The sequence below is a fragment of the Mastigoproctus giganteus genome, chromosome 12, assembly GCF_048544385.1.
Source record: "Mastigoproctus giganteus isolate SK-2022 chromosome 12, ASM4854438v1, whole genome shotgun sequence".
Lineage (NCBI taxonomy): Eukaryota > Metazoa > Arthropoda > Arachnida > Uropygi > Thelyphonidae > Mastigoproctus > Mastigoproctus giganteus.
In genome coordinates this window covers 80,109,752-80,398,109 of record NC_143586.1, presented here as the reverse complement: position 1 = coordinate 80,398,109, position 288,358 = coordinate 80,109,752, and the positions used below count along the sequence as shown (strand labels likewise).

Below are 288,358 nucleotides of genomic sequence, written 5' to 3'. Positions count from 1 at the left end.
ACTTTACATTGCTTTTGCCGGGAATATATTCATCTCTCTTGTCCCAGTGTTGTACGACATAGTGTTTGACTGTTGCACAACTATCCCACAAACACAGGAAACAAGAGTATTTAGTGAAACCACCTTGCAACCCAACAAGCAGTCCAATCACTTTGAGATCACCACAAATATTCCAACCATAGTCATTGTAGTGTATAGCAGCAAGAATCTGGGACATACTATTGTTTCTTTCAGGCCAACAGCATGAACAAGAGGAATTGATGGTATTTCCATTATGATGGAATACTGCTTTCAAACTTAGCTTTGATGCATCAATGAACAAATGCCATTCAGAGGTATTGTGATCAATGTTCAGTTTGTGCATAAGATCAATGACGTCTTTGCAGACACACGTTGTTTTCCATTGCAAAATATCTTGAAAACTCTTCATTTCACTTCCAGTATATTGTAATGTTTGTACCTCTGGCGAGTAAGTTCCACTGTTGTAGTCTGGATCCGAGTAATTCAGCCTTCTCTTTGGGTAACCCAAGTCTCTGATCAAGTCGCTTAATTCTTCTTGTTCAATGTAGTGTGTGGCCTTTTCTTTTTCTGGCTCATAGTCCAAATCATGTGAAGTACATGGTTCCATGACATTGGTAAAATGATTTCTTCTGTGCCTTCATCACTACTTCCAATACCCCAAGATTTTGGTGGCACAGGTACTGGCAGTTCTTTACGTGTGGTACTGGCATAATTGCTGATGGGATATTTGGATATTTGATGCAGTGCTTGCTCTTTTTGGAAATACCTTTTATTTTTGTCATGCAGAAATAGCAGTAGTCGAAATGATTCTTGGGCTCGTGCCACACCATAGGGACGGCAAAAGGTAATGCTCTCAGCTTGCCATAAAACAACAGCCTTAAGTGCGTTGTACAAGTAATATAACAGATATGTGGAGCCCAATTTTTTTCTTGGTCACCGATCTTGCAGCCGAAGTACAATGAATATGCAACTTTTGTAACATTGTATATTTTCTTCCTCTGCGTTTTTGGGGTAAGTGTCCACAAACAGCAGAAGTTGTCTGGGTGATTAACGCAAGTTCTGTGTTTTGTCTTCTCCATTTTAACAATGCATTAACCTAAAAACAGTAAAAGCAATTGGTAAATTTGAACAGAAGGTGAAGTCTTGTAGTGTAGTTTATCATACGCTATATATTGAACAGTTGATTGGTATAATAAAATTAATAAAAATACTAACTTGTCTGGAAAAGTGCATCAAAATCAAAATCAAAATATACTATATTGCAAGAACAGAAATGATGTACTTGCTTAACTTTCAGCCCAATAAACAAAACCAACCAAAAGTTAATGTTTAAAAATTGTATTTTAAATAGTAATGATATCTTTGTACAGAATCCAGTTATCTATCTATAACTTAAAACTGAGACGTGATAGGAAATTTTTATGACTGATTTTAAATTCTATACATAAAACTTCACCAGAAACAACCATTGATTTGCTAGAAGTAAAAAATCATGTTGGGTAGTGTAATCAGCAGTGATCATAGTGTATTGATGCAGGATTTACTTTAAGATGTAACTACCATCAGGGGTAAAGGGAAGAGTTTTTGCTTTCGTAAAGGTGACTACGGTGATCTCAGACAGATTTAAATTCTATACAGTGGGACCAACTGATGACGTTACCAACAGCAAATTCTAAATGAGAAGCATTCAAGGAATTAATTATGGAAGCTACTAGGTTTTTCATACTAAGAAATACTGTTCAAAGTTTATGCAAAAATGGATGTAATCCATTTTTGCATAAACTTTGCAAAAATGGATTACAAAAATAATGAGACTCATAATAGAGAACAAAAATGCATGGGATGCGTATAAATTATCAGGTGACAGAGAAGCCTATGTTAGTTATAAGCTAGTCTTTAATCAAGTCACAAAAGCTGTTAGGCAAGTAGGGCAGATTATGAGAAATCTTTGGCAAAGGATGCAAAGAAAAACAGCAAAGAGTTCTTTACTTATGTAAACTCTAGAAAGGGATGAATCAGATTGGTCCACTGATATTGATGGCTCGACTATTGATGAACCTGCTCAGGTAGCTGACAAATTGAATGAATATTTTGCATCTATATTCAATCATGAAGAATTCTCTAGGTAAGTGGAGACAAGAAGTTTATCAAACTCTAACTGGGAGTTAAATGATTTTGTAATAACTGAGAGCAAAGTGGAGGAGAAATTGCTGAAGATAAACCTAAGGAAGACATCTGGGGTGGATGATATCTATCCAGTTATATTAAAGGAGGCAGCAGGCCCTTAGCCATGATTATGAGGGCATCCTTGGACTCGGGGGAGACCCACATGGACTGGAGACGTGCAAATGTATCCTCAATTCACAAAGGGGGGGGGGGAATCAGTGGGTGACACGAGTAATTACAGACCTGTTAGTTTCATTTCTGTTCCAGAAAAAATAATGGAGCCACACTGTGTAAAGAAGTAATATTAGTAGTATGAATCAGAGCTGTATTACTCAATATGTTCTACGTTGGTAATAATATTAGTAAATTGATAAGAGGAGTTTACCTCAATATAGTACGTGGAACACTTCCGTATGATACCCTCCAGAAATTAAAACGGAAAAAACGAAAAAATCGACAACTTACCGGTACATTAGAGTAAAATATAAATAATTAAAGTGAAATATAAATAATTAAATAATCAATTTAACACAATTCAAAATCAATTCAAAACAATTAAAATTCAAATTAACGCAATTAAAAGAATCTAACGAAAATATTCAAAACGATTTTCCTTCCTGAAGCTGACAATGCTTTTCGACCGACTGTCGTGATCACAGGAATGAAAATTATCGAATCAGGCTAAACCTGCAACTTAAATAGTGATTATGTGTCTTCGCGCATGCGCGTAAAGGTCCACGCATCGGAGATCAAATATGGCCGCCGAACATTAACAGAATTCTCGTGTAATTTAATTTCAACGGTTTCTGCAATTAATAGTCGCGTATAATTACGTTGAACGTTAAGTATTTTGGCCTCGTTAAATAAAAAAGTATGTTTTTCGTTAATGGCATGAAAGGCTAATTCTGACGCTGCTGAACGAGAAGCACGAACAGAGGCTTCGTGTTGATTTACACGGATATTAAGAGAAAACCGCGTGGAACCCTGATAAGACGAGTCGCAATCACCGCAAGAAATGTTGTATACTAGATCATTAATTTGTGTTGCGAACGCCGAAAGAACCGAGCGATTGTTCAGTATAGTGTGTAACTTCCGTATAGGCCTAGCTATAATTTTAAATTCGGTATCTTTAAAGAATCTGTTAAGCTGTTTGTGCCACTGTTCAACATATGGGACAGAAATAAAGAATTTTTTGATATTACTATTGTTGATTGGTGCAGTATTTTGTATCCTATCCTTAGCTTGTACCCTAATTCGATTTATTGTGTTAATGGGATAACCCCTGTTCAAGAATCTGCTAGTTAATATTTGTATTTCTGAGTCTAAAGCAGAATCCGTCGTTGAATATTTATAGGCATTTAGAAATTGATTAAAGATAATCGATCTTTTGTAGGTGAACGGGTGGTAGCTATTATAATGTAGAAGCATACCGGTGTTTGTGGGTTTTCGATAGATGCTAAATTGTATTTTGTTCGAGTCCCGGGTAAGCGTGAAATTTAGAAAGTTTAATGACTTAGTATCCGTATCTTCCCTTTCCAATGTAAATTTGAGTCTAGAATGAATATTGTTAAACGAATGTAAAATATCTTGGATAGTACTACTATCGGTAATAACTAGAACATCGTCTAAATACCTCCCATAGTATGTGATACGGGGACGAAAAGGTGTCAAATGTATCTGCTCAATCGTTGAGAGATAGATCTCTGACATTAAGCCACTCAGGCTCAAACCCATTGGTAATCCAAAAATTTGTTTGTACACCTTGTCTCGAAAGGTGATGTAGTTAGCCTCAACTAATAGTTTAATTAAGTGAAAAATCTCCTTTATAGGCAGCTTCGTATAATTAATCGGTGTCGAGTTTTTATTTAACATATCCCAAATAATATCTAATGTGTATTCAACGTTTACATTCGTATATAATGATGTAACATCTAATGAGAATAAATTGTCATTGTCGCCGAGTTAAAGAAGTAATGTAGGATCATTTAGACAAGACTGCAGTTATAGTTCAGACACAGCATCTGTTTGTTATAGTTCAGACACAGCATCTGTTTGTTATAGTTCAGACACAGCATCTGTTTGTTATAGTTCAGACACAGCATCTGTTTGTTAAGGGGAAATTTTGTCTGACCAATTTAATTAGATACTATGATGTGGTCACAGAGGGAACTGGATGCAAAAAATAATTCTGATATCATATACGTGGATTTCAGGAAAGCTTTTGATACTTTCACATAAAAGTATGCTGTACAAATTGGAGCAGTGTGGCATTAAGGGCAAGTTGCTGCTATGGATAAAGGGATGATTGAGTGGGAGAAAACAGAGAGTGGTAATTAATGGATCCTACTCTTCGTGGACTAATGTTATTAGTGGAGTGCCCCATCATTCGGTGTTGGGCCCATTTTTATTTTTTATATTTATCAATGATGTTGATGAAGGTATATCAGGCTTTATGTCCAAGTTTTCAGATGATACAAAGGTTTGCAGGGTTGTTAATTACAGTATGCTACTTCAACGGATCCAGAAAAGTTAGGCAGATGGGCTGAGAAGTGGCAACTGAAATTTAACATTGACAAATGCAAAGTACTGCATATGAGTTGCAGTAACTCCAGAGTAACATATGAACTGTATGGTACTACACTCAGGGCAGTGGAGAATAAAAAAGGCCGGGGGTGCAGTCAGACATGAAGTTTTCTGAGCAATGCAGACAGGCTGCCAGAGCAGGTCGTGGGGTTTTGTAAACGACATACAGGTATTTTTCTAGAAGAGAAAGGGAGGTGATTATCCCTTTGGCAATGGTCAGGTCAGTCATACCTTGGGTACTGCATACAGGTCTCATTTTAGGAAGGGTGTGGGGCTGCAGTAATGAGTACAGAGAAGGGTATTAAGGTTGGTAAGGGAAACAAAGCAGTGCTCTTACCAGGAAAGGCTTCAGTTCTGCAAATTACAGAATCTGCAAGATGATCTGATTGAAGTGCATAAGGCTTTGAATGGTTTGGGCAAGCTCAATGCTGATGGGATTCTTCCTCTTACACAGATTGCACACTTGTGGCAGCATAAATTCAAATTGAGGAAAGGCAGTTGGGGAATAGATGTGCTGAAATCTGTCTTTAGCCAGCGAGCGGTTGATTTGTGGAACAAATTTCCATTTGTTGTTGTGGAAGTTGATAGCTTAAATAATTTTGAAATAGAACCAGAGAAACGTTTGAAGGGAATGGATAGGTGAAATGGGTATTTTTTTTGGCTGATGCTGTATAAGCTTGCTGTCTTGCATCATATGCCACTACTAATTCTAACGGCAATGTTAAGACAATACTGTGTGCTTTTCAAAAAAAAAAAAAAAAACAACTGTGTTATTCACAAGGAATTTGTATCTGTCAGGGAGAGAGAGTCACTGGTGCATTCTACAGATAGGTGCTTCAAAGACTACTGATGTGCATTTCCTAGGTGAGGCCACAATTTAAAGAGATAGGCAGATGATTCTTGTAGCAGGCCCTTGTTGTGAAGACATCTCTAACGAAACATGGCTTTATAGAGATCAACCATCCACCCAACTCTTCCTATCTAGCACCAGTGGACTTCTTCCTCTTTCCCAAGATGGAACTGCTCTCAAAGGCTTTCCTTTGAGAGCAGTTCCCCAATTCACAAAGGATGCTGAGGGAAAAAAGAAAAATGTAACCACTTAACTTACTTCATCTCTTAGGATGCTTTTTTGCTGATTCTTTTTTAATAAAAAAAAAAAACAATTTTGAGCTCCTTCACTTTGTGTTCTTTCTATTGCACCAGTCTGGGAACTTTATTGCCACACCTCATATTAATACTGTGAGAATAAATTTTTGAGCAATTTAATTCAAAGAACCGTAGCCGCAATTTAGCAAAGCATGAAATAACAGAATAATCAGAATAGAATTTCTCAGTTCAGTAAGAGCTTTTATGATACAATTGTTTACCCATTGTCACTTAATATATCTGAAAACACTCCATACCTTTATCTGAACTAACCTGGTGATTCATCTGGTATGAAATTAAGGCTTAATTTACAATGAAGGAACTCCAAAAAATAGAAAAGCTTGTTCTATTAAGTTTTAAGAAATCTGCTTGAAACAATTTATATGCTTGTAATTTATATCATTTTGTAACACCATGCATAAAGGGTGTTATGAGAGTCCATTACCACAGGAAAATTTAATAACTTTGTTTACTAAAGTCTGGTACTATAGGAAAATTTGTGGTTTACTGTTTACATTTACATTTGATATTCAAAATTTATTCCTTCACATGTCTAGAGGTAAAAAAAATCTTCACATATAGAAGGTATAAATTGTAATCTTTTACACTTCTATTTGTCAATTTAAGCAAGAGAGTGTTTCTTTGCTAATTTTTCTGAAGTTCACTGTTTTTGCTTTCTGTTTTGATAAACTGACTTCAAATATCTCTACAGAAAAAAGAGAGGAGTAGCTAACCAGAGCATTAGGGTCACCATCAACTAAGGGGAACTAATTGAAGCAATGAAGTGCTTGGTGTTCTTATCAAATAACACTCTGGCTATAGAGGTGAAATGAAAATACATCTTGCAGAAACCAAAAATGTTGTTTAGTTATTAAAGGAATTAATATAATTTCTCAACATCCTTTTTGATGAATTTGTTTATATCATACACAGATTCTTTAAAAAAATATGGTCCTTTAATCATTTGTCCATGAATGGATGGACCAGACTATAATCCATGGATTAGTTTGAGAATAAGCATCATTAACCCAGTAATGATTTTCATCACTCCAGTAACAGTAACTGCATTTGTTAATGGTTTTGTTCAAATGGAAGCATGTTTCATCACTGAAATACATGCCATGAAAGAATGTTTTTATAGACCGACAACATTGCTTAAAATGTCAACAAACTCTTCTGTCATTGTCATCTCCATGTAGTTCTTGAACTATATATGACATATAGAGAGATGAAATTTATGCTGTTTTTGCATCCTGTACACAACTCATAACTAACAACTGCTTTTCGAGCAACCTTTGAAATATATCAATGTGAGCTGCTCATGTTAAGTGTTAAGTGAAAACAGCTGATGTTCATATGTGCTTCAAGTATCCTTAATGAATTACAACACATGTTATTAGAATGTGTGGCTTGACTCTGGCTTTTGGGGATGGAGTACATGGAATTCACCAATGGCTTCTAGCAGCAGCATACAGTAATACCCAGCCGGGCTTTCTTTTGCTGTGTGGGTGTGTGTGTGTGTCAATTGCTGCAAACATTGTGGACTCATGTTCTTATTAACAAGTAATCTATACTGCAAGAGTGACACAATAATGAATAATCAAATTGTAGTGGGCACAACAAACTGGACAAAATCTAAACAGAACACTAATTACTATTAACATTAAAGGATTTGCTGTTTTTTTAAATGATAAGGTTATCATTAAATTTGCATATCACTATCACAATGTACTCTCATACAATGCCATATGTAGAGTACAGCCTGTGTGTGTGTGTGTGTGTGTGTGTGTGTGTGTGTATGTGTGTATGTGTGTGTGTGTGTGTGTGCGTGCGTGTGTGCGTAAATTGCTGCATAATATTAGATAAAGATGATTAAAGATCAAGCTTATTAAAAATTATGATTTCTTTAATTTAACTTCAGATCATTCAGATCAGTTATGAAGACTCTGTTATTGTTACTGATTCTGATGTTGGTTCTGGTTCTTTTTCTTTTTCCTTTGTTTTTTCATTTTCCTTCTGTTCCTTAGGAATTATAATACCTTCCAACTGAGCCTGCAGAAAAGAATAAAAGTGATATTTATATTATACTGTATATTGTTTGTGGTTTGTTATTTAATACACTAGTTTATAGGCTCCTATTTATGCAATTACAAATCATTGTGATTCAAGTAAAGGCTAATGTGGCAGAAACTACAGAATAAACCTCAGCAATACATAAGTACAGTTAAACACTTTATGATAAAAAGCATAAATTCGATTCAAAAACCTAATATGCAGCAGAGTCATTTTTGATATGACAGCCCTAACTCTCCTGGGCATACTTTCTACTAACTTCTGGTAGGTGTTTGCCAGAATTCACTTACATTCCTCTTTCTTCTAAATCAGCTCTTGCAGCTGCAAGAGTTGATTTAGAAGAAGGCTGCTTTGGCCACAGCCTAATCTGGCAATCCAGTTTGTTCCGCAGGTGTTCAGTGGGGTTAGGTCTTGGCTCTGAACCAGCCAGTCCAACTTTCCATCACTGTCCATAAACCCAGTCTTGTATAGCTTTTGCTGTATGACACGGAGTGTTAGCATGCTGATAACAGAACCCATTTCCTTAGTGTAGGTAGTACATAATTGTCCAAAACATCTAAGCAGGACATAGATTTCATGGTTTTAAGCACTAACACCAAGTCTAAACAAGCTGAAACATCATACCATCATACTGCCTCCTCTCTCTCTCTCTCTCTCTCTCTCTCTCTCTCTCTCTCTCTCTCAATGCCATTTTGCACTGGTGAACATGATATGGGCTTATATGCTGCTGCTCTACCAATAAAACCAAGGCTATGCATGCATCTCCCTAGGAAGGCTCACATACTGATGGATGTTCCTGTTGACCTCAGCCCAGCTCCATGATATTTTTCATAGATGACATGTCAGAGACACAAATCATTCTCTTTATTATTTGCTGAATATGTTCCATTAATTTGTGAAGTGTTTCATTAAGGTGTCACCTGTGGTCTTTCATCTTTGAATAATATCCACAGATTTTGGAATGTTTAACTAAGTTGCATTTATGCATGTAGATAAATTACCGTATGTGGTATCCAATCACCATCACACATTTAAAAAGATGAACCTCCCAACACTAATTTCTACCATACTGCTGTTGCACAGGAAACTCGTGAGATTTATATTGGTATGTCTGAGCCATGCATAGGGGACTAATGACACAGTACACAATATTCGTGGAAGGGTGTCCAAACACATTTGATAATATAATACAATATAAATAAATAAGGACACCATTTTGAGTAACTGCTGACATAAATATGTATAAGTTATTTGAAAAATAATTTATAATACTTTTTTTATTGTTTTTGAATAATCTGAACACAGTAAAAGTGTAAAGTGCACTTTATAAGTGGCATGCAAAATATGAAAATATTGCAGAAGCTGCATGCAAATTAAAGTTTTTGAATATAAACCACCCACAACAAAGACCATAAAGAAAATTGTGAAGGAGTTTGATGAACAGTGCACAATTATTTAGAAAAACCTAGTGGACATTGTATCTCAATGATATCTGCCAATTTGGAACTTGTAAGAGAGAATATCGTAAGAAGTCTGAAAACAACTCAGAACTCATAAAACTCATAAAGGAAATTAAATACATGATTTATCATCCCATATTGCTACAAAATTTGAATTAGAAAGACCAAATAGAAGACTAGAATTTGCAAAACAGTTATTGGCCTTGAGTGTTACAAATCCAGTTACTGTTCACAATGTTTTATGGACTGATAAGTCACATTCAAACTAAGTGGAACTGTTAATTGCCAGAGCTGAGTTTATTACTCTCTTAACACTATTTATTCTTTAAGAAAGATATAAACACTCCTGGCTGGAATTTGAATAGGAGATGTTCTCACACCTTTTTTCTTTGATGAAACCGTGACAGGAAAAAGCTACCTAAGACAGCTGAAAGACAAAATCCCTCCATTAATAGTCAAAATCAATCTTCGGCACTGCTTTTTAATGCAGGCTAGAGCACCAGCTCACTATGCAAAAACTGCCCAAGGATTCTTAGACAAAAGGTACTGCCGACCGGGCTAGCTGGGTGGGTAAAGTGCCTGCCTGGCAACCCAAAGGTCGCGAGTTCGAATCCCGCCTCGGGCCTGGATCAGAGTAGAAAATGCAAAAACCTTGAGAGGTGCAATATGGCCACAAAAGCCGATGCGCCAACAACTAACAAAAAAAACAAAAGGTACCCAAGTTGATGGATTGGATGGTGGGGTTCCACTGAATAGCCACCATGCTCCCTGGATTTAAAACCATATGACCTTTTGTGGGGATTCTTAAAGGAATTATTATTTAGTAATATTTTGTAATAAGTAATAAGCACCGGTCTCTGCTGGAGCTTCAACAGTCACGAATTTAAGCATATTCTGAGGAATTGTGCCTTACTGTATGTTAGTCTGTGCTCAAAAGACTACAACCAAAGACCAAAATGGTACCTATATTGAACAGATGTAATTGTTTTTTGTTTATTTTATTTTAGTTTAAGTCCTTTCCATTAATTAAAATGTATTTTTAAAATACTGTTGATATTTATGGTCAGACATGTTTCTTTACTTACATAACATCCTATATTATGTATATATGTAAAAAGAACCACAATTATACATACACATACATTACAATACATCATCATCATCAGCCATTTTCAATCCACTGCAGGACAAAGGCTACTCGGGCAACTTTTCGGTTCCTTCTGGTTTGTGCAATGGCCATCCATTTACTGCCCATGAACTCTTGAATTTCATCTGTCCATCTCTGTTGTTGTCTTCCTGGTTTTCTTTTAGCTCCTCTCGGGTACCATGTTATTTTCTCTGTTATTTTCTTAGTTCATATGTCGTTATGTCTTTGAACTAATGTGCTTGCCTAAGTCCATTTCAGTTCTTTAGTTTTGATAAGTTTCCTGCCCAATCAATATGTTTCCCTTCTTATCCAACAGTCTGATTCCTAATATAATTCGTTCCATTATTTTGATGAGTGCCCAAGTTTCACTTCCATAAGTCATGGTGGGGAGTGTACACTGGTTCATTATTTTACGTTTCAGACAAATTGGGATACTGCTCCTCAGTATGTGACTATATTTCCTGAATGTTATCCATCCGAAACTTATTCTTCCCTTGACTTCCAGCCATTTATCGTTATTACAGCTAATGACTTGTCCAAGATATGAATCCACCAATTTAATTTCTACTCCTTCAATAATTATATCCCTTTCTGTGGCATACTTGTTCATCATTACTTTTGTTTGTTTAACCATATTCATCTTTAGTCCAAAATCCTTACTCTGCATAACTGATTAAGATTTTCCTCTAATTCTTTGTGATCATGGCTTATGACCATAATGTCATCTACAAATCGGAAATGGTTTAGGTACTCTCCATTCACATTGACTCTTTTCTTGACCAGTCCAATCTTCTGAAAGCTTCTTCAAGCACAACAGTAAACAGCTTAGAGATATTGTGTCTCCTTGTTGAACTCCTTTCTCAATTTTAAATTTGCTACTGTCTTTGTCTAGTCTAATAAAGGAGGTAGCATTCTCATATATTTTCTTCAAAATCCTAATGTATGGGGGGGGGGTCTATGCCTTGTCTTTCCGTGCCTGAAACATTGCCTTATTTTGTTGTTGTTATTTGGTTTTTAGGAGCATTAGCAACTAAGGCCATATTGCTCCGGGGATATGCGGTGTTCATTCCCTGACCTTTCCGCATCCTCCGAATTTGGTGGTCATGGGCTCGAATCCCGGTCTAATCAAGAAGCGTGTGCTACGCACTGCCGCTCCTGCCCATCTCGCTATGGAGGCGCCGCCTTATTTTGTATGGCATGGGTTGGCAACCTGTGGCTCTAACTTTTAGCCCACATGAAGCACAAATTGAAATGGAGTTACGAGAGGACTTAAAAATCAAGGACATGTGGAGTGCAAGACTAATATGCCTTAAAACTGAAATTGGAGATTTGGAAAGGCAAAAGGCTGCCCTTGTAATTCTGCTCAAATAGACGGCAATAGATGAGATGAAAAAGCAAGACCAAATTGTGTTCGATGCATGGAGTAGCTTACTGGACACATATATAAATTTGAAAATACAGTATTTGCATTTGGAGTTCTCTCAGTTTTTGGTTTGACGTATTTCTGTGGGCAAATGTTTTCGAACATGAACTATATTAAAAATAAATCAAGAAACTGTCTGAACAATGCGAGTCTCTCAACATGTTTAAAGATGAAAATTACGGCATACTCGCCTGATGTTGAGAGATACGCTCAAGAAGTTCAGCAGCAAAAGTCGCATTAATTCGTAGCTAATTGGATGTTTGTTATGTTTTTTCAGTATTAATAAATACTATTTCAAAATATATATTTTTTTAATAAAACAACTTCCCACTCCATTCCATTTTTTAAAAAACTCCCTCCCCAAAGCTTGAGCTGAGGATTCTCTCTTTTTTTAAATTAGATCAAAAATGGCTCTTCACTCAAAAAAGGTTGCCGACCCCTGTTGTTAGGAATGAAATACCTTTTCATAATCCACAAATGCCAGCATAATGGTGTTTTATATTCATTTGCTTTCTACATTAGTTGTGATATTATGTGAAGGTGATCCATAGTTGAGAATCCTGTCCTAAAACCAGCTTGCTCTTTTGGTTGATTCTCATCAAGTATTCTTTCTAATCTGTTAGTAACGACCCTTGTGGACAACAAGCTAATTGGTCTATAATTTCCAATTTCTGATTAGTCTCCTTTCTTATGCAACAAAATTAATTTAATAATACAACTTATTCTTAAAGCAAACTGGACTTTTTAATCAATTCTGACTTTATGAAACTTTCTCATTTCTTTTTATAATAAATGAATAGGCGAATTATAGCCAAAGTAGCCTTATAATTATAGAATTATAGCCTTCATGCGCCATCAAATCCCCATATCAACAACCATGGGTCACACCTTTCTTAATGTTTTTTGTGAACTCTTTCTAGTTCCTGCATGTATCTTCCTCCTAATTTTAATAACTCTACAGTAACTTCATCTTTACCTGAGGTTTTCTGATTCTACCTCATCAGGAAGAATGCATGTTCAACCTCATCAGGAATGATATCAGGTATGTCGCATGTATTGCGAATTTGTGATCCATCTTCCCCACTGCTGGCATCATTCCCCTGCTCCTTGTATAATTCTCTATAGTAGTCTTCTGCTATTTGAATTATGCCTTCTCTGCTGTTTATAAGTACACCATCGCTATTCTTCAGTTTCAGTATCATTTGTCTTTCTGTATTACTGCCCATGGCTGCTGATAAATCCTTTGTTTTCCCTTAATGCTTGTTCTACTTTTCTTGTGTTAAATCTTCTTATGTCCTCTCTGAGTCTCTTTGTAATGGCTTTGCATAACTCGGTATACTCAATTTTGTCTTTGTCAGTGTTTATCTTGCCCTTCATTTGTCATCTTCGGTTCTTCATGACAAGTGTTTCTTGACTAATTTTTTCTTCTTTGGATTTCTTTTTACCTATAGGTTTCTTGTGCTTTATCACTTTCAGAAAGTTGTTGTATTCCTCATCCTGAAAGGTCTGCAGAAGCTCAAACTTGTTCCTGAATTCCAGTACATACTGCTTTTTCTCCTCTTCTGTTATCTCAAAGACCTTCATATTATTTACTCAAGTCAGTGTTTTCCTTTCTTTTCTTCTATATCAAGTATGCATCTTACCATTCTGTGATCACTTCCAACATTTACCTTTTTCAGGACAGTAACATTGTACACAATATATCTCCTGTTAGTGAGGACGAAATCAATTTCATTAGTTGTTAATCCATTTGGGCTCATCCACGTCACTTTCTGTTCACCCTTTTCCTGAAAAAAGTGTTCATTACTGATATTCCTCTAGATTCTGCAAATTCCACAAGTCTTTCAAAATTCACCAATTCCAAAATTTCCTATAGTTTCCATTTCTGTACTGTTATGTCTCTTTCCAACCTTAGCATTGAAGTCCCCCATAATGATGGCGTAGTGAGTCTTCTGTTCATCTAGAAGTCTCTCAATTTCGGGGTACATTTCTTCAACCTCTTCATCATGATGGCTTGATATTGGTGCATATGTCATTATAACCTTTAGTTTGTATCTCTTAGAAATCTTGAGGAGTAGTCTTGACACCATTGATTATGTACTTTTGAATTCCAAAATGTTGTTTTTAATATCTTTATGGACCAGAACACCAACTCTACCTTCACTGTTTTCACTTGATAAACTTGTAAGTGATTCATCTCTTCTTCTTCTTGTTTCAGTCAAGCTGATGATAGTCCAATTCACATTTTCTAATTCCATTTCCAGCTCTAATATCTTATCTTCACCAATGAGCAATCTTATGTTGTAACAGGCCAAGTTCAGTTCCGTGGATAGCAGTTTGGTCATACCCAGAGATTCTTTGCACCCTCTGCTTCCACTCTGACCCTCTTGGTGCCATAAGAGGGAGAGTGAAAACCACTGGGGACTGAGAGCCATTTGTTTCATTGTGTTGTCATATTTAATAAATTGCTGGAGGGTTTGGTCTTTTCCTCTTCATGCTGAGCAGGCATCTTGAAGAGAACCACTCTACATGTTCATTGCCACCAAAGTGACATAACAAGGCTTACCAATGACAAAGTGTGTATGAGTGGATTTTAGGGAAGCAGGCCAACCAGACCTATCCTAAATATTCTAAAATAGAAAGATATTGGATCCATCAGTGTTTTAGACTAAGTGTCTGATAACGCACAGAATGCCTGTTCCCCTCTAAGCCCCATTACAATACATACATACATATTAAAAAAATATATTGGGAAGCACTAACAAAAAGAATGCTGCTTGATGAGCTATCTTGTCTCCTCTACAGTTAATGCATCTGTAATGTGTAAAAATTTGCAAAATAAGATAAAATACAATAAAAATAAGAAGAAAAGTCACTAACAGAAGATTCTGCTATCTTGTCAAGAGGTTCACTATTTTCCTTGCAGTCACTTAGTAAATTGACAAGTGTGAAAACTACATTTAATAAAATCTAATAAAACTAAATATATCAAACAAATTCCCTAAAAAAATTTATGTAAAGAATGATTTTAGGAGGGTTGGGACTACATCAGACGGATTTCTGCTTTAGCCCCAACCCTAGAAAATCAGGATTTTCTAAGTAGGAGTTTGGGGGGGGGGGACTAAAGCAGTGTTCTAGGAAATCACTGAGCTGTAATCAATGTAGCAGCAAAAAAAATTCATATTTGGTCATAAGGATGTTGCTGTAGCCCCTTTATTTCCTATCTGGGATTATAGTTAATGATTAGTATATTTGACACAATATTAGAACAGTCAAGTCATCTTTAGTGATTAATGTGTGATATACTGAAGCTGTCAATCATGCAATGTTGAACTCTTGTCAGAAGAGAAGTGACATTTTATCAAATTTGAACAAAATTCTCTACATGTCATAATGTGGGCTGGAATAGCCAGTAATTGACTGGACCACTCTGATAGCGTGTTAATCAGCACACAAATCTGGACATGTTGTTTTTGCTTTTGCCCAGTTGGATTACTCCACAAATACTTCATAAAACGATGCATGGAAGATGGTATAGAATTACTCTACCATGAGAATGGTGAAGTACAAATGAATCTGTTGGACAATTAAAACCTATTTAATATGTAGTAATATGTACCATACACATATTCATATTATATGATATATAATATAATATGTTACTCTTTCTCTGTTCCAGAGTTTCACATGGTTCACATAGTTGGGCATTTCCAGTGGACAATTAAAGCTTGTGTCATATATTGTAATAAGTGTCATACAAACCCCAGGGGCTCACATCTGGTGAGTATGAGCTTGGCACACCCAGGATCCTGAGCTGGATATCATCATTCTTCTCTTTCTTGGTGATTCCTTTCTACTTCTGACTCTCTCTCTTTCAGGGTAACTCGGGTTTTGGCTGGTTCGGCGTAAGCTCAGGCTTCCTTGCACGATATAGCTATTATTATTAATAATAATAATAACATTGTAATATGTTACTCTTTCTCTAATCCAGCACCTTTACAAACTTCACAGTTGGTGTGCTTTATCCCTTTATCTAACATTTCTTTTGCTGTTCATCTTCAACAAGACAATGGCATTATATTCTAGGGTACTAGAATGCTAGTGTACTGTTTCTTATCAATGAGTTACCATATTTTTGCCTGGGGAAAAGAAAGTTACAGTGCTGTTATAGTTAATATTGGATTAATGAAATATTGGGTTAAGGTCTTGGAAGGGGAGGAAGACACATCTAAAGAAAAAACTAAACTTTTTGAAAGGATTCTAAGATAGGTAACTTATCTTGTGAGAATCACAAAGAGATATCTATCTGAGGAAAGACTAAGATGTGAGTGTTACACAGCTTTGAAACTAAACATTTTGGAAGGATGGTTATCTGATAACAGGGCACTGTTATCAGATAACAGTGCCTCAGATACAGTTATCAGTTATCAGATATAGTTGAGTGGTTAGCATGAGGTTCAAGCCCACATGATTTTATTCTTGCCAAAATGACTAGCTGTAAATCTTTTTGACTTATGTGGTCATGGCAGAGCATAAACAGAACATATTTTATAAGGCACTGAAAGGAGAGGGGTGGAAAGAAAATGAATGATGAATGAATGAGAAGACAGTGGAACTTTCATATTGAAATGGCACACAAATACGAGTTATTAGAAACACTAATAGCGACTAGCTCTCAGAGTAAATTGCTATCCTCAGTAGCTGAGGTTAACAGTCTGGCAAAATTTAAAAGAAAACTGGTTTGGTAGCTTCTGGTTGTGAGAGAAATATATGAGTGGATCTAGCTTATATAGAGAATTTTTAGTTTTTTTTTTTTTTTTTTTTTGTTTTGCTATTCCAGCAAAAGCCTGGCTCCTTTCTTGCATGTTTTAGTCTTTACTAATGTTAAAAGACTTACCTTCAGTTGGTGGTTTGTTTTCTTGAGGAAATCTATTTCATCAGTGAATTTCTTTTTCTCCAATCCCGTGTGGCTTTCATAAGTTTGCTGCATCTGTTCATATCTGGCTTGGAGTTCTCTCACTTCTTCCCTTAACTTAAAGTTTTCTGCATCCAGCCTTTGAACCTAAATAATAACCAAATCACCATTTCACAAGAATTACAACCTTATATATGCAAAGTGAAAATCAGGCTTTTGTCTAATTTTTGCTGTGTTTTTATATTTATAATTAATTTCTATCAATGAATTAACAATACAATGTATATATATTACTATTTAACATATTTCCTATTAATATTGACTTTGGTACACACTCAGGGCTATTTATATCTGACACATTGTCCTGACTCTAACACTGTGCAATCTTGTAACCTATTTAATAAAGTAATTTGAAATTAATGGGACTAACTTGTTTATTGCGACCCCATTCTATGAAAAGTCAGGTACTCTGATTGCAGCTGTAATGCTTAATCTTTAGCACAAATGGCAGCCACAAGGCTAAGAAAAATTGTTTGTGCATACCTTAAAACTTGTAGGAAAATAAAGTGATTTCTTTGTTTTGTTCTGCCAAAATCTGAACATTCACACCTAGTCACTCCTTTTGGCTAAAATTAGTACACAGCAGTTTGCCATTTCCATTGCTAGACATTTAATTACAATGCTGGAAGGAAAGTTGAGAGGGAAAAAACAAGGAATGGTTGTTGAATGATTTCTTTATTGAGTGGAAATAGTAATGAAAGCTTATGTTCACTTTACTGCTTGTTTTAAACAAGTGTCGGAGTTGTGATATATGAAATTTGAATGAGAAGAAATACTTCATGGAATAAATAGTGCTTTTATTTATAAGCAAAATATTACATAGTGACTGCCATTAATGTTATTCAACTAAATATTTAGTGACATTCAAGAAAAGTTTGTCTGCACTGATTATCTGTAAGTAACTAAAGGAAGGACTGAGAAGTTCCACTTCCGGAAAAAATTTGGTGAGTTAGTTATCTAGTTATCAGAAATGTATGTCATTTATATTGCATTTTTTTTTTTTTTTTTTTTTTACCAAAAGAACTAAGGCTATGAGGCATCAGTATATTATATTTGTGAACTGTGTGTATGTTTGTTGTTGTTGTTATTTGGTTTTTAGGAGCATTAGCAACTAAGGCCATATTGCTCCGGGATATGCGGTGGTCATTCCCTGACCTTTCCGCATCCTCTGTATTTGGTGGTGATGGGCTCGAACCCCGATCTAATCAAGAAGCATGTGCTACGCACTGCTGCTCCTTCCCACCTGGCTATGGAGGCGCCTGAACTGTGTGTATGTGTTGATGGTCAGTTTAACTGTTTTGCTGAAGGAAAAAACCCAAGTTTATGGGGAGGAGACATTTGATACTCATCTCAGCCCACTAATTCAGCCATGGTATAAAAAAGCCCATAAAAACCTCTGTTGTCTAAGAAGGTAATTGGTAAAGTTGTATCAAAAATTTCCTGTGTTTATCCTACCTGTGATCTGTTCCAATATCATGATTATTCAAAATAACTGGCAGTGGCAGAGGAGTCTAATATTTGGAATCCAGCATAGATTACCATTTTCTGTAGAATGCTGAGGTGATCTACTAATGTAGTCATAAAAGGGCATCTTTATAAATGAAGATAAACAGCAACTGCTAAAACAAACACTTTTCTGCATCATTTAAACTTGTTGATTTTTAAATATTAACTGAAAATTTTCAAAAAAATTTTCCTTTAATGCTCAGTTAAAATTTTCAAAATAAGCCAGTTAATTAAATTGGTTTATTTCAGAAAATTTAAATGAAAATTAGAAGAGTTACTTTTACTACTCATTTTCAGTGTACCTAATGAGAACTTCCTATTAAGAGAAAATTTATTATTTTTGGTTTGTGGCTACTGCAATGAATATGTGACCTTTCAGGCAGCACTATCTAGACCAGCATTTCCCAACTTTTTTAGTCATGGAACACTTTTTATCTCACAATATATTTACAGAACACTTATGAAACACAAGTTTAGCGGGAGCCAAAGAACTGTTTGCTAATATTTTATTACATACGATGCACTTGCATTAGGAGCATCTTTATTTCCAACACATGTAAAGCCGAAATTCAAGTAACTGTCATCATACTTTTTCACTTCGGATTTTTGGGGAACAAAAGACTGCAATTATTCATCCTCACTTTGAAGTGTGACAATATTGTGTTCATTTTCATTGACCACAGTTGCAATACTAAAAGTACTTGCTTCTCGTTTTAAAGTTCCTTTTTTTAACCACAAATCCATGGTTATTTATTTTAATAATAATATTTCAAAATACTAATAATTATCAAAATAAATTTATACAAGAAAGTGAGTTTAGTTATGATAACGGTCCGCTTCTCCCTCTCCTTCAACCCGTGTACTCCACACTAAATCGCATACAAATAACATATTAGATTACTACATTGCTACTTTTTCGTAGATGTCATTACCCCTCAGCATACTTCTCTATGCAAAAGCCCACCAAAATAAAGTGTTCCGTGGTCTACTTGATTATTAGTCTGTGCCAGTACATTAATAATAATAAAAAAAAAATTATGTTAAAAATTATAATGATATAAAAGTGTTGTATGCTACAAATATGCAAAATTTATTTATTTTTTTAATTATTAATTATGATTGCCTTAAGTTGATGACAGAGAACATTCTGTTCCCTCCAAAGATTGATCAAGTTTGGTCTTATGTCCAAATTAGAGACAAAAAATGTTATTCACAGTTCGGCTTAAGTTGCTAATATCTTTTTAAATTGCATAGCATCACTCAACAGACAAATCTTCCATGCATTTAAAAATCTAAGACACTACCAGGACAGCTCTTTCGAAGCTTACTGGTTTTTCATCAGCTGGTGGTTGGCCCTTCTGTTAGCAAACCTAAGCCAAATAAGTGAATGGCTAAGCAGTGTATGAAAGAAAAACTCCCATTTAAATTTTCCATTAATATCCCCCAAAATCTATATAATGTCATGGCATGGGGTTAGTACAACCCAGCTATTGAGGGAATACACTAATGGTTGTATAAAACACTGTGTTTAAATGGAAATTTTTCTTTTTGTACGCTGCTTGGCTGTTCAATTAGACAGAAAAGAGTTGTTCAGCATAAGTTTGCTAATAAGGCCATCCACTGGCTGATGAAAAGCCAGTAAGCTTCAAAACAGCTGTACTGGTGGTGTTTCAGATTTTTAAATGTAATGTAGATTTATCTATTTGGTGATGATGCTATGCAATTTAAAATGATATTAGCAACTTGGCTGAACTGTGGATAATGATTTTTGTCTCTGTGGACATAAAACCAAGCTTAATTGATCTTTGAAGGGAATAGAACATATCCAGTGATCAGCCTAATGCAATAATGCACTTAAAATTTATATGTGCTTGTGTGTTATGTTTTTCAGATATGGACCTATTGAATTCATCAATAGGTAACCCTGGTCATCATTAGCACAGAGTACAGAGTATGCTGGGCACATGATTAACTATGTGGTTTGAGCTTTATTTTATCCTGCTAAACATCTGCAGCATTTCCATAATTTCCTCTTGTAAACTTGAATAATATTTTAATTCTAATTATTTACTTTTGAAAAAAATATTGAGTGCAATTTACCTGAATACTGGTTTATTTTTTGTGATTAATTGTTTTCTCTAAATGTATTGGTATTATTAGATATTTAGTCTAGAATGAAAAATTCTTCTGTTTCTTTTAGATAATATTTGTACCATTTGTAAAACAGAAGATATCATTTATGTAAAATGGGTTAATGTAAGCCAGTGTTCGTGGAGCAGATGAAATTTTGAAGAATGTTGAATTATTTAACCTTTGTTAGTCTTGTGGCATTTGATTGACCACTTTTTTTAAAGTAATGTTTGTATAAATATAACTATTATACAAATTGCACAGGTTATCTTTACCTAAATACTTTAAAAGAAAGCACCTCAACCATGCAAAGATTAGAATTTATTTATTTACTAATAAAGACTAAAAATAATGTGTTGCAGGTGTTTTTACTTCCACTTCTTTAGTGACTGCAAAATTAAAAATAAGATGGGTTACTCTTTATTATATTTTTACTCAAATTATTAATTTTATTCTTTAATTTTAAACTAAAAAAAAAATTGTCAATTGCCATGATTTTAATATTTCATTTAATCTAATCCAAACATAAAGTTGGCAAAAATAATTAACAGAGCTAATACTAGAGTGCTAATATAAATGTAAGTCATTTACTTGATTCACCTGTACAACATAAGTTTGTTGTACAGGTGATAGAGGCCATCCATCAACTGATGAAAAGCCCGTAATTTTCAAAACAGCTTCCTGGTGGTGTCTGCCAGGAGAGTTGTTTCGAAGGCTGTTTCTAACGCTGTTTCAACAAACCAGGATAGATTAAATTAATTAATGAATTGAGTATAAAAAAAAGAGTAATTTTTTTTAAAAACAGTTATCATCTCCTGAATTCTTGATTATCAGCAGGAATTCAGAAGATTATCAGAGAAAATAATTACAAGATTATCTAATTATCAGCAGTGATCCTTCATCCATTAAGAATCTGCAGATAAAAGGCCCACTAAATTGGCAGTAATCAAAATGTGTTGATGTGGAGTTCACTTAAAGATATAACTAATGTTACAATTGATTCAAAGGCAAGAGAAAGGGCTTTTTCTTTCATAAAGGTGACTACAGTGGATCAAACAGATTATAAATTCTATGCAGTTGGATCAACTGATGAAGTTATCAACAGCAAATTCTAAATGGGAGGCATTCAGAAATGTTATCATAGAAGCTACTAAGCTTTTACACCAACTAAGAGAGAGAGAGTGTTAAAGGCATAGACCTAAATGGATGCAAGATGAACTGATGACACATGTAGCAGCAAAGAAAAATCCATTGGAAGCATCTAAATAATCAGGTGATACAGATGCCTACAGCAGATATAAACTAGTCTGCAATAGAGTCAAAAAGTAGGCTAGGCAAGCAAAGGCAGATTGTGAGAAGTCTGGCAAATAATGAAAAGAAAAACAGCAAAGATTCTTTGCTTATGTAAATAGTAATAGTATTCACCATATAGTGCAAGGAAGCCACAGGCTTTTATTGCATAAAAAAAAAAAAAAAAACCAAGTAGATAAGAAAATACAAAAAATAAAAGCTTCCCTCTTCACATCCAGTTGACTTTTTGAATTTATTCAAACTACCAGCCTCAAATTACCTGTGAGGGCAAATTGTTCCAGCAATCAACAATTCCTGGCTAAAAGAAAACTTCCTACAATCTAATCTAAACACTGTAATTTGAATTTATGATCCCTACTTATAGAATTCTTTATAACAGCGAGAATTACACCTTCATTAATTTTACTAATCCCTCTCAGAGCTTTGTAAATCTCAATCAGGTCACCTCTGAGATGCCTAGCTGCCAAGCTCTATGCCCACACAATCAGTCTTTCCTCATACAGTTATCCTTCTGCTGATCTCACCATTTGAGTTTGCCTGTCTTTGGACTCTTTCAAAAAGCTCGATGTCTTTTTTTCAGATGAGGTCTCCTTACTTGAACACAGTATTCCAAATGTGATCTTATGATTGCCTTATACAGTGGGATCTTTACAGGATAACATTCAATAAATCATCGACAAGACACCATGGGCTTTCCTGACTGCCACTGTTCAGAAAACTTCATATCTGCCCATTTTGTAACTCCCAGATCCCTTTCCTCCTCTCCACTGTTTTTAAATCAACCCCCACCACGTGTATAATTTGTGGGCTGCTATTCCTCATGCATTTAGCAGCATAAAAATATAGCTGCCACTTCTCTGACCATCTTTGAGGTCTGTTCAAGTCATCCTGAAGAAGTGCTGCTTGACACTGATCATTAACGACTCTGCAAATTTTGACATCACACCTATCCCTTCATCAATATCATTTGTGAAAATGAGAAACAACAGTGGTCCAAGAACTGATCCTTGAGGGACTCCATTCCTGATGTTATCCTGTAAAGTTACACTGAAGAAGATCCATTAATCACAACACTCTGCCTTCTGCTCTACAGCCACCCAGCAATTCATCTTAGAATCCTACCAGTAATCCCAACCTCTTCAAGCTTATACAGTAACCTCTCACGAGGGACAGAGTCAAATGCCTTGCTAAAATCCAAATAAACTTTGTCGAAATTGCTCCCTAAATCGAGCTCATGAGTAACTGTGTCACAATAGCCTACTGAGTTAGTTAAGCATGATTTTCTCCTTAACAAAGCCATGTTGTGTGTCCTTCAGAATGTTATATCTATCTAACTGTTCCTGGACTGAATTTTTAATCACTGCCTCTAAAAATTCTTTTCTACCACTGAAGTCAGACTAACTGGTCTGTAATTACCAACTTGACCCTTAGAATTGCTTTTATGTATTGGTGATACATTGGCACTTCTACAACCCAAAGGAATTTCACCTGAGTCCAAAGATGCCCTCATAATTAACCTCAATGGTTCAATACACTCCCTTGCACTCTCCCTCAAAAGTATAGGGTATATGCTGCCAAAGACAGAAACATCATGATAGAAATTGGGTGGCACATAAAATTGGGATGGTAAGCACTTGGAAAGCGTAATATAGTCTTCAAGACAAAATTTGCCACTCTGTCCCAAACAAAAATTTTGTGAACAATGCATTCGCCTAACTTCTCCATATTTCTCTGTGTGACACTGAGCGGGTCACACAGAGAAGTATGGCACGATGAATTTTGAACATGACGAAAAGAGATCGAAAAACATGTGAATGGATTTGCCAACAAACCAAAGTCTCCGAAATCATTGAAAGAATAAAGCAATTAAAATGGACAAGTCACATATCAAGAAGAATTAATGATTGATGGACTAAACAAATTTTGGAATGGATACTGCTTGATGTTAAACACACAAGATAAAGACCAAAGATGAGGTGGAGTGATGAAATTGTGGAATTTGCTGGTGTACAATGGCAACAGAAAGCACAAGATAACAGTTGCTGGAAATGCATTGAGGCCTTCATCCTGCAGTGGATTGACAATTGCTGAAGACGATGAATGTATATATTATAGCTATGGAATTATATATATGCATATAGGCCAGTACATTAAGTATATTAAGGCAATTGTGAAGGCAGTCACAATATGAGATATAACCAAAATGATGCCAATTTAATTAATTAATTAATTTAATTACTTTGGTAGATAGCTATGTAGCCGACCGGGCTAGCCGGGTGGGTAAAGTGCCTGCCTGGTAACCCAAAGGTCGCAGGTTCGAATCCCGCCTCGCGCTTGGATCAGAGTAAAAAATGCACGTAAAAAAATTCATATCAAACCTTGGGAGGTGCAATATGGCCACAGGAGCCGATGTGCCAACAACTAGAAAAAAAAAAAGATAGCTATGTTAAAATGATGCATTTGCACTAACCTACATATATATCATTATTATTAGAATTATTATTTTTCTTTTTAACTGTTTAAATATTTGCTGTAGTCACTTACATCAGCTTTAGCATCAATGGAGCGTTTCTCTGCCAGAAGGGCTTTCCTCACACCAAATGCTATGCTACTCTCATATAGAGTTTGATAAGCCATTAGTGTCATTCGAAGTTCATCTCTGATTCGCAGAAACAAAAGACCTCTGTCAGCACAGTTAATTGTTTCCTGTCTAATTAATTCATCTGCAAGATTTCAGAAAATGAAGAAAATTGCAAAATTGCAGGTTAACAATAAATGGTATCAGCTTAATAAAAAAATTTCATATTATCCTTCAATTCATTTTTTTAATTTTTTGTCCAATCAAGTTTTATCTAATGAATAAAACAGTAACAATTAAAATTTAAACCTGAGCTAATAATTTTTTAATTTTTATAATGATTCTTACTATTTAATAATTGAAGATACAAGGTGTAGCTATTAAATAATCATTTATGTCACCCATGAAGCAAAGGCAAAGCAGCTGACCTTGAACCTTTTAACCCTTGGGGGATTTTAACTTCCCAGATATTGACTGGAACTTGTGGGTTGGTCACATGAACACTAGCAAGACTTTTGTGGATTTATTGGATGATTGTTTTCTGCAGAAGCAGAATGTTCAAGAGGCAACTAGAGAGGATAATAATACTCTTGATCTGGTTATCAGCAGTGATTATACATGTATAAAGAATTTGCAGATAAGGGAACCACTAGGTGGCAGTGATCACAGTGTACTGATGTGGGATTTACTTAAAGATATAATTACCATCAGGGGTAAAGGGAAGGGTTTTTGCTTCCATAAAGGTGACTACAGTGATCTCAGACAGTTTTAAACTTCTGTACAGTGGGACAAACTGATGATGTTACCAAAAGCAAATTCTAAGTGGGAAGCATTCAAGGAACTAATCGTGGAAGCTACTAGGCTTTTCATAACAATTAAGAAATATTGTTCAAAGTTTAGATGAACTAATGAAATTTGTGGCAGAGAAAAAAAAATGCATGGGATGCATATAAATTACCAGGTGACACAGAAGCCTATGCTATGGCAGATATAAGCTATTTTGTAATCAAGTCAAAAAGAAGATTAGGCAAGTAAAGGCAGATTAAGAGAAATCTTTGGCAAAGCATGCTATGAAAAATAGCAAGCACTTCTTTACTTATATAAACTCTAGAAGGAAGGCTTCAGATTGGTCCACTTGATATCGATGGTTTCACTGTTGATGATTCTGCTCAGATAGCTGATAATCTGAATGAGTATTTTGCATCTACATTCACATATGAGGAGTTATTAAGGGAGGAAAATGCCAGAAGTTTAAACTGTAACAGGGTGCTTAATGATTTTGTAATAACTGAGAGCAAAGTGGAGGAGAAATTGTTGAAGTTAAACATAAAAAGGCACCTGAGGCAGATGGGATCTATCCAGTTATATTAAAGGAGGCGGAAAAGCAACTAAGCAAACCCTTAAATATAATTATGAGAGCATCCTTGGACTCAGGGGAAGTCCTCATGAACTGGAAATGTGCAAATGTAGCCCCAATTCACAAAGCGGGATGTAAGAGTGACACAAGTAATTACAGACCAGTTAGTTTAACTTCTGTTCCTGGTAAAATAATGGAGTCACTGGTTAAAGATGCACTGCAGTTTCATCTAGACAAGACTGCAGTAATAATTCAGACACAGCCTGGGTGTGTTAAGGGAATGTCTTGTCTGACCAATTTGATTGGATACTATGATATGGTTACAAAGGCGCTGGATGCAAAAAATTATTTTGATATCATATACTTGGATTGTATATGGTAGTAGTCTACCATACGCAACAGTGTCAAAAGGAGCAGTATGGTATTAAGGGCAAGTTGCTACAATGGATAAAAGGGTGGTTGAGTGGATGAAGGCAGAGAGTGGTAATCAATGGACGCTGCTCTTCGTGGACTAATGTTATTAGTTGAGTCCCCAGGATTCAGTGTTTGGCCCACTGTTGTTTTGTCTATTTATCAATGATACTGATGAAGATATATCAGGCTTATCGTTGAAGTTTGCAGATGCTAGAAAGGTCGGCAGGTTGCAATGTTGCAGTGCACTACTGCAACAGGATCTATAAAATTTGGGCAGATGGGCTGAGAAGTGGCAACGGAAGTTTAACATTGACAAATCCAAAGTACTGCATACGGGTTGATGCAATCCCAGAGAAAAGTACCAACTGTGTGGTACTACACTTAAGGTGGTAGAAAATGAAAAAGATCTGGAAGCAATTGTGCAGTCAGATATGAAGTTTTCTGAGCAATGCAGGCAGGCTGCCAGAGCAGGTCATGGGATATTGTCAATGATATACAGGAATTCTGCTAGTAGGGAAAAGGAGGTGATTATCCCTTTGTATAAGGCAATGGTGAGGCCACACCTTGAGTAATGCATACAGGTCTGGAGGCCTCATTTTAGAAAAGATGTTGAGTTGCTTGAGCGTGTACAGAGAAGGGTAACAAGATTGGTGAGGGGAACGAAGAGTTTCCTCTTACCAAGAAAGGCTTAAGTTCTGCAAATTGCAGCGGCTGGAAACTAGGCACCTGCAAGGTGATCTGATTGAGGTGTATAAGGCCTTGAATGGGCTGAGCATGATTTCTGATGGGATTCTTCCGCTTGCTCAGATTACGAACCTGATGGGGCAAAACTTCAAATTGAGGAAAGACTAGAATAAATGTGCGGAAATTTGCCTTTAGCCAGCGGGTGGTTAATTGCTGGAACAAACTTCCAACTGTCATGCAAGTTGATAGCTTAAATAAATTCAAGGAGGAACTGGACAAACTTTAAGAGGGAATGGATGTGTGAAATTGTCTTTTTTTTTTGGCTGGTGCTACATAAGCTCATACGCTTGCTTTCTTGCATCACATGCCACTATTACTTTCCTTAGTTGAACACCATCATGTTCCAACATGCTCATTTGCTTTGCAGTGAGATAGTTTTTCATTACCTTGTGTTTTTGCAGTTTGCTGGAAAAAGGACAGACAAAAGAGTTAAACAACTCAATCTCAAATTTTTAACAAAACTAAAGAAAACACCAATTGAAAGTTATGAGTTGTTACATAAAATTTATGGGGAAGATAATATATAAAGAGCTCATGTGTTTGAATGTCATAAAATGTTTTTAGAATGAAGAGATAATGTAGATGACAATGAACAACCAGGTTGTCTAGTATCCATGAAAACTAATGAAAATGTATACTGGGTAGAACACTGATGAAAAATGATGTCATTTAAGCATCAGAACTAAATATGGACAAAGATACAGTTGGACAAATTTTAACTAAAAAGATCATGGTTGGATGCTCCATCAAGAAGACTACTCCATCACACAACTTGCTCTCTGTTCACCAGTTTCTGACCAAAAACAAATCCCTGTGTGTGAACATGTACCCTACTTGCCAGGCCTAGCCCCTTATGACTTTTTTCTCTTCTCTAAACTGAAAAGTGTACTTAAAGCAACTCATTTTCAGTGTAATCAAGATATTCACAAAAAACAACAGAAGTGTTAAAAGGACTTTTGCAGAAGGTGACTTCCAGAAATGTTTCTGTGCTTGGAAAAAAGTATGGAACAGTGTGTGCAAGTTCTAGGCAATTATTTTGAAGGGGATAACTTGTAAAGTATAAAATATTTCATTTTATTCATTTTATTGCAACAGCCTTGTTATTTAATTGACAAACCTCATACATGAAATATTTCTTTCCTCTTTCAGGTGATATAAATATTAAACATGTTGGGACTTCCTAATGTATTTCCTACCAGTAGAAGTAACAAAATGAGAAAGCAGAGAAGAGTATTTCTCCACATTACTTCCTCAGTGCAGTGAAATTAAGTTTTCATTCAAATTTTAATGATCCATTAGGTAAAAGAAATCAGCTATGCTTGAATGCTTAATGTAAAAATTTTATTACTTTGACAGAAATATTTTTAATAAATATTTAAAATATCAAATGGAAGTAAAGCATGAATTAAAAAAAAGAAAAGAAATAACTACCAAAGCACTGGTCATATAATTCACGTCTAATAGGACATATTCCCATTTCACGAGCTTGTCGTTGTCTGAGTAGAGTATCAAGCTGCTCTTGAAGATTAACAACATCCATTCTAGTAGCAGGTGTGCGAGATACATGTTGTACCCATAACTGACCGCTTTCTTCATATTCCCTGTTGAGTGCATATAAACAGATTTTTATTTTTCATTTAAGTTTACATGAGGTGTGTGTGTGTGTGTGTGTGTGTGTGTGTGTGTGTGTGTGTGTGTGTGTGTGTGTGTGTGTGTGTGTGTGTGTGTGTGTGTGTGTGTGTACATGCACAATGTGAAATATTTTGTTCATATATGCAGGCTTAATTAACTGTACAAGATAGGCTCAAAAAGTTCTAAGGAGGAAAGGAGCAAAGACATTGTATTAGTATTAACAATATGGTGCAAAGAAACCCTAAACTTTTGCTGCACCAGCCAAAAAAATAAAAAAATAAATAAAAAGCAAAATAAAATAAACTATCTGTGATTCCCTTCTTATGTAGGTGCCTATAACTAACAACTTGCCAGCTAAAAGAAAAATTCCTACAATCCAGTTTAAATCTTTTCCCTTTCTCTTCCCACTGCAGAAGGTAGTCCGAAGCCTGCTCATATATGGCGAGACTTGCATTACTTACACATAATTGGTAAAGCTAGAAGGCATGAAGGACTAGAAGGCATGATAATTCTTAGAGAAGGGTGCAGTGAACTGAAGGTTTCAAAATGAGGAAATGCATTGCCTCTGGAAGCAGACAAACATTAAATTCTGCAGCAACTGAGCAGATCTGCTAATAGAAACACTGCAGATGCTTTGGATGGTATAGGGAAAATAAATGATGTCCCAGTGCAAGAAGTTTCAATGGAAAAATATGTAAATGAACATAGGCATCACTGGAAGACCACTTGTACAGGAGTGTATGTATTCTGAACACCAGACTCTGAATGGCAATAGAAATGACAGTAGCTAATGTCAAAATTTCAGTTGGTAGTTGCCACACTCTTAGTAGGAATATGAAGATTTAGGAAAAATGTGATGACTGCATGTAGTGATCAACACAGTAGATAATCTGGATTTTCTCCAAAGGATTGTCTCAGATGAAGAAACTTGGTGTTTCCAGTAAGGACCCTCAAAGTAAAGTAAAAATTCCTCATGTGAAAGTTGCCATTGTCAGCAAGAAGTTCAGGCACAGTCATTCAAAATAGAAGGAAAAGTAATGTTGAAGTACAGTAAGTCGAGGACTTACTGTACTTCAACATTAACTTTCCTTCTACTTTAAATATGATAGATTGCATTAGTGGCTGCTAATGTGAATTGATAGTGGCATCGGCACTTTGTTTTCACCTTAACCACTTGTTGTAAACAAAATAAATATAAACCCTAAATATGTCTGCAAAAAAAAAAAAAAAATGGTGAGAATAATAATCATAGTGATAAGAAGAGGTGCATTATAACTATGGAGACTAAAGTCGAAACCATTAAACAACATGAAAACGGCAAAAAATTTGTGGATATTGCACGTGTTTACGAAATGAATGAATAGTCTGTTAGAACCATTATAAAAGATAAAGTTCGGATTATGCAGCACGTAAAAAGTTCTGTGCCAATGCAATATATGATCATATCCAAAAGAAGAGGCTTATTAATAGAAGAAATGGAAAATTTGTTGCTGATTTGGATAGAAGACATGAAACAATAAGTCTTATGCTCATACAAGAAAAAGCCTCGAGTCTTTTTGAAGAACTAAAGTGTAAACATGGTGAGAATGTTGCTACTGAAACTGATGGTTTCAAAGATTTAATGGCCGTGCTAAACTACACAACATCAAAGTTACAGGTGAGGCTGCTAATGCAGACATAGTAGCAGCTAGAGAGTTCCCCAAGACTTTGGCAGAAATCATCAAAAACGAGGATTACCTACACACAACAGGTCTTCAATGTAGATGAGACTGGTTTATGTTGAAAAAAAAAAAAAAAAAAAAAAAAATGCCAGATCATTCTTACATATCGCAAGAAGAAAAAACTATGCCAGGATTAAAGTAGTATTAAAAGACAGATTAACCTTTCTTTTTGGTAGAAATGCTGCTGGAGGTTGCAAAATAAAACCACTGTTAGTTTACATTAGCAAAAATCCAGGGGCCTTCAAAAATATTTCAAAGGCATCACTACCTGGTGTGTGGAAGTCCAATCAAAAAGCATGGATGACACAGAAATTTTTCGGGACTGGTTTCTTCATCATTTTGAGCAAGAAGTTAAAAAATATTGCCAAGAAAATAACCTACCATTTAAGATATTACTGTTGGCTGATAATGCACCTGGCCACCCAACAACTATGTGGCTATCACAAAAACATAAAAGTTATATTTTTTCCTGCAAATACAACTTCCCTCATTCAACCCATAGATCATGGTCTAATACAGACATTCATAAGTTATTATCTATGAACAACATTTAGACAGGCAGTAAGGGCCACTGAAGGACAGAATGCCAGATCATCGAAGCAGTTCTGGAAAGGATTCGACATTTACAAAGCTGTTAAAAACATCGATGCTGCCAGGAGTGAAATTACAGCATCAACCATGAACGCCATCTGGAAGAAACTCACGCCCTAGTTTTATCAAGATGCTTCGGGAAGTGAAGAAAATTAAGATGTAATTAGAGAGTTTATGGAAATGACCAGACCACTGGAATTAAATTTAGAGGAAAATGACTTTATTGAACTTTTGCAGAGTCATAAAAAGGAATTCAGCAATGAGGATTTAATGGAGCATGATGACCATAAAAATGAAGACAAGGTGTCGGAGGACGTACAAGAAGTTGAACCATCAAAATGATTTGATACTAAGGAAATGGCAAAATGCTTTAAAACGACGATGAAGGACTAGCTGGGTTAAAAATTCAGGATCCAGACACCGAATGGTTTTAAAAAGTGACTGGAGCAGTGCATGATGCAACTGCATGCTACAAACTGATTTACGACGAGAAAAAGAGCTACAGTGCAGACATCACTGGACAAGTACTTTAAGATACCATCAAAATCTCCAGAGTCTGAGAACATATTATGTGATTAGTATAGAATGGGTATTTCAGCTAAATTAGACACATTTTTATATTTATGTACAAGTATGTACTCAGTAGTATATTGAATAAAGTTTTATTTCCACAAATTTTTTATAAATAGAAGTTGATTTGCTTGAATTTTCCTTTCAAACAAATATACAATTAAAAATAGATCGAATTTAAGCACTATTAGACTTACGCAGTTTTTCAACTTGCGCAGAAATCACTGGAACGAATTAATTGCGTAAGTCGAGGACTTACTGTATTTTTTTAACTGGAAGGGCAACATGCTCTAAGAGTTAATTCTGAGAGTGCTGTGGCTACCAAAGAGAGGTATAAAGAAGTGCTTACCTATCTATGGGAGGCAATTCAAATCACCTGCTATGTGGTATTATGAAATGTTTGTCCAGTTCTGCCTTGAATCTGTTTAAGCTTTTAACTTCTACAACGACAGATGGAAGTTTGTTCTAGCAATCAACTACATGCTGGCTAAAGTCAAACTTCCCACGTCTATCCTACAACTGTCTTCCTCTATTTAAATTTACGCCCTCTCAGGCGATTATTCTGAGCAAGAGGAAGAATCCAATCAGCATTGAGCATGCTCAAACCATTAAAGGCTTTATACACCTCAATCAGATCACCCCACAGGTGCCTAGTCTCCAGACACTAATTTGCAAAACTTAAGCCTTTCTTCTTAAGAGCAACCCTTTGTTCTCCTCATCAATCTCATTTCCCTTCTCTGTACTCGTTCCAACAGCTCTACATCCTTCTTAAAATGAGGCCTCCAGAGCTGTATACAGTACTCAAGGTGTGGCCTGACCATTGCCTTATACAAGGGGATAATCACCTCCTTATCCTTGCTAGAAAAAATCCTGTATACCATTGACAAGACATCATGAGCTACTCTTGTAGACCATTTGCACTGCTCAGAAAACTTCATATCTGCCTGCACAATTACCCCCAGGTCCTTTTCATTCTCTACCACTGTCAGTGTAGTACCACACAGTTGATACGTTGCTCTGAGGTTACTGCTTCCCATATGCAGTACTTTACATTTGTCAATGTTAAACTTCAGTTGCCATGTCTCAGCCCATCTGCTCAACTTTTCTAGATCCTGTTCAAGCAGTGTACTGTCATTAGTGTCATTAATAACCGTGCCGACCTTCGTATTGTCTGCAAACTTAGACATTAAGCCTGATATACCATCATCAAAGAATGCTATAGGCCTAATGACTCTGATGAGTATAAAAAGAAACTGTACAGGGAAATAGAGTGGGCCAGTAAATCAGAGAGTCTTATAATGGGGGATTTTAATTTCCCATATATTGACTAGAATGTGTGGGTTGGTCACTCACACACTAGCAAGGCTTTTGTGGATTTATTGGATGATTGTTTTCTACATCAGCTGGTTGGGAGGCAACTAGAGGGAGTAATACTCTTGATTTGATTATCAGTAGTGATTCTTCATGCATTAAGAATCTGCAGATAGAGGAACCACTAGGTGGCAGTGATCACAGTGTGCTGAAGTGGGATTTACTCAAAGAGGTAACTACCATCAGGGGTAAAGGGAAGAGTTATTGCTTTCGTAAAGGCATCTATGATGGTCTGAGACAGTATTTAAATTCTATACAGTGGGACCAACTGATGATGTTACTAACAGCAAATTCAAAATGGGAAGCATTCAAAGAACTTATCTTGGAAGCTACTAGGCTTTACATACCAACTAAGAAATATTGTTCAAGGTTTAGGCCTAAATGGATGTCAGATGAACTAATGAGACATATGACAGAGAAGAAAAATGCTTGGGATACATATAAATTAACACGTGACACAGAAGCCTATAATAGATATAAGTTCATCTGTAACCAAGTTACAAAGGAGGTTAGGCAGGCGAAGGCAGATTACGAGAAATCTTTGGCAAGGGATGCAAAGAAAAACAGCAAAGAGTTCTTTACTTATATAAACTCTAGAAGGAAGGGGATGAATTAGATTGATTCACTCGATATCGATGGTTCAACTGTTGATGATCCTGCTCAGGTAGCTAACAAACTAAATGTTTGCATCGACATTCACACATGAGGAGTTATTCGGGGAGGGGAATGCCAGAGGTGTATTCAACTCTGGCAGTAAGCTAGATAATCTTGTAATAACTGAGAGTAAAGTGGAGGAGAAATTGTTGAAGATAAACATAAGAAAGGCACCTGGGGTGGATGGGATCTATCCAGTTATATTAAAGGAGGCAGCAAAGGAAGTAAGCAAACTCTTAGCCATAATTATGAGAGCTTCCTTGGACTCAGGGGAGGTACCCATAGACTGGAGATGTGCAAATGTGACCCCAATTCACAAAGGATGATCAAAGGCTGACACAAGTAATTATAGACCTGCGAGTTTAACTTCTGTTCCAGGAAAATTAATGAAGGCACTGGTTAAAGAAGCACTGCAGGATCATCTAGAAAAGACTTCGGTTATAGCTCGGACACAGAATGGTTTTCTTAAGGGGAAGTCTTGCCTGACCAATTGTTTTCTACATCAGCATGTTCGGGAGGCAACCAGAGGGAGTAATACTCTTGATTTGATTATCAGTAGTGATTCTTCATGCATTAAGAATCTGCAGATAGAGGAACTGGATGCAGGGAATAACTTTGATATTATATACTTGGATCTTAGAAAGGCTTTTGATACTGTTGCACATGGAAGACTGCTGCACAAATTGGAGTAGTGTGGCATTGGAGGCACATTTCTGCTATGGATAAAGGGGTGGTTGAGGGGGAGAAGACAGAGAGTGGTAATCAATGGACACTGCTCATCGTGGACTAATGTTTAAACGATGCAGCAAAGGAAGTAAGCACACCCTTAGCCATAATTATGAGAGGCTCCTTGCACTCAAGGGAGGTAGTCATGGACTGGAAATATGCAAATGACCCCAATCCACAAAGGAGGATCAAAGGGAGACACAGGTAATTACAGACCTGTTAGTTTAACTTCTGTTTCAGGGAAATTAATGGAAGCATTTGTTAAAGAAGCATTGCAGGATCATGTAGACAAGACTTCAGCTATAGCTTGGACACAGCATGGATTTGTTAAAGGGAAGTCTTGTCTCACCAATTTGATTGGATACTATGATATAGTCACAAAGGAACTGGATGCAAAGAATAATTTTGATATCATATATTTGGATCTTAGAAAGGCTTTTTGAAGACTGCTGCACAAATTGGAGCAGTGTGGCATTGGAGGCAAATTGCTGCTATGGATAAAGGGATGGTTGAGTGGGGGAAGACAGAGTGGTAATCAATGGACACTGCTCTTTATGGACTAATGTTATTAGTGGAGTCCCCCAGGGTTCAGTGTTGGGTCCATTATTGTTTTCTGTATTTATAAATAATAGTGATGATGGTATATCAAGCTTAATGTCCAAGTTTGCAGATGATACAAAAGTTAGCAGGGTTGTTAAGGACACTACTGATGCTATGCTGCTGCTGCAACAGGAACTCGAAATGTTAAGCAGATGGGCTGACAGGTGGCAAATGAAGTTTAACATTGACAAATGTAAAGTACTACATATGGGAAACAGCAGCCCCAGAGCAACGTATCAATACTGTGGTACAACACTGACAGTGGTAGAGAATGAAAAGGACCTGGGAGTAATTGTGCAGGCAAATATGAAGTTCTCTGAGCAGAACAGACGGGCTGCAAGGGTAGCTCATGGTGTCTTATCAATGATATACAGGAATTTTTCTAGCAGGGATAAGGAGGTGATTATTCCCTTGTATAAGGCAATGGTCAGGCCACACCTTGAGTACTGTATACAGGTCTGGAGGCCTCATTTCAAGAAGGTTGTAGAGCTGCTGGAACGAGTACAGAGAAGGGCAACAAGGTTAGTGAATGGAACAAAGGGTTGCTCTTACGAAGAAAGGCTTAAGTTTTGCAAATTACACAGTCTGGAGACTAGGCACCGGCGAGGTGATCTGATAGAGGTCTATAAAGCCTTGAATAGTTTGAGCATGCTCAATGCTGATGGGATCCTGCCTCTTGCTCAGAATAATCACCTGAGAGAGCATAAATTCAAATTGAGGAAAGACAGATGTAGGATAGATGTCCAGAAATTTGCCTTTAGCCAGCGGGTAGTTGGTTGGTGGAACAGACTTCCATCCCGTGTTGTGGAAGTTGATAGCCTAAATAAATTTAAGGCTCAGCTGGACAGGTATTTTGAACGAACGGAGGGGTGAAGTGGAAGTTTTTTTTTTTTTTTTTTTTTTTTTCTAGCTTATGCTGCATAAGCTTGCTTTCTTGCATCATATGCCTCTACACTAATGCTAAAATGCTAATCAATATCATTAATGAATACAGAAAACAATAATGGACCCAACACTGAACCCTGGGGGACTCCACTAATAACATTAGTCCATAAAGAGCAGTGTCCATTGATTACCACTCTCTGTCTTCCCCCACTCAACCATCCCTTTATCCATAGCAGCAATTTGCCTCCAATGCCACACTGCTCCAATTTGTGCAGCAGTCTTCAAAAAGCCTTTCTAAGATCCAAATATATGATATCAAAATTATTCTTTGCATCCAGTTCCTTTGTGACTATATCATAGTATCCAATCAAATTGGTGAGACAAGACTTCCCTTTAACAAATCCATGCTGTGTCCAAGCTATAACTGAAGTCTTGTCTACATGATCCTGCAATGCTTCTTTAACCAGTGCTTCAATTAATTTCCCTGGAACAGAAGTTAAACTAACAGGTCTGTAATTACCTGTGTCTCCCTTTGATCCTCCTTTGTGGATTGGGGTCATTTGCATATTTGCAGTCCATGGCTACCTCCCTTGAGTGCAAGGAACCTCTCATAATTATGGCTAAGGGTGTGCTTACTTCCTTTGCTGCGTCGTTTAATATAACTAGATAGATTCCATCCACCCAGGTGCCTTTCTTATGTTTATCTTCAACAATTTCTCCTCCACCTTACTCTCAGTTATTACAAGATTATCTAACTTACTGCCAGAGTTTAATACACCTCTAGCATTTCCCTCCCTGAATAACTCCTCATGTGTGAATATAGATGCAAAATATTCATTTAGTTTGTTAGCTACCTCAGCAGGATCATCAACAGTTGAACCATCGATATCAAGTGGACTAATCTCATTCATCCCCTTCCTTCTGAAGTTTACATAAGTAAAGGACTCTTTGCTGCTGTTTTTCTTTGCATCCTTTGCCAACGATTTCTCGTAATCTGCCTTTGCCTGCCTAACCTCCTTTGTGACTTGCTTACAGACCAGTTTATATACTCTCTTTCAATCTTGAAATACTCTATTTCAATCTGTTACCTGTTAATTTATATGTATCCCATGCATTTTTCTTCTCTGCCACATGTCTGATTAGTTCATCTGACATACATTTAGGCTTAAATCTTGAAGAATATTTCTTAGTCGGCATGAAAAGCCCAGTAGCTTCCAAGATTATTTCTTTGAATACTTCCCATTTTGAATTTGCTGTTGGTAACATCATCAGTTGGTCCCGCCATATAGAATTTAAATACTGTCTCAGACCACCGTAGTCACCTTTACAAAAGCAAAAACCCTTCCTTTTACCCCTGAAATGATGACACTGTGTGATGATGTGTCATCACTGTGGCGTTTTCCTGCCCAATATACTCTTCGAATCTCACACCAATTTTTACCTCTTTCCACGGACCAGCTGAAGTGCTGTTACTTCAAGGATGATGCAAAGGTTTCAAAAGGCTTCAAAGATTGCATTACAAGAGGTTGCATGTTGTGACTTCCAAAAGGTTTCTAACAACTGTATCAATGACAGCAGAAGAATTTAGTTGATGAAGGATGGTGGTCAGCTGTGTTCTAGTGTTTCTTGCATAGTCAGATTTTATATATGGTAATGTCACAGAACTTTCTGAAACTACCTTGTCTTTATATCAAAAAATAAGATTATTATTCCAATAGACACAAAGCCACTCTTCATTTAATGATTAAAAGCAGTGCAAAACTTAATCTACACAGTTACTTAGAGATGCATTCAGTAACTGCAGTAAATTACTATTAACTGAAATTATATAATTATTTAATAGAGTAATACATCAATAACTATAAATGATCAATACTAAAATAAGTATTAGTATAAGTATTTGCAAAATCATGTAAAAAAGCAAGCAATAGTAAATTTTTTTTATAATTTTTAAAATTTTTTTAGCTTGTGCTGTATAAACACCAGCCAAAGAAAAAAAAAAACGTTACTCCATATGCCCATTCCTAACAATAATTTGTACAAACCTTTAAATTTATTCAAACTACCCACTTCCACAACACTAGGTGGAAGTTTATTCCAACTGCTCTTTGGCTGAATGCCAATTTCTGTACATGTGTTCTGCTATCATCCATTTTCAGTTTAAATTTATGTCCCCTTGTGTGTCATCTGAGGAAGAGTAAAGAAGCCATCACCATTTTGTTTACTTAACCTTTTAAAGCCTTATACACTTCAGTTAGATCATACATGTCCAGTTTCCAAATTTACAAAACCCCAGTCTTCCTTGGGAAGAATATCCTTTTGTGCTCTCAACCAAAATTGTTACTTTTCTCTGCATGCATGCCAACAAATCTACATCCTTCCTAAAATATGGCTTTCAGACCTGTATGCAGAACTCAAGGTATGGCCAAACCACTGCCTTATACAACAGAATAATTACCTCCTTGTCCTGTTAGCAAAATTACATTGCGAGAATTCCATGAATCCTTAGCTGTCCTACCAGCCTGCCTACACTGCTTAGAGATCTTCATATCAGAATGTAAAATTACTCCTGGGTCTTTTTCATTCTCCACCATCTTGAGTCCAGTACCACCCATTTTCCACATTATTCTTATGTGAAGAATATTACTGGTTCCCATATACAATAATTTAGTAGTTGCAAAGAACTTTATAAAGCACCTGAGAGGAGCCAAGAGTTAATTTTTAATTTTGTAAAAAATTTTTGATTTTTTTCTGAATTCTGCTTGATGTATACCAATGCTAGAGACTTTTTTAACAGACTCTGTTAATTATTATATGCAATTTTTTTATTTTTTAAATGAAATATTGGAAAAATTTTAAAATCTTGTATTTTTTTAACATGTAATTTTCAATGAATTACATATTAGTACAAATAGTGACAATACAAGAAAGCAAGCTTATACAGCATCAGCCAACACACACACACACACACACACACACTCTCTCTCTCTCTCTCTCTCTCTCTCTCTCTCTCTCTCTCTCTCTCTCTCTCTCTCTCTCTCTCTCTCTCTCTCTCCTTTCCACATCACCTGTCCATCCACTATAAAAGTGTCTAGTTCCTCACTGAATTTCTTTAAAATACCCATTTCAGCAACACCAGTTTGAATTTATGCCCCATTATGTGTACAGTCTGTGCCAGAGGAAGGATTCAAAGAGCATTGGGTTTACTCAATCCATTCAAAACCTTAAATATCTCAGTCATTTCTCCTCCAAGGTGTTTAGTCTCTCGGCACTGCAGTTTGTAGAACCGAAGCCTTCCCTAGTAAGAGCAACCTTCTGTCCCCCCTCACTAATCTCGCTGCTCTTTTCAGGACCCATTCCAACAGATCCACATCCTACCTAAAATACAGCTTCCAGACCTGTATGCAGTACTCAAAATGTGGCCTCACCACTGCCTTATATAAATGGGAAGCAAAGGTAAAGAAAGACTGCACGAGAAGCATGCAAAAGTTCAATGAAATTTACCGGTAAAAGTACTTTGCCGTAACGGCATTTGTATTGTTGTTCGCTCGGTAAACAGATGGTGGGTGTTATCGGTCAGGAGTAGAAATCAAATCCCATGGGAGATTGAAACCCTCCCGAAGTGGAGGAGGTAACCTGACCGTTTTTCTTTAGAATCACTGGTGGACTAGTGGATAAATTGTTTATTAAGAAAAAAAAAAAGGCAAAGGAAGCCCACACGAGAAGCACGGCAAACTTCTAAAAAGTTTACCGGTGAAACTACGTTACGAACATTTTTTTCAATGCCAGAACTTCCAATATGACTCCGTTCGTGATTCAATTAGTGATTCTAAAGAAAAAAGGTCAGGTTATCCCCCTCCACTTCAGGAGAGTTTCAAGCTCCCGTGGGATTCAACTTCTACTCCTGACCGATAATACCCACTGTCTGTTTACCGAGCGAGCAACAATACAAATGCCATTATGGCAAAGTACTTTTACTGGTAAATTTCATTGAACTTTTGCATGCTTCTCGTGCAGGCTTTCTTTACCTTAGCCAAATGGGATAATCATCTCCTTATCCCTGCTGAAAAAATTTCTGCATATCATTCACAAAACCCTATAAACTGTCCTGGCTCAAAGAAATTCTATCTGACTGCACAATTATACCCATCAGGTCTTCTTCATTCTCCACTATCTTGAGTGTGGTACTACACAGTTGGTTATGTTAATCTGAGATTACTGTTACCCATATGAAATACTTTGCATTTATCAATGTTAAACTTCAATTACTACTTCTCAGCCCATCTAACTAATATGTCTATATCTTGTTGAACACACCCCTGATTACTGTCATTAATCACCATGCCAACCTTTGTGTAATCTGCAAACTTAGACAACAAACTGTTATGACTTCATTAATAAACATAGAAAACAACAATAGATCTAGCAACCGACTCCTGTGGAACTCCATTAATAACATTAATCTATGAAGAGCAGTACCCATTGATAACTACACTCTGTCTTCTCCCACCCAAGCATCCATTTATCCATAGTAGTAACTTGCTCAATGTCACACTGCTCTAGTTTGTATAGCAGTCTTTAATGTGCAACAGTATCAAAAGCTTTTCTGAAATCCAAATATATAATGTCAAATTTATTTTTTTCATCCTTTTCCATTGGATACTGGGATGCAGTATCCAATGGAACAGGATTCTGCATCAAGGTATTCAATCAGACTGATAAAAAAAGATCAGTCTGATTGAATAAATCCATGCTGTCACTGCAATACAATTACATTCCTGTCTAGGTAGTCCTGCATTACTTCTTCAGCCAGTGATTCCATATTTTCCCTGGAACAGAAGTCAAGTTAAGAGGTCTATAATTACTCACGATCCCCTCTGATGGGCCCTTTACTTTTTTTTACCTTTTCACTCATGACCCTTTCATCCGCCTTTGTGAATTGGAGATACTTTTGCACAATGCCAATTCACAAAAACCACCCTGAATTGAAGGATGCTCTCATAATTATGGCTAAATGTTTTCTCACATCCTTTGCTACCTCCCTCAATAAAGCTGGATAGATCCCATCCACTTCTGATGCTTTTTTTTTATGTTTAGCTTCAACAATTTCTTTTCCACTTTCCTCTCCATTATCACAAAATCATTTAGATCCCTGTTAGAATTTGATAAACGTCTGGCATCTCCATCCTGAAAAAAATGCCTCCAAGTAAATATAGTTGCAACATAGCTATTCAGTCTGTTAGCAACCCGATCAGAATCATTAACAGTTAAAGCATTCATATCTAGTGGTCCGATGCGATTTATTCCTTTCCTTCTAGTGTTAACCTAAGTAAAGAAGACTTTGCTTCTTTGCCAGAGACTGTCCACAATCTACCTTAGCTTGGCTAACCTCCTTTGCAATTTATTTGTAGACTAGTTTATATATACTTCCCTGGCTTCTGTATCATCTTCTAATTTATATGTATTTCATGTATTTCAATTTTCTTTTCTACCATAAGTCTCATCAGTACACCTGACATCCATTTAGGTCCCATCCTCAAACAGTTATCTCTTCATTGGTATAAAAAGCCTAGTAGCTTCTACAGTTACTTCCTAAATGCTTCTCATTTAGAATTCACCATTGGTAACATAAACAGTTGGTTCCACTGCACAGAAATCAATATTCTCTGTATGAGTCTGAGACAGAGAATTCAGTCTCTGTCTGAGACTGCTCTAGTCACCCTAACAAAAGCAAAACTCCTTTCCTTTGCCCCTGATAGTAGTTATATCTTTAAGTAAACCACATCAATACACTGTGATCACTGACATCCAGAGGGTCTTTTATCTTCACATTTTTAATGTATGTAGAGTTGCTCCTGAGAATCAGATCCAGAGTATTGTTTTCTCTTGTTGCCTTCAAAAATGCTAGCGTAGAAAACAGTCATTCAATAAATCCACACAATTCTTGCTACTGTATGAGTGACCCACCCACAAGTTCCAGTCGATATCTGAAAAGTTAAAATCTATTATAAGATATTCTGATTTACTGGTCCACTGTATATATCAATGCTGTTTACAGCAGTTTGTTATACTAATCACAGTCATTAGGCCTATAAGACACTCTTACTCTCATTTTTGTTTTCCAAGTGCTTATGTCACACCACACTGACTCCACATTACACTTGCTGCCAATGGTGACCAGATGCACCCTTTAGATTTTACATGCTTTTTTAATTAATAGCATAACCCCTCCTCCGCCTCCTCTCCTGTACTAAATGAATATTTTGCATCTACATTCACACATGAGGAGTTATTCAGGGAAGGGAATGCCAGAGGTGTATTAAACTCTGGCAGTAAGCTAGATAATCTTGTAATAACTGAGAGTAAAGTGTAGGAGAAATTGTTGAAGATAAACATAAGAAAGGCACCTGGGGTGGATGGAATCTATCCAGTTATATTAAACGAGGCAGCAAAGGAAGTAAGCAAACCCTTAGCCATAATTATGAGAGGTTTCTTGGACTCAGGGGAGGTACCCATGGACTGGAGATGTGCAAATGTGATCCCAATCCACAAAGGAGGATCAAAGAGAGACACAGGTAATTACAGGCCTGTTAGTTTAACTCCTGTTCCAGGGAAATTAATGGAGGCACTGCTTAAAGAAGCATTCCAGGATCATCTAGACAAGACTTCAGTTATAGCTTGGACACAACATGGGTTTGTTAAGGGGAAGTCATGCCTAACCAATTTGATTGGATACTATGATGTGGTCACAAAGGAACTGGATGCAAAGAATAATTTTGATATCATCTATTTGGATCTTAGAAAGGCTTTTGATACTGTTGCACATGGAAGACTGCTGCACAAATTGGAGCAGTGTGGCATTGGAGGCAATTACAGCTATGGATAAAGGGATGGCTGAGTGGGAGAAGACAGAGAGTGGTAATCAATGGCCACTGCTCTTCGTGGACTAATGTTTTTAGTGGAGTTCCCCCAGGGTTCAGTGTTGGGTCCATTGTTGTTTTCTGTATTTATTAATGATATTGATGAGATTATATCAGGCTTAATGTCCAAGTTTGCAGATGATATGAAGGTTGGCAAGGTTGTTAATGATGCTAATGACAGTACGCTGCTGCAACAGGATATAGAAAAGTTGAGCAGGTGGGCTGAGAGGTAGCAACTGGAGTTTAACATTGACAAATGTAAAGTACTGCATATGGGATATGGGAAACAGTAACTCCAGAGTAACGTATCAACTCTGTGGTACTACACTGACAGTGGTAGAGAATGAAAAGGACCTGGGGGTAATTGTGCAGGCAGATATGAAGGTTTCTGAGCAGTGCAAACAGTCTGCAAGAGTAACTCATGGTGTCTTGTCAGTGATATACAGGAATGTTTTTTAGCAGGGATAAGCAGGTGATTATCCCCTTGTATAAGGCAATGGTCAGGCCACACCTTGAGTACTGTATACAGGTCTGGAGGCCTCATTTTAAGAAGTATGTAGAGCTGTTGGAACAAGTACAGAAAAGGGCAACAAGATTAGTGAATGGAACAAAGGGTAGCGCTTACAAAGAAAGGCTTAAGTTTTGCAAATTAGTGTCAGGAGACTAGGCACCTGCGAGGTGATCTGACTGAGGTGTATAAAGCTTTGAATGGTTTGAGCATGCTCAAATCTGATGGGATTCTTCCTCTTGCTCAGAATAATCGCCTGAGAGGGCATAAATTCAAGTTGAGGGAAGACAGTTATAGGATGGATGTGCGGAAGTTTGCCTTTAGCCGCAGGTGGTTGACTGCTGGAACAAACTTCCATCTGTTGTAGAAGTTGACAACGTAAATGGATTCAAGACAGAACTAGACAAGCATTTGGAGCCTGGCCCCTCAGTAGCCAGGTGGGCAGGAGCAGCAGTGCATAGCACATGCTTCTTGATTAGACCGGGGTTCGAGCCCGTGACCACCAAATACGGTGGATGCAGAAAGTTCAGGGAATGACCACTGCATATCCCCGAAGCAATATGGCCTTAGTTCCTAATGCTCCTAAAAAAAACAAATAACAACAACATTTGGAGCGTATTTAGAGTGGATGGGTGAAATGAGAAGGGTGTGTTTTTTTTTTTTTGGTTTTTTTTTTGGCTGATGCTACGTAAGCTTGCTTTCTTGCATCATGTGCCTTTGCTAATATTATACCAGAGAGAGAGAGAGTTATAAAAGAGTTCAAAAATTCATCACGAACAGCATAACATACTGAATTGGAGGAACATCACTAATAACATTAGTCCAAGAAGAGCAGAACCATTTATAACCACATTCTGTTTCCTGCTACAGAACCATTCCTTTATCCATAGCATGGTTTATCTACTCCATACCAGACTGCTCAAATTTTGTACAGCAGTCTTCCTGTGGAACAGTGTCAAAAGCTTTACTGAAGTCTAAGTATGTGATGTCAAAATTATTTTTTGTCAGATTCTTCTGTTACAGTATCATAATATCTAATCAGACTGTTCAGACCCCTAACATATCCCTGTTACGATTTCCATGAAATGCATTCCTGTCAAGATGATCCAGTATTATTCTTTTAACCATCAATTCCATTAATTTCCTGGAATGGAAGTCAAACTTACAGGTTTGCAATTACTCACTTCACTCTTTGATCCCTCTTTGTGAATAGGGAAGACATTTGCATATCTCCAATCCATAGAGGTCTCCCCAAAATCCAAGGATGCTCTCATAATTATGACCAAGAGTTTACTTACCTCTTTTCTTGCTTCTTTTAATATAATTAGGCAGATTCCATCAATCCCAGGTGCTTTATTTATTTTTAATTTCAACAATTTTTATTAAACTTATCACAAAATAATTTAGCTCCCAGTTATAAGTTGGTATACTTCTGGTATTCCCATCCCTAAAACTTCCTCACACTTGAATGTTGATGCAAAATATTGATTCAGTTTGTCAGCAATCTGAACAGGATCATCAATTGTTATACCATTCATACTTAGAGAGACAATGTGGTTCATCACTGTCTTTCTAGAATTAACATAAGCAAAGAATTCTTTGCTACTTCTCTTTGCAATCTTTGCCAAAGAATTCTCATAATCCTCTTTAGCTTGCCTAATCCGCTTAGTGACATGCAGATTTTTTTGCATTAACTATAAGGGATTATATATTCCCTGATGATATATAATCATTCCATGCATATTTCTTCTCTACCACAAGTCTTACCAATTCATTTGACATTCATTTAGGTCTAAACCTTTAATAATATCTTTTAATTGGTATAAAAAAATTAGTCACTTCTATTGTGATTACTTCACTGAATGCTTCCCATTTAGAATATGCAGTTGGTAACATCATCAGTTTGTCCTAATGAGAAGAATTTAAAATCTGTCTAAGATCACCATACAAACTGTAGCAAAATCCCTTTCCTATACTCTTGACAGTAGTTATATCCTTATATAAAACCCACATCAATGAACTATGATCACTGAAACCTAGTGGGTACCTTTATCTGGAGATTTTTAATGAATGAAGAACTGATTGTTGGAGTAATTGATTACTGGAATAAACTTCCACGTAATGTTGTGAAAGCAGATAGTTTGAATAAATTCAAAGTGTGAACAAATTATTATTAGGAATGGGCAAAATAAAGTGAGCTTGCTTTTTTTTTTCTTCTTTTTTTTTTGGAATTATTGTATAAAACTCTGTAGTACCTACCCATAATTTTAACTACAGAATAAAGTTTAAAAAAAAATCCTAGGAATAGAACAAAACAAAAATTATCAATAATGTCTTACAAAGTCTAAAGAAACATATTTGTTACTAACTTTTATGTATGTAAAATATTAATTTACTGAAAGAAGTAATTTAAATCACTACACAATATGACAAATTAAAAAAAATTGGTTTATTTTTATATTATTTTATGAAATTCACATAGGTTTGAAAATGTCCTTCCTTTGGATGACTATGGAAAAAAACACAAAATCTGTTGCTTGCTCAATTCCTTACCGTGGAGGAAGAATAGCATCAAGAATCTCTTCAGTTTGTTGCTTTACTCTTTGATCAAGAGATAGTAACCTTGAAGATTCACTAGGCGATCGTCTGTCCACTGTGGGCATGATCTGAAGGCGCATAGATTTAGCCTAAAAGAATTATACAAGAATTGAGGCAGATAATGCATTTTTATGGAAACCTAATATAACTATCATGGGACCAGTTCCTCCTAGAGCTAAAAATTCTGCAGGGGTAGAGGTTAAAAACTACCAATAGTAAAAATTTTGGATCCAAACACAGCTTTGACTTCCCCTTGAATGAAAGAAGCCACTTGAACACTAGCTGCCATAGTGATCCAGTATCCCAGGCAGTGCAGGGAGGAGGATCAAAGCATGTTTTTAATTAATTAACAGTTTGCATACTATAAGTGTGTTGTACTGTAAAAGCTCATAAATCCAGCATCAAAAATTTGTCACTTTTTTAAAACATTGCAGAAAATAGAAAAAAAAAAAAAAAAGAAGAAATTCCAATAATCCAGAAATTGCACCACAAGTCCAGTTACAAATTATATCTGTCCGTATGAAATCCCAATGGTCAAAATATCAGATGTAGTTTGAGTAACCGTTTTATTAGCATACATAGGTGAATCGAGAATTTTTTTTTAAAAGTTCTTATGTCAATTATGATAGTCTAGCTTGTCTAGGTGCTGTGTGTACAGGATGTAACGCTGATATAGTAAATGCAATTTTTTTTTTTTTTTTTTTTTTTGATATTAGGAGTATCACAATGATCAGGAAATTGTAAAACAAAGTTAGAATCCTTTAAACTTAAATTTTTTACTCACATTTTCACATACATAATTCATTGCTACTTCATTTACAGAGTTTCAAAGTTAGCTCCAGTTCAGTCTCCTGCTAAATTTTTAGCACTTCTGCTGTGAAAGGAATGTTCCTGTTTATGTTCATTAGAACTAAGCCATTGAGCCGATGTTCTGTCATAGAGTTGTGACATGATGCAGCACTGAAAGCGTTCTGCAGTGCTAGTTGTGATGTTGCAGAAGGACTCTGATGTTTGGGACACAATAAGGGCTTTTATAAGCTTCTACTGGAGATTCTGCTTTGTGGTCTTGTTTTTCATAACTGCTTCCAGATCATCAGTCCCCCTACCAGAGCTGCGAAACAGGGCAGGATGGTGGGAAAAGGGGGCCCACTCATCCCAACACAGGAATTCCAATGCATGGTTGCCGCAGTCTCTTCTTTCCTTTTCCATCCAGCACAACAGTATGTTAAGATATGATGTTGTTTCTAATTCCAATTTTTTTTTGGAGGGGACATGTCTCCCTAAATCTGCCTGTGTTATCATACATCATCTCTTGTGCCATGCTTGCATACATTCCTCCCAAGGACTCAGAACTTATGCTGATGACAAATTAGTTTGGTTTTCTGTGGATGACAATGATGGTTAACTTTACCATGGCTTTCCAAAGAGGGCAATTCCTGATGTCAATCAGACTCAAAAGTGTGACAACAATCCAATGATAATCAAACTCCATGATTCAATGAATACATCTCATTAAATTTAAGACACAGGATATATCATAAATTGTTGTGCATGTATTTCTCAGTTGTGGGCTAGATATATCACTCACCTTACCTTTCAACTTCATATCATAGCACAGTTAGGTTAATTAATGATTCATCTCTAACAGAGTCTCTCCACTCACTGTCTCATAGACGTACTGTTTCTGCTGCATGCCTCTTCTACAGATATTTCCATGGGCACTGTTCTTCTGAATTGGCTTCTATAATTCCTGCTCTCTCTTTCAAAACAGTCCGAACACGTTCCGCCACCAGCCAACATCCATTTACTGTCCAACTTCAAACCCACAGAACCAACTTTTCATCTTCCTCATTTATTCATTCAACTGCCGTTTTCTGGAACAACCTTCCTTCATACGTATTTCCTGAAAATTACTATCTACAGAAGTTCAAGTCCAATGTCAACAAATATCTTCTTTCGTCTTCTCAACCTCCAACCCAAGCACGGTACTAAGTACTATAGGTTCTAATACCTCTCGTGTTTGGGGTTTACATAAAAAAAAATATATATATATAGTGCACAGTTTGAATGACAGCAGTGCCAGTCAAGATTATCAATGAACCATTCATATCATAGCACAAGTTTGGATTACAGAGAGAAACACAGTATTTATGAAAGCTGCAGCTATTTCCCATGGCTGTATACATCGAGTGGTCTGTTTATTAGATACACTGACCTAGATGGAAAGTAGCACCTCCTTAACCGTCAAAGGATCCCAAAATCATCAGGATATGGACTCCAGAAAAAGCACTCTGCAGGAATGCTTTTGGTAGCATTCTACAATTACCTCAGACTGGACAGTGGCAGCTACCTGCAGTGAACATCTTATGACCAGGCAAGCCAGTGAAGTATGGTTGGTAAGTTGGTTGTTTGATGTTTAATAATGCATTGGCAACTAAGGCCATAATGTGCCAAGTCGAAATGAAGTATGGTAAAGTTGCCATCATGTCCCTGGAACCATTTTTTCTGAACAACCTGTGCCTTATGACATGATGCATTATCCTGCTGGAAGTAACCATTATGAGGCAGATAAACTGCAAACTTGAACATTATTGCCAACCAGATGCATATTTATGCATCTGGTTGGTAATAATGTTCAAGAAGGCTGTGGCATTCAGATGTTCATTTGAAATTAAGGGAACGTAATGCACACAACAAAAAAACTTCACATCGTCACACTTTCATTGCCAGCTACAGTATTGACATCGGGAGGAAGTAAAATAAAATAAAAAATCCGATTGAATGGGTCCATTTATTCATGCTACTTATACTATCATCTGGTCCTGCCATCAGTATGGAACTGGAACCAGGATTTGTCAAACAAGGTGACCTTCTGGATGTTTTTTGAGGAACAATGATGCCCCCTCCTGTAACAGAACTTGGACTTATGGCCCTTTAAAAACTATTATGCTACCCACAAGTCAACCTAAAGTAACTGTTATCATTTTTAAATGAATAACATCAGCCAGTATGCAAATCTAAACACTCGAAAGAACTGTTCTTTGAGTTTTTAAGGAATAATTTTTTGCCTTTTGAGTGAAGTTATTCAATTAAAAATTATACTAATTACTTTAGGCTGACTTGTGGATAACACAGTAATTTTTAAAGAACTGTAAGCGCAAGCTCCGTCACTCTTATAGGAGAGGTAATGCCGACTCCTGACTAAAGATAGAAAAAAATACATTTTAAGCATTTTCTCTCACACAGTTTTCTGGACTATTCTTGGTGTACCGAGACATGGTTGAGCATGAACACCAGCATGACTGCTGTGCCTGTGATATTTGTATCAGAATGTTTTAAAATACACACAGCACTGTCTCTGTCAGAGCAGCCAATTCTTGCATGGAGGATACCTAATAAAGCAGCCACTCGGTGTATAATTTTCAAGTATCACTACAATAGCTTTTATTTTTAACTAAGGCTTAAAATGTGATGTTCAGGAAACTTTCTTGTGGTGAACAACATGGTATGATTGCTGTTGTGGCAATGCTACTTCATGATCCATTAGAGCATTATGTAATCTTACTAAGGGAAATGATATTCTTTACAGTTTATTACCAGAAATTCAATATAATATTTAGTTTCCAAACTCAAGCAATGTTTCTAGCATTATGAGTTTTACTGTAATTAATAATGGACTTGCTAAGATCAACAGCTGATTACACATGATTAAATAATGCCTGAACAGTGTTTCAATAAGTGATCCAAAATCTCAAAAGAGGCTAACTAAGCTCATGGTAGCAACCCCCCCCCCACCCTCCAATCCTGTGCCAGGTAAAATTAACATGAGAGGAGTTAAAATTCTGGCTTCACCTGGCCTGGGGGAAGGGTCCAAGGAAACTTAGGAAGACACAGACTTTCCAGATTATAAAGTCTCAAGAAAATCATATATAAGCACAATATGGAACAATGCCCAGTGTGACATCACTGAGAAAGAAAGTACAATATAGCTCTAAGAGGTAGTATTGTGGCAAAAATATTTGTGACATCACATCTGACATAGCATGTATTTTCATACTAAAAGAAAAGCAACCATGACCAAGCATAAATAATAATTAATCACTGGATAATTTCACACATCACTAGGGTAACCAGGGTCGTGCAAGGGTGTATATGCATCTCCCCAAGCCAAACTGAAATCATCACCCCTAGAGTATATTATTCCCATTTCATTTGCTGTACACATTTATTACACAGACAAATTTATAGTAAATTTAATTAAACAGGATGGACTATAAGTAAGGAAACTATTTTGAATAACTGCTCATGTAAATATGTATGTTATTTGAAAAATTATTTATCGTCTTTTTTTTTTTATTGTTCAGAATAATTTTAACACAGAAAAGTACCATAAGCCTTACAATGAAGGAGAGGATTCAAATTGTAAGGTGCCATGCAAAATATAAAAAATGCTGCAGAAACTGCATGCCAGTTCAAGAAGTTTTTTTTTGGACATAAGCCACCCACACTAAAGACCATAAAGTAAATTGTGAATGAGTTTGATGAAGTGGGAACAGTGCAAAATCTATCAAAACCTGATAGACCTTGTATCTCACAGACATCTGCCAATCTGGAATTTGTAAGAGAGGGTATCGAAAGACATCTGAAAATAAAATTACAAAGGAAGTGAAGTTTGGAACTTAAAATACTTAAAACAAGCTTAAACAGAATCATAAAGGAACTTAAATACAAGGTTTATCATCCCATTTTGCTACAAAGTTTGAATGAGGCGATCTAGATAGAAGATTGCAATGATCTGCCAAATTGTTTCTGGCTATAAGTGTTACAAAATGAAATATCGTTCCTCATGTGTGAATGTAGATGCAAAATACTTTTTAAGATTACTTTTTTTTTGGGCGATTCTTAAAGGATAAAGTATTTAGCAATAAGCACAGGTCTCTACTGGAGCTTTAGCATTTAAAAGTTAGAGAACATTTCTGAGGAATTGTGTCTTATTATGTGTTGCTCTCAGCCCAAAAGACTACAATCTTGTAAAGACTGAAATGGTGGCCATGTTGATTGGATGGTGTAATTTTTTTTTTTTTTAATTTTATGTATGCCCTTTCTATTATGCTAGCAATTAATTAAAATATATATTTAAAATGTGGTGTTATTTATAGTCAAACATGTTTCCTTACTTATGAATCACCCAGTATAATTTTCATTTAAACTAGAAAAATGAAAAATTACATCAGATATGAATTTCAAGATACAGTTTACCTCCCTCTCTCTCCTACTACCCTTCAAAGGTTATATAGCCTGAATTCAGTCAGTCAATATTATATTATATATATGCCAATAATATTTATTGCTTATGTTATTTAACTAAGACATGAATTTAATGTTATTCAACTAAGACATGACTAAGACATGAATTTAAAATATTAAAACATAGGTTACGGTTGCTACAAATTCTGTTATTATCATAATCTAAATCAATGACAATATATTTTAGCTGGAATAATTAAAAATGAGCAAATTTAAAGAGACATCTCTCCAACTTCTTTAACTGCTCCCGATTCCAATTCCTGTTTGAACAAAACAGGGTAAATCCTTTATGACAATATGTGTATGGTGGTGCACTCCCACATTGAAACAATAAAGTATAACAACATGAATAAAAAAAATGTAATCATATGAGTATATGCAAAGTGCAGCCTCACTGCAATTAGTTATTGCATATTGTCTACTTCAATTATTGCCTAATCAACTTGTCTACTTAGAATGGAGCCAGAAGCAGCAAGAATAGCTAGCAATAAGGTTGGTCAGCCTACTAAGTTCAAAATTTGCAATGTGCACATGAAATTAATATCATGACATACATCTAATGTTGGCTGAGACCCATGCAATGCATTAAGTGCCCCTTAACATTATGCAGTACATCACTCATAAAGATCGGGGTTCAACAATTCTAGGCACTACTCACCTAAATCTTTAGGTGACAATGGGACTGAATTCTTTATTATACGATCTATATCTTACAAAGGACTGGAAGGCTGAATTTATGTCTACATAATACATAACTAAAAAAATTATCTAGCACCTACAATTTGGCGGGATCCATGACAACTCCTGGCCTAGTTTATATTGCATTAATTGCATTATCTCTTGAAATTAAATATGTGTAAGCAGTTCCTAACATTAATATCCAGACACCTCCATCTCATTATTTGTGCTACAAATAATCAATAATCTTTATTTGTAGCACACATTATTAGTTTTCCTTATAGGAAAACTAATAACGTGCCTAAAACCTTCAGCCTTTATGACAGCCTCTAGTCTCTTGGAACACTCTCTGCCAGTTTTTTGTAAATATTCCCTGATGTTTTCCGCCATTCAGCCTTCAAAGTGGCAAATAGTTCAGTTGTTTTTTGGGTGGTCTCTCCTAACATGCACCCGATAATCCAACCAATCCCAAAGGTTCTCTATAGGATTGAGATCAGAGCTCTGGGATGGTCATCCCAACTTTTCAACACTCTTTTCCTCAAACCAGTCCATCACAATGCTAGCAGTATGATATGGAGCATTGAAGGCCAATACCTGTTGATACAGGTATTGGCCTTCCTTGACATGCTGCCACAATGCAGGTAATGCATTATGGTACAGAACATTGATAGCCCTCAAAATTCACAGTTCTGCCAAAATTACCAATGGTCCCAGGCCAAACCACGAAACACATCTACAGACCATCACAGTGCCTCAGCTAAACTTCATGATATGAAGTTTGGCTGATACGTCCGACAGGAAGCTTTCTCCATGTATCCAGCATGACCATCAAACTGGTAGATCACGTATCATGACTTGTCCCTCCCTCCAAAGCACAGATTTCATTGGTCTATGGTCCAAGGACAGACCTTACACCAAGCCAGACAGTGTCTGGCATTAGCTGGGGTCACTGTGAACATCTGCACGACCATGGTAACCCATATCATGCAGCATCCTGCACACTGTACTTGTGCTGGCATCTATTCTAATCTCACTGACAGACTGCATATGCTGCAACAATGTCAACCTGCATTCTAAGCAGGTAATTCTTTGCAGGGTTCCCTTGTCACATTCCACCAGCTTCATTCATGTTGTGATGGTTTGAGCACCAGTATGCTTCCATTTGCAGACCACATTATCATCAATTGTCAGCCTAGGGACCTTCAGTGCTGTTGAAATATTGTGTATAGACTAATTGCATATGTGGCACCCTGTTATCATTCTACACTGCAAGTCTATTAATTCCATAGATTTCAGCATCTTGCATTGAAAATTGTACTGTTTCCTCAAAGGCCCACAAATACAGTCGGTCCTCTATACAGCGAAATCAATCATTTGCTTTAAAAACTTTGTTAAACATAAATTTCGTTATGGAGAAATATGATCTTTTAAACAATGAAAAATACTGTAATTCAATATTCAGAAATATAGTAAAATATGCAAATAAATCAGGAATAAGTAGGAATGAATCAATTTTCTAACATTTCAAACTTAATTTATTAATAAATACATATTAATAAATGCTACGTATATGATGGAGCACAATATATTAGTACAATTTTAGGAATTATTTTGTAAAATATTTGTTATTTTTTTATTATACAATGGATTTTACAGTCCATCATTGATAAAAATGTTCGCATTTGTTTTAAACACTCAAATATATTTTCTGGCACATTTTCTTCATATTGAAGGCCTCAATGCAAAGTTTCAAATGCTGCCAACATTTGATGTTGGTAGATTTAACATTGCCCTCATTTTCATCCAACTCATTGTTAATATTGTCACTAGTTCTTTGAATACTCTTCAAAATGTTGGAGTCACTTGGATATTCAGCTACTATGGCATCATTATTGACTACTAAAAATTCGCCAAGGATAATTTCTCCACTGATCAAACCACAATTCGCTTGGAGTTCTTCCCAAGATTGCTCAATACCGTGTAGTAGTTCATCCCTCTCATTGGTGTTTTAGCAAAACTTGCTTTTGCAAAACAATTCTTAATCGTTGTTTCCATCACATCTTGCTTCCATACTTTTCCAAACTCTCTGATATGCACATCCACAAATCTATAGGTTGGCTGGTTTCTATTCTCAGTATAATTTTTTTCAGTATGCACCTTTGGTAGTACATTTTCATATTCTTGATAATGCCTTGATCCATTGGCTGCAGTTTAGACAAGGTACTCGGAGGGAAGAAAACAAGCTTCACACTTGTAAGATTTGAATTTATCGAGTGAAGATGGGCAGGGAAGTTGTCGACAACCAATGCAATTTTTCTGTTTTCTTTTGTTATCTTTCTATTGAAATTTAAAATCCACTGTTCAAAGATTTCGCTTGTCATCTAAGCTTTTTTGTTGCTGTAGTCCAACTCAACGACTCGACTCATTTGAAACATCGGGGTTGTTTACTTTTGCCTATTATCAAAAGCTTCAGTTTTTCATTGCCAGGCATAATTGCACCAACCAAGACTAATTCTCTCCTTACTATTTTATCACCTAAGTATTTATCAGCGTCTGGTTCGACAAACATTTGAAAAACACACCTGTTTCATCAACGTTGAATATGTCTTTGGGGTCATAGTCCTCCATAATTTTTTTTCAAATTGTTTCTTTCCAATGGGTACAGTCATCTTCTATTACAACTCCACTTTCACCAGAAATAACTTTTTCGAGTAAGCCATGGCACTTTTTAAATGTCTAGCCAACCAGAACTGGCTTGGAATGTTTTATGCCCCAGAAAAGATGTGAACTCCATAGCCTTTTCTTTTATTAATGGCACTGATATCAGCATGTGTTGGGCTTGAATCAACTTCACTCACTTAAAAATGGCTTCATCTATATATCATCATTCTTCTCTTTCTTGGTGTTTCCTTTCTACTTCTCTCTCTCTGTCAGGGTAATTCAGAAATTTTTCTTTTTGGCCAGTGCAGCATAAGCCTCAGGCTTCCTTGCACCATTTGGCTAATTTTTTTTTATGAAAACCCCAAACACAAGAAGTATTAGAACCTATAGTACTTAGCACCATGCTTGGGTTGGAGGTTGAGAATATGAAAGAAGACATTTGTTGAAATTAGACTTTAAACTTCTGTAGACTGTAATTTTCAGGAAATACATATGAAGGAAAGTTGTTCCAGAAAACGGCAGTTGAACGAATAAACGAGGAAGATGAAAAGTTGGTTCTGTGAGTTTGAAGTTGGACAGTAAATGGATGTTGGCTGGTGGCGGCACGTGTTCAGACTGTTTTGAAAGAGAGAGCGGGAATTATAGAAACCAATTCAGAAGAACAGTGCCCATGGAAGTATCTGTAGAAAAGGCATGCAGCAGAAACAGTATGTCTATGAGACAGCGATTGGAGAGACTCTGTTAGATAGGAGTCATTAATTAACCTAACTGCCCTCTTCGGAATGGAATCTAGAAGCCTGAGAGAGGTTTTGGGGGGCACCGCCCCAGATGTGGGAACAATATTCCATTGTAGGGTGGATTTGCGATTTGTACAGAGTGAAGCTGTTTGGAAGAAAAGTAACACTGAGAAAGAAAGAGGAAAAACAAGTTTTTCAGATGCAGAGAAAGCAATATTTGTAATGAGCTTGAGAGATCGTAATGAGCCAAGAGAGATTAAAAGTCAGGGTAGTCCCTAAAAGAGATATATCATTTTGCCTAGAAATTGGAGTGTCACCAAAGATAAACATAGGAGCAGAAGAATCCTTTTTGCGAAATAGAGATATAAGACAAGACTGAAATCAACTAAGTTGTCTTTGCCCCACTGGAGATCGGCATTTAAGGAATTGGTGGCAGATATTCGAGACGTTGAAGCTGATTGAGCAGGGCAAGGTTTCTCAAAATGGAAAATGGAATGCAATGTGCTATCATCGGCAAAACTATGGATAGGATTTCCAGTAAACGGAACAATGTCAATAATATACAAGAGGAAAAGAGTGGGGGAAAGAAATTAAAAGTCATTAGTGGAGAAGTTAGAAGACAGAGAGCCATCTACCATCACCCTCAGTGAGCGATCAGAGAGAAAACTGGATAACCAATTACTAAAAACAGTTGGCAAACCATAAGATGGAAGCTTGTTTAGAAGACCTTTATGCCAAACATGATCGAAAGCCTTTGAGATGTCAAGAGCAACTGCTTGTGTTTCACCAAACTTTTCCATTGAATTTGTGTATAAATCAGTAACATAAGCCAGAATATCACCAGTGGATTGACACTGATGGAATCCATACTGGTGATCGTTGATCAGATGGAAGGCTTATAGGTAGTTTAAGAGATGGCGGTTAATTGATTTCTCCATTACTTCAGAAAGAGTAGAAGTAATTGCAATAGGACGATAATTGGAAGGGAGGGATTTGTCACCCTTTTTAGGAACTGGCTGGATATGAGCAAATTTCCAAGCAGAAGGAAAAACACCTTTGGAATAAGAAAGTGAAAAAAGGCAGCAAAGAACACGAGTAAGTTCAGCAGCACAGGTTTTGAGAACAAGTGGAGAAATACTATCAGGACCTGCAGCTTTCTTTGCGGTTAGTTAGTTATTTGGAATTTGAATTTGGATTTGGGTTGAATATAGGATTGAATTTGAAAGTGTCTGCAATTCTACCCAGACACAATAGGAGGGAGTGTATGATGAGAGCCCGGTCAATCAATACGGCCCTGGAAAGATTGTGCAAGGCTTAAGGGGTAGAATTTTTTTCAGCCTGGTCTGTACTTGTTAACAGGAGAGACTGCTTCTACAGGGATGGGATACACTTAAATAGAAAGGGTGCAAGAATGTTTGCTGATGCTATCGAGGCAGTGTTAGGTGGGTCGGAAAACTGCTAGATTGGGGGGATACAAGGACTAATAGATTAACAGTAGCCACTGGCAGAGGTGAAAGTGATTCTTGCACTGCTTCTATTGGAATGAGCCGCAGCCTGGAAAATAAGATGCAGGATATTTCAGAGACTGCTGGGAATCATTGGGGTACAAGTAAACACATGGATTGTGTTAGAGTAGCTAAGAAAAAGAACAGGTGAATGTATACTTGCGTGTACACCAATGCTAGGAGTTTAGTAAATAAATTTGATGAATTTGAGGTATTGCTCAAAACATCAAAGGCAAATATTGTGGGGATTTCAGAGACGTGGTGTCACACAGATATAAGGAATGCAGAACGGGAATTTGGGGAGTAAAATGTCTACAGAAGGGATAGACAGGATAGGAAGGGAGGAGGGGTTATGCTATTAGTTAAGAAATACATAAAATCCAAGGAAGTGAAGCCAGTCGACATTGCTGGACAGTGCAGTGTCGAGTCAGTTTGGTGTGACATAAGCATTGGGAGATCAAAATTGAAAGTAGGAGTGTGCTATAGGCCTAATGATTCTGATGAGTATAATAAGAAATTGTACAGGGAAATAGAGTGGACCAGTAAATCAGAGAGTCTTATAACGGGGGATTTTAATTTCCCAGATATTGACTGGAATTTGGGGGCTGGTCACTCACACACTAGCAAGGCTTTTGTGGATTTATTGGATGATTGTTTTCTACATCAGCATGTTCGGGAGGCAACTAGAGGGAGTAATACTCTTGATTTGATTATCAGTAGTGATTCTTCATGCATTAAGAATCTGCAGGTAAATGAACCACTAGGTGGCAGTGATCACAGTGTGCTGAAGTGGGATTTACTCAAAGAGGTAACTACCATTAGGGGTAAAGGGAAGGGTTATTGCTTTCGTAAAGGTGACTACGATGGACTGAGACAGTATTTAAATTCTATACAGTGGGACCAACTGATGATGTTACCAACAGCAAATTCAAAATGGGAAGCATTCAAAGAACTTATCTTGGAAGCTACTAGGCTTTACATACCAACTAAGAAATATTGTTCAAGGTTTAGGCCTAAGTGGATGTCAGATGAACTAATGAGACATATGGCAGAGAAGAAAAATGCATGGGATACATACAAATTAACATGTGACACAGAAGCCTATGATAGATACAAGTTGATCTGTAACCAAGTTACAAAGGAGGTTAGGCAGGCGAAGGCAGATTACGAGAAATCATTGGCAAGGTTTGTTGTTATTTGGTTTTTAGGAGCATTAGCAACTAAGGCCATATTGCTCCGGGATATACGGTGGTCATTCCATGACCTTTCCGCATTTTCCATATTTGGTGGTGACGGGCTCGAACCCCGGTCTAATCAAGAAGCGTGTGCTACGCACTGCTGCTCCTTCCCACCTGGCTATGGAGGCCATTGGCAAGGGATGCAAAGAAAAACAGCAAAGAGTTCTTTACTTATGTAAACTCTAGAAGGAAGGGGATGAATCAGATTGGTCCACTTGATATCGATGGGTCAACTGTTGATGATCCTGCGCAGGTAGCTAACAAACTAAATGAATATTTTGCATCGACATTCACACATGAGGAGTTATTCAGCGAGGGGAATGCCAGAGGTGTATTCAACTCTGGCAGTAAGCTAGGGAATCTTGTAATAACAGAGTAAAGTGGAGGAGAAATTGTTGAAGATAAATACAAGAAAGGCACCTGGGGTGGATGGGATCTATCCAGTTATATTAAAGGAGGCAGCAAAGGAAGTAAGCAAACCCTTAGCCATAATTATGAGAGCTTCCTTGGCCTCAGGGGAAGTACCCATGGACTGGAGATGTGCAAATGCGACCCCAATTCACAAAGGAGGATCAAAGGGCGACATGTAATTATAAACCTGTTAGTTTAACTTCTGTTCCTGGAAAATGAATGGAGGCACTGGTTAAAGAAGCACTGCAGGATCATCTAGACAAGACTTCAGTTATAGTTCAGACACAGCATGGTTTTGTTAAGGGGAAGTCTTGCCTGACCAATTTGATTGGATACTATGATGCAGTTACAAAAGAACTGGATGCAGGGAATAACTTTGATATTATATACTTGGATCTTAGAAAGGCTTTTGATACTGTTGCACATGGAAGACTGATGCACAAATTGGAGCAGTGTGGCATTGGAGGCAAATTTCTGCTATGGATAAAGGGGTGGTTGAGGGGGAGAAGACAGAGAGGGGTAATCAATGGACACTGCTCATCGTGGACTAATGTTATCAGAGGAGTCTCTCAGGGTTTAGTGTTGGGTCCATTATTGTTTTCTGTATTTATAAATAATAGTGATGATGGTATATCAAGCTTAATGTCCAAGTTTGCAGACAATACAAAAGTTAGCAGGTTTGTTAAGGACACCACTGATGGTATGCTGCTGCTGCAACAGGATCTGTAAAGGTTGAGCAGATGGGCTGACAGGTGGCAAATGAAGTTTAACATTGACAAATGTAAAGTACTACATATGGGAAACAGCAACCCCAGAGCAACGTATCAACTCTGTGGTACTACACTGACAGTGGTAGAGAATGAAAAGGACCTGGGAGTAATTGTGCAAGCAGATATGAAATTTTCTGAGCAGTGCAGACAGGCTGCAAGAGTAGCTCATGGTGTATTGTCGATGATATATAGGAATTTTTCTAGCAGGGATAAGGAGGTGATTATTCCCTTGTATAAGGCAATGGTCAAGCCACACCTAGAGTACTGTATACAGGTCTGGAGGCCTCATTTCAAGAAGGATGTAGAGATGCTGGAACGAGTACAGAGAAGGGCAACAAGATTGGTGATTGGAACAAAGGGGTGCTCTTACGAAGAAAGGCTTAAGTTTTGCAAATTACAATGTTTGCAGACTAGGCACCAGCGAGGTGATCTGATAGAGGTGTATAAAGCCTTGAATGGTTTGAGCATGCTCAATGCTGATGGGATTCTTCCTCTTGCTCAGAATGATAACCTGAGAGGGCATAAATTCGAATTGAGGAAAGACAGATGTAGGATAGACGTGAGGAAATTTGCCTTTAGCCAGCGGATGGTTGGTTGGTGGAACAGACTTCCATCCCTTGTCGTGGAAGTTGATAGCCTAAATAAGTTTAAGGCTCAGCTGGACAGGTATTTCGAACGAACAGAGGGGTGAAGTGGAAGTGGTTATTTTTTATTTATTTATTTTTTTTTTTTGGCTGATGCTGCATAAGCTTGCTTTCTTGCATCAAATGCCTCTACTAATGCTAATGCTATTTTGGTTTTTAGGAGCATTAGCAACTAAGGCCATATTGCTCCGGGATATGCGGTGGTCATTCTCTGACCTTTCCACATCCTCCGTATTTGGTGATGACGGGCTCGAACCCCGGTCTAATCAAGAAGCGTGTGCTACGCACTGCTGCTCCTTCCCACCTGGCTACGGAGGCGCCTTTTTTTTTCTTTGCATCAAGATTCGTCAAAATCCTTCTGACATCCTTTTGATGAAAGACCGCAGGAGGCACTGAATGGAGTGTGTTGGGAATGGTGAGATGTTTTACCAAGATCATTAATGCATGAGTTGGAAAAAAAATGGGATGCTAGCAGGTCAGCTTTATCCTTGGCTGAAGTGACAACAGAACCATCTGACAAGAAGCAAGTTTTCTACTCTTAATCTGTTCAAAATCTAGTTTGGACTGATTATTAACTGCTTTACAATTGTTGCGAACTTTGGTGTAGGCAGAAAATGAAAATGAAGAATTGGAAACAAGCCAATTACAATATGCAATGTTCTTCTCTTGAACAGCCTTAGCACGTTTATTGTAAAACCAAGGTTTAGGTTTTCCAATAAATAAAGGACGAGATTTTAAAGTGGAGTGTGAAATAAAGGATTTCATTCTTACAAGAATAATTTCACTGACACGATCTGAGCAAACGATGACATCGTAAGTTTTTAAACAGTAATGCAACCAAGGAAAAGAAACCTTGCAGGTCATCCCATTTTGCATTCTTATAATGCCAAGCAATACGAGGTTGAGAATAGCCATGAGATAAAGGCTCCATTGGCAAACAGACAATCACCAAGTTGTGATCTGAGGTGCCTAAAGAACCACTCACTTCGACCATGTACTTAGAAGGGTTGTTTGTGAGAAAAAGATCAAGCATTTTGGCTGTATGTTTAGGATTGTCTGGTATCTTTGTAGGTAAATGAACAATCTGTGCAAGGTCATTAATAATTGCAAAAGCCTCAGCATCTCAACCAGCTGGGTCGGTGTGACTAGAAAACGGAAGCCAGTTGGAGTTGTGAACATTAAAATCACCAAGGAAAATTACCTCACTGTTAGGAAAGTTGGAGTGGAGAAAGTCAAGTTGCAAAGAGAGTAAGTCAAAGTGTTCCAAGTGGTAATAATAATAATATAATAATCAATATAATAATCATACCATACAGGCATAATTTTGCATGCTTCTGACTGGGTCCCATTTCCTCAAACAGTTTGAGAATCGAAACATGGTTTTACAGAATGGTTGACACACTATTGGTAGAGATACCAAATTTTTAGCATTTTTTTTTTTAATGCTCCGATCTACATGAATATGCTTTAATCTTTTCCAATGGCTGTGGATACATAGATAACGGTTGACCAGTGTGACTTCTTGGTAGAGTAGAGGTTTCTGTTGTATAGGTTTTATGGGCAACTCGTAAAAACTCAACTTCTCGGTTGTACAGGTTTTACGGGAAACAGTAAACTATGGAATGTTTTAGCTCTTAATTCATGCTCTTAAGAATTAATCCCTTTAGCTCTTAAAAACTAAAGGGATTAAATCTTGATGATATCTTTCCTAGGTGCTGTGGGATGCATCGACTTGTGCAGACAGAGATGGTCATAATGGTTTGGCTTGTGAGTATTTGAACATTTGAATTTTATTTATTTATTTTTTCAGATATAATGGCAGATAGGTTAACGCTATAAGAAAGAAGAGTGGTGGCAAGCTTGATGGAAGTGTTTCGTTCTCCAACCATAGTCCGCAACAAGTTCCAAGAACAATTTCAACGAGACCCACCAAGCTGTTTAACGATTTATCGTATATACGAAAAGTTTGTTCAAACAGGCTCGGTTGCGGACAACTACAAAGGTAATGCCGGACGTCCCAGAACAGGTAGAAGTGAAATGAACATCGCTGTTGTTCAGCTATCAATTCTACTTTTCCTATCAATTCTAGGAAAGTCTACCAAATGATGCAGTTTGGAAACAGGGATTTCACAGAAAACTGTGTGGAGAATATTAACGCAAGAGCTCGGAATGTGCCCATACCACATCCAACTCGTCCAAGCATTGACAGAAGGTCCAAAACGTGTTCTTGTGAAATGCTGCCAGATTTTAGCAGAAATGTCTAACCGGACATTGTGTATCAGATGACGTTCAGTGGTGAAGCCACTTTTCACATTAGCGGTCATGTGAACCGACACAACACAATCTTTTGGGGTACAGAAAATCCACAAGTACTTCGTAAGCACAAACGCACCTCTCTAAAGGTGAATGTCTGGTGTGCTGTAACTGATGCCAAGTAATTGGACCTTACTTTTTTGACACCCCAACAGTGAATTCCGAATCCTACTTACATACGTTGCAGTCGTACGCCATCGATGAACTTCCACTGATAATACGCACAGCGGGATATTTTCAACAGGACGGTGCACCTGCGCATTTTGGTTATATTGTTCGTGATTTTCTAGATAACACATTTCCACAAAGATGGATAGGAAGATGTGGGCCTTTGCAATGGTCTCCCCTCTCCCCTGATCTGACAACCCTGCGACTTCTGGTTGTGGGGTATGGTGAAAGAGAGAGTTTTCAGCATGAAAGTTTGGAATATCAATGAACTCAAGGAAAGAATTACGAATGTGGTAACATCTATTCCCAGAGAATTAGGCGTCAGGGCATTAAATGCTACTTTCAACTGTTTCCTATTGTGTGTTGATAACAATGGACAACAGGTTGAGACCTTATATACATAATATTCCACATATACAATACAATAAATGTTGATTTCAGTTAATGTTAATAAATGTTGATTACAATAAATGTTTTTCCACATAAGTGTTAACATAATTTTGACAATGTTTTTTCCATATAAGTGTTAACATAATTTTGACAGTGTTTTTTCCATATAAGTGTTAACATAATTTTAACATACCCTGTATATATACAGGGTTGTTAAAATTAAAGTATCCCTATGTAGAGGGCTTTGGAGCGAGTTCTAAGGCTCGTACTGAAGAGAAATTTGTACAACAGGTACAATAAAGAATGCGCTCACCATTTATTGGAAAAAAAAAAATTAGTTACAAAATTTGTCACTGTATGGCAAGTAACTACCTTAGTTATGATTATGCAAATAACTTACATTATTTGCATAATTGTGAGTTATTGCCAAAGCGCCACTACTCAGCTCTACTGTACTGTATAAAAGCAAAGCAGTCTCTTCCAAATCATACAGTAGATTTTTGCCTGCACTACAGCAGCAATGCCAACAATGTTCCAGGAAAATGTGCTATTAGTGAAGCTGTACTATCAGAACAGCAACAATGCAGCTGCGGCTATCAGAGAATTCCAGTGTCAGAAGTGCACAGGGCGTGGACCTATGACTGTTTGTGCTGTCCGCAAAATGATTGCGAAATTTGAAGTGACAGGACATCTTGGTGTTCAACCAGGTAGAGGTCGAAAAAAGTGGACTCCTCTCGTATTGAAGATGTGGCTATGGCTGTCATGGATTTATCAAGTCAACCTCCATGTGGTTGCGCAAGTGTGCCAGCCATATTCCACTGTAAGGCTAGTAATGAGTCAGGTGTTGCGGTACTATCCTTACAAGATGCACATGCTACAGCAGCTAAAGCATGGTGATGCAGATATTCGTTTCATATACGCATTTCAGTTTCTGGCGCACATGACAGTGGATATCAATTGGCCATGGAACATCCTTTGGAGTGATGAAGCCCACTTCTGCTTAAATGGACAAGTGAACACTGTCACATTTGGGCAACAGAAAACCCTTCAGTTATCCAAGAGGTCCCATTGCATTCTACAAAAGTGACAGTGTGGTGTGGATTTACGGCCACATTCATGATTGGGCCATATTTTTTTGAACAGGTAACACCGACTGGACCCTGCACCTGTTCCATCACTGGACAGCAATATTATGAAATGTTGGCAAATTTAGCAATGCCAAAGCTGCAACAATGTGGGTTCCTTCAGGATACCATATTCATGCAAGATGGTGCGCCACCCCACATCCACCGTTGTGTCCAAAGATTGCTAAGGCAACCTTTACAGACAAACAGGTCATCAGCCATTGTTTCCAGACATCTTGGCCATCTCGATTACCAGACCTCACCCCATGTGACTTTTGGTTGTGGGGTTTTTTGAAGAACCAGGTGTATTGGGAAGGATGTCAAACTCTAGCAGATCTGAAGGACAGTATTAGATGTCATGTACTGGCTATTCCAGTTGACATGTTACGTTCTGCTGTAGAAAACGCTGTTCTTCGAATGGAAACTGTTGTCGACATCTGTCTGTTGAATTTAATTAAATATAACCAAAATTATGCCAATTTAACTACTTTGGTAGAGGGCTATGTTAAAATGATGCTTTTGCACTGATCTATATGTTAGTCATTCTACCTCATAGCATGAGGCCTTTGCTCTTAAATATTTTATAGTCTTTATCACTGCACACCATCAGGCATCTGTCATATTGTGAAGTTTTACTTGTTATTTGTTATTTTGTTATTTGGTTTTTTAGGAGCATTAGCAACTAAGGCCATATTGCTCCGGGAATATGCGGTGGTCATTCCCTGACCTTTCCGTATTTGGTGGTGACGGGCTCGAACCCCCGGTCTGATCAAGAAGCGTGTGTTACGCACTGCTGCTTCTTCCCACCTGGCTACGGAGGAGCCCCGAAGTTTTACTTCACAACTGGGTTGTCACTATTGCAACACCAGGGTACCTACCCACCCACCGAAGAGAAGTCAACAAGCTTTGAAACAGTGCCACCTGGGTGGTGGTATCCGCCGAGAATAAATAACAGTAGTTTTCTCCACTGGTGAAGTGTTATTTATTCGAGGTAGTGCAATATCATGGCAACTCGTTGTGAAGGCATTCACAATATGAGATATAACCAAAACAATGCCAATTTAATTAATTAATTTAACTACTTTGGTAGATGGCTACGTTAAAATGCTTTTGCACTAACCTACATGTTAGTCATTCTACCTCATAGCATGAGGCCTTTGCCCTTAAATATTTTATAGTCATTATTTATTATTATTTTTTTTTCGGTTGATTCGGGTAACCTTGTCTTTATAGTACATTGTTAACCCTTGGCCATTGTGCTGTGATGGGCAGTTGCATTGTAAATTCTTCTTCTCTTACATTGTACAGGGTTACATTTTACAATTTTACAGTAAACGTGCTCATAGAGAATGAGCATTATATACAATCTTTTGTTTGTTTATGGGTAAGCATGCTCACAAAGACTGAACATTACATACAATCTTTGTTTTGTTTGGTTTTTGATTAAAATTAAATCTGTTTACGTTAGTTTCAGAAGTATACGAAAGGCAATTTTAAACTAATCTGAGGACAAGTAACAACTTGAGCAATTTAAACAACAAATTTGTAAAACAAGCAGTCGATTAGACAAAATTTAAATTTAGAAATCGTAATATCTAAACGGTAATAATACATAATAAATTTTAACATAAAATAGAGGAATTTTAACCTAAATATGATATAAGAAGTCCAGAAGATATACAGCCTAAACCTACACATAAGAAATACACTCTGGTGCCTTTTGAAACACCTTGTGTGAGCGTGTTAGTGGCCTTTCCCTCGCAAGGACATCCTTTCAAACTTTCTGGAACGCATTTCACTGAACTAATCAACGTTGTTTCTTTAACTGAAACGAAAAAAAAAATATGCCATATAATTTCTTGTTAAGCTTTACAGAACAGTTAAATATCTTACCCGAGTGGGCTTATCCTGTGTAGTTTTAATAAGTACTGGATTTTCATAACGAACGAGGGACTTTGTTGGTGGTATCATAATGTGTTCTTAGCCAGATGCTTGAGTTACTGCTGCGCATGTGATATCGCAATAATATAACCGAAAAGAAAGTTGTTATAACCATTGCTATGGTAACCACGATAAATTTGAAGTTTGGGAGCAGATGGCAGCACAAGCGTTAAATTTTTTTTTTTTTTAACTATTATTATTTTATTATCATTAGCTATATGATGCAAGGAAGCCTAAGGCTTTTGCTGCACCTGCCAAAAAAAAAAAAAAAAAATTCCCAAGTTACCAGAGAGAGAGAGAGAGAAAGAGGAAATCACCAAGAAGGAGAAGAATGATGATATCCAGCTGAGGATCCTGGGTGTGCCAGGCCCATACTCACCAGATGTGAACCCCTGGGGTTTAATTACTCGTTGTTAAGTTCACATCAAAAATATTGAAATATCATCGAGAAGAGACTTTCGAAATTCAAGACTTTCAAAATAAAAATAAAATGGAAATAACGGCACCTTGAATCCACGAAGCGGATTCAAGGTGCCATTTTTCCGTTATCTAGAAAGTTTATTTTTAATGTATTTAATACAGAAATAAGCATTAGCATTAGTTGAGGCATATGATGCAAGAAAGCAAGCTTGTACACCATCGCCAAAAAAAAAAAAAAAACCTTCCCGTTTCACCCATCGGGTCACTCCAAATGTTTGTCTAGTTCAGCCTTAAATTCATTTAAGCTATCAACTTCCACAACAACAGATGGAAGTCTGTTCCAGAAATCAACTACCCGCTGGCTAAAGGCAAACTTCCGCACATCTATTCTACAACTGTCTTTCCTCAATTTGAATCTACTCCCCTTTACATCATAACTTCAGAGCTAATCGTGAACCAAACCATGATAACCCTGCCTTGCGTTTTTGAAAGTATTGTACCCAGAAAATCCAATTAGTGCAATAATGAATATATTTGTGCAGTGCCGTGTAGGCTAATATTGTTCATGTTGAATGACCAACCTCTTAGCCCAGCAAGCTGCAGACATGACCATAAGGTTTTTGGCGCCCTTAAGATACTTTTATTAAATATTATTATAATAAAAATTTTGAATTTCAGCAGCCCCAGACGTTGGCGCCCCTATGCCCAGTTTACCAGGCATACTCTGTTGCGCCGGCCCCGAGAGTGTGCACCCTACTGGTTACTGCTCTTGTCCCGTGGAGGCAGGTCATTTACTATCTTCATACCTTATTTTATTTGCAGATATGAAATTCTACCCAGTCACCAAGGTGTGTGTGTGTGAGAGAGAGAGAGAGAGAGAGAGAGAGAGAGAGAGAGAGAGAGAGAGAGAGAGAGAGAGAGAGAGAGGGTGCAAATTCAAAGTTACATAATGCTCTCTCAATTCAGAACAAAACATTCAAAGTCACAAGCTGATGTCTGAAATCAGGATTTCAACGTACACAGTTCCGAACAGTAGCTGAAAGTAACATGTTGGAAAATACCAAGAGCATTTTTCATCTCTAGGATTGCAGGTCAATCCATACAGATCCTTTTAAGTGCATCTTTATCAGTTTCTGTGCAGTATAAAAAAATCGTTTACAGATCATATAGTACAAGGATTCCCACAAGTTTCTCAATTGCAACACCAGATGAGGTATACCACGTAGCACGAACCCCGGGGGCTCACATCTGGTGAGTATGGGCTTGGCACACCCAGGGGGTCCTGAGCTGGATATCATCCTTCTTCTCTTTCTTGGTGATTCCCTTCTACTTTTGTCTCTCTCTCTCTCTCTCTCTCTCTCTCTCAGGGTAACTTGGGAGCTTTTTTTTTTCCTGGTGCAGCATAAGCCTCAGGCTTCCTTGCATCATATGTCTATTAATAATAATAATAATAATAATAATCTACAAACATCACGGCACATGGAGCTGCATAGATCTGTCAAGTGTGCGTCCACATGCATTATTCCAAATTCACCATTAGGATTCAGATCTTTCATATACACATTAACTTTCAAGCTCTTGTAATGCTTCAGATCAGCACATTATTTGTCGTGATCAATCTAGTTGCTTTAAAAAACCAACTCGTTATCTGCTGCTGCTCTTCGCTGTGGGAGACAGCTTCGATTCTGTCCTACAAACCTCAGCATCTCTGTATTATGGATTAACCCTTCTGGTCTTGATGTCAGAAGTCCTCTGTTGATAAGTTGAAGTGCGCGACAAGCAACTCCCTATAGAATGGCAGCATTTACGACAATTCAAGACTCTCTTGTCTTGCTTTTATTCATTCCATTCTAAGTATACATTCGGTGCTCACCGATTTATGACCACCTACGTAATACCCTGTTGGGCCACCTATCTAGTTGCAAGAAACATCTCATGATTCTCCATCCTTCGAACCTCAGGATCAGACAAATATATTTTTGGTCTAACTTTCTATCTTCTTGTTGGCATGCTCGGATACAGGAAAAACAATCGGGCCTAACACCGGAACCGTTACCACAAACCCATGTTCGTCCTACCGTTATTCATGATTATGCCTGAATATAAATCGAGCCCACCATCTATTTGCTCTTCGTTGAAGGCTCTATAGGAAGAAATCTGAAAGAGACAGTACTCAACACAAGAATTTGAACATAAATTCTTTTCCTTTATTGAAGTTAGGAAAACCTGACCTAATCTAGACAACCATCTAGTTCTTACATTGCTTAAAATCAACTCATCATCTGTCGCTGCAGGAGACCCCTTAAATTGTCCTACAAAACTCAGGATCTCCATGTTATGGATTAACCCTTCTGTCTTGATGTCAGAAGTCCTCTGCTATTATTATTATTATTAGTCATATGATGCAAGGAATCTTGAGGCTAATGCTGCACCAGCCAAAAAAAGTTTTCTGAATTACTCTGTGAGAGAGAGAGAGAGAGAGAGAGAGAGAGAGAGAGAGAGAGAGAGAGAGAGAGAGAGAGAGAGAGAGAGAGAGAGAGAGAGAAGTAGAAACGAATCACCAACAAAGAGAAGAATGATGATATCCAGCTCAGAACCCTGGGTGTGCCAAGCCCATACTCACCAGATGTGAGCCCCTGGACTTTGATATGGTTGTAGTGCACGACAAGCAACTCCCCATAGAATCATAACATTTATCTCGCATCCTCCCTTGTCCTGCTCTTATTCATTCCATTCTAAGTATACGCTCAGTGCTCACCGAATTATGACCAGCTACGCAATGGCATGTTGGTCCACCGTTCGCAAGGATAACAGCCGCTGTTTGCCTAGGCATTAACTCTACTAGATGTTTGAAGGCGTCTAAAGGGATTTGCAGCCATGCTGCCTGGTTTGCACTCCTTTGCTTACTTGAAGCCCACTATCAAATTCAAGGTAATAACCTCTGGTTCATAGCATCCCTCCTCCATGACAGGGCATTACAGATTGATGCCCATGGACAATCGCACAAGAAGGCGAAGGCTTTCCAGTGTTGGAATAAATAATAATCGCTTGTCCATAGTCCTCACTTTCTGTTCCAAATATCCCATAAGTGTTCAATTAGATTGAGGCCAGGCGAATACGGAGGCCAATCAAGATGGGTGATATATGCATTGTGTTCCTTGAACTACTCATGTACAGTCAGGACCCAATGACACAGCCCGTTATCGTCTTGGAAGATGCCGTTTCTGTCCGGAAGAAATGCAACACTGCAAGGTACCTATGGTCACCTAAGAGCTGCCAATATAACCCTACCAGTCAAATGTTGGTCCCACACTCACCACGAGTCCTAGTTATTGTCAGCAAAACATGTCCCATGTTTAAGCAACCGTTCCTTTTGCCTGGATATTGGGCACTATGTACAATGGATCCGTGTAGTTTGCAGTGCACACGGTGTGCAGACTCCGTGTGCACGGTGTGCAGACTCCGTGTGAACTGCACACGGAGTCCGCTAGCATGTTGCACCACGTATTTGGATTCATCCGATGACCACACTTGTTTCCATTCCTCCACTGTCTAACCAGCATGTTGTTGACACCACAGCATTGGCCATTGATAGTGATTTGTGGAAGGAGAGGGTACTTCTTGGGTCGTCTGCTATGGAACTCCATAGCAGACAACCTGAGAAATTGTGTTGCGATGTCAACAGTCTCAAGGTGGCCCATACAAAGCGCTGCACCCTTCACTCACCACGAACATACACTTTGGGTAATCCTTTAGTTCTGTCAGTGGGATGTGGTTTGACATCATTCTTTGTACACCTTAACCACAGTGGGCCACGAGCAACCAACAAGATGAGCCGTTTCAGATATCGAAGTACCCACCACACGAGCTCCCATATTCATGCCCTCTTTGCTATAATTACTGTTCCATAACTGCTACTTTACTGCTTTGACTTGCATGACCAGATGCAAATTACTAGTGCTGTAGCATAAGTCATTCGGAATTTTATATAGTGAGCTATGCAGCATAGTCCATTACAGATGTTTAAATGTGAGGTGTTCATAATTCATTGACACTGAGTGTATATATCAACTTCACTATATCTTTGCTCTAAAAGGACGTTTTCATTTAAATTTCATTTCATTTAAACTACCATTACGGGTAAAGGGAAAGGGTTATTGCTTCCGTAAAGGCGACTACGATGGACTGAGACAGTATTTAAATTCTATACAGTGGGACCAACTGATGATGTTACCAACAGCAAATTCAAAATGGGAAGATTTCAAAGAACTTATCTTGGAAGCTACTAGGCTTTACATACCAACTAAGAAATATTGTTCAAGGTTTAGGCCAAAATGGATGTCAGATGAACTAATGAGACATATGGCAGAGAAGAAAAATGCATGGGATACTTACAAATTAACACATGACACAGAAGCCTATGATAGATACAAGTTGATATGCAACCAAGTTCCAAAAGAGGTTAGGCAGGCGAAGGCAGATTACGAGAAATCCTTGGCAAGGGATGCAAAGAAAAACAGCAAAGAGTTCTTTACTTATGTAAACTCTAGAAGGAAGGGGGATGAATCAGATTTGGTCCACTTGATATTGATGGGTCAACTGTTGATGATCCTGCTCAGGTAGCTAACAAACTAAATGAATATTTTGCATCGATATTCACACATGAGGAGTTATTCAGCAAGGGGAATGCCAGAGGTGTATTCAACTCTAGCAGTAAGCTACAGAATCTTGAAATAACTGGGAGTAAAGTGGAGGAGAAACTGTTGAAGATAAACACAAGAAAGGCACCCGGGGTGGATGGGATCTATCCAGTTATATTAAAGGAGGCAGCAAAGGAAGTAAGCAAACCCTTAGCCATAATTATGAGAGCTTCCTTGGACTCAGGGGAGGTACCCATAGACTGGAAATGTGCAAATGTGACCCCAATTCACAAAGGAGGATCAAAGGCTGACACAAGTAATTATAGACCTGTGAGCTTAACTTCTGTTCCAGGAAAATTAATGGAGGCACTGGTTAAAGAAGCACTGCAGGATCATTTAGACAAGACTTCAGTTGTAGCTCAGACACAGCATGGTTTTGTTAAGGGGAAGTCTTGCCTAACCAACTTGATTGGATACTATGATGCAGTCACAAAAGAACTGGATGCAGGGAATAACTTTGATATTATATACTTGGATCTTAGAAAGGCTTTTGATACTGTTGCACATAGAAGACTGCTACACAAATTGGAGCAGTGTGACATTGGAGGCAAATTGCTGCTATGGATAAAGGGGTGGTTGAGGGGGAGAAGACAGAGAGTGGTAATCAATGGACACTGCTCATCGTGGACTAATGTTATTAGTGGAGTCCCTCAGGGCTCAGTGTTGGGTCCATTATTGTTTTCTGTATTTATAAATGATATTGATGATGGTATATCAAGCTTAATGTCCAAGTTTGCAGATGATACAAAGGTTGGCAGGGTTGTCAAGGACACTACTCACACTATGCTGCTGCAACAGGATCTGGAAAGGTTGAGCAGATGGGCTGAGAGGTGGCAAATGAAGTTTAACATTGACAAATGTAAAGTACTACACATGGGAAACAGCAACCCCAGAGCAACGTATCAACTCTGTGGTACTACACTGACAGGGGTAGAGAATGAAAGGGACTTGGGGGTGATTGTGCAGGCAGATATGAAGTTCTCTGAGCAGTGCAGACGGGCTGCAAGAGTAGCTCATGGAGTATTGTCAATGATATACAGGAATTTTTCCAGCAGGGATAAGGAGGTGATTGTTCCATTGTATAAGGCAATGGTCAGGCCACACCTAGAGTACTGTATACAGGTCTGGAGGCCTCATTTCAAGAAAGATGTAGAGCTGCTGGAACGAGTACAGAGAAGGGCAACAAAATTAGTGAATGGAACAAAGGGGTGCTCTTACGAAGAAAGGCTTAAGTTTTGCAAATTACAGTGTCTGGAGACTAGGCACCAACGAGGTTGTTGTTATTTGGTTTTTTTTAGGAGCATTAGCAACTAAGGCCATATTGCTCCGACCAACGAGGTGATCTGATAGAGGTGTATAAAGCCTTGAATGGTTTAAGCATGCTCAATGCTGATGGGATTCTTCCTCTAGCTCAGAAAAATCACCTGAGAGGGCATAAATTCAAATTGAGGAAAGACAGATGTAGGAAAGACGTGCGGAAATTTGCCTTTAGCCAGCGGGTGGTTGGTTGGTGGAACAGACTGCCATCCCTTGTGGTGGAGGTTGATAGCCTAAATAAGTTTAAGGCTCAGCTGGACAGGTATTTTGAACGAACAGAGGGGTGAAGTGGAAGTGGGTTTTTTTTTTTTTTTTGGCTGATGCTGCATAAGCTTGCTTTCTTGCATCAAATGCCTCTACTAATGCTAATGCTAAATCATTCTTCTCTTGAAAACGACTTGTGCAAACTAGGAATGCCAAAAATCCTATTGTGTTAACCAGCAGATGCTCAACCTGTTTAGACTAGGATCATTTTCCATCAGCTGGAGCCGCAAATCTTCATATTCATGGCACCGATACATGTGATCTCATGTTTCTCTAACTCCACACTTCTCCCGATCAGAAACATCAAGTCATTCAGTCATTCGAATGAAGAACTATATCCTATTAATATAAACATGGAATGGAGATGAGGCACAGATCATTTATAAAGTAGTATTGAAGCCTATTAACATCTTGAATACATTTCGGAGCGACCATCTCTTTCTCTAACTTCATCCAGCGGTCTTGCCAATTGAGCATGTTGATTAATTGATTAAACCGTTTCCTTTGTTATTTGAAATATCTACCTGTATACCCATCAGTTTACGTGATGGAAATATGAATACAATAGCACATATGTCAACAAATTAGATAGAGATCAAGTGACATTCGAGGAGATATTAGTAAAGCTTTAGTCGATACAATGCGACAGCTAAACAGTTTTCTGAGCATACTGCATTGAACAGTGAGAAACTTTCTCGTATTTTTACTTTGAAGTCTATCTGTGATCAAAGCAAACACACCATATCCCACAAGTAGAAAAATACAATATTACATTAAATATAGTTCCTAGCCCATTTTTTCCATGTTCTCAATACCTATGAACCATTTAATTTTTTTTTGAGATGCAATTTATATGCATAAAAAATTTTAGTCCTCTAACTGGATTACCAAATATTTCACACTTTTAACTAATTCTACGCCCATCTATTAAAGCACGAAGATGCCTATTTACGGACAAACTTCCTTTCCAGAGAAGACACTATTTTGGTTTTTAATATATTTTGTATAGCCTGCACCAATTGGCCAACTGTCTCAGTAAATGATTCGACCTTTCAATTTCTCTACAAGCAAACTTAACACAGGATCCCCTTCCCTACATCATTGCAGAAATCCCAGTTAAAAAAAAATCACCAAAAGGCTCTTCAATTAGAACTAGCAGAGACGTGCTAGTTGTAATTGAACATGCAGAGACACTAGTTTTTCTTCGGCTACAGAAATTGACAACACACCCCAAAACTTTCCATTCAGACGATCCAGTCATACTGACTCCAGAAACAGCAAAACACCAGCTTGAGCAATGCTTCCAGTTTCAACCCATCCCGGAAAGCCACTAATTTTACAGACAGCAATTGGCATCATCGATTTACAGAGCATGTAATAATCATCATGTAGAACACAAACAAGTTCTATAATACTGTAGCCAACTTGCAGGATTATTGTTTGTTTGTTATTTGGTTTTTAGGAGCATTAGCAACTAAGGTCATGTTGCTCCAGGGATATGCGGTGGTTATTCCCTGACCTTTCCTCACCCTCCATATTTGGTGATCACGGGCTCGAACCCCGGTCTAATCTAGAAGCGTGTGTCGCACTTCTGATCCTGCCCACCTGGCTAGAGGCGCCTTGCAGGATTATGTTATTTCCAATTAGTAAATAAATTTGATGAATTTGAGGTATTGCTCAAAACATCAAAGGCAGATATTGTGGGGGTTTCAGAGACGTGGTGTCACACAGATATAAGAAATGCAGAACTGGAATTTGGGGAGTACAATGTCTACAGAAAGGATAGACAGGATAGGAAGGGAGGAGGGGTTATGCTATTAGTTAAAAAACACATAAAATCCAAGGAAGTGAAGCCAGTCGACATCGCTGGACAGTGCAGTGTCGAGTCAGTTTGGTGTGACATAAGCATTGGGAGATCAAAATTGAGAGTAGGAGTGTGCTATAGGCCTAATGACTCTGATGAGTATAATAAGAAACTGTTCAGAGAAATAGAGTGGGCCAGTAAATCAGAGAGTCTTATAATGGGGGATTTTAATTTCCCAGATATTGACTGGAATTTGGGGGCTGGTCACTCACACAGTAGCAAGGCTTTTGTGGATTTATTGGATGATTGTTTTCTACATCAGCATGTTCGGGAGGCAACTAGAGGGAGTAATACTCTTGATTTGATTATCAGTAGTGATTCTTCATGCATTAAGAATCTGCAGATAAATGAACCACTTGGTGGCAGTGATCACAGTGTGCTGAAGTGGGAGTTACTCAAAGAGGTAACTACCATTAGGGGTAAAGGGAAGGGGTATTGCTTTCGTAAAGGTGACTACAATGGACTGAGACAGTATTTAAATTCTATACAGTGGGATCAACTGATGATATTGCCAACAGCAAATTCAAAATGGGAAGCATTCAAAGAACTTATCGTGGAAGCTACTAGGCTTTACATACCAACTAAGAAATATTGTTCAAGGTTTAGGCCTAAATGGTTGGCAGATGAACTAATGAGGCATATGGAAGAGAAGAAAAATGCATGGGATACATACAAATTAACACGTGACACGGACGCCTATGATAGATACAAGTCACAAAGGAGGTTAGGCAGGCGAAGGCAGATTACGAGAGATCCTTGGCAAGGGATGCGAAGAAAAACAGCAAAGAGTTCTTTACTTATGTAAACTCTAGAAGGAAGGGGATGAATCAGATTGGTCCACTTGAGATCGATGGGTCAACTGTTGATGACCCTGCTCGGGTAGCTAACAAACTAAATGAATATTTTGCATCGACATTCACACATGAGGAGTTATTCAGCGAGGGGAATGCCAGAGGTGTATTCAACTCTAGCAGTAAGCTAGAGAATCTTGTAATAACTGAGAGCAAAGTGGAGGAGAAATTGTTGAAGATAAACACAAGAAAGGCACCTGGGGTGGATGGGATCTATCCAGTTATATTAAAGGAGGCAGCAAAGGAGGTAAGCAAACCCTTAGCCATAATTATGAGAGCTTCCTTGGACTCAGGGGAGGTACCCATTGACTGGAGAAGTGCAAATGTGACCCCAATTCACAAAGGGGGATCAAAGGCTGACACACGTAATTATAGACCTGTGAGTTTAACTTCTGTTCCCGGAAAATTAATGGAGGCACTGGTGAAAGAAGCACTGCAGGATCATCTAGACAAGACTTCAGTTATAGCTAGGACACAGCATGGTTTTGTTAAGGGGAAGTCTTGCCTGACCAATTTGATTGGATACTATGATGCAGTCACAAAAGAACTGGATGCAGGGAATAACTTTGATATTATATACTTGGATCTTAGAAAGGCTTTTGATACTGTTGCACATGGAAGACTGCTGCACAAATTGGAGCAGTGTGGCATTGGAGGCAAGTTGCTGCTATGGATAAAGGGGTGGTTGAGGGGGAGAAGACAGAGAGTGGTAATCAATGGACACTGCTCATCGTGGACTAATGTTATTAGTGGAGTCCCTCAGGGTTCAGTATTGGGGTCTTTATTGTTTTCTGTATTTATAAATGATATTGATGATGGTATATCAGGCTTAATGTCCAAGTTTGCAGACGATACGAAGGTTGGCAGGGTTGTCAAGGACACTACTGACACTATGCTGCTGCAACAGGATTTGGAAAGGTTGAGCAGATGGGCTTCGAGGTGGCAAATGAAGTTTAACATTGACAAATGTAAAGTACTACATATGGGAAACAGCACCCCAGAGCAACGTATCAACTCTGTGGTACTACACTGACAGTGGTAGAGAATGAAAGGGACCTGGGGGTGGTGGTGCAGGCAGATATGAAGTTCTCTGAGCAGTGCAGACGAGCTGCAAGAGTAGCTCATGGTGTATTGTCAATGATATATAGGAATTTTTCTAGCAGGGATAAGGAGGTGATTATTCCCTTGTATAAGGCAATGGTCAGGCCACACCTAGAGTACTGTATACAGGCCTGGAGGCCTCATTTCAGGAAGGATGTAGAGCTGCTGGAAAGAGTACAGAGAAGGGCAACTAGATTGGTGAATGGGACAAAGGGGTTCTCTTACGAAGAAAGGCTTAAGTTTTGCAAATTACAGTGTCTGGAAACTAGGCACCAGCGGGGTGATCTGATAGAGGTGTACAAAGCCTTGAATGGTTTGAGCATGCTCAATGCTGATGGGATTCTTCCTCTAGCTCAGAAAAATCACCTGAGAGGGCATAAATTCAAATTGAGGAAAGACAGATGTAGAATAGATGTGCGGAAATTTGCCTTTAGCCAGCGGGTGGTTGGTGGGTGGAACAGACTTCCATCCCTTGTCGTGGAAGTTGATAGCCTAAATAAGTTTAAGGCTCAGCTGGACAGGTATTTCGAACGAACAGAGGGGTGAAGTGGAAGTGGTTATTTTTATTTATTTATGTTACTTTTTTTTTTTTTTTTTTTTTTGGCTGATGCTGCATAAGCTTGCTTTCTTGCATCAAATGCCTCTACTAATGCTAATGCTAATGCTAATGCTAATTATGTATAACATACAGCGCCCACACTGAGTGAAAAATGCATGAGTTCTAATTCCTTCTTTGATAAAAGGAATATTTAGGGACCTTTTTCACGTGACTGAGTTAGGCGGGGATTTTCTCCGGGAACTCCGCTTTTTCACCCAGAAAACAGGCAAATTGACTAAGAACACAATGCAATTTACAGACATTACATATACGGTGCAATATGGCCTAAGTCGATGATGCACTGAAAACCCTCTCCCCTAATAACAGTATATCACAACACAAACAGTATTTTGTTAACTTATGACCGTTTCTTTGGTTTGCTCATATACATAAAATGTTGTCACTGATGAAATAAACCATGATTATTTGAGTTTATGAAACTTCTGTTTTTATTAATTTAATTTTAGTGTAGTTGTCCTGGCATTGACTGTTTCTGCATTATCTCCAAAGGACATGCTTAAATGATAGTGTAATTCAAAGTTGTTGTTGTTGGTAATATTGAAAGTTTTAGCCCAAAGCCTGCAATATTGTGCCATTCAAGTTATTAATATATATAAAAGTTTAGTCTTTAAATTTTTAGGTTAGAGAACATCATTATCTTCTCTAGGGAGAATAATTCATCTTGGTTTGCCTCGTTTTTCATCATGTGTTTCATTGCTATAAGTTCCCATAAAATTCTGAGATAAAAATGTTTCTAGCTTTCCTGTTGATAATAGGAATTGTAGGCAAACGTTTTTCACTATGATAACATTACAGCAGCAAGTACACCATGGAGGGCCTTCACTTCTGAGAAGACAAAGATGATTTATTATTATTATTAGCCATATGGTGAAAGAAAACCCGAGGATTTTGCTGCACCAGCCAAAAAAAAAAAAAAAAAAAAATGCTGAGTTACCCTGAGAGTGAGAGAATCACCAAGAAAGAGAAGAATGATGATATCCAGCTCAGGACTCTGGGTGCCAAGCCTATACTCGCCAGATGTGAGCCCCTGGGGTTATATTAGCATTCAATGCATATTATTGCAAGGATCACTTCTTGTCTTCTGGTACTGGAAGTCCAGAAGAACGACTGGTTCTTAATTTCCATAAGTTTATTTTTGTTATGTTGTTGCCACATACATTTGCCATTGTAACAGACTTTTTGTATAATGGTTTTGGAGTCTTGAACATGGATCACATCAGTCACATTTGAATTTATTGATTCTGTTGCTGCCTAATTTGCCTTTTCATTTCTGAGTATTCCAGAATGAGCTGGGATTCAGCAGAATACTGCTGTATGTTGTTTGTCATGTCGGTGTATGTCTGAATCTGATGTTTCAGCAGAGGATGGTAACTGGGTGTTTCATTCTGCATTTTGACAGAGCTTAAAAAGTCAGTATAGATGATATGCAGTTTTTTAAGAACCCCAGGGGCTCACATCTGGTATGAGCTTGGAACACAGGTCCTGAGCTGGATATCATTATTCTTCTCTTCCTTGGTGATTCTCTTCTTCTTCTTTCTCAGGTTAACTCAGAATTTTTTTTTTTGACTGGTGCAGCATAAACCTCAGGCTTCCTTGCACCATGTGGCTAATAATAATAAGTGCTTAAGAGCTGGGTATATAGGAAAACATTCTGCATAGAAATTGCTGATGTCCATTAGTAGAGAAGCAGAACAATTAAAGCAGGTAGGACCTCTTTCACTGTTCAGCACATGCTGTTTTATCTGATTATGAGCCATCACTGTATGTGATTATACAGGCGCCTCCGTAGCCAGGTGGGCAGGAGCAGTAGTGCGTAGCACAGGCTTCTTGATTAAACTGGGGTTCGAGCCTGTGACCACCAAATACGGAAGATGCAGAAGGTCAGGGAATGACCACCGCATATCACCAGCCCAGATAAAGGGTGAGAGTTGGCGTCAGGAAGGGCATCCGGCCGTAAAAATTGCATGCCAAAACAATAAAAACGCTGACCCCATATATAATGGGAAAAAGAGAGGGAAAAAAAAACTGCATGTGATTATACTAAAATAACTTTGGGTGTGGCTAGCATGAAGTTGTTTTACATTTAAGCTAGCCAAAGAATATCTGCCACACTGCCCGAAATAACTATAACATTTAACCATAATTCTAGTCCATATGGAGAGTTAGAAAAAGTCCACATATTGAAATCTGAAGTGATCTTATGCAGTCTTAACGCCTGCAGGTGCACTGAAACAAGGTTTATTTATATATTGCACTAGCCATTGAGGCTGGAAGTAGTTTGGCCAAATAGAATGAATTGGCAGGCTCCAAATTTTGGATAAATAGGTCGCTAATAAAAGTTTCCTTCTGAGATATGTTTGCTCGTAAGCTTCTACAATCTTTGAGCATTAGGAGCTTCTAACAGCTCCTAATGCAATTCTGAGAGTGTTGCGTTGGATAGGTTCAAGCCATGCTAGTGCACTCTTCCTGGCAGAGTCATAGACTGGAGAGTCTATCCAGATGCGATCTGATTAAAGCTCGGTAGAGATTGAGATGGTTAGTATGATCAGTACTCCAGTTGGCAGATATTAAAGTAAGAATTTCATTTTTTTTTATGAGCAGTTCATTTGGATTTGCTTTATATGTACCATGAAGTTGTTTCTCTCCCACATTAATCCAATGAAGCACATGGTGCTAGTGAATGGGATTATATGGTCCTGTAAGTATAACTGAGCGTCCAGATGTGGATTTTTACAGAAATACATTGCTATTGTTTTGTGATAGATGATAGCCATTATAGTTTGTCCATGAAGTGATTCTACTGATTGTGATGTGCAGTTGTCTTCCTGCATATTATATATCTTGAGGGTTACATGATATTGACTGCAAAAAGATATGCTTGCATTAAATTTGGAAGGTGATTAGTTGATTAAGTCTAAGAACACGAAGAGTGGGGTTTGGTATCAATCCCTGTGGTACTCCTTGTGTATAATGCTAGAAAAAAATATTTTGATAAGAGTACTTGGAAACTTTTAAACAAAGAGGGGAGTTGCCACAAGTCCTGGCTTATAAAGATCCTGAAGGATTCCATAACACCAACTAGTATCAAATTTTTCTATATGCACTCACCATAGCCATGTTCTTTTTTAATGAATACATTGCGGATATTAGATTTTACTTTGATCATAAAGTCAAAGGGCGGATCTGTGCCTGCAAAAGCCAAATTGACTGGCATTTAGCAAGTTTCGAGTTTTTAAAAGCCAAGTTAAGCGGCTATGAATCCTTTGTAGTTTCCCAAGACAGCTGGAAAGCAATATCATATAATAATTCCAAGGATTTGAAGGGTCTTTCCTTGTTTTAAAATGCTAGTTATTGAATGGCTCCAAAAACTCAGATAAACATTTTATAGTAAAATACAGTTGTATTTATTAGGCCTTCCAAGTCTGCTTCATTGAAGTGTAATAACATTGAGTTAAAAATTCCACCCAGACCAGCTGCACAATCACCAGTTTTAGCAATGGACTGTTTCAGTTTAGCATTAGCATTAGTAGAGGCATTTGATGCAAGAAAGCAAGCTTATGCAGCATCAGCCAAAAAAAACAAAAAAAACCCACTTCCACTTCACCAATCTGTTCGTTCAAAATACCTGTCCAGCTGAGCCTTAAACTCATTTAGGCTATCAACTTCCACGACAAGGGATGGAAGTCTGTTCCACCAACCAACCACTCGCTGGTTAAAGGCAAATTTCCGCACGTCTATCCTACATCTGTCTTTCCTCAATTTGAATTTATGCCCTCTCAGGTGATTATTCTGAGCGAGAGGAAGAATCCCATCAGCATTGAGCATGCTTAAACCATTCAATGCTTTATACACCTCTATCAGATCACCTCGCTGGTGCCTAGTCTCCAGACACTGTAATTTGCAAAACTTAAGCCTTTCTTTGTAAGAGCACCCCTTTGTTCCATTCACTAATCTTCTCTGTACTCGTTCCAGCATCTCTACATCCTTCTTGAAATGAGGCCTCCAGACCTGTATACAGTACTCTAGGTGTGACCTGACCATTGCCTTATACAAAGGAATAATCACCTCCTTATCCCTGCTAGAAAAGTTCCTATATATCATTGACAATACACCATGAGCTACTCTTGCAGCCCGTCTGCACTGCTCAGAGAACTTCATATCTGCCTGCACAACCACCCCCAGGTCCCTTTCATTCTCTACCACTATCAGTGTAGTACCACAGAGTTGATACGTTGCTCTGGGGTTGCTGTTTCCCATGTGTAGTACTTTACATTTGTCAATGTTAAACTTCATTTGCCACCTCTCAGCCCATCTGCTCAACCTTTCCATATCTTGTTGCAGCAGCATAGTGTCAGTAGTGTCCTTGACAACCCTGCAACACTTTGTATCGCCTGCAAACTTCGACATTAAGCTTGATATACCATCATCAATATCATTTATGAATACAGAAAACAATAATGGACCCAACACTGAGCCCTGAGGGACTCCACTAATAACATTAGTCCACGATGAGCAGTGTCCATTGATTACCACTCTCTGTCTTCTTCCCCTCAGCCACCCCTTTATCCACAGCAGCAATTTGCCTCCAATGTCACACTGCTCCAATTTGTGCAGCAGTCTTCCATGTGCAACAGTATCAAAAGCCTTTCTAAGATCCAAGTATATAATATCAAAGTTATTCCCTGCATCCAGTTCCTTTGTGACTGCATCATAGTATCCAATCAAACTGGTCAGGCAAGACTTCCCCTTAACAAAACCATGCTGTGTCTGAGCTATAACTGAAGTCTTGTCTAAATGATCCTGCAGTGCTTCTTTAACTAGTGCCTCCATTAATTTTCCTGGAACAGAAGTTAAACTCACAGGTCTATAATTGCTTGTGTCAGCCTTTGATCCTCCTTTGTGAATTGGGGTCACATTTGCACATCTCCAGTCCATGGGTACCTCCCCTGAGTCCAAGGAAGCTCTCATAATTATGGCTAAGGGTTTGCTTACTTCCTTTGCTGCCTCCTTTAATATAACTGGATAGATCCCATAGACCCCAGGTGCCTTTCTTGTGTTTATCTTCAACAATTTCTCCTCCACTTTACTCTCAGTTATTACAAGATTCTCTAGCTTACTGCTAGAGTTGAATACACCTCTGGCATTCCCCTCGCTGAATAACTCCTCATGTGTGAATGTCGATGCAAAATATTCATTTAGTTTGGTAGCTACCTGAGCAGGATCATCAACAGTTGACCCATCGATATCAAGTGGACCAATCTGATTCATCCCCTTCCTTCTAGAGTTTACATAAGTAAAGAACTCTTTGCTGTTTTTCTTCACATCCCTTGCCAAGGAGCTCTTGTAATCTGCCTTCGCCTGCCTAACCTCCTTTGTAACTTGGTTACAGATCAACCTGTATCTATCATAGGCTTCTGTGTCACGTGTTAATTTGTATGTATCCCATGCATTTTTCTTCTCTGCCATATGCCTCATTAGTTCATCTGACATCCATTTAGGCCTAAACCTTGAACAATATTTCTTAGTTGGTATGTAAAGCCTAGTAGCTTCCAAGATAAGTTCTTTGAATGCTTCCCATTTTGAATTTGCTGTTGGTAACATCATCAGTTGATCCCACTGTATAGAATTTAAATACTGTCTCAGTCATTCGTAGTCGCCTTTACGAAAGCAATACCCCTTCCCTTTACCCCTAATGGTAGTTACCTCTTTGAGTAACTCCCACTTCAGAACACTGTGATCACTGCCACCTAGTGGTTCATTTATCTGCAGATTCTTAATGCATGAAGAATCACTACTGATAATCAAATCAAGAGTATTACTCCCTCTAGTTGCCTCCTGAACATGCTGATGTAGAAAACAATCATCCAATAAATCCACAAAAGCCTTGCTAGTATGTGAGTGACCAGCCCCCAAATTCCAGTCAATATCTGGGAAATTAAAATCCCCCATTATAAGACTTTCTGATTTACTGGCCCACTATTTCTCTGTACAGTTTCTTATTATACTCATCAGAGTCATTAGGCCTATAGCACACTCCTACTCTCAATTTTGATCTCCCAATGCTTATGTCACACCAAACTGACTCGACACTGCACTGTCCAGCGATGTCGACTGGCTTCACTTCCTTGGATTTCATGTGTTTCTTAATTAATAGCATAACCCCTCCTCCATTCCTATAGACATTGTACTCCCCAAATTCCAGTTCTGCATTCCTTATATCTGTGTGACACCACGTCTCTGAAATCCCAACAATATCTGCCTTTGATGTTTTGAGCAATACCTCAAATTTATCAAATTTATTTACTAAACTCCTAGCATTGGTGTACACGCAAGTATACATGCACCTGCTCTTCCACTTAGCCACCCTAACACAACACATGTGTTCACTTGTACCCCCATGATTCCCAGCAGTCTCTGAAATATCCTGCATCTTATTTTCCAATAGAAGCAGTGCAAGAATCACTTCCTCCTCTGCCAGTGGCTACTGTTAATCTATTAGTCCTTGTATCCCCCCAATCTAGCAGTTTTCCGACGCACCTAACACTGCCTCGATAGCATCAGCAAATATTCTTGCACCCTTTCTATTTAAGTGTATCCCATCCCTGTAGAAGCAGTCTCTCCTGTTAACAAGTACAGACCAGGCTGAAAAAAATTCTACCCCTTGAGCCCTGCACAATCTTTCCAGGGCCATATTGATCGACAGGGCTCTCATCATATACTCCCTCCTATCATGTCTGGGGAATTGCAGACACTTTCAAATTCAACCCTAATTCACGGATTTTTTTCATCAGTGACCTGTACTTGTTAAGTAATTCCACCGGTCTCCTACTCTTAATATCATTAGTGCCAACGTGTACAACTGTACACCTTTTGTGCCCTTAAAAGATGATATCCGCTCTACAACGTCATCAACCTTTGCCCCTGGCAGTCATACCCTGGTCCTGTTCCACCTATCCTTTTTACAAAGCATGTTTCCCGTTTCCCTGACAATAGTCACCAACAACTACTAGTTCCTTTGGGACCAGCGCATTCTGCCTTAGTGGTTGCCGCTGTGTTGCGCGATGACCAAGTGCAAGCTCTGGCATTGGTGTGGGCAGCTGAGAGCTTGATGGGCCCCTCACTTGTAATCCTTCGAGGGCATCCACCCTGTCCTTCAAGCTCTCATATAGGCCCATAACAACGCTGAGTTGTCGCCTGATTTCCTTACACTCCTTGCATCGCGCACATACAAAGACATCCCCCATGGCAGTATCATGTCCCATACCTGACTGCTCCGCAAACATCAAGCAAATAGTGCATCTTAAAAAGTTATAATTGAAACAGCTGGTTATGGAGGAAGGTGGTACTGATACGGAACTTAATTTTAAATTATTGAGCATGAGATTTTCATAAAATGTTGAGCTGTATGTTGCTTCTGCTTACAAATGTTTTCCCTAGAATGTTTGCAATATCTTTTGGAGAGAATTCATTCCTATTCCAGTTGACTATTGCAGAGTTAGCTGATGGAAACTTGCCATTGAGCAGTTGTTTTAATAGCATCAGCAACTAAGGCCATTGCTCCATGTATATTGTGCGTGTTCTGAGGTAGATTTTGGTTGCTGGACCATTCAGCAGGCTGACCTTCCAAAAGCATGAAACGATGAATCAAATATTTACATTATTATATTGTAACAATTACTGATATTGGTGTCTTTAACTGATGAAGCAAATCTGATCCAAGGATCTTTCTTCACTTTTCTGATAACTTGTCTGGCCTTTGTTCCAAGTTGGAACATCATACTCTAGTAGGATATTTGTGGAACCAGCATCATACTCTTTCTCCATTTTGGCTTTTTACATACCTAATTGCAACAGTGAATAGTCTGTCTTTGGCGTGGTAATATTTGTGGGATAGAAGTGCTTGCAGCATCTATCCCACAAACATCACTTTGTCATGTAATCATTTACTGCATTGATCAGTGGAATGGATAAAATTCTGATCTAATTTCACATGAAAACCAAAAGTTGACCAGGTTGCCATTGTAACCTGCTACTTCCTACAATGTAGCCAGGTGGGCAGGAGCAGCAGTGCGTAGCACACGCTTCTTGATTAGACCAGGGTTCGAGTCTGCGACCACCAAATACGGAGGATGCGGAAAGGTCAGGGAATGACCATCACACATCTCCGGAACAATATGGCCCTAGTTGTTAATGCTCCTAAAAAAACCAAATAACAAAAAAAAAAAAAATAATAACTTCCTACAAGGTTCATTACAAGTGTTTTTCTTTTAGTAACTTGCAGATTGGGAAATGATTACTGTTTAGTGGATCATGGTAAACTGACCACAGTTTGGGTATGGTGAAGAATGCAGATAGACAGGTTAACTGCTGAGGTTGACCAACAAAGTAGGTATAAGTGCTGTTGCATCATTTTGATGTATTTAGCAAGGTGATATGGTGGATGCATCCACAAATGGAGGTATTGAAGTCCCCTGATAGTGATTTTTTTAAATTGTTTCAATGTATTCATTTAACTTATTGCACAATGTATTTAAAATACACAGTCATATGTATTTTTTTATATTCATTCTTTGATGTTTTTTAGCCCAGTAGCCACTGTTTTCTCAATAATGAGATTTTATGAATATAGTGCCCAATTATTCATAATAATTGCATGGATACCACTGCACCAAAATACAACATGCTCCCGACAGTCATTTTCTTTATTTTTTGGCAGATGGAAAATAGTTTTGAATGTAACCTATTCCTAAACATAAAACTCTTCCATTTTTAAAGATCTATAGTAGGATTTTTAAAGTGCAAATAAAAGAAGATCTGGACATAGGTCTTTCTTACTCCCTAAATAAGGTTTCAAACTCCAGTGAGTGAAATGAAGCTCCACTTTATGTGATGCTGTGAATACTGAATGGTTTAAGTGAAAATTTTCCCCTTCCTTAGCAATTGTAACTTACCAGAGTCATGTAAATTCAACTTAGCACTGAAAATAATGGGTTCACTTCTTTAGAGACCAATCTGTATGCTCTTTAACCATTTTAAATGTAGAGGTCTCAATTTGAAAGAAAGTTGGGAGTTTTTTTTTTTTTTTTTTTAGGATAACGGGTCACAGGAACCTATTTGAAAAGTTCTTTTCTTTTCTTTAAACCCCAAACACGAGAGGTATTAGGACCTATAGTACTTAGTACTGTGCTTGGGTTGGAGGTTGAGAAGACGAAAGAAGATATTTGTTGATATTAGACTTGAACTTCTGTAGCCTGTAATTTTCAGGAAATACATATGAAGGAAGGTTGTCCCAGAAAATGGCAGTTGAATGAATAAACGAGGAAGATGAAAAGTTTGTTCTCTGAGTTTGAAGTTGGACAGTAAATGGATTTTGGCGGCACGTGTTCAGACTGCTTTGAAAGAGAGAGCGGGAATTACAGAAGCCAATTCAGAAGAACAGTGCCCATGGAAGTATCTGTAGAAGAGGCATGCAGCAGAAACAGTACGTCTATGAGACAGCAAGTGGACAGACTCTGTTAGAGAGGAGTCATTAATTAACCTAACTGCCCTCTTCTGAATGGAATCTAGAAGCCTGAGAAAGGTTTTGGGGGCACCACCCCAGATGTGGGAACAATATTCCATGGTAGGGCGGATTTGCAATTTGTACAGAGTAAATAGCTATTTGGAAGAAAAGTAATGCCGAGAATGAAAGAAAGATCCAAGTTTTTTAGATGCAGAGGAAGCAACATTTGTAATGTGCTTGTGCCAAGAGTGATTAGAAGTCAGGGTAATCCCCAAAAGAGATATATCATTTTGCCTAGAAATCGGAGTGTCACCAAAGATAAGCATAGGAGCAGAAGAACCCTTTTTGCAAGATATAAGACGAGACTGAGTTTCAGAAGGGTTAAAATCAACTAAGTTGTCTTTGCCCCACTGGAGAATTACTTGGAGATCGACATTTAAGGAACTGGTAGTGGATATTCAAGAAGTTGAAGCTGACTGAGTAGGGTAAGATTTCTGGAAATGGAATGCAATGTGCTATCATCGGCAAAACTATGGATAGGATTTCCAGTCAATGGAAGGTCATTAATATACAAGAGGGGGAAAGAACTGAACCGTGGGGGACACCAGCATTAGTGGAGAAGTTATAAGACAGTGAGCCATCTACCACCACCCTCAGTGAGCAATCAGAGAGAAAACTGGATAACCAATTACAAAAAACAGTAGGCAAACCATAAGATGGAAGCTTGTTTAGAAGACCTTTATGCCAAACACGATCGAAAGCCTTTGAGATGTCAAGAGCAACTGCTTGTGTTTCACCAAACTTTTCTATTGAATTTGTCCATAAATGAGTAACATAAGCCAGAATATCACCAAAGGATCGGCATTGATGGAATCCATACTGGCAATTGTTGATCAGATGGAAGGGTTCTAGGTAGTTTAAGAGTTGGCAGTTAATTGATCTCTCCATTACTTTAGAAAGAGTAGAAGTAATTGCAATTGGACGTTAATTGGATGGGAGGGTTTTGTCATCCTTTTTAGGAACTGGCTGGATATGAGCCAATTTCCAAGCAGAAGGAAAAACACCTTTGGAATAAGAAAGTGAAAAAAGGCAGCAAAGAACAGAAGTAAGTTCAAGAGCACAGGCTTTGAGAACAAGTGGAGAAATACCATCAGGACCTGAAGCTTTCTTAGCTTTGAGATTCGTCAAAATCCTTCTGACATATTTTTGATGGAAGACCAAAGGAGGCATTGAATGGAGCATGCTAGGAATGGTGGGAGGTGTTTTACCAAGATCATTAATACATGAGTTGGAAGAAAAATGGGATGCTAGCAGGTCAGCTTTATCCTTGGCTGAAGTGACAACAGAACCATCTGGTTTTGAGAGAGGTAGGAGAAGAGATGGGCAAATGTTGCGGCCAATAGCTTTGGCAAGAGACCAGAATGCTCAGCTACATTAGGACAAAAAGCAAGTTTTCTACTCTTAGCCTGTTCTAAATCTAGTTTGGACTGATTAATGACTGCTTTACAATTGTTGCGAGCTTTGGTGTAGACAGAAAATGAAACTAAAGAATTGAAAACAAGCCAATTAAGATATGCAACATTTTTCTCTTGAACAGCCTTAGCACATTTATTGGAAAACCAAGGTTTAGATAAAGGATGAGATTTTAAAGTGGAGTGTGGAATTAAGGATTCCCTTCCTACAAGAATAATTTCACTGACACAATCTGAGCAAATGTTGACATCAGAAGTTTTGAAACAGTAATTCGACTAAGGAAAAGAAATCTTGCAGGTCATCCCATTTTGCATTCTTGTAATGCCAAACATTATGAGATTGGGAATAGCCATGAGATAAAGGCTCCACTGGAGAAGAGAAAATCACCAAGTTGTGATCTGAGGTACCTAAAGGACCATGTAACTACAAGGGTTGTTTGTGAGAAAAAGATAAAGCGTGTTGGCTATATGGTTAACATTGTCCAGTATTCTTGTAGGTAAATGAACAATCTGTGCAAGGTCATTAGAAATTGCAAAAGCCTCAGCATCTCGACCAACTGGGTCTGTGACTAGAGAACCAATGCCAGCTGGAGTTGTGAACATTAAAATCACCAAGGAAAATTACCTCACTGTTAGGAAAGTTGGACTGGAAAAAGTCAAGTTGCAAAGACAGTTGTTGTTAGTTGGTTTTTAGGAGCATTAGCAACTAAGGCCATATTGCTCAGGGGATATGGGGTGGTCATTCCCTGACCTTTCCGCTTTGTCCGTATTTGGTGGTCAAGGGCTTGAACCCCAGTCTAATCAAGAAGAGTGTGCTATGCACTACTGCTCCTGCCCACTTGGCTACGGAGGCGCCTGCAAAAACAGGAAGTTAAAGAGCTCCAAGTGATTAGTGGAGTTGGGGGAATGGTAGAGACAACAGATGAATTTAACACAATGAGGATAGAGATTTTAAGCCAGAGAAGATCGAAGAGAGGAGATTCCAAATTACCAATTCTCTGACAGGGAATATCGGAACGGACATATGCACAAGTACCACCTTTGAGGCGAAAGGAATCATACAGTGAATAATTTGGGCAACTGAGATGAGCAGTAGTTGAATCAACCGATAACTGAGATGCTCTCAGAAAAAGTACATGGGATTTGGCAGACTGCAAGTGGAAATGGAGATCATTGAGATTAGAATTGAGACCACGTATATTTGTGAAATGAACCAGGAAGTGTTTGGGAGGTTTATATCTTTTCGCAGATAAGCTTGCCCTATTAGTTTGACAATTCATGGTGTATTCAATAAGAAAAAGTGGGGGGGGGGCATGTCGTATGAAGTAATGAAATTTTTGGATATGACATACACATGGTAAGAATATACCCAGATCCTTGACATAACGTGGCCTTGACAATGCCCCCCCCCCCACATACACACTACTTGGACTCTCTCCAGCCACTGTCTGGCAGAGTAGAGGTAGCAAGATTATGCACTAGCTGATCCGGAAGCCTCCTAAAGAGTTACCAATAAGTTCGGTCTGGTGTACTAACTAGCGGCCGGCCTGCGAACACAGTTTTAGAGATGTACCCTCGAAATGTAAGGAAGATTGGATCTCATCATGATGTTCATCATAATCTCAAAAGTCATCAGTCATACTGCATGATGGAAGAGATGGGGAAGGGTTGACCGGAACTTAGCTCTGGAGACTAAACAGGGGTTCTACCGCTTCAAGCCTCCAATACGCAAAGGGGTGGTATTGCACCGGTTGATGAGTCATCTACCACCTAGTATTGCCTGGTAACACAGAGGGGGTGGCATTCCTCCATGTGGTGTGGGCACCACACCTCGACACCTGCTTATGTTGGTTCATACCTGGGTGGTCACCCATAGTGTGCTTGTGCATGGAGGTTAGCCCAGTCTTCCAACAGTCATAGAATTAGGCTTTGCTCCAATCTGTAAGAAAGGAAATCCCAGAGAATTCAGTGTTATTACATGTGCAGCATTAAAAAGTGAAACACTTCTGTATCTGGAATCTAATATTTTCAATTTATTTTCATGGTGCTTCGTAACCTAGCTGAGATCTAATTAGGGACCTATAAGCGGAGCAGGGTATAACAATGTGCACCCCAAGATGTATCAGAGATGACTTGGAGTATATTCATTTTCTTTGTGCAAGTGGTTCACAGATATTTGATGTGCTCCTGGAAGTTTAACTTCTGAAAAATTAGCCCTAGGAGACAAAGTGTTCACAATTGGAAGAGGATGATTGGCCAAGTATAACTTGGGTTCAGGATGCATTTGGTGCTGGGTGCAGAAATGTATGGCTGTAGATTTGTGGCTTGACAGTTTGTATCCCATTTTAATTCCAGATATTGTACCTTCACACACAATACATTCCTCATAAGAGGAAAAACGTTACTGTTGAATAAATAGCAGTTTTTATACAGTACTAATATTTTTCCTTTGGCATTGTTATTTTAGGGGGTTTTCTTGGCACATCAACTGATTAGATCAAATTGATCATTCCCATAATATTTGTATAATATTCCATTTCCCGTGGCAATTTCAATTTGCACTGTGCAGGCTGGAAAACCTGGAATTACTAAAGGATTAAAACCCATCCCTCTGCACAAGATTGGTTAACTAGAGGAGAATGATTCAAAAGCCTTTAAGAATTCCTCCAGTCTCCAACTGGATATACCTCTCCATATGAGTGAAAAATGAATCTACTATACTGTCATGAAGGAGTCTAAGATTGCAAGTGTCCATGATTATGGAAGAGAAATAAGAGAGACAACAATTATGCTTTTAAATTTATGCTGTAGCTTATGAGTAAATTCAAATGAATGAACTTACTCATAGGGATCAAGTACCTCCTACATATTAAAAAAACAAGTTAAAACATTTGATTGAAAGTTTTAGCCTTTAGACGATCAGTCAGAAGCGAATTTTCTTTAAGAGCTGCTCTCTCTTCTAATAAATGTCTGAAAAAAAAAGTATTTACTTCTGTCAGTTAAGAATAATCTAAATTGTAGTACACTAAAAAATCTAAATTGCTTATGTAAGTTCCCAACTTACGTAAGAGCGAGTTACATAAATTCAGACTTACGTAAATTTTTTTCATTCAAATTTTTTGATGAACATGGTATGCACAAATTGCAAAAGTGAGATACAGAGTAACAAGCTTAAAAAATAGGCATGAAGAGAAGATTCTGAAAATTTATTTATGTTCTTTTTATATGAATGAAGATTTCAGTGAAGGGGACACACATTTCACCATAATAACACAAAAACCCACAAATTCCAGCTATTGGTATTATCACAAATGCAATAACATTGAAGACTGAGTTTACTACCCATTTATAATGAATTGCACTAAGACAGCATTTCCAAACTGGGGTTCATAGACCAGTTCCAAGGGGGGGGGCACAAAACTGACCCTCTGGAAGTGGTCAAATTATTTGTACTGTGTATAGCAAATTGATGATAAATAAAGTTATTATTATATACTTTTTTTTTGATTTTTCAAGTGGTCTCAAAACTATTTTTGAAAGAGTTCATAGATCTCAGTAGTTTGGGAACTACTGCACTAACAGAAAAGCTCAATAAACCAGACTCTGTAAAATTTCTTTATTACTTTATGGTAGTGACCTCCAGAAATATGTTATAGTAAAATGTGACATGTGAGGTAATAATAGTATGTTTCCGCCTTAACCCCTTTAAGTTTTTTTTACAGAAAATTTCATTTTGACTGTTATCATGGTGATAACTAAGAGAATAAGTGACAGTACTAGTAAACCTACCAAGAAAATGAAAGCAATCGATTTGGATCAGCAAATTAAAATAATTAAGGATGTATGAAAATGGTTAAAGATTAACAAGTATCGTGCAGAATTTAGATTTGTCACTGTCAAACAGTAAATACAATAATAGAGGACAAAGATAGAATACAAGAAGCGGTGATGGGATCGACGCCAATGAAGTAAACTATAATAACCAAGGCTACAAAAATACATATCAGTTTTTATAGTACAATAACATGTGTTTTTTCCTTCCTTTTATGTTTTCTTTTCTTATGTGCCACTCCAGCTACTTCACTGTGTCACAGATAAAGTTTTTAATTGAACTAATTAAAAATATATAACTATTTTTCTGTGAATATAATTAATATATAAAAAATATAGAACTAATTAATTGAAAAATATATAACTATTTTTCTTCATTCTTCTGAGAATATTATGTGGGTTTTAAATTCAAAAAATAGCAAGGGCTTAATTTTTCAGTACTCACCTTGATCGATATGCAATTGTTATGGTTTGAATGGCAAGAGGTGACTAGCTTTAAGGTGGTTGGTTCTTAAATTAAGGGGTGGGTAAATAGTAATTATGATGGAAACGGGATTAAAATATGTGCAAGGAAGAAGTGCACTAACTCCGTCCTTGGTTGTCATTAAATTGGGTTAAATTGGGATTCTAAATAGTGGATAAGCCAAAAGTCGTAAGAAGGACTTTCGTTAAAAAAACGTCTTCAGTTGGCAAGTTAAATGAAAAGGGAACGCGTACTATATTTAAAAAGAATTTTGTAGTCCCGTGATGCACTTTGTTACTTGTGGGAATCTCAGATTGGTGAGATTCCAAACCGGAGAAAGATTGAAGGGGAGTTTCGCATTTATAATATTTAGATCGGAGTGGTGACGAAACCATTCTATAATGAGGGCTTTGAATTGTAAAATTTTGTAACTGTTTTTTAATTTTAATATGATAATAGCTGAGTCAACTAAGGGAGTATGGTTGTTGGACTGGGCATGTAAAGTAAGTTCAGTGCTGGATTGTCCAGTTCTGAAGCTATTGTAGTGATAGTATGCTCTGGTATTGGATTGAACCGAATTTGGTTGTGGTACTACCAATGTAACAGGCGTTACAATTGTGTTGACATTTTATTAAATAAATAATATTATTCATTTTGCTTTTTGGATATTTATGTGGTTCTTTATATTTATTGAAAAGTGATCCGAGTTTGTTATAAGTGGAAAAAATAAGAGTGATGTCTGTACCTGCAAATATTCGCCGAAATTGTCCTGCAAGGTTACTATGATAAGGAAGGACAAGACGTGTTTTACTATTTATGATATGTTTTATGGGGTTATTGATATTATTTTTTGCAATGGAAATGGTATGTTGGATTAATTTTGGAGGGTAATTTCTGGCTATGAATTTTTTTGTGAGATATTGTAACTCATTGGATAGGTTGTTTTATGAGGTGCTGAATTTAATGGCATTGTAGATTTGGTTATAGAGAACGGATTTTTTTATGTTGAAAGGGTGGTGCGATGTAAAATGTAGGAATTTCCCTGTGTGTGTGTGTGTTTTCTATAGATCTTAGTTGAGTACCTGTTTTATATATGGTGAGATTGAGAAAATTAATTTGTTTATTGGTTTCTATTTTGAGTGTGTATTTAAGTCTGTCGTGAATTGAATTGAATTTTGAAAAAGGTTATCAATTATAGTTTTGTTTCCTATTAAAAGTACATCATCAGCGTATCGTATCACATGTATAACTTTATCTCGGAAGGGTAAGGTTGTAGGATTTTATTTTCAACTGTGGCTAAGTAAATTTCGGAAAGGGGAGTAGAGATGCCTAAGCCCATGGGTAATCAGAATATTTGTTGGAAGATCCGATTGTGAAATCTGAAATGCCTGGCATCTAATAGTAGAGAGGTGAGTTCTAAAATATTGTTTATAGAAAGGGAGGTGCAATTAATGACACTATCGTTGGAAGTTAAATATCCACGAAGGGCTTGTAAGGTGAAAGGTATATGTACATTGGTGTATAGTGATATGACATCAAATGATGCTAGAATATCATCGTCAGCGATTATGGTGGTTTTAATTTTCTCAAAAGCCTGGTTGGTATTACTGATTTTAAATTTGGAAAACCTGGTGAGTGGAGATATGATTTTTACTAGAAATGAGGATAGGTTTGTGAAGGCGGATTTACTAAAAGAAATAATTGGTCTTAAGGGGTGGCCCGGTTTATGTAGTTTGGTAATTCCAAACATATGGGGGAGAACATTGCTTCGTATGCCAATCTGCTGTAAGGTATGTAGGGTGATTTCTTTATTTGACCGGAGTTTTAAGAAATTTTAAAGAAATCACCCTACATGCCTTACAGCAGATTGGCAGAAAAAGAGAATCTACAACAATGCAGTGATTCCTTATAAGAAATTCTTAAATGGAAAGCTCTGAATGAACATGAGCATAATTATGATGCATGTGTGCCAATTCCCCAAAGCCCACTTTTCTGGCCATTTTTTCCAAACAGTATCATACAATCACTGCAGAATTGGGCGAAGGTAAAGTAAGCCTGCATGAGAAGCACGCAAAAGTTCGATGAAATTTACCGATGAAAGTATTTTGCCGTAACGGCATTTGTATTGTTGCTCACACGGTAAACAGACGGTGGGTGTTATCGATTGAAATCCAGGAGTAGAAATTGAATCTCATGGGAGACTGAAACCCTCATAAGGGGAGGAGGTAACCTGACCTTTTTTTTATTTAGAATCACTGGTGGACTAGTGGATAAATTGTTTATTAATAAAAAAAAAAAGGCAAAGGAAGCCCACACAAGAAGCACGGTAAGCTTCAAAAACGTTTACCGGTGAAACTATGTTACAAACATTTTTTACAACAACAGAACTTCCAATATGACTGTTCTTGATTTAATTAGTGATTCTAAAGAAAAAAGATCAGGTTATCCCCCCCCCCCCCCCAACTTCGGGAGGATTTCAAGCTGCCGTGGGATTCAACTTCTACTCCAGACCGATAACACCCACCGGCTGTTTACCGAGCGAGCAACAATATAAATGCCGTTACAGCAAAATACATTTACCGGTAAATTTCATCGAACTTTTGCATGCTTCTCATGCAGGCTTTCTTTACCCTACCCCAGAATTGTTTGTAGTATTTCCAGATCATCGTTTGACCACACGAGACAAATTAGCTTAACATTAGTAGAGGTATACGATGCAAGATAGCAAGCTTATGCAGCATCAGCCAAAAAAAAAAAAACCTCCCATTTCACCCCTCCATTTGTTCCAAATGCTGTCCAGCTCAGCCTTAAATTTATTTAGGCTATCAACTTCCACAACAAAAGATGGAAGTCTGTTCCACAAATCAACTACCCGCTATTTAAGACAAATTTCTGCACATCTATTCTACAACTGTCTTTCCTCAATTTGAAACTGTGGCCCCCTCAGGTTCTTAATCTGAGCAAGAGGAAGAATCCCATCAACATTCAGCTTGTTCGAGCCATTCAAGGCCATATACACCTCAATCAGATCACCTCGCAGGAGTCTACTCTCCAGGCACTGCAATTTGCAGAACTTAAGCCTTTCTTTGTAAGAGCACCCCTGTGTTCCCCTCACCAATCCTGTTGCCCTTCTTTGTACTCTTTCTAGCAACTCTACATCCTTCCTAAAATGAGGCATCCAGACCTGTACACAGTACTCCAGGTGTAGCCTGACCATTGCCTTGTACAACGGGATAATCACCACCATGATCTACCGTGGCAGCCTGTCTGCACTGCTCAGCAAACTTCTTCAAGGTTTAGGCCTAAATGGATGGCCAAAGATTTCTCATAATCTGCCTTCGCCTGCCTAACCTCCTTTATGACTTGATTACAGATTACTTTATATCTGCCAAAGGCTTCTGTGTCACCTGATACTTTATATGTATCCCATACATTTTTCTTCTCTGTCACGATCGTCATTAATTCATCTGACATCCATTTTAGGCCTAAACCTTTTCATATTTGACTGCACAATTACTCCCAGGTCTTTTTCACTTCCCCGAGTGTAGTACCACACAGTTGGTACGTTTCTCTTCAGTTATTGCTACCCATATGCAGTACTTTTCATTTGTCAATGTTAAACTTCAGTTGCCACTACTCAGTCCATTTGCTCAACTTATCTAGATCCAGTTGGAGTAGCATACTGTCTTTACTGCCATTAACAACTGTGCCAACCTTTTTATAATCTGCAAACTTGACATTAAACCTGATATACCTTCATCAATATCATTGATAAATATACAAAACAACAATGGGCCCAACACCGACTCCTGAGGAACTCCACTAATAACATTTGTCCACTAAGAGCAGTGTCCATTGATTACCACTCTGCTGTCTCTCACTAAACCATCCCTTTATTGATTGTAGCAACTTACCCTTAATGCCATACCTCTCCAATTTGTACAGCAGTCTTCCATGTGCAACAGTATCAAAAGCTTTCCTGAAATCCAAGTATATGATATCAAAATTATTTTTGGCATTGAGTTCCTCTGTGACCACATCACAGTATCCAATCAAATTGGTAAATTACTCATTCAGTTTATCAACTACCTGAGCACGATCATCAATAGTTAACCCATCTATGTTAAATGGTCCAATCTGATTCATCCCTTTCCTTCTAGAGTTTACATAAGTAAAGAACTCTTTGCTGTTTTTCTTTGCATCCTTTGCCAAAGATTTCTCATAATCTGCCTTCGCCTGCCTAACCTCCTTTGTGACTTGATTACAGATTACTTTATATCTGCCAAAGGCTTCTGTGTCACCCGATACTTTATATGTATCCCATACATTTTTCTTCTCTGTCACGATCGTCATTAATTCATCTGACATCCATTTAGGCCTAAACCTTGAAGAATATTTTTTTAGTTGGAATGAAAAGCCAAGTAGCCTCGAAAATTAAGTCCCTGAAGGCTTCCCATTTAGAATTCAACGTTGGTAACATCATCAGCTGATCCCACTGTACAGAATTTAAAAATTGTCTGAGACCCCTGTAGTCACCTTTAAGAAAGCAAAAGCCCTTCCCTTTAGCCTTGATGGTAGCTACATCTTTAAGTAATTCCCACATCAGTACATTGTGATCACTGCTGATAATCAGATCAAGAGTATTACTCCCTCTGGTTGCCTCTCGAACTTATTGCTGTAGAAAACGGTCATCCAGTAAATCCACAAAAGTCTTGTTAGTGTGTGAGTGACCAACCCACAAGTTCCAGTCAATATATGGAAAGTTAAAATCCCCCATTATATGACATTCTGATTTACTGGCCCACTATTTCTTTGCACAATTGCTCATTATACTCATCAGGTTCATTAGGCCTATAACACACTCCTACTCTCATTTTTCCTTTCTCAGTGCTTGCCCCACCAAACAGACTCAACGTTGCATTGTCCACCAACATCAATTGGATGCACTTCTTAGATTTTGTGTGTTTCTTAACTAACAGCATAACCCCTCCTCCCTTCCTGTCATGTCTATCCTTTCTGTATTTGGGGAGATTGTACTCCCCAAATTCCAATTCTGCACTGCTTATATCTGTGTGACACTATGTTTCTGATATCCCAACAATATCTGCCTTTGATGTCTTGACTAGCACTTCAAGTTCATTAAATTTATTGACTATACTCCTAGCATGGTGTACATGCAAGTATACATGCATCTGTTTCTACTCTTAGTTATCCTAACACAGCCCATGTATTTACTTGTTCCACTATGACTCCCAGCATTTTTGGAAATCTCCATTACCTTGCTTTCCAGGCTGTTGCTCATTCTAATAGAAGCAGTGCAAGAATCACTTTTGCCTCTGCTCTAGGCTACTTAACCTTTTGGTCTGGGTATCCCCCCCCCCAAGCTAACAGTTTTCCGACACACCTAACACTGCCTCGATAGCTGATGCTATCGAGGTAGTGTTATCTTGCACCCTTTCTATTTAAGTGTACCCCATCCCTGTAAAAGCAGTCTCTCCTGTCAACAAGCACAGACCAAGCTGAAAAAAATTCTACCCCTTGAGCCGATCACAATCTCTCCATGGTACAATTGATCGACATGGCTCTCATCATATACTCCCTCCTAATCATGTGTGGGCAAAATTGCAGACACTTTCACATTGAACTCTAACTGGCAACTTTTTTTCAACATTGACTTGTACTTGTTGAGTAAATCTGCAGATCTCTTACTCTTAATGTCATTAGTTCCAATGTGTACAACATCACCTTTTGTGCCCTTAAAAGATGATATCCTCTACGTCATCAACCTTTGCCCCTGGCAGACATACCCTAGTCCTGTTCCACCTATCCTTCTTGCATAGTATATTCTCTGTCTCCCTGACAATAGAGTCACCAACAATAACTAGTTCCTTCGGAACCAGCACATTCTGCCTTGGAGATTGCCTCTGTGTTGCCTGATATACACAAGTGAGTTCTGCCATTGAGCTGGGCAGCTGAGAGCTTGATGGGCTCCTCATATTAATTTCTTTGAGGGCATTTACCCTACACCTAAAGCTCTCAGAGATGCCCATCAGAATGCTGAGTTGGCGCCTAATTTCTTGACACTCTAGATACCTAGCACACACAAAGGCATCCTCCTTGGCTAGATCACGTCCTGTTTTAGAAAGGTCAGCAAACATTTCACATTTCGCACATTTTTTGAGACTGTGATGCGTTGGAGAATCGCCTCCTTCATTCTCCCCTGAGTCACAGCACTCTAGCTAGTCTGTGATCTTTGCTTCGCAGCTCTAGTCTGGGTCATGATTTCCGTTTAAATACAATTTAATTAACAATAAAATAAAATTTAATAAGATTAATAATATTTTTGATTAATTGATAATATTATAATAAGCTAACAGATTCCTAATACAGTGCTTCGTATTACGCTATCTAGTTTTACTTTATACCTTACGCTATCAGTTTGACATATATATACATTACACTAATACTTATCGACTACAATATGGCGGCTAGCTCAACAATATTGGCGCCAACACCGGGAGTCATAATTTCCAAAAATCGCTGGTTAAATTAAAAATTAGAAGCTAATGAATGCTACTAAACCTATTTAATATCTCTGTAAAACACAATGTAAAATGTTAATTAACAAAGAATATGGTAAAAATTAAAAATACTTATCCCTTTACAGCAGCCAAAAATCCACTGACTGTTCTCTTCCGCGACCAAAATTATTTATGTCAAATTCATAACTAACAATGACCTATGATCAAAATACATGAAGACTGAGATTGTCTTGCTTTTTGGGGATTGGAAAAGATGGAGACTTCCATCGAGATGAATGGGCCCTTGTTTCTTGGTTATAGACATTACCCATGGTTTGTCTCAACCAAATTCATCACCAGATGGAAGAAACAAAGTGTGGATAGATACTAATGTGCTGTATAAATAATAACAAAAGCAGCATTTCCACTCTCTGCAATCACTGGTGAGGATATGAAGCAAACTAGGCTGAAATGTGTCACATTCCCAAAACTTTTGTTAAAATCAACGTCTCATAAGAAATAAAAATTTCACCAGCAACTTAAGAGATGGTTAAACATCAATTACTCCTGATCAGATCACAAACATGAGTGACTGAATCATTAATTTTGATCATCACAACAAAGATGTGGCCCTATTTAAACTTTGAAACTTGGAATGACATACAGCAGCGTCTTTTCTGAAAGTTGTTTTTAACATATCATGGGTTTTGTTGCTTTTCCCTATTTGAAATAAAATTATGTAAATTTACCCACTTCCTAGTAAAATTATTATTCATTTTAAAATGTGATGAAACATAAAAAAAAAAAAAACCTATTCATCACACACTAATTCAGAATGACTGCAGATAAATGGGTGATTCATGCATTACTATATCTGGATGAGTGACCAAACATGCTGTAACAAGTCATAACTCATAATGATGCTGTCATTTCAAGGTACAAAGTTGGTGAATTTTTTGACCACATCTTGTATATTCTTTCTCATTCTTTATGATCTCTTGTCATCTTAGAAGATTTTCAATTCTGCATTTATAAAACTTATTTTTGGTCAAAGAAAATGAAGAGATTCAGTTTTGATGGCCTTGAAACCTGCAATATTTTACCATAAAAATAATGTTGTAAATTTCAGAATGAATGGTATTTTTATGCAGCAAGTCTGGAGACTTTGGCAGGAATGACAGTTTATCCCAATCAAGAATTGGATAAATTGCAGATAACAATTTCCTCAATTTAGGAAATTGTCATCTGCATGGTAAGAAAACAAGCATTGCCCTAATGAACAAAAACACACTTTCAGGTGATCAAAGAAGGCATTTTTGTCACAATGTTACTGGGAAAAGACATCAGCTGTGATAATTTTATTCAGATTCATTAATTCAAAACAAACTACACTTTGTATATCTTCCATATGTACAGTAACACCCTCATGAGTCACAGTTTTCTTGGTTCTGGTTTGGCTGAATCCTTGGGATTAAGCCACTATTCACAATATTTAATGCTACAGAGAAGCACTCATTTGTTACCCCAAGTAATAATTAGATCTAAATACAGTACAGGTAGTTCCCAACTTTACGAGTTAATTTGTGTTAATTTTTTGCTTTATGTGCTTGTAAAGCAAAAACTCGTAAAGCGGGAATTTATTTCCCAAAGACGTAATGTTAAACAGAGAGGTTATGTTCTCAACAATGAAATTTGACCTTAGTAATGTTAAATAAAGGTCAACAAAACAATAGTTTATGCTTAAACAATGATTTATTTATCCAAAGAAATGAAAACATGGTCTTTAAAATCAAGCAAATTATAATAAACAATAAATTATTTGTCATACAAATGTTAAATAATGTTTATTCTCCATCATCATCAACTAAATGCACACTCACTGATGGTTCATCACTCATCGTTGGTTTGTTGGAAGCACAAGGAGTCATCGTCTTCTTTAAAAATGCTTCAAGTCGTTTGTTTCCAAGACAGCCTTCTTTTTTCTTTATAAATTTCACGATAGCATGCATAAGCATTTTTTAAATCTTTAGCAACTTTTTTAGTGTCTTTGAAATTTGAATCTTGCGACTTGAAAATATCAATTGCTTTTTCTGTGTTGAAAAGCTTTGTCAAGTCCTTTGAGAGTGAAGGAATGAACAGGAGTTTCAGCTGCTAAAACTTCTTCCTTAGCTTCTTCACATTTTGCCATTTCAATGGGTCTTCATTTGTGAGCTTTATTGTGTACTTCAAGCAGATCAGTGACGTCAGTTGTACATACCTCAAGCTACAATTGGTTAGCAACATTTACGACCGTTTCTGTTTCATTTTGTACGATCTTTTCTGGTTCTTGAAATCCTTCAATAAACTGATGACAAGAGTTAACTGATCAACAGAATCAACTGATCAATAAACTGATGACAGAGTTTATTCCAAAAACACTCATGTTTTGTTATTTTGATTGCATCTAAAATGTGGAATTCTTTAAGAGTTGGACCTCCCTCCTTATCTCTGCCTGAACAAACAACTGCACGCACATTAGTACAGCTACGTGCATGGTTTGAAATGTCATTTTTGTGAATGTTTAGCATTTGATGTGGTTACAAAGGAACTGGATGCAAAAAATAATTTTGATATCATATACTTGAATTTCAGGAAAGCTTCTGACACTGTTGTGGATGGAAGACTACTGTACAAATTGGAGCAGAATGGTATTAAGGGTAAGTTGCTACAATGGATAAAAGGATGGTTGAGTGGGAGAAGACAAGAGGGTGGTAATCAATGGGTGTTGCTCTTCGTGGACTAACGTTATTAGTAGAGTCCCACAGGATTCGGTATTGGGTCCACTGTTATTTTGTATATTTATCAATGATATTGATGAAGGTATATCAGGCTTAGTGTCGAAGTTTGCAGATGATACAAAGGTTGGCAGGGTTGTTAATGACAGTAATGGTAGTGTGCTACTGCAACAGGATCTAGAAAATTTGGGCAGATGGGCTGAGAAGTGGCAACTGAAGTTTAACATTGCCAAATGCAAAGTATTGCATATGGGTAGAAGTAACCCCAGAGAAATGCACCAACTGTGGTACTACACTTAAGGGGGTAGAAAATGAAAAAGTGTAATTGTGCAGTCAGATATGAAGTTTTCTGAGCAATGCAGACAGGCTGCCAGGGCAGATCATGGGTTTTGTCAATGATATACAGGAATTTTGCTAGAAGGGAAAAGGAGGTGATTGTCCCTCTGTATAAGGCAATGGTCAGGCCACGCCTTGAGTACTGCATACAGGTCTGGAGGCCTCATTTTAGGAAGGATGTAGATTTACTTGAGCATGTACAGAGAAGGGCAACAAGATTGGTGAGGGGAATGAAGGGATCCTCTTACCAAGAGAGGCTTAAGTTTTGCAAATTGCAGCAGCTGGAGACTAGGCACCTGCACAGTGATCTGATTGAGGCTTTGAATGGATTGAGCACGCTGAATTCTGATGGAATTCTTCCACTTGTTCAGATTATGAACCTAAGGGGGCATAAATTCAAATTGAGGAAAGACAGATGTAGAATAGATGTGCGGAAATTTGCCTTTAGCCAGCAGGCGGTTAATTGCTGGAACAAACTTCCATCTGTTGTTGTGGAAGTTGATAGGTTAAATAGATTTAAGGAGGAACTGGACAAATGTTTAGAGGGAATAGTTTTGTAAATTTTTTTTTTTTTTTTTTTGCTCATACACTTGCTTTCTTGCACTGTATGCCACTACTACTACTATTTAGTTATTGCAATTAATGTTCATATTTTCAATTTTGTTGATACTTGAAAAAAAGAACTTTCAAACCTGGAAACTCGTAAAGCAAAATCTCATAAAGCGGGAACTGTCTGTACTCAAAATTGACAGGAATACAATGAAATGCAAATGTCTATGCATTATGCTAGATTTTCTAGAGATAATTCACATAGAGCCCATTTTCTAAGTTTTATCATTTTTACCAGTCATTTTCAGTGGTGGTGATGAATAGTGGAATGGGCACAATTAAGTTGCCAAGCAAGTTCTCTAAATTACAAACAGGACTGGCTTCAACTTGGCTTTCAGCAGATTGTTGTCAAATTCATGAGGCTGCCATAACCAAGCACTATCAACAACAATGCTGTAATAACCACCTCTGAATTTCTGCTGTAAATGAAAGGAAGTACTTCTGACAATACTTCCTCTTGTTTACAGTTTCTCCTCCATAAACATGATCTGAGAAATTCAGAAAAGCCAGACGCAGTATTAAAAAAAAAAAAATCTTTGTAAGTGCTTTTAGTCAAATGTTACTTTGAGACATCATAAAAAAGTTTCAAAGTTTGAGACACCATGAAGCTTAAAAATACTTCAAAAGCCTAATGGTAAAATTAATAATAGTTAATTAATTAATAAGCTCCAATACTTTACAGAGGAAAAACAGCCAATTGCTCATAACTGAAATTAGAATAGACAATGGTATTATTATTCAACCAATTATGAATGGAAGCAAAGCTTATACAGCAATAGCCAATTTTTTTTTTTTTTTTTTTTTTAACCCACCACTAATCAATCTTTAACTGAATGCAAATTTTTCCTGCGCATCTATTCTGAAACCATCCTTTTTCAATTTAGACTTATGATCCCTTGTGTGTCACCTGAGAAAGTGTAAAGAAGCCATCAGCATTTGGTTTGATTAACCTTTTTAAAAATTTATACATTTCAGTTAGATCACAATACAGATGTCTAGCTTCCAGAGACAGCAATTTACAGAACCCCTCAAGTCTTTCTTGGTAAGAATATCCTTTTGTGCTGTTTCTAAACAGCACAAAAGAAGAGAAACATGATTAAAGAGCAACAAGATTAGAGAAACTAAGCTTGTTTCTCTTTTCTGCACCCTATTCAACATATGTGTCCTCTAAAATGAGGTTTCCGAACTTGTATGCAATAGATGTTGGGGATTAAGTACAGCATATATCACTGATATATACTGCACATGATGCAGTAGTGCACTCCAAATGATCCTGAAATCACTGGATTTTATCTTCAATTTCTGGCTAGTTCTATCCAAAATCAATTGCAAAAGAGGATGGCAGTAAGAGTTTATTCCATATCTCATAACTGTAAGGTAACAATCAATAGAGGCATCGTTCTTAACCAGCTTCCAAGAACACCAAAAACCAATATAGCAATATCTAAGTGATTTCAAAAACTCAACTTATGTCAATAAGCTTTTCCTGGAGCCAGATGTCAGGATTACTTTGTAATCTCATGAGACAGTCTCAGATTAGGAGTGAGCAGCCTCCCTTTATTCATTCTGTAGGTTACCTAGATGGACAAGTTAGTGCAATTTCATCATATTAGTACGTAGAAAACCATCAAAGTAGGTGAAATTTCATTGTTTTTGTTATATCTCATATTGTGAAAACCTTCACAACAAGTTGCCTTGATATTTCACTACCTCAAATAAGCAATGCTTCCCCAATGGAGAACACTAATGTTACTTATTCTCAGCGGATACCACAACCCAGATGACACTGTTTCAAGGCTTATTGCCCTCTCTTTGGTAGGTACTCTGATGTTGAAATAAGTGAGCCCACTGAAGAGAGGCCAATAAGCCTTGAAACAGTGCCGTCTGGGTGGTGGTAGTATCCGCTGAGAATAAGTAACATTAGTCTTCACCATTGGTGAAGCATTGCTTATTCGAGGTAGTGCAATATCAGGGCAACTCGCTGCAAAGGTTTGCACAATATGAGATACAATAAAAACGAAGCCCTTTCACATACTTCTGTGGTTCACTACATAGTAATATGATGCAATTCACTAATTAGTCAAAGGCACCTCCGTAGCCAGGTGGGCAGGAGCGGCAGTGCGTAGCACATGCTTCTTGATTAGACCGGGGTTCGAGCTCATGACCACCAAATACGGAGGATGTGGAAAGGTCAGGGAATGACCACTGCATATTCTCGGAGCAATATGGCCTTAGTTGCTAATGCTCCTAAACACCAAATAACAAACAAACAACTAATTAGTCTGTCTAGTGAATCTTTCTGTAGTTTGAGGCTTTAGCCCAAAAAATCATCTTAGTCTGTCGGTTACCTTCATTGGAATAGGATGCTGATTATGTCTACTGATATATCTGCAATTATAAATTATCTTTTTTTTTTTTTATCTTGCTAGTCTAAACCAGAGCTATGATGCTCGATACATTCTACATTGATTTCAATATTTGTAGAAGAATAAGAGAAATTTACATCAATACAAAGGGTACTAGGAAAGTTTTGCAATACAGCTTTGTTTATTTAATTTTTTCAAAGTAATTTCCTCTACATTCAATACACCTCTCCATCCTCCGAAACCAATCTTTAAACCAGTTCTGCCAAGTTTCACTAGGGAGTAAAGCACACTCGTTGTCCCAAGCCCGTAGAAGGTCCTCATCACTGGAAAACCGCCTCCCTTTTAGCTTCATTTTCACATGCGGGAACAGTGCAAAGTCGCAGGGAGCAAGGTCTGGACTGTAGGGAGGGTGCTCGAGAAGTTTCAGTCCTGTCATGGTCAAATATTCGGTGCAGGCTTTGGCGCGGTGAGCTGGAGCATTATCGTGATGGAGGTACCAGGTGTCCATTCTTGACTTTGGCCCCAGGTTCTTGATAGATCCAATGACTTTAGGCAGGCATTGTTCAGTATACCACTTAGCTGTGACTGTCTTCTGCGTGTCCAAAACGACACGTTCCACAATTCCACTCGATTTGAAAAATACAGCTATCATTTTCTTCTTTACAGATCAGGATTTTCTAACAATTACGGGTGTGTCGTCATCATCAAAGACCCAAACTTTGTTTTGAGCCTTGGTCGGCAGATCGTAATAGTACAGCCAAGTCTCATCACCTGTCACGATGTTGTTCACATACCGAGATTGTCCCTTATCAAACTTTTTTAACATCTCCCGGCACCAAGTCACACGTTGTGTCATCTGCTTTTCAGTCAGTTGATGCGGCACCCAGAGAGAACAAAGTTTCTTCACGTGCAAATGATCTTGCAGAATCGAACGAATTGCTGGTGCATTTAGGCCCAAAGTATCCTCTATCTGTTGGTAGGTCACTCGCCTGTTTTCGTCAAGCATTTTCCTCACAGCAGTAACGTTTTCCTCCGTAACTGACGTTTGTGGCCTTCCCGGCCTCTCAGAATCCTCCAGAGTGAAATTTCCCCTTTGGAATTCTCTATACCACCTGAATATCGTTGTACGATGTGGACAATCATCATCTAGTGCAAGAGTCATTTCTTCTAAGCACTGGTCTATGGTTAAACCACGCACGAAATTATACCGCAAAACTGTCCTTATCTCATTTCGTGACCACGATGCCATCGCAAGCACTTTACACTCTCACTACTAATGAATAACTGAGCCCATCGACTTGGCGCGGCGGCTACTATGCACGTATGAACATGTCTCAACATGCAGCAACAAGCAGCTTCCTGTGATTCATTGTTGCGTCATATTGCAAAACTTTCCTAGTACCCTTTGTATGATACGTAGAACACTTCCGTATGCTACTCTCCAGAAATTAAAATGAATATTAAAAAGTTATATAAAAAAAGTTCAACATAAATTTTGAAAATTGTTTTTCAAAATTTATGTAGAACTTTTTAAAAATTTTTAAATTAATATTTTAATTGTGTTCAATTTATTATTTATTTTTTTTTTTTTACTGTAATCATTTTGCATTAATGTTATATTCATTTTAAGTTCTGGAGAGTAGCATACGGAAGTGTTCTTCGAATCATATTGAGATAAATTTTCTGATTCTTCTACAATTTTTTTTTTTTATTTTGCATATCTGTAAGATCAATTTATAATTTAACCAGTAGCTGTTTAACTTTTAAAGATACTTAAATGATGCATAAACTGTATCATTAGATGCTTGCGACATTAATTAATACAGGGCTGGATTTTCCATTAGGCACTGTGCCTAAGGGAAAACACTTTCGAAAGTGAACACTCCCTCAGCATTCAATCCAATTATGGTTAGATAAATTCTTAAAGCTATGTGTACGTTTGGCAAACTAGCAATCAGTTTATCTTTTATTTGTGCCTTTATTAATTCTGCCACAGATGTTTTGTTCTTGTATAGCACTGAAAACAATAGGAATTCATCAACGAAGTCTATTTCTAAGTTGGAAGAGTAGGTGTTGACTAATGCTGTGGCTTTGGATCGAATTTCTTCTTTTGACATAGATTTATCTATAAGAAAACTGAAAGTATTATGTAATGTAATGTATGCAACATGTCGTTTTTTCGTTTCTGCGACTAGCGCGTCTACAATACAATAAAAAAACTTGAATTCGAAATGTATCTTTTGCACTCAGTTCTGCTGGTACCAATTCCTCTAGTATTTCATCAAACAGTTTCTTCCTTTTCTGCTTTCGATCTTCATATTGTCTGTAATCAGAATTTGGAACGAATTCTTTGGCCATTTTTTCAAAGTCGTCAAATTTGTCTTTGTCTCGAACATCAATCAAATAATCCAAAAGAGCAGCATATAATTTCACAATTACGCATAACTCAATTCCAGGTTCCTGAATTGCTTTATTCTCTCTCTATCTGTTTTTTAGATCTTCCAAAATGACAGTCATTAATGCTATTTCTAACCTGTTCAGTTTATTTATCAAAGCTTTAGCTTCATGAACCACTGTCAGTTTTTGTTCTTCACATTAGTATCATGAGTGCTGCATGAATTTTACTGTTATTTTTTTTCAATGATCTCGCAGCATCGTAACGTGATGACCATTTTGTGTCTGATAGATTTTTGACTGTGATTGTATTCTCCATCGTACTCAATTTGGACCATCTTTGTGGTGAGGTTGCAAAGAATGTGTAGAGCGACTGTAAAATGCCGAAAAAATTAACAGCAGTCAAACAGCTTTTTGTGGATATGATCCCTACTAAATTAAGATTGTGGGAAGCACATGGGACCCATGCGTCTAGTTTGTTGAGTTCCACGAATCTGGCTTGGACTCCAGAATACATCCCACTCATATTAGCAGCATTGTCATACGACTGAGATCTGCAATTTGCTACATTTATTCCATATTTATCAAAAACAGATGCTACCATGTCAAAAGGATATTTTGCATCATGCTTTTCAATGGGAACAAACATCAAGAAACGTGCATGTACTTCGCCATCTTTTGATACATAATGAATAATGACAGACAACTGATCTGTGTGACTTATATCAGGAGTTGAATTTTCATTTTACCCAAAGCTTTTTCTTTTTTCATAACCAAATTTGTGTTTTTGCATATATTCGCCAGCCATTTTAAATCATTTCAAACACAATTAACACAAATTTTTCTAAGATCAGAATATGAAAAATTGAAAATGGAGCTCACCAGTCTTCTTTTAAAATTCACACTATTTTCTTAAAATGTCACACCACAAACTTATTCCACTATTTACTACTGCTCTCTTTACATACAACTCACATGTACATATTTGTGAGTACAACTGTTTTGAACAGGAGAATGCACATTTAACTCTCTATGAAACAAGTCAGTTTAACAAGATAAGCATGAGATAAAAGTCAGAGACGTTTATACATATTCATACGTGCATGTGCTGCTGCACTGATCAACTGATCATAATTGCATTACACCAAAAGATGTAATTTGCAGTAAGCGAGTTAAATCCGTGAGTAAAATATTTTAAGAAATATTTTTAAGAAATATTTTACTCCTCTTTTCCCACTTTTCAGAATAAAAGTGCCTGGGGCCTACAACCATTAAAATCTGGGCCTGAATTAATATAATTATTCCCCAGTTAAAATTAATAACTACAAACTAAATTAACATTTATTCATATCGATAAATGTAAAAAGTAACTTTAACTGACAAATCTGTTCGTGTTATCTCATTACACATGTGCTTATGCTTTTGTTTATTTACTAATTTATTTACTTAATTTAATTTCCTTATTAAACCCCTTGTAAGCATGAACACAGGGTTATAAAATTAATCCAGAAAAACTGCCAGCATTGTTTCAAAGTTGTGCAAGCAGCTACTCTTGCAGCCTTTTTGCACTGCTCAGAAAACTTCATATCTGACTTCACAATTACCCCCAGGTCCTTTTCATTCTCCATTACCCTGAGTGTGGTACCACCCAGTTGATACGGTACTCTGGGGTTACTGCTACCCATATGCAATACTTTACATTTTTCAATGTTAAACTACAGTTGCCACCTCTCAGCCCATCTGATAAACTTTTCCAGATCCACTTGCAGTAGTGTACTATCATTACAGTCGTTAACAACCCTGCCAACCTTTGTATCATCTACAAACTTGGACATTAAGCCTGATATACTTTCATCAATATTGCTGATGAATACACAAAACAACAATGGGCCCAACACCAAACCCTGGGGGACTTTATTAATGTTATTAGTGGAGTCCACTAATAACATTAGTCCATGAAAAGCAGCATCCATTGATATCCACTCTCTGTCTTCTACCACTCAATCATCCTTTAATCCATTGTAGCAACTTGCCCTTAATGTCATACTGCTCCAATTTGTATGGTAGTCTTCCATGTGCCACAGTATCAAAAGCTTTCCTAAATCCAAATATATGATATCAAAATTATTCTTTGCATTCAGTTCCTTTGTTACAACATCATAGTATCCAATCAAATTTGTTAGACAAGAGTTCCCCTTCACAAACCCATGCTGTGTCTGAACTAAAACTGCAGTCTTGTCTAGGTAATCTTGCATCGTTTCCTTAACCAGTGACTCCATTATTTTTTTCCCTGGAACAGAAGTTAGACTAACAGGTCTGTAATTACCCGTGTCACCCTTTGATCCCCCATTGTAAATTGGGGACACATTTCCACATCTCCAGTCCATGGGGACTTCCCATGAGCCCAAAGAAGCTTTCATAATTATGGCTAAGGGTTTGCTTACTTCCGCTGCTGCCTCCTTTAATATAACTGGATAGATCCCATCCACCACAGGTGTTTTCCTTATGTTTAACTTCAACAATTTCTCCTCCACTTTGCTCTCAGTTATTATAAAATCACTTAGCTCCCTGTTAGAGTTTGATAAACTTCTGGCATTCCCCTCATTGAATAACTCCTCATGTGTGAATGTAGATGCAAAATACTCCTTCAGTTTATCAGCTACCTGAGCATGATCATCGACAGTCAAACGATCTATTTTAAGCACACCAATCTGATTCATTTCTTTCCTTCTTGTTGTTGTTTGGTTTTTAGGAGCATTAGCAACTAAGGCCATATTGCTCCGGGGATATGTGGGTCATTCCTGACCTTTCTGCATCCTCCGTATTTGGTGGTCTCGGGCTCGAACCCCGGTATAATCAAGAAGAGTGTGCTACGCACTGCTGCTCCTGCCCACCTGGCTATGGAGGCGCCCTTTCCTTTTAGAGTTTATATAAGTAAAGAACTCTTTGCTGTTTCTCTTTGCATCCTTTGTCAAAGATTTCTCGTAATCTGACTTCGCCTGCCTATCTTCCTTTGTAATTTGATTACAGACTAGCTTATATCTACCACAGGCTTTTGTGTTGCCTGATGATTTATATACATCCCATGCATTTTTCTTCTCTGCCATGAGCTGCATTAATTCATCTGATATCCATTTAGGCCTAAACCTTGAACAGTATTTCTTAGTTGGCACAAAAAGCATGGTACCCTCCAAGATTAAGTCCCTGAAGGTTTCCCATTTAGGATTCACTGTTGGTAACATCATCAGTTGATCCCACTGTATAGAATTTAAAAACTCTCTGAGACCACTGTAGTCACCTTTACGAAAGCAAAAACCCTTCCCCTTACCCCTGATGGTAGTTACATCTTTAAGTAAATCCCACATCACTACACTGATCACTGCCACCTAGTGGTTACTTTATCTGCAGATTCTCAATGCATGAAGAATCACTGCTGATAATCAGATCAAGAGTATTACTCTCTCTGGTTGTCTCTCTCGAACATGTTGCTGTACAAAACAGTCATCCGATAAATCCACAAAAGTGTTGCTAGTGCGCGAGTGACCAACCAACAAGTTCCAGTTAATATCTGGAAAGTTAAAATCCCCCATTATAAGACATTCTGATTTACTGGCCCACTATTTCTCTGTAGAATTGCTCATTATACTCATCAGATTCATTACGCCTACAACACACCTACACTCATTTTCCTTTCTCAGTGCTTATGTCACACCAAACTGACTCAACATTGCATTGCCCACCAATGTCAACTGGATGCACTTCCTTAGATTTTATGTGTTTCTTAACTAACAGTATATCCCCCTCCTCCCTTCCTGTCTATCCTTTCTGTACACACTGTACTCCCAAAATTCCAACTCTGCACTGCTTATATCCATGTGGCACCACGTCTCTGATGTCCCAACAACATCCACTTTTGATGTCTTGACCAACACTTCAAATTCATCAAATTTATTTACTGTACTCCTAGGATTGGTATACATGCAAGTATACATACACACATCTATTCTTAGTCTTAGTTGCCATAACACAACCCATGTATTTACTTGTTCAATGATGACTTCCAGCAGCCCTTGAAATCCTCACTACCTTGTTTTGTTTTGCAGGCTGCTTCTCATTCCAATAGAAGAATCACTTTCACCTCTGCCTGTGGCTACCGTTAATCTATTACACTATGAATCCCTCCAAGCTAGCATTTTCCTGACCCACCTAACACTGCCTCAATAACATTAGCAAACATTCTTACACCCTTTCTATTTAAGTGTATCTCATTCCTGTAGAAACAATCTCTCCTGTTAAAAAGCACAGAACACAATGAGAAAAATTCTACCCCACGAGCCCTGTACAATCTCTCCCGGGCCGAATTGATTGACAAGGTTCTGATCATATACTCCCTCCTACCATGTCTAGGCAGAATTGCAGACAATTTCAAATTTAACTCTAACTCACGACTTTTTTTTCAACATTGACCCGTACTTGTTAAGTAAGTCCGCAGATCTCCTACTTTTAATGTTATCAGTGCCAACATGAAAACAATATCACCCCTTGTGCCCTTAAAAGATGATATCTGCTCTACAACATCATCAACATTTGCCCCCTGGCTCACATACCCTGGTTCTATTCTACCTATCCTTTTGGCACTATATATTTTCCGTGTCCATGACAACAGAATCAATAACAACTAGCTACTATGGGACCAATGCATTCTGCCCCGAAAGTTGCTGCTGTGTTGCATGATGATCAAGTGCAATCTCTGGCATTGATGTGGGCAGCTGAGAGCTTGATGGATCCCCCAATTTAAGTTCTTCAAGGGTATATTCCCTGTCCTTCAAGCTCTCATAAAGGCCCATAACAATGCTGAGTTGGCGCCTAACTTCTTCACACTGCTTACATCGAGCACACACAAAGACACCCTCTTGGCAGTATCATGTCCTGTCCCAGAAAGGTTTGCAAACATTTCACAAGTTGCACATTTCTTTAGGCTATGTGTTGGAGAATTGCCCCCTTCGGTTCTCCCTTGAGCCACAGCACCCCCGCTACTTTGTGCATGGTGCTTTTCTGCTCTTGGGCATGTTTTAATCCATTTAAATATGATTTAATTAACAATGAAAATTAATAAGGTCAATAAATTTAATTGATTAATTTACTATACTATATTTGACTATACTAAGCTAATGCAGTAATATGCATTCCGCAGTTTTACTTTATACTTTAGCTATCAAATTCGAGATACAGGTTATCAAGTTACGCTATACCATAATGATCACAATGCTGAATTAGTTATATCCTTAGCTAAATACAAAAGATATATGCCAAAAAGTAATTAAAACCTTCAAAATATTTATTTATTATAATTAAAACCCTACCATTCTTCTATGCTACAATATTCCAGCCAAAACACCAATATGATAATAGTAAGAGTAGCGAGTTGTAACTTACAAAGTCACTAGCTAAATTTAAAAAAATACGCTAATGAATGCTACTAAGTCTATTTAATCTATTTGTAAAACAAGTTAATATGTTAAGAGATTGCACTTGATCATCATGCAACACAGCAGCAAAAAATACAACAGATATATGCCCAAAAGGTGATTAAACCCTTCAAAATACTTATTTATTACAATTTAAACCTTACTATTCTTCTGAACAACTACAATATCACTGCCAAAAATACCGCTATGATAGCGGCAGGGGTAGTGAATTGTAACTTACAAATCACTAGCTAAATTTAAAAAAGAGCTAACGAATGCCACTAGCCTATTTAATCTATTTGTAAAACACAAATTAATATGATAACTAATCAAAAATATGATAAAATTTCAGTCTATATCAGAATGGATTCTTCAACCTCCAATCTATTTGTTTCTAAGAAAAAATATCCTATTATTCGAGAAAAAACAAACTTCTAATTTAATCAAAAGGGTTTCTTGGTTCAGAACATGGTTACACACGATCATTTATTGATTATGTCATGAAATAGCTCATATCTGTGCAAATTAAAGTTCAATTAAATATAAAAAGGAAAAAAGTGAGAACTAACCTTGCTATGATACGATGATATTTTGATGATGACTTTATTGCAGCAACTATAAGTAGAAGATTAAAGATATCCCTCTAAACAAGAAAAAATAAATAAATAAAACAAATTGTTTGCATGTTTTACGACACAAATTACTTCAGCACAAATAATTTTCTTATCATCTATGTGTGGACACACATGTATGAGGCCCTTAACAATTTTTCCAATCTTCAATGGGATTTGAATTCAGCCCTTTCTAAACAAGTGACAAACCCCACCATATTGTCATGGAGAACAAGTGATGATATAGCAAATCAAAACTGGAAAAAAATAAAATAACACATACCAATGACTTTGAAGTTACTGTATATTATTATTAGCTATATGGTGCAAGGAAGCCTAAGGCTTATGCTGCACCAGCCAAAAAAAATATTTCCAAGTTACGCTGAGAGAGAGAGAGTCAAAGTCCATACCAGATGCGAGCCCCTGGGGTTAATATTCCACTGATAAGTGGTGCTGTATTGAATTGCTTTGAGTAGCACATTATAGGATGTCTCCTTTATATGAACAGACAGAGTGAGCAATGGGAATGGATAGCTTTACGTTCCTGTTATGCAAGAGAACAACTTTCAGACTTCACTATGAGGAAATGATGAAAGGTGCCATTTGGAGGTAACATATATTTGTGAAAATTTCCTAAAAAAATCAATTGATATGATGGCAGCAGCAGCAGCAGCAGCAGGGCAAGCTGTTTATTGTAAAGAATATTACCAAAACTTGTTTCTTTGACAGTGAGACACTTTGATGTTTTTAATCAAGTGTTTCTGCTCTCGCCATGAGGCAAAAAGTTTTGTTTTATCTTTGAAGAGGGCTAAAATCAGCCCAAGGCCAATCAACTCATCTTGAATAGTTCCAGATCTGATGTCTCTTCATTGGGTGTATCTCAGGATTGGCTGAAGTTCTCAGGTCTCTGCCAATTGCACCTTCATCACATTCCATTTTGTCTTCTAAAGAATGCTAAAAAATGTAGTCCATGTTGTGGAAGTCCTGATATTTGCACACTGACATCGTGATTGGTCTTGATGCTGAATCCTGAGGTAAAGCTTTTGCAAACTGTTTCATCAAACTCAGTTTGATGTGCAAGAAGGACAGTTTTGGGGTCTACCAGTGATTTATGAAATATGTTTTTTGATTCAGGCAACAAACTGTCCCTCTTTGGCCAGACCTTGACATCCTAGTGTTCACTCCTTGACCAACTGTCCCACTCACACAAAAAGCAACACATTTTTACGTAGCCAGACTGCTCTCCAAGTAACATGCCTATCACTTTAAAGTCAGCACAGAACAACCACGTTCTTCATACTTAATATTTGTCAACAACTTCAAGTTCTCATATGTTTCTTTTAAATGCACAGAGTAAGCTACTGGAATTGACCCATATTTATTTACATTGTGAAATAACCCCAGGGGCTTACATCTGGAGAGTATGGGCTTGGCACACCCAGGGTCCTGAGCTGCCAGATATCATCATTCTTCTCTTTTTTGGCGATTTCTTTCTATTGCTCTCTCTCTCTCTCTCTCTCTCTCTCTCTCTCTCTCTCTCTCTCTCTCTCTCTCTCAGGGTAACTTGGAATTTTTTTTTTTTGGCTGGTGCAGCATAAGCCTCAGGCTTCCTTGCACTATATGGCTAATAATAATAAAAATAATAATAATAATAATAAACACACCTTTGAGACTCCTTTTTTGTTGTCAATAAAAAGTCTCCACTGTGTAGGATTGCAACTAATTCCTAAATACAGAAGAGTGTCAGTTATCCGGAATAATCGATGTCAGACCTCTTCTGGAAAGCCAAATTTTCTGGATAATCAGACATAAGGTAAGATTAAATAAATTTAAATAAGATAAGATTAAAAATAAGATTAAATTAAAAAATAAGATAAAAGATAAGATTAAATAAATAAATCGTAAGGTAAGATTAAATAAATTTAATCTTACCTTACGATTAATTAATCTTAATTATTTAGATTAATTAAATAAAAAAACTTATAAACTAATCTTGGAAAACAGAAACATTAAATGCTCTCGGTTTTTTCAACTTACTGATAATGAGCACAGACAACCTATGTGTCCCAGTAGCATTTGTGCACACAGCAATTGTAACTTGCTCTTTTTTCATCTTAAAACTTGGTGCAGGCATTTCTCTTTTAGTGGCTAGGGTTTTTCTCAGTAATGCTTTCCATAATAAGCCCATCTCATTAACATTATAAATGTTTTCTTTCTTGTAATTTGCTTAACCTAACTGAAGCAAACATACTTTTAAAGGACACCGCTGCCAATTGGTCTGCATAAAGTTTCTTGCCTTGAATATCCAGTTCACGTATACCACAGTACACGTGAACTGGATTTATCTCAATTTAATGTTTTTCAGCCAATCTGTACTTGCCTTAAAATCTTCATTACCTCTTAATTTTCGATTAAAATCCAATGCTCTTTCACACAACACTGGGACAGACACTGGTTCACCTAAACTTCACTTCTGAAGAAACAACAAATAAAGTGCACTCTCTAAAGGGGAATTTTCAGGTTTCAACACCGTCTTTTTCCTGCTAGATCCTCCTTCACTCTCCATAATGGATACAAATTCTGTAATAGCATTGAAATTTTTCTTGATGTCGTAAATTGTTGAAGTCCCCACATTAAACTCTTTGGAGAGATTTCCTAAATTTCCACCTTTACTAATTCTATTAATAAATTCCATTTTATATTTCAATATTAAAACTACATATTTTCTTTATGTTCACATTTTACCATAAAAAATTGAGAAAAATAATAAATTGCACAGTTTCGGGCTGATATTATTCATACTGAATCTATTCTAGAGGTCACAACCATAAAACAATAAAAATAATTTGCAGTTTTCAGTTTATTGGGGTTTTTGTTTGTACAATTTGTTATAAATTGGTAGTAAACTCGACCTTTCGCTTGTTAGAATCAAAATTTAATTTACAAACGTGATCCCTGTGCTTACTGCACTAACGTTATTAATAAAAAAAAAAAAAAAGAAAGATCAGCCTTTCAAATTTATTCTGGATAACTGACATTCTACTGTAGTTCATTAAGTCATTTATACTGCTGCAAAAACAAAAAAAAACTTACAAAATTTTTCTCAGAAAAGTAGGGGCCTAGTTCTCGTTCTTTGTATCTGTATCATGAGGAAAAACATCCCATGTGCTAAAAGGTTTTTGGAGTTAAGTCTAGAACTAAGGAGTTCTACAGATTCCTTTGGTAAATTGAAATCTCTTACCAGATCATTGAGTTTATGCTGTGAAAACAGTTGAGGGCTGGACTGAACTGTCTCCAGGCATGTAGACTTCGGTTTCATCTTCAGAAGATTCACTCTCAGCTACAACATTCTCCAGTAAGTGGAGTGCATAGAATCAGCAGGTTATCTTAATGTGGGCTGGTCTAATGGCAGAATATTAGGATACACAATGCCCTTTCTACTCTTTGCATTGTATACCTCTACATTAATTAAGCAAAGTAACAGTCATCACAATGGTTTGTAGGCTCCCACCAAATCATGGGAATTGCAAATGGCACAGCATTCTTTTTACCCATTTTTCCACAATTTCAACAGGTTTGGTAAACTTTATCTGGAGCCCATTATTTATCTCAGTCACCAAGTTTCATTCCAAAATAAGCACAATACACATTTTTTACAAATTCTGTAATATCTTGTCTTTGCTTGAGTACTACATAACTTCCACAAATATAACAAAATAAGTTTGGATTGTTCAAACAGGTGTGCAAAGACATTTTATTCACTTTTCAGCACAAGTTTTACACAATAAACATGCTGCATGGAGTTCTCAAGGTTAAGAAACAAATGACTGAAGGCAGTGTTGCTAACGCGTAAAAATTTAGTTTACAAACCACAGCATTTATTCCTAACTTAATACATTCAATAATACAACTCATGACATCAACTTAAGTGATTTGTGAAAAAATGGTATGTGATAGATAAAAATGAATAACATTTCTGAAATCAGTATAAAAAACTGAGTTAAAACAGCTATTAGTTTGCAAACATTGAAAACCACACAGAGTGGTGCTATTGAAAGTCTAAACTTTTACTAAAATTCTATTTACCTGTGCATTGCTTCCCCCAATAGTAATGATATTATACCTCAAGGGATACAAAATGTCAACAACATCTTCAAATCGTAGTTCTTGAAAAGCAATAATAGCTTTACAGATGTCATATCCTACTTGTTTAGTAACAGAGTGGTTAGTTCCACAGCCAGTTCTAGAAAAGAGGAGAGTATAAATTAAATAAGGAAACAATTGTAGAAATGTATTCTTCAAATGAAAATCAAACTATTTAATTTCAAATGTTATCTAATTAAGGCACTGGGATTTTTTTACACAGGTAAAAATAAAATAAAAAAAAATCCCAATTAAAAACCTTCACTGAAAGATAACCACTTTTAATGGAAATTTAGAATTTAGTGCTTTAGAGGGTTGTAATACTACAGTAAAGTTCAGTAAAACCACACATGTACAATATTTGCATGTGGTCATTTCTAATATGGTAGAAGCAAAGAGAACAATAACTTACACTCATAAGGAATGACATCTTAACACAAACTAGCCAGACTTGCAAAGGAGCATGAGAGTTTTGAATGAAAACAATTGTTAGGAGTGGCTCCATGATGAAGGTTGAGAGGTGACATCTGGATTTTTTTTGGAATGAATAAGAAAAAAAAAAAAAAAAAAAAAAAAACCCAAAAAAAAAAAAAAAAACAGAGAAGAGAGAAAACAAAGCTTCGATGTTTTGTTTTTCTTTTTTCCACTAATCCTAGTTGATCTCAAAGCTTTGTGATGAGGCTGTTGTGTGCATTTGGAGGTATCTTGGCACTAAAAGGTGCATTTTTCTGAGTTGATAACCTAGAAAATGAGACAGAAGGGGAAAAAGAAAAAAAGACTGGCTGGTTGGGAGCAAAAAGAGATACCAGCTGGGGTGAGAAAAGAAATGTATAGAAATATAGTGGGAATATGGAATTTCCTATATGCTTCTGTTGATGTTATTGGGACTGACGATGGATCTTATAGGATTCTACAAAATTCCTCTTCTTCCAGTGCAACACCTTTGCCAAAATGTATGAACTTCTAGGATTGAATGCAAGGCCTTTCCCCAATACTCTGGAAGGCCACATTACTCATTGCCATGTTTTTCATGATTGGTATGTTCTTCTAGATACACTTGAAATTTTTAGTAGGATCAGCCAATGTTGGTCATGATACAATAACAGTATATCTTTTAACCATATTCCTGGTATCAGTGGGGAAGAAGTTGCTCGGGTGTTGCCAGGTATTTCCATGAAATCTAATTCTTTTGTTGTATCTTGATGCTAGCCTATGAATTTCTCTTCCAGTCCAGCTGGTCGGTTAGGAAGAGTGATGTACCTGGGAGGGTGACGTCACGAGGACAGCCTAAAACAGCCTGTGGTCTTCGTTTTTTTCTAAATAATTCTAAGGTAAACAACTATCACTAATTCAAAGGGTAGTTTCTTTTCAAATTTGAACTTCTGTTTCATGCTGTGGACTACAGGACCACAGAGGTGTTTTTGAGGTGCTCTGGATGACTATGCCAACTTTCACTGAGGTGGGATGGTTGGAAGAGAAATTAAGGATGCTCCCCCCATTATGGTAAATGGAGTGGAAGAGATGTTCATGATAACAGTGCATAAATAATATTCATTATAAGTACATCCAAACAAAAGATGAACTTTCTGCCGCATGTTCCAAGAGAAAAAAATGTTAAGAATTTGGATGTTGGGGTGAGAGTGGCACAAACTACCTTCCTTATGGAATAAATTATGAAAATGTCATCAACATACATGAGCCATAGCTTGACTATGACTCTGGTATGTGTGTGAGTGTAGTCACTCATTTAATCTCAAAAATCTACACATTTTGGTAGTACAGTCACACCAGAAGAGAAAGGATGATTTTACAGAATATCCAAACGATTCTTCTACTAACATCAACAGAAACAGCACTAGCTATTGGTTACATCTCTTTCCCATCCTAACAGAAACCCTCTTTGCTCTCTTCTCAACTCAGGCACCATCTCTGCTGAATTTTCTTCCTCATCATCGGGCTTTCAGAATCCAACAATACAAGAAACAGCTCCACCAGTACAGAACTCTCTTCTTCTTCACTCACAGAGTAACAAACTCCCTTTAGAAGTTCACACAAACTAGCTAAGAAGAAACAAAACACTTGCTGAGACATTCATGTCCTTTGTTGTTGTTCTAAAAACTGTTCCTCACACCAAGAGATCACCATCCCATCATCCTCCATTAAGGATGCTATTCCTATAAAACAGACTCTTTGAACCATTTGAACCAGTTCACCCATTTGAAAATGTTGATGGAAAGATGCGGTTTCACATCAATGTTAGTTTATAATTCATTATTTATTGATTTATTTTTTGGTAATCTCAAACATGAAAACCTACTAAACTACTGCAACCTATAGTACTCTAACACAGTTTACTGGTTTTGAGTGACACCAATTTTGTAGACTGATATGATCAAGAGTGCAAAATTAACCTCACTGCTCTTTTCTGATAAAGTCTAGCAGATTGAAATAGTTCTATAAAACAATGTTATTCTGTGTTAGTTTTATTGTCAACTCTCAGAGGAAGCAGTAAAACCTAATGATTGTCAACTCTCAGGAGAAGCAGTAAAACCTAATGATTGTCAACTCTCAGGGGAAGCAGTAAAACCTAATGATTTTACAGGGTGTATTTCAATGCAAGTTATTAATAAATGGATTTAGAGAACTAAATCAATTTATTAATAACTTGCATTGAAATACACCATGTTTCTTAATTGCAATTTGGAGTCTAGTAGTTTAAAAGGATTCTGGGAGCATCATTTCAGATATGGAAAAAAAATTGCATAATAAGGGCAGGATGGATTTGTTATTTGTACAAAGTCAGCAGCTGTTTGGAAAAAATAATAATAATGAGAGCAAAAAGAGAAAGGAATATTTCTGGCATCTTGTGCCAAGAAAGACAAAGTCAAGGTTATCCATAGTAAAGAAATGTTTTACTCTATAAATAAAGCAGTTTTGTTCAAGATGAGCACAGGGGTAGTGGATTTATTTTATTTTTCTTTAATGAAAAAATTAGCACTCATTTTAGGGGGATTGAAGTATTGAAGCTAAACAGGTTTACTTCTTTCCACTTGAGAATTACCTAGACTAGCAATTAAGGAACTTTTGGTGGATATGAAAAATTGTAGTTTGTCAAACCAAAAGTGAAATAGTGCTACAACAGGATTTCTAGTTAATGTAATGTAATTAATATGTAACAGTACAGCTGCTAAATTTGTCTTTCAAAAAACAAGAGATAGGTTTTTTAAAATCTACACTAAATTAGAAATTAAATTTCACTGACAAAATACAAATTTAACATTAAAAATACAGCTATAGGATTGTTTACTAGTAGCACAGTATGCTTTTCAACATTAGATTATATAACATTTTTCTCTGCAGATTTCTGCTCGGATTGTCTGTTAGAGATCAATTAGGGAGAAAGATATGTAGCAGACTTTGATCCTCCTCAGAATGTTGAGTCAAAATTTTGTTTATAATGGCACTACTGTTCGGACTTGGATGTCAAGAGCATTTCCAAAACTGCACTAGAAGGAGAAGATTTGAATTCCGTATTTTTTTTTAACTGATTGAATATTCTCTCACACACAGCACTGCTATATAGAATTACTAAAATGCAAAGAACTTTTTGGAATAATTTGTTATGCAATATTTTATGCTTCCTTGTGCACTTGTCAGTTCCCCAACCAAGGGCATTGCACATCAATTCTTTTTTTATAATAGCATCTGGTATGGTCTGACAATGAAATTGGCAGAACTGATCTGCAAAATATCTATTTCTTTACCATCAATAATATCGAAAAGTACTTTTTCTCCCCTTATAAAATCAATTCATTTCAATTTGATTTAAAAAATGTGTTCTCTAAATAGCATTATCGGATGATGAATCGGTTTTCCAAATACAATTACGTTTAAGTTAAAAGTTAAATAATATTTAACTTAACATTTTTGATACTCCAGTTGAGCATCTTATTATCTATGAATTCTGTTTGGAGATGGAAGACTTCTGAATGCTGTAAGAAAACTCTCTGGGTCTTAGGAATTCAAAATAGAAAGGCAGGTGGCTGCCAGACTAAGCCTGCAATTTAGCAAATTTATTCATAGTCATACTACATCTGCTATGAGTGTATTAATTATTTGAAGTTTTAACATTTCGTTGGATCATGTCAGCATACAAATCACCTTGATATTAGAATGTGTAAACTTGCACTAATACTTTTTTCCTCCTTTATTGTACACATACTGTAAAAAACTGCTTAAGATAAAGTTTTATTGCATCAACCTGTTTTGATGTCCAGCATGTGTTGCCTCTCATTGGTCTTGTCCCTCATTGGTCTTTTGTAAGTGTGATTGAAAAGGAAGGCAGCCTTTACTAATTTATTAATAGTGGAGGATGGGGTTTTGGTTTGTATTTCCTTGAACAGTTTTTTTTTAAAGAGAAGTTCTAGACTACCAGAATCTCTCTTAAACTCCTTGACTCTATCCAAAAGAGAGCAGCCAGGTTAGTTAAAATGCCCTCTTACAAACTCATTCCACTCTGTATCACAGAGATGTTCAGCATGCCTTTTCCAAAGAGAGATGAAAAAAAAAAAAAAAAAAAAAAGAGGCATAATGAATGTCTAGAAGAAGTAATACTGTTATGGGAGTTTGATCACAATTCAGAAGAAAAGTGCCCATTTGTTGAAACAATCTTATCTCTTCTGCAGACTGTTTCTGAAGGTGCTGAATTTATGATATAAAAAGCAAACAAATACAAAAACATGAGCACAATTAAATAGAATATATATATATATAAAAAAAGATGTTGTCTGTAAAGATCTCATCTCAGCAGGAATCACAAGGCCCCGGCATCCGAGAAAACCAAAGGACATAGCATTTCAATAACTCCTAAAACTGGGGAAAGCATGGGTTGAAAGGCTATGGCCCTGTGTTATGCAAACTATACCCGTGAGTGGTGTACTTATCCAGTTGACACTGAAAAACCAATGAAAGCCTGGGAAGAACTTTACTTATGAATACTCAGCCATTGCACTTTTAATTGAAAATTAATGTTGAAATGACTTATCTCAATAGCTAGGCCAATTTATAGAAAAGAAAATAATAAATAAATGGCTAAGCATTTAATAAAAAAGACAACATGAATATTATATTCACTTAGCATAACTAGAAAACTGGAATTGGTGGTGGGGATATGAAATACAATTAAATGCATAACTTTATGAAAAATATTACATCAAATATGACAAAAATATTACATAAAATATGACAAAAATGATTGCTATCATAAGGTAACAACTGCCAGTAAGTCAATTTTTTTTGTCTACTATGACAATATTTCTGAAGGTGATGGATTTGTGATATAAAAAACAAACAAATACAAAAACAGAGCACAATTAAATAGAATATAAAAAAAAAGATTTTGTCTGTAAGGGTCTCTCATCTTATTAGGAATCACAAGGCCCTGGCATCTGAGAAAACCAAAGGACATAGCATTTCAATAACTTCCAAAACTGGGGAAGGCATGGGTTCAAAGGCTATGGCCCTGTGTTATGCAAACTATACTTGTGAGTGGTGTACTTATCGTTGAGACTGAAAAACCAATGAAAGCCTGGGAAGAACTTTATTTATGAATACTCACAGACAGTGCACTTTTAATTAAAAATTAATCAGAATGTTGAAATGACTTATTTCAATAGCTAGGTCAATTTATGGAAAAGAAAATAATAAATAAATGGCTAAGCATTTAATAAAAAAACTGAACACGAATTGCATAACTTTATAATATCTTGATGTTTTAGAGTAACACAATAGCCAGAAAGTGGAAAGAAAACTGAAATTATCAATATGAGGGGGAGAGAGAGAGAGAGAGTGTGCTCACACCATGGCAAAGGAAGATATCCACAAAAATATGACAAAAATGATTGCTAACGTAAGGTAATGGAAAATTCTAAAGGTAACAACCGCTAGTGAGTCAATTTTTTTGTCTACTATAGCTATGACTATATATCACATAATAAAAACCACCACCAGTTGAGATATATTGTTTCTTCTACCAGTACTTAGTACTACAAAAAAAAAAGCGAAATAATTAGATATAGAGAAACTTGGAGATGTATATTTTGAGAGATTTTATGCATCAAATATGAAAAAAAAAAAAAAAATTGAAAAATTGTAACTAAGGAACCCTAAGAAATATAAATGTAATGCTAACCTGGAATGAGAGAAATTATCAAAATATCAGTGAAATTATTATTAATATTAATATAGAAAACAGTGCATTATAATGTATCAAATGGATCTGAGGTGTTGCTGCTATGAGATACAATGGGGAGGGGATTGTTCTAAAGTGAGCATAAAAAAACTACTAAAAATACACTTTGTAATTCTGCATATTTTTACTTGTCACACACGTATGGACAGCAAATAAATTTGAAGGAAAAGCATAACTGGGATTATTTTAATGGTCTTTCTTTTGTAACTATTTTAATGAAAACTAAGCTTATTTAACTAACCTTATATATTCTTCTAATGAGGCCATTAATTTGGAAGCTGAGTCCTGAACCTGGGAATGAACACAGGACATTAATAAATGCGCATCATTGAAAGCTAGAATATGGTCATCTAAGTGAGGTTCACAATAAAAGAATACTTCTTTCCATCGTTCTTGAACATTGACACCTGGTTAAGGAGTAATTAAGATTAATTATATATTGCTAATTAAGAATATCATAAACTTGACCAAATATGTATATTGATGTATATTGTATAATATATATTGATGATAACACCATCAGTAGTGTAGATATGCATAGACAGTAATAGAGGCAGGATAGCACATACTGTTTGTTTGTTATTTGGTTTTTAGGAGCATTAGCAACTAAGGCCATATATTGCTCCGGGGATATGCGGTGGTCATTCCCTGACCTTTCTGCATCCTCTGTATTTGGTGGCTCACAGGCTCGAACCCCGGTCTAATCAAGAAGAGTGTGCAACGCACTGCTGCTCCTGCCCACCTGACTATGAAGGCACCTAGCACATACTGAATACTGTTTGTGCTGTGCTAACCTATTTAATATAAATGCTAAGACAGCTATGGATATGAGATATATATCATGTTAATAAATTAAATGTATTATATAAGCTGACTAACAGGTATATTGGGATATAAAATCCAGTTGCTGGGAGAAAAATTGCATGAATTTATCTGAGACTAACAAACTAAGACTAAAGTGAAAAGTCCTCATAAATAATTTTTTCAGTCCTTAAAAGAATGCCTGGCCTTAGGATCAGGCATTTTTCAAAATGTGGCAGGGCAGCACATCCACTGCACTCCCAGCCAGGACCTTATAATATTTTGATATATTGAAAACTGTGTGCATGATAGTGCTGGTGGTGGTAGAGTTTAATCTAAATAATCCAAATATTCAGAAACTGGGTTCGGCATGGTTGTTTAGTATTAGTAGTGGCAAATGATGCAAGAAAGAAAGCATATAAAGCATTATCCAAAAAAAAAAAAAAAAAAAAATCCCATTTCATGTATCCTCCCTCCAATAGTTTTTCTTGTTCTTTCTTGAATTTATTCACACTCTCCACTTCCACAACAATGGATGGAAGCTTGTTCCAGCAATCAACCACCCATTGGCTGAAAGCAAACTTCCATACATCTATTCTGCAACTTTCCTCAAATTGAATTTATGCACTCTCATATGCATAGTCTGAACAAGGGGAAGAATTCCATCAGCACTGAGTTTGCTCAAGCCATTTAAAGCCTCAAACTCACATCACTCAGATCGTGACACAGGTGCCTAGTCTCCAGATGCTGCAATTTTCAAAACTGAAGCCTTTCTTGGTAAGAGCACCCCCTTTCTCCCCCCACAAATCTTGTTACCTTTTTTTTTACCCAATTGCAGTAGCTCTACATACTTCCTAAAATGAGGCCTCCAGACCTGTATGCAGTATTCATGAATACTTTCAATATTAATGAATTTGTCAATGTTAAACTTCAATTGCCATTTCTCAGCCCATCTGCCTAATTTTTCTAGATCTTGCTGCAGCAGCATACTTTCATTGCTATCGTTAACCACCCTGCTAACCTTTGTATCATCTGCAACTTAGACATTAAGCCTGATATATCTTCATCAATATCATTAATAAATACAAAAAACAATGAGCCCAGCACTGAACCCTGTGAGCCTCCACTAATAACATTATTCCATGATGAGCAGTGACCATTGATAATCAGCTGTCTATTTCCACTCAACTATCCCTTTATCCATAGCAATAACTTGCCCTCGATGCTACAATGCTCCAATTTGTACAGTAGTCTTTTATGTGCAACAGGATCAAAAGCTTTCCGGAAATCCAAGTATATGATATCAAAATTATTTTTATATCCAGTTCCTTTGTTACTGCATCATAGTATGCAATCAAATTTGTCAGATAAGATCTCCCCTTAACAAATCTATGCTGTGACTGAAGTATAACTGCACTCCTGTGATTATTCTGTAATTACTTCTGTCACCCTTTGATCCCCCTTTTTGAATTGTGGATACATTCACATATCTCCAGTCAATATGGACTTTCCCCGAAATCAAAGATTCTCTCATAATTATGGCTAAAGGTTTGTTGCTCCCCTTAATATAATAGATCCCATTCACCCCGGTTCCCCTTTTTATGTTTAACTTCAACAATTTCTTTTCTTTCCTCTCTGTTATTATGAAGTTATTTAGCTCCCTTTCATAGTTTGATAAACTTTTGGAATCAACTTCCCTAAAGAATTCTTCATGTGTGAATGTAGATGCAAAATATCTATTCAGTTTGTTAGCAACTTGAGCAGAATCATCAACAGTTAAACCATCGATATCAAGTGGACCAATGTGATTCATCCCCTAGGGTTTTATTTAAACAGCAAAGACTTCTTTATTAAATAAATAAAGAAGTCTTTGCTGTTTTTCATTGCATCCTTTGCTAATGATTTCTCATACTCTGCCTTGGCTTGCCTAACCTCCTTTGTGACTTGATTGCAGACTAATTTACATATACCACAGGCTTCTGTAACACCTGATAATTTATATACATTCCATGCATTTTTCTTTTCTGCCATATGTCTCATTAGTTCATTTGACATCCATTAAGATCTATGCTTTGAACTGTATTTTTTAGTTGGTATAGAAAGTAGGCTTCTATAATAATATATATCTCTAAAAGCTTCCTACTTAGAACTTGCTTTGGTAACTTCCATCAGTTGGTCCCACTGCATAGAATATAAAAACTGTCTAAGACCACTATAGTCACCTTTATGAAAGCAAAATCCCTTTTCCTTGTCTTTGAGAGCAGTTACATCTTTTAAATAAATCCCACATCAATACACAATGATCACTACCACCTAGTGGTTCTTTTATTTGCAGATTCTTAATGCATGAACAATCACTGCTGATAATCAGATCAAGATAGATTATTTCTCTCTTTTGTTGCCTCTCTAACATTCTACTGTAGAAAACAGTCATCCAATAAATCCACAAAAGACTTGCTATTGTACGAGTGAGCAACCCACAAGTTCCAGTCAATATTTGGAAAGTTAAAATCCCCATTATAAGACATTCCAAAGCACTTGTTCATTGTACCCATCACAGTCATTACCCCCATAACACACTGCTACTCTCATATTTGTTTTCCCAGTGGTTATGTCACCAAACTGACTTGATGTTGCACTGATCACTCATGTTAACTGGATGCGGTGCTTTAGATTTTATGTGCTTGTTAAGTAAGAACAGAACCCTCCTACTCCTGTGTCGTTTATCTTTTTTGCACACATTGTATTTCCCATATTCAAATTCTGCAACTCTTATATCTGAGTGACACCATGTCTATGATATCTCCACAATGTCTGCATTTGATGACTTGACCAGCACTTCAAATTGATTAAATTTAGATTAGTGATCAAGTCATGAGAAGTTGAGGAATTGGTACTGGCTTTGACCACAAACAACGTCTTCAAGAATACAACTCATGCTATTGATAACCATACTGTTTATTCCAGAGTCCAAGCTGTATTCAATAGAAATAAGCCCCTTATAACCACCTTTGGCTGATTCTTGAAAGGATAAAAAAAGAATTATCAGCCATTCTAGTGAAATATCAAGAAACAAAAGAAGTTGGCTTAGTACTTAGCAGTCTTCAATTCATATTTCTAAGGGGGTGTACGGCTGCCTTTGGTGTCAATCATGCCATGACACTGTCAAAATCAGATTCTCTGGAACAGCCGCCAGCCCAGTAATTCTGACCTGGTCTAATTCTGATATTTATAACATGATGGCTTGTCTGTGTAACAGCTTCTGCTGAAGTTAAAACTAAGAATCTTTGAGAAAACAAATGTGTGGTGGATCCCATCTCTTGCTGCTGACTTCAGCCACATTGTGAACATCACAATGACTGGTACTACCCATATTGGTTATTCCAGAGCCCTGGCTGAACTCAACAGCAGTATGGTCCAAATTAAATAACATCTTCAGTAAACTCTTGAAAAAGGAAAATGATCACATTGACCTTGATCATTTGAACTAACAAATAAATCACCACAGGCTTCCACTCACCGCTGATGCCTTTCAGATATCAAAACTCAAATTAACACACTATCTACAACTGCCATTCCAGAGCTGATTGTAGGGGGAGTGGGAGGATTCACAGCTTATAATCAAATGCCTGAATATTTCCATCCTAAAGCATTACTAGACACACCTCGAATAGTCCTTCCCGTACAATGAAATGTGTATATAGTGCAAAACAATACCTCAAATTTAGTCCCCATTGAAAGTCAATCACTACTGGCCCATTTCACACATTACAAGTCTCACTAAGGTACTAAAGAAAATCTTGGGGGAGGGAGAGAGATTTTCATTCCCTTTCCAGAATATCAATCTTCCTCACTCCCAGAGTGGAGCAAAATATTTTCTGCAATCACTAGAAGGATAATGTCACTTCAACTATCATGGCAGTATTCACGATTGATTCAGAATCAGATACTCTGTCTTCTTACACCATGTGTAAGTTGTGGCAACGGAATGTTTATTATATTCTCACTATTTGAAATCAGTAGAAATTCTTTGCTGGTTTGAAGTAGTGAGAACTATGTCATTTATTTAATTATTAAATAAATGAAAAAAAAAAAAACCCTGTGGCCAAACAGAATTTATTGATTTATAATTTGGAAAAGACACTATAATATAGCCTAATGTAACAGAAGCTACTTTTCTTCCTTCTTCAGAGGCAGAATTGAAAATCAGATCAGTAGCTGAAAAATAAAATAAAAAACTAAAATGGTAAAAGTAAAAAAAAATTAAGGATAAAATATCACTTTAAACAGTAAAATTAGTAATCAGATGTCTATCCCATGAGAAGGTAGAGAATACTGTTTTGTATATCATATTTTTTCTGGCCCAACCTCTTCTCTTACAACATTTGCTATATCATCTATTACTAGTATGAACAGTAGAGGTAAGAGTGCACTACCCTGTCTCAGCACCTATTATTAATTTCAAACCAGCCTGTTTCCAACCATTGTTTTCACACAGCTTTCAATCTAGACTTTTAATACTCTCTATCAATGACTTTCCTATTGTCTGTTTTTTTAACACTTCCCATACATTTCTTCTCTCTATGCTATCAAATGCCTTTTCAATATCCAAAAAAGCCATTTGCAGATCCCTTCCATACTCATGTTTTTCCATCATTTTTCTTGCAAAAAAATTAGATGTGGTCAATCTACCTTTTCTGAAGCCATTCTGCCCTCATCTCACTTTCAACCTTTTCTTATATTCTCATTCCCACTATTCTTTCATACAATTTCCTTATGTGACTAGTTAGGGTAATCCCTCTAATTCTCACACTTTTTCTTGTCTCTTTTTTTTTTTTTTTTTTTTTTAATATATAGGCACAATCAATCCTATTTTCCAGTATCTTGGTATCCATTTCTCCTCTCATACACTTTCATTACTCTGTACATCCATTGCAGCCCACCTTGGTCTGCATATCTTACCATTTCTATAGTTACTTCATCACACTCTGGCAATTTACCTCATTTCTTCTTTCCCATTGCTGCCACCATTTCACTTCTTGATATCACTCTCTCCCCTCCTCTCTTTTCCTCACCTCTTCTTCCATTGTATCTCCTTTTCCTCTGATGTTCATCACACTCTTAAAATAGTATTTCCACTTCCTCCATATTTTTTCCTCATCTGTAATTATTTTTTCCATTTAATTATACAAGTAATATTGTTCCTCCCTATCCCTCCTTCTATTTTTCACTAATCCATATAACATCTTTTTCCCAATTATTAAAATCCCACAGATCTTGCAACTAACTCTTCAACCATTTCTTCTCTTCTTTAACTGTTCTCTTCGCATCCATTTTTGTCTCTCTCTCTCTCTCTCTCTGTGCCTCATCCATTGGGCCTTTACATCCCTTTCTACAGGCCTTACTCATCTCTGTCTTCAAGCTCATCAAATTTAATAACAATACTCCTAGCATTGGTGTACATGCACCTGTTTCTACTCTTAGTTACCCTAACACAGCCAATGTATTTATTTGTTCCACTATGATTCCCAACAATCATGGAAATCTCCATTGCCTTGCTTTCCATGCTGCTGCTCATTGTAATAGAAACAGTGCAAGAATCACTTTCACCTCTGCCTGCAGCCACCATTAACCCTTTAGTCTATGTATCCCCCAAAGCTAGCAGTTTTCTGACCCACCTAACACTGCCTCGATAGCATCAGCAAATATTCTTGTACCTTTTCAATTTAAGTGTACCCCATCCCTGTAGAAGCAGTCTCTCCTGTCAACAAGCACAGACCAAGCTAAAAAAATTCTACCCCTTGAGCCTTGCACAATCTCTCAAGGGCTGAATTGATCGACAAGGCTCTCATCATATACTCCCTCCTATCATGTCTGGACAGAATTGCAGACACTTTCACATTTAACCCTAACTCACGACTTTTTTTCAACATTGACCTGTACTTGTTGAGTAAATCTGTAGATCTCTTACTCTTAATGTCATTAGTTCCAATGTACAACAATATCACCTTTTGTGCCCTTAAAAGATGATATCTGCTCTACAACATCAACTTTTGCCCCTAGCAGACATACCATGGTCCTGTATTTGTTCAACTCATCTATCATTTTTGCTGGATTTCTGTGGAACTTCCATTGCAACCAATTAAAGGGTCAATTAATGATGATGATGATGCTGCTGCTGCTTGCTTTTACTGAAAGCACATGTAGTTAAAAGAAATTAAGAAGACTGTGTTGGTAGATAGATGTAAGCATTTTCTGTACATTTTTGTGGAAATTGCATTGTTTGTGTTCTTACTAAGAATAAGATGGACTTATTTTCTTTTAGTTTCAGAGAGAGAGAGAGAGAGAGAGAGAGAGAGAGAGCTGTGTTAGGATCTGTTGTGTTGAGATAGAAGTGGAATTTCTAAAACAGTAACTAAAAAATACTTTTTACTTTAGTATATACATTATATATTTTTTGTATAATGTATATATATATATATATATTAAAGCTAAGGAATTAAAGCCCCAGCTCGATTTTGGTGGGAAAGAATTTGGAAAAATCAGTATACTATTAACATATTGGAAGTTCATTGCTTTCTCCTTTGGAGACAGAATTAAATTAATTTTAAACTTCAAATTACAGTTAAAAATATTTGATGATGTTTGCTGATGATTTGTTGATTTATGGGGATGGGTAGGAGGAGATACAGATGAAAATGGAAAGCTGGGTGGAGAAGGCAAAGAAATACAAACGTTTAGTGCTGCAAAGAGTAATGCAATGAGAATGACAAGGAAGGAGGGAGAGAAGGGGATAATATCTTTATTGAGGGAAAGAAGGTGGAAGTGATAGTTTCAGATCTTTAGGGAGTATAGTGGAATAATAAGGTAAAGAAGAATCAATAGAGACATGTAGAAAAGCAGACCAAGGAAGAATGTTTCATAACTGTGTAAAAGATCTAGTTTGAAGAAAGGAGGTAGCAGAAAACTGCAAGATGGTACTCTACAGAGCTTATATTAAGTAACAATAATATACCTATGGATTGTAATCATTGGTAATGCAGGAGAAGGATATTATAAGAATGCAAGCAATGAAAATGAAGTTTCTAGAGGTATGTGTAGAAAGATGAAGAGAGACAGAGAAAGAAATGTAGTCATTCAGGAGAAAGTGGGAGAAGAACAATTACAAGAGAAGATTGAAAGAAACATTGAAATGACTAGGACCTGTAAAGAGGATAACAGACCACCAAAGAGGACATTAGAAATGAAAATGGAGGGTAAAAGAACAAGAGGAAGGCTGGGAAGGAGAGGGGGAGAGAGGAATTGTGGCAAGATAGAGATAAATGGAGAAGGCTGGTTTCCTTAATGACCCAGCAAACAGCTGGGTCAATAAGGAAACCAGCCCACAACAACAATGGATAAGTAAGTAAATATATGATGAGAGTATCCAAAAGAAATTGCCAAAGTTTGCTGATGATTTGATATTGGAAATGGTGGTTAACAATTTGACTCAGGCTATGATCCTTCAAAAAGACTTGGATTGATTGTATATATATAGTTCAAGAAACAGCAACTAAAGTTTAATGCTTCTATGTGTGAGGTTATGCATTTGGAAATAAAAAATCCTGGAGTCAAGTAAAAGTGATTTAAAGTGAAAAGGATTTAGATACAATTCAAGTTCAAATTTTCTGTGCAGGGTGAACAGGCAGCTAAGAAGGCATGTGGCACCTTGTTCATGATTTATAGGACTTTTTCTAGAGGGAGAAGGATGTCATTATCCTTCTATACAGGACAATGGTTAGACTACAGCTGAAAAAAGATATGGAACTTCTGGAGAGGACAGCTACAATCAATAAATACTCAGATATTGGCTACAGTACAATACACAGATCCCAATAGTGTAGAATTTGAATATGGCCAGTAAACTGTACATATGCCACAGTGATAGATGGGACAAGAGGAGGGGAGGAGTTAAGCTCTTGGTTAAGAAGCATGTAGAAGCTAAGTCAGTGTGCCCAGTTGATGTAGGTGACTAGTGTAATGAGTCACTTTTGCGTGATACAAGCACTGGGAAAACTAAAATGAAAGTAGCAGTTTGCTTTTTGCAAAATGACTGTAATAAGTATAATGAATAACTATACAGACAAACAGAATGGGCCAATAAATCCAAATGACTTATAATGGAGGACTTATAATTTCTAGATACTGACAAGAACTTGTGGACTGGTCACTTGCACAGTAGCAGAAAATTTCTGGATTTATTCAATAGCTGTATTTATAGCAGCATATTATAGAAGCAATAAGAGTAAGCAATACACTTGATATGGATATCAGCAATGATTCTTTGTGAATAAAAATCTACTTAAAGATATAACTACTGCCAAGGCTAAAAGGAAGGGATTTTGCTTTCGTAAAGGCGACTATAGTGGTCTTGCACAGTTTTTAAATTCCTTTCAGGGGGATCAGCTGATGATGTTACAACTGCAAATTCAATATTGAAAATATCCATGGAAGTAATCATAGAGGCTACTAAGCTTTTTATGTCAATAAAGATATACTTTTCAAAATTTAGACAAAAATGAATGTCAAATGAACTGATCAGACTAGTGGCAGAAAATAAAAATGCATGGGGTGATTATATATTATCAGGGGACACAAAAACCTACAATAAGTACAAATCAGTTTGCAATCAAATAGACTTCTCATAACCTAACAGATTAGCATTAGCAGAGGCATTAGGCAGAAGCTTATATATCATCAGCCAAAAAAGTTTGTCTAGTTCTACCTTGAATTAATTTAAGCTGACAACTTGTACAACTACAGATGGAAGTTTGTTCCAACTATTACCCACCGACTGGCTAAAGGCCAATTTCCGCACATCTTTTTACAATTGTCTTTCTTCAATTTGAATTTATGTCCCCTCAGGTGAGTAATTTGAGCAAAAGGAAGAATCCCATCAGCATTGAGCTTGCTCAAACATTCAAGGCCTTATACACCTCAAATAGTCACCTCACAAGTGCCTAGTCCCTAGGCGCTGCAATTTGCAGAATTTAAGTCTTTTTTTGTAAGAGCAACCCAACCCTTTGTTCCATTCACCAATCTCATTGCCTTTCTCTGTACTCGTTCCAGCAGTATTACATTCTTCCTAAAATGAGGGCTCCAGACCTGTATACAGTACTCAAAGTGTGGTCTGACCATTGCCTTATATAAGAGGATAATGACCCCTTATCCCTGCTAGCAAAATTTCTGTATATCATTGACAAGACACCATGAGCTATTCCTGCAGACTGTCTGCACTGCTCAGAAAACATATCTGACTGCACAATTACCCCATGTCTTTTTCATTCTCTGCCACCCTGAGTACCATGTAATACCACACAGCTAATACATTACTCCAGGGTTACTGCTACCCATATGCAGTACTTTACATTTGTCAATATTAAATTTCAGTTGCCACCTCTCAGCCCATCTGCTCAACTTTTCTAGATTCTGTTGCAGTAGCGTACTGTCATTAACAACCTTGCCAACCTTCATATCATCTGCAAACTTGGGCATTAAGTCTGATATTCCTTCATCAATATCATTGATAAATACAGAAAACAACAATGGGCCCAACACGGACCACTGGGGAACACCAGTAATAACATTAGTCCATGAAGAGCAGTGTCCATTGATTACCACTCTCTGTCCCCTCCAATTAACCATCCCTTTATCCATAGCAGCAACTTGCCTTTAATGCCATACTGCTCCAACTTGTAGTTTTGGAGCAGTATGGCATTAAAGTTTTCCATGTGTATTAGCAGTTTTCCAACAGTATCAAAAGCTTTCCTGAAATCCAAGTAAACAAGGTGTCTCAAAAATATAGGTACAAACGTTTAGGGGAGGTAGGTAACATCTAAAGGAATGTGAATCACATAGGAACCCCTAACCGGAAACGTAACCGTAAGTCAGTAGACGGCGCTGTTCATCAGTTCGCGAGAGGGAAAATTTCTGGTTTACTCATTCAAGCAGTAGTCGCTGCATGAAGAGCATGCATCGATAAATGAACTATGAACTGGCAGACATGCACCTAGTGTATGGATTAGCAGAGGGCAATGGACGAGCCGTTCAATGAATTTATGGAGAACACTTCCCAGACAGACATGTACCAGACCACCGTTTGTTTGTGCATGTGCATCAAAATTTGTGCAATCATGGGTCATTTAGAGGTAATAGGAGTAGTGTGCGCAGACCACATTCGATGCGAACTCCCACCATGGAAGAAAGTGTGTTGAATGCCGTCCAGAATAATCCTACTACCAGCACACGTGCCGTGCCGTTGCCTCAGGAGTGTCTCGTTGCAGTGTACAGCATGTCTGGCACGACGATTCTTTATACCCCCCTTCATCTCCAAAGGGTTCAGTTACTGCTCCCCCAAGATCATCCTGCACGTGTGGCTTTTGCGCAGTGATTTCTTCAAGAAAGTGTTCAAGACTTGAATTTTGAAGGACAGGGTGCATCCACCCTGTCCTTCAAACTCTCATATAGGCCCATAACAACGCTGAGTTGTCGCCTGATTTCCTTACACTCCTTACATTGCGCACACACAAAAACATCCCCCATGGCAATTCCCTTTCAAATTGTAGCAGGATACTTAATGATTTTGTAATAACTGAGAGCAAAGTGGAAGAGAAATTGTTGAAGTTAAACGTAAGAAAAGCACCTGGGGTGGATGGGATCTATCCAGTTATATTAAAGGAGGCGGCAAAGCAACTAAGCAAACCCTTAGCCATAATTATGAGAGCGTCCTTGGACTCAGGGGAGGTTCCCACGGACTGGAGATGTGCAAATGTATCCCCAATTCACAAAGGGGGATCGAAGAGTGACACGAGTAATTACAGACCAGTTAGTTTAACTTCTGTTCCTGGTAAAATAATGGAGTCACTGGTTAAAGATGCATTGCAGGATCATCTAGATCATCATAATTCAGACACAGCATGGGTTTGTTAAGGGAAAGTCTTGTCTGACAAATTTGATAGGATATTATGATGTGGTTACAAAGGAACTGGATGCAAAAAATAATTTTGATATCATATATTTGGATTTCAGGAAAGCTTTTGACACTGTTGCGCACGGAAGACTATTGTACAAATTGGAGCAGAATGGTATTAAGGGTAAGTTGCTACAATGGATAAAAGGATGGTTAAGTGGGAGAAGACAGAGGGTGGTAATCAATGGGTGCTGCTCTTCTTGGACGGGTCCCACAGGGTTCGGTGTTAGGTCCACTGTTGTTTTGTATATTTATCAATGATATTCATGAAGGTATATCAGGCTTAATGTCGAAGTTTGCAGATGATAAAAAGGTTGGCAGGGTTGTTAATGACAGTAATGGCAGTATGCTACTGCAACAGGATCTGGATAATTTGGGCAGATGGGCTAAGAAGTGGCAACTGAAGTTTAACCTTGACAAATGCAAAGTACTGCATATGGGTAGAAGTAACCCCAGAGAAACGTACCAACTGTGTGGTACTACACTTAAGGTGGTAGAAAATGAAAAAGACCTGGGAGTAATTGTGCAGGCAGATATGAAGTTTTCTGAGCAATGCAGACAGGCTGCCAGGGCAGGTCATGGGGTTTTGTCAATGATATATAGGAATTTTGCTAGCAGGGAAAAGGAGGTGATTATCCCTCTGTATAAGGCAATGGTCAGGCCACGTCTTGAGTACTGCATACAGGTCTGGAGGCCTCATTTTAGGAAGGATGTAGATTTACTTGAGCGTGTACAGAGAAGGGCAACAAGATTGGCGAGGGGAATGAAGGGATCCTCTTACCAAGAGAGGCTTAAGTTCTGCAAATTGCAGTGGCTGGAGACTAGGCACCTGCACGGTGATCTGATTGAGGTGTATAAGGCCTTGAATGGGTTCAGCACGCTGAATTCTGATGGGATCCTTCCACTTGTTCAGATTACGAACATAAGGGGGCATAAATTCAAATTACGAAAGGACAGATGTAGAATAGATGTGCGGAAATTTGCCTTTAGCCAGCGGGTGGTTAATTGCTGGAACAAACTTCCATCTGTCGTTGTGGAAGTTGATAGGTTGAATAAATTTAAGGAGGAACTGGACAGGCATTTGGAGAATGGTGTGATTTTTTTTTTTTTTTTGGCTGATGCTGCATAAGCTTGCTTTCTTGCATCACATGCTACTACTACTACAGCGTGTCTGGCACGATGATTCTTTATATCCCCCTTCATCTCCAAAGGGTTCAGTTACTGCTCCCCCAAGATCATCTTGCACATGTGGCTTTTGTGCAGTGATTTCTCCAAGAAAGTGTTCAAGACTTGAATTTTCCAGCCTATGTTTTGTTCACGGATGAGGCTTATTTCACTCGGAAAGGCTTATTCAATCAGCACAATGCTCATGTGTGGGCTCACGACAATCCACACGGTGCCCCATGCAGCACAACATCGCTTTACAATAAATGTGTGGGCAGGTATGGTCGGCAACTGCTTAGTCGGCCCATACCTGTTACCATCCTGCACAAACTCCGCTAAATATTGGATCTTTCTTGAACAAGTTCTAATAGGGTTACTTGATGATGTTCCAGCAAATGTGAGACACAACATTTGGTTTCAACATGACGGGGCGCCTGCCCATTATAGAAGGTGTGTTTGTGACCATTTGAACAGGCGTTCTGGGCGTCAATGGATTGGCCGTGGTGGACCCGTTGCCTGGCCCCCACACTCACCTGATTTATCGAGTCTTGATTTCTTTCTGTGGGGGGGGGGGCCTCAAATCTATCGTGTATGAATCGCCTGTGGGGACGGAAATGGATCTCGTGGCGAACTCGACTGCGCTGCTGCTACTGTCAAAGAAACCCCAGGTGTGTTTGACCGTGTCCGTCAATCCATGCTGCGTCGGTGTCACGCATGCATCGCGTCTCATGGTGGAACCTTCGAGCATCTGTTGTAACATCATGAAATGCATCCATCTTGTACTCCATTGTTAATATTATGTCAAATAAATGTTTACCACTAATTACTGTCTTGTGTCATTTCTGCTTCTTGTGCCTCTGCTACTACTTTCCCGTGACGTTTCTGGTTATGGGTTCCTATGCGATTCACATACATTCCTTTAGATGTTACCTACCTCTCCTAAACGTTTGTACCAATATTTTTGAGACACCCTGTATATCAAAATTTTTTGCATCCAGTTCCTTTGTGACCTCACTGTAGTATCCAATCAAATTGGTCAGACGAGACTTCCCCTTAACAAACCCATGCTGCGTCTGAACCATAACTGAAGTCTTGTCTAGATGATCCTGTAGTGCTTCTTTAACCAGTGTCTCCATTAATTTTCAAAGAGCAGAAGTTAAACTAACAGGTCTGTAATTACTTGTGTCACCTTTTGATGCTCCTTTGTGAATTGGGGTCACATTTGCATATCTCCAGTCCATGGGAACCTCCCGAGTCCAAGTAAGCTCTCATAATTATGGCTAAGAGTTTGCTTACTTCATTTGCTGCCTTCTTTAATATAACTGGGTTCATCCCATCACCCCAGGTGCCTTTATTATGTTTAATTTCAACAATTTCTCCTCCACTTTGCTCTCAGTTATTACAAAATCATTTAGCTCTCTGCCGGAGTTTGATAAACTTTTGGAATTCTCCTCCCTGAATGACTCCTTATGTGCGAATGTACAGTAGATGAAAAATACTCATTCAGTTTGTCAGCTACCTGAGCAGAGTCCTCAACAGTTGAACCATTGATATCAAGTGGACCAATCTGATTCATCCTCTTCCTTCTAGATTTTACACCACTAGTTTTTCTCATAATATTCCTTTGCTTGCCTAACATCCATTGTGACTTGATTACACACCAGCTTATATACCGATGAGTCAAAACATTATGACCATCTAACTAATACTGTTGGTCTTCCACTTGCAGCCAAAACAGCTCGTACCTGGCAGGGCATGAATGCTACAAGATTTCTAAATGTCATGTGGTATCTGGTACCACACGTAACTAGCAGATCCTTTAATTCATGTAAGGACCGTGGTTGAACTGCTGCAGATCGGAGTTTGGAGGCTAGGGCAATACCTGGAAGTCTTCCTCATGTTCTGCAAACCAGTGTCGAACAAACCCGACAGTTTGGCATGGTGCATTATCCTGCTGAAAGATGGCACTACCACCAGAGGGGAAGACCATTGCCATGAAAGGATGTAGCTGGTCAGCAATGATGTTTAGGTAGGTGGTAGATATCAGAGTGCCCAGCACATGAATGACTGGACCCAGTGTATCCCAGCAGAACAATCATCCAAAGCAGGCACTGCTGCCACTGGTTTGTTTTCATCCCACGGTGCATCCAGGTGCCATCACTTCCCCAGGTAAACAATGCACATGTAACCAGCCGTTCACATGGTGCAACAGGAAATGTGATTCATTGGACCAGACAACCTTCTTCCAATCACTCAAAGTCCAGTTTCGATGCTCACATGCCCATTGTAGGCACTGTTGCTGGTGAACCGTGGTTAGGACAGGCACTCGGAGCGGCCTGAGGCTAAGCAGCCCTATTTTCAGCAGCGTCTGATGTATTGTGTGTTGTGACACATTACTCCCATCACCAACGTTCCCAATTATCAGCGAGTTGCCCTTCTGTTGCCACGTACCATTTGGGAGAGCCTTCGCTCACGTCCAGCATCGATGAGCCGTAGTTGCCCAACACACCGCCAGTAGTTTGTGGGTTCCCCCTCTTCGGACCACTTTTGGTAGGTACTAAACACAGCTGACTGTTAGCATCCCACAAGCCATGCCGTTTTGGATATGCTCTGACCCAGTTGTCTGGGCATTACAATTTGGCCTCTGTCAAATTCACTTAAGTCTGCTGCCTTTCCCATCTGAAGAATAAGAGTAACACTGATTAACGGAGCTCAGTATCAGGTGTTTTTTATAGGGTGTCCCGACCCAAACACATGCTGTAGTTCACCTGTAGTTGCTTCAATTTGCATTACGACTTGCTGGTCATAATGTTTTGGCTCATCAGTATAACTACCATAGGCTTCTGTGTCACCTGATGATTTATATGCATCCCATGCATTTTCCTTCTCTGCTACGAGTCTCATTAGTTCACCTGAAATCCATTTAGGCCTAAACCTTGAACGGTATTTCTTGGGACAAAAAGCCTAGTAGCTTCCAAGATTACTTCCTTGAATGCCTCCCATTTAGAATTTGCTGTTGGTAACATCATCGGTTGGTCCCACTGTATAGACTTTAAAAACTGCCTCAGACTATCATAGTCACCCTTAAGAAAACACAAACCCTTCCCTTTACCCCTGACCTTTGAGTATATCCCAAGTCAGCACACCTGTAATCATTGCCACCTAGTGGTTCCTTTATCTGCAGATTCTTAATGAAGAATGCATTATGTGAATGCATGAATGCATAGTGTGCAGTCTTTTGCGGTAACAATGCAAAGAAAATTAGGAAATGATTCTTTGCTTATGTTAACACTAGAAGGAAAGGGATAAATCGCATTGGTCCCCCAGTTATAAATGGCATACCTACTGATGATTATGTTCATGTCACATCTACATTAGCCGTAAAGACATTTTTAGAGATAGAAATACCAGAAGTAAACCAAGCTATAACTGAGAGCTAAATGATGTTGTGCTAATTGAAAAGAAAGTGGAAGAGAAATTGTTGAAGCTAACAGTAAGTAAGTTAGTTAATATATGCAGTGCTACAGTGCATTACATTTCAGGTGAGTTAAATTTTTTATTAAGTTAAACGATATTTTCATTTCTGTGATTAAACAGTTATCTCTTTATAAATTAATTACTAAGATAACCTTATAGGACACTTAAAAAACCTTACAGGTTTACATTCTCTAAACATAATCATCACTCAGATGCAAGGGTTTCAGAATATCAATATGGGGAGTACAACACAGAAAGGACAGGACTGGGAATGGAGGGCTCTGATCTTAGTTAAGAAGCACATAAAATCTTAAGCAATGCATCCAGTGGATGTGTTGTTGTTGTTGTTATTTGGTTTTTTAGGAGCATTAGCAACTAAGGCCATATTGCTCCGGTGCGGTGGTCATTCCCTGACCTTTCCCAGTGGATGTGTGTGGCCAATGCAATGTTGAGACAGTCTGGTGATGTACTGGGGGAAAAAAATGAGGAAACGAGTGTATTATAGGTCCAATGACTGCGCCGAGTATAATGGAGAACTACATAGACATATAGTGGGCCAATAAAGCTGAATGTCTTATAATTAGGGAATTTAACTTTTCAGATATTGAACGAACCTTGTAGGTTGGTCACTCATACAGTAGGATGTTTATGAATCATTGTTTCCTATACCAGCACTTTACAGAGGCTACACAAGAATGCAATGCTATCGATCTGATTATCAGAAATGACCCTTCATGCATGTGAAGAATCTGCAAATAAAATACTAGGTGCTAGTCACCACAATTTATTGATGTAGGATTTACTTAAAGATGTAACTACTATCAAATTAAGGGCCTTTGCTTTTGTAAAGTTGACTAAAGCATTCTCAGACAATTTTTAAATTCTATGCAGTGAGTCCAATTGATGGAGTAACAACAACAAATTCTAAATGGGAAGCACTCAGGGATGTCATTTTAGAAACTACTAGGCTTTTTAGAGTCTAGGAAAGTTTATCGCCAGCAATTTACTGCCGCGTCAGTTTATCGCATAAACAATTTACAGCCGCATCAGTTTATCGCATTTTACCGTCTAGAAGCAATGAGATGTGTTTGGTCAAATCATAAAAAGTTATTTTTTATTTAAGTTTCTGCCTTAAGCTATGATTAGCATATTTTTGGAATTCTACAAACTATGAGGGAATAGTACGAAAATAAAAAAAAATACATGTATGGAAATATGTAATTTAATAGGTAGATTATGTATTTTAATAGTTACGTGTATCACAAAAATAGTAAAAAATCTATTATTTGAACAGTATAACAATTGGTTAATTTTAAACTAAACTAATTATAACATTAGGTATGTCATAGTACACTGCAAAAATTCAAAATGAATGTTTATGCAATCTTCAGAATCAGTCATGTTGGGACAATTAATTACTAAGAAACTGTAATATTTACAACACAGTATGTAAATTATTAATAAGAAATATTATGCGCTATACCTCTTAGATAATCAACAATATCACCCCGTTCATCGTATGCACTAACATGCCTTTTAATTCATTCATCACAATCGCGATACTTCTTTTTTTTGTTGCCCGGATCACTTCCACTTAAATATTGTTCAATACACATTTCGTTAATACTTTGTTCTTTTTTAATGCAATCGATAAATTTCCAAATTTTGGGATGATGAGCAGCGACTTGTTCCTCAAATCCTCTATGCCACCCTTCAACAGAATTATTCATTCTTGGTAATCCTTCAAGAACAAGCTGGCGTACATTCCACATTTCATGGGAATACTTTGGTGGTCGACGAAGATGTTGCCTGGTTGGGCATCCAATCCATGTATCCTCAAAATAATCAACAACTTCTTGCGATTCTGGAGGAAAAACACCATTTTCACACAAATGTTCAAAAACGACCGTCACAATTGGAGTGGGCACAAATGCAATAGCTGCCAAAATTTGCATATTTAAAGCAAAATTAGCATCAGTTTCATAACGTTATTTCAATCCATTATTCTGAATGGAATGAAAAATACATTGGGAAAAGTGGAAAAAACAACCCCGTTGCGAAAGCGTCAGGAAAAACTCTTCTGCAAGCATTCATCATCGCCGTCTCAAAATCTATAGTTATTGATTGCGGGGACATAGCCGGTTCCAATACTTTCAGCTGCTGTAGTAGAGATACATACGTTTCTTCAGACTTGTTAGGCAATAATGCATAAACTAATGGAAGCAATATTTTGTCCTTGAATCCATGTATCATATACACCTGATAAAAAAGTAAGGGAACAGTTTTGAAAGTCCCATCGGCATACATATTCATCAATATTTACAATATTGATGAAGGGATATCAAACTTATAAAGTTTGCAGATAATAAAAAGATTGGCAGGGTGTTTAATGACAGGAATCAAGGCATACTACTGCAAGATCTAGGCAAATTAGGCAGATGGGCTGAGAAGTGACAATTTAACATTGATAAATTATTTATCAATGTTAAAATGTATTTATCATTTGGAATTCTGTCATGGAATTCTGTCAGTGATATACAGTACTTTGCCAGAAAGGACAAAATGGTGATTACCTATTGTGTAAGGCAATGGTCAAGTCACATCTTGAGTACTGCCTACAGGTCTGGATGCCTCATTTTAAGAAGGATATGGATCTCTTGGAATGGTTGCAGAGAATAGTAACCACATTAGTCACAGGCTACAAAAGGGTACTCTTACCACAAATAATTTCAGTTTGTCAACTGTGCTGTAAATTGAAGTGCTTAGAAACTAGATATCTGCAAGCTGTCCAGTTTCCAAGGCCGGAGAATGGATTGAAGAAACTAAATGCTGATGTCATCCTCACTCTTTCTTGGACAACACACTTAAAGGTGCCATCAACTTAAACTGAAAAAATATGGATGCAAGAGAGAGAGATATGCAAAAGTTTGCTTCCAGCCAGAAAATAATTGGTTGTTGGAGCAAATTACTGTCTGGTGTTGTGGAAGTGTACAGGTATATAGTTTGAGTAAATTTAAGAAAGAATTAAACAAATTATTAGAGGACATAGATTAGTTGGGTAATGCTTTTTTTTTTTTTTTTTTTTTTGCTTATGAATATTATCCCTAATCCTGTAGAGATCAGCAGGAAAAGGGAGAGAAGCATAGCCTCCACCCAACTATATCCTTGTGCAGTTCCCACTTTAATTTTTATCTTTATAGTGCTAAGATTTCCTTTGGGAAGTCAATTAGTGTTAATTAACTAACAGTGTAAATCAATTAGTGTTAATTAATTTAATTAAGTAACGTTTGCATGCCTGGGCCTTAATTAATTTAATTAACACTCACCAACTTGTTAATTTTGTCAAATTTTGAATAGCCTAATGTTAATGAACATGTAACATATATCCTATAAAATTTTCTTTTGATTGATGTATTACATACAATTCCAGTTATACACTGAAGCATGTTTGCAATATGGCAAATCTTATTTTTGTTAAAAGTTTTTTTGGCATGTTGTTAAATATTAAATATATATTTAATAACATGCTAAACCATATCATTAATGCAAAATCTTTCAGAAAAAACCACAGTTGCATTAGAAATATGATGCTAAAAATTATTGAACACTGAATAATTTCAAGAAAATTCTTGTGAATGACTACAGGATTAATTTATAGTCATAATTTGATTTCAATTAAACTAAAATACGGATGACTGATTTTACCTTCCAATTCTAATCGATACAAAAGTGATGTTGCATCGACTATATCTAACAGTGTACCAGATTTTATTCTTTTGCTGACTTCTTCATCAAATATGTCTACTGCTGCTTCATATTCTCCCTAAAAATAAATAATAATAAAAAAAAAGCAATGATAAATCATTGTTATCTAAGAGGGGGAAACAGAGATGTTATACAAAATTTAAGGCTTTAAACAGGGTGAGAAAACTAAATGCTGACTGTACCCTTACTTTTTCTCAGATAACACATACACATGATGACAATTTTAAATTGGAAAATGGTGGTTGCAGGATATATGTACAGTTTTTGCTCTCAGCAAGAGAGTAAATGATTGCTGAAAAAAATTCCATCTAGTGTTGTGGAAGTGGGTAGTGTGAAAAAACTTAAAAAAGGGTTGGACAGTCTTCCATTCACATGCCTGGGCCTTAATTTCCTGGTATTAGCCACACACCAATCATTTGTCACCAGTAGTGATGGAAGTAAAAAATTATGGGTGAGTAGCTGCATGCTGAGAACTTGACACTCTTCATGATCAACAGTGAGGATACAAGGTACAAACTTGGCCAATATGCATTACTTTCCAAAGTCTGTTTTAAAATTAGTTGACACGTCTCATAAGAAATACCAATTTTACTATCAATTTTGTAGACAGTTAAACATCAGATTAGAGCTCAAACATGTGCAACTGAATCACAGGATTTTAAAGGCAGTCAGAGTGAGAATTATCTTCAACAGAAAGCAGCTCTCTTTAAACTTTGCAAACAACCAAAAAGTCTTCAAATGGCACAGCCTCTTCTCCAAAAGATGTTTTTAACATTTCATGAGTTTTTGTTGCACCATTCCCTTATTTGAAACAAAATTTTATGCAGATAAAATTTCACCTCAGTAAAATCACTCATTTTAAAACAAACAAAATGCCTTCTATTTAATGACTCTAATTCACACTAACTGAAGAAAAATGGGCGAATCTACTATGTTTAGATCTAGATGAGTCACCAAACATGTTTTGAGTAGTTGCAAACTCACTACAACACAACAGTTTGAAGATACAAAAGTCAGTTCCAATCTTTTGGAACCACTACTTATAGCACTCAGAACTGAGAAATCAGCACTTAGAAATTTGTGCCTGTTTTAAAGTGTATCTACTGTTCCTACATAATTTGTTTCAACCATGTTGTTTCATCACTTCTGGAGACCCAGGATGGGATCATTATGTTCAGTTTGTAATTAATTCTTTTAATTAAATTATTTTCATTCAGCAAAGTAATTTTTTTATCATACTATATCTATGCAGAGTATGCCTTTTGACTGCTCCACTAAATGACACATTTTGGTTGTGTAAATTTATCTACTCCATTTTTATTCTTTTAGCTCAACATTTTTCACTTTTACTGCTTATATGATTTTTAATTAATGACAATAACGATCATTAATCACTTCTGATTGTGGGTTGTACTCTATATTCCATTTGCAACCTTTGTATTGCAAATGGAATACAAAGTACAATCTTACTTTTATTAATAACTTTTTCAAATGACTCAAAATAACTTCACACCCATCATTTAAGCATTATTAATTATGCTGGTTTTCCATCTACAAAAATTGCAGAAAAAGTGAATTATATCTTTATATATATATAAGGTTTGATCAAAAAGTTTGGCAAATGTTATAAAAAAAATTATTTCTTTCAATAATAAACATTTACATTATTAATATTCTTCAATAATAAATCCTTCTGCAAACAACACACTTGTCCTGTTATGGCTGCCAATGATAAAAACATTTTGGAAGTCCTCTTTTGTGAATCTTTTAGGTGGTCTGCATTTGACTGGATTTCTTGAATCAACTCAAATTTTTTTCTTTCATTCCTGTTTTAATTCTGGAAATAGCCAAAAGTTGAAGCAGACAAATAAGGTGGGAGCAGCACAATGAGAATATTTCTATTTGTCAAAAATTGACAGATGGTGAGTGATGTATGATAGAATGCACTACTGTGGCAAAGGAGTCAATCATTTTGTCATCTTTTTGGTGAGTTATGGCAACTGTGTCTCATACCAAAAATTTTATGCAGTCTACTAACGTAAAATTTTATGTTAGTAGGCTGCATTAAGAGAGACAGCTTGTAGAATGAAATGTGGTAACACTATTGCCTTGTTATCAAAAAATGCAATCAGTGTGACCTGATTTGACTGCTGCATCTTTTTTTGGCTTGATGACAATGGTGTTTTTCATTGGGAGCTTTGAATCTTGGTTTCTGGGTCATATTTATACATGCCAAGGCTCATCACCTGCTATAATTTTTGTTAAAAATGGAGGATCTGACAGAGGTTGTTTGAAAAACTCAAATGAAATGAGGACTCAATGCTGTCTTTAATCTCAAGTGAGAATGCATGGAACAAGCTTGGAGCTCTTTGCCGTAAACCCAAATCCACAGTCAAAATGGCCTGAACTTAACCAAACCAAATGAAAGAAGTGTCTCCTTTTCAGAAGCAGGTTCTCAAATGGTCAATCACTGACGTTTTGATCATTTCAAGCCACTGAGAAGTGACCAGTTCTTTCTTCATCTTCAAGTGAAAGGAACGAAAGAGTGCTCTTACTGCAGTGCCTGGAAACTAGGCACAAGTAAAGGGACTTTAATGAGTTGTTTGAGGGTTTAAATGGATCGAGTAAGTTGAATACAGATGAAATCCTTCCTCTTTCTCAGACTATACATGAGGGAATATAAATTAAAATTGAAGGATGGTTGCAGGGACAATGTGTAGAAATTTGCCTTCAGCCAGCAGGTAGTTTGAATAAATTCAAGGAAAAACTAGGTAAACTATGATCACCTGTCCATCCCCTCATTAGAGGGGATGAACAAGGTGATATGGGAGGTTTTTTTTTTTTTTTTTTAAGCAACTTCTCTTGAAACTGCAATGAGCAGTTTATGCATTTTTGTGGCTGACCTTCCAAGTTTACAACAAAATTCACTATGACGCATGGAAAATGAGAAAAACAGGCATTACTCAAATCAGCTTTCTACTAGACTGATGCATGACAAGTTAAAACTTGGTATTCATATGCTCAAAAGATGTAAGCCCTGCTCACAGGTCTTGAACTCACAGGTACTGCTTTTAAGTACTGAACTTTTTGATCAAATCTTGTATATAAACTACAGAGATAAAAGAAACTTTACCTTTTCAATGTGATAAAGGGCCCAGTGCCAAAAATTGTGGCAGGCAAGCATTCCACAAGGCTGTAAAATATAAACATATACATTATTTTCTTTGAAGAAATTAAATATCATATTATTGCCTATATTTTAAGTAAAGCTGGTTCAGGATTTGTGGTCACATTTCATTTTCACATAGACTAATTGATTAATTAGAGCTACAGGCAGAGGTGAAGGTGATTCTTGCATTGCTTTTATTGGAAAATGCAGTGGCCTGGAAATCAACAGTCAGGGATTTCAGGCTCTACTGTGGATCATTACAGAACAAGTAAATACAGCAGACTCTCGATTAATCAGGATCGGATTAACCGCGACACTTCAAGAATCCAAATAAAAAAAAAAAAAAAAAAAAAAACAACCAGAAATAAAAATTCATGAATAACTAGAATAGGTATAAACAGATATTTCGCAAATCGCAAATAAGCGACAAGTGGCATTATAAGTCATCATTGGAAGATTAGTGTACCTATTATCTTGCAATCCCCGCTGTATTCACACCCCCTGCTCAAAAAAAAAAAAAAAAAAAAAAGGAGAGAGAGAGACCAAATGTTTAGTTTCATTGCGTTGATTGTTGTGTTCCGTTGCAGCGCAAAAGGACAAATTTTGTTTCGTTATTTATGACAGGGATGTCGGAATTCTCTTATAATAATTTTTTTTTTTTTTTGTTTAGAAATCATGAAAATGATGGGTAAATGCAAAAGAGTTGCATTTTCAGTTAAACAAAAACTTGAAATTATTCAAAAGTTTGAAAACAGTGCATCTGTTAAATTTCTAAGAAATCATTATAATAAGGATGTATCAAAATGGCCAAACATTAACAAGTATCGTGCGAAATTCAGATTTGTCAATAATAATATAGTAGCAATATGTTATTAGTCACTCCTGAGTTACGTAAAACTCAACGAAGTAAGAAGTCCTGGAACGTATCTCTACGTATGTCGGGGAATTTTGTATTTTTGGATTAACCGGGATTTGTTTTTTACCATCTATCCCGGAAAATCGAGAATCTACTGTAAAATGGGCTGTGTAAGGGTAACCAAGAGTAACAACATGTGCATGTACACTAATGCTAGGAGCATTGTAAATAAATTTGAAGTACTGATTAAGTCATCAAATGCAGACATTGTAGAGATGGCACAGACATTGTGTCACTCAGACAATGCTGAATTTGAACATGGGGATTACAAAATATACAGGAAGGACAGACAGGACAGAAGGGATGGAGGGGTTATGCTCTTAGTTAAGAAGCATATTAAATCTAAAGTGCATCCAGTCGATAGGGGTGACCAGTGCAATGTTGAGTCAGCTTGGTGTGACATAAGCACTGGGAAAACAAAATTGGCATTAAGAGTGTATTATGTGCCTAATGACTATGATCAGTATATCAAACAGTTATGCAGAAAAATAGAGTAAGCCAGTAAATCAAAATGTCTTAGAATGGGGGATTTTAACTTTCTAGATGTTGACTGGAATTTGAAGGCTGGCCACTCACACACTAGCAAGACTTTTGTAGATTTCTTGGATGACTGTTTTCTACAGCAGCATGTTAGAGAGGCAACAAGAGGATGCAATACATTTGGTTACCAGCAGTGATTCTTCATGTATTAAGAATCAGCAGGTAAAAGACCCATTGAGTGGCAGCAATCACAGTATACTAATGTGGAATTTAATTAGAGACATAACTACTGTCAAGAGTAAAGGAAAAGGCTTTTGATTTCATAAGGGTGGCTACAGTAGTCTGAGTTTTTAAATCCTATGCAGTGGGACCAACTGATGATGTTACCAACAGCCAATTCTAAATGTGGAGCTTCAGGGAAGTAATCATAGAAGCTAACAGGCTTTTCATACCAATGAAAAAATATTGTTCAAGGCTTAGACCTAAATGGATGTCAGATGAACTATTAAGACAAATGGCAGAGAAGAAAAGTGCATGGTGTGTATATAAATTATCAGGTGACACAGAAGCATATGGTACATTTACATTAGTCTGTAATCAAATCACAAAGGAAAGGAGGTTAGGCAAGTTAAGGCAGATTATCAGAAGCCCCTGGCAAAGAATGCAAAGAAGAGCAGCAAATTCCAGTCAACTAAGACATTTTGATTTACTGGCTTAAGCAATTTTTCTGCATAACTGTTTGTTATACTTATCATAGTCATTAGGCTCATAATACACTCTTTCTCTCAATTTTGTTTTCCTTATATCACACCAAGCTGACTCAACATTGAACTGGTCACCCATGTTGAATTCATATTGGGCAACCTAATGTCAATGAGTTAACTGTTGATTACTCTGCTCAGGTTGCTGACAAACTGAATAGGTATTTTGCAACTACTTGTTGTTGTTGTTGTGTTTTTAGGAGCATTAGCAACTAAGGCCATATTGCTCCGGGAATATGCGGTGGTCATTCCATAACCTTTCCGCATCCTCCGTATTTGGTGGTGACGGGCTCGAACCCCGGTCTAATCAAGGAGCATGTGCTACGCACTGCTGCTCCTTCCCACCTGGCTACGGAGGCGCCTGTTTTGCAACTACATTCACACATGAATTCTTTAGGGGAGGGTATGACAGAAGTTTATCAAACTCTAACAGGTAGCTAACTGACTGATAAAACAAAGGAGAGTGAAAGAGAAATTGTTGAAGCTGAACATAAAAAAAGTCACTGGGATAGATGGGATCTATCTAATCATATTAATGGATGCAGAAAGGGAGGTAAGCAAACCATTAGCCATAATTATGAGAGCACTCTTGGATTCAGGGGAGGTCCCTATGGACTGGGAGATGAGTGAATTCCAAATTCATAAAGGGGGATCAAAAGGTGACATGAGTAATTACAGACCTATTAGCATAACATCTGTTCCAGGGAAAATAAGAGTCACTAGTTAAAGAAGAAATGCAGTACAGTTTGGACAGGAATGCAATTATACTACAGTTACAGCATGGTTATTTATTGTTATTTTTTTGGTTTTTAGGAGCATTAGCAACTAAGGCCATATTGCTCCGGGAATATGCGGTGGTCATTCCCTGACCTTTCCGCATCCACCGTATTTGGTGGTGACGGGCTCGAACCCCGGTCTAATCAAGAAGCGTGTGCTACGCACTGTGCTCCTTCCCACTTGGCTACGGAGGCGCCTTTACAGCATGGATTTGTTAAGGGGCAGTCTTGTCTAACCAATCTGATAGGCTACTACAATGCAGTGACCAAGGAACTGGATGCAAAAAATAATTTTGATATCATATCCTTGAATTTCAGGAAGGCTTTAATTATTGGTTAATTAATTATTAATCATTAGGATATAAGTTGTTGATACTGTTGCACACAAAAGATTGCTGTATAAACTGGAACTGTTTGTTATTTGGTTTTTAGGAGCATTAGCAACTAAGGCCATATTGCTCTGGGGATATGCGGTTGTCATTACCTGACCTTTCCGCACCCTCCGTATTTGGTGGTCACGGTTCGAAGGCGCCTCGCTACGGAGGCACCTATAAACTGGAGCAATGTAATATTAAGGTGAAGTTACTGCTATGGATAAAGGGATGGTTGAGCAGGAGAAGACAGAAAGTGGTTATCAATGGACACTACTTTTTGGACTAATGTTATTAGTGGAGTCCCTCAGGGTTCAGTATTAGGCCCACTGTTGTTTTCAATATTTATTAATGATAATGATGAAGGTACCATCATCATCATCAGCCATTTTCAATCCACTGCAGGATGAAGGTCTCTCCAGCAACTTTCCAGTTCCTTCTATTTTGTGCAATGGCCATCCATTTACTACCCACGAACTTGTGAATTTCATCTGTCCATCTCCATTGTTGACTTCCAGGTTTTCTTTTAGCTCCTCTCGGTTACCATTCAGTTATTTTCTTAGTCCATCCGTCATCATGTCTTCGAGCTATGTGTCCAGCCGCTCCATTTCAGTTCTTTAGTTTTGATAAGAATGCCCTTTATTTGTGTTTGCTGCCTAATCCATGTGTTTCTTTTCTTATCTAACAGGCTGATTCCGTTTGCTGACAAGGCTTGTTGTTGGAAGTTTTATGGTTCAACGGCAGCTAAAGGCCATTATGTGCCAAACAATGGTAGGAGATAATTTTAATAATGGTAGGCATTATTAAAAGTGCGATATGTGCATTATGTGAGATTTAAGCATTATATTCTGTCATAGCATTTTATCCTTTTTAGGAAAATGAAAACTAAACTGCATCAATATCAGATCTGTTGTCTAATATTTGTTGCAAGACAAGGCTAGCGGGAGCCAGACATGTTCAACGTTGCTAGGTGAACTTTTTTATTTAAATATTTAAATTTAGTAGTACAGTTTTTAGTGATTTGCTGATTAAATTGGTGCATTTATTTTTCACTGAGCCTTGTAATTGCATAGAAAACCACAGTCAATTTCTGCTGGCATTGTATCAGAAGCATTCGAATTTACCACCAACGTTTTCGTATCGATACAGCAAATACTGGTAGTTTCTATGCAACTTGTAGCAGAGTAATCAGTATCAGCAGAGGATTATAAATCATAAATTAAAGCACTACTTACGTGATTTAATAATTTAACTTTTCATGTAGATCGTAATTGAGAACAGTAATATTCGTAGAGCTTTTAGAATTGGTGATTTGGCATAGATAGCTAGTGGAGAGTTCAAACTATGTGGGTGGCAATAGATATTTAAATTTATTTCTATTATAACTACTTAGATTTTACAAATGTAACATTATAAATTAATACATATAACTTGATAGGAGATATGAAATTCATATAACATAACTCGGAGATAATACTCGATACTGAAATATACATATATATATATATATAGTGTTATAACTGCGTTGGGATATAAGTTTAGGGCTATATTTTTGTATTGAAATTGAAACTTTATTTGAAATTGAATAGAAATCATGACACACCAGAGCAGCAATGCAAAATGCTCAAGCCAATAGGAGTACTGTGGCTCAGGGGAGAACTGGGGTGGGGGGGGTGTTTGTCCTCTGAATCACAGCCTTTTGAAATGTACTGCTTGTTTGATGTTTATGGACAATCAGGAATGGGACATGATATTGCCAAGGGGGAATGTTTTTCTGTGTGCGTGACCTAAGGAGTGTGAGGAAATCAGGCACCAACTCAGCATTGTTATAGGCCTATATAAGAGCTTAAAGGATAGGGTAGATGCCCCTCAAAGGATTTAAATTGAGGGGGGCCCACCAAGCTCTCAGTTGACCACATCAACGCCTGAGCTTGCACTTGTCTATCATGCAACACAGTGGCAACCCCAAAGAAGAATGCACTGGTCCCACAGGAACTAGTTGCTGTCAGTGACTCCATTGTCAGGAAAATGGGGAATATATTGTGAAAAAAGGATACATGGAACAGGACCAGGGTATGTCTGCCAGGGGCAAAGGTTGATGACATAGAGCAGATATCTTTTAAGGGCACAAAAGGTGATATTGTTGGCACTAATGATATTAACAGTAGGAGACCAGTGAAATTACTTAACAAGTACAGGTCAATGTTGAAAAAAAGCCTTGAGTTAGAGTTAAATTTGAAAGTGTCTGCAATTCTGTCCAGACATGATAGGAGGGAGTATATGATGAGAGCCTTGTTGTTCAATTCGGCCCTGAAGAGACACTGCAAGGCTAAAGGGGTAGAATTTTTCTCAGCCTGGTCTCTGCTTGTTAACAGGAAAGACTGCTTCTACAGGGATGGGGCACATTTAAATTGAAAGGGTGCAATAATATTTGCAGATGCCATCGAGGCAGCGTTAGTTGGGTCGGAAAACTACTAGCTTGGAGGGAGGGGAAGTATATGGACTAATAGATTAACAGTAGCTGCTGGCAGAGATGAAAGTGATCCTTGCACTGCTTCTACTGGAATGAGCAGCAGCCTGGAAAACAAGATGCAGGGGATTTCAGACTGCTGGGAGTCATTGTGGAACAAGTAAATACACAGGCTGTGTTAGGGTAGCTAAGAATAGGAACAGGTGCATGTATACTTGCTTATAGACCAATGCTAGGAGTTTTTTAAATAAATTTGATGAATTTGAGGTGTTGATCAAAACATCAAAGGCAGATATTGTTGGGACATCAGAGACATGGTGTCACACAGATACAAGGAATGCAGAAATGGAATTTGGGGAGTACAATGTGTACAGGAAGGAGAGACAGGATAGGAAGGGAGGAGTGGTTATACTATTAGTTAAGAAACACAAAATCCAAGGAAATACAGCTGGTCTGTAACTAAGTCAAAAAGGAGGTTAGGCAGGCAAAGGCAGATTACGAGAAATCTTTGGCAAAGGATGTAAAGAAAAACAGCAAAGACTTCTTTACTTATGTAAACTCTAGAAGGAAGGGGATGAATCAGATTAGACCACTTGATATTGATGGTTCAATTGTTGATGATCCTGCTCAGGTAACTAACAAACTAAATGAGTATTTTGCATCTACATTCACACATGGAGTTATTCAGGAAAGGGAATATCAGAGGTGAATTAAACTCTGGCAGTTGTTGTTGTTATTTGGTTTTTATGAGCATTAGCAACTAAGGCCATATTGCTCTGGGGATATGCAGTGGTCTTCCCTGACCTTTCCGCATCCTCCGTATTTGGTGGTCAGGGGCCCGAACCCCGGTCTAATCAAGAAGCGGGTGCTATGCACTGCTGCTCCTGCCCACCTAGCTATGGAGGTGGCAACTCTGGCAGTGATCTAGATGATTTTTTAATAACTGAGAGCAATGTGGTGGAGAGATTGTTGAAGATAAACATAACAAAGGCATCAGGAGTGGATGGGATCTATCCAGTTATATTAAAGGAGGCAGCAAAGGAAGTAAGCAAACCCTTAGCCATAATTATGAGAGCTTCCTTGGACTCATCAGTCCATGGGTACCTCCCCATGGACAGATGTGAAAATGTGACCCCAATTCACAAAGGAGGATCAAAGGGTGACACAATAAATTACAGACCTGTTAGTTTAACTTCTGTTCCACAGAAATTAATGGAGGCACTGGTTAAAGAAGCACTGCAGGATCATCCAGACAAGACTTCAGCTATAGCTCGGACAGAGCACGGGTTTGTTAAGGGAAAGTGTTGCCTGACTAATTTGATTGGATACTATGATGTGGTCACAAAGGAACTGTATGCAAAGAATAATTTTGATATCATATATTTGTATCTTAGAAAAGCTTTTGATAATGTTGCACATGGAAGACTGCTGCACAAATTTGAGCAGTGTGGCACTGGAGGAAAATTGCTGCTATGGATAAAGGGATGGTTGAGTGGGAGAAGACAGAGAATGGTAATCAATGGTCACTGTTCTTCGTATACTAATGTTATTAGTGGAGTCCCCCAGGGTTCAGTGCTGGGTCCATTGTTGTTTTCTATATTTATTAATGATATTGATGATGGTATATCAGGCTTAATGTCTAAGTTTGCAGATGATATGAAGGTCGGCAGGGTTGTTAATAACACTAATGACAGTAAGCTGCTGCAACAGGATCTAGAAAAGTTGAGCAGATGGGCTGAGAGGTGGCGACTGAAGTTTAACATTGACAAATGTAAAGTACTGCATATGGAAAGCAGTAACCCCAGAGTAATGTATCAACTATGTGGTACTACACTGACAGTGGTAAAGAATGAAAAGAACCTGGGGGTAATTGTGCAGATGGTCCACACGAGTAGCTCATGGTGTCTTGTCAATGATATACAGGAATTTTTTTAGCAGGGATAAGGTGATTATCCCCTTGTATAAGGCAATGGTCAGGCCACACCTTGAATACTATGTTCAGGTCTGCAGGCCTCATTTTAAGAAGGATGTAGAGCTCCTGGAACGAGTACAGAGAAGGGCAACAAGATTAGTGAATGGAACAAAGGGTTGCTCTTACGAAGAAAGGCTTAAGTTTTGCAAGGCTTAAGTTTTTCTGGAGACCAGGCACCCACGAGGTTTGTTTGTTTGTTATTTGTTTTTTTTAGGAGCATTAGCAACTAAGGCCATATTGCTCCGGGATATGCGGTGGTCATTCCCTGACCTTTCCGCATCCTCCGTATTTGGTGTTGACGGGCTCGAACCCCGGTCTAATCAAGAAGCGTGTGCTACGCACTGCTGCTCCTTCCCACCTGGCTATGGAGGCGCCCACCCATGAGGTGATCTGACTGAGGTGTATACGGCCTTGAATGGTTTGAGCATGCTCAATGCTGATGGGATTTTTCCTCATGCTCAGAATAATCACCTGAGAGGGCATAAATTCAAATTGAGGAAAGATAGTTGTAGGATAGATGTGCGGAAGTTTGCCTTTAGCCTGCGGGTGGTTGATTGCTGGAACAAACTTCCATCTGCCATTGTAGAAGTTGATAGCTTAAATAGATTCAAGGCAAAACTAGACAAGCAATTTGGAGCAAGTGGATTGGTGAATTGAGTTTTTTTTTTTGGCTGATGCTGTATAAGCTTGCTTTCTTGCATCATATGCCTTTACTAATGCTAATTAGTAAAGCTTCTCAGCTTTATTAAGCTTTACTTCTCAGCTTTACTAATTTTCAACTTCTCTTCCATGCTTTTGGAAGTTTCATTTCAATGTCATGGTGAGGAGTACATGTTTATTATTTTACGTTTCAGACAAATTGAGATATTGCTCCTCAGTATGTGACTATATTTCCTGAATGCTATCCATCTGAAATTTATTCTTCTCTTGACTTCCAGCCATTTCTCATTATTACAACTAATGACATGTCCATTTATGAATGTACTGATGAAGATATATCAGGCTTAATGTCTAAGTTTGCAGATGATACAAAAAATTGACAGGGTGTTTAATGACAATAATCACTGTGAGCTACTGCAACAAGATCTAGGAAAATTGGGTCAATGGGCTGAGAAATGGCAGTTAAAGTTTGACACTGACAAATGCAAGGTACTGCATATAAAATAAAAAAAAAATAGGTAGCAGTAATCCCAGAGTAACTTATCAACGGTAAGGTACTACACTCAGAGTAGTGGAAAATGAAAAAGACCTGAGGGTAATTGTGCAGTGAGATATGAAATTCTCTGAGCAGTGCAGATATGTTTCCATGAGAGCTCATGGGGTTTTGTCAATGATATACAGAAACTTTGCTAGCTAGGATAAGGAAGTGATTATCTCTTTGTACAAGGCCATGGTTAGGTTGCATTTTGAGTATTGTATACATGTCTGGAGGTCTTACTTTTGGGAGGATGTAGATCTGCTGGAACAGGTGCAGAGAAGGATAGCAAGATTGGGGAAGCGAACAAAAGGGTGTTCATATCTAGAAATGCTTCAGTTCTGCAAATTGCTGCATCTGGAAACTAGGCATCTCTGAGGTGATTGTTTTGTTTGTTTGTTTTTTCTTTTTTAGGAGCATTAGCAACTAAGGCCATATTGCTCCGGGATATGCGGTGGTCATTACCTGACCGTTCTGCATCCTCTGTATTTGGTGGTGACGGGCTTGAACCCCGGTCTAATCAAGAAGCGTGTGCTATGCTGCTCCTTCCCACCTAGCTACGGAGGCGCCTCTCTGAGGTGAAGTGAATGAGTAAACTGAATGTGAATGGTATTCTTCCTCTTGCTGAGACTACACATGAGGGGGCATAAATTTCAGTTGAGGAAGGAGGTTTGCAGGATAGATGTACAGAAGTTTGCTTTCAACCAACAGGTGGCTGATTGTTGGAACAGGCTTCCATCTGTTGTTGTGGATATGGATGGTTTGAATAAATTCAAGGAAGAAGTAGACAAATTCTTGGAGGGTATGGATGGGTGAGGTGTGTAGTTTTTTTTTGGCTGATGCTATATTTGCCCCTATTACTACTACTATTTTTAGTCTATGCATTATGATAAATTAGATAACGTGCACTGCAATTATCTACACTATTCCATCAAAAGTCATGGTATATCACTCTGGTTGAAAGAAATCGTCGTTATGACATATGAAAATATTTTAGTCTATAAAGGTGATCAGCACTTAGTACAGAATTAATTTTGAATGTGAAAGCCAAACGATGAGCACATGAAAAGAACAAACAGAGATTTAAAAGGGAATGACAGCTGGATGTCACACAGAGAAAAGATCTGTGCATGCTACTATGCTGGAACTAAACAGTCAAAAGTCAACAACTGGCAATGTGCAGAAAAATTATAAGTACTGAAATGACAATGAATCCAAGAAACATCAGGAAAGCAAAAATATTTAATGACAGGAGACAATATGCCTTGAGATGGCTGGTTACCTCATCTTGCCATCAGACCCTGGAGAATCTGAGTCTGGTGCAACAAGTGGCCAAGGGCAAACCTGTAACCATTATACAGCATGTAGAGGGCTTATGCCATGAATTTTCATGGAAGCGCTGCAGCCCATAGGTCTTTAATAACAAAAATAATGATCATTGTTAACTGTCAGGTTACTAGGCATGCCTAATCTAGACTGTTGATCAATCAAAATCAAAAAAATTGTGCAACCTGACTTGTCATTCCAGTGAAATGACAAATCATGTTATGTAATCTTTCAATCCAATGGACATATCTGGGTATGGAGGATGTCTGGAGAATGATTATTACTTAAGTGTGTTATCTCGATTTTGAAGTTCAGAAGAGGTCTCATAGTTTGGGATGTATTTTGTAGGGGGAAGGAATAGGTTCACTGGTCAAAGGTGCATGCAACTGTGAATGATACATCCTACAGGGTGTCTGAAAAGTCTGGAACCGAACCAATGGTAAAATATGTTTAAAAAGAAGAAAAGTTTCATCCGTACAAGCCTCAAATCCTGCATAATCTGACTGATGATGATCCTGATCACCGACTCAAAATGTGCGCCAAATTGAAGCAGACAAGAGTTTCTTGGAAGGTGTGATGTTATCTAACAAGGCAAACTTTAATGTAAATGGAGAAGTGAATAAGCAGAATTTCAGATACTGGTCAACCAAAAACCCTCACTGGTTCTCTGGTAGCAAAGAACAGACAGATTTGGGGCAGACAGATGTAATGTAAATCCCAATGGCTCCAGACTTTTTGGACACCCTTTAGTTTGGTACGTTTTAGATATTCTGTGTGCACTACATTGTGGAAATTTTATGGAGGCAATCCTCACTTTTCAACAAGACAACAATCCATGTTACAAAGCATTGATTGTAACTGCATGGTTTGAAAAAAATAACAGCAATGCAATATTACAAAGGCTAGCACAGAGTCATGGACTCAATTCAGTTGAACATTTTTGGGATGAATTGGAATGTAAAATTGGAATACAGTTCTTTATTAGCAAAGCTCAACAATGCTTTAAAAGAGGAGGAGAGCATAATACCACCAGCTTTTTGCCAGAAATCAGTACGGTGTCTGCTAAGCACTGTAGGAATCATCAAGGACAAAGGTGGCACATGCCTTTTGGTAGGATAGTATAATATACCATTTATTAGTTACCAATAACATTATTATGAAACTATATAATGCACTGCAAGTTAAATTTAAGCTGCCCACAGCCAAGTGGTCAGGCATGAGGATGCATAAGTAGAAGTGCTTTGAGAGACAGGGGTTCAAGCCTGTGACTGTTAAATACAGTGCTGTTTCTCGTATTCTCTCTGTCTTGTGAACTCTTCTGACTGTGTGGTCATCCCAGAGTATAAACAGAAAATTTATTTACTTTATTTAAATACTGTTTTGCATGGTATATAAAAACTTTATTTATTGAAATAAAGGTTAACTGGTCTAGGAATTACATGAATTTGAAAAGCAAATGCAACAAAAATTAAAGTAACAGAATTTAGAGTGAAACTGACCATTGTTGCAGTCTTTAAGACCTTTCTGTGTGGTATATGTGTAGTAAAAATCCCCCTTTAACTCATCACATCAGTATTAAACAGTGCATTTTATTATTGGTTGTTATTAACAATATGTGAAAATAACACAGCAATTTCTGTGGCATATAAAGGCTATATTTCTTTTGACTTAACAAAATAACTTGTTTTCATGAAATTACAAAGAGTATCTTTGTAGAATATTCATATTTGATTTTATGCATAGTGAATGTTCATTCATCTGTCTACATGTAACAACTCAACTCCCAGTGGACAAATTTAATAAAATTTTATATTTGCATCTTTTGGAAAAATTTTTCAGGTCATCCTAATTTTGTTAAATTTGAACCAAATTTTGATATTTTTATATATAAAATGTTTTATCTTTTGTTCTTTTAGTCCCTGATAAAGGTTTTATTACGAACTCTAATTCTACAGACCCCCCCCCCCCCACACACACAGAAACATATATTATTTTCGGATATTTCTCCAGATGAAAAAGTTCAAAGACACCAAATTTTCAGAGTAGGTTTGTTGGTTTCTAGGTTTGCAGCTTACAACTGAATCAGGTTCCACTCCTGTCAGCAAAAAACAAAAAGGTACAGTTACAATAGGCTTAGCAACACCAATGCTAGACAGTGAAGGATTGGAAAAATGTTGCCTATTCTGATGAATCCCAGTTTTTGTCATTTCATTCTGTTGGGAGCACCAGAATATGGCAAAAACAGAACGAGCCAGTGGGCACATCCTTCCAGATGTGTGTGCAATGCTGGCTGGTGGTAATGGCAGTGGTGGTGGTGCGAGGAGCATTTTCATCATGCACATTAGATTGTGTGATACCAGTGAGAACATTTAATTTGGATGCCACAGATTTATCTGGAAATTATTTACAGCTAAGCCACCCTTTCATGGCTACAGTGACTGTACCCATTTGCAAATGTATTCTTCCAACAGAATAATACACCATGTCACAAGGCCAGAGCTGTACCAAACTGGTTCCCAGAACACGAAAGCGAATTCAGCCTCCCAAGTTACCAGACCTCAATCCAACTGAGCACCTGTGGGATACGATGGTATGAAATCTTCAGAATAATTTGCTATAATTGTAGAAAGTAATTGAGTCAACATGGCCCACCATCCCTGTGGCACCCTTTAGAAACTTTGTTCAATCCATGCTAGTCTGTGGTCTATAGAGGAAGGGGAGAAATTCTTGCTTAGGTTGGAGTACCTATACCATAAAAAAACAAAGACAAAATGTATATTTACACACACACACACACACACACACACACTTATATACATTGGTTGTCAAAGAAAGTGCATCATCCCTTAAAATTGTAACTGTCGTCCGAGTATAAGGTCACATAAGTATATGGCAATATTTCTTACAGATTGCATCAGATAAGATTAACGTGAGTAGGTGAAGTAATATTGCATCAGCTGTTACTTTCAGCTATATGAGCACGCTCCGCAAGAGTTGCAGTCATTCCTTGCTTGTGTCAGGATGGCAAGTTACGTGCAGTTGACGCCACGAAGAAAGAGTGCTATTGTTGCTTTACATGAGGAAGGATATTCTTCCCGTCATATTGCTTATAGATTGTTTGATTTCTTTCCAAAGTCAAGAATACTGGATGTCAAGGAACCGGATGCAAACGAGTTTCTACGACAAAACAGGACTGCGTTTTGAAGCAATTATGCCTTAAAAACCATAAAGCTTCTTCGTCTGAGCTGAAAAGATAATGGGAAGAATAAAGAGGAGTGGTAGCAAGTGCAGTAACAGTCAGAAGACGTCTCTTCAAAAATGGACTTATAGCCTGTCGTCCTAAGAAGAAGAAGCCCCTCCTCACACAAAAAATGAAAAAGGTCTGATTAATTTGTAAGGAGCATATCAAATGGACCCCCCGAGCAGTGGAAGTCAGTTATTTTCTCAGATGAGAAGAAACTGAACCTGCATGGCTCTGATGGGAGACAAACGATTCGCCGTAGAAGTGGTGAAGAATACCATCCAGACTGTATGGTGTCTAGAGTGAAATTCCCTACCAGCCAAATGATATGGGGGTGCATTTTGTATCATGGAGTAGTTCACCTGCAGTTTATAAAAGGTTCCGTAAATGCCAATGGATACCTAGCTATATATTGGAAGGCAAATTGCTGCCAACCATTAGAGACCATTTCAACCTGCCAACTAACTGCATCTTTCAAGATGACTCTGCTCCTTGTCATCGGGCAAAAAGTGTAAGTAGGCACTTCTGTAGTTACTTTAGCTTCATTTCTGCATTAGAGGTTTGACAGTAATGTGTTTACATTTGTTACAGGTGAAAAATGGTTGGAAGAACATTCCATTACAACTCTTAGCTGGCCAGGAAAGAGCCCAGACCCGAAACCTATAGAGAACTGTTGGTATCGTATGGAATCTGCAGTTGCCATAAAGAAACCAAGGACCCTTCATGAACTTCAGTAAGCCATAATTCATGTTTGGAACCATGAACTATCAGTTAATCATCTTCAGAAATTGATCTTGTCAATGCCTTGACGGTGTGCTGCTGTCATCAGGGCCAGAGGCAGTTCAACTAAATATTAGTTTGCACCTGGTGAACTTTTCATTTTGTTTTTCATTTAAAATGATAAACTGAAGCAAATTGAGGGCTTCTGATAACATTTCAGCCATAATTGTCGTGTTTACCAAAACTGTTGTATAAATTTTGGAATATTTTGAGAGCACCTATCAAATATTACTTAGCTTTGCCTTAACTATTAATAAATATCTTTTGTTTATATTTCTATTTGTAATGCATTAGCATTAGCAAGGGCACGTGATGCAAGAAAGCAGGCTTATACAGCATCAGCCAAAAATAAAAAATAAACAACCCCCCCCCCCCTTCTCATTTCACCCATTCACTCGCTCCAAATGTTTGTCCAGTTCTGCCTTGAATCTGTTTAAGCTATCAACTTCTACAATGACAGATGGAAGTTTGTTTCAGCAATCAACCACCCGCTGGCTAAAGGCAAACTTCCGAACATCTGTCCTACAACAGTCTTTCCTCAATTTGAATTTACGCCTTCTCAGGATTATTCTGAGCAAGAGGAAGAATCCCATCAGTATTGAGCATGCTCAAACCATTCAAGGCTTTATACACCTCAATCAGATCACCCAACAGGTGCCTAGTCTCCAGACACTGTAATTTGCAAAACTTAAGCCTTTCTTCGTAAGAGAAACCCTTTGTTCTCCTCACCAATCTCATTTCTTTTCTCTGTACTCGTTCCAACAGCTCTACATCCTTCTTAAAATGAGGCCTCCAGACCTGTATACAGTACTCGAGGTGTGGCCTGACCATTGTCTTATACAAGGGGATAATCACCTCCTTATCTCTGCTAGAAAAATTCCTGTTTTCTGTATATCATTGACAAGACACCATGAGCTACTCTTGCAGACCATCTGCACTGCTCAGAAAACTTCATATCTGCCTGCACAATTATCCCCCAGGTCCTTTTCACTCTCTACCACTCTCAGTGTAGCACCACACAGTTGATACGTTACTCTGGGATTACTGCTTCCCATATGCAGTACTTTACATTTGTCAATGTTAAACTTCAGTTGCCACCTCTCAGCCCATCTGCTCAACTTTTCTAGATCCTGTTGCAGCAGCGTACTGTCATTAGTGTCATTAACAACCCTGCCAGCCTTTGTATCGTCTGCAAACTTGGACATTAAGCCTGATATTCCATCGTCAATATCATTGATGAATACAGAAGACAACAATCATTAATATAACATACCATTGTGAAAAAGGGTTAGAAATGTGAAATTCCTAGGCGATGCACTTTCTTTGAACAGCAATGTATATATATAAATACAGAGAGAAGTTAACAAGTGAAATTTTTTACATTAAAAAATTTAATGTTCTTGTTTATATTGTTGGCAATATTAAATTTGTATTACAGAAAATTAATGTGTAGGGACTGATCCATCTAGCTGAAGCTGATGTCATTGCCCCTCTCTCTCTCTCTCTCTCTCTGGAGGTGAAGGAGAGCTTCAGTGTCTGCTGTACTATAATTACTTGCTTATGGTCATCTGTTACTGCTATCTATTTAGAAGGCATTTGTGAAATGAAGAAGTGCCCTGCAATGATTATATTGCAATACACTACTGGATGGGGGTCCTTTAATTCTGTTGTACTGTAATTATTTGCTTATGGTGATCTGTTATTGGTATATTTAGGAGGCAACTGTGAAATTAAGAAGTGCCCAGGGATGATTATATTGCAATATGCTGCTGGATGGAGCTTCTTTGATTCCTAGTTGAAATCCTGACTGATCCCCTCTAGGCTTAATAAGCCCTTGAAGAGGGATGGTCCAGAGGATACAATCTAACCTGTAGTAACTATAAATGTTAAATTTTAAAGTTATTAACTGTTAATCCAGTCTATGTATAAATATAGTGCAAGCGCATCAGAAATACATAGCTATACCTGAATAAATCAGAATATTAGTAAAACGGCATCATTTTAAGTTATATCTCATATTGTGAATACCTTCACACGAGTTGCCATGATATTGAACTACTTCAAATAATTAATGCTTCACCTAAGGAGAAAACTAATGTTACTTATTCTCAGATGGATATCACCACCCAGACGGCACCGTTTCAGGGCTATTTTGTATATGTGTGGGATAATAACTCGACTATCCACTCGTCCCTATTAGACTTAGAAAAGCAAAAAAGTAGAGGGAAAGTAATAGTAGGAATGGAAGAGGAAAAGAAATGGTGCAGAAGAATGAAAGGGACAGTAACTCCTTCAACTCACACCACTCAAAAACTCAAACTCCTCGAATAGGCAACACTTCCCCATTGGAGAAGGCTGTTGTTACTTATTCTTGGAAACTCCGGACATCATCAGTCTCCCCCTGGTGCCGTTTCAGGGCTATTTGGCCCTTCTTCGGTGGGTGGGTAGGTACCCGAGTAATGCAATGATGGCAAAACAGTTATGAAGTATGACTCCACAATATGAGAGATGCCCGATGGTGTATCATGTATTTAGACTCAAGCGTTTAGGGCATAAGCCTCAAGCCATGGAGGAGTCTAGACTATGTATAAATATAGTGCAAGCGCATCAGAAATACATAGCTATATCTGAATAAATCAGAATATTAGTAAAAAAACTTAAAACAATGCCATTTTACTAATATTCTGATTTATTCAGATATAGCTATGTATTTCTGATGCGTTTGCACTATATTTATACATAGTCTAGACTCCTCCATAGCTTGAGGCTTATGCCCTAAATGCTTGAGTCTAAATACATGATACACCATCAGGCATCTCTCATATTGTGGAGTTATACTTAATAAACTTCATAACTGTTTTGCCATCATTGCATCACTCGGGTACCTACCCACCCTCCCACCGAAGAAGGGCCAAATAGCTCTGAAACGGCACCAGGGGGAGCCTGATGATGTCCGGAGTTTCCAAGAATAGGTAACAACAGCCTTCTCCACTGGGGAAGCGCTGCCTATTCGAGGAGTTTCAGTTTCTGAGTGGTGTGAGTTACCGTCCCTTTCATTCTTCTACACCGTTTCTTTTCCTCTTCCACTCCTACTATTACTTTCCCTCTACCTTTTTGCTTTTCTAAGTCTAATAGGGACAACTGGATAGTCGAGTTATTATCCCACACAAATACAAAATAGCCCTGAAATGGTGCCGTCTGGGTGGTGGTATCCATCTGAGAATAAGTAACATTAGTCTTCTCCTTAGGTGAAGCGTTACTTATTCAAAGTAGTGCAATATCATGGCAACTCGTTGTGAAGGTATTCACAATATGAGATATAACTTAAAACGATGCCGTTTTACTAATATTCTGATTTATTCAGATATAACTATGTATTTCTGATGCGCTTACACTATATTTATACATAGTCTAGACTCCTCCATAGTTTGAGGCTTATGCCCTAAACACTTGAGACTGTTAATCCAGTTTAATAAACTGTTTTTAAAATTAATGCAATGAAGTATTTCCTTCTACAAGCAAGGGATCAATCCAGTATCTCCATCCTGTAACAGATAACTGAGTACTTAATTTACAACACTGGATAATGTAATGTGTAAACATTAAACTATCCAGAATAGCAGTGTAATGTGCCCATTCCTCATTTTTATCCCCTTTTATTCAGAGGCAACATGGCAATTTTGAATAATTCAGACTTTAAAATGTATACACTGGACTGCAGTTTTTATACAAATTTTACTATATTAAACTATCTATCTAATTATGAATTCGATAGCTGATAGTGAACCTGTTACTCATAATGCACTTTTATATATAGTAAAAGCAATCTAATCACTTAAGTATAAATTTGCTGTTATATTCACTTCACAATTTTTCAGTACAGAAATAGTCTTACCTTCCAGTCACAAAGAGTAGAGCTTAAGAAAGAAATTCCTTGATCAGCCCGTCCTTCCATCTCAAACACATGGGCTAAGGCATGAGTAGCCCAAGCATCTTGTGGATTCATCTCTAATCCCTATGGTAAAATTTGAACAGATAAAAAAAGTACTTTGACTTGAAAGTTCTAACAGTGTTTCAATTTATGTTTTTTTAAGATGCAATTTAATTTGGGAATTATTCTTCAATCTTTGTTCTCAACTTTAAGCTAAAACAAAATGTTATTATCCAAAATAACTGAAGCTTTTTGACCAGATTATTCTCAATTTAGAAAGATCACTACCACTAACATTAATCTCCATAGTAATCGTCAAGAAAATAATGCTCTTAAAGAATAGAATTTTCTTAATTTAACAATTCATAAAACCACAGCTTTTCAAGGTAATAAAATACAAGGCCATCATGTTGCTAGCAGATACTGAAATCAGTATCTGCTGTTAAACTAATTAGCAATATGGTGGCCTTTTATTTCTACTTTACTATTATTCAATCTATTTTTGTTTCAAAACAACATGACAGATCTCTTACAATACTTTCCAGAAATTCTTCAACTATGCCTTTGTTTTTAAAAATCAGAACATCACTTGCAACACGATGTTCATTTACTTTCAACTTTTATTTTATTCATTTTTTTCTTTTTTCTTGATATTAGTTTAATTTCCACATTTTATTTTAATTTCTTAATTTTTTTTATTAAATTTATCATACGACATTCATTTTTAGGTACATTAGCATAAGCACCTATTGTCTTCATCATGTCCATTCCTCTGTCTGTCTGACTGTTTATTGGACAGATTGGACTCCTATTGGACAGATTTGTCAATCCATCCCAAATTTTATTAAAATCAAACAAACAGAAATCCAGCAATTATTATTTATTTTTTTCCATACAAATTGTATGGAAAAAAGAAATTCATAAATTAAATGTAGTTTTAATACAGTATTGTTAGTTTTAGACAGTCCATGCATGCTTTGTGTGTATTGTTATGTAGGACTCATGAACATGGTGTTGCTTGTGAAGACACCCACACACACTGGTATATATACCAGTCCTTGCTCAGAGGATAGCATTACCTATTTATTATTAGTATTTAGTGTTTTATTAAAATATGACCCTATAGGCATTTACCACTAATCCTAAAGAACCATTACAAATTTAATTCTTAATACCAGCAAATAGTGAACCCTTAGATCTAAATAAATAAAACAGATCAATTAATTATAAAAAAAAGAACTTTATGATCACCACTAAATAGACCAGAGGGCACTCCCCAACTACCTATAAAATCAGCAGATGAGTGCCTTAAGGCCTTTTCGTACTGACCACAGTCCACAACGATCACAGGTAAATGCCTATTGTATTTAGTACTGATGCATACCCGCAGGGCTTTGGGGCCCAATCCCAGTTTATTGTTAATACCAGGCTTTAACTTAAATTTCTTAATACTTAAAATACTTAAAAATAAAAACTAAACATGATAATGTATTAGTAAAACTGTTATTCGGACAACAGAAATGGGTATGCCTGAGACATTCATTTAATATTGGCTATCTATCCGCTCAAAGCCCCTGAGGAAGTAGTGGAAAGATAGCCATGTGAATGAATGTAATTAACCTTAGTATAACATTCTTTTAAAAATTCTTTTAACTTTATTTCCTTTTAAATTTAAACATATAATAATAGGCTAACTGACAATTGCTAGGCAGACAGTTGGGTCATAATGCCTGAAGCACATCCTATACAAATAAAAAGCACCCACAAAAATTTAAATAAAATTATGTCCCAATACTATTAGTGTGTGTATAATGTATAATTGATTGCAATTGCATTAATGCAACATTACAAATGAAAGTTTAAATAGTTTATCCAATGCAGAGTAAAAACTTAAAAATAGTGGTCATATATATATATATATACATATATATATATATATATGGGAAACTATTATAGTTGTATTATAGTGAATGGCCAAGTTTAGAGAATGTAAAAACTACAGTTTTATTAAGTGTTCTGTTAAAGTTATAATATTAGTAATTAATTGATAAGAAGATATCTATATTTACATTTTACTTCAGTTAATTACAGAAAGAAAAAAATTAAATTAATTTCAAAAATAAATAGAATGTGTCTAAAATGCAATGCATATGTTACCTAATGTAATTTAAGTATGTTTCTGGATGTTTAGACAGTAATCAGTACGAAAAGGTTCAAATGATATCACATTTTCAGCATATATTTCTTTGGTCCCTGGAGATCTTTTAAGATCATTCATAGCTTCCCTTACTCACCAACCACAGAAGTATATTCATATAGACAGTGCAAAAAGGGCAACTGCCTGGGGCTCCCATCAACAGGGGGGGCCCCAAAGTCCCCAAATCAATATTCTGTACTCATTTTTGTAGTAAAAAAATCAGAAATTAAATTCAGTCCCATATCTGGGGGCCCTAAATTGCAGGTGTGACGCAGGCGTATGGCAACACATGAAATATAAACACCTTGGTGCAGGGCAGAGCGCATTGCCGTGTACAGACCAGCCCTATGCAACGACCCTATCCCGCAATGTATTTTCTATGGGACCTTAGAGTCTCATTCTGCCCCCTATTCTGCTGACGAGGGCCAAAGGACTTCCAGTGCCCTCCAGCGGTGAAATCAGCGTGGTAGTAAATGATATCTACTACTTATCAACAGTAACCAGAGCAAATGTATAACTGAATTTTATTGTTTTTATTTCAAAATAGAAACCATCTCCGTGAAATGGGCCATTATAGTTGTCGATCTTAAAATCCTATATCACATTACACGGTTAGAAGAATAAAATTCAGTTACATTTGCTCTGGTTATTGTTGATAAGTAGTAGATATCATTTACTACTGCACTGATTTCGTCGCTTTCATCCTTCGGCCCGAATGGGATTTTAAGATTGACAACTATAACGGTCCATGTCATCCCCGTGGTACAGACAGCACATATGGCTGATCGCTGATATCAACATAGTGTGTGCCAACAAGTGTATTGTGTATTATTGTATTAACAATAAGTGTATAAGTTACAAATGTTGTTTAATAAATAAAGAGAAAATTCGAGGTAGGTATTAATACTAGTATTTTGTTTGTTTTGTTAAAATATTTATTTTAAATTTTATACTAATTCTAACACGTGATTTGGCGCGGGCTCTTTCCCGCGATAATGTAAAATTAATTTAAACAAATTTTTTTTCATTTTATTTTCTGTAATTGGAGTAGAATACTGGATTTCTATTTTACATTGTACATTCAAATATTATTTTACTTAATTATGAAAAACGATTAGATGAAAAAAGTAAAAAATAATAAATTATACAATATACGAATATAAAAATAATATTTTAGGGTGATGAAAAGGACGTACGAATCTGGGTTTCAAAAAAGAAAGAAGCAGAAAATTAGAGAGGCAGAATTAAAAAAGAAACAAACCTCATTACAGGATTTTGTAGCAATAAAAAATCGAGAAGATGACAGCAGCAAAACAGAAGAAAATAGGATAGAAAATGAATCTTCCAATTCTACAGTATCAGCCGGCGTTATTATTGATCAAATTGAAAACAATACCAACAACGCAACTGTTTACAATATTAATGATAAAAATATTAATACAAATATCAATGATAATAATGATCAAAATATTATAATACAAACAATATCAATGATAATAATGATCAAAATATTAAATACAAACAATATCAACAATAATAATGATAAAAATACGAATGCAATACATACAAATAATATCAAACATAAAACATACACTAAAGATATTGCTTTATGGCCAAACCCCATCACAAATGATTTTATTGAGTTTTGCCTTTGAGAAAAACTGCAAAATTTTGGAAACATTAAAAATTCAAATCGAAATTTTAATTGTGATGGAAAAATCATTACAAGAAAATTAAACGAATCCCATTTCTATTTAAGTAGAGCTAATGGTACCACAGAAAAAAGAGTGGTTAATATTTTCAGAAACCACAAAATCTGTGTACTGTTTTATTTGAAAATTGTTTTCAGTTAAATCAAAAAAATTATTAATTACTGGATGTAATGATTGGAAACATTGTTGATATTTTAAAAATGCATGATGAGTCTAAAGAACATAAGGAAAATATGAGTGTGTACGTAAAGCGCCTGAAAAGTGTAGGAAGAATTGATTTAGAGTTGATAAAAGCTTATGAAAAACAAACAAATTATTGGCGTGAGGTTCTAAAAAGAGTTGTTGCAACTGTGAAGCTGTTAGCTTCATTAGTGTTGGGATTTTGAGGGCATGATAGTAGTGCAGGAAATTGAGTTGCTTAGAATACGTAGCTAATTTTGATATGTTTTTGAAAACTCACTTAGAAACTTATGGTAAATGTGGTAAAGGACAGTGAATTATCTTTCTAATGGCCACTAACATAAGAAATACAATTATTAATGAAATCAAACAGGCTAAATACTTTTCACTTATTGTTGACTCTACTCCTGACATAAGTCACACAGATCAATTATCATTTATTATACGATATTTAGATAAAGAAAATAAAATTCAGGAACGTTTCTTGTCTTTCCTACATACTGAAAAGCATGATGCTAGCTACTTGGAAAATATTATAACTTCAAAATTAACGGAATATGGTTTAGATATCCAAAACTGTCGAGGACAATCTTACGACAATGTAGCCAACATGTCCGGGATATACAACGGGTTACAAGCGAAGATTAAGAGACATAGTAAAACTGCATTTTATGTCCCTTGTGTGGCTCATAGCCTAAATTTAGTGGGAAATTCTGCTGCAGAAGCTTGTCCAAAAGCACTCCATTTCTTCGATTATATTCAAATTTATTTGTATTTTTCTCTTCTTCTACTACAAAGAGATGGGATATTTTAATGAAACAACAACAAAAGGAAATGCAACATTAAAAAAAAAATTGTTCTACAAGATGGTCCTCAAGAGCAGATGCAATTTTAGCTGTTAAGATGAATTTTTTGGCCATAAAAGAATCTTTATTTAAAATTTTTGAAGATTGTAATGAAAAACCTGTAACAAAATTAGAAGCAAAAAAGCTATACAAAACTTTGAAGATTTTGAAACAACACTTTTACTTTTCATATGGAATGCAATTCTACAAAGATTTAATGCAACTAATAAAAGTCTTCAAAATAAAAATTCTGATTTACACAATGCTGTAAATCTTTTAAAATCGTTATCTTTGTACATATCAGAAGACATTCCAAACAATAATGAATTTTTTGATACTATAGAGTCAGGATGTTTTGCATTAACAAACAATACAAATTATGAGTCAGACAAAGGGAAAAAACACAAAAGAAAATTACATTTTGATGAGAAAAGAGATGGAAATGAGGATGTGCAATTGGCAGGCAAACAAGGATTTATAGTGAATTGTTTGAATGTTATCTGCGATCAGTTGGTACCAGACATTCAAAGACATGTTGAGGCTTATCAAAATATTTTAAATTATTTTGCCATATTAATAAATATCAACTTAAAAGAAATTTTGCCAAATGAGTACGATGAATGTATTTTAAATTTAATAAATACGTATTCAAACGACATCGACGTTAGTATTTTTAAGGAAGAACTTACCCACTTTGTACATTTTACAAAAAATGAAAATTTAAATTCTCCTTTATTAATGTATAAAGCAATTCAAGAAGGGCTAGTTTCTATGTTTACTAATGTGGACATAATTTTAAAATTAACCATACCTGTTTCTAATGCATTGGCAGAGCATTCTTTCAATGTACTTAAAAGAATTAAAAATTACATTAGAAATTCTTTAGGCCAAGAAAAATTATGCAATTTTCAATATTATGCATTTAAAATGACATTACTAATGGGGTTGATTATAATGAGCTGATTGATAATTTTGCAGCTCAAAAAGCACAGAAAGTGAACATATAATAATGTTCTTAAAATTTTCATTCTAATTATGACTTTTATTAGGTAATTTGTTATGTTCCATTAAGAATTATTTTTATTTTTAATTTATAGAAGGTTTGTTTTGTTATATTAAATATATATTATTCTAATTCTCATTTAATTAATCTAGTTTATTATTTAATGCAATAAAAGTACTTAAATACTAATTGAGTTCATTTATGACCTTTTCTTGTGGATTATTCTTAATCTATATATAAAAGTTCTTTATAAATGTCATGCATGTAATTTTGTTTGATTTTTAATAAAATTATATCTACAATTATTATTATTTAGCTTTTTGCATGGGTAAGAGTATACTGGAGGCGTGGAATTTCCCCCCCGAAGAAAAATTCAACACTATACATGGGGGCCCCCAAATTCAAATCTGCCCGGGGCCCCATGAAGCCATAACACACCGCTGCATATAGATGAAGCATACATCACAATTTTGGTTAAAGCATGCATTTCGTGAAACGTTTTGCACTTGAGACCTAATGTTGGCAAATTTGTAATGCTATTTTATATGGGAACTGAAAGGAATCTTTTTTGGAGGTAAATTCAGGTTCTGGAAAATTAATGCAAGGAACATTTTAGTTGTACTGTAGATGATGTACAGACATTAGATTTAAATTTAAGTTTAATGAATAGAAAAAATATTTTTTTAAATTTTATTAAATTAATAAAAATTATTTAAATGTAAATAGCTACAACTTAAACATAAACTTAACATAAAGCATATAAAGTGGCCATGTCACCATTCAAGCTTCAACCACAATACTGAAGTATTCTTTACATCCATAATTCTTATTTGGCTTTTTCAAAATTATGATTGTTATTAAAATTTATACAGTCACAGCTCTTTATAGTGACCCTCTTTTTAATGTCCCAGCATGCTGTAACATCCTATGTGATTCATCCCAGCCAATTTCTCATTAACCTAATGAGATTTTACATTCAGCATATAATGACCTTGAAAACAAAAGGATTTCTCTATAATGACCATAAATTTCTACCTCTTAATCTGAATTTTTTTTTTTTTACTTTTTTTGTACAATATTCACGTTTAAAAATGACAAAACACTTCAAATATATTGAAGTAACTAATGAGCTTGCAGCCTGACTATGAGAAATCATTTAAGATTTTCCACACTTTTTTCTCGCAGTACGGTAATGAAATGTACATTAACAAGAAGTTAATTTCATCAGTTAGAGTATGTTTATTGGTATGGCTCCAAGAAAGTGGATAGCTTTGCCAATAGCAGATAAAATTAGGATTTTGCAATCTGTAGATAATGGTGTGCATGCTAAGACTGACAACGCCAAACAGTTTGGCATTCCTAAAAGTACTCTCTTCACTATTCAAAAATATTGGAAAATATTGATAGTTTGGAGAAATCTGCTGCATTGGTTAGGATCTGAGCACAAAAGGTGAAGTACACTGTGCTGCCACTTTATTAGGTACACCTACCTAGTAGCATGTTGAGCCTCCTTTAGCCTTCAAAACAGTCTAAATTCATCTAGGCATGGATTGAACAAGATGCTAAAAATGTTGTGCAGGAATGGAGTACCATGCAGACGTGTGTCATGCAGTTGCTTGAGATTTTACGGAGCTGTAGGCCTGCAGCAAACAGCCTTTTCCAGCTCATCCCAAAGATGTTCAATAGGATTGAGATCGAGGGACTGAGCAGGCTACTGCAGCAAAGAAAAGTCATTGTCATGTTCCTGGAACCATTCCATAGTGATTCGGGCTTTGTGCACTGGCACATTATCCTGCTGGAAGTAACCATCTGACTGAGGATAAACTGTCAACATGAACGGATGCACCTGGTCAGCAACAATGTGGCATTCAGACGTGACTCTATGGGTATCAATGGACCCAACGTGTGCCATGAAAACATTCCCCACACCATAACACTGCCCCCATCACCTTGCACAGTAGTCGTCAGATATGATGAGTCAATGGATTTGTGTTGTTTTCGCCAAATTCTGAGCCTTCTATCAACATGATGCACCAGGAACTTCTACTCGTCAGACCAAGCAACTGTTTTCCAATCCTCGATAGTCCAGTGCTGGTGTTGCTGTGCCCACAGGAGGCGTGCTGTCTTGTTCTTCATTGATAACAAAGGTACGTGATGTGGCCGTTGGCTGTAGTAGCCCATTCGCGACAAAATATTGCAACATCTTGCACGTTGCAATATTTTGTTCTGCACACCAAGGTTGTATTCTGATGTAATGTGCGACACTGTGGCCCCCGTCTGTTTGCTTGCACAATTCTAGCCATCCTCCTCTAAGCGATTTTCTTCCACAGGAGTGCTATTGAGAGGATGTTTTCTGTTCGTTGTACCATTCTCGATACACCCTCAAAACTGTGGTGCATGAAAAGTTCAGGAGAACTGCAGTTTCAGAGAAGTTTGTCCAGCACGTCTTGCACCTACTACCATGCCACGTTTGAAGTCTGTCAGATCACTCTCCTTTTCCCCATTCTTGCTACGGTTTGTACACTTAACTGATACCAGAAAGGTTGTTCTGCTGTATTTATATCCATAACTGTGGTCATGTGACTTGCAACGTTGTGGGACAAACCATTTGTGTGCACAAGCAGGGGTGTACCTAATAAAGTGGCAGCACAGTGTATCCTGACCTTGAAAAGGTACTTTCGTTATATCTAATGATGATGCATGCAAAAAACATTCCCATAGTTAATCTTTTAAAAGCTAAGGCTGAATCATTTCTGCATCAAATAGATATTGAAGAATTTAAAAGTTCAGATGGATGGTTCCAGAAATTGGAGACTTGTCATGGCCTGCCTATCAAAAAAGTGTGGCAAAAGTGCAACTGTGGACATTGACACTACAAAGGAATGGAAGGGAAATCGTTTAAAAAATGTTTTGCTGACACACGACCACAATGAAATCTTCAATGCTGATGAAACTGAACTCGTTTTTTTAAATTGCTATCAGAAAAACCACATTTAAAGGTAAGAAATGCAGTGGCAGAAAAAGGTTCTCCTAGTAGTAAACATGTCTGCCACAGAGAAGCTTCTCCTTTTAATCACTGGGAAAGCCCAGAAGCTTCAATACTTTAAAGGTTTGAAGGCATTGCCAACTATGTATCAAGCAAAAGGCATGGATGACATCACAAATCTACAAAGAATGGATCAGACTCAGATTGCAGGATGAGTGAGAAGAATAGAAAAACTTTGCTGTTTGTGGATAACTGCACCCCTCACTGTCAAGTAAATGACCTATGTGCAATCACTGTCAAGTACCTAATACCAAATATGTCAGTTCTTTGGCCACTTGACCAAGGAATTCAGTATTTATTTTAAGAAAAACTACCAAAGAATGCTATTAAACAAAATTGTGCTGTCTTGAAAGCAAAATTCAATGCAAATCAACATCCTGCAAGCAATGCATTTGTGTTTCAGCATGGGATAAAGTTTATGAAAAAAAAAAGAGATTGCCAACTGCTTCAACGTGCTGTTTTTACCACCTTGAATGATGCAATGTGTGCAGTTTCACATACTTTTTCCTCTATTAATTGAGAAGGGGAAGACATAGGGAAGTCTTCCCCTTCTCAATAGGGAAGACATATTTGAGCTTGTGCATCATCACCTAAACTTACAAGAAAATTTAAGCTTTAAAGATTACACAGAAGTGGATGTGGACATTGAATGTTTTGGGATATGCACAAATGAAGAGGAGGAACCTACTGAAGTTGAACAAGAAGTTTCAGTGAAAGATGCTCGTCAAGGATTAGAACTTCTACATCAATTTTTTCAAGAGCAGCCTAACTGCTATCATGCACCTTCATAATTCACTTTTAAAATATGCTCTATCATTGAAACAGTGTTTTGACAGATTATTTTAAAGTATGAAACAATTCTCTTGTTGGGTCTTGATAGGTATGTAGCCTATGTAGTGAAATTTACAATTTAATTGTAATCTTACTGTACTCTACAATCAATGCAAAATTTACAATCATAATTTTCTTGTTTAATACTGTAGTAAATATTATAAATAAGATAATACTATATTGTATTAGTAGAATTACATTAAATGTTCAAGCTTTTACTTGTTTTGTAGCTGATTTTATGAATGAGCGATATAAAGTCCTTCTGATGTAACGACCATTTTTCTCATTCCCCTGGGGGGTCGTTATATAGAGCTTCAGCTGTATAGCACACCAACATCAGAGACCATATTGCACTCTGTGCATTATGTCTGTAGAAGTGTGTATTTGTGGTCTAATTTTCATATTGTGCAGGCTGTTATTTTATAATTTCAAAGTTCTTACTCACATATTGTGTGGCAGCTCACATTGAACAATTTCATTATCACTGTTGTGACATGAAATTGTCACCAGAGACCACTTGTTATCCAGTGGGGGATAAGTAAACCTCAAAACAGACTGTTATAGCAGGTTCATATTTTAAATAGTAGATTATAGTCATGCCATTTATTTAAAAGTAAGTAGCACAATAACAAAGAAACTTGTGGTAACATGAAGCCTGTTCTGCTGTGAGCATTAAGACCATTGCATTTACTGAGTTGGGAAGTTCAAATTTTCATAATTATCATCACTGGACTGTCAATAGGTACACTCAGTACAGGACTGATAGTACTTAGTTACTTACTAATGAAGGGATGATGATGACTGCTGAAATAGCCCTCTACGTAATAGCATTCATAATTAAAAATGAATAGCAGTATATGTATCCCCCAATCAGGAAGTGCTGTTCATTTGTAGTATAAGACTTAGACAATCATCATTTGCTTCCAAAATCATGTTTAATGCATTTGTTGCAAACTTATTTGCTTCATTCACTATGCAGAGATGTGAAATTTCTGTACTAGTTTTACACACCTGCTACTTCTTTCTTCTTCTTAGGATTTATTCTGTTATTACAACAGTTCTCCTCAACTTGACATCGAAAAGTCATTCCTTTATTCTTTTTTTCCATTTTCTTCTATCTTCCCAATCTCCGTCCACCAGTCCTCTTCTGTTCATGGCCGCTCTCACACCTTCTATCCACGTCCGTCTTGGTCTTCCTCTCTTTTTCCTTCTCCGTGGCTTCTCTGGGCAATCTATCATCCTCCATTCTCTTCATATGGCCAAACCACTCCAATCTTTTTATTCCATAGCACAAATAATGTTTTGTGCTGCATTGTGGGTTGCATAAATGTTTGAAATGCATTTGTTAGATGGGATATATATATCCCTGTGAATGAAATCCATTCTCCTCTATTTTATTAATGATGGTTTTTTGAACATTCGTTATAGTCCTTATCACGTCATTTCTAACTTTTTCAGTCCTAGACTTTCTTGCCAATCTTTGCCAAAAATCCATCTCAACAGCCAGTAGTCTATTTTTTTGTCTTTCAGTTAAGGTTCAAATCTCACATCTATATAATAAAATGCTTTGTAATATTGTATTATATATTTGATGTTTAGTTTTGTTAATAATATTTTTATTCCATAGTTCAGAATGAAGCAATCCTATGATCTTTCACATTCACACAGTCTTCTCTCAATTTCCTGTGCAGATGATCCATCAGCCTGGATAATTGCACCCAGGTACAGCAGATAGAGCACCCAGGTAGAGCATCAGTTATTTGGAATAATTGATGTTAGACATCTTCCGGATAGCCAAATTTTCCAGATAATCGAACATAAGGTAAGATTAAGTAAATTTAATCTTACCTTACCAATAAATAATTAAGATTAATTAAATAAAAAAATTATAAACCAATCTCGGAAAACAGAAACATTCATCCAGGCATTTTTATGATTTTTATACAAAACAGGAAAATTAGAAAGATTTTTAAATGCTTTCGGCTTTTTTCGACTTAGTGATAATGAGCACAAACAATTTGTGCGTCCTAGAGGCATTTGCACACATAGCATTTGTAACTCGCTAATTTCTCATCTTAAAACTTGGGGCAGGCATTTTTCTTTTAGTAGCTAGGGTTTTTCCTCGGTAATGCATTCCATAATCATAATAAGCCCATCTCATCAATGTTATAATAATTTTCTTTCTCATAATTTGCTATAACTGAAGAAAACTTACTTTTAATGGACACTGCTGCTGATTCGTGTGCATAAAGTTTCTCACCTTGAATATCTATAGTGGTGGACAAAAAACTGCATCACTTGTGAATTTTGCAAATAATTTGTTTTGTGCTGCATTGTAGGTTTCAGAAATGTTCCAAATGCATTTGTTAGATGGGATATATATCTCTGTGAATGAAATCCAATAAAAATACTCCACCTGATATACCTAATTGCCATAAATATCTTCCCAAAGCGTAAAATGCATAATTAATGGAAATATGAGAAATCATGCATATGGCAATCATGACAACCAAACATACATTTTATTGCATTACATGTACAAACTGAAATGACAAGTTAAAGCAATAGTATTATGTACTGTAAATCAGCAAAATAAGTCCTCAATATATTGTTGTTCCTCCTCGAGCTGCAATTACAGCCTTGCAACAATCTGGCATAGAGTTAATCAACTTCTGGATATACGGCTGCCCAATTTCGTGGTAAGACACCCTTACAATGCTCTCCTGCAGCTGAATCTTACTTGTTGGCTTCTGAGCAAATTTAGATGACATTATATACCAGCAATTTTCAATACGGTTCAAATCTCACCTATTGCCGGGCCAGTCCAACACTGTAATGCCAGCATTTCTGAGGTATGACTGCACCTTAAGAGAAAACACGAGGGAAAACATTAGTGTAAGTATGTGAGACAAGAAGACAAACTCATCATTAAAACTAAATAGCATAAAACTTACCAATTTTGCTGTATGACAAGGTACTGAGTCCTGTTGAAAAATGCAGATTTGGACGTTTGTGTGGTGATCCCTAATAATGGATTTCAGGCACTCCTCCAAGATAGCAGTGTAGGTTTCTGCATTCACTGTTCTGTTAATAAACTTAATACGCCCACCCCTTTGCTTGTTATGCATCCCAGACCATCTGACTGGTGGAGAACTTTACAGTTGGTATTGTGCAGTCAGGATGGCATGCCTCCGATTTTCGTCTTCTGACATATTGCTTCCCATCTGAGCCATGCGGGTTGAATTTGATTCATCAGAAAAGATGAGGGTGTCCCATTGCTCTTTTGTTCACGAAATGTGTTTTAGCCCAAGCAAGTCACTTCTTCCTCATTTGTTGGGTGAACAAAGGATTCTTGGGCTGATATGCATGCAGAAAGCCGTCTTTGGATAGGCCATCTCAAAAGTCCAGGCCATCACAGGCCATCTCAAAAGTCCAGTTTTAGATCAGGAGCACTAGCATGGTGATTATGAAGGAAAAGCCGTTTCAAATATTGATCTTGGGAAGGCATAGTTACTCTCTTATGGCCTGATCCAGGTCTTCTCTTCACATCATTGGTTTCATGCTTTAATTTCAGAACCTGGGATACTGTTGACTGGTGGCAGCGTATTTTATCAGCGATAGGACTCGCAGAAAGCCCTTCCTGGGACAGAGCAACAGCTACACTTTTTTTTTTTGGTGTCAATGGTACATATGGAGCCACGCTTACACCTCTGCAAAACAGGATACTAATGAGCATATACACCCTTTCAACGCCGTACTTATAGAAATGGCTGATACAATTACTGTCTAATGCAATAGAAGCGTTATCTGACGCAATACCTTTACATTGACAAATGTAAGGTACTGCATATGGGAAGCAGTAACCCCAGAGTAACGTATCAACTGTGTAGTACTACACTGACAGTGGTAGAGAATCAACTGGGTGGGTGAAGTGTTTGCCTGGCAATCCAAAGTTTGCGGATTCAAATCCTGCCTCGGGCTTGGATATTACAATGGTGCTGTACTCTCCGGTTGGACCTCATGGCCATGATACACGAAGGAAGCAGGAAAAAACTGGTCCCTTCATGTATTGCTCACATCATACGATAAAAAAAAAGTGGTAGAGAATGAAAAGGACCTGGGGGTAATTGTGCAGGCAGTTATGAAGTTTTCTGAGCAGTGTAGACCATCTGCAAGAGTAGCTCATGGTGTCTTATCAATGATATATAGGAATTTTTCTAGCAGGGAAAAGGAGGCGATTATCCCCTTGTATAAGGCATCGGTCAGCCCACATCTTGAGTACTGTATACAGGTCTGGAGGCCTCATTTTAGGAAAGATGTAGAGCTGCTGGAGTGAGTGCAGAGAAGGGCAACAAGATTAGTGAAGGGAACAAAGGGTTGCTCTTACGAAGAAAGGCTTAAGCTTTGCAAATTACAGTGTCTGGAGACTAGGCACCTGCGAGGTGATTTGATTGAGATGTATAAAGCTTTGAATAGCTTGCACATGCTCAATGCTGATGGGATTCTTCCTCTTGTTCAGAATAATCATCTGAGAGGGCTTAAATTCAAACTGAGGAAAGGGTTGTAGGATAGATGTGCAGAAGTTTGCCTTTAGCCAGCGGATGGTTGATTGCTGGAACAAACTGCCATCTGTCATTGTAGAAGTTGATAGCTTAAACAGATTCAAGGCAGAACTAGACAAACATTTGGAGCGAGTGGATGGGTTTTCTGTGTTTTTTTTTTTTTTGCTGATGCTATAGAAGCTTCCTTTCTTGCATCATGTGCCTTTACTAATGCTAATGCTTTGCGTCATGAGAAACAAAACAAATATTTTATTCGTTTCGTTAAATAATCAAAGAATATTTTATACGTTTCTCTACAAATGTTAGTTTTTTTAAGGTGATGCAGTTTATTTGTCTGCCACTGTAGTCAACATGTACTGTGTCTTAGTTTAAAGTTTTTCAGCCAACCGGTGCTTGCCTTAAAATCTTCATTACCTCTTAATTTTCAATTAAAATCCAATGCTGTTTCATACAACATTGTGCCAGACACTGGTTCACTTAAACTTCACTTCTGAAGAAACCACAAATAAAGTGTGCTCTCTAAAGCAGCATTTTCAAGTTTCAACATAGTCTTCACGGCATTTAACCCCTGGCTTAATGCCGTGAAGGGTTTGTAAAGGTAGGATACCTGCGTGTATCTATGAACCTTATAATAAAGATCATATTTATTTTTGCTGCTAGATCCTCCTTCACTATCCATAATCAATACAAATTCTGTTATAGCATTAGAATTTTTCTTGATGTCGTAAATTGTTGAAGTCCCACATTAAACCTTTTGGAGAGATTTCCTAAAATTTCACCATTTCTAATTCTATTAATAATTTCCATTTTATGTTGCAATGTTAAAACTTATCATTTCCTTTTTGTTCAGATTTTATCGTAAAAAACTGAGAAAAATAATAAATCGCAGTTTTGGGCAGATATTATTCTTACTGAATCTGGAGCTAAATTAATCTGAAATTCACTCGTAGTTTCCGAGAAAACCCAGGTCTCTGTGACATTTTTCTAATGCACACTTTTGAAGGTCACATAGAATTCTAGTGGTCACAATCATAAAACAATAAAAACAATTTGCAGTTTTTGGTTATTGGGCTTTTTGTTTGTACAATCTGTTATGAACGGGTAGTAAACTCGATCTTTCGCTTATTAAAATCAAAATTAAATTTGCAAAGTGATCACTATAACCAGCGCTTACTGCACTACTGTTATTAATAAATAAAAAAAAAAAGATCAGCCTTTCAAATTTATTCCAGATAACCGAAGTTCTACTGTATTTAAATTGCCGTACAGTTTTCACCTGTATTCCATCTAAACACAAAATCTCCTCACTTCGATTCATGTATTGTGTCGTATTAAAATTAACTGCCAGTCCCCATGTTTTATATTCTTCTAGTAACTTTCTGCCCATGTAGTTTACATCATCATTGTCCTGCTACCACAACTTGGTCATCTGCAAACAGTAGATTGTAAAGGTGACACACATATTAACAAGTCAATAAAACAATATCATTGGATTAAAAAAAAAACCTCTCTCTCTCTCTCTCTCTCTCTCAGGTCAACCTCTCCATCATAAACATTTAAAAATAATGAGAAAATGCATCTTAATGCAGAAATCGGAACTTAACAAACAATAATACCACGTAACAAATTTTTAAAAGACATTCTGTTTATTTACACTCCTTAGTGTTTATGAATCTGGGTATGCTGATTCAAAATCAGCATACCCAGAGTAAAGGGAAGAGTTTTTGTAAAGGTGCAGTGGTCTCAGACAGTTTTTAAATTCTATACAGTGGACCCAACTGATGATGATGCTACCAACAGCAAATTCTAAATGGGAAGCATTGGAGGAATTAACCTTAGAAGCTACTAGGCTTTTCATACAAACTAAGAAATACTGTTGTAGGTTTAGGCCTAAATGGATGTCAGATAAATTAAGATATATTACTTGCCACTACTAATTCTAATATGAACAGGCTTCCTAGCAGGAACTGATATATACCTGCCAAGTGCAAAAGTTAATGATATACTTATTTTTTAAGGGCACGAAACATTATGTGCACATATTAGTACCAATAATATTAAGAAGAGATCTGAGGATTTACTTAATGGGTACAGGGGGATGATAAACAAGTTAGGATTAAAATAAATTTGAAACCGTCCGGAATTTTGTCCAAACATGATAGGAGGGAGACATATAAGAGCTTTGTCAATCAATTTGGCCCTGGAGAGATTAGGCAAGGCTCATGGATTAGAATTTTTCTTAGCATATTAACGGGAGAGAGGGTTTTTTTTTTTTTTTTTTTTGGAATGGGATAGAATTAAAAATATCTGCTGATACTATCAAGGTAGTGCAAAATGGGTTGGTAATAGTTTAATGGCAGCCACAAGCAGAGGTAAAATTGATTCTTGCAGTGTTTCTATTTGAACATGCAGTTGCCTGGAAAGCAAGGTTGGAAGATTTTAAAGTGTGCTGGGGTTTCACATGGGTTGTGTAAGAGTTACTAAAAACATGAACAGGCTCACATTTATTTTCTTATACACTAATGCTAGAAGCATAGTAAATAAATCAGATGAGTTTAAAGTATTAGTTTAACTGCCATTAAGCTTTAAGTTTTAACTACCATTAAGCTTTAAGCTTTAACTGCCATTAATTATTAAGCTTTGCTATTCAAACTTGAGTCCAATCATATCAGTACTTTAAAAATATCTATAACTTATCTAATAAGCATTAGTTTAATCAAATGCTAACATTGTAGGTATAACAGGAAAACATGGTGTTATTCTGATATTGGGGATGCAGAATTCGAGTTATGCACTTGTTTAAGAAGCACACAAATGATAAACAGTGCAACCAGTAGACAGAGGCCATTGTAATGTTGAATTAGTCTGGTGAATAAACACTAGAAAAACAAAGATGAGAGTAGGAGTCTATTATAGGTCAAATGACCGTGAAAAATATAACGAACAGCTATATAACAAATAGGCTGGGCCAACAAATTAGAATGTCTTGTCACAGGCAGTTTCAACTTCCAGATATTGAATTTAGCATTGGCATTAGCAGAGGCATATGATGCAAGAAAGCAAGCTTATTCAGCATCAGCCAAAAAAAAAAAAAAAAAAAAAAAAAAACCCCTCTCCCATTTCACCCCTCCGTTCGTTCGAAATACCTGTCCAGTTGAGCTTTAAATTTGTTTAGGCTATCAACTTCAACAACAAGTGATGGAAGTCGGTTCCACCAACCAACCACCCGCTGGCCAAAGGCAAATTTCCGCACATCTATCCGACATCCGTCCTTTCTCAATTTGAATTTATGCCCTCTGAGGTGATTATTCTGAGAAAGATGAAGAATCCCATTGGCATTGAGCATGCTCAAACCATTCAAAGCCTTATACACCTCTATCAGATCACCTCGCCGGTGCCTAGTCTCCAGACTCTGTAATTTGCAAAACTTAAGCCTTTCTTCATAAGAGCAACCCTTTGTTCCATTTACTAATCTTGTTGCCCTTCTCTGTACCCGTTCCAGCAGCTCTACATCCTTCTTGAAATGAGGCCTCCAGACCTGTATACAGTACTCAAGATGTGGCCTAACCATTGCCTTATACAAGGGAATAATCACCTCCTTATCCCTGCTAGAAAAATTCCTGTATATCATTGACAAGACACCATGAGCTACTCTTGCAGCTCGTCTGCACTGCTCAGAGAACTTCATATCTGCCTGCACAATTACCCCCAGGTCCTTTTCATTCTCCACCACTGTCAGTGTAGTACCGCAGAGTTGATACATTGCTCTGGGGTTACTGTTACCCATATGTAGTACTTTACATTTGTCAATGTTAAACTTCATTTGCCACCTCTCAGCCCATCTGTTCAACCTTTCCAGATCCTGTTGCAGCAGCATAGCGTCAGTAGTGTCCTTAACGACCCTGCCAACCTTTGTATCATCTGCAAACTTAGACATTAAACTTGATATCCCATCATCAATATCATTCATAAACACCGAAAACAACAATGGACCCAACACTGAACCTTGAGGAACTCCACTAATAACATTAGTCCACGTTGAGCAGTGTCCATTGATTACCACTCTCTGTCTTCTGCCACTCAACCATCCCCTTATCCATAGCAGCAATTTGCCTCCAATGCCACACTGCTCCAATTTGTGCAGCAGTCTTCCATGTGCAACAGTATCAAAAGCCTTTCTAAGATCCAAATATATAATATCAAAGTTATTCCCTGCATCCAGTTCTTTTGTGACTACATCATAGTATCCAATCAAATTGGTCAGGCAAGACCTGCCCTTAACAAAACCATGCTGCGTCTGAGCTATAACTGAATTCTTGTCTAGATGATCCTGCAGTGCTTCTTTAACCAGTGCCTCCATTAATTTACCTGGAACAGAAGTTAAACTAACAGGTCTATAATTACTTGTGTCAGCCTTTGATCCTCCTTTGTGAATTGGGGTTACATTTGCACATCTCCAGTCTATGGGTACCTCCCCTGAGTCCAAAGAAGCTCTCATAATTATGGCTAGGGGTTTGCATACTTCCTTTGCTGCCTCCTTTAATATAACTGGATAGATCCCATCCACCCCAGGTGCCTTTTTTATGTTTATCCTCAACAATCTCTCCTCCACTTTCCTCTCAGTTATTACAAAATCATCCAGCTCACTGCCAATGTTTACTTTACCTACATCATTCTCCTTCCTGAATAACTCCTCATGCGTGAATGTAGATGCAAAATACTCGTTTAGATTGTTAGCCACCTGAGCAGGATCCTCAACTGTTGAACCATCAATATCCAGTGGACCAATCTGATTTATCCCTTTCCTTCTCGAGTTCAAGTATGTAAAGAACTCCTTTCTGTTTTTCTTTGCATCCTTTGCCAAGGATTTTTCGTAGTCTGCCTTTGCCTGCCTAATCTCCTTTGTGACTTGGTTACAGACCAACTTATATCTATCATAGGCTTCCATGTCATCCATTAATTTGTATGTATCCCATGCATTTTTCTTCTCTGCCACATGTCTCATTAGTCCATCTGACAACCATTTAGGCCTAAACCTTGAACAATATTTCTTAGTTGGTATGTAAAGCCTGGTAGCCACCAAGATTAGTTCCTTGAATGCTTCCCATTTTGAGTTTGCTGTTGGTAACATCATCAGTTGGTCCCACTGTATAGAATTTAAATACTGTCTCAGACCATCATAGTCGCCTTTACGAAAACAAAAACCCTTCCCTTTACCTCTGATGGTAGTTACCTCCTTGAGTAAATCCCACTTCAACACACTGTGATCACTGCCACCTAGTGGTTCATTTATCTGCAGGTTCTTAATGCATGAAGAATCACTACTGATAATCAGATCAAGAGTATTGCTCCCTCTTGTTGCCTCACGAACATGCTGATGTAGAAAACAATCATCCAATAAATCCACAAAAGCCTTGCTAGTGTGCGAGTGACCAACCCACAAATTCCAGTCAATATCTGGGAAATTAAAATCCCCCATTATAAGACTCTCTGATTTACTGGCCCACTCTATTTCCCTGTACAATATATTATTATACTCATCAGAGTCATTAGGCCTATAGCACACTCCTACTCTCAATTTTGATTTCCCTATGCTTATGTCACACCAAACTGACTCGACACTGCCCTGTCCATCGATGTCAACTGGCTTCACTTCCTTTGACTTTATGTGTTTCTTAATTAATAGCATAACCCCTCCTCCCCTCCTGTCCTGTCTATCCTTTCTATATACATTGTATTCCCCAAATTCCAGTTCCGCATTACTTATATCTGTGTGACACCACGTCTCTGATATCCCAACAATATCTGCCTTTGATGTTTTGAGCAATACCTCAAATTCATCAAATTTATTTACCAAACTCCTAGCATTGGTGTACACGCAGGTATACATGCACCTGTTTCTATTCTTAGCTACCCTAACACAACCCATGTGTTTACTTGTAATGCAATGACTACCAGCAGTCTCTGAAATATCCTGCATCTTGTTTTTCAGACTTCTGCTCATTTGAATAGAAGCAGTGCAAGAATCACTTCCACCTCTGCCAGTGGCTACTGTTAATCTATTAGTCCTTGTATCCCCCCCAACTAGCAGTTTTCCGACCCACCTAACACTGCCTCGACAGCATCAGCAAAAATTCTTGCACCCTTTCTATTTAAGTGTATCCCATCCCTGTAGAAGCAATCTCTCCTGTTAACAAGTACAGTCCAGGCTGAAAAAAATTCTACCCCTTGAGCCTTGCACAATCCCTCCAGGGCCGAATTGATCGACAAGGCTCTCATCATATACTCCCTCCTATCGTGTCTGGGCAGAATTGCAGACACTTTCAAGTTCAACCCTAATTCACGGCTTTTTTTCAACAGTGACCTGTACTTGCTAAGTAATTCCGCCGGTCTCCTACTCTTAATATCATTAGTGCCAACGTGTACAACTATATCACCTTTTGTGCCCTTAAAAGATGATATCCGCTCTACAATGTTATCAACCTTTGCCCCTGGCAGACATACCCTGGTCCTATTCCACCTATCCTTTTTACAAAGCATGTTCCCCGTTTCCCTGACAATAGAGTCACCAACAACTACTAGTTCCTGTGGGACCAGCGCATTCTGCCTAGGGGGCTGCCCCTGTGTTGCCTGATGACCAAGTGCAAGCTCTGGCGTTGATGTGGGCAGCTGAGAGCTTGATGGGCCCCTCAATTTATTTCCTTCGAGGGCATCCACCCTGTCCTTCAAGGTCTCATAAAGGCCCATAACAACGCTGAGTTGTCGCCTGATTTCCTTGCACTCCTTACATCGTGCACACACAAAGACATCCCCCTTGGCAGTATCATGTCCCATACCCGACTGCTCCGCAAACATCAAGCAAACAGTGCATTTTAATAGACTGTGATTCAGAGGGCAACTGCCCCCCTCAGTTCTCCCCTTGAACCACAGCACTCCCATTAGCTTGAGCCTTTTGCTTTGCTGCTCTGGTCAGAGTCATGATTCCAATTTAATTCAATAAAATTTAAAACAAAAATTAAATCCTTAAGTTATATCCCAAAACAGTTATGTTATATATATATATATATATATATATATATATATTTTTTTTTTTTTTCGGTATCTAGTGTTCCCTTTATACAACTTCCGTATCACGTGTACCACTATAGTTATGTATTAATTATTTGTTACGATTAAGTCGTTATATATATATAGAGTTAAAAATACAATTTAATTGACAATAAAGTTTATCAAGATTAATAGATTTACTGATTAATTGACAATATTATATTATGCAGTATACTACACTAAGCTTATGCTATCGTGTAAAAATGGCGGGAATTCACGAACGGTATTTCTACGGACTCTTAAGTATTGATTAGCTTCGAAATCTCGCTATCTCAATTTAGAATAAACTAAGGATCCTGACTAGGTCTATAATCTACTTATAGAAGATAATTTGATATAACAATTGGTTAATAAATCGACTAAATTTGGTTAAAAGACCTCTCGTTCAATTTGTGACACGTGGATTTGATACCGTTACCGATACTAAGTAATATCTACGAAATCTCTGTCTAAGTTAAACTTTAAACTAAGTATCGTAACTAGGAATATAAAGCTACTCTAGAAAATAAGTTAATATGACAATTTAAACTAATAAAGCAGAAAATAAATCAGGAAAAACTTCTCTGTTTGAAGAGCTTTAAGGAGCAATGGCTGCACAGGCTAACCTCGCACCCAAATTTGGAACTCATAGGCTGGCAGCTTGCTTGGTAGCAGAACATTTCTTGATTTAAGGGATAACTACTAATTAATACACTGTGATTATTACCTTCGTTAACAGCATCACATCCCAGATAATTTATGCAGTCCCTTGGTCACATGTACAACTTGTCTTATTGATTTCTCCAGCAAATCCCATTCATCCAGCAAAATGATTTCTCAATTTGCTTGGTGTCTGTTTTTTTACATCAACATGTTAGAGAGGTAACAAGATAAAGCAAAATATTCTTGATCTGGCTATCAGCAGTGATTCACTGTATATTAAGAATCATAAAGTAAAAGAACCTTTAGGTGACGATGATCAGTGTATGGATATGGATTTTATTAAAAGAAATAACTACTACCAGGGATAAAGGAAAGGGATTTTTGTCTTTTCAAAACTGATTAAGGGCTCAGATTTTTTTTAACTCTTTTCTAAGAGTTAAAAAAAAAAAACACTTTTTAACTAATTTAGTTAAAAAGAGTAAATTACAAATAGGAAGAGTTCAGAGAGATAATCATAGAGACCATTTAGTGTTTTATACCGACTAAGAAATACTGTTCCAAGTTTAGGCCAAAACAGATGTCAGATGAAATGATGAGCATAGTGGTAAAGAAGAAATATACATGAGATGATTATAAATTACTAAGGGATAATCAGTCTTACAGCAAGGAATTCTTTGTATATGTTAACACTAGAAGGAAAGAGATGAATCACACTGGCCACTATATATAAATGGCATAACTATTGATGATCCTGTACAGAGTGCTGATAAACAAAAAAATAATCTGCATCTATGTTCACACATGAATATGATTTTAGAGACAGGATTAGCAAATATCTAGGCAAATGCAGATTGAGAGTTAAATGATTTTATAATAATGAAAAGGAAGATGGAAGAAAAGCTGCTCGGCTAAAAGTGAACAAAGCTCCAGGAGTTAATGGAATCTATCTAAAGGCGATCACAGCACAGATTTGTTAAAGAGAGGCAATGCCTGGCCAACCTGGTAAGCTATTATGAGGTCATCACAAAGGAAAAAAGCAAAGAATAATTTTGATATCATACACTTAGATTTCAGTAAAAGTCTTTGATGCTGTACTGCACATATGACTGGTACAAATTAAAGCAACGTTGCATTAGCACAAGTTACTATTAAAAATTACTATAAAGGGATGATTAAGTTAGTTAGTTAGTTAGTTATTTGGTTTTTAGGAGCATTAGCAACTAAGGCCATATTGCTCCGGGATATGCGGTGGTCAATCCCTGACCTTTCCGCATCCTCCGTATTTGGTGGTGACGGGCTCGAACCCCGGTCTAATCAAGAAGCGTGTGCTATGCACTGCTGCTCCTTCCCACCTGGCTACGGAGGCGCCTGGATGATTAAGTGGTAGACGACAAAGAGTGGTTATAAACAGCCACTTCTCTTCATGGACTAATGTGATGAGTGGAATTCTATATAGGTCAGTGTTAGTTTCCTTATTGTTTTTATATATTTATTAATTGTTTTGAGTATTTGGAGTTTGTCTAAGTTTTCTAATAATACAAAGGTTGGAAGGGTGGCTAATGATATTAATAAGTGTGTGCTACTTCAACTAGGCAGATGGGCTGAAAAATGGCAACTGAAGATAAAACTGCATCTGGGTGGTACTAATTCCAGAATATGCATACCATAGCCAAACTCAAGGAAGCAGACAAGGAAAAAGACAAAATAGTGCTTCCACATTATGATATGAAATTCTCTGAGTAGTTCAAACTGTCTGAGTAGTTCTGTTGATGATATACAAGAAGTTTGCCAGAAGGGAGAAAAAAGGTGATTATTCCATTATATAAAGCAATGGTTAGGCCACATCTGGAATACTGCATACAGGTTTGGAAACCTCATTTTAAGAAAGAGGTAGACCTGTTGGAAAGGGTGCAGAGAAGAGCAACAAATTTAATTAGGAGGGTACAAAAGGATATTCTTACCAAGAATATCCTTTTAGAGTGGGGTTCTCTAAACTGCAAACTCTGGAAACTATGCACCTGCATTGTGACCTAATTGAAGTATATGAGGCTTTAAAAGAGTTATCTAAACTAATGCTAATTGCATCTTTACTCTTCTTTGGATGATGCACACAAGTGGACATAAATTTAAACTAAAAGAGGGTGATTGCAGAAAAGATGTAAGGAAAATTGCATTCAACCTAAGAATAATTAACTGAAATAAACTTCAACCAGTGTTGTGGAATTGGGTAGTTTACAGAAGGTTGTACAAATTATTTGGCAGGAGTGGGAAAACGAAGGAGGTAATTTTTTTTTTCTGACTGGTGCTGTATAAGCTATGCTTCCTTGCATCATGTTGCCAATACAAATACTAAATCAAAATAATACAGAATTTCTGCAACAGCATAAAAATGTGCATAAGTGACATGCCTTTTTCTGTACACAGAAGTCTTGCAGCTGGGATCCAACTTTTAAATGGGATGTCAGGAGCTCTGCACTGGATTTGGTTAGAGCAAAGTCCCTCACTTACTCATCCAACTCCTGCTGATTTAGGATATGTGGCACTTTACTTGAACAGAATTCTGAACTGTAATCCTAATTATCCTGTTCATCAGATTCATCCCCTAAGTCTGAAGACTTCTCCGGAAGGTGGTTTGGGAACTGATAATTCTTCGCAGAAATCTCTATGTTACTGTGTAGAACTACAACAATAGAGAATGATAAAACTGCAGCTTTTTAAACTCTGATATGTCCACCACAAAAAAGTTTGTCATCCTGATGGTTTTGTTATTTGGTTTTTAGGAGCATTAGCAACTAAGGCCATATTGCTCCGGGGATATGCGGTGATCATTCCCTGACCTTTCCGCATCCTCCGTACTTGGTGGGTCACGGGCTCGAACCCCAGTCTAATCAAGAAGCGTGTGCTACTCACTGCTGCTCCTGCCCACCTAGCTACGGAGGCACCACCATCCTGATGGTTTGCAGGCTCTTTCCATATTCAAGTTATAGTCAAAATGCATATTTATGAATAGCATGAAACCATTCCTCTAATGTTGACCTGCAAGTACTATAGCAGAAATAAAGTGTCCAGAAATGTAAAGCTCAACTATAGCTTACCAAAAGAGGCTTCATATGTACTGCAAAATTTAGTGCCACAAATGATGTTATGCTTCATAAGTTCCAGAATAATACACAAACAGAGCAAAACAAGTCTGGAGTTAACTTACACCTTTGTTTAGCCCACATAGCAAACTGCAAAAAAAAAAAAAAACAACCACTTATCATATGAATAACTACAGGCTCTTATATTTCACAGTACTGGTATGCAGTTATGTAATACATACACATGTCAAAAGCATAAAACCTTCAACAATTGCTACCAAAACACTGACATTATAGAAAAACCAATAACATTGGATTCAGCACACAATATACATATAATACTTTTCTTCCAAACAGCTGCTCACTCTGTATAAATCGCAAATCTGCCCAGCCATGGAATACTGTTCCCACATCTGGGACGGTGCCCCCAAAACCTCTCTCAGGCTTCTAGATTCCATTCAGAAGAGGGCAGTTAGGTTAATTAATGATTCATCTCTAACAGAGACTCTCCACTCGCTGTCTCATAGACGTACTGTTTCTGCTGCATGCCTCTTCTACAGATACTTCCATGGGCACTGTTCTTCTGAATTGGCTTCTATAATTCCCACTCTCTCTTTCAAAACAGTCTGAACACGTGCCGCCACCAGCCAACATCCATTTAGTGTCCAACTCCAAACTCACAGAACCAACTTCTCATCTTCCTCGTTTATTCATTCAACTGCCGTTTTCTAGAACAACCTTCCTTCATACGTATTTCCTGAAAATTACAGTCTACAGAAATTCAAGTCCAGTGTCAACAAATATCTTCTTTCGTCTTCTCAACCTCCAACCCAAGCATGGTACTAAGTACTATAGGTTCTAATACCTCTCGTGTTTGTGGTTTACATATAAAAAAAATAATAATAAAAAACACTTAAATATACTGAAACTTTTTTGTTGCATAGCATAATCAATAAACTTATTTTAAACCTCCTAATTCTGAAATGAATCTCACTGAATAGTAGCATTCAAAGATGATTGTTATGTATGGCATTCTGACAATGTATGAACTGGACTGAACATCTGCAAATATGCTTTTTTTAATAGAGAGACAATGGGTGGGTCCACAGACGTACAGAGACTCACAAAAGTAATATATTAATATCATTACCTTTTTTGCTGCAGTCTCTGCTTTGGTGTAAAAGTTAGTCTCCACTAAACCAAAAGCATGCATCCCAAAGAGATAACTGTAATCATTAAGAGCATAAAATCATCTGTCTAACATACACACAGAATGAAACAATTTAACAAGATTTAAAAGTTCTCAATGATTTTTTTTTTATATGCTCTGCTATTTTATTTAAGCATTCCCAACTGATCCACTCATTCTAAGAACAACACTGTGTAAAAGTTATTAATAAATAAACTCCATTTACTTTCAATGTTATTTTTTTATATATGGGAGGTAATTGTATGAACATGTTATAACAGCATTCCATTATTAAATATTGTATACAGCTAGCTGCTTTTATCACTTACTAAAATCACTTAATTGAAAAATATCAGAGGAGAAAAAAGAAACCCTAAAATAAAATCAATTAAAAACTCATAATACCATTTATCAAACACACTGTATAATGAAATCACTGTATAATGAATATACCTCTCCAAATGTATGTTTAATTTTGATATTGTCGTAAAAAAAAAGCTGAACCTTGCTGGTTATAGAGCTGTTATTAGTTATCTATGATACATCTTAATAAGATTTATACCATGGCATAATACTGCTGATAGTTTAGCATTTGCAAACTATCAGTAGCATTCTGCTATTGCTGATTATTCAACACTTCACTACAGTTGTTCATCATTAGACAATGAGTATCAGAACTATGTGGTACAGATTTCAAAACAATTCATTTGTTTGTTTGTTTGTTATTTGGTTTTTAGGAGCATTAGCATATAAGGCCATATTGCTCCAGGAATATGCGGTGGTCATTCCCTTGACCTTTCCGCATCCTCCGTATTTGGTGGTACAATTCATTTGTGAAGACAGAAAAACTTCAGAACAACATCACAGAAAATACAAGGTACCACTATGAAAATTTGTTTTACCTTACCTTAAAGCATTATTGTTTCAGGTCTACACCGGATGACCACTGAACTGATCAATTTAGTATGAGATGAATATAAATTATCAAGAGACAACTTCACAATATGTATAAAGCAATCTATAATAAAAATCAGGGAGTAAGCCATGCTAATGCTAGCTCTGAAAACACTTTGGCAAGGAGGGTAAAATAATTTTTTTTTTTTTAATACCATAAAAGGAAGGGAATAAGTCATTTTTGTAAAACAAGATAACTTTGGCAACATCACTGATGACTGTAACCAGCCAATGAGCTAAATTATTATTTTTTGCATCAATATTCATATTTGAGTTTTTAGGGTTAAAAGTACTATTTCAAATGGACTGTAAGAGAAATAACCATGCTGGAAAGTGAAAAAGGCACAAAAAACTGGCAGTTTTTCTAGTGATATTAAAGGAAATAGATTGCAGAACAGATTACAAAACCCTATATATTATAGTGAGCGTGACTCAAGACTCAGGCTGCAGATGGACTTGAGAAAGACCAGAGATGTGCAAACCAATAATGTGCAGATCTCATCAATTTACAAAGGTGGTTCCAAGATGAAATAGGTAATTACATACCGGCAATTAAACAAATGCAGCAGAGGAAATGAGAACAAGAAGAGAATTATATGAGAAACACAGCATGGATTGTTGAAGGGTTGTTGTTTTGGTTTTTAGGAGCATTAGCAACTAAGGCCATATTGCTCCGGGATATGCGGTGTTCATTCCCTGACCTTTCCGCATCTTCTGTATTTGGTGGTGACGGGCTCGAACCCAGGTCTAATCAAGAAGCATGTGATACGCACTACTGCTCCTTCCCATCTGGCTATGGAGGCATCCATTGTTAAAGGGAAATCTAATGAATCTGATAATTATTTTGAGTATGTTACAAAGGAATTGAGTGCAAAGAATAATTCAAACATCTTATAGGAGGCAGCAAAGGAAGCAAGCAAACCCTTAGCCATAATTATTAGAGCTTCCTTGGACTCAGGGGAGGTACCCATGGACTGAAGATGTGCAAATGTGACTCCAATTCACAAAGGAGGATCAAAGAGTGACAAGTAATTACAGACCTGATAGTTTAACTTCTGTTCCAGGGAAATTAATGAAGGCACTGGTTAAAAAAGCACTGCAGGATCATCTAGACAACACTTTGGAGGAGCATCCATAGCCAGGTAGGAAGGAGCAGCAGTGCGTAGCACACGCTTCTTGATTAGACCGGGGTTCGAGCCCGTCACCACCAAATACGGAGGATGTGGAAAGGTCAGGGAATGACCACTGCATATTCACAGAGCAATATGGCCTTAGTTGCTAATGCTCCTAAAAACCAAATAACAAACAAACAAACAAACAAACAAACAACGCTTTGGTTATAGTTCAGACACAACATGGGTTTGTTAAGGGGAAGTCTTGTCTGACCTATCTGATTGGATACTATGATGTGGTCACAAAGGAACTGGATGCAAAAAATAATTTTGATATATTAGGAAAGCTTTTGATACTGTTGAAGACTACTATACAAATTAGGGCAGTATGGCATTAAGGGCAAAATGCTGCTATGGATAAAGGGTTGGCTGAGTGGGAGAAGACAGAGTGGTAATCAATGGACACTGCTCTCCGTGGACTAATGTTATTAGTGGAGTCCCCCACCAGGGTTCAGTGTTGGGCCCATTGTTGTTTTCTGTATTTATTAATGATATTGATGAAGGTATATCAGGCTTAATAACTAAGTTTTCAGATGATACGAAGGTTGGCAGGGTTGTTAATGACAGTACACTGCTGGAAGAGGATCTAGAAACGTTGAGCAGATGAGCCGAGAGGTGGCAACTGAAGTTTAACATTGACAAATGTAAAGTACTGCATATGGATAGCAGTAACCCCAGAGTAACATATCAACTGTGAGGTACACTCAAAGTGGTAGAGAATGAAAAGGACCTGGGGTAATTGTGCAGTCAGATATTAAGTTTTTCTGAGCAGTGCAGATGGTCTACAAGAGTAGCTCATGGTGTGTTGTCAATGATATACAGAAATTTTTCTAGCAAGGATAAGGAGGTGGTTATCCCCTTGTATAAGGCCACACCTTGAGTACTGTATACAGGTCTGGAAGACCCATTTTAGGAAGGATGTAGAGCTGCTGGAACAAGGACAGAGAAGGGCAACAAGATTAGTGAATGAAACAAAGGGTTGCGCTAACGAAGAAACGCTTAAGATTTGCAAATTACAGTGTCTGGTGACTGCGAGGTAATCTGAATATGAGGTGTATAAAGTCTTCAATGGTTTGAGCAATCGCCTGAAGAGACAAATTCAAATTGAGGAAAGACAATTGTAGAACAGATGTGTGGAAATTTGCCTTTAAGCCAGTGTGTGGTTGATTGGAGGAACAAATTTCCATCTGTTGTTGTAGAAGCTGACAGCTTGAATAAATTCAAGGCAGAACTAGACAAACATTTGGAGCAAATGGATGGGTAAAATAAGTTTTTTTTTTTTTTTTTTGGCTGATGCTGCATATGCTTGCTTTCTTGCATTATATGCCTCTACTAAAGCTAATGCTAAATTATATTTAGACTTTAGAAAGGAATTTGATATTGTCCGATATGCATGCCTTCTGCATAAACTGGAACAATGCATTATTAGTGGAAAACTACTATAGTCTATAAAAGGTTGTTTAAATGACAAAAGATAGTCTTCTATTGTTAAATGGCTAATGCTCTGAGTGGAGCAGGGTCTCAAATGGAATTTCACAAGATTCTGTACTGATTTTGAAGTTAAAGTATGCACTGATGAGAGAAATTCAGATCTGAGTTTCTGTCAACAGTGCAAATGGGTTGCCAGGACAGCAGGCAGTCTGTCTGTTTTATCTATGATATACAGATCTTTACTAGTAGGGAAAAGGTTTAATAATTCTTTGTATAAAGCTTTGGTTAGGCCACAAACACTGGGTATACTGTATGTAGGCACTGGAGCTTCTGCTTTAGGAAGGATATAGACAAAAAAGAAATAAAATTAGTTATTGATATAAAAGAAGCATTTCTATAGAGAAAAACTTCATCTTTGTGAATTTCTGAGTTTTGAGACCAGACATCTACATGGGGGAAGGGGGCAAAGTCCTGTGCAGGTCCACTGCATTAAACCCACATTGGCAGTAACTGGAATTGCATCGGAACCTGACACTGTTTGCACCTGTAACCTGACCCATAACATACCAAAATTAAATAAAGAAATAAATAAATAGAAATAAAAAGTAATGATGTATAAGAAAATTTGTATTAAATTTTCTACATGTCAGTAATAACACAACAGTAGATTTAAATTAAAATATATCAATCAATACTTTAATATTTCATTGTATTGCATATAATACATAAAAATAACAATATATGGCTGAACTCTAGATTAGGGTACCCCATCCAACATGGTGAGGAAAGAAGTGATTGACAGGTGAAGGCACCTCTCACTCAGTGCTGTGATTGACGGTCGAGTTCTGTGATTGGATTACTGTGGAGGTGTTTTCTTTCTTATTGTTTCGTGTCATCGAGGAGGGGTGTTTATCCCATCATCCAGCAGTTTTTGAATCAGAAAATGAATTCATGATCTAAAAACAGTGGCAAGTGTGGGGAAAAATGCCCTAGGCATATCAACCTAGGAGGGCAGTGGGCGGAGTCAACTTGTCGATCACTGCTTTCCAATACAGGTAGTTCTTGACTTTATGAGTTAATTCGTTCCTAGTGCATGCTCATAAAGCAAAAACTCTTAAAGTGGGAATTTATTTCACATAGACATAAGGTTAAAAATAGAGGTTATGTTCTCAACAATGAAATTAGTTAGCTAATTAGTTTGTTTAAACAATGATTGATTTATCATTGGGATCAATCATAAATCAATGATTGATTTATCATTTATCGTTTTCATTTCTTTCGATATTAATATCGAAAGAAATGAAAACGTAGCCTGTAAAATCAAGCAAATTATAATAATAGAGAAATTATTTACAACTTACAAATGTTAAAGAATGTTTATTCTTCATCATCGACTAAATGTACACTGGTTGATCACTCATTATTGGCTTGGCACTCATTGGTTTGTTGCACAAGGAGTCGTCATCTTCAGAAATGCTTCAAAGAGACGTTTGTTTCCAAGATAATCTTCTCTTTTAATTATAAATTTCATGATTGCATGCATAAGCATTTTTTAACGGCACGCACAAATTGCAACTAACACAATTCGCGTAGAGTAACAAGTTTACAAAGCTTAAAAAAAAAAAAAAATGAAGAGAAGATTCTTAAAATTTATTTATGTTTTTTATACAATTGAAGATTTCAGTAAAGGGGAAACACATTTCACCATAATAACGTAAAAAAACCACACAATTCCAGCTATCGGTATTATCGCAAATGCAAGAAGATCGAGTTTAACTACCCGTTTATAATTGCTAGCAGTAACAGAAAAGCCTCAATAAATCGGAAAGTGCAAATTGTTTTTATTGTTTTATGGTCATGACCTTCAGAAATGTGCTTTAGAAAAATATCACGAAGGTGTTTAAAATTGATACTTATAACGGAACTATGATAACAATGAACGGGTAGTGCATTTTATTGATTTGAATTGGTAACTAATACAATTTACAAACCACGCTCACGACCTTTTATATGGCCTTAAGGTCACGCTCGTGATCTTAAAAATGACATTTTAGAGAGATAAATAGCTTAGTTATACAGCGAAAATTTTAACTTCTGAGATCTTGAAACAAATTATCAAAAAACAAGGTGTTATTGGGTTCACAGTACGATATTTTAACGATACAATGGTTAGTTAGTTATTTAGTTTTTAGGAGCATTGGCAACTAAGGCCATATTGCTCAGGGATATGCGGTGGTCATTCCCTGACCTTTCCGCATCCTCCGTATTTGGTGGTGATGGGCTTGAACCCCGGTCTAATCAGGAAGCGTGTGCTACGCACTACTGCTCCTTCCCACTTGGCTATGGAGGTGCCGATACAATGGTGTCTCTGGAACTGATTAATATCATAAAGCGGGGTACACTGTATTGTATAGCTATGCAAGTGGTTTGGAATGCAGTATTTATGAATGTTTAACATTCATTTTTTGCAATTAATGTTCATATTTTCGATACTTGATACTTGGGGAAAAAAAAAAAAACTCTTAAACCTGGGAACTCGTAAAGCAAGAACTGCCTGTATACAAATAAAACTTCTGTATCAGGTACAAAATGTGTCCTTCCGCTAGCATATTTAATGTGTTTTACATTTAAGAGTCATCGGCAGATGTTAAAAACGTTTTAATTTTCAGATATTAATAAAATTCATGGATAATGATATAACAATGTTTTTTATTTTATTAATAATAATTACATATCAGTTACTGAAAGTATTGGTCTATGATGACTAAAGTAGGATATATAATTTTTGCATTGAAGAGATTTTAGTTCCAACTAAATACACCATCTATAGTTCCATTACGTGTAGTATTTATCAAAAGATCTGATGACATATCCAAGTTGAAGAATGTTTTCATAAATGTGCAGAACTCTTTTCCAGCATCAGAGTTAAATTGTAAAGAAAAAAATTACATTCAATCTGAAAACACCAGGTGACTTGAAACCAGATGCATTTTCGAATTAACGCATTTCCCAGTTACTGAAAGTTTTTTGTATCTTAAAACTTTAATATTTCTGTTTTTAAATTCCTTAGCTTTCCAACGATATGCTATACATCCACATTATCCTCTTTATTAAGGTGAAAAAATTTCCTTGACCACATATCCACATTTTCCTCTATCCTGAAAAAATTATTGCAATTTTCAGAGGTTTGAAAGTTTTTCCTATAGTACAGAGCATAGGTTCCCAAAGTGGGTGGTACCGCCCCCCCCCGTGGGCGCTGAAGCCTTCTGGGGGGGGTGATAGTGGGTTCAGAAGCAATTGGGGGGCGTTCAGGTGGTCTAGGGGTCAGTGGCTCCTTTTATTTTCATATTTTTATCTCCTCGGGGTCCAGTGGACCCAGTTCAAAGGTCAACTAATAAAGTCTATAATTTTTACTCTATGGACACAGCTGAAATTCACTATACGTGAAGCCAGAACTGTTTTCTTCGATTTTCCCACTTCAATTTTCAAAACCTTCTATTGAATTTCATGCAAATGACAAAAATGTGACATCAAGTGTGTATTTTTTAGGCCTTTTTCTGTTATTTTTCTAAACTCACACTAATTAGCCTAGGGCCTTTGAAACGCGACAACACGAGCTACTGTGAGTTGACATAAGCAATAAAGCGAAACAGTAGCAACAACTGTTTTTGAAAGGCGTACATTTTTGCTGTTTAGGAATAAGTTTCATTACAATCATCAGTCGAAAGTGTGATAGATAAGTGGAGTCATACAAAGTATAAATTGAATCTTTTATTTTGTGAATATTGTTGCAAATTTTATTACTTCATTATGTCTGAATCTAAGAAGAAATGTCAACAGTACAGTATTGAGTATTTGAAATATGGCTTTATTCAGTCTCCTACGAACCAATTATTACCTATGTGCTTGATTTGCCAAAAAGTATTTTCAAATGAAGCAATGAAGAGCATTTGACTAAAATGCATGCTGACGAAAAGGATAAAGATTTGTCCTATTTTCAAGTACTAGAAGAAAAATATTTTAAACGTCCAACTATATCAAAACCTTTTGCGTCGTCCACTAAACAAGATAATGACGAATTACAAGCTTCTTATAATATTTCATTATTAATCGCAAAAGCAGGAAAACCACACAATTGGTGAGGAATTAATCTTGCCGGCAGTAAAAGAAGTAATAAACACTGTGCTTCATAAGCCAGCGTCAGATATCATCAGGAAAATTCCTTTGAGCAATAATTCAGTGCAAAGAAGAATCGATGAAATGGCTGAAGACATTGAAAAATCATTGTGCGATTATTTGAAGACTTGCCAATTTTTCATTCAACTCGATGAATCAACTCTCCCAAATAATGAAACACTACTCTTATCATACGTACGATTCATAAAAGAAGAAAAAGTTTGTCAAGAATTATTATTTGCTAAAAATTTGGAAGCGGATACAAAAGGAGAATTTATATTTAATACCATGAATAAGTTTTTTCAAGAGAAAGACATTCCTATTCATAATATTTTGTCTGCTGCTACTGATGGTGCTCCAGCAATGACAGGGTGCCACAAGGGTTTCATAGTGCATTTGAAACAAGCAGTACCAAATGTACTCACTATACATTGTGTTCTTCATCGTCAACATTTGGTTGAGAAGAATTTAGGTGAATGCCTGCATATGTCACTCCATTATGTTATTAGAGCAGTCAACAAAATTAGAAGCAATTCATTGAGTGACAGATTGTTTAGCCAACTTTGTAGTGAAAACGATGAAGATTTCAATCGTTTGCTGCTTCACACAGAAGTTCATTGGCTATCAAAAGGTATTTGTCTGAATCGATTTTACAATCTGTTTGATTCAGTACTAGAGTTCCTAGAAAACGGACACGACAGATTGCGGGCCAACCTGATTACATCCAAAAATGACATCGCTTATTTGAGAGACCTCTATAAAATATTTAATGAAGTCAATCTACAATTACAAGGTGATGAATGGAATTTAATTAAAACAAAAAATGTTACTGCCACTTTTGTGGGGAAACTTCTTCTGTTCAAGCGGAATCTAGGCCGAGGGGAATATAGCCACTTTTCAAATTTATCAGCAGTGTCTCTCAAAAAGGAAGATTTACTTACATACTGCCAACATTTGGAGGTTCTCCATGCTGATTTTAATGAGCGATTCAAGGATATTCTAAACATGAATATACCAAATTGGGTTCTAGATCCTTTCTCACATGCAAACACAGCAGGATCATCAAATTTAGAAGAGGAACTCATAGAACTCACAACAAATTAGCATTAGCATTAGTAGAGGCATTTGATGCAAGAAAGCAAGCTTATGCAGCATCAGCCAAAAAAAAAAAAAAAACCCACTTCCACTTCACACCTCTGTTCGTTCAAAATACCTGTACAGCTGAGCCTTAAACTTATTTAGGCTATCAACCTCCACTACAAGGGATGGAAATGAAGTAAAAATAAAATTTAAAAGTGGATACCAAGAGTTCTGGCTTCAGAAATCAATGCCGACACTGTACCCTGGATTATGGGAAATTTTATTTTATTTCCATCTTCTTATTTGGCTGAGCATGGGTTTAGTGCTGTAGCGAATTTACTATCTAAGAAAAGGAACCGATTGCATATAACTGAGCGTGACGATTTACGACTGTTTTTAACGAAAGTTGAACCCGATATTAACAAACTTTTAAAAATGGATCAGGCTTATCCTTCACATTATTTTGTTATTTTTTATTTGTATTTTTACTTTGTAAGTTTGAAATAAACAATTTTCTAATACATTTGATTGTGTTTTAATTATTACAATAAGATTCTTACTAATGTAATACAATCTCCTAATATGTATTCCGAATTTTCATATTTAAACCATTGTATGAAACTGTGCATAATGTTATTCGAGCATACACTTTACAATCTTTACATATGGGCTATGTTTCATCAAAATCAGAGTAGCAATAACTGTGTTCAAGATGAAGCACATATTGGCCACTACTTTTTCAATAATTTAACGGCATAATGTATCATTAGTTGCTATTTACGTCGAAAATATCAAACGGCTTGAACGCGGAAAACTGTTATAATGGGGGGCGTTACAAAATTTATGTCTTGCAAAGTGGGCGGTGGCCCAAAAAAGTTTGGGAACCTATGGTATAGAGCTAAGATGAAGCTCTGTGCCAAATTTCATTAAATTTGGTCCAGTAGAAGATAAAAATTATTGTTTCCATCATACAAGTATGATTGCAACAATACAAGTGAAAATAATTCACTTCTGGCGGAAGCTGAAGATGACGTCACTTCGGTAATGCTTTTTGCATGACAGTTTCTTGTTAAAAATTTTTTGGAATAACCCCAGTAAAAACGTTTTTAATGTCAAAAAGAATGATACATATTCATGCCTCACATGAATATGAGTCTTGAACAGGTCCACTGCACTGAACCAACTCCCGACACACAGCTGCAATAACTGAAACTGCACTTGAACCTGACTTGCATTGTATCCACAACCCAACTTTTGATTGATATAATCCTGTTTGTCCTGGCTTAAACAGCGCTTGATGACTTTGTTCAGTTCCTACAGCTCTTACTCCTCAATTTATATTATTGCAAAACACTCTAAACCATCTACAATCTTCTGTAATATTGAAACAACACTCCCACTTTCTAGAATATTCTAGAACCATCTATAATATGCTGTCACATTTAGGAATCTTCAACAATGTTTTACCACATTCAGGAGTATCTACACCTTTCTGGAATATTCTTGAATATGCTAGAAATTACTTAAATATTATTTAAGTTTTTTAATTTTCACACATAACAGACAATATTTAAATAAAAACTTTGAAAATTAAGGAAAAGGAAACATGATTCTAAAGTTTTAGGCAGAAGTGTACATAATGCATTATGTCCTGGATGTCTAGATAGAGTTCTGAATTCATGGTTTTGTTCAAAACAACCAATGGTCCAGGCCAAACTATGAAAAACAGCCCTAAACCATCATGCTGCTTCTGCCAAATTTCATTGTCAAGATCATACAGTCTGACAGGTAGATTTCTCCAAGTATTCACTACACACAGGCACAACTATCAGACTGACAGATCATGTACCATAACTTGTCACTCAAAAGCACAGCTTTCCACTGGTCTAAGGTCCAAGAATGGTGGGCCTCACACCAGGCTACACAGTGTCTAACATTAGCCAGGGTGATTAATGGCTGCACAACCATAACATGGTAACCTATATCATGCAGTGTCCTGCACATTGTATTGGTATATCCCAATTGTCTTACTGAGGGCCTGCCTACTGCAACCACATGGACCTGTGTTTTGAGAGGACAATCATTTGCAGAGCTCTCCTGTTCATGTTTCGTCAGCTTTGGAGGTTTTACAGGTCATTTCGTGACAGTTTCAGCACTGGTCTGCTTCCATTTGCTGATCACATCACCAATTATCAACATAGGGATCGATGTGCCATTGAAATGTCACACACTAACTGACTGCTTATGTGGCACCCTATTATTGCTCTGTGCTGGATGTCTGTTAACTCTGTTGATCACGACATCTTGTATTCACAATCACACTAGTCTCTTTGAAGGCCTATGAGCATATTTAAAGTTGTGTCAAACACATGTGCTTGGATAAGATAACTATCAAGGGAGTCGTGTCCAGATATTAATGGTAGGGCAGCATATATTTTACATATGTTGCATATATCCCAGTTTGTAATGCTTTTTTTTTTTGAGTTAACATTTTATTTTTTTGAACACATCCTCTCATACCATTATATCTATGGAAATATCACTCAAAAATTTATGAACTTTTGCTTTATGAACTATTTTTTCAAGTACACATAGTATTTGTAAATTGGGAGGTTACTGTACTGTAATAAGCACTGTTTATTTCTTGCAGTGCCTTGTTAATGCATTCTGCTTGTCTACAGCCTTCTTTTGTCAATCCACACCTTAAGTCTAGGTCTCATAACTGTGAAAAATCTTCTTTGGTGCCTACTGGTATACTGTTGTTTCATTGCATTATGGACTGACTTCCAAATAAGGAATCTTTCAGTTTTTTAAATGGTCAGAAGTCTGACATAGCCAGATCTGAAGAATGCAGGCTGCAGTAACATTTCAATCCTCTTGAGATATAAAAAAACCCGCGTGTATACCCTGTATGTACAAAAGATGTTTTATGTGAAAACATCTTGTGTACCCTGTATGTACAAAAAATGTTTTATGTGAAAACATCTCGTGTACCCTATATGTACAAAAGATGTTTTATGTGAAAACAATTTTGACGAAAATCAAAACCATTTTTAAATCGAACAGCTAGAACCAAAGTTATGAACGATGTAACATTTTATGCTCATGCCTGCTACTTACTCTATTGAATCAACGTTAGTAACTGAAGTGAGTATTAGTATGAATGATGTAATGTTTTATGCACATGCCCACTACTTATTCTATTGAACCAGTGTTTGAAAGAGGTTAGTGAAATCCAAGCCAAAAGCCTAATTACCCATTTGATAGTAGCCATTTGTTGAATAGTATGATTGCAACAATACAGGTATTTGTATTGTTGCAATCTGTATTTTCATTAAATTCCATTGTTAGATGCCACTATAGATATTTTCACATTAATAATTTTCTGAGCAATGAAAGGGACTGAATGCCACACTGTCTTTTTGTTCAATGATGCTGAAGTCAAATGCAGGCATCGTTGAGATTATCAAGCAAGCCAACCTAACAAAATAAAGATGTAGGTAGCAATAAGTGAGCAATAATGACAGACTATCAAGATTGTGTAAAATACAAACAGAAAATCAAATACTGGATTTAGCAGTGCCTTCAACCGGCAATGCTGCTGCTCCATCTAACAATAATGTACCTGAAGTGAGTATTAATTATGTACAAAGGAACATTTCTTCAATTGCAGGACAGATGAGTTTAAATGATCAAGCGCCTTTTCCTTACACCGACTACTATTTACATAAGAACGCGCATTAAAAGTTTGAAAGGATATTTATGAAAAATGATTTCTGTTCTGTATGCTACATTTGCAATCGTTTATGGTTTGAAAACGATACAAAGCAACCAGCTGCTAAAGATGCATTTTCCAATGCTGAAATCGACAAGATCCTTGTGTGTAATAGCTACAAATGTAGCAAAACAGAAATTATTTTTCGTAAATACGCGATGGAATTGCATTTACTGAAGTTGGATTTAGTGATGGAGAGGCTTATTTCTCCTCACTTATCGTTGATCCAAATAAGGTGCCTGAGACATGCATACAAACAATATGGCATTCTGGGCCAAGTGATCAATGTGCCTGTTTCAGTCAACACGATGGTCCATGTCCATTGCTTGCCAAGGGAGATTGACTGAAACAGGCACATTGATAACTTAACTCAGAATGCTGTATTGTCCGTATGTGTCTCGGGTGCCTTATTTGTGCATATAAAACACAAGAAAATACACAAGTCCAGCTATTTGATTGGGTTAGTAAGAAAGCGAGTGGTTAACGTGTGGCTTCAATATTTGGTCGACTCTCTATCGATTGTATCAAATCACGATAGATCAGTCATTCTTTGATGACAGTCACTTGAAAATTAATTTGGCTAAAGACGACATAAGCGAAGCGATTCTGATCGAGGAAAGTTTCATTGCCCAACAGCAAACGTTGTAGAGCGGCAATAAATATCTTAGAATCGCCCCAGGAGAAACTAATGAACCACAGATCTCATTATTTGATGAGCACGCAGAGGAACTGTCCTTTCCCAGCATTTATCTTGGACAATTCAGAACATTCAGAGAGAATTTATGTGACTCCATTCATGATGGCAACAAGTGAGCTCAGATGATCTGACCGACTTGTATTACTCCATATCATCTCCTTTATGTAGCAATGAAGGTAATGAGATTGAGAATGAGAGACTCTTTGATGGTGGCTTTCAAATACATAGGTAAAGATACAAAACTGACCCACGAGTAAGTTCGATCCAAAGAATACATTAACAGATGTATTGAAAACAATTTGGCCTTCCTAAGGACAATTCCAAACTTGACCTACTACTGAGCTCAACGTAAGCATGATCTATTCACCATGATTAGACAGCTTGGTAAACCTACAATGTTCTTGACTCTGAGTGTCAATGATATCGGTTGGCTGAACTTGCTTCAGCTTTGTACAAGCTACAGAATAAGGGGTGCGATATTAGTGAGGATGATGCAAGTGACACTGACTTCATGCAGAAGGCAACTCTATTGAATGAGGACACTGTATTCATAAGAAGATTATGAATGTAATCATGAACATACTGCAGTCAAAACATTATAGCTTGTTTGGTCAATCTTACGTGGTCAACTTTTTCAAGTGCATAGAATTTCAACATTGCGGTAGTCCACAGGTGCACATTTTGCTGTGGCTAATAAACACACCCAAAGATCCTTCGGGCAAGAACAAAGAAGACGCCATCGCAATGATCAACAAGTTAGTGTCTGTCTCTACTAGCGAGGCTTCGAGGAGCATCAAGCTTCAAACTCACAAACATACATTCGCGTGTTACAAGAAAATGCTGGTTAAATGACAGTCATGTTGATTTGAAGTATCATTCATGCCTTGTCACATGAATGGTGCTTCAAATCAACAAAATCCTATCAACACATGATTTTGGGACATGGAAATGACATGCAGCAAAATCGTAATTTCCAGTTTGTTGATCGATCGAATCGACAAACCAAAAATGATGTAAAGGGATGTCATTTCCATGCAAAATTGTGATTTTCGGTTTGTCAGTCAAATTGAAAAACCAGAAATTATGTCATTTCTGTGTTGCAAAATCATGACAAATTGGTTTTACTTCAGTCCGAAATTTAGTAGGTGCTGCCAAAGATGTTTTCACATCAAAAATTCCATGACATTCTTGAGCTTGTGAAGTAGTATGTTGTCTAGGCAAAAAATGAAATTGTAAGTGTCAGATGGAGATAAATCTGATTAACTGACCAGTTATTGTAATACCCTTTATAAGAGGATGTTGCAGGATTAACCGTTCTTTATCCCAAAAAATTGCATACTGAACCGTGTTAGCTGATGCAGCTAACTGAAATTTTTTTGGTGAAGACTCAATGTTTACATTGTTTGGATTATCTTTTTTGTCATTCGATTTTACAAAAGGAAGAATGATTCATCCATGGTAATTAGGGATGTGTCAGGATAGTACACTATACAAAAACATAGCTTTAACTGTGTATACAGTAGTCAGGAGGGTCATCAATAAAATGAATGAATTCGAACCAACTAATGCTGATGCACTAGGGCTAACAGAAATGTGATGCACCCAGAAATAGTCAATGATGAGTTTCACTATGGTATGTACAATGTATTTAGGAAGGATAGAGATAATAAAGGGGAGGACAGCAGGGTCATACTTATTATCAAAAAGCAGCCTAAGTGCAAGAAAGTTTACTCAGGTTAAGAAGTTATGCATGCTAATATAGAACCTGGGTGGCATGAATTGTTGGAAGCAAAGTTTAATTAGAGCAGAGGAGTAATCTACAAACCAGAAGATTGTGAAGATTATGACGAGAGCTCTAAATACAAATGAAATGGAGCAAGCTAGAGTGAATGTCTTATTATGGATGATTTCAATTTTCCCGTAATTGAATGCAGCAGGTGAGAGGAAAACTTACTCTGGGGAACAAAATTTTTAAATTAACTAGATGATTGCTATTTATATTAGCATGTTAGGGAAAATATTAGGGTCAAGAATATTCTACATAGGCCATGTTATATCAAGGATCTGGGTATATTCTTACCATGTGTATGCCATATCCAAAAATTTCATTACTTCATACAGCATATTCCCCAAACCTTTTCTTACTATTGAATAAACCATGAATTGTCAAACTAATAGAGTAAGTTTATCTGCAAAAAGATCTAAACCTCCCAAACATTTCCTAGTTCATTTAACAAATATACGTGGTCTCAATTCAAATCTCAACGATGTCCATTGCTACTTGCAGTCTGCCAAACCCCATGTACTTTTTCTGACAGAATATCAGTTATCGGTTGATTCAACTACTGCTCATCTCAGATGCCCAAATTATTCACTGTATGATTCCTTTCACCTCAAAGGTGGTACCTGTGCATATGTCCGTTCTGATATTCCCTGTCAGAGACTTGGTAATTTGGAATCTCCTCTTTTCGATCTTCTCTGGTTTAAAATCTCTCTACCTCACTGTGTCAAATTCATCTGTTGTCCCTACCGTTCTCCCAATTCCACTAATCACTTGGAGCTCTTTGATTTCCTCTCTTTGCAACTTGACTTTCTCCAGTCCAACTTTCTGAACAGTGAGGTAATTTTCCTTGGTGATTTTAATGTTCACAACTCCAGCCGGCTTCTGTTTTCTAGTCACACCAACCCAGCTGGTCGAGATGCTGAGGCTTTTGCAATTACTAATGACCTTGCACAGATTGTTCATTTACCTACAAGAATACCAGACAATTCTAACTATACAGCCAACACGCTTGATCTTTTTATAACACAATGCTTCTAAGTACACGGTCAAAGTGAGTGGTCCTTTAGGCACCTCAGATCACAACTTGGTGATTGTCTCTTCTCCAATGGAGCCCTTATCTCATGGCTATTCCCAACCTCGTGATGTTTGGCATTACAAGAATGCAAAATGGGATGATGTACAAGATTTCTTTTCTTCTTTTCCTTGGTCGGACTACTGTATCAAAACTTCTGATGTCAACATTTGCTTAGATTGTGTCAGTGAAATTATTCTTGTAGGAATGGAATCCTTTATCCCACACTCCACTTTAAAATCTCATCCTTTATCTAAACCAACCTTTGTTTTCCAATATATGTGCTAAGGCCATTCAAGAAGAAGAATGTTGGATATCATAATTGGCTTGTTTCCAATTCTTCAGTTTCATTTTCTGCCTACATGAAAGCTCGCAACAATTGTAAAGCAGTTATTAATCAGTCCAAACTAGATTTTAAAGAGGCTAAGAGTAGAAAACTTGTTTCTTTCCCTAATGGTAGCCAAGCATTCTGATCTCTTGCCAAAGCTATTGGCTGCAACTTTTGCACATCTCTGCTCCCATCTCTGTCAAAACCAGATGGTTTTGTTGTCACTTCGGCCAAGGATAAAGCTGACCTGCTAGCATCCCATTTTTCTTCCAACTCATGTATTTATGATCTTGGTAAAACACTTCCCACCATTCCCAACAAGCTCCATTCAGTGCCTCCTGTGGTCTTCCTTAAACAGGATGTCAGAAGGATTTTGACAAATCTTGATGCTAAGAAAGCTCCAGGTCCTGATAGTATTTCTCCACTTGTTCTCAAAATCTGTGCTCCAGAACTTACTCCTGTTCTTTGCCGCCTTTTTTCACTTCCTTATTCCAAAGGTGTTTTCCCTTCTGCTTGGAAATTTGCTCATATCCAGCCAGTTCCTAAAAAGGGTGACAAATCCCTCCCATCCAATTATCGTCCCATTGCAATTACTTCTACTCTTTTTAAAGTAATGGAGAAATCTATTAACTGCCAACTCAAACTGTTAAACTACCTAGAAACCTTCTGTTGTATCAAAGATCGCCAGTATGGATTCCATGAGTGTCAATCCACTGGTGATATTCTGGCCTGTTACCCATTTATGGACAATTTCAATGGAAAAGTTCAGTGAAACACAAGCAGTTGCTCTTGACATCTCAAAGGCTTTCGATCGTGTTTGGCATAAAGGTCTTCTAAATAAGCTTCCCTCTTATGGTTTGCCAACTGTTTTTTGTAATTGATTATCCAGTTTTCTCTCTGATCGCTCACCTAGGGTGATGGTAGATGGCTCTCTGTGTTCTAACTTCTCCACTAATGCTCGTGTCCCCCAAGGTTCAATTCTTCCCCCCACTCTTTTCCTCTTGTATATTAATGACCTTCTTCCATTGACTGGAAATCCTATCCATAGTTTTGACGATGAAAGCACATTGCAATCCACTTTCCATTTTGAGAAACCTTGCCCTGCTCAATCAGCTTCAACCTCTCGAATATCCACTACCAATTCCTTAAATGCCGATCTCCAGGTAATTCTCCAGTGGGGCAAAGACAACTTAGTTGATTTCAATTGTTTTGAAACTCAGTCTTGTCTTATGTCTCACAAAAAAGGATTCTGCTGCTGCTTTGGTGACATTCGGATTTGTAGGCAAGTTGATATATCTTTTTTGGAGATTACCCTGACTTCTAACCTCTCTTGGCACAAGCACATTACAAATATTGCTTCCACTGCATCTAAAAAACTTGGTTTTATCTTTCACTTCGGCGTTACTTTTCTTCAAAACAGCTGTTCACTCCGTACAAATCGCAAATCCGCCCTACTATGGAATATTGTTCCTACATCTGGAGCGGTGCCTCCAAAACCTCTCTCAGGCTTCTAGATTCTATTCAGAAGAGGGCAGTTAGGTTAATTTATGACTCATCTCTAACAGTCTCTTCACTCGCTGTCTCATAGATGTACTGTTTCTGCTGTATGCCTTTTCTACAGATACTTCCATGGGCACTGTTCTTCTGACTTGGCTTCTATAATTCCCTCTCTCTCTTTCAGAACAATCTGAACACATGCCCCCACCAGCCAACATCCCTTTACTGTCCAACTTCAAACTCACAGAACCAACTTTTCATCTTCCTCATTTATTCATTCAACTGCCATTTTCTGGAACAACCTTCCTTCATATGTTTTTCCTGAAAATTACAGTCTACAGAAGTTCAAGTCTAATGTCAACAAATATCTTCTCTCATCTTCTCAACCTCCAACCCAAGCACAGTACTAAGTACTATAGGTTCTAATACCTCTCGTGTTTGGGGTTTTCATAAAAAAAAAAAAAAACATTGATCACCAGCCACGAACCAGTTGACATCATATGGCTGTATTCAAACCATTAGTAGGGACTGTTCACAGAGTTCTGTGTTAGATGATGAGGAGAGCGGTAGCAGTTATTAAAGGAAAAGGAATGGATTTTAACTTCGAGAAAGGAGACTATAACACTTAAGGTGCTATGTGGCTTCTATCCATGAGGAGATAGCTCATGGAGTGCAAATATTAGAATTATGGTATACCTTTAAAGCGATATTCACAGAAGCCTTAAATACATATACCATTAAGGAAATACACCACAAGGAGGATTCTGAGATGGATGTTTAATGAACCAGCTAGTTTAATAGAGCAGACAAAAAAACCATACAAAAATTACAGAACAATAAAACAGAACAGCTACAACTACAAATTGATCTTTAATAATACCACAGAAAATGTTAGGATGGCAAAGGTAGGTTATGGGAAATCATTGGTTAAGAGACAGAGAAAAAAGTGGGGACAAGAGATTTTTACATATGTGAATACAAAAGAGAAAAATGGATAAGACTGAACACTTGTGTAATGGTACTGGTACACAGTATCAATATTTACAGAAGAAAGATCCTTTGTGGTGAAAAAACCGTGCAGATGAAGATGGAAAGCATGAAATTAGCAATATTGAAATTTTAGAAGATTATCTATTAGGAAAATGTTTGAGCTAGGGCTTACAATACCGAGATCCCAGGATCCCAAATACTGGGATCGCGATCGTTTATTCCAGGTATTTAAATACCGGTTTTTCAGTACTAATTTCAAAAATAATTGTTTATGATTTATTCACATAAAGGTTATAAAATCAGCAACAATCAATCATTAATCTGGTTTCCTCGGCAGGCTTAAATGTCAATCCCTTTCATGGTGTTTATAGTGGCATAAACACCGTGACTCCTCAGCAGGCTTAAACATCAATCCCTTTCTTTCATTAATACGGACACAGTGCCATAAAAAGTCAACAAGGTAATATTTTATATTTTTGATTAATTTTGAACTGTTAATTTAAATTAATTTTATATTTACAGGCCCAATAGACACAAAAATGTCTTCACAGAACACAGAAATGGAAGTGATAAGTCTTCAGTGTGGTTTTATTATTTGATAGAAAAAATGGTCAGCTAGCACAATGAAAAAAATGTTCAAAAGAAATTTGATGTGGTAAGGGATCTACAAGTGGGCTCCATATGCATTTGAAGACAATATATGCTATACATTTAAGAAAAAGAGATGTGCAGGCATCTAATTTAGAGAATGATGAACATGAACTTATAACAAAAGAGGCTAAGCTGAAATTTTTATTGACTGATTTTAAATTCACAAACCCACTTGTGAAACATGCTATCAAAAGAATGCAGAATCAGCAGAAAGTGCAACAAGTTCATGACAAACATCACTGATCTTCTAACATTTTTCAAATAGAAATCAAGAGCGATAAAAGAGAAAAACTGTCAGAAGTACTGGCTCATATTGGCAGCTTATGATGGCTTGCCATTCCATCTTGGCAGAGGGTTTTAGTGTTTTACACAAATCAGCAGTAACCATTATAAAAATAGTACTGGATTACAACAGTCATATTTGAAAAATGGTAGTAAATGAAATAGCTCAACTTAAGATTTAGTCCGACTTTTGACGAGTGGACATCAGTATGCAATAGACAATATTTAAATATAAATATTCACTCTGTTGGGGGAATTTTGTGTAATATTGGACTAGTGCATGTGTACAGTAGTATGCCAGCAGAGAATTGCTTAGATGCAAAAAAAAAAAAAAAAAATAGGTGAATATAGTCTGTCTTTCTAAAGATGTAATTTGTGTAACAACTGATGGTGCATCAGTTACAACCAAATTTAGTAAAGTAATTGTTACTGAACAGCAACTTTGTTTGATTAAGTCAACAGTAAATTAAGAAAAATTTTGGAATACTGGTATTCTGGTTTCATAAATTAAAAATACTGAAATACCAGTATTAAGATTTTGACAGAGCGAGAGCAAGAGAGAGAGAGAAAATCTTTATTGCAACTGATTTATTTATTTCAATAAATCTTTATTGAAAATATTTGTTGCAATAAAGAGAGAAAATCTTTATTGCAACAAATAAAGAAAGTTTATTGCAATAAAGAAAATCTTTATTGCAATCTTTATTGAAAATCTTTAATACAAAGAACATAGATATAAATGAAGTTGCAAGTGTCCTGTCATGGCCAAAAGTTTGAGCCTAAAAGTGAGTAAGGCTCCTGGAGTTGATGGCATATACCCAGTAATTTTGAGGAAGGCAGCAAAAGAGTGCACTTAACCATTAAGGTTAATTATGAGGGTTTACTGGACAGGAGAAATTCCCTAGGAGTGGAGAAGTGCCAGTGTACTGCCAACACATAATGGTTAAAAGGTCTAAGAGTGATGTGGGTAACTAGTGACCAGTTAGTCTGAATTCAGTGGTTTGGTTTGGTTTGGGTTTTACTGGTAGATTAGGGAAAATGATGGAAGCAATGATCAAGAATGTAATATGGGATCATTTAGCAGAAATGAACACTGAAGGAAACACAGCATGGTGTTGTAAGGGGAAAACCATGTCTAATTTAAATCAACCTGGTTAGCTGTTTTGACAGAGTTGTTCATTAGCTGAATGTAGGAAATAATTTCAACACTGCAACACTGTTTACTTATATTTCAGCAAAGCATTTGACTCAGTCCTGCATGAAATTTTACTGTACAAGCTGGAAAATGTTAAAATTCTAGGAAAATATCCTTAGATGAATCGTGGGATAGCTCAGAGAAGGAGCCATACAGTTGTAATTAATGGTTATCTTTCAGACTGGGTTAAAGTAAGAAGTGGGGTTTCCCAAGGATCAGTATTGGGACCACTGTTTTTGATTTTCTTAAATGACATTGATGAAGGGACAGAGGGTATGACATCAAAATTTGCAGATGTTATCAAGCATTTTCTTTTTAATTTTATAATGTTATCAAGCATTTTCTTTTATGTACTCAGAGCTAGAAGTAATAAATTAAGATTATAGGGAAGACTTTTAAACTGATTGCAGGAAGATTTCTTTTTTCCAGCAAGTTGTTAATTACCGCAATAGGTTGCCCCCATGGGTGATTGAAGAAAAATCAAATGTCAGCTGGATAGATACCTACATGAGGAAGCCAAATAGGTAGTTTATTTTATTTTATTAATTGTCTGTCATGCCCTGCAAACTTGCAGGGCTTAACATGTATCCAATTGAATTTGCTTTCCTTATCCAACTTCTGCAAAACCCAGTGCACATACAAATTTAACATCCCAAACTCTTCATAGATAATACAGAAAGCTGTTCTGTGGAAAAGACCATCATTACACAGATTACCACAACTATTAATTACCTGTCATCACGATCAGTTTCCAGCAATGTTTCCACGTGTTTGTGATGATTAGGGTCTACAAGTCAGTAATTCATCTTGAATTGACTTTCAGGCCTTACAAATTCACAAATCCACTATCAAAAGAATGCAGTCAGCAGAAAGCACAACAGTTCACGATGAATGTCACTGACCTTTCCACATTTTTCAAACAGAAATCTCATAACTGCTTGCTATTCTTCCTCCAAAAAATTTATGGTTTCAGAATAGTCCCTGAAAAACACACCTTCGGAAATGCTCTCTATATACAAGTGGTGCATACATAGAGCATTCCCACTTGCATTGAATGCAGCCAATATTTTAAGGTGATAACCGATGGTTAGAGTATCTTCTGGTAAACCAGGCACCCACCTGGGAAAAATAAAAAAATGTTACTTTTGAATTACACCTTGCATACAAATATACACTGATGAGCCAAAACATTATGACCAGCGAGTCGTTATGCAAATCGAAGCAACTGCAGGTGAACTACGGCACATGCATGGGTCAGGACACTATATAAAAAACACCTGATACTGAGCTCCGTTAATCAGTGTTAGTCATTCTTCAGATGGGAAAGGCAGTGCATTTAAGCAAGTTTGACAAAGGCAAATTATAATGGCCAGACGACTGGGTCAGAGCGTATCTGAAACGGCACGGCTGGTGGGGTGCTCACAGTCAGCCGTGGTTAGTATCTACTGAAAGTAGTCCGAGGAGGGGAAACCTGTGAACTGCTGGTGAGGTGTTGGACAACCACGGCTCATTGATGCTCAAGGTGAGTGATGGCTCTCCCAGATGGTACGTGGCAACAGAATGGCGACTGTCTCTCAACTAGCTGGTAATTGGAATGCTGGTGACAGGAGTAATGTGTCACAACACACAGTACATCGAACCCTGCTGAAAATGAACCTATGTAGCCGCAGCCTGCTTTGAGTGCCCATGCTAACCATGGTTCACCGGCAACAGTGCCCACAATGGGTACGCAAGCATCGAAACTGGACCTTGAGGGATTGGAAGGTCATCTGGTCCGATGAATCACATTTCCTGTTGCACCATGTGGATGGCTGGGTACATGTGCGTCGTTTACCTGGGGAAGTGATGGCACCTGGATGCACCGTGGGATGAAAACAAGTCAGTGTCATGCTTTGGGCGATGTTCTGCTGGGATACCCTGGGTTCAGTCCTCGATGTGCCGAGCACTCTGACGTCTACCACCTACCTAAACATTATTGCTGACCAGGTACACCCTTTCATGGCAACAGTCTTCCCCTCTGGCAGTGCCATCTTTCAGCAGGATAATGCATCATGCCACACCGCACAGATTGTTTGAGACTGGTTTGTGGATCATGAGGAAGGCTTCCAGGTATTGCCCTGGCCTCAATTCCCCAGACATCAATCCAATTGAGCATCTGTGGTTTGTGTTGGAACAGCAACTATGATCTGCGGTCTCTCAACTACGGACCTTACAGGAGTTAAAGGATCTGATGGTTACGTGTTAGTACCAGATACCACAAGACACATTTAGAAATCTTGTAGCGTCCATGCCTTGCCAGGTATGAGCTGTTTTGGCTGCATGTGGAGGACCAACATCACATTAGGTAGGTGGTCAATGTTTTGGCTCATCAGTGTAAATAAAAAAGATATAAAAAAAACTATACCTATATAAGCAGTTTAATTCTGTATTACATAATCAAAGTACATTTTAAATAATTTAAGTAATTACCTGTATAAAGGAATTCTATTTGTCCACCAGGGAAGTACTCTAGCAATTGAGTCTCTCATCTGTGGTTGCCAGCCCAGATAAAAATAGGTGTCATGAGCAAATTTCAAAGCTAGAATATCAGTAGGGTGATCAAGCAAAATATCTTCCCATACAGTGGTTGCTTTACATAAATCACTACAAAAAGGACAATACCAGATTTCATAAAAAAATACCAGTACTTGAAATTTAAATATTTACTGAATGGTAAATATGCTCTTCATTACTAAACTGTGTTTTTAAATTTTTATACTGCAGGTGTGTGTGTGTGTGTGTGTGTGTGTGTGTGTGTGTGTGTGTGTGTGTGTGTGTGTGTGTGTGTGTGTGTGTGTGTGTGTAGGAAACAAATGTAGGAACATATAAATACAGAAAATAACAATGGACCCAAACACTGAATCCTGAGGAACTCCATTAATAACATTAGTCCACGATGAGCAATGTCCATTGATTACCACTCTCTGTCTTCTCCCCCTCAACCATCCCTTTATCCATAGCAGCAATTTGCCTCCAATGCCACACTGCTCCAATTTGTGCAGCAGTCTTCCATGTGCAACAGTATCAAAAGCCTTTCTAAGATCCAAATATATAATATCAAAGTTATTCCCTGCATCCAGTTCTTTTGTGACTGCATCATAGTATCCAATCAAATTGGTCAGGAAGACTTTCCCTTAACAAAACCATGCTGTGTCCGAGCTATAACTGAAGTCTTGTCTAGATGATCCTGCAGTGCTTCTTTAACCAGTGCCTCCATTAAAGGAAAAGGTAGTTGATAATCAGTAATGAAAATTGTATGTGAATTTTCTTTGGCCCAGAGGATACAATGAGTGTTTCAAGAGTTGAGAATTCCATTTCTTTTAAACATCATTCATTTGTAATTATAATATGGTTGAGAAATTAAGGATCACAAAATGGGCCACTAACATAAGTTTCTGCATTTATTCATATTGTGTGCCAACACTTCTTGAACAAGCATGCCATGAAATGGATAAAACTGCTTTCCATGCAATGTTCTCCATACACTTGCAGATGAAACACTTACATAACCTGAAAACCTACTGTACTTGTGGTAGGAGGATACTGGCACAGGACAGAGTATTTGCTCTTCATTGTTTGCAGTCCAAAAAGCTCCTCTACTACCAGCATTCATATGTAATGGTTTTAGCATACTTGTTTCTCTAAGTTCTCTTCACAGCAAATGTTTTATGATTTGATGGTTGTCAAGCTAGAAATTTTTTGGGCATATCTGAAAACAGCAACTATGGAATTCTTATGAACCTCATCATAAATTAAAATCGTAACAGTTAACTTGACAAAAGTAAAGACTTATATACAGTCATTGTGGAACCTGAAACTGAAATAACAGAAAAGGTGACCCTAGCAGTTATTTGTTGTTATTGTTATTTGGTTTTTAGGAGCATTAGCAACTAAGGCCATATTGCTCCGTGGAATATGCGGTGGTCATTCCGACCTTTCCGCATCCTCTGTATTTGGTGGTGATGGGCTTGAACCCCGGTCTAATCAAGACGCGTGTGCTATGCACTGCTGCTCCTTCCCACCTGGCTACAGAGGCGCCGACCCTAGTAGTATATACACTGTTACACTGGTTACTCACAATTGAATTAGTATGATTTATGTAGCTGAACACTATTCATGTCAGTGTTGGTAAGTATATTGTGTACTGTTTAAAGCCTGTTTATATTTTTCTGACATAAATTCAACCATAGTTGTTTTGCCATTTTATGTACATTAATCATATTGTACATTTTATGTACATTAGTCATTACAGACCTGTTAAACTAACAAGTCTGTAATTACCATGTCACCCTTTGTGAATTGGGAATACGTTCGCACATTTCCAGTCTGCGGGGAACTCCCCTGAATCCAAGGATGCTCTCATAATTATAATTAGGGGTTTGCTTACTTCCTTTGATGGCAGCTGGGATTGGAATAGACAAATTTCAATAGGCATGAAGTCTTTGTGAAGAATTTATCTATTCTGTACTGTTTTGTCATTTGTTACTGTTTTTAAAATAAAGTTGTTTATTATATTTAGTTTAATTTTCACTTGTTTGTGGTTGTTTAAGTTGTAAACAGAAAAGTCCCATCAGTTAACAAGAAAATTTCTTTAATCAGCTGTTGTTTGCTCCTGCACCAAAACAACTTAATCTAAAACCATCTATTATGTCTGTAAACTATGTATTTTATTACTTGTTTGCCTGTTTTTTCTGGATGATAAATCTGAGTTATAAATCTCACAAGTTAACAAGAATATTAGTTCTTTAATTAGTTGTTTGTGTCTGCATCAAAACAACTTAAGCTATTAAGGGTCAATCTACTGTGTCCATAAACTGCATGTATTTTATGACTGGTTTCCCTGTTTTAATGGAAATTAAATCTTGGTTTCTAGAGAGGAAAACTGCAAACCTTGCCCAAAGTCATTTAACTTCGCATTGATGTGACTACAGGTCAAGTCCTCATGCTGTGTTACCTACAATGAATTGAACTGTAGCTTTGAGATCACAAATCAGTAGTACTGATCTGCTGTTTTTTTTCTCTTCCTTTTATGTTTTCTTTTCTTATGTACCACTCTGGCTATTCACCACTGTTCCCAGATAAAGTTTTTAATAACTAATTAAAAATATATAACTATTTTTCTTCATTTTTCTGAGGATATTATGTGGTTTTTATAATTTTGGCATATCACGGAAATATTGGGGCAATATTTTTTTTGTCATTCCCTAGTTACGCAAAACTTGACTTATGTAAGAAGTCCGGGAACGTATCTCTTACGTATGTCGGGAACTTACTGTATTTTTGGAGTAACCGGGAAGTGATTATCCAGGAATTTTTTTTTTACCATCTATTGTGGAAAATTGAGTCTACTGTATATTGTGCAAAAAGGATAGGCAGAATAGGACCAGGGTATGTTTGCCAGGGGCAAAATTTTATGATGTTGTAGAGCAGATATCTTTTAAGGGCACAAACGGTGATATTGTTGTACATGTTGGCACTAATGACATTAAGAGTAGGAGATCTGCGGACTAACTTAACAAGTACAGGTCAAAGTCAAAAAAAAAAGTTGAGTCAGGGTTAAATTTGAAAGTGTCTGCAATTCTGCCCAGACACAATAGGAGGGAGTATATGATGAGAGCCTTGTCAATAAATTCAGTCCTGGAAAGATTGTGCAAGGCTTATGGGGTAGAATTTTTCTTGGCATGGTCTGTGCTTGTTAACAAGAGAGACTGCTTCTACAGGGATGGGATACACTTAAATATAAAGAGTGCAAGGATATTTGCTGATGCTATCGAGGTAGTATTAGGTGGGTCAGAAAACTGCTAGCTTGGGGAGGATTCACAGACTAATAGATTAACAGTAGCTGCAGGAAGAGGTGAAAGTGATTCTCGCTCTGCTTCTATGGAATGAGCAGTAGTGTGGAAAGCAAGGTGGCTGGGGATTTCAAGGAATGCTGGGATCATCATGGAACAAGTAAATACATGAGCTGTGTTAGAGCAACTAAGAGTAAGAACAGGTGCATGTATACTAATTCTAGGAGTTCAGTAAATAAATTTGATGAATTTGAGTTGCTGGTCAGGACATCAAAGGCAGATATTGTTGGAATATCAGAGGTCTGGAATATAGGGATTAAAATGTGTACAGAAAGGACAGGATAGGAAGGGTACAATGAACAACTGATAAGTACAATGAACAACTGATAAGTACAATTAACAACTGTACAGAGAAAGAGTGGGCTAGTAAATCAGATTGTTTTATCAGAAAAAAATCACATGAGGTTAGAATTGCACACAGCAAACTTAACCACATCAGGAAACATTCTGGTACACAGCGGCAATTCCCCTGATAGTAGTTTTTTGGAACTAATGATTTTTCCCCCCTTACACATCCCTTTCTGTACGAGTTGAATAGTGTCCATTCCAAATTTAATTTTCCTGCAATTACATTTTTTCACCTATAGCCAGCTGAAATGGCACACTAATTTATAATCATCATATATAAAAAAAAAAAAAAAAAGCATAAAGCTGTAAAAAAAAAAAAAAAAAACAATAGCCAAAATATTGTGGCTGTTGATTTTTACAGGTTATCTATTACTATCATAACTTAAGCATTAAAGATTGCTAATTACAATTTCTGTTTAAGATATTCTAGTAACTTACCCATAAGCCCAAAGTTGAATAGCTTTAACATGATTTTGCTCTCTCTTTGAAAGTGAAGAAGCTTGTGCTTTCATCAGTAATTCCATATATGATATCTCTGATTGAAATTCTTTGCACAACCTTGTAGTGCAGCCTGTTCCCATGACTTCAAGTCCAATTTTAAGGGCATGGCCCATTACTGCAATGAAACACTAGATTGTAAAGGATGTATTTTTCAGAAAATATAGCTAATCTCAAAGGATTCATTTCATACACCATGGAATACTGAACCTTTTGTAGAAATACTGCATCTGCAAAAAATTTGTTACATATATTTCAAAACAGTTGCCACAAATTTTGACATCTGATGGGGTAGGTCACTAAGACTCTTAGTGGCCTGCTCCAAGCAAATATCACATCGAACTATGGAACCATTAGGAAATGTAGCATTGCCATTCCAAACAGCAATATGATGAGTGGGTAGTGTAAAGTGGGATGAACATCTTCATTGGCAAACAATGCAAATTTCATGTCCTAGATATATATTCTCTTTTATATGTTACATTACACTTGTGTTCAATTAATATTATGCATTATAAAGATAAAAAATTTCATTAACTCACACTAGATATGACTGTATATTGTCAATAAATTAATGCATGAGGGCTGCTCAATAAAGAATGATCATAATTTTTTTTTCATGGCATATTTTGATGGTCCTTTTCAAAGTAGTCCCCATATGATGAAATTCACTTAATCCAACATTTCTCCATTCTTCAAAAACATTGTTGAAGCCATTTTTTGACATGCATTTGAGAATCACCTCTGATGTCTTCTACAACTTCTTCTGACAACTGGAAACGTTTCCTTGTAGCTCCTTTAACTTTGAAAATAATAAAAAAAAAATTGCAGGGTGCAAGGTCAGGGTGTCGGGTAGATGAGGAATACATTTGACATTAATACCGGCTAATTACTCAATGACATTATGAGCAATGTGAAGTTTAGAATTGTCATGATGCAGCATCTACCCACCTTCATGCAGTTGTTATTATTATTGTTATTATTTGGTTTTTAGGAGCATTAGCAACTAAGGCTATATTGCTCAGGGGATATGCGGCAGTCATTCCCTGACCTTTCCACATCCTCTGTATTTGGTGGTCACGGGCTTGAACCCCGGTCTAATCAAGAAGCATATGCTATGCACTGCTGCTTCTGCCCACCTGGCTATGGAGGCGCCTCGTGCAGTTGTGTCGTCTGCGACAAATGTGATCCCACAAAGTGTGCAGTACAGTTCTGTACTAAGGTCCCATAACAGTCATATGACATGGCACAACATGCTGGTAAACCATTCCTTGAATGCCAAAAAAAAGAGATGACCATAACCTTTCCTGCAGAAGCTACAACCTTTGCTTTTTTTGCATTGGCAATGATGTAAACTTCCAAACAGAGCTTTGCTGCTTACTCTCTGGGTCAAAATACGGAAGCCATGTCTCATTCGCTGTTATCATCTTGTGCAGACCCTCACTACCTTATGCAACCATCCATTGCAGCCCCTGACAAACCTCCATGAGGACTTGCTATTGCTCAGGTGTGAGTAGTCTTGGAATCCAGCATGCACAAAGACGTGTCATATGCAAATAGTCATGGAGAATACTGTGCATGCATCCTACTGATATTCTCAACATCTCTGCCAGTTGCTTTACTGTTATATGATGATCTTCTCTCACAATTACAGAACCAGCATTTATGGTTTCTGTCATCACATCAATGGTTGGAGCTCCAGGACTGCCAATTTTTGTGACTAAATTATGTCCATCTTTAAATATTCTAAACCACCTGCCATTATATGGAAGGGCAGAGTCACCATAAACCTCATTTACACTTATTTGAGAGCAGCACTATTCCTTGAGTGTCACATCCATTGTCACACAGGTGAAACTGAATGGGCATAAATTTGACAGACTAAGTTCACACTATGCACACGAGTCAACTGCACAGTTGCTACATGATGCAGCTAGGGTTGGTCAAATTCCATAGCTCAGTTAAAAATAGCAAGCAAATGGTTGTTCAAGAAAAATCATGATCATTCTTTATTGAATAGCCTTTGTAGTTTATTGACAATATAAAATAATGGTAGCACTGACATTTGATAACAAGACTAAATTCGTGACACATACTGTATAAATCTTAGCACAAAATTACCATATACAATATGTTTCACTGTTTGATGATCAATGGCTGCATAATTATTTAAAGTTGCTTAATTAAAGTGTTTTAGAAAACCCAGCTGAACCCTTAATGCATTATGAAAGAACCATGGACTGAGAAGCTCTTTTCTTCATCATTAATTATATGCAAAACAGCAACATAAAATCCACTGCACTTAGTTAACCTATAATTTAATTATTATTGCTTCAAAGTGTTTAGAGCAAGTTATTTCCTTCACTTATCCCTGTGACCTTATACACTAGTCAGAAAATGAACACATGTATGCATTTCTTATTCAATTTTGTTGTTTTTCTTTTTAATTACTAGTTATTATAGCACTAATGTTTTCTCATATCTTTCATTGCAAATGTACAGCATAGTAGTTTTGTTACACTTATGAGGATTAGTATTCTACCTGAAGGGCAGAACTTAAATCCCAGAAAGTTTTATATCTAAAATTGCAGTGCGTTTTTTTTTTGCCTTTCATGCCTTTGTATTTGAATGTGTAGCTGTGCATATGAATTTTCAAGACTAGTTTGCTTGTTTTTTGGTGGTGGTGGGCGGGGGAGGGGGGGGGAACCTGGAATAACTCACAGCAAAAACTCATCTCTATTTGAGACTTGATAAATCAAATTCCTAGGGTCTTGGCTTCAATGATTCATTATTATTACTTATTTATTTATTTTTTTGAATAAACATGAAAAGCAATAACCTTTCAGGATAGAAAATTATCAAATATGCGTGATATTCAAATTTTGCATGCTTCACAGCACACCAAATTTGAAATAAATTAGGAAAAAATTTGAAAATGAAAGTGAATAATACTATCTGAAACTCATATGTATACAGAATTTTAATTTTTTAAAAATAATCTTCACACATATTAAGCAAAAATATATGCACACATACATGTTTTAAATTTCACGTATTTGTTTAACATTTCTTTAAATTGGAAAATAGAAGAAACTAATAGCTTTATCTTTATATTTTATATCTATAACTTTTTTTAATTTAATAGAACTAATTTTTTTTTTGAAAATGAAAGAGGTAAAAACAGCATAAGTTGTTTATTATAAATTTTTAAATGTTCTCAACTTTTCTATTATTCATTTTGGTAAAATTCTAATTCTTGAAGAGGGATCCCTTGAAGCATGGATGCAGTTTGTGCCTCTTTGTACTACTGTAGCTACACCTGTGAAATTGCATTCAAAGAGATTGTACTAAGATCATAAAATTTGGATGGATTGTGATATCCTACCCTCCCTACACTTAAGCCTGCCCTTTTCATACTACCATCTCTTTGGTTCTTTGATGAATTGCATGACATCATTAAAAATTTGGCAACACCGAAAAGAATGCTGCACAAAAGTGGTTAAACAACAAGGAAAGAGATTTTTACAGAAAAGGAATATGCTTTTGTTTAATGCAGGAAAAAATTTACTCGAAGATAGAAACTACGCCGAAGAATAATTGACTTTATCTATGTTGTAGCTGCATACAGTGAAAACATTTCAGAAGAATATGTATCAATCTAAAGTAATAATTACACGACCATAAATTATACCAGAAAGTATCTTTCTGTTATGATCTTCCCCTCATAAGTTTTAAGAAGCACAACACAAAACAGCAATGAATCTATTTTAAAATGCAAATTCTGTCTAAATTAATAATATGTCAAAGTAACTATACTAATATTGCAAAAGTCTGCTTCTACAAATTTTATTAATTTTTGATGCCTGATAACAAATATTTATAAATCAATAAGGTTTATGATTAGGCCATCAATATTATGAAAAGTAGAATGGCTTCATTCTTTTTGTGTTACTGTGGCTGATAGCATTTAACCTATCTAGTATATGCAATTCTCTTAATGCTTACATTGGAATGAACTTCATTCCTTTTTATCACAAGTTAATTTGATATTGCTTTAGTTTTAAACAAATAGCACTGTCAAAGAGTTCATCTGCTATTTATGTATAAGATGATACACTGATATAATGCTGTTTCAGGAGTTACTGGTCTTTTATCAGATAGCAAGTAGTCTTTAGTGATAGTTCACTGACGAAATAATAATCGAGTCATTTCACCATGTGGCAGATGAAACTAGAACCTTATTTCACCATGTTTTGGTCTTTTCAAACTCAAGAACAGTGGCGGATCATCTCATTCTCTCTTGTGCTAGCCCAAGATAATGCAAGAGGAGACAAGAATGTCCTTTTCTTTTTATAATTTTGAAAGGGTCAAAACAACATTAGCTATTTTTATAATTTTAAAATTATAAACCAATTTGATTGTGAAGCAAACCAAAACTAGAACATAATATAAAGAAGATATTTTGTGATTTCTTTGTTGTTTATTATTTTACTTTAGAAATCAAGGAAGAAAAAAGAAAAATGAAGAAAATTTTCCTTACTTAGTTGGAGTTAATAAAAAAAAGTTTAATTATAATTATTGTTCTTTTTAAATAAATAGGCATTTGGGTGAACATTTTGGGAAACTTAAATATTTCCGCTTGATGCATTAAGGAATTTTGGCAACATTTAGATTTAGGAAGTTTTACCACAAATAAGAAAGAGCTGTCATAATTATGTTGCTCTGTTAATTACTGCCAGTGCATAAGCTGATATATGCAGTACAGTCAAGTAGTTTCCAGACTGGAATTTATTAGGTGCATTGGCCATAGTTGCTGATGCACCTAATAATTCCCTAAGCCAACAACAACAACCCAGACTGGCTGCACAGCACTGCAGTAAATAAATGCAGCATGCTATTGTATCAACTTATATCTACTCTATACAAGTATCAACTTGCGTCTACATACAGTTATTGTTATTTGGTTTTTAGGAGCATTAGCAACTAAGGCCATATTGCTCCGGGATATGCGGTAGTCATTCCCTGACCTTTCTGCATCCTCCGTATTTGGTGGTGACGGGATCGAACCAAGGTTTAATCAAGAAGCGTGTGCTATGCACTGCTGCTCCTTCCCACCTGGCTACAGAGGCGCCTCCACATACATAGAAGCTTGTTAATCATTCAACATATGTTTTGTTGCTGTGTGTGTGTTTGAGATGTATTTATTTTATCACAATTTCTAAGTGTACAAAAATTTTATTTGGAATAGCATGCAAGCATCAAATTTTGTGAATGCTTAAGGAAATCTGCTTCTGAAGCACTGGAAATGAGGCATCAGGCTCATGTAGAGAATTCTCTATTTCATATAAACATATCTCGATGGCATTGTAGGTCCAAAGAGGGAAAAGAAAGTTTAGTAGACAATGAACATGCTGGAAGACCTGTAACTGCTTGTATTCCTAAAAAAATAAAAAAAATTAAAACAACCAGACAACAAGAACACATCAGAACTACTGTGTGACTACCAATAAACTTTCAGAAACTATGTATAAATATAGTGCAAGTGCATCAGAAATACATAGCTATATCTGAATAAATCAGAATATTAGTAAAACGGCATTGTTTTAAGTTATATCTCATATTGTGAATACCTTCACAATGAGTTGCGATGATATTGCACTACTTCGAATAAGTAACGCTTCACCTAAGGAGAAGACAAATGTTACTTATTCTCAAATGGGTACCACCACCCAGACGGCACTGTTTCAGGGCTATTTGGCCCTTCTTTGGTGGGTGGGTGGGTAGGTACCCGAGTGATGCAATAATGGCAAAACAGTTATGAAGTATAACTCCACAATATGAGAGATGCCTGATGGCGTATCGTGCATTTAGACTCAAGCATTTAGGGCATAAGCCTCAAGCTACGGAGGAGTCTAGACTATGTATTTTCCTTAGGTGAAGCGTTACTTATCTGAAGTAGTGCAATATCATGGCAACTCGTTGTGAAGGTATTCACAATATGAGATATAACTTAAAACGATGCGTTTTACTAATATTCTGATTTATTCAGATATAGCTATGTATTCCTGATGCGCTTGCACTATATTTATACATAGTCTAGACTCCTCCATAGCCTGAGGCTTATGTCCTAAACGCTTGAGTCTAAATGGCAACACCATCTTGAGTCTAAATGATACAGCATCAGACATCTCTCATATTGTGGAGTTATACTTCATAACTGTTTTGCCATCATTGCATCACTTGGGTACCTACCCACTCACTGAAGAAGGGCCAAATAGCCCTAAAACGGTGCCGCCAGGGGGAGCCTGATGATGTCCGGAGTTTCCAAGAATAGGTAACAACAGCCTTCTCCACTGGAGAAGCGTTGCCTATTCGAGGAGTTTATGAGTTTTTGAGTGGTGTGAGTTGAAGGAGTTATTGTGCCTTTCATTCTTCTACACCGTTTCTTTTCCTCTTCCACTCCTACTATAACTTTCCCTCTACTTTTTGCTTTTCTAAGTCTAATAGGGACAAGTGGATATTCGAGTAGATATTCACATACATACATAAATAGCCCTGAAACGGCACCAGGGGTAGCCTGATGATGTCCGGAGTTTCCAAGAATAGGTAACAACAGCCTTCTCCACTGGGGAAGCGTTGCCTATTCGAGGAGTTTCAGTTTTTGAGTGGTGTGAGTTGGAGTTACTGTCCCTTTCATTCTTCTACACCATTTCTTTTCCTCTTCCACTCCTACTATTACTTTCCCTCTATCTTTTTGCTTTTCTAAGTCTAATAGGGACAACTGGATAGTCGAGTTATTATCCCACACAAATATAAAATAGCCCTCAAATGGCGCCAGGGGAGCCTGATGATGTCCGGAGTTTCCAAGAATAGGCAACAACACCTTCTCCACTTTGGAAGCGTTGCCTATTCATGGAGTTTTTGAGTGGTGTTGTGAATTGAAGGAGTTACTATCCATTTTCATTCTTCTACACCATTTCTTTTCCTCTTCCACTCCTACTATTACTTTCCCTCAACCTTTTTGCTTTTCTAAGTCTAATAGGGACAAGTGGATAGTCGAGTTATTATCCCACACATATACAAATAGCCCTGAAACGATGCCATCTGGGGGCCTGATGGCCACTGAGTTTCCTCGAATAGGTAACAACAATCTTCTCTACTGGGGAAGCGTTGCTTATTTGAGGAATATATGAGCTTTGTGTGTTGTTATTTGTTATTTGGTTTTTAGGAGCATTAGCAACTAAGGCTATATTGCTCCAGGATATGCGGTGGTCATTCCCTGACCTTTCCGCATCCTCCGTATTTGGTGGTGACGGGTTCAAACCCCGGTCTAATCAAGAAGCGTGTGCGATGCACTGCTGCTCCTTCCCACCTAGGCTTTGTGTATGAGTCGAAGGAGTTGTTTTTCCTCGAATAGGTAACAACAGTCTTCTCTACTGGGGAAGCGTTGCCTATTCAAGGAATGTGTGAGTTGAAGGAGCAACTGTCCCTTTCTTCCTTCTATGGCATTTTCTTCCTCCACCTCTCCTACTATCACCTTCCTACATCTTTATCTCTTTTCTAAGTCTAATAGGGATAGTATGAGGATAACCGAGAACTTTATCCTATACCATATTTTAAAACGGTGCAGTCTGGGTGGTGGTATCCATCTGAGAATAAGTAACATTAGTCTTCTCCTTAGGTGAAGCGTTACTTATTCGAAGTAGTGCAATATCATGGCAACTCGCGAAAGTATTCACAATATGAGATATAACTTAAAACGATGCTGTTTTACTAATATTCTGATTTATTCAGATATAGCTATGTATTTCTGATGCGCTTGCACTATATTTATACATAGTCTAGACTCCTCCATAGCTTGAGGCTTATGCCCTGAATGCTTGAGACTTTCAGAAGCTTTAAATACTTCACATGGAAGCTATAATAGAATTTTAAAATATGATTTAAATATGTGCATCAGGTTGCTCAGCATGTGATGATTCCTTGGAAGCTTACTGATGCTCAATGCAATGAGCAGATGACAATATGCAGTGATCTCATAATGACATTTGATAACAATCCGTTGTTCCTAGAGTTCATCACTGGAGATAAGACCTGGTGTTTTTTCTATGGCCCCCAAATGAAGCATGAATTACTGATTTGGAATCACTTAATTTTTCACAATCCACAAAATTTTAGCAAGACAGATGGAAAGGGAACGTGATGTTAGAAGTTTGCTTCGACCACCATGGTATTGTGCACTATTAATTTGTTCCTGAAGAAATAAATCACTGTGAATCAGGAAAGGTATATGCAGATATGGTGCCAGCTGGCTGCAAGAGGCAACTTAGCAAAAACATCCAAAATAGTGTGCAATGAAACACCAGAAGTTGTTGCACAACAATAACAATGCACCTGAACACCATTTATTTCTTGTGTAACAAGAGTTCATTAAACACAATACTGTTGCATCACCACACCCCTCTTACTTGACTGATCATGTGATTTTTCCTTTACCTGAAAAGAAACCAATGTTTATGAGGCTGTAATTTCAGCAACAAACAAGAGATTATTGACAGAAGTTACTCTCTGTGCTATCCAACCAAAACAGTTCCAGAACTGCTTCCAGCAATTGTACTAACAGTGGAAAAAGTACATTCCTGCTCAAGGAGAGTACTTTGAGAGAGGTTATGTTTAACATGTAATACCTCAAACTTTTTGACCATACCATGTAGTAAATTTTAATATTTGTATAATATCAATTTTAATATTTATATGAAAATTAATATTAATGACAAATATTAAAATTTAAACATTTGCCATTAATTAATAAATGCTATGAATTCAATTTAAACTGAAGTGTAAAACAATAATGTGATCAGCAAACTTTGCAATGTGGAACATCAAATCTAAAACTTGACCACCTTCAAAAATATCAAAAAAAATTTCTGTTGCTTGTTTTTATTAATATAACACTTTTTATCCATTCTTTTAGATTATATCACATTAATATAATTAGCAGAGATAAAAAGTTACTTAGTAATATAATAAAGAGTTGCTAATAAAAAGTAATATAATAAAGAGTTGTAATATAATAAAAAACACCATGGTGACATGGTGTTTATTTTCTTAAGTTACATACAGTATTTGTAATACTGTATCTGATATTATCACATACAGTATTATATATGAAGTCCTATAATTTCTGCACATTGTATATGCAGGAATGACAAAATCATAACAAAATCAATGCTACACTTAACAGCAGAACACATAAACTAGATGGCACCACAAGCATGGAAAACAGCAGTGAAAAATAATATATATATATATATATATATATATATATATTTGCGCAAGTTCGGAAGAATTTTCAAGATAAATCAGTGATAGACAAGATTTTAAAATATGAATGCACTGGTGATCGGCAAGACCAAAGTGGTTATCAGAAAGCAATTATACATATTTTGGGAAGCAATCAATACATATAGAAATGCCTATTCAAAGCCCTAAGAAATCTGTAACATGCCTCCCCTAATTATTTTTTTAAAGTGAACATCATGAACTTAATGATATGACAATTTCTCTTGTATGGATGAAATAATTTATTCCACATTCCATCTTAATATCTTGCCCTTTATTTAAACCCTGGTTTTCCAATAATCAAGAATACACTGTGGGAAATTGTGAGCATTAGTTTTGGCAAAGCCAAAACTATTGCCCACAATTTTGCACACCTATACTCCCACCTCTGCTAAAAACTGATGGTTCAATTGCCTCCTCAGCTAAAGATAAAACGAACTTACTAGCATCATGCTTTTCTTCTCTTGTATTGACAATCTTGGTAAACCACCTCCTACCATTCCCTTCAATGCCTACTGTGGCATTGAGTGGAATGCTTCTTCCATCAAAAGGATGTCAGAAGAATTTTGTACAATCTTGATGACAAGAAAGGTCCAGATCCTGATGGTATTTATCCACTTATTCTCAAAACCTATGTTCTTGAGCTTACTGCTGTTCTGTGTTGTCTTTTTACACTTTCTTGTTGCACTAGTGTTTTTCCTTCTGCTTGAAAATTTGCTCTTATCCAGCCAACTCCTAAAAAAAGGCAGCAAATCTGTCCCATCCAATTATCATCCCATTGCACTTACTTTTACTCTTTCTAAAGTAATGGAGAAATCGATTAACCACTAACTTCTAAACTATCTCAAAACCTTCCATCTGATCAATGATTGTCAATATGGATTTTATCAGTATCAATCCACTGGTGATATTTTGATTACGTTACCCATCTATAGGTAAATTCAATGAAAATGTTTGAGGAAACTAAAGCAGTTGTTCTTCACAGCTCTAAGGCTTTTAATTGTGCTTGGCATAAAGGTCTTCTTAACAATCTTCTTATAGCATGCCAACTGTTTTTGCAATTGGGTATCCAATTTACTCTCTGACTGCTCGCTCTCTGTGAGTGATAGCAGATGGCTCTGTCTTCTAACTTCTGCACTTGTACTAATGCTGGTGTTCCCCAAGATTCAGTTCTTTCTCCCACTCTTCTCTTCTTTTATATTATTGACCGTCTTCTGTTAACCAGAAATCCTATCCATAGTTTTGCTGATGATAGCACATCAACAAAATTATGGATAGGATATGTATTTCACATTCCAATTTGAGAAACCTTGTCCTGCACAAACAGCTTCAACTCAAATATCTACCATCAATTCATTAAATGCTGACTGTCAAGTAATTCTCCAGGACAAAAATAACTTAGTTAATTTCAATCTTTTTAAAACTCAGTTGTGCCTTGTATCTTGCAAAAAGGAGCCTACAGCTCTTATGTTTATCTTTGATGACATTCATTCATACAAATTCCTCAATCACATGTCTCTATTAGGGATTAGCTTGACTTCTAATCTTTCATGGCATAAGCACATTACAAATATTGCTTCTTCTACACCTAAAAAACTGGGTTTTATGTTTTGCACTCTGATTACTTTTCTTCTAAACAACTATTCATCCTGTACAAATCTCAAATCCACCTTACCATGGAATACTGTTTACACATCTGGGGTGGAACTCCCAAAACCTCTCTCAGGATTCTAGACTCCATTCAAAAACCTCCCTCTTACAAAGTCATCCAAGCTATAATCTAGGATGTTTGGTTTCTGCTGCTTGCTTCTTCTATAGGGACTTTCATGGACACCATTCTTCTGAATTAGCTTCTGTAATTCCCCTCCCCCGTCTGTCTGTCTGTCTGTCTGTCTGTCTGTCTGTCTGTCTCTCTCTCTCTCTCTCTCTCTCTCTCTCTCTCTCTCTCTCTCTCTCTCTCTCTCTCTCTCTCTCTCTCTCTCTCTCTCTCTCTCTCTCTCTCTCTCTCTCTCTCTCTCTCTCTCTCTCTCTCCCCAACCAATCTGAATGTGCCACCAGTACACATCAATTTACTGTCCAACTTCAAACTCACAGAACCAATTTTTTCTTTTTCCTCATTTATCCCTTCAAATTCTGCTTTCTGGAACAAACTTCCTTCATATATATATTTCCTGAAAATTACAATGTACAGAAATTCAAGTATAATGTCAACAAGTATCTTCTTCTGTCTTCTAAACCTTTAACCCATACAGGGCACTAAGTACTATAGGCTTTAATACCTTTTGTGTTTAGGATTTTCATTAAAAAATATATGAAAAGGTGTGTAACTGTATCGATACATAATTTAAGTGAAGCACATGATTTGCAACATTAAAGCAAAATGCAAAACTTTATTTTTGCATTTTATGAATTAGGATCCTATGATTATTAATCAAATTTAGTTCACAGATAACACACATTTCTACCTCAATGACTATTTCAATAAACACAGTACACAATTTAAGAAACAGAAAACCTCACTAGAATCACAGAAACACATTTTATCCAAAAATACAAGCTATGGTATGCACTTATAAGGACTACTGCATCAATCTGTCTTGATGGCAGGGTTGACTAGTGATCAGTATCTGTGGCCTCTTTCACAACTTTGTTCTTGTTCACCAAAGATTAGGATAAATTTGGAATAGATATCTTTTTGCCATGTTGGAACACAGTCCAGCACTAAGGATGCAATGCTGAATTTCCTTCATGAATATGTTCAGCAGTTGTGCAATATCAAACCTATGCAGTTATTTTGCTATCCTGATAATTCTTGCAATACTTTAACAGCAATTCATATAAGACAAGATCACATCTATCAAAATAACCTGCATATGTGAGTTGAGAAAAAAGTACCAATGAATATCCATTAGCTGCAGTTTTGAAAATCTTGTTGCTTATATAGTAGATGCAGTAGAGTAGAGTAGTAGATGCAGATAGTTTAAAAATGTTTTTTTAATATGAATAAAAATCTCCACAACTCTTGTTTTTTTTTTTTGTTTTTTTTCACATCATGCATTCAACATTACATATTTATTATTTTAGGAAATAAATACCATTTTCATGTTGCTTGGTAGACCCAGATAATTAACTGATACAAGGAAATAATCAATTTAAGAAAGAAGGAAAGTGGAAAAATAACATACCAAAATTAGGATCAGCAATATGCATTTTATCAAGTGTTTTTGGAAGACCACCAAGGTTTTCATCTTCGTACCAGCCAATGTACTAGAATAAAAGAAAAATTTACATATTACTTGCGCTAAATGTAAATATAAAAACTAACATTATCATTAACACAGGTAAGTACAACAGTATACAGTCTACATTTATAACATGTTTGAATAGCACATTTAATGAATGTTCTTGTAAGTTAATAAATAATAAATAAATTTTATGAACTTTTACTGAGTTTTTTTATTTTAGCATTAACATAATTTTTATAAATTTAATATGCTGTGTGAAGGACATACACAAGAGTAATACTAAATTCTAAATATTATGAAAATAACAAAAAAACTTGTAAATATTAGGCTTAATATAGAACATTATATTTAGTTTAAAGAAGTTGTACAGAATCACCTATACAAATTCCTCAAATTAAACAATGTAAGTAAAATTGTTTGTCAACATATCAGAGTTTCTTTGATGTTCCTTTTCAAGACTAAAGCATGGCTGTCAGAAAGTGGTAATTTTTATCAGAAAACGAAGCAGGAGATTACCTTGGGAGCAAAGCAGGAAGTTTTTTTAGACTAGTTTTATTGATTAACATAACTATAGTCACTCCCCGACTTACGTAAGGGTTGCATTCCGTGGAACTCTACGTAAGTCGGAATTTCCCTAAATACTTATGCAGCACTCACAACTATGGACGCTGAATTTGATTGAAGCAAAAAAAGAAATGTTCGATGAACATGTAAATAGAATTATTTATTCAATTTTTTTATCTGATGCACAGGAAAAATTACAAAAGTGTACAAAATTACAGTGTGCAATTACAAAAATTTTACTTTTAACGTTATGGAAACCAGCGCAATGCTTGAACCTATTAAACCACCCATTGCTTGCCACGAACTTGGCTTGGGGTTCAGCGTATTTATCACTAATATCTTCACGAATACTTGCTTTTGCTTGAATGGCCATTAGACTCAGGGGCACTTGCTTCTGATTCTGATTTTCCATCCATATTATTAATAGCTTTTCCATCATCGATATAGCATCTGAATGCTGTTTTGTGATCCCTGTTGATCTTAAATGCATTGATCCTTTAACATGTTCTTTTATACGTGCACTGTTCTTTAAAATAGTATTCACTGTTGAAGCAGCTAGACCTAATTCCCTTGCAATAGGTGACAAACTTTGTCCTGCCTTGTATCTCTTAATCATTTTCATCTTCATTTCTAAATCAATTGTTTCATTTCCTAGCACTGCCACCATTGCACTTTCCATTGGTCGCCTTCACTTCATCATAGTAATAAGTAAATAAGATTGAAGAGAAGATTCTGAAAATTTATTTATGTTTTTTATATGATTGAAGATTTCATGGAAGGAGAAACACATTTCACCATAATAACGTAAAATCCCACACAATTCCAGTTATCAGTATTATCGCAACCCATTTATAACAGATTGCACTAACAGAAAAGTCCAATAAACCACAAAGTGCAAATTGTTTTCATTGTTTTATGGGCATGACCTCCAGAAATGTGCTTTAGAAAAATATCATAAAGGCATTTAAAATTTAATTCTTTTAATGGAACATATGATAACGATGAAAGTGTAGTGAATTCTCCAGCCGGACCGCATAGCCCTTCCTCAACAGTAGCATTTGTAAATGTGTTGGTCGCATGTTTTGTTTTTGCATCCTTTAGTTAAAAGTGATTTTGGTGTTGTGCTTATTTGACATAAATTTATATAAAACTAATACAAATTCCATTATAAAAATGATCTTTTAGAGAGGTTTTTTTTTTTTTTTTTTTTTTTAGGAGCATTAGCAACTAAGGCCATATTGCTCCGGGATATGCGGTGGTCATTCCCTGAATGACCTTTCCGCATCCTCCATATTTGGTGGTGACGGGCTCGAACCCCGGTCTAATCAAGAAGCGTGTGCTACGCACTGCTGCTCCTTCCCACTTGGCTACGGAGGCGCCTCTCTTCTTTTAGAGAGATATATAGCTTAGTTATATAGCAAAAATTTCAACTTCTAAGGTCTTGGAACAAATTATTACCACAAAAAAAACAATGTGGTATAGGGTTCACAATTTTCACAATACTGTACCTTCATTTATTCCTACAGGATGCAAAATACATTTCCATATTTTTGTCAATTTGCACCGGCTGGCAAAAACTTGCGTATAGTTAAATTTACGTAAGTCGAGTATTACGTAAGTTGGGGAAGGCCTGTATGTATTTTTTAAAATAAAACACTAGGACAATAACTAAAAATAAGTAAAAAACTAAAAACAAAAAAAGTAAAAAACTGGGGCAATTTATTTTAATAATTTCATAACATAAATGGTCACAATAGGCAATATTTGTAGATTTATAAGTACATAATGTGACGTGCACTTACTGAATCTTACTGAATTTTTTTTTGTTTTCTGGTTAATAATTCTATGTTCACCTTAACACTAAATTATTGTATTCATATTCTTAATAGTTAAAATTATAAAAAATAATTTAAAAATATGTTCATAATATAAATAATCACCACATTTCCAATATATCCAATTTTACATCTGCAATATTTAGTATTTTATAACACAGCTGAATACGAATGCTTCACACTAATTTTTTTTTCTTGACCAACAATACTATACCTATTATAAAATTAAAATTTTTCAATTTGAAATAATCAAAGTAATTTTTTTGAAATGTTATTTTTTAACCTAAGCAGTTTGTGCTGATTTTCACAAACTAAGATTTAACACCTATAAAACATGGCTACATATTATTATCTTATGAAAATTCATTCCAAAAATTCTTATGAATTTTTGGAATGAATGATCCATTCATTCCAAATGTTTGTCTAGTTCTGCCTTGATTTTATTTAAGCTATCAACTTCCACAAAAACAGACAGAAGTTGGTTCCAGCAATCAACTACCCGCTGGCTAAAGGCAAACTTCTGCACATCTATTCTACAGCTGTCTTTCCTCAGGTTGAATCTATGCCACCTCAGGTTTGTAATCTGAGCAAGAGGAAGAATCCCATCAGTATTGAGCTTGCTCAATCCATTCAAGGCCTTATACACCCAAGCATTTAGGGCATAAGCCTCAAGCTATGAAGGAGTCTAGACTATGTTTATACATGGCCTTATACACCTCAATCAGATCGCCTTGCAGGTGCCTAGTCTCCAGAAACTGCAATTTCCAGAACTGAAGTCTTTCTTCATAAGAGCACCCCTTTATTCCCTTTACCAGTCTTGTTGCCCTTCTCTTTACTCATTCTAACAACTCAACATCCTTCCTAAAATGAGGCTTCCAGACTTGAAAGCAGTACTCAAAGTGTGGCCTGACCATTGCCTTATACAAGGGGATAATCACCTCCTTATCTCTGCTCGCAAAATTCCTGTATATAATTGATAAGACCCCATGAACTACTCTAGCAGCCTGTCTGCACTACTCAGAAAACTTCACATCTGATTACACAATTACCCCCAGGTCCCTTTCATTCTCACTACCCTGAGTGTAACACCACCCAGTTGGTACATTTCTCTGGGGTTACTGCTACCCATATGAAGTACTTTGCATTTGTCAATGTTAAATTTCAGTTGCCACTTCACAGCCCATCTACCAAATTTTTCCAGATCCTATTGCAGCAGCATACTGTCATTACTGTTATTAACAACCCTGCCAACCTTTGTGTCATCTGCAAACTCTACATTAAGCTTGATAAACTTTCATCAATATCACTGATAAATAAACAAAACAACAATGGGCCCAACACCAAACCTTCGGGGACACAACTAATAACATTAGTCCACATAGAGCAGTATCCATTGATTACCACTCTGTTTTCTCCCACTCAACCATCCTTTTATCTATTGTAGCAACTTGCCCTTAATGTCATAATGCTACAATTTGTACAGTAGTCTTCCATGTGCAATAGTATCAAACGCTTTCCTGAAATCCAAGTATATGATATCAAGATTATTTCTGCATCCAGTTCCTTTGTGATCACATCATAGTATCCAATCAAATTGGTCAGACAAAACTCCCCCTTGACAAACCCATGCTGTGTCTGAATCATTACTGCTGTCTTGTCTAGATGATCCTGCAATGCTTCTTTAACCAGTGACTCCATTATTTTTCCGAACAGAAGTCAAACTAACATGTATGTAATTACTCATGTCACCCTTTGTGAATTGGAGAAGAATTTGCACATCTCCAGTCTATGGGGACATCCACCAAGTCCAAGGATGCTCCCATAATTACAGTAAGAGTTTGCTCCCTTCCTTTGCACCTCCTTTAATATAACTGGAAAAATCCCATCTACTCCAGGTGCCTTTCTTATGTTTAACTTCAACAATTTATCCTCCACTTTGCTCTCAGTTATTACAAGAACATTTAACATCCTGTTAGAGTTTGATAAACATCTGGTCCTCTCCTACTTGAATAACTCCTCACGTGTGATTGTAGATGAAAATACTCATTTAATTTGGCAGCTATCTGAAAATGATCACCTACAGTCAAACCATTGATATCAAGTGGATTAATCTGATTCATCCCCTTCCTTTTAGAGTTTATATAAGTAAAGAAGTCTTTGCTGTTTTTCTTTGCATCCTTTGCCAAAGATTTTTCATAATCTGCCTTCACTTGCCTAACCTCCTTTGTGACTTGATTACAGACTAGCTTGTATCTACCATAGACTTCTGTGTCGCCTGACAATTTATGTGCATCCCATGCATTCTTCTTCTCTGCCACGAGTCTCATTATTAGTTCATCTGACATTAATTCAGGCCTAAACTAAGAGCAGTATTTCTTAGTTGGAATAAAAAGTCTACTAGCTTCCAAAATTACTTCCTTGAATGCTTCCCGTTTAGAATTTGCTGTTCATAACATTATCAGTTAGTCTCACAGTATAGAACCTAAAAAAATCTGAGATCACTGTACCCACCTTTACAAAAGCAAAAACCCTTCACTTGACCCCTGATGGTAGTTACATCTTTAAGTAAATCCCACATCAGTAAATTGAAGTAAATCCCAAGATCGAAATATATGATATCAAAATTATTCATTGCATTCAGTTCCTTTGTGACTACATAGTATCCAATCAAATCGGTCAGACAAGACTTCCCCTTAACAAAACCCATACTGTGTCCGAGCTATAACTGAAGTCTTGTCTAGATGATCCTGCAATGCTTCTTTAATCAGTGCCTCCATTAATTTCTCTGGAACAGAAGTTAAACTAAAAGTTCTGTAATTACCTGTCTCCCTTTGATCCTCCTTTGTGGATTGGGGTCACATTTGCACATTTCCAGTCTGTGGGTACCTCCCCTGGGTCTGAGGAACTCTCATAATTATGGCTAAGGGTTTGCTTACTTCCTTTGCTGCCTCCTTTAATATAATTGGATAGATTGCATCCACCCCAGTGCCTTTCTTATGTTTATCTTCAACAATTTCTCCTCCACTTTACTCTCAGTTATTACAAGATTATCTAGCTTACTGCCAGAGTTTAATATACCTTTGGCATTCCCCTCCCTGAATAACTCCTCATGTGTGAATGTAGTTGCAAAATATTCATTTAGTTTGTTAGCTACCTGAGCAGGATCAACAGTTGAACCATCGATATCAAGTGGACCAATCTGCTTCATCCCCTTCCCTGTAGAGTTTATATAAGTAAATAACTCTTTGTTGTTTTTCTTTTCATCCTTTGCCAAAGATTTCTCGTAATCTGCCTTTGCCTGCCTAACCTCCTTTGTGACTTGGTTACAGACCAGCTAATATCTATCATAGGCTTCTGTGTCACCTGCTAATTTATATGTATCCCATGCATTTTTCTTCTCTGCCACATGTCTAATTAGTTCATCTGACATCCATTTAGGCCTAAATCTTGAACAATATTTCTTAGTTGGCATGAAAAGCCTAGTAGCTTCCAAGATTATTTCTTTGAATGATTCCTATTTTGAATTTGCTGTTGGTAACATCATCAGTTGGTCCCACCGTATAGAATTAAAATACTGTCTCACACCGCTGTAGTCCCCTTTACGAAAGCAAAAACTCTTCCCTTTACTCCTGATGGTAGTTACCTCTTTGAGTAAATCCCACTTGAGCACACTGTGATCACTGCCACCTAGTGGTTCCTTTATCTGCAGATTCTTAATGCATGAAGAATCACTACTGATAATCAGATTAAGAGTATTACTCCCTCTAGTTGCTTCCCGAACATATTGTAGATAACAATCATACAAAAAATCCACAAAAGCCTTGCTAGTGTGAGTGACCAACCCACAAATTCCAGTCAATCTCTGGGAAATTAAAATCCCCCATTATAAGACACTGATTTACTGGCCCACTGTTTCTCTGTATAATTGTTTGTTGCACTCATCAGAGTCATTAGGCCTATAACAAACTCCTACCCTCATTTTTGCTTTCCCAGTGTCACACCAAACTGACTCAACACTGCATTGTCCATCTATGCCAACTGGTTGCACTTCCTTAGATTTTATGTGTTTCTTAACTAACAGCATAACCCCTTCTCCCTTCCTATCCTATCCTGTCTATCCTTTCTGTACACATTGTACTCCCCAAATTTCAATTCTGCATCCCTTATATCTGAGTGGCACTACGTCTCTGATATCGCAACAATATCGGCTTTGGATATCTTAACCAGCAGTTCAAATTCATCAAATTTATTTACTATACTCCTAGCATTGGTGTATTAGCAGAGGCATATGATGCAAGAAAATACAGCATCAACCATTAAAAAAAATAATTAAAAAATTTCCCATTTCATCCATCCATTTGCTCCAAAAGTCTGTCCAGTTCTTCCTTGAATTTATTTAAACTATCAACTTCCACAACAGATAGAAATTTGTTCCCACAATCAACCACCCACTGGCTAAAGGCAAATTTCCACACATCTGTTTTACAACTCTCTTTCCTCAATTTGAATCTATGCCCTCTCACTGTGAAATCTGAGCAACAGCAAGAATCCCATCACCATTGAGCTTGCTCAAACCATTCAAGGGCTATACACCTGAACCAGATCACCTTGCAAGTGCTTAGACTCCAGATGCTGCATATTGCAGAACTTAAGCCTTTCTTGGTAAGAGCAATCCTTGGTTTCCCTCACCAATATCGTTGCCCTTCTCTGTACTCATTCCAGCAGCTTTACATCCTTCCCAAAATGAGGCCTCCAGACCTGAATGCAGTAATAAAGGTGTGGCCTGACCATTGCCTTATACAAAGGGATAATCAGCCCACATATCCCTGCTAGCAAAATTCCTGTATATCATTGACAAGACCCCATGAGCTTCTCTGATAGCATATCTGCACTGCTCAGAAAACTTCATATCTGACTACGCAATTATCCCCAGGCCTTTTTCATTTTCCACTACCATGAGTGTAGTACTGTACAGATGATAAGTTACTCTGGGGTTACTGCTACCCATATGCAGTACTTTTCATTTGTCAATGTTAAACTTCAGTTGCCATTTCTCAGCTCATCTGCCAAATCTTTCTAGATCCTGTTGCAGTAGCGTACCACCATTAACAACCCTGCCAATCTCAGTATCATTTACAAACTTGGACATTAAGCCTGATATAGCTTTATTAATATCATTGATAAATATAGAAAACAACAATGGGCCCACTGAACCCTGGGGGGAGGGACCCCACCTATAACATTAGTCCACGAAGAGCAATGTCCACTGATAATCACTGTCTTGTCCCACTCAACCATCCCTTTATCCATATCAGCAACTTGCCCTTAATTCCACACTGCTCCAATTTGTACAGCAGTCTTTTAAGTTAAGCCTGAAAGTCTCATTTTAGAAATGATGTGGATATGTTTGGATGGCTGCATAGAAGGGCAACAAGAAAAATCAAGGGCATAAAAGAGTACCACGAAAGACTTCAGTTCTTGAACCTAGGCATTTGCAAGGAAGTGCTTAACTGAAATTGACAAGTGTTTAAGGCTTTAAATGGTTTGAGTAAACTGAATGCTGATGCATCCTTTTTCTTTCACAGATGACATACAAAATGTCATTATAAAGTTAAATTTGAAAAGGATTGTTGGACATATGTGCAAAAATTGTTTTTTAATCCAGAGTAACTGATTGTTGGAACACCACCTATTGGTGAGGGGTCTCGAGTGCATTGCCATCACAGGATCCACGCAGAAGGTCCCGCCATTGGCACTTTATCTTCGATATTGTATCCATTATAAGGTGCTGGTCTTTGATTAAGTTATTAAGCAACCTTTCGAATAGTTAGGGATGAAGATGTTTCCAATCCCAGTAGCCAGTTTCATTTGAACATAGGTGTTGTCCATATTAGTGATGGGATGCCAAGTCCACCACATCAGCATGAATGAAAGTTGTAGGCACATCTTCGGGCAGGAGCATCCATATCCAGTTGGCCATCCTGACTTGAATTTCAACTTTGTTTTGTTGCCCAGCCATAATACGCATTAGTTGTGGTAGAGTCTTGGTAAGACAAAGACTCTTAGTATAAATAGCAACTGTTGTAGTTTCAGGGGAGCTTTCATGAGCTTAGGGAAGTACTCAGGTTGCATTCCATTTTAGTTCTACCTCCGGGTGAAAATTCCACCTCCTCCAGAACTTGCCTTCATCTTTAGCTGTCATTTTCAGAGCATTGTTGATGTGCTTTCACAGTTACCTTATCAACTCATGGGCCAACAACTCTCCGCTTTATGTCACTCCACTAGACAATCTCCTACTTCAAGCCAAATCCATCATATTAACCCTGGGGGCTCACATCTGGTGAGTATGGGCTTGGCATACCCAGGGCCCTGAGCTAGATACCATCATTCTTCTCTTTCTTGGTGATTCCTTTCTACTACTCTCTCTCTCTCTCTCTCTCTCTCTCTCTCTCTCTCTCTCTCTCTCTCTCTCTCTCAGAGTAATTCAGAATTTTTTTTTGGCTGGTGCAGCATAAGCCTCATGCTTCCTTGCACTACATGGCAAATAATAATAATACAGTGAACAAAGGACTTGCATATGTACATCAACAATAATAAATGTCAATTTTCATTTTTATAATTTTTTGAAACTAACACCTTTCTGAATCATCCTGTATTTGACTAATGTTATCAACTAGGTTTTGGTCTACTTATTTCTAATTAATTACCAAATATGGCAATATTCTTGTACTCTTTATCCTGCAAACTCCTCTGACCTTATGTGGCCACCCTGAAGTATGGACAGAAAATTTGGACCACTGTAACAGTATGGATTTCACCACTTGTCACTCTAGAGAAGTATGGGCTTGATTCCCACCTATAAATGGAAGAATTTCTAAAGACATCTTCAACTGAAGCTGCAGTTAATCAATCTCAAGCAGAGGGAGTAGGATTTTCTCTATGAGCTATTCCAAGTTAAGACCACACAAAATTCAAATCAACTATGAACATGGATTTTTAAAGACATAATATACAATGCTGCAATTTGGCTTAAGTTACTGATTTCCTAAAACCCAACAAAAAATTTATTTATTTATATAGTACATGATTTAAAAATAACATGAAAACTGTCCAGATTATAAATTGGAAAAATTATGATTTACCTGTGTGAGTGCAGCATCATAAAGCTTACATGCTTCATCACTAGGGGTAGACAGTGTTAAATTTTCTTTCTTCCATTCCTATAGAATAAATTATATTATGATTTATATTAGTAAATATAAATGATATATATATGATGCAGTTTCACTGCATTTCAAACTTTACTTTGTAAAAGTAATCCATATGAATTATTTCAATGTATATTTTCATATTTTGATGTAATTATTTTAAATAAGCAAAAACAACAACAAATGAAAGATTAATACCTTTAATATAGCATATATTTAATATAGCATATACACAGTACTGCCATAAATATTGTCACAAAAGTAAGACTCCCATAAAAATAGAAAATGATGTCACAGAGCAGTGGGTTTTGCATCATGTATAGTACTAATGTATGGTTTTCTTTAACAGGTATCATCAACTAGTAAAGGAAGCTGGTGAAAATGGAATGGGGAGATAAAGAAATGATAAAGAAAAAGTTTTCTTTATCATAAGGTATTTTAACTCATTGGTCTTCATAAGGTAGGACATGATGCACCTACAATTTTCAAACTTCTGAAACCACTTGGAATAAGCTGAAAATTTATCTATAGGGCAATTAATAGGTACAATGAATTGATGACAGGCCCTGGACCAGCTGCCCAAGAACTGCGAGGACCCCTACAGCTATCAAGGTGGTGGAGAATAGAATTCGTAGGAATTCTCTACGAAAACAAAAAATCATGTCCAGAGAAATGGGAATATCACCAAGATTAATGTCACACATAATCAAAAGCGATCTAGGGATGAGTGCCTACCGCAGGAGAACACGACATTTCCTAACTTCAGCTTTGATGGGAGGTAAAAAATATCAGAGGCACTGCAGTGTCTTATGCAAATGGTAAGCATCAACAGATACTCTTCACAGATGAAAATATTTTTACTATTAAGGAGAGTTACAACTGCCAAAATGACAAGGTGTATGAAAATAGCCCTGCAGAGACATGTCAGGCCATTAAAAGGGATTAGCATTAGTAGAGGCATATGATGCAAGAAAGCAAGCTTATGCAGCATCAGCCAAAAAAAAAAACACCACTCCCATTTCACCCCTCCATTTATTGAAATACCAGCCGAGCCGAGCTGAGCCTTAAATTTATTTATTTAGGCTATCAACTTCCACAACAAGGGATGGAAGTCTGTTCCACCAACCAACCACCCGCTGGCTAAAGGCAAATTTCCGCACATCTATACTACATCTGTCTTTCTTCAATTTGAATTTATGCCCTCTCAGGTGATTATTCTGAGCAAGAAGAAGAATCCCATCGACATTGAGCATACTAAAACCATTCAAGGCTTTATACACCTCTATCAGATCACCTCGCCGGTGCCTAGTCTCCAGACACTGTAATTTGCAAAACTAAAGCCTTTCTTCATAAGAGCAACCCTTTGTTCCATTCACTAATCTTGTTGCCCTTCTCTGTACTCATTCCAGCAGCTCTACATCCTTTTTGAAATGAGGCCTCCGAACCTGTATACAGTACTCAAGGTGTGGCCTGACCATTGCCTTATACAAGGGAATAATCACCTCCATTGACAAGACACCATGAGCTACCCTTGCAGCCCATCTGCACTGCTCAGAAAACTTCATATCTGCCTGCACAATTACCCCCAGGTCCTTTTCATTCTCTACCACTGTCAGTGTAGTACCACAGAGTTGATACGTTGCTCTGGGGTTACTGTTTCCCATATGTAGTACTTTACATTTGTCAATGTTAAACTTCATTTGCCACCTCTCAGTCCATCTGCTCAACCTTTCCAGTTCCTGTTGCAGCAGCATAGCGTCAGTAGTGTCCTTAACAACCCTGCCAACCTTTGTATCGTCTGCAAACTTGGACATTAAGCTTGATATACCATCATCAATATCATTTTTAAATACAGAAAACAATAATGGACCCAACACTGAACCCTGAGGGACTCCACTAATAACATTAGTCCACAATGAGCAGTGTCCATTGATTACCACTCTGTCTTCACCCCTCAACCATCCCTTTATCCATAGCAGCAATTTGCCTCCAATGCTACACTGTTCCAATTTGTGCAGCAGTCTTCCATGTTTAACAGTATCTAAAGCCTTTCTAAGATTCAAATATATAATATCAAAGTTATTCTCTGGTCTCTAATTACTTGTGTCAGCCTTTGATCCTCCTTTGTGAACTGGGGTCACATTTGCACATCTCCAGTCTATGGGTACCTCCCCTGAGTCCAAAGAAGCTCTCATAATTATGGCTAAGGGTTTGCTTACTTTGTTGCCTCCTTTAATATAACAGGATAGATCTCATCCACCCCGGGTGCCTTTTTTATGTTTATCCTCAAAATTTTCTCCTCCACTTTCCTCTCAGTTATTACAAAATCATCTAGCTCACTGCCAGAGATAACTTCACATCTGGCATTCCCCTTCCTGAATAACTCTTCATGTGTCAATGTAGATGCAAAATACTTATTTAGTTTGCTAGCCACCTGAGCATGATCCTCAACTATTGAACCATCAATATCCAGTGGACCAATCTGATTCATCCCTTTCCTTCTAGAGTTTACATAGGTAAAGAACTCTTTTCTGTTTTTCTTTACATCCTTTGCCGAGGATTTCTCATAATCTGCCTTTGCCTGCCTAATCTCCTTTGTGACTTGGTTACAGACCAGCTTATATCTACCATAGGCTTCCATGTCACCCATTAATTTATATGTATCCCATGCATTTTTTTTCTCTGCCATATGTCTCATTAGTTCACCTGACTTCCATTTAGGCCTAAACCTTGAACAATATTTCTTAGTTGGTATGTAAAGCCTAGTAGCTTCCAAGATAAGTTCTTTGAATGCTTCCCATTTTGAATTTGCTGTTGATAACATCAGTTGGTCCCACTGTATAGAATTTAAATACTGTCTCAGACCATCGTAGTCACCTTTACGAAAGCAAAAACCTTTCCCTTTACCCCTGATGATAGTTACCTCTTTGAGTAAATCCCACTTCAGCACACTGTGATCACTGCCACCTAGTGGTTCCTTTATCTGCAGATTCTTAATGCATGAAGAATCACTACTGATAATCAGATCAAGAGTATTACTCCCTCTCGTTGCCTCCCGAACATGCCGATGTAGAAAACAATCATCCAATAAATCCACAAAAGCCTTGCTAGTGTGTGAGTGACCAACCCACAAATTCCAGTCAATATCTGGGAAATTAAAATCCCCCATTATAAGACTCTCTGATTTACTGGCGCACTCTATTTCCTTGTACACTTTCTTATTATATTCATCAGAGTCATTAGGCCTATAGCACACTCCTACTCTCAATTTTGATCTCCCAATGCTTATGTCACACCAAACTGACTCGACACTGCACTGTCCAGCGATGTCGACTGGCTTCACTTTCATCATTTCAGTTGAAATGGTGTCCTTTTTACTACTATAGTAGTTTTTCCTTTAAGAGTTTTCTATGGTGTTTTTACACTGATATCATATAGATAATTATAACTCTTAAAAATTATGCCCAGTTTCATTTAGTCTTACTTAAACAGTAACAATTAAGCAATGCTGATCAAGGCTTAGACCTAAATGAATGTTAGACGAACTGATGAGACTTGTGGCAGAGAAGAAAAATACACAGGATGTATATAAAGTATCAGGAAGGAGTACACAAATTATTAGAGGGGATGGACAGGTAACATGGAAAGTGTTTTTATTTTTTTTTGACTGATGCTGTATAAGTTTTCTTTCTTGGATCGTTTGTCACTATTAAATACTAACATCACTTAGTAGTTGTTATTATCATTGTATAAGGCAAACAAGTTTTTATACAGAACAATAAATTTTTGATTTCATAGCGTGTTTGTGTATGTTTTTCTAGTTATAGATTAATTTAAATTTTTCTTATTAAATTTTTATGACTTTGAGATTTTGCAACAGCCAGGTAAATAAAAGAAAGCCACATACTTTAAAGAAAGAACTATTCCTTCATACTGATAATTTTTTATAAATAAAAATATAAAGAGATTAAAATATAAAGATTTAAATATAACATAAGATAGAATGTTTAAAGAAATAACTATCCATAAATATGAATTTGTAAAGCTATTGCAGAGCATAGTATTATGCTCTGCAATTCACCACAGTAATCAAGAAGATTACTGTGATGAAACTACTTTATCTTATAGGATGCTACTAAACGAATCCCTCAACCTGAAGTCTGATCCTATCAAATAAAAAATTAAAACTCAGCAAGTATAAATTTACATTGCTAATTTGTGTAAATAAAACCAGAGCATATAAGCTATTATCTTTGTGCATCATGAAAAGTAGGAGAGCTCAATGCTTTTAAAATGTACGTGCAAAACAGCTACCAAGAGTGTACAAAAAAAAAAAAAAAAAATTCAAATGCTTAGATGACTGTAAACCTCATTTTGGAATGGTTTCACAATATTTTGATGTATTAATATACTAAAAATTAATAAAGAAATGCCTGTAACCTAAAATATTACTGCTTTTGAATAACAGCATACTTATTCACTTGTATCTAGTGAATGGTAAAATACAAGCTGTGCATTTAATAAAAAATACTACTTATAGTCCATCTCAGCTGACCTTTGATGCTCCATCCACAGAAAGGAGTTCTGCATTTAAATTATAATATATCTAAATTACCACTCTTAAACCATGTGGAGTTTTAATGTATTTTATTTAGGTGTTACCTAAACTAATATACATTGAGTAACGTTTTGGGTATCTTGCAGATAACAATCATCAGACCTTGCTGCTGACCGAATGATGGGTATCGGCAAGATACCTGAAATGTTACTCAATGTATATTAGTTTAGGTAACACCTAAATAAAATATATTAAAATTCCACATGGTATAAGAGTGGCAATTTAGATATATTATAATTTAAATGGATAGAAACCACATAACGTCCTTCCCTAACCATATTAGTTCTGTATTACAATGGGAGTTATGCAACTGACATGAAGACAGCATTAAAGTCTGAATTAGATATATTGTATATGAAATATACAATGTTGTTTGGAAGAAAACTCAGTCAATTAAATTGCCTATATTTCATTTTAAAATGAAATTGTTAGAAAAAAAAAACCTGACTCGATGGTTGAGGTAAGTCCTGCCCTTTTTTCTCAAACAGTACAAGTTAAGATAACAAAAGCAAGTGGTAGTGTTTTGTTGAAGGAAAAAGCTTGTTCACACATAGTAGTAGTAGCAAATGATACAAGAAGGCAAGCTTATATAGCATCGGCCAAAAAAAAAAAAAAAAAAAACTACACACTTCTCCCATCCATACTCCCCAAGACTTTGTCTAGTTCTTCCTTGAATTTATTCAAAACATCCACTTCCAAAACAACAGATGGATGCCTGTTCAAACAATCAACCACCGATGGCTGAAGGAAAACATCTGCACATCCATCCTGCAACCATCATCCCTCAAATTAAATTTAATGCCTCTTTATGCATGTAGTCTCAGCAAGAGGAAGAATGCTATTCACATTCAGCTTACAAAATCCATTCAAGGCTTTAAACAGCTCAATCAGATCACTCTGCAGGTACCTAGTCTCCAGAAGCTGCAATTTGCAGTACCAAATCCCTTCTAGGTACGCATGCCCTTTGTTCCCTTCACCAATCTGGTTGCTCTTCTCTGCACCTGTTCCACCTAAAGTGATGTCTCCAAATCTGTATACAATACTCAAGATTACACCTAACCATGGCCTTGTACAAAGGGATAATCACCTCCTTATCCATGCTAGCAAAGTTTCTGTATATCACTGACAAAACACCATGAGCTGTTCTGGCAGCATGTCTGCACTGCTCAGAGAATTTCATGTCTGCCTGCACAATTACCCCAGGACTTTTTCATTTTCCACTACCCGGCATGAGTACTACACAGTTGATAAGTTACTCAGGGATTACTGCTACTTAACCCCAGGGGCTCACATCTGGTGAGTATGGGCTTGGCACACCCATAATATGCAGATATGTCAATGTTAAACTTCAACTACCATTTTTCAGCCCATTGATGAATTTTCCTGGATGTTACAGTAGCTAACCCTGATCACTGTTGTTAACCACCCTGCCAAACTTTGACATTGACATTTTCAGTATACCTTCAACAATATCATTAATAAATATTGTAAACAACAATGTGCCCAGCACTGAATCTGGTGACTCCACTGATAACATTAGTCCACGAAGAGCAGTGCCCACTGATAATCACACACAGTCTTTTTCCACTTAACCATTCCTTTATCATAGCAGTAACTTGCCCTAAATGCCCACATTGCTCCAGTTTATACAAAAGTTTTTTATGTGCAACAGTATCACAAGCCTTTCTGAAATCCAACTATATGATATCAAAATTATTTTTTGCATCCAGTTCCTTGGTCACTGTATCATAGTAACCTATCAGATTATTTAGACAAGACTGCCCTTCAACAAATCCATGCTGTGACTGCACTATAACAACATTCCTCTCCAGATGGTCCTGCATTACTCCCGGTCCAAACATGGCCCTCAACGTGTACTCCCTCCTATCGTGTCTGGTCAGAATTATACACTTTCAAATTCAATTCTAACTTGCAACTTTTTCTCAACGCTGCCTCGCAATTGTTAAGTCCTGTCATCTCCTACTCTTAATATCATTAGTGCCAATGTGTACAACAATATTGCCTTTAAAAAATGATATAGCAGATATTTTTTCAAAAAATAATATCTGCTCTTCAAAGTCAGCTACTTTTGTCCCTGGCAGACATACCGTGGTCCTATTCCACCTATCCTTCTTGTCTCAATACATAGTTCCCATTTCCCTGACAAAGTCACCCACAATAACCACCTCCTGTGGGACCAGTGCATTCTGCCTTGGAGATTGCCACTGTGTTGTCTGATGCACAAGTGTGAGCTCTGGCAGTGAGTTGGGCAGCTGAGAGCTTGATTGGATCCCATTTTAATTCCTTTGAGGGCATCTACCTTACTCTAAAAACTCTCAAACACCCATCAGAATGCGGAGTTGGTGCCTAATTTCTTCACACACACACACACACACACACACACACACACACACACACACACACACACACACACACACACACACACACACACACACACACACACACACACACTCTGCAACGAACACACATAAAGATCCCCCTTGGCTGTATCATGTCCCATTCCAGGAAGATCGGGGAACATTGCACAAGTTGCACACTTTGTTAGGTCATGAATCATAGGAGAATTGCTCCTTTTGGTTCTCTCCCAAGCCACAGCACTCCTGCTATTTTGTTCCCATGCTTTGCTGCTCATCTGGGGCATGATTTCCTTTTAAATACAATTTAATTGATCAACAATGAAAATTAATAAAATTAATCAATTTAATTGATTAATAGAAAATACTACACCAAGCTAATAGATTCCCAAGTGCAATGATATGTATTATGCTGTACAGTTTTATATTGTATCTATGCCACTACGATTCCTGTTTTAAATTAGTTATATCCTACTAAAAATTAAAATTTCTTAGCTAAAAGCAAAAATATATGCCTAACAAGTGATTAGAACCATCAAGCTATTTATTTATCACAAATGAACTCTACTATTCCACTGCAGTACTAGTTAAGTGTTACAATATTTGCACCAAAAAACCAATACAATAGTGGTACGAATAACAAGTTGTAATTTACAAAATCACCAGTTAAATATAAAAATAAGCTAAAAATGTCACTAAGACTATTAAACTATTTGTCAAACGATTTAATATGTTAATTAATCAAAAATATGGTAAAAATTTCCAAAAATGCATCTGTTACCACAAGCTCAAAATTCTTCGACACCGCTCACATGTACTCTCTGAACATGTATCATATAAAAATTTCTGAACATGTATCAGACATGTTCAGAAATTTTTACCCACATGAAATTACGTCATTTTTAATTAAGCTATTTACATTTACATTTTAAATATAGAGAACTGTACCACAAAAATTTTAAATGTCATTAAATTAAGCTATATGCATATTTAAATAGACAGGAATGTACCAAAAAAACCCCCTTTTTTTGTGATAACTGTACAGTTTCCAAATGGGGAACATTTAGTGGATGTAAACAATACCATGCTGACAGTTGCTAAACAGTAACTTCTGGAGAGTTTGAAGTTATGTAAGATGGACCTTACTTTAATTCAGCCTCTTGTTCGAAGAATCATTCACATCATCAAATTCAATTACAGCCACAAACTGTTATTAACCTTACTTTCTTCTGACAGCATAGTTCCTGACCTTAACGGAACTAACTTTGAAAGAAATTGAATACAAAGTGGACATCATGTGGAGTTCTGTATTAAAAGAAGCAGCATATGACTGCTGGAAAAAATGATGTATGTGTGTGTGTGAGTGTGTCTCGTGGAGCAACAGAAACAGATGATGATAACATAAAAGTTGGAAAAAAGGGCTGATTTTGTCAGGGATTAATGCAATATTCTCAAAGTAAGAGATGTTCTTGGAGAACTATATACTGCCAAATTATTGATTGAACAGTGGATAGATATTGGCAATGAAGAAATTGTGTCAGGTACTAACTGAGAAGTCATTGCAAATGTCAACAAAGAAAAGGAGATGGATGAATGTGGCCAAGAACAAGAAGATAATGAAGACAAAACTAAACCGTTTAATGTTTCTATCATGCATTATGTACTACAATGTTTGAGAGTCACAATGGCATGGCTAGAGACACAATAAAATGTGGAAATGGTAAAACTTTTGCAGTTAGCATCCTTGAAAACTCACTTTGCAAGAAAAGTTCTTTGTTAAGTATCAAAAAAAAAAAAAAAAACACATTTTTTTAAAAGTAATTTCACAAACTTTATAAACAAAACAAATACGATAATTTACATTTGTCTCTGAAAATCAGTACAAAATATCTTTAAACATTACACTTTTTAAAACAACGTACTATATTTTATTTAATATTAATTTCATGCTGTTGCTTGTTATAATGTTCTGTACTCTAATATTCTTAGTTCACACATAAACAAAATTTACAGTATTTGCACATAAATTTATTTTTTAATTCATTGTGTTCTGTTTTATTTATCTATTATATAGACCAGACATGTCAAGCTAGCAGGCCCATGTGCAGTTCTCAGATGTTTGTTGTGAGGCCCCAACATGCTTACAGCTTTCACAAGTTAACACAGTGGTTTTCAACCTTTTTTGAAAACCACAAGTTTGCCCACCCTAAGATGGAAGCTTTATTGAAATACCTTATCAAGCTCTCAGCTGCCCACATCAATGCCAGAGCTTGCACTTGGTCATCACGCAACACAGCGGCAACCCCCAAGGCAGAATGCACTGGTCCCACAGGAACTAGTAGCTGTTGGCGACTATTGTCAGGGAAACGGGGAACATGCTTTGTAAAAAGGATAGGTGGAACAGGACCAGGGTATGTCTGCCAGGGGTAAAGGTTGATGACGTTGTGCGGATATCATCTTTTAAGGGCACAAAAGGTGATATAGTTGTACAATTTGGCACTAATGATATTAAGAATAGGAGACAGGCAGAATTACTTAACAAGTACAGGTCACTGTTGAAAAAAAAGCCGTGAATTAGGGCTGAATTTGAAAGTGTCTGCAATTCTGCCCAGACATGATAGTAGGGAGTATATGATGAGAGCCTTGTCGATCAATTCGGCCCTGGAAAGATTGTGCAAGGCTCAAGGGGTAGAATTTTTTTTAGCTTGGTCTGTACTTGTTAACAGGAGAGACTGCTTCTACAGGGAGGGGATACACTTAAATAGAAAGGGTGCAAGAATATTTGCTGATGCTATCGAGGCAGTGTTAGGTGGGTCGGAAAACTGTTAGCTTGGGGGGGGATACAAGGACTAATAGATTAATAGTAGCCACAGGCAGAGGTGAAAGTGATTCTTGCTCTGCTTCTATTGGAATGAGCAGAAGCCTGGAAAACAAGATGCAGGATATTTCAGAGACTGCTGGGAGTCATTGCCATACAAGTAAACATGTGGGTTGTGTTAGGGTAGCTAAGAATAGGAACAGGCGCATGTATACTTGCGGTACACCAATGCTAGGAGTTTGGTAAATAAATTTGATGAATTTGAGGTGTTGCTCAAAGCATCAAAGGTGGATATTGTTGGGATATCAGAGATGTTGTGTCACACAGATATAAGGAATGCAGAACTGGAATTTGGGGAGTACAACGTCTACAGAAAGGATAGACAAGATAGGAAGGGAGGAGGGGTTATGCTATTAGTTAAGAAACACATAAAATCCAAGGAAGTGAAGCCAGTTGACATCGCTGGACAGTGTAGTGTCGAGTCAGTTTGGAGTGACATTAGCACTGGGAGATCAAAATTGAGAGTAGGAATGTGCTATAGGCCTAATGACTCTGATGAGTATAATAAGAAAGTGTACAGGGAAATAGAGTGGGCCAGTAAATCAGAGTCTTATAATGGGGGATTTTAATTTCGAAGATATTGACTGGAATTCGTGGTTTGGTCACTCACACACTAGCAAGGCTTTTGTGGATTTATTGGATGATTGTTTTCTACATCAGCATGTTCGGGAGGCAACCAGAGGGATTAATACTCTTGATTTGATTATTAGTAGTGATTCTTCATGCATTAAGAATCTGCAGATAAAGGAACCACTAGGTGGCAGTGATCACAGTGTGCTCAAGTGGGATTTACTCAAAGAGGTAACTACCATCAGGGACAAAGGGAAGGGTTATTGCGTTCGTAAAGGCGAAATACGATGGTCTGAGACAGTATTTAAATTCTATACAGTGGGACTAACTGATGATGTTACCAACAGCAAATTCGAAATGGGAAGCATTCAAAGAACTTATCTTGGAAGTTACTAAGCTTTACATACCAACTAAGAAATATTGTTCAAGGTTTAGGCCTAAATGGATGTCAGATGAACTAATGAGACATATGGCAGAGAAGAAAAATGCATGGGATACATATAAATTAACATGACCAGCGTATATCTATCATAGGCTTCTGTGGGTGACACAGAAGCCTATGATAGATATAAGCTGGTCTGTAACCAAGTCACAAAGGAGGTTAGGTAGGCAAAGGCAGATTATGAGAAATCTTTGGCAAAGGATGCAAAGAAAAACAGCAAAGAGTTCTTTACTTATGTAAACTCTAGAAGGAAGGGGATGAATCAGATTGGTCCACTTGACATCGATGGTTCAACTGTTGATGATCCTGCTCAGGAAGCTAACATACTAAATGTATATTTTGCATTGACATTCACACATGAGAAGTTATTCAGTGAGGGGAATGCCAGAGGTGTATTCAACTCTGGCAGTAAGCTAGATAATCTTGTAATAACTGAGAGTAAAGTGGAGGAGAAATTGTTGAAGATAAACACAAGAAAGGCACCTGGGGTGGATGGGATCTATCCAGTTATATTAAAGGAGGCAGCAAAAGAAGTAAGCAAACCCTTAGCCATACTTATGAGAGCTTCCTTGGACCCATAGACTGGAGATGTGCAAATGTGACCCCAATTCACAAAGGAGGATCAAAGGCTGACACAAGTAATTATAGACCTGTGAGTTTAACTTCTGTTGCAGGAAAATTAATGGAGGTACTGGTTAAAGAAGTACTGCAGGATCATCTAGACAAGACTTCAGTTATGACTCGGACACAGCATGGTTTTGCTAAGGGGAAGTCTTGCCTGACCGATTTGATTGGATACTATGATGCAGTCACAAAAGAGCTGGATGCAGGGAATATCTTTGATATTATATACTTGGATCTTAGAAAGGCTTTTTTTACTGTTGCACATGGAAGACTTCTGCACAAATTGGAGCAGTGTGGCATTGAAGGCAAATTGCTGCTATGGATAAAGGGGTGGTTGAGGGGGAGAAGACAGAGTGGTAATCAATGGACACTGCTCATCGTGGACTAATGTTATTAGTGGAGTCCCTCAGGGTTCAATGTTGGGTTCATTATTGTTTTCTGTATTTATAAATAATATTGATGATGGTGTATCAAGCTTGATGTCCAAGTTTGCAGACGATACAAAGGTTGGCAGGGTTGTTAAGGACAATACTGACGCTATGCTGCAACAGGATCTGGAAAGGTTGAGCAGATGGGCTGAGAGGTGGCAAATGAAGTTTAACATTGACAAATGTAAAGTACTACATATGGGAAACAGCAACCCCAGAGCAACGTATCAACTCTGTGGTATTACAATGACAGTGATAGAGTGAAAAGGACCTGGGGGTAATTGTGCAGGCAGCTATGAAGTTTTCTAAGCAGTGCAGATGGTCTACAAGAGTAGCTCGTGGTGTCTTGTCAATGATATACAGGATTTTTTCTAGCAGGGATAAGGAGGTGATTATTCCCTTGTATAAGGCAATGGTCAGGCCACACTTTGAGTACTGTATACAGGTCTGGAGGTCTCATTTCAAGAAGGATGTAGAGCTGCTGGAACGAGTACAGAGAAGGGCAACAAGATTAGTGAATGGAACAAAGGATTGCTCTTACGAAGAAAGGCTTGAGTTTTGCAAATTACAGTGTCTGAAGACTAGGCACCGGCGTGGTGATCTGATAGAGGTGTATAAAGCCTTGAATGGTTTGAGCATGCTCAATGCTCATGGGAGTCTTCCTCTTGCTCAGAATAATCTCCTGAGAGGGCATAAATTCAAATTGAGGAAAGACAGATGTAGGATAGATGTGCGGAAATTTGCTTTTAGCCAGCGGGTAGTTGGTTGGTGGTTCAGACTTCCATTCCTTGTTGTAGAAGTTGATAGCCTAAATAAATTTAAGGCTCAGCTGGACAGGTATTTCGAACGAACGGAGGGGTAAAGTGGCAGTTTTTTTTTGGCTGATACTGCATAAGCTTGCTTTCTTGCATCATATGCCTCTACTAATGCTAATAACAGTTGAGACACTTGATTACAAGTAAAAGACAATATATGTCTCTGTTAAGGAGTTATGTACTATTTGTAATGCAGTCAGGGAAATTCATGGCATTGCCCATTTATAAAACAAGAACAGAGGTCATATTATTTTATCAGTATTAAATATCATTTAATTTTCTGTTAAAATTCTTAGCTCTTTTATTTTAAATTAGATATATAATGAACAAAATAATGGAAAATATGTAGCAAGTTTATATTAAATAATACTTAATACTTACTACTGTTCCTCTTAAATTGGTTCTCATAGCTATACATGAACTAAAAGCACCTCCAGATGTATTATTTTATGTATTCTGTAAAAGATTATTGTACCAGTATGAACAAATGAAAAATTAAGCATAACAATATAAATAAATGATTTTGATAATTATATTTAAAGAGAATAAGTTAAATGGAATAGCCATTAACCTGTTTTTTTTCTAGAGATATTTTGATATAAATTAGTATTTTTGGAGAGGATTTCCTTTTTAATAAAACTTAATAAGGCTTACAAATAAAATCTGCTTCTTATTTTTCAGATATTTGGAACTTATTTCAATAAACTTGACTGGCATAGTAAAAATATGTATTATATTACAAAACATATTTGAACGCCAATGAATAATTTTGTTGGTCATGCAAATATTGTAGGGGTCAATGTGGTAGCATACATACTGGGTCCAGTCACATTATTATGACCACCTGCCTAGTATCCAGAATATGCACCTTTCACAGCATGCACCACAGCCAGCCGCCGTGGGAAGGACTCAAGTCCGCGGAAGGTTGCTAGTGGTATCTGTGACCATACAGACTGCAGTGCACCCCAGAGTTCCTGCATATTTCTTGGTGGAGGATCCATCTGTCTGATGTGTCGATTGAGATGGTCCCATAGATATTCAATTGGGTTAAGATATGGGGAATTTGGTGGCCAAGGGAGTAGCTTGAAGTCTTTGTCGTGCTCCTCAAACCATTCACAGACAATTCTGGTGACATGGCATGGCTTACTGTCTTGCGGTAACCATTTGCATTCAGGGTGCTCTCCAAAGGTATCAGCGGACCCAAGCCATACCATGACAACCTTCCCCACCAGCCTGCCTTCTGCCAACAATCATGTCCAGGTGTCTGTTCTCAGAGGTTTCATGCCTAATACGCCACCATCCATCCACTCAGTGGAGTAGAAACCGTGACTCATCGGAGAAGGCCACCCATTGTCACTTGGCTGGGGTCCAGTATCGGTATTACTGTGCAAACTGACGGTGTTGTTTACAATAAACTGCTGTCAGCATGGGTGCTGTCACCAAGCGTCTGCTCCGGAGCCCAATGCGCAACAGGGTTCGCTGCACTGTCATGTTGGAGACCTTTCTGGTTGTCCCATGGTTCATTTGGATGGCCAGTTGAGCAACAGTTGATCGATCCTGACCAAACGTTTCAGCTGACATTCACCTCTGGGATCAATGGCACATGGGGCTCCACAATTGCCACATCAGATCGTCAAAACTGTCCCATTTGTCCAGTCTTGATACATTTTCACCACTGCAGCATGTGAGCATCTCACAAAGTCTGCTGTTTCAGAAATGCTGGCACCCCTGGTCCAATAGCCGATGATCATGCCTTTTTCCAGGTCTGATAGCTCGCGTGCTTTTCCCATGACAGAGGCTGTTACTGTGTTCACGGATACTGAACATCAAGCCTTATATGCTTACGGTGTGTGAACTTGACCCGTGCGCTCTATGATTCACTAGGTGTGTATGATGTCTGCATTGAGGGGTGGTCATAATATTGTGACTGGACTCTGTATTTATACAGTAGATTCAGTGATATAATAGAGGCAGTAATATGAGAGTTGGGAAACTGTTAGATTTTTGGTATTTGGTATGTTGGGGGGGGGTGTCTAACGGTTCCTGGAATTTCTCCCATCTCCGTGTATGTTCTCTGTATCGGTCAAGCCAGAGATTTAAAAGAGTGTGGGATATGTACTATGTAGTATGTTGTGCCCATTGTTCATCCAGCCTGTTAGCCGCCGGGCCCCACTAGGAGCCTGACGTTACCAATACCAGCCAAGGGGAGGCCGGCCGGGTGTTACCAGTGATTGAATCAGTACTCTGGCAGGTCCTGCCACCTACTTTCCTGGAATTTCAGTGGCTAGGACCAAAATAAATAAAATAAAAATTAGAAAAATAAATAGTTGCGAGGATGTTTTATTGCAAATTTGGGTTTTTGCTTTTAGGAGCACTGTTTGGGGTTTTACGCTGAAGGTTTTGATAAAGCCTAATTGGGTCGGGCAAGAATTTTGGTGTGGCTTAGAATTTTGATGTAGGGCTAATCGCTGTGTGAGATGACAGATTTAGGTGGGGGAGGCAAAAGGCTGGGGGTGAAATAGGAAGCAGAGGGGTCGATAGGGAGGTTACCCCCCCTCCCCCGTTTTTCAGTGGGGCATGTCCATACCTCACCAGAGGGAAATAGGGTTGGCAAGGAGGAAGGGAGTTCTCTTTAAAACCCTAATCCCCTCAACAGGGATTAGGCTTTTAAAGAAATCTCGCAGATTGTGGGGATACACAGAATAATAGTTTAACTAGAGTCACAGGCAGAGGTGAAAGTGATTCTTGCATTGCTGCTATTGGTACATGCAGCGGCCTGGAAAGCAAGGTGTCTTGGAGTTCAGGCCAAGAGTATGGGCTGTGTTAGGATAACTAAGAGTAAGAACATGTATACCTGCATGTACACTAATGCTAGGAGCACTATAAATAAATTTGATGAATTTGAAGTACTGATTAAGTCGTCAAATGCAGACATTGTATGAATAGCAGAGACGTGGTGTCACTTAGACATAAGTGATGTTGAATATGGGGAATACAATATATACAGGAAGGACAGACAGGACAGGAGAAGTGGAGAGGTTATGCTCTTAGTTAAGAAGAATATTAAATCTAAGGCGGTGCATCCAGTCGACATGGGAGACCAGTGCAATGTTGAATCAGGCTGGTGTGATATAAGCACTGGGAAAACAAAATTGAGAATAGATGTGTGTTATAGGCCTAATGACTGTGATGAGTATACCAAACAGCTATACAGGGAAATAGTGAGCCGGCAAATCAGAATATCCCATAATACTCTTGATTTGGTTATTAGAAGTGATTCTTCATGTATTAAGAATCAGCACGTAAAAGACCCGTTGGGTGGCAGCAATCACAGTGTACTAATGTGGAATTTAATTAAAGACATAACTACTGTCAAGGGTAAAGGCTTTTCCTTTCATAAAGGTGACTACAGAGGTCTCACACAGTTTTTAAATTGAGCAATGTTACCAACAGCAAATTCTAAATGGGAAGTATTCAGTGAAGTAATAAAAGAAGCTACTAGGCTTTTCATACCAACAAAGAAATACTTTTCATGACTTAGATCTAAATGGAAGTCAGATGAACTATTGAGACAAGTGCATGTTATGCATATAAATTATACAGAAGCCTATGGTTGATATAAATTAGTCTGTAAACAAGTCACAAAGGAGGACAGGCAAGCTAAGGCAGATTACACTGATCAGTAAAAATCATTTTTTTCGCTCCCTGTTAAAATTCAGGGTGATTCTTGTAAATTTCATGTTGCTGAATTCAAATATGGCAACCATATTGCCGTAACACCCACCTTTTAAGTGAGAAGGGATTAGTGTCAAAAACTAAGTTTCTAGTAAAATAAATTTCATAAATTTTAAGAAAATGTTACATACAGTACTAAATACAAGTGCAAAGTGCAAAGTGTGTTAAGTGTCTAACGGCACCAGGGGTTCCCCCATCTCCGCGTTGCTTTCATTGTGAGTGTACCAGTTCACTGGGAAGGCCAGAGATTTAAAAGTGTATGGATCATGTGAGTGTGTTTTGTTATGTACCGTTGTTCTTCTGGCCATTTAGCCGCTGGACCCCAGCTGAGGCCCAACGTTGCCCGCACTTCGCCCCGTGGAGGCAGACCAGGTAACCACTAGTTTAAATTTTCACTCTGGCAGGTCCTGCCACCTAGTTTCCTGGGATTTCAATGGCTAGGACCTTAAAAAAAAAAAAAAAAAAACACTTGCATGGGAATATTGCGCTAGAATTAGAAAAGCCAAAATGGTGGGCGAACAGCGTAATTTAGACACGGTTATTTTTGGCATGTGGGGCATTCGCTTGCATACAGATAGAGTTGGGTAGGGAGAATGAAGACTGGAGGGATAAAGACAGAAGAATGGGGTCAATAGGGGAGACGACCCCAGGTAGAATCGGTGGGGCATGCCCATACCCCACCAGAGGGAAGAGTGGGGTTGGCAAGGAGGGGAGGAGACAGGAAAGCCGTCACCTCCCCCTGCCGGGGTAAGGGAGAAGAAAGGGCTGAACAAGGGAGCCGGCTCAGATCACTAACATGGCGTGTATGTAGCAAAGCTGTGACTTCGTCAGGTCCATGACAGTGTACAGTCCATTAGTTGGTCAGTGTTGGGATAGGATCTCATCCACTGCTGTTCCAATAATCAGGGTGTCAGTGTGGGATGGTGTCACTAAGGGGATATAGGTCTCATCCAGTAAAGTCCTAGTCATTGTTGTCCGTTTCAGTTGTCAGAGTTCCAGTGTCGAGTTTAGGGAAGTTGTGGTAATGCTCGTAGTCTGCTGAACAGTTCGCGCGCAAATTTCGAGAGGGCTCTATAGTACTCCTCCTCCGACAGTACAAGGTGTTCCCGATCCTTCGGGTTAAAACATATTTTTGTTATAAAGTGACATCTTATATCATCAAAGAGGGGGCATTCATGCATCAGATGTGTCCATGTCCGATTTTCACCGCAGTGGCATAGTGGTGATTCTTTTATTCCGAAGGTCGAGAGTTTGGCATTAAAGGAACCATGTCCCGTTAGAAGGAAGGTGGTGTAGAGCCCCGGTGTAAACCCCCACTATTCGCGGTATCTGTATTCGCGGTCGCTGATTTAATATAAAATGAAATCTAAAGAAATGTGAATTTTAAAGTGCCGTGAACTTTTCCGCCATAAAAAAACATGGGCGTGGCTAAAATTATCTTTCCCGGTCAAAACAGGCATCACCCCTCTTCCTCCACCCGCTCAGTGGGTGGGGGAAGAGAGGGGTGACAAAATCGCGAGCGTGGATGTTTCTCGCTAATCCTTGTTCAGTATATGTTATGCGCTTGTCATGGAATATTTCGTCGTTTGCTTTTAATTTATATGCTTATAAATTGAATAAATTTATCAATTTATAAATTTATATGTTCACAAAAGTGATAAATCTACCGTTTTGCAGTGTAAAACAGACTTTTTCAAGTGTGTTAATGGAAGAAAGTGACTTTATTGTGGACAAGTTCTTTCTAACCCATACAAAAATATGGCTACGAATAACAAGGGAAATGTGAAAAGATCAAAGAAGGTGATGACATTGGCGAATAAAATTGAGTTATTAGATAAAATTTCTAATGGTGAAAGTGTCTCCTCAGTGGCAAAACATTATAAAATCAATGAGTCAACTGTACGATCAATCAAGAAATCTGAAGAAAAAATCTGCCGTAGTGTCCATGAAAACGCGCTAATTGCTTCAAAAATTTGCTCTGTAACTCGTGATGTTAAATTAGAAAAAATGGAAAAAGCTTTAAATCTGTGGATAGAAGACCGAACTCAAAATAAAATTCTGTTAAGTTCACTCATCATTCGTGAAAAGGCAAAACTCCTTTATCAACACTTTAGCGAAACTGGTGATAGCACCGGCGGGATAAGTTTTTTAGCTAGCAAAGGCGCTGGTTTGAAAGATTTGTTTGAAATTTATAATAAATATTACATTTAATATTAAATTGTTTCTTATTTTCATTTCGATGCCGTATGCTTGCATTTCACTATGTACTGTCTATGTACATAGTCATATTATGAAGGTACATATAATACATACATAGATAAAATAATAGACTAGTTTTTCTTATATATTTCATACTTTGGAACGGAACCCCTTTATTACTACAGGAGCCATAACTCAGTATTCGCGGCATTTCTCAGGAACGAAACCCCCACGAATAGCGGGGGTTTACTGTATTGAACAATGGGTCTATTAACCTCATTTTATTTACAAAAATGTTTATCTGATAACAAAATTCTTATTTTGTCATTTTGCCCTTTATAATCATCCACTGGTGTCTCCTGTATCAGATTCCAATGCTAACATATTTGGATTCCATTTTCCCTGGTATCTTTTTTCCATTTGAGAAATATCTTGATGAAACTTTTCACCATGTTCATGGGAGACTGCTCGCAAGTTTTCAGGAAAAAAAGTCTAAATTGGAATGTAGGAAACGAGCTTCAACGACATGTTGAATCCCAACTCTCTGTATGCTAAAATTAGCTCATCGACAATTTCAGTGTAATTTTGTGATTTCTCATTAGCAGTAGCATTAGCAAGGGCATGTGATGCAAGAAAGCAAGCTTATATAGCATCAGGCAAAAAAAAAAAAAAAACACACTCCTTCTCATTTCACCCATCCACTCGCTCCAAATGTTTGTCTAGTCTCGCCTTGACTCTGTTTAAGCTATCAACTTTAGCATTAGCATTAGCAGAGGCATATGATGCAAGAAAGCAAGCTTATTCAGCATCAGCCAAAAAAAAAAAAACCCACTCCCATTTCACCCCTCCGTTCGTTCGAAATACCTGTCCAGTTGAGCTTTAAATTTGTTTAGGCTATCAACTTCAACAACAAGTGATGGAAGTCGGTTCCACCAAACAACCACCTGCTGGCCAAAGGCAAATTTCCGCACATCTATCCGACATCCGTCCTTCCTCAATTTGAATTTATGCCCTCTGAGGTGATTATTCTGAGAAAGATGAAGAATCCCATTCGCATTGAGCATGCTCAAACCATTCAAAGCCTTATGCACCTCTATCAGATCACCTCGCCGGTGCCTAGTCTCCAAACTCTGTAATTTGCAAAACTTAAGCCTTTCTTCGTAAGAGCAACCCTTTGTTCCATTTACTAATCTTGTTGCCCTTCTCTGTACCCGTTCCAGCAGCTCTACATCCTTCTTGAAATGAGGCCTCCAGACCTGTATACAGTACTCAAGATGTGGCCTTACCATTGCCTTGTACAAGGGAATAATCACCACCTTATCCCTGCTAGAAAAATTGCTGTATATCATTGACAAGACACCATGAGCTACTCTTGCAGCTCGTCTGCACTGCTCAGAGAACTTCATATCTGCCTGCACAATTACCCCCAGGTCCTTTTCATTCTCCACCACTGTCAGTGTAGTACCGCAGAGTTGATACGTTGCTCTGGGGTTACTGTTTCCCATATGCAGCACTTTACATTTGTCGATGTTAAACCTCATTTGCCACCTCTCAGCCCATCTGTTCAACCTTTCCAGATCCTGTTGCAGCAGCATAGCATCAGTATTGTCCTTAACGACCCTGCCAACCTTTGTATCATCTGCAAACTTGGACATTAAACTTGATATTCCATCATCAATATCATTCATAAACACCGAAAACAACAACGGACCCAACACTGAACCTTGAGGAACTCCACTAATAACATTAGTCCACGTTGAGCAGTGTCCATTGATTACCACTCTCTGTCTTCTGCCACTCAACCATCCCCTTATCCATAGCAGCAATTTGCCTCCAATGCCACACTGCTCCAATTTGTGCAGCAGTCTTCCATGTGCAACAGTATCAAAAGCCTTTCTAAGATCCAAATATATAATATCAAAGTTATTCCCTGCATCCAGTTCTTTTGTGACTACATCATAGTATCCAATCAAATTGGTCAGGCAAGACCTGCCCTTAACAAAACCATGCTGCGTCTGAGCTATAACTGAATTCTTGTCTAGATGATCCTGCAGTGCTTCTTTAACCAGTGCCTCCATTAATTTACCTGGAACAGAAGTTAAACTAACAGGTCTATAATTACTTGTGTCAACACCTTTGATCCTCCTTTGTGAATTGGGGTTACATTTGCACATCTCCAGTCTATGGGTACCTCCCCTGAGTCCAAAGAAGCTCTCATAATTATGGCTAGGGGTTTGCATACTTCCTTTGCTGCCTCCTTTAATATAACTGGATAGATCCCATCCACCCCAGGTACCTTTTTTATGTTTATCCTCAACAATCTCTCCTCCACTTTCCTCTCAGTTATTACAAAATCATCCAGCTCACTGCCAATGTTTACTTTACCTACATCATTCTCCTTCCTGAATAACTCCTCATGCGTGAATGTAGATGCAAAATACTCGTTTAGATTGTTAGCCACCTGAGCAGGATCCTCAACTGTTGAACCATCAATATCCAGTGGACCAATCTGATTCATCCCTTTCCTTTTCGAGTTCAAGTATGTAAAGAACTCTTTTCTGTTTTTCTTTGCATCCTTTGCCAAGGATTTTTCATAGTCTGCCTTTGCCTGCCTAATCTCCTTTGTGACTTGGTTACAGACCAACTTATATCTATCATAGGCTTCCATGTCACCCATTAATTTGTATGTATCCCATGCGTTTTTCTTCTCTGCCACATGTCTCATTAGTTCATCTGACAACCATTTAGGCCTAAACCTTGAACAATATTTCTTAGTTGGTATGTAAAGCCTGTTAGCCTCCAAGTTTAGTTCCTTGAATGCTTCCCATTTTGAGTTTGCTGTTGGTAACATCATCAGTTGGTCCCACTGTATAGAATTTAAATACTGTCTCAGACTATCATAGTCGCCTTTACGAAAACAAAAACCCTTCCCTTTACCTCTGATGGTAGTTACCTCCTTGAGTAAATCCCACTTCAACACACTGTGATCACTGCCACCTAGTATTTCATTTATCTGCAGGTTCTTAATGCGTGAAGAATCACTACTGATAATCAGATCAAGAGTATTGCTCCCTCTTGTTGCCTCACGAACATGCTGATGTAGAAAACAATCATCCAATAAATCCACAAAAGCCTTGCTAGTGTGCGAGTGACCAACCCACAAATTCCAGTCAATATCTGGGAAATTAAAGTCCCCCATTATAAGACTCTCTGATTTACTGGCCCACTCTATTTTCCTGTACAATATCTTATTTTACTCATCAGAGTCATTAGGCCTATAGCACACTCCTACTCTCAATTTTGATTTCCCTATGCTTATGTCACACCAAACTGACTCGACACTCCCCTGTCCATCGATGTCGACTGGCTTCACTTCCTTGGACTTTATGTGTTTCTTAATTAATAGCATAACCCCTCCTCCCCTGTCTATCCTTTCTATACACATTGTATTCCCCAAATTCCAGTTCCGCATTACTTATATCTGTGTGACACCACGTCTCTGATATCCCAACAATATCTGCCTTTGATGTTTTGAGCAATACCTCAAATTCATCAAATTTATTTACCAAACTCCTAGCATTGGTGTACACGCAGGTATACATGCACCTGTTTCTATTCTTAGCTACTCTAACACAACCCATGTGTTTACTTGTACCGCAATGACTACCAGCAGTCTCTGAAATATCCTGCATCTTGTTTTTCAGACTTCTGCTCATTTCAATAGAAGTTCTGCTCATTTCAATCACTTCCACCTCTGCCACTGGCTACTGTTAATCTATTAGTCCTTGTATCTCCCCCAACTAGCAGTTTTCCGACCCACCTAACACTGCCTCGACAGCATCAGCAAAAATTCTTGCACCCTTTCTATTTAAGTGTATCCCATCCCTGTAGAAGCAATCTCTCCTGTTAACAAGTACAGTCCAGGCTGAAAAAAATTCTACCCCTTGAGCCTTGCACGATCTTTCCAGGGCCGAATTGATCGACAAGGCTCTCATCATGTACTCCCTCCTATCGTGTCTGGGCAGAATTGCAGACACTTTCAAGTTCAACCCTAATTCACGGCTTTTTTTCAACAGTGACCTGTACTTGCTAAGTAATTCCGCCGGTCTCCTACTCTTAATATCATTAGTGCCAACGTGTACAACTATATCACCTTTTGTGCCCTTAAAAGATGATATCCGCTCTACAACGTCATCAACCTTTGCCCCTGGCAGACATACCCTGGTCCTATTCCACCTATCCTTTTTACAAAGTATGTTCCCCGTTTCCCTGACAATAGAGTCACCAACAACTACTAGTTCCTGTGGGACCAGCGCATTTTGCCTAGGGGGCTGCTTCTGTGTTGCCTGATGACCAAGTGCAAGCTCTGGCGTTGATGTGGGCAGCTGAGAGCTTGATGGGCCCCTCAATTTATTACCTTCGAGGGCATCCACCCTGTCCTTCAAGCTCTCATAAAGGCCCATAACAACGCTGAGTTGTCGCCTGATTTCCTTGCACTCCTTACATCGTGCACACACAAAGACATCCCCCTTGGCAGTATCATGTCCCGTACCCGACTGCTCCGCAAACATCAAGCAAACATTGCATTTTAATAGACTGTGATTCAGAGGGCAACTGCCCCCCTCAGTTCTCCCCTGAACCACAGCACTCCCATTAGCTTGAGCCTTTTGCTTTGCTGCTCTGGTCAGAGTCATGATTCCAATTTAATTCAATAAAATTTAAAACAAAAATTAAATCCTTAAGTTATATCCCAAAACAGTTATGTTATATATATATATATATATATATTTTTTTTTTTTTCGGTATCTAGTGTTCCCTTTATACAACTTCCGTATCACGTGTACCACTATAGTTATGTATTAATTATTTGTTACGATTAAGTCGTTATATATATATAGAGTTAAAAATACAATTTAATTGACAATAAAGTTTATCAAGATTAATAGATTTACTGATTAATTGACAATATTATATTATGCAGTATACTACACTAAGCTTATGCTATCGTGTAAAAATGGCGGGAATTCACGAACGGTATTTCTACGGACTCTTAAGTATTGATTAGCTTCGAAATCTCGCTATCTCAATTTAGAATAAACTAAGGATCCTGACTAGGTCTATAATCTACTTATAGAAGATAATTTGATATAACAATTGGTTAATAAATCGACTAAATTTGGTTAAAAGACCTCTCGTTCAATTTGTGACACGTGGATTTGATACCGTTACCGATACTAAGTAATATCTACGAAATCTCTGTCTAAGTTAAACTTTAAACTAAGTATCGTAACTAGGAATATAAAGCTACTCTAGAAAATAAGTTAATATGACAATTTAAACTAATAAAGCAGAAAATAAATCAGGAAAAACTTCTCTGTTTGAAGAGCTTTAAGGAGCAATGGCTGCACAGGCTAATCTCGCACCCAGACTCCATACAATGACAGATGTAGAAGTTGATAGCTTAAATGTCAGATGGAAGTTTGTTCCAGCAATCAACCACCCACTGGCTAAAGGCAAACTTCCGCACATCTATCCTACAACTGTCTTTCTTCAATTTGAATTTATGCCCTCTCAGGCGATTATTCTGAGCAAGAGGAAGAATTCCATCAGAATTGAGCATACTCAAACCATTCAAGGCTTTGTACACCTCAATCAGATTACCCGCCAGGTGCCTAGTCTCCAGACATTGTAATTTACAAAACTTAAGCCTTTCTTCGTAAGAGCAATGCTTTGTTCCATTCACTAATCTTATTTTATTCCGAAGGTCGAGAGTCTCAACCTGCTTTGAGAGTGGAACTGCTCAGTGGATACAAAATATTGCCATTAACTGCCATTTTATTTAGTTAATTAAATTTGCCTTAGCATTTGCCCTTCTCTATACTCATTCCAACAGCTCTACATCCTTCTTAAAATGAGGCCTCCAGACCTGTATACAGTACTCAAGGTGTGGCCTAACCATTACTTTACACAAGGGGATAATCACCTCCTTATCCCTCCTAGAAAAAATCCTGTATATCATTGACAAGACACCACGGGCTACTCTTGTAGACCATCTGCACTGCTCAGAAAACTTCATACCTGCCTGCACAATTACCCCCAGGTCCTTTTCACTCTATCACTGTCAGTGTAGTACCACACAGTTGATACGGTGTGGTACTACACTGGGGTTACTGCTTCCCATATGCAGAACTTTGTCAATGTTAAACTTCAATTGCTACCTCTCAGCCCATCTGCTCAACTTTTCTAGATCCTGTTGCAGCAGCATACTATCATTAGTGTAATTAACAAACCTGCCGACGTTCGTATCGTCTGCAAACTTGAACATTAAGCCTGATATACCATCATTAATATCATTAATGAATACAGAAAACAACAATGGACCCAACATTGAACCCTGGGGGACTCCACTAATAACATTAGTCCACAAAGAGCAGTGCCCATTGATTACAACTCTGTCTTCTCCCATTCAACCATCCCTTTATGAATAGCAGCAATTTGCCTCCAATGCCACACTGCTCCAATTTGTGCAGCAGTCTTCCATGTGCAACAGTTTCAAAAGCCTTTCTAAGATCCAAATATATGATATCAAAATTATTCTTTGCATCCAGTTCCTTTGTGACTACATCATAGTATCCAATCAAATTGACCAACAAGACTTCCCCTTAACAAAACCAATACTGTGTCTGAGCTATAACTGAAGTCTGTCTAGATGATCCTGCAATGCTTCTTTAATCAGTGCCTCCATTAATTTCCCTGAAACAGAAGTTTAAACTAACAGGTCTGTAATTACCTGTATCTCCCTTTGATCCTACTTTGTGGATTGGGGGTCACATTTGCACTTTTCCATTCCATGGATATCTCCCCTGAGTCCAAGGAAGCGCTCATAATTATGGCTAAGGATTTGTTTTCTTCCTTTGCTGCCTCCTTTAATATAACTGGATAGATTCCATCCACCCCAGGTGCCTTTCTTATGCTTATCTTCAACAATTTCTTCTTCATTTAACTTAGTTATTACAAGATTATCTAGCTTACTGCCAGAGTTTAATACACCTTTGGCATTCCCCTCCCTGAATAATTCCTCGTATGTGAATTTAGATGCAAAATATTCATTTAGTTTGTTAGCTACCTAAGCAGGATTATTAACAGTTGAACCATCGATATCAAGTGGACCAATCTGATTCATCCCCTTCCTTCTAGAGTTCACATAAGTAAAGAACTCTTTGCATCCTTTGCCAAAGATTTCTCGTAATCTGCCTTTGCCTGCCTAACCGCTTTTGTGACTTGGTTACAGACCAGCTAATATCTATCATAGGCTTCTGTGTCACCTGCTAATTTATATGTATCCCATGCATTTTTCTTCTCTGCCACATGTCTAATTAGTTCATCTGACATCCATTTAGGCCTAAATCTTGAACAATATTTCTTAGTTGGTATGAAAAGCCTAGTAGCTTCCAAGATTATTTACCATTAGCATTAGCATTAGTAGAGGCATATGATGCAAGAAAGCAAGCTTATTCAGCATCAGCCAAAAAAAAAAAAAAAAAAAAAAAAACAACCACTACTCATTTCACTACTCCCATTTCACCCCTCCGTTCGTTCGAAATACCTGTCCAGCTGAGCCTTAAATTTGTTTAGGCTATCAACTTCAACAACAAGCGATGGGAGTCTATTCCACAAACCAATTGCCCGCTGGCTAAAGGCAAATTTCCGCACATCTATCCGACATCCGTCCTTCCTCAATTTGAATTTATGCCCTCAAAGGTGATTATTCTGAGCAAGAGGAAGAATCCCATCAGCATTGAGCATGCTCAAGCCATTTAAAGCCTTATACACCTCTATCAGATCATCTCGCCGATGCCTAGTCTCCAGGCTCTGTAATTTGCAAAACTTAAGCCTTTCTTCATAAGAGCAACCCTTTGTTCCATTCACTAATCTTGTTGCCCTTCTCTGTACTCGTTCCAGCAGCTCTACATCCTTCTTGAAATGAGGCCTCCAGACCTGAATACAGTACTCAAGGTGTGGCCTGACCAATGCCTTATACAAGGGAATAATCACATCCCTGTCCCTGCTAGAAAAATTCCTGTATATCATTGACAAGACACCATGAGCTACTCTTGCAGCTCGTCTGCACTGCTCAGAGAACTTCATATCTGCCTGCACAATTACCCCCAGGTCCTTTTCATTCTCTACCACTGTCAGCGTAGTACCACAGAGTTGATACGTTGATCTGGGGTTACTGTTTCCCATATGTAGTACTTTACATTTGTCAATGTTAAACTTCATTTGCCATCTCTCAGCCCATCTGCTCAACCTTTCCAGATCCTGTTGCAGCAGCATAGTATCAGTAGTGTCCTTAACAACCCTGCCAACCTTGGCATCGTCTGCAAACTTGGACATTAAGCCTGATACACCATCATCAATATCATTTATAAATACAGAAAACGACAATGGACCCAACACTGAACCCCGAGTAACTCCACTGTTAGTCCACGTTGAGCAGTGTCCATTGATTACCACTCTCTGTCTTCTGCCACTCAACCATCCCTTTATCCATAGCAGCAATTTGCCTCCAATGCCACACTTCTCCAATTTGTGCAGCAGTCTTCCATGCGCAACAGTATCAAAAGCCTTTCTAAGATCCAAATATATAATATCAAAGTTATTCCCTGCATCCAGTTCTTTTGTGACTACATCATAGTATCCAATCAAATTGGTCAGACAAGACCTGCCCTTAACAAAACCATGCTGTGTCTGAGCTATAACTGAATTCTTGTCCAGATGATCCTGCAGTGCTTCTTTAACCAGTGCCTCCATTAATTTTCCTGGAACCGAAGTTAAACTAACAGGTCTATAATTACTTGTGTCAGCCTTTGATCCTCCTTTGTGAATTGGGGTTACATTTGCACATCTCCAGTCCATGGGTACCTCCACTGAGTCCAAAGAAGCTCTCATAATTATGGCTAGGGGTTTGCTTACTTCCTTTGCTGCCTCCTTTAATATAACTGGATAGATCCCATCCACCCCAGGTGCCTTTTTTATGTTTATCCTCAACAATTTCTCCTCCACTTTCCTCTCAGTTATTAGAAAATAATCTAGCTCACTGCCAATGTTTACTTCACCTACGACATTCCCCTTCCTGAATAACTCCTCATGTGTGAATGTAGATGCAAAATACTCGTTTAGATTGTTAGCCACCTGAGCTGGATCCTCAACTGTTGAACCATCAACATCCAGTGGACCAATCTGATTCATCCCTTTCCTTCTTGAGTTTAAATAGGTAAAGAACTCTTTTCTGTTTTTCTTTGCATCCTTTGCCAAGGATTTCTCATAATCTGCCTTTGCCTGCCTAATCTCCTTTGTGACTTGGTTACAGACCAACTTATATCTATCATAGGCTTCCATGTCACCCATTAATTTGTATGTATCCCATGCATTTTTCTTCTCTGCCATATGTCTCATTAGTTCATCTGACAACCATTTAGGCCTGAACCTTGAACAATATTTCTTGGTTGGTATGTAAAGCCTGGTACTTCCAAGATTAGTTCCTTGAATGCTTCCCATTTTGAATTTGCTGTTGGTAACATCATCAGTTGGTCCCACTGTATAGAATTTAAATACTGTCACAGACCATCATAGTTGCCTTTACGAAAGCAAAAACCCTTCCCTTTACCTCTGATGGTAGTTACCTCCTTGAGTAAATCCCACTTCGGCACACTGTGATCACTGCCACCCAGTGGTTCCTTTATCTGCAGATTCCTAATGCATGAAGAATCACTACTGATAATCAGATCAAGAGTATTACTCCCTCTAGTTGCCTCCCGAACATGCTGGTGTAGAAAACAATCATCCAATAAATCCACAAAAGCCTTGCTAGTGTGTGAGTGACCAACCCACAAATTCCAGTCAATATCTGGGAAATTAAAATCCCCCATTATAAGACTCTCTGATTTACTGGCCCATTCTATTTCCCTGTACAGTATCTTATTATACTCATCAGAGTCATTGTGCTATAGGCCTAATGTCCAATTTTGATTTACCTATGCTTTCGTCACACCAAACTGACTCGACACTGCCCTGTACATCAATGTCGACTGGCTTCACTTCCTTGGATTTTATGTGTTTTTTAACTAATAGCATAACCCCTCCTCCCCTCCTGTCCTGTCTATCCTTTCTATACACATTGTACTCCCCAAATTCCAGTTCTGCATTCCTTATATCTGTGTGACACCACGTCTCTGATATCCCAACAATATCTGCCTTTGATGTTTTGAGCAATACCTCAAATTCATCAAATTTATTTACTAAACTCCTAGCATTGGTGTACACGCAAGTATACATGCACCTGTTTCTATTCTTAGCTACCCTAACACAACCCATATGTTTACTTGTACCGCAATGACTTCCAGCAGTCTCTGAAATATCCTGCATCTTGTTTTTCAGGCTTCTGCTCATTCCAATAGAAGCAGTGCAAGAATCTCTTTCACCTCTGCCAGTGGCTACTGTTAATCCATTAGTCTTTGTCTCCCCACAAGCTAGCAGTTTTCCGACCCACCTAACACTGCCTCGATAGCATCAGCAAATATTCTTGCACCCTTTCTATTTAAGTGTATCCCATCCCTGTAGAAGCAATCTCTCCTGTTAACATTTCTTTGAATGCTTCCCATTTTGAATTTGCTGTTGGTAACATCATCAGTTGGTCCCACCGTATAGAATTTAAATACTGTCTCAGGCCACCGTAATCACCTTGACGAAAGCAAAAACCCTTCCCTTTACCCCTGATGGTGGTTACTTCTTTTGAGTAAATCCCACTTCAGCACACTGTGATCACTGCCACCTAGTGGTTTCTTTACTGCAGATTCTTAATGCATGAAGAATCACTGATAATCAGATCAGGAGTATTACTCCCTCTAGTTGCCTCCCGAACATGCTGCTGTAGAAAACAATCATCCAATAAATCCACAAAAACCTTGCTAGTGTGTGCCTAACCAACCCACAAATTCCAGTAAATTTCTGGGAAATTAAAATTCCCCATTATAAGATACTCTGATTTACTGGCGCACTATTTCTCTGTATAATTGCTCGTTGTACTCATCAGATTCATTAGGCCTATAACACACACCTACTCTCATTTTTTCTTTCCCAGTGCTTAGGTCACACCAAATCATTGCCTAAAGTGTTCCTGCAGACATTTTCAAATGTCATTCAGGTTCTTATTTCTGTAGCATTTAATATTTTAGTGAATTCCTCATCTTGGAATAGCAGTTTAATTTGAGGACCTACAAAAATTCTCTCTTTTATCTTGGCCTCACTGATTCGAGGAAACTTTTGTGTCAAACAGGAAAATCCTTCTCTTTTTTTGTCTACGCAACTATTTTTATCAAACCTAGCTTGATGTGCAATGGAGGTAAATAGATTTTTGACTTATCCTCCAAAGGAGGATGTCCTACATTTTCCTGGCCTGGTGTAGTTTCTGAATGGTGTTGCTATTTTAATGCATGAAGAATCTTGTAGTGGCAATCCTTTGTACAGCTGTCCCACTCACATAAAAAGCAGCAGTATTTAGCGTATCTACCTTGCAACCCAGTCAGCAAAGCTACCACTTTTAGGTTGGCACAGATATTCCATTTGTATTCTTGATCGAATATTATTTGTAAAAGCACCTGTAGGTTCTTGTATGTCTTTTTCATGTGAACTGCATGTGCTAATGTTATAGACGGATACTTATTTCCATTATGGAGTAAAACTGCTTTCAAACTTACCTTGGATGAATCAATGAAAAGTCTCCACTGCTTGAGGATGTGCTCCAGATGTAACTCTCATTAATTCCTGGATATTGTTACAATAAACCAAAGCACCATCCATGGAATAATAGGTCATTATGTTGGATTGCCTCTTTCTATAAAAAGACACCTTGACACCCTTTACAAGAAGGTTCCACTGCTGAAGCCATGATCCTAGTAATTAAGCCTTGGTTTTGGAGAGGTGCAAATCTCTGATCAAATTGCTCAATTCTGAGTGATCAGATGCAGCTTTGCAGTATCAAGAGTTGAAGAGTCTGGATCCATACTCTTTGTGGGTCCTGCTACTTCTGGAGCCTCCTTTTATGATCCTGAATCAAAGTCAAATCCATAGTTTCTGGTGGCTTTGGCACTGTATCATTTTGAAAAACTGGCCTTAGAGCAGAAGGCATGTTAAGATACTCTATTTTATGCTTGGATTTCCCAGAAAAACAAGAAATATTGGTTGTGCAAAAGTAACAATTGTTTATGTGGTCTCGAGGTACCCGCCACATCACCAGAACAGCAAAAGGAATCAATTTATGACTACCTCTAAGCCAGCCTGTTAATGTCCTTGAACACGAGCTATAGGAAATCTTTGGAGCCCATACTTTATCTTGATCTCTGCCTTTACATCCAAAATAGAGTTCATAGGCTTTTCTCACAAGTTGTGACAGTGGCTTCCAGTATGATTTTAATACCACTTCTCCACAAATGTAGCAAAAGCTATCAGGCTTATTTTGGCAGGAACGTGACATATTTCATGTATGGTTGAGGTATGTGAACATAAGAACATAATTAAGAAACTGTCGATTTTTATTTCTAATTTAAAACAGCTCATGATTTACACTAGTGCATGCAACACTTGTTTACAAATGCTAATTGGCCAAAACACTTGTTCACTTTATTCACCACTCGCTCTCTGAACAGTTGTTGTTGTTATTTGGTTTTTAGGAGTATAAGCAACTAAGGCCATATTGCTCCGGGGATATGTGGTGATCATTCCTTGACCTTTCCATATCTTCCGTATTTGGTGGTCATGGGCTCGAACCCCGGTCTAATCAAGAAGCGTGTGCTACAGACTGCTGCTCCTGCCCACCTGGCTACGGAGGTGCCCTGAAACATGCACTTTTTGAAATACAAAAATGCTTGCTTGGTGACGAAACCCATTCATATATATACTGGTAGAGAAGTTTCTAGAAGGTCTGCAATGTTTCTAGAGAACTCTGTGGAAAGTTACAGAAACATTTGGACCTTTCTTTTGCATGTAACTAATATTCTAAAATGTTCCAAAACATTCTAAAACATTGTAGAAAGCTCCCAAATGCTTGAGAAAAAAAATAATAAATAATAATAATAATAAAAAAAGTAGATAAAAATTTACAGAAAAGATGATTAAACCAACTATAGATCTTGGTTTTCAGTCATTAACCTAAGATATTTGAAAACTGAGGGTGATGAAAACTTTTTAAGCACATATCTGAGTTTTTGAACATATTTCACAGGAGAATCAGTGAAATTATAGTTATATTAATGGTGGAAGCAAAGGAGATAAGCAAACCCTTACCCATGATTATGAGAGCATCCTTGGATTTAGGGGAAGGTCCCTATTGATCGGAGAAGTGTGAATATATCCCTAATGCACACCAGCATAACTATGCCAATGCAGTGCATTGGGGCCCACAATAGAAATGGGGCTCTGTTACCCTCCTGCCAGAAACAGAAAAAAAATTGAGTTAAAATGTAAGTTTTCTAGTTATGTTTATGATAAAATTTACTATGTCTATGAACAATAATATTTTTCACATGAAGTATGTTTGTTGTTAGCTAGCTGACAGCACAAGCAAAACTGCACTAGAGCTGAAATGGTATTAGCATTGCTGCTGCTTCCAGGGAAATTAAGGATTTGTGACTGCAGAGCCAAAGTCAAATAGGGCCCATTTATTGGGGGTCATTATTATGGAGTATAGTATTACTATCGAATCTATTTTTCAGGGGACCCACACTAAACTTTGCATTGGGGCCTACTTTTTCAAGTTACATTACTGCCAATGCATAAAGGAGGATCAAAAGACGACATGAGTAATTACAGACCTATTATCTCAATGTCTGTTCCACAGAAATTAATAGAATCACTGGTTAAAGAAGTAATGCAGGACCATTTGGACAGATGTGTAATTATATTGCAATCACAGTGTGGATTTCTCAAGGGGCAGGCTTTTCTAACCAATCTGATAGGTTACTATGATGCAGTGACCAAGGAACTGAATGCAAAAAAATAATTTTGACATCATATACTTGGATTTTAGGAAGGCTTTTGATACTGTTGCACATAAAAGACTACTGTACAAATTAGAGCAATGTCGCATTAAGGGAAAGTTACTACTATGGATAAAGGGATGGTTAAGTGGAAGACAGACAGATTATCAATGGGCACTGCTCTTCATGGACTGTTATTAGTGGACTTCCCCAGGGTTCAGAGCAGGTACTGTTATTATTGATGAAGGTATATCAGGCTTAATGTCTAAGTTTACAGATGATACAAAGTTTGGTAGGTCAATTAACAACAGTCATCAGGGTGAACTACTGCAACAAGATCTAGGAAAATTGGGTCAATGGGCTGAAAAATAGCTATTGAAGTAAAACATTGACAATTGAAGGTACTGCACATGGGTACCAGATCACCAGAGTAACTTATCAACTGTGTGGTGCTACACTAAGGGTAGTAGAGAATGAAAATGACCTCAGAGTAATTATGCAGTCAGACATTAAGCTCTCTGAGCAGTACAGATATGCTGCCAGAACAGCTCATGATGTTATGCCAATGATATACAGAAAATTTGTTAGCAGGGATAAGGAGGTGATTATCCCTTTGTATAAGGCCATGGTCAGGCCGCATTTTGAGTACTGTATACAGGTTTGGAGGCCTTACTTGAGAATGGATGTCGATCTGCTGGAATGGGGTGCAGAGAAGGGCAACCAGATTGACAAAAGGGAAAAAAAAGGAAGGTTCTCTTACCTACAAAGGCTCAATTCTATCCTTAGCCATAATTATGAGATCACCCTTGGACTTAGGGGAGGTTTCACTGACTGGAGATGTGCAAATGTATCACCAATTCACAAAGGAGGATCAAAGGGTGACATGAGTAATTACAGACCTGTTAGTTTAATTTCTGTTCCAAGAAAATAATGCAGTCGCTGGTTAAAGCAGCATCATCTAGACAAGACTGCAGTAATAATTCAGACACAGCATAGGTTTGTTAAGGAGAAGTCTTGTCTGACCAATTTGATTGGATACTATGATGTGGTCACAAAGGAATTGGATGCATATGATATCAAAAACAATTTTGATATCATATACTTGGAATTCAGGAAAGTTTTTGATACTGTTGCACATGGAAGACTACTCTACTAATTGAAGCAGTATGGCATTAAGGGCAAGTTGCTACAATGGATAAAAGGATGGTTGAGTGGCAGAAGACAGAGGTGGTAATGAATGGGCACTGCTCTTCGTGGACTATTAGTAGAGTCTCCCAGGGTTTGGTTTTGGGCCCATTGTTGTTTTGTATATTTATAAATGATACTGATGAAGATATATCAGGCTTAACGTCCAAGTTTGTAGATTATACAAAGGATGGCAGGGTTGTTAATGATAATCTACTGCTGCAAGAGGATCTAGAAAAGTTGGGCAGATGGGCTGAGAAGTGGCAAATGAAGTTTAACATTGACAAATGCAAAGTACTGCATATGGGTAGTAGTAGTAACCCCCAGAGAAATGTACCAACAGTGTGGTACTACATCCAGGGTAATGGAGAATGAAAAGACCTGGGGGTAATTGTGCAATCAGAAATGAAGTTTTCTAAACAGTGCAGATAGGCTACCAGAGCAGGTCATGGGGTCTTTGTCAGTGATATATAGGAACTTTGCTAGAAGGGATAAGGAGGTGATTATCCCTTTGTATATGGCAAAGGTTAGGCCACACATTGAGTACTGCATACAGGTCTGGAGGCCTCATTTTAGGAAGAATGTAGAGTGTGATGCCTTGAGAAAATTGCTCAAATTTAAAAAGGCAAATAGCAGATTCTGCATATATTTTTTAACTAAATGGTTTCTTGATTTTACTAGCTCTGGGCAAGAGAAGAATTCCTACAAAATGGAATGATTAATAACTGAAATAAAATTGCAATTAATGTCAACGTTCTGGATCCATTTTGGGATTCCATTCTCAAGACAAGCCACTATAATAGAATCATTGGACTATTCTGAAACAGGTTGTAAAACTGAAGACATGTCTCAGAAGAGTCCAGTTATCTCTAGAGTACAGCAACCTGCTTTGAGAGTGGAACTGCTCAGTGGATACAAAATATTGCCATTAACTGCCATTTTATTTAGTTAATTAAATTTGCCTTAGCATTAGCATTAGTAGAGGCATATGATGCAAGAAAGAAAGCTTATGCAGCATCAGCCAAAAAAAAAAAACAAAAAAAAAAAAACCCTTCCACTTCACCCCTCCGTTCATTCGAAATACCTGTCCAGCCTAGCCTTAAATTTATTTAGGCTATCAACTTCCACAACAAGGGATGGAAGGCTGTTCCACCAACCAACTACCCGCTGGCTAAAGGCAAATTTCCGCACATCTATCCTACATCTGTCATTCCTCAATTTGAATTTATGCCCTCTCAGGTGATTATTCTGAGCAAGAGGCAGTATCCCATCAGCACTGAGCATGCTCAAACCATTTAAGGCTTTGTACACCTCTATCAGATCACCTCGCCGGTGCCTAGTCTCCAGACACTATAATTTGCAAAACTTAAGCCTTTCTTCGTAAGAGCAACCCTTTGTTCCATTCACTAATCTTGTTGCCCTTCTCTGTACTCGTTCCAGCAGCTCTACATCCTTCTTGAAGTGAGGCCTCCAGACCCGTATACAGTACTCAAGGTGTGGCCTGACCATTGCCTTATACAAGGGAATAATCACCTCCTTATCCCTGCTAGAAAAATTCCTGTATATCATTGATAAGACACCATGAGCTACTCTTGCAGCCCGTCTGCACTGCTCAGAGAACTTCAAAACATCATGTACAAAATGTCAATAAACCATTTAATATGCAAATATATATATGAGGTTATGTTTATTTACCTTTTAAAATTTAATCATTAATTTCCATGTAATAGCTTTCAAAAAATTAATGTTTTTACCCTTTTAATCAGGTTTTTGAGTTTTTTTTATGGAAGGAATTGAAGCCCAACAGCTTCCTCTCACTCAGGGGAGGCTGTTGAAATTTTTTAAATTATTAAAATTTTTTTGTTTATCTCAAAAAAACAGTTGTGATGTTTTATTCCTAACCTTGTTAAATATTACAGAGGTGTTAAATATTACGGTTGTCTATGTGAGGCCTAGGTATAACTGATTTTGTTTATCTGCATCATTTGATGGTTCTTACAATAGTGATTAATTGCATTTCACTTTACAAATAATAACAGTACTGTTCTTGCCACCCACAAATGCAAAGTAATGAAGTAGCATTGTTCTCACAAAAAACATCCTTTCATGACACAGTTCTCCCCCCCTTTCCCCCAACCAGAAGACTAAATCTGAAACAGATAAATTTGAAAGTGTCTGCAATTCTGCCCAGACACGATAGGAGGGAGTACATGATGAGAGCCTTGTCAATCAATTCAGCAATGCAGGGAATGTGCAAGGCTCAAGGGGTAGAATTTTTTGCGGCGTGGTCTGTGCTTGTTAACAGGAGAGACTGCTACTACAGAGATGGGATACACTTAAATAGAAAGGGTGCAAGAATATTTGCTGATGCTATCGAGGCAGTGTTAGGTGGGTCGGAAAACTGCTAGCTTGGGGGGATTCACAGACTAAAAGGTTAAAAGTAGCCGCAGGCACAGGTGAAGTTGATTCTTGCACTACTTCTATAAGTAGCGACCTGGAGCGAGGGGTGCTGGGGGTTTCAGGGACTGATGGCAGTCATCGTGAAACAGGTGGGTATATAGGATGTGTCAGGATAACTAGGAATAGGTGCATGTATGCTTGCATGTATACCAATGCTAGAAATATAGTAAATAAATTTGATGAATTTGAAGTGTTGGTCAAGACATCAAAGGTGGATACTGTTGGGATATCAGAGACGTGGTGTCACACTGATATTAGGAATGCTGAATTGGAATTTGGGGAGTACAATGTGTACAGAAAGGATAGACAGGATAGGAAGGGAGGAGGTGTCATGCTGTTAATTAAGAAAAACATAAAATCAAAAGAAGTGCATCCAGTTGATATAGATGAACTGTGCACTGTTGAGTCAGTTTGGTGTGACGTAGGCACTGCAAAAGCAAAAATAAGAGTAGGAATGTGTTATAGGCCTAATGACTCGAATGAGTACAATGAACAATTGTACAGAGAAATAGAGGGGGCTAGTAAATCAGAATTTCTTATAATGGGGGATTTTAACTTCCCAGATATTGACTGGAACTTGTGGGTTGGTCACTCACACACTAGTAAGATTTTGTGGATTTATTGCATGATTGTTTTCTGCAGCAGCACATTCGAGAGGCAACCAGAGAGGGTAATACTCTTGATCTGGTTATCAGCAGTGATCATTCATATATTAAGAATTTGCAGATAAAGGAACCACTAGGTGGCAGTGATCACAGTGTACTGATGTGGGAATTACTTAAAGATCTAACTACCATCAAGGGTAAAGGAAAGGGTTTTTGCTTCCGTAAAGGTGAGTACAGTGGTCTCAGACAGTTTTTAAATTCTGTACAGTGGAATCAACTGACGATGTTACCAACAGTAAATTCTAAGTGGGAAGCATTCAAGGAATTAATCGTGGAAGCTACTAAAAGTTTCATACCTATTAAGAAATATTGTTCATGGTTTAGGTCTAAATGGTTATCAAATGAACTAATGAGACTCATGACAGAGAAGAAAAATGCATGGTATGCATATAAATTATCAAGCGAATCAGAAGCCTATGGCAGATATAAGCTAGTCTGTAATCAGGTCACAAAGGAGGTTAGGCAGGCGAAGGCAGATTATGAGAAATCTTTGGCAAAGGATGCTAAGAAAAACAGCAAGGATTTCTTTACTTATATAAACTCTAAAAGGAAGGGGATGAATCTGATTGGTCTACTTGATATCGATGGTTCGACTGTTGATGATCCTGCTCAGATAACAAACAAACTGAATGAGTATTTTGCATCTACATTCACACATGAGGAGTTAAGGTTTGAAAATGGCAGAAGGTTATCAAATTGTAGAAGGGTGCTTAATGATTTTGAATTACTGAGAGCACAGTGGAGGAGAAATTGTTGAAGTTAAACATAAGAAAAGCACCTAGGGTGGATGGGATCTATCCAGTTATATTAAAGGAGGCTGCACAGCAACTAAGTAAACCCTTAGCCATAATTATGAGAGCATCCTTGGACTCAGGGGAGGTCCCCACGGACAGGAGATGTGCAAATGTATCCCCAATTTACAAAGGGGGATCAAAGGGTGACACGAGTAATTACACACCAGTTAGTTTAACTTCTGTTCCGGGCAAAATAATGGAGTCACTGGTTAAAGATGCATTGCAGGATCATCTAGACAAGACTGCAACAATAATTCAGACACAGCGTGGGTTTGTTAAGGGAAAGTCTTGTCTGACAAATTTGTGGACTGATGTTATTAGACTCTTCAAGGACTAATGTTATTAGTGGAGTCCCACAGGGTTCGGTGTTAGGTCCACTGTTGTTTTGTATATTTATCAATGATATTGATGAAGGTATATCAGGCTTAGTGTCGAAGTTTGCAGATGATACAAAGGTTGGCAGGGTTGTTAATGACAGTAATGGCAGTGTGCTACTGCAACAGGATAATTTGGGCAGATGGGCTATGAAGTGGCAACAGAAGTTTAACCTTGACAAATGCAAAGTACTGCATATGGGTAGAAGTAACCCCAGAGAAATGTTCCAACTGTGTGGTACTACACTTAAGGTGGTAGAAAATGAAAAAGACCTGGGTGTAATTGTGCAGTCAGATATGAAGTTTTCTGAGCAATGCAGACAGGCTGCCAGGGCAGGTCATGGGGTTTTGTCAATGATATATAGGAATTTTGCTAGCAGGGAAAAGGAGGTGATTGCCCCTCTGTATACTGTATAAGGCAATGGTCAGGCCACGCCTTGAGTACTGCGTACAGGTCTGGAGGTCTCATTTTAGGAAGGATGTAGATTTTCTTGAGCGTATACAGAGAAGGGCAACAAGATTGGTGAGGTGAATGAAGGAATCCTCTTACCAAGAGAGGCTTAAGTTCTGCAAATTGCAGTGGCTGGAGACTAGGCACCTGCGTGGTGATCTGATTGAGGTGTATAAGGCCTTGAATGGGTTGAGCACGCTGAATTCTGATGGGATCCTTCCACTTGTTCAGATTACAAACCTAAGGGGGCATAAATTCGAATTAAGAAAAGACAGATGTAGAATAGATGTGCGTAAATCTGCCTTTAGCCAGCAGGTGGTTAATTGCTGTAACAAACTTCCATTTGTTGTTGTGGAAGTTGATAGGTTAAATAAATTTAAGGAGGAACTGGGCAGGCATTTGAAGGGAATGGTGTGTGTTTTTTTTTTTTTTTTTGGCTGATGCTGCATAAGCTCATACACTTGCTTTCTTGCATCACATGCCACTACTACTTAATACATAGTATTGTATTTACGTCAGATGCTTTATGTACCGTATTCCTGATAACAAGAGGTTTATAAACAAGTAAATTTAGAGTAAAAAAACTCAGCCATAGGAGAATTATGACTTGAGAACATAACTTGTGAACCATAACTTCTGTACTGCGCGAACAGCAGTATTTAAATATACTGTATTTCTTAGCTTACAGAAATGATGCAATTGCGCTAACTTCTGAGTTATATTTCTTAGCCTGGTTCTCTTTGCCTGCAACTCAAATTTTTTTATTCAGCCATTTGTCTTACCAAAAAAAATAAATAATAAATAAAAATGAAAAACAAAATAAAATTAAAAAATACATATGAAATAGAAAAACAGCTAGCTAATACAAATACCGTAATTGCACAGGGAACATTTGCCGCAGAGAGTAGAAAAATAGTAGTACGTTGCCTTTCAGCTGATAAGTGCGTTTTTTTTTCCGCCTAGGGATGATTAGGAAAAAAAGTTTAAATTTCAAACAATATAATACAAAAGTCCATGATTTACTACGGTCTAATGGAACCCCGTTCCTACGGAATTTACAAATTACGCTTGCCCGTCAAAAAAATCAAAAAACACATTTATTCAGTAACTAGTAGGTCCACCTTTTTTTTTTTTTCCGGAATACACCTTGTACACGTCATAGCATGGATTCCACTAGGGGTTTGAGTAAATCTGCCCCATCTGCTCTTTGGTAGAATAAAGCTATTATTTTTAGGCCACCCGAATAATTAAATTCATCTGCAGTGCTGCGTGTTTTATGTCTGTTAATTGCGTGCGTTCTGAGGTCGATTTGTCTGTTTTGCTGGACGATAAACCCCAGTTTCTGGGGGAAAAAACCTTACTATTTATGCCTGAGACCGACTAACTCAGCCACGGTGTCCCATTGGTACAATCTCTGTCCTCCCCACACTGGGTGAAAAAGACCCGAGTTCAGTCCCATCTATGACTTGAGGAATTTTTATGGGTTCTTTTCACAACGCAATATGACTTTAGCTGCTGATGCTCCTAAATTCTACGACAACAACAACAACACCCAAAATGTATTTTCCAACATTTCTCAGTTGGCTTCAGATTTGGAGAATTTGGTAGCCAAGAGAGCTGTTGGAAATGCTGGAGAATATTCCTCGAACCATCCTGATACAATTTGTTCATGTTGGATAGTTTTATTGTCGTAAAGAATCCATCGTAATCAGGGGAAAAAATGAAGTATTATAGGGTGAAGTTGTTCCGATAAAACAGAAAGGTATTCAGTGGAGTTAACCAAACCTTCTGACGGTATGAGCAGACTCAATGCTTACCGACAGAACATACTGCATATCATGATTCCACCTCTAGACGGTTAAGTGGTGGACAAAAGGCAGTCTATATGATGGCTGTATGAAGTACATTCCACATTTTCACAGTACCATTGGGGGAAAAAAAAAGAGTGTAAATCGAGACTCGTCAGACCATATGATCTATCTCCATTGTTCCACATGCAACCTTGGGATTGGTGACACCACTCCAGTAAAATGTCTCGAATTTTAACAGAAAGAAGTGGCTTGATATACACTGTGCTGCCATTTTATTAGGTGAATCCTTGCTGTGCAAACAAATGGTTTGTCCCACAACGTTGCAAGTCAGATGACCACAGTTGTGGATATAAATGCAGTAGAACAACCTTTCTCGTAGTATCAGTTAAGCGTACAAACCATAGCAAGAATGGGGAAAAGGAGGTATCTAACGAACTTCGAAGGTGGCATGGTAGTAGGTAAGACATGCTGGACAAAGCATCTCTGAAACGGCAGTTCTTCTGAACTTTTCACGCACCACAGTTTCAAGGGTGTATCGAGAATGGTGCAATGAACAGAAAACATCATCTCACCGGCACTCCTTGGAAGAAAATCGCTTGTTGATGAGAGAGAGGTCAGAGGAGGATGGTTAAAAAAAGCAAACGGATGGGCCACAATGTCGCACATCACGTCAAAATACAACCTTGGTGCCCAGAACAAAATATCGCAACAGACACTAGTCGCACTTTGTCACGAATGGGCTACAACAGCCGATGGCCACATCGCGTACCTTTGTTATCAATGAAGAACAAGAGAGCACGCCTCCTGTGGGCATAGCAACACCAGCACTGGACTATCGAGGATTGGAAAACAGTTGCTTGGTCTGACGAGTCGAAGTTCCTGTTGAATCATGTTGATGGAAGGCTCAGAATTTGCCGAAAACAACATGAATCCATGGACCTGTCTTGTCTGACGACCACTGTGCAAGGTGGTGGGGGCAGTGTTGTGGTATGGGGATTGTTTTCTTGGCATACGTTGGCTCCATTGATACCCATAAATTCACGTCTGAATGCTACATCGTACCTAAACATCGTTGCTGACCAAGTGCATCCGTTCATGTTGACAGTTTATCCTCAGTCAGATGGTTATTTCCAGCAGGATAATACGCCAGTGCACAAAGCCCGAATCATTATGGAATGGTTCCAGGGACACGATAATGACTTTTTTGTGCTGCAGTGACCTGCTCAGTCCGTGGATCTCAATTCTATTCCTATTGAACATCTTTGGGATGAGCTGGAAAGGGCTATTCGCAGCAGACCTACACCTCCGTCAAATCTCAAGGAACTGCGTGACACACTCATGTCTGCATGGTACTCCGAAAACGTCACAACGTTTTCAGCATCTTGTTCAATCCATGCCTACACGAATTCAGGCTGTTTTGAAGGCTAAATGATGCTCAACGCGCTACAGGTAGGCGTACCTAATAAAGTGGCAGAACAGTGTAGGCACACAACTAAAAATCCCAGAATTAGTTTGGTTGGAAATGGATATTTCTTTGCCTAAATTAAATTTTTCAGTCAATTGGCTACACATTGGACTGTCTATTCTGACGCATAATTAGAACTCCAAGAACAGTCTCGTTCCAGGAATTCTACTGGTGCAATTTTAGTTGGATAACCATATATACACTCAGTGATCACTGAATTATGATCACCAACTCAAAACCATATTGGGCCCTCGTTGAGAAGGATGCCGCTATTTACGTAGTCATTGACTCCATTAGGTGACAGAAGATGTCCACATGGATCTGTAGCTATGCTGCTTAAAAGGCTTTCCACAGTGTGGGAATAAACGACGGTTGCGTGCCCATATGCTTCACTTTCAGTTCTAAAACATCCAGCAGGTGTTCAATTGGTTGAGGTCAGGCAAATTTGGAGGCCAATCAAGATGAGCGATATCGTCACTGTGTTCTTCGTACCGATCGTGCCGAGTGCGAACACGATTCCATTTGACATTCTCATCTTGTATATTTCCCGTTTCAATCCAGGCTGAAAATCAACATACAGGGTGAACATGGTCTCCCAAGAGCTGGTGGTTATAAAAAAAAAAAAAAAATCCTATTTATTAGGGTTACCGGGAAAATTATTTCATCTACCTATGTGTATTGTGTCTCTGAATTGTGTGTTCTCTGTTTGAATTGCCTGCTTTTCTGGACGAAAAGCACCGCATTCCAGGGGAAAAACGCCTGAGACCGAAAAAGCCATCTTCGTGTCATCGACGGGATTCGAACCTGGGCCTTTTCCACCCGGTGTGGGAAGGACGATGACGATATCTCTGTGCTTCCAGTGCAGACACAGATGCTCCTAAAATCCAATAAAAAAAACAACCAGCACAAGGGTTCCTAGTTCTTTCCAGCAAAACATGTCCCATATTAAGCAACCACGATGAATTGCCAGGACAGTAGACACCATGAACGATGGGTTCATGGACTCATGTTACTTAACCACACATTAAGGCGCCGATTGGCATGTTGCGCCAAGTATTTGGGCTTTTCGACCAACACACTTGTTTCCAGTCCTCCAGTGTCCGACCAGCATGTTACACCACAGCATTCGCCGTCGACGACGATGATCAGCAGTGAGGAGAGGAAGTCTCTTGGGTTACCTGTTGTGGAATCCCATACGTTTGGGTGCGGGGGCATCGCATCGTCTTCTTTTTTTTTTTTTTTAAGCGCATCTAACGCCATGTTGCTGCGTGTATATTTTCTGTTAAATTGCATGTGTTCTGAGGTCGATTTTCTGTTTTGCTGGACGAAAACCCCGAGTTTCCGGGAAAAAAACAATGCTACCCTCACCTGAGACCGACTCACTCAGCCACGCCATGAAAAAGACCTATAAAAATTCCTCCCGTCATCGTTGAAATTCTAACTCGCGTCTTTTCCACCCGGTGTGGGGGGGGGGGGTTGGCGATCGTACCAACTGTGCAAGGACACATCGTCATTTGGGATATTGTTCTTGTGAAATATTGCATTGCGATGTCAACTGTCGCACCGTGTCCTGACATTGATATGGTAGACATGTAGACATATATAGTATCTTCTATACAGCGGCTCCAGGAACTTTAGTTCATCTGCGCCATGTTACTCTGTGATGATAAAAAACTCTGTAGAATGGCCAGAACCATGTAGTGTTATGTTTGCGTTTACAGTATTATGTGTTGTTTAGTTGTTTCTGGCCTCTTTGCCACCGAGCAGACGATCTCCTGGAAAGCGTGCCCGGTGCCCATCTACACCACAAGGAGGTGGGCCATAACTAGATATGTCCCTAGCTAAGTGGACATAGACCATTACAACCTTTGTCTGCCCTGAAAAGGGCGAAGTCGAGACCCACCGGAGGTATTGCTAGACCAGTGGGTGCCAGCAAATCCCATTCCCACAGCTATCTAATCTTAGGGTACCAGCATAGAGAAAAAAAACATAATAATAAATTAATTAAAAAATAAAATAAGTTAATTAAAAAAATGAAAGTAAAATAAAATATAATAAGATAATAAAAAATTTATAGATACAAGTAGAAAATATAAAAATGAAATAAATAAAACAATATTAAAAAAAAGTAAAATGAAGTAAGATAATAAAAGAAAATATATAGATACAAAGTTAAAAAAATAATAAATAAATAAAATGAAGGTGAAATAAAACGAAATAAGATAAAAAGAACTTATAAATAAAAGTAAGAAAAAAAAAATAAAGTAATGATTGTAAATATAAAATTTAAAAAAATATATATAAATAAAATAAAATCATACCCACATTTGCCCAGACTGGGGTACCGGTCAAAGAAATTTTAAAAAATAATAAAAATAAAATAAATAAAAATAAACAAATAAATAAATAAAATGAAAAATAAAAGTGAATTGTCTAAGATTGACAAATCCCGCACCTACTGGAGGCATTGCAATACCAGTTGTGCCAGCAAAATCCCCGGGTTGCACAGGCCTGAGGGGATAAAGTAAAAAAAAAAAACCTGGATCAATGTGGGGTGGATCTCCAAAAAGATTATCTTCTAAGAACTATTCAAGGTGACAATATTTTAACTTTGCAAGACACCACTCAGTGTTGAGGCTAACGACATTATTGAAGGTGCTGGAGGCACCATAGAAGGTGGGAGCTGAAGCAGGATTGGCCAACAGAAGTTTTGTTCTAGCAAATAAATCAGGGTGACAATATTTTAACTTTGCAAGACACCACTCAGTGTTGAGGCTAACGACATTATTGAAGGTGCTGGAGGCACCATAGAAGGTGGGAGCTGAAGCAGGATTGGCCAACAGAAGTTTTGTTCTAGCAAATAAATCAGAAGCAAACTGTTGTAGGATTCCAAGGTGTGAAGCAGATTATACTAGATGTTTTTCGTTGCCAGGTGAGTTATGATATTATGATAAATGATGTGTAAAGATATGGAGAGAACTATAGGGAAATTTTCTTGTTGGCAGTAAAGGTGACATCCCAACGATCTTGCCAAATTTTTATTAAATCAGACCAAATCTCGGTTTTTTCAGCTTTGGTGTCTGTAAGGACATCATTCTGTATACCATAGAATTCCAGGGAGGTTTGATGTTTTTGAAAGTAACAGAAGGCGTGATGTAAAATGTGCAAGTCCAGAGGTAATACTCCAGCTATGACCTGTAGGGCATCAGCAGTCTTGCAGACACGGAACATTGTAAGAATTACAGACCTTTGCAAGAAGAATAGTTTGGATTTGAGTTTGACGTTTTTAATTCTGTCATACCAAAACGGAGCAGCATAGGTTGCAATAGGTAAGAATACTGCCTTGTAATATGAGAGAAGAACTCTGCGTCCAAGCCCCAGTCATTTCTTGTAATCCGAACAATAGCCATAGTAAATTTCTTCATTTTATCTATTTACGTGGAGAGTAAAATTGAGTCTATCATCAATGATTACACCAAGTTGTTTTAAGTGCTTGACATATGGTATTTCCTTGTTATCTATTTTCAAGATAGGAGGATAATGAATATTTAGTTCAACTTTAAAGATCATGAGCTTGGTTTTGGATGGAGAAGTTTGTTGGCAGTTGCCCATTCGATGAGATCCTTTAAGACCGGAGAGGCTCTTTCTTGAATTTGTTGCCTGGAGTTGCCTTAGAAGACAGTGTTCAGTGTGTTGAGGGTCAAACGGTACCAGGGATTTCTCCCATCACCGCGAGTTTACATTGTCGTGTGATACAGTACACTGTAAATGCCAGAGATTTAAAAGTGTATGGATATTGTACAGTGTAGTGTTGTGTACCGTTGTTCATCTGGTCATTTAGCCACTGAGCCCCTAATGGGACCCAACGTTGCCCACACTTCGCCCCGTGGAGGCAGACCAGGTACACCAGCACATAATTTGAACTCTGGCACACCCTGTCGCCTAATATCCTGGGATTTCAATGGCAAGGGCCTAAAAAAAAAAATAATTAAAAAAAATAATAATAATAAATAAATAAATAAATAAAAATAATAAAAATAACGACTCTGTAGGGGTTATGCGCAGAAAGGTGTATAAGACCGAAAAATTGGGCGAACAGAATTTTGTACTTTTAAGTTTCGACTGTGTGGGGCATACGCTGTGAGAAGTAGATAGGGTGCGTTGGGAGACTGAAGACTGAGGGATAGAAGTTAGAAGTAAGGGGTCGATAGAGAGATTGACCCCCGCAATTAACAGTGAGACAGGCCCATGTCCTACCAGAAGGAAGAGTGGGGAGGCGAGGAGGGGAGGGACAGGAACTGACCCCTCCCTTCCCCCCAGGAAGTGGTAAAGAAAGCACTGTGCAAGAGAGCACTGGTGTAGGTTGCCAAAAGGCCTTTGGTGTTGTCATTCCAGTTGGTAAGGTCCAAATTAGTGGTTGTCGATTTCAGCAGGTTTGTCTGGAAGAAGTTTGCTTTGAGAAGACAATGACAAGGTCATCAGCATATGCAAATGGAGTAGCAAAATCAAAATATCTGGTTCGCCACGTATTCAGTGTAATGTTCCAGAGGAGCGGCCCCATAACAGAGCCCTGACGATGTTCTCTATTGACAGCTCGTGTTATGCTGCAGGTTTTTGATGTAACCTGTATAGATCTGTGTGATCAAAGTAGGCTCGGATAGCTTGGCGCAACTGAAAGGGTCATGAGATGTTCCGAAGACTTGCGAGAGCGCTCTCCCACCAGAAGGAGTCAAAAGCACCTTCGATGTCTATGACGATGGCCATTTCATATTTTGATGTGGAATCCTGGATGTAATTTTTTAAAGCAAGAAGTGCCATTGATATTGATCTTGCATAATCCTTTCCAGTT

The 288,358-nt window shown here is 37.4% G+C and overlaps 2 protein-coding genes across 2 annotated transcripts; both read right to left on the bottom strand.

Annotated features, from left to right (window-relative positions):
- Window positions 1-7,851: 7,851 nt before the first annotated feature.
- Window positions 7,852-65,813, bottom strand: LOC150077225 (33 kDa inner dynein arm light chain, axonemal-like). The gene is made up of 6 exons (XM_090385820.1): window positions 65,650-65,813; window positions 45,766-45,899; window positions 28,466-28,635; window positions 24,486-24,664; window positions 16,917-17,081; window positions 7,852-7,968 (listed from the first exon to the last, which is right to left on the bottom strand). The coding sequence occupies exons 1-6, from the start codon at window positions 65,725-65,727 to the stop codon at window positions 7,852-7,854; spliced, it is 843 nt and encodes a 280-aa protein (XP_090241946.1). The 5' UTR covers window positions 65,728-65,813.
- Window positions 65,814-90,669: 24,856 nt separating this feature from the next.
- LOC150077224 (tetratricopeptide repeat protein 38-like) lies at window positions 90,670-281,287 on the bottom strand. The gene is made up of 14 exons (XM_090386333.1): window positions 281,106-281,287; window positions 254,716-254,790; window positions 241,519-241,596; window positions 231,918-231,999; window positions 219,331-219,508; window positions 215,123-215,296; window positions 191,532-191,607; window positions 165,141-165,260; window positions 146,922-146,981; window positions 143,729-143,846; window positions 123,815-123,980; window positions 117,267-117,423; window positions 113,139-113,212; window positions 90,670-90,777 (listed from the first exon to the last, which is right to left on the bottom strand). Exons 2-14 carry the CDS (start codon window positions 254,740-254,742, stop codon window positions 90,690-90,692), a joined length of 1,398 nt encoding a protein of 465 aa, XP_090242459.1. The 5' UTR covers window positions 254,743-254,790; window positions 281,106-281,287; the 3' UTR covers window positions 90,670-90,689.
- Window positions 281,288-288,358: the final 7,071 nt, after the last annotated feature.

What these genes read in the sequence shown, in the direction of transcription:
- LOC150077225 (XM_090385820.1), bottom strand. Translation starts at nt 65,727, where the DNA reads ATGATACCACCAACAAAGTCCCTCGTTCGTTATGAAAATCCAGTACTT. An exon ending in CACAGGATAAGCCCACTCGG is followed by an intron (nt 45,900 to 65,649) that starts GTAAGATATTTA and finishes TAATTCTTTTAG; the next exon opens with GCTAAATCTATGCGCCTTCA. An exon ending in CCATTGATGCTAAAGCTGAT is followed by an intron (nt 17,082 to 24,485) that starts GTAAGTGACTAC and finishes GTTATTATTTAG; the next exon opens with GTTCAAAGGCTGGATGCAGA.
- LOC150077224 (XM_090386333.1), bottom strand. Translation starts at nt 254,742, where the DNA reads ATGAGAACCAATTTAAGAGGAACAGTA. An exon ending in CTACTCTTTGTGACTGGAAG is followed by an intron (nt 146,982 to 165,140) that starts GTAAGACTATTT and finishes TATATTTTACAG; the next exon opens with CCTTGTGGAATGCTTGCCTG. An exon ending in GTATCGATTAGAATTGGAAG is followed by an intron (nt 123,981 to 143,728) that starts GTAAAATCAGTC and finishes CTCCTTAACCAG; the next exon opens with GTGTCAATGTTCAAGAACGA.